This window comes from Opisthocomus hoazin, chromosome 14, assembly GCF_030867145.1.
Source record: "Opisthocomus hoazin isolate bOpiHoa1 chromosome 14, bOpiHoa1.hap1, whole genome shotgun sequence".
NCBI lineage: Eukaryota > Metazoa > Chordata > Aves > Opisthocomiformes > Opisthocomidae > Opisthocomus > Opisthocomus hoazin.
The window spans coordinates 20,890,849-21,176,783 of NC_134427.1; the positions used below are offsets into that span (position 1 = coordinate 20,890,849).

A 285,935-nucleotide genomic window follows, 5' to 3' on the forward strand; every position below is an offset into this window, starting at 1 on the left:
GAGGCCGGTCTTTTGCTGCCATTTTATATTCCTCTTCCTTACAAAATTCAGAGGAATGCTCCAGAGCATGTAAAATCCTCCAATTCCGATTGCCTTTGGGAGCAGGAAGGGAAGCAGAGAGCTGCCTCTGGAAAGGTCCTGTCGTACGGTGGAATTTTGCCTTTCTCACAGGTATTTAAAGGCAAGGACAGGCAATGCCTGACAACAAATGAAATGACGCAGCCGGCAGCACAACCCTCGGGGCCGTGCTGTGTCAGCTCCCGACTCCCCCCCAGCAGCCCTGGGAGCAGTCGCGAGGATTTGGAGCAAAGCGGCTTTTTCTTATAAAGGTTGAGCCAACCGAGAAGAAAAAAAAAAAAACAAAGCAAAGCAAACCAAAGCGAAGCACCTTTTAACCTTTTTCTCCCCTTTCAAGCCCCAGATCTTGGCACGCCGAGTCGCAGGAGATGGGATTGGAGGTGTCTTTGCCACGCACGTGTCCAGCAGACACGGTGGGGCTGCATCCAGCCACCACAAAGGCCCGGGACAGCCTCTGGTAGATGGTCATGGCCAAGCAGGCTGGTCAGCAGGCTTCCGAGAAAGATAACGGGACACAAAAACCCGAATTATCCGCAGACGGCTCCCCAGGAGCCACGGCCAGGCCTTGCAGGCTGTCCTCAGTGGGCGCTTGGCTCCAGCCTCCTCTCCTGGCGGGTGGGCGGACCCGGCGTGCTACCAGGGGCGTTGAGAAACGTCCCAACACTCCGCTCACACCCCTCTGCAGATGGGCCACAGTTGTGTTGTTAAATAATCCAGCTATTAGCAAGCTTCTGTAGCCGGGTTTGGTTTTGTTTTCGTTTTTTTTGGTCTTCTTGTTTCTGCTCCGGCATGCCAGAGAGATTTATAGAAACAACATCAAGAGGCCTGAAAGCGTAGGGGATGACCACTGGATTTGACAGGATGGTGTTTATCACAGCGCTGGCAACCAGGGGAGGGGACAACGGCATGACGATCAAATTCATAGAATCATAGAATGGTTTGGGTTGGAAGGGACCTTAAAGATCACCTGGTTCCAACCCCCCTGCCGTGAGCACATCTCCCACCAGCCCAGGGTGCTCAGAGCTCCATCCAACCCGGCCTTGAACCCTGCCAGGGAGGGGGCAGCCACGGCTTCTCTGGGCAACCTCTGCCACTGCCTCACCACCCTCATCAGGAAGAATTTCTTCCTAATATATAATCTAAATCTGCCCTCTTTTAGTTTACAGCCATTCCCCCTTGTCCTACCACTACACACCCTTGTGAAAAGTCGCTCTCCATCCTTCCTGCAGGCCCCCTTCAAAAGCCAACAGTGAAAACGCACCAAGGTTGACCACTTCCAGCCAGCTTCCCAGTAATCCCCACTCCCTCCCTCCGAGATGACAGAGGAAAGGTGAACTGCAGGCAACAGAACGTGCCAAAAATACAGGAATGAGAAGCGTGCGGGTCTATTGAAGACTGCGACGTAGAAAATACTCACGTGACAGCAGGTTCCTCATGTGCTGTTACCCTGCAGCATCTGAAAAGCGGTCCGGCTGTCAAAGGGGAGATGACGGGCACCGGCTCAGCATTACGGTAAGCAAGTGCTGTTCATCCGATTATTAAAGAGGCGTGAAAGCACTTGGAGCTGCGTGCAGCTGCGGGGCCAGTCAGAGGCAAAAATAAAAAGTGATGCTTAAGGGAAGAGACTGGAATGGCAATTATTTCATCCTGAAAAACCTCCAGTTGGGAGCTCAAAGTCTAAAGACCGAGGCCAAGCAGCAGCAAGAACTAGATAAGGCAAAGACTGGTTTTGTTTTGTAATCAATAAGGTTTTCATACTAAGAAAATGTACTGCAAAACAAGCAAATCACTGGAAAAAAAAAAAACTGAAAACACAGGATCCATTCATTAAAAACATACAAAATATTTTTATAGCTAACTGCAAACATAATGATAGACATTTACAAGATATCTTAGTGCATATTTACACTTACTTTTTTTCTTTCCTAGAATTAAAGCTGTCATAATCTTCAAAGACTTCAGGGCTGTTTCAACAGCTGAATTACAAAACAGCTCAGTCACAAGTTACGAAACAAACTGGATGGTTTAAATAAAGAGGAAAAAAATAATCCACAATTCACTTCAATGTAGATTTATATAGGAAAGACCATTCTCACTTTCTAAGGCTGTGAAATGGCAAACTTTTAGCATTTTCGTTTATGTTTTGATATTTTGGCTCCTAAAGAGAAGCAGCTAACCGGTCACTCATTGCTCGCCGTTTAGACCACAGCCCGGCTGAAAGGGGAACTGGGTTGAAGACATCTGCCCCCCAAAGCTCCTCCTCTGCAAGTGGAAGAGACCTACACGACAGGACAGGTGTCCGGAGTGACGCCTCTCCCAGGGACGAACCCCGCTGCTCCCCAGCCAAAGCAAACGGGCAGCGACGGCCCGGCTCTCCCGGAGGCACGGCCGGGAAGCCACGCTCCTCTCCAGCCACCTCAGCATCTCCACGGCTGATCCCGAGCAGGGCCCAAGCTGAATGAGAGGCAGTGTTCAAGTACTTCAGAACCTGGAGCAATGCAGGTCCTGCTCGACTTCGGAGGGCGGATGGTCACCTTTTTCTCAAACCTTAACAGTTCAGCACAGCCCTAAGCCAGCACCGCGCAAACCAGATGGGTTTCCATGCGTCTGAAAGCCTAAGAGATGACGTTGTTGGAAGTCAGACTCTAAAACCAACTTAGAATAAGGTCTTTTTGAAAAGAAATGTATTTTCTTCATAAATACAGTACAATTACATTTTACAAAGTCTTTTTACTTTCTAGACATAAAAATGCTAGCTTTTAAAAAAGAATTCCTATACAAATACACGAAAAGAGACCCCTCCCTCCCCCAGCCCTCCGCCCCTGCCACGGAGCAAACCCATCGGCCGCGGCGTGAAGCACAGTGAATCCCGGGCTAACCTGTGCCAGCCCTTGCAGGGAGGGAGAGAAAGCCAAATTCACCCCGGCGTTTTGCTTGTCCTGACTGCACCGAGGTTGTATCACCACTGTTTTTTAAGCAACGGGAAAAAGGGCATCCCCTGGCCGCGGCTGTCAGGATTCACTGTACGAGCGGCACGGCTCACGGGATGTGGATGCTGCACGTCTCGCACGCCGCTGGCCACCGGTGTGGGCAATGGGAGCAGGAGGTGTCCTTGGAAATGGTTCTGGCTTAAAGCTCTGCAAGTCCCCTCACTCAGGCAGCCTCAAAAACGAAGCAAAGCTAACGCCAGTTTTCAGCCTCTCGCTCTAGGAACTTGCCAACAGAGGCAGAGACCATGCGTGAAGAATTTCAGCCCCCTGACAGTACTTGCTGAGCTCAGCCACCCTTCACAGACTCCTGAGGAGCAATTCACCGATCCCCACAAGTCCTGAGATCGAAAATTGCTGCCCTAGACCCCACAGGAGTTGCCATGAAGGAGCTATTCAAAGTTAACGACATCGGGCCAGATGGGAACAAAAGCCTCCAGATCCCAGGCGGTTCCCCGAGCCGCCAAATCCCAGAGGAACTGCCCAAGGGAAGGACTTGTGAGTTCGGCCATTCTGTAAGCAGTGAAAGGAAAGAGGAAAAAATAACTAAACTTGATTTTCTTGTTTTGCTCTACAAAGAAGAATATGTGGCTTTCTTTATAAAAGCTACAATTCTGCTTCTAATACCCGAGTTTAAGAAAAACTCTTAGTCTAAAATTTTGGTTTGCAAAGAAGGTCATTGCAATCATTGTGTTAAAAATCACTTTCTACTAGAAATAGGTTCTACACAAGGAAAAGGAACTAGGTGTGCAGTTTGTCTCCTTAAAGCAGTTTCTGTTTAAAAACAAAATAAAAATCTGTACAGAGAGACTGAAGACTATAGTACGCATCTTCCTCAAAGCAAGCAGCTCTTTTACATTCACATCAGGATGGCTCTGAGGAAACTCGAGGGAAAGAATACATTCCTGATGGCTCCTAGTTTGTCAGCACAGAAAGATGGCCTCAAACTTCCACGTCGAACGTTTTGGGGGTTTTGTTTTTGGAAGAAATCAAAACTACTAAATGGGGCAAAGAACCTGAACTAAACAATGTAAAGCTGCACCATCTTCTCCCAAATTGACTTCCACGGGCACAGAACTGCAAAGGCTCCTGTAATCCTAATGGATTGGACTGTCAGACACTGCCTGGCTTCCATTTTTGGAGGAGACAGTTGCTGTCTATAATCTGCATCTTATTCACAGAAAGCTACTATGTTCTTTTTCTCTTCGAAAAAATAAATTACAGAAGCATTCCATCTGAAAACAACGAGCTGCAAGGAGGATAAACAAGTTATTTTTACCCAAGTCCAGCTGAACAGCCAATATCAATCGGAGAAATCAGTTTTCTAACACAGATTTTATCTGTAAAGGATCCACATTTTCTTAGACGTTTTAGAATTAATGTGAATCGAGTCAGAACTGTTTATCTAGAGCCCTACAGTTGCAAAATTTCTTTCCTACTGCTGAGAAGTACTTGTAAAGACAGAATATAATTTTTCTTGACTTTGAACAAAGAGAAAAGCACTCAGACATCTCTCCCCCTCTCTCACAGAGACACTCCATGGCATTTGATCTCCCTTACTGCTCATTCTAAGCCCAAACCACAAAATACAATATACGAAATTACGCTGAAATGTCAGAAAGATGGTCACCTTGAGCTAATGAGAAAAGCTTCTCCTACATTTCCAACAACTGTGGAGGAGGAAGAGAAATCACTTCAAATCATTCAGAGTGGGCATTACTTCATATAATGGGATGGAATTATGCCAAGAGAAATAAATGTAAGACATTCTCAGGGATGAGAACAAAAAGGCTTTGAACTGTTTGTCTAGAAAAGGGTGGAGAACTAATTCAGACAGATTATTAGAATACGCTCAGGGAATGCCTACCGCACTGTCCAGAAAAATGTTGGCCCGTACAGCAGAGACAGTCAAAGCTGTAAAGTGCAGCTGCAAAGTGTCTCAAGCGGTGATGGAAGGGAGCTTATGATGCCCTTTTGGGCAGTCACTGGTAAAGCCAGGCTATTTAGACTCAGTTCGTATCTCACCATACGCATTTTCCCATCTCTAACTTCTGTGGGTCTAGGAATAGAGCCTGAAGAACACTAACAAGCAGCTAAACTGTTAGAAATGATGGGAAGTGTTCTCCTTGGTTTTTATACGATTATCTCTAGAAGATGAACAGAAGCCATTTCACAGCTGATCTGTAGGCACTGCTAAGTAACCCGCGCAGCAGACAGAAGGCACCTCCTTTCACCTCCCAACCCTCCACTGTGAAATTCATGTTATATCTGCTGATCTGGTAAGGCCATTTCAGCTGGACACCATATCAGTAGTGTCATCAAAGTAGGAATTGAGAACATTCACTAACTGTTCAATGATTAATTGCTGATTTTCCTTATTTCTGGGGTAAAATGATCTGAAATGAAAATCTGGCTACTCTAATGCTGCACAGAAAGCTGAGACTAACCAGGTTCCCAACATATGACCATTGGCTAATAAAATATTTTAACATTCAAGTAAAAAAAAGTAGTTTTTAACTGGAATTAATAATGAAGTGTTTTAATAAAATGCTAAGACAGTAACAAAAAATACTCATTTGTGTCTATTGGTTCAAGTATCTCCTTCTAGCTTCTACAAATAAAGCATTGCTGCATCTGTGCTAGTTCCCAAAAATCTGAAAGTGAACCTGATGACTTAAATGTGTAACTGTCTTCTGCAATGCCTCTGGGACTTTCTTTAAGCTGCTCTCTCCAGTTAGATGAAGAAAAAAAATATTTGGAAGAAGAGAATTTGCCATCTGAAACTTTACACAGAGCTCCTCTTTAACGCTCTACCTCTGCGGCTTTGCTATATGAAAAAGAATCTAGTACCTCCAAGAAGGAGGGACATAAAAAGTAGCAGGGCATCTGAAATATAGAAAAATCTGCTACGGAGAAAGGTCTCCACAGATGCAGTAGAATCAGTTGCTAACACTGAAAAGCAACAGCGCTTGCCACTTGTAGTATGGTGAATTTGGAGTAGTTCCACTAAAGTCAATGGAATTACAAAGGCAGAAATCTGATCTAACAGATCAGGACTGAGCCTATAAACTCTCCTTTTTTAATTTACATAAAACATGAATGTAATATATTATTTACTATCCACTGTATAAATTACTGAAAAAGTACTGAAGTATAAAAGCGTGGCAAATCTTTCAATGAAACTAAAAATGTGAAATGCGACATTAATCACCGGAGTCATTTTTTATAATAAAGAAATAACACAATTTGGGAATTATAAAAAAAAAATATGTTACCACCCTGAAAATGGAAATCTTTCCAGCCTACAAACGTGAAATACCTCTTCTGAGTTCTTACATGAAGTGTAAAGAGAAATCTCCCTTGATCACGGCTCAAAATTAGAAGAGCTTCTCAGAATACCTGTATTCTGAAAGCACTAAGTGATGCTCACAGCTAAGTCCCTGGTCCTGATCATTGTAAGGCCATTATGCCCATCTCACTGCATTCAAGCTAGACAGCTGTGAGAGCAGATACTTCTCTTTAAGAGACTTTACAAAATACTGAAATGAAAGATCACATGTAGTGCACCTAAGTTCTTGGGGTTTTTTCCAGATACTGCCAGATCCAGTATTTTAAAAATAAAGGGGGAAACTTTCAAAGAACAAGTGTTATGGGTCTTTTATAATTTAGAACAAATTATAAATTAACCTGTCCATACTTTTGAGACATAATATACAAGAGCAAACAGCTAAGTGTTCTTTTATTACTCAGGTACTACAATTCTTTTCCCAATAAAAATGTCTCTTAAAAATTTCTTGCTACTGCATGCCAGCTCAGATCCTGGTACAGCCTTTCAGATGAGGTATTCTACCATCTCTCCATCTGGGAGGTCCTGCCCCATGGTCTGAACAGGGGCTTTTCTTTCAAGAGTGCTGGAGTGGAAGAGCGGCCCATCTATATGATGAGGAAAGACAAGAGACAGACATTCAGAGCTGTAACTTCAACGAGATTAGAAAAATGACGTTAACATTTTAAAAGTCATCTTCTATCACTGGCCAAAAGACAGCTAACAACCCCTCATTTCATTTCAAAAAATTCAATTCTTCATGTATACAGCCAGACAAATAAAGGTATTTTATCAAATTCCCTTTGGGTACCTCCCACTGATACACAATGGCATACAAAACTGGAGTGACTGCATTTAAACCAACGCAGTCAGTGTAGACTTCCACCACAAAACCTGTTCCCCGGTCTCCCTCGATACGCATTAAATAGCTAGCATGGGCAAGACGCACAGCAGACCAGCCAAATTCACTCTTCCATAAAGAACAACATAATTGTAATGTGTCTGTAAGTAGAAGAGGCAAGGTTGTGTAATCTGCATTGATTTGGCAGAGCGGGCCGGAAAATGAGCAGCTCTTGCCAGCTCAGAGCTCTGTGGGAAGCAAATTCAGCTTCTGTGATAGTCACTGTCAACTGGGTCTACTTGTGCCAGCGCTGAAGTCGCTCCGGCAACTGGGACAGTACAGTAATGCGACAGCTTTCTCACGATAGCTACCTCTCCTTCTTCTGCATCCCCCTTATCTGAGTCCACTTTGCTTGGAATAGCAAAGCAATGGCCAGTTCCTACAGCCTGTTTTCACACACTGCTTAAACCCCGCATGCTACTCATAGTTTACTCCAGAGTAGACACTGACTCAGAGACTATCCTGGGATTTGCATATGCCTGCTCCAATTCTTCAATCTTACTGTACCTCTCCACCTAGTGTGTCCACGCTTATGCTACCACTCTTAAGGCTTTTTTATCTTCAGAGTGTTTGGGAGCCTTCAGAACATTGTCAAGCTTGCTTCTGAAACCCCTCTGTCCTCACAAAAACTAAACTGAGCTTTCCCTGAATGGAAAACGGGACGGCAGAGCCTGCCCCACAGACAGAAGTGATGGTGAGTCAGCGGCGGGGACCCCTCTGGGAGAGCAGCTGAGCTTTGTTACCTGTTTTGTCCGCACTGTAGGTCAGGTTGGTGCCGGGGAGTCGTCCTGCTGCGGCAGCTGCCGGGGAAGGCGCAGCTTTGTTTTGTTCGCTCCCCCGGTCAGTCTGGGTGCTGCAGTCTCTGCTGCCTGTTTTTGAGTGGGCTGACAGCAACGGTGTGGAAGGAAGGACAGGGGAGGGGGTGGAGGGAATGGATTCGGAGCGATATTCTGTTCCCAGCAGAACACCTTTGTGGAGAAAGGGAAGGAAATCTCACAGTCTCAGAAAACTTAACTGGTATCAGTTCTGCACCCCCCTGTGGCACTTGCTCTAGGATCTGGAAAGCGCTCTGTGCTTCAGTGGACAACACTAATTCGCCTTTCTGTAGCACCTTTCACCACTGGGTGCCGAGGTACCTGAAGAAAAGCAGTATCCTCTTGCTGCTGCATGCAAAGATACGCAAGTGGGCACCCACACCTTCCCGCCCTGTCTCTAAGAAGTGGCCCATCTACAGCAGGGTAAATCTGCACACTCTGAAATCAGCTGCAACAGATTCTCAATTTACATTTCAGGGTCTTTTCGTCTCATAGGGAGGGCCTTTGGGCCTAACTTCCTCTCAGAAAAAAAAATAATCATCTAAGATTTGCTTTGTTACAACTCATTTTCTCTAAACAACGGCGTTGAGCCATTCCAGACAGGAGTCATGTTAGTGCAGGCACAACACTACAGGATAGCAGTCCTGATTAGTAGCCCCGCTCCTGTTCAAGGAGACTTTACACCTTCAGACAGCTGTAAGAACCCAGCTGCAAGCAAGTGCTGGGGAACTCTGGAAACTGTATCTCAAATACCCCTGAAGTCAGATACCAAACTGGGAATACGGGCTTACACAGGTTAATGACAGAGCCTGGACGTCAGAAGTCAGTATTTCCCAGAAGCGATTAAAACAAGCAGTTGTTCCAAAATGTGTCCCATTGTGCTTGCAGTCAGCTTTACTGCACGCTAGGCCAGCTGATCTGTCTGTCTGTCCGATCTTCCTCCTTCTGCTGCTCCCGCCTCCCCTCTAAGCAGCGACTCGCATACCTAAATTGCTACTGTCACTTGAAAATTACCTAGACTGCCTTTCCAGCTCTTGTCCTCCCTCTTCTCCTCCAGGATGGGAGTGCTGCTCAGTGTTGACGAGTGGGACAGCAAGCCTGAGCCAGCGTTTGAGATGGACATCAGCGACTTGGCGGGTCTCATGGAGGAGAGCTGGTCTGTCTTACCAGGCTCCTTCCGGGAGCGCTGCTGCAGGACTTTGATCATGGCATCCTTTTCAATGATCTGAGCGTGCAGAGTCTTAATCCTTTTTGAGAATTAGAAAGAAGAACGATGTATTTGTACTCCCATCTCCTTGGACTGAAGCCTCAGCGCCCTCACGGCTGCGACAAGGACTCCCTTAGGCATTTGGGGAGGCTGAGAGATGTCAGCGAGCTTATTGCCCTGCTGACCGGCCCACCAGAGCAGATCACGCACGAGACCTCCTGTATACATGCATGAGAGAAAGGCACCCAGACACCCACCCTCCTCTGGCTACTGGAAGCTGCTCTCAACAGCCATGGAAGGGGCTTTGAGGCAAAGCTGAGAGTTATGGGCAGGACACGAGACCAACAGAAAGAAGAGGATTAACACACTTTGGGGGGTCCGCACTGGACCTAACCCCAGGGAAAACAGTTCTGTGAGACTGTTAAGAGATGGCTGGAGCCTGGGGTCTGATGAAGATGCCCTGACGAAAGAAGAGGAACAAGCCAGATGCAAAAAATCTGAGATGACTTTTTTGCATTAGTCCTCAGTATGAAGTCAGGTTTTGGATTGCTATGCAGATACTTCCTCGGCCAAATGAGCGTCTGGCATCCTACATGGCTGCTATCAGTGAAGACACAAGAATTTCTGGTTCTGAGGCGTCAGTGCAGACAATTAATTTAAAATCCCTGTCCTAAAGAAGCCAGATAGGACCAAACTGTGTTTTACCTTCCCTCCATGTCGAGACACCTCCTGTTGGCAAGCAGGATCTCTTCCTCCTCCTTCTGAATGCGAGCTTCCAGTGAGGTGTCGTAGCTCGGGTTAGGCGAGTGGCTGACCACTGTCGTGTCCCTGAGAACAAGCAGCAGAGCAGATGAAGGACCAGCGAAGTTTGCAGCACACAATTATTGCTCTAAAGTAACAAACAAGAATATCCACTTTTTCTGAGTTTAGACTGGCTCAGTGTCTTCCAAAAATTCAACTCCCAGTCCTAATGAAAGAAGGATTACAGAAATATGCAAGTCATTACAACAACAGTCAATCTACTGCCCATCTCGGGCCAGCCTATAATCCAACTGATTCACTGTACTACTGTACGTGGATCGATGAGGCAAATCCAAGAACTTGGGGAGGGGGGAGGATGATATAGAACACCAGGCACTCTTCTTCAACTGAAACAGTGCAAACTTCGCTTCAGAGATAAAACTTTTTCCCTTCCCCTTCCAACAGCATCACACAGGAAATCTGAGTAAAGGGAACGAGGCATGGGAGTTTCTTAAGCAGTGCTAAGCAGCTTGGTCCAAACAGCCTGGAGCGGGCTGAGAACAATTTTATATTTACTCAATATAGTGTCTGATGTTCATGCTGTGATAGTTGTTCAGTCCATTAACCAAAACACGAGTATTTAATTCCACTTGTTGCTGTTCAGTCCGAACGAAGTCACTGTGTCACGCTCTGTATCACTGTACGAGTCGTAACATTCAGAGCATGCTACTGACATAGCTGTGCATTAACAGAATTAGAAAAAAACAAACACAAAAAAATTCAAAGTTACCAAGAGCTCCAATTCATTGTAGTAAGAAATCTGTTCTCTCAGACCCAGCAGGTCTAAGAACTGTCTGGTGAATGTACCTTTAACTCTGCAAACACTCAGATCAGGAACAGCAAAGGACCAATGTGAAAGGCACAAGCAGGTCATTCACCCCAGAAACCTAACGTGACCCAGATTCCTGCATCCTTCCTGCAGCCTCAGCTTCCTAAGGGATGCTGTTCCCCGCTATCAAAGACAAGGGAAAGAGATTTTTGCACAGCGTAGGTGAGGTTGCCACTGAAATGAGTGGAATCCCTCACAGCTTGTGTTTCTTAAGGAATGGAATACTCTCTTTTAGGGGAGAAGCAGCTAGAAGGAAGTGGAAAAACAGAGGTTGGCTCTCTCCTGACTGGAAGGCATTCTTGTTCATTTAATAAAAACCTGAACAGGCCTAACACATCCCCTCTCATTCCATGATAAACAATAGACCAGACCCCTACTTATCAGCGTACGCTGAAAATATAACACAGTCTCTAAGGACAAGCAGTAGCAAGAGCCTTTAGAGAGTCTCTGGGGAGGCAGAAAACAGTGCACAAGAAGCAGCAATAACCTAAAATAACCGCCTGCTTCTGGAGCAAGATAAGATAAGTCTTTAAATGCTAACACAGCAAATCTGCAACTTTAGCCCTGTAATTCTAGTCTGATCTTACGAGCTAGGAAGCCAGTTGCGATAACAGCCCTGTTTGAATCTCGTTCATGAAACAATCTGAAACAAAATCTGCCATCAAGAACCAGCAACTAGTGAGCAATGAAATTATATGTAAACAATACCTAACACTAAAGAGTTGCACTCCAATAACAGCTCCTGTTTACCAACCAGCTGAAGCACTCGGACCTATTTACAGCCGTAAGAAGTGTTTCTGTACAGTTGTCTTGGAATGTGAGCTTGTTACCAAATTTCAGACACTCTTCCCTTCCCGCCCCCACAAGCAGTGCTCTCCACACGCAGCAGAATGTTTTGAGCAGCATTTCCTAGTAGATGTTTCTGGTTAGTAACCATGTTGAGGACAATACCACAAAGTAATTTGCGAAAACATTCTGGAGAACAAATAAGCCATTCAGGGTGAATGATGTGAATCACCGAGCTCACCCCATCTCACATGACTTCAGCAAGGACTGATTCCTGTTTAAAAAAAAAAAATGCAACCCCAAACCTCTCCTCATGTATCTGGTTTTGAATCAACAGCTTCTAGGAATGGCTCAGAACAACTCTAGTCTGGAAAACGGATCCTGCATGTGGGGGAATCTTCCCCTGGAAAGAAGTTTCTAATTGTTGGCAATTGCACAGCTCCCAGGAAAAGCAGCCAAGCTCCACCTCCTCCTGCAGAAGTATGAGAAGTCATTCAGACCACAAGGAGAGGTATCATGGGAGGGTGGTATGACAACATTCTTTGGTGGGAAATGTTACATTCAACTGGAAAAAGAAAATAGTCCCTGTACTATGAAAAGTCTCATTTACCTCTGAGCAGCCACAGTTGCAGCTGCATCCAAAGCAAACTGTCTCATCACACTCTCCTCCAGGTATTTCTGTTCCCACTTGGTCATGTCAGCTTCCAGAGCAAGAATCCTTTCTTCCTTCTCACGTAGGAGTTCCATAAGCGCCGTGGCGTTGTACTCTGAGACGTTTGCAGTCTGAGATGTACCCTGACGCTGATTTCCAAATGAGAAAATAAAAATAATAAATTAAGAAGTCTCAGGATGCATCTGTAAGACTCAGGGTTCGTTTGTTTTTTGTCTGAAGGACAGAGGCTGGTCCAGAGCAGAGGTGGCTTGAAGCAAGAATCCACCAGAGTGAAATGGGCCTATGCCACGTTGGGCAGACTAGGTGATGGTAACGGTCTCCTTTAGAGCTTAATCTGAAACATCTGCAGGGGCACTTCAGCCTCACTCTGTCAAAACTAGGAAACAAGCTCACATAATGCAAGAAAGACTCCTCTTTTCCATATGTTGAAGCTCAAAAGTCGTAAACCACTAAGCACTGCTCCTAAGAAAGACAGCTGAACTTGCAGCACCCATGCTAGAGTGCCGTTCCAGAGCTGGTCAACACTAACAAGCAAATATCTGGGATGGGAAATGCTCCTCCTAAAGCCTTTTTCCATGTGCAAAGCCCCTTATGTGCGTCCGACAGCTGGATCACGCTACTCAGGTCTGATGCCTACAGCCCGTCCCTAACACCTGAAGTAACTTCCAACACTGTTCCAGCAAAACACTAACAAGTATACCAGACTTATCATCCCTTTAAAAAAATACATTCAGGATATTTTTAAAGGATTTGGTTATTAAATCAATATGATCAGTGTATACCTGTGGAATAAGTAGCTGGGGATCAAAAATAATTCAGTTCTAAAGCAAGATTTGGAAGACTGGCACTGCTCTCTTTCAAAACAAGGAAGAGTAGAGATTTGCTGAGCTAATAGTTCAACGGACAAAATGCACAGTTTTATACGGAAGTCTCATCTGGGACTGGCACAATATTTGACTTAAAAAAAAATAGTTTAAAAGAAAAGAAATTGGGCAGACAATTGTTCAGCTCAGAATCCTTAACCGTGACAATAAAGCTTTTTTTTTTTTTTTGTGTTGACTCAGGCTCAGTGCCAAAAATTGTGAGGTTCAGAGTACCAAATCTTCCACTGGCAGCACAGAAAAGTTTATCAAATTACTGTAACTCCTACTAAAACCAACATAAAAATACAAGTAAAAGTTAAGTACCCGTTCCTACGTGGAGGTGGAAGTTGGGGGATAAACACAATCTGAAACTCAATGCAATTTAGAACTCAGGCCTGCACCCTATTTCCAGCAAAATTTACAAACTTGACAGTTCACCTATGTTTGACATAGGTTGAAATAAAACTAAAACTTCACATCCAATTCATAACATCACTGCCCAATTTCCTTCTCATTCATTCTTTTCACTGAAGAAGACTCGAATTACAATCGTAAGAATATACTCTATGTGAAGTTCCCATCCATTTCCATCAATTGCATTTCTAAAACAGGTTTGCTGGTTTGTTTTTGGTTGTTTTTCTTAAATGCAAAAGCTTTTTGAAGGGCCTATTTTCAGGCCAGTTGTTAAGGGATTTTATATAACATCTCAAACAGTGAACAATATTTTTGAAATAATTTAAAAGTAAGTATAACACCATCTAGCTATACGGCTATGTCTGAATCTTGTCATGTGATGGATCCCCTGTTGCTCTCTTCCCTAATTTTTCTGGCTGGAATGGAAGAATTAAATCAAGTAAAAACAATAAAACAGCCAGCAAATCCATGTTTCTAGCTACCAAAAGAAAAATTTGCTAATTTTACAAGATGGAAAAAACCACTGCCCTACTTTTGTGTGTGGTGCGGGTACAGTGTACAATCCTACGAGACACCTATCACGGCAGAGCGAAACAGCGGGTACCTGCTGCATCCGGAGAGATTCCAGCTCTCTCTCCAGCCGGGTCCGCAGCCTGTGTTCCAGCTGTTCCCGTTTCTCACACGCTGCCTGCAGCTGAACCAAGGCCTGCTGCATCTTCTCCACCTTCTCAACATAGACCTGCTTCTTTTTGAGCTGAAACAAAGGAAGAAAATGCAACCTAAGTTAAATAATGAGAACAAGTGAGCAAAGGTCTGGCTCTGTACACACTGCAGAGCACGGCAACACCAGTTGGGTGGCACATGCCCAGACGACTGCTGTCCGCGTGCCTCAGACTCCCATTCTGGGCTGGACACTCACGACGTTACAGGTCTTTCCCATCTCTGCTTTCCTGCTAAGTCTATTTGTTCTTTTTGTCCTCAGCGACCCTGTGGTAACGATGGGGAAACTGAGGTAATCATCTGTTGCAAATGCCTGAGAGCAGTGATGGGCTGCAAAGGGCATCTGCGTTCATAACAGAGTGCTTAAGTGACTCGACATGCGTTACACCAAGGTAACCGTAGCAAAAACAGGGATCAGAGCTGGTCCACAAGTTGGGAACACTTTTCAGTGCAATACTCAAAATTGCTGGCAGTGTTTTTACAAGAGCAAGCAGAAACTGAATCAAAAGCTGCAGGATCCTGTTCCAGTCCCATAACAACAAAATAACGAACGGGATGAAAGCATACAGTAGACATGGCCTGTGCCCTCTCCACGCTGCAGCCAGGTTTATTGTAGCAGTCTGGACATTCACCTCGGTCATCTTGGCCCACTGTGACCTGAGAGGTCCTGCTCTGTCCCTTGCCCCTGCCTTTCCATCCTCCTTCATTGTTCATAATGCAAACCAAGCTGCTATCCTGCCTCACAATAAGCAATGAAAACTACCAGGGTGAGACCTCCAATAATTGTCTTCGCAAGGTTAATCCACAGTTCTGGCAGAATGAAACCAAACTAAAATATGAATTTAAAAAAAAACCAGAATAAAACACACTCAGGGCCCAGCTCTATTCTAATATGTAGAATACTGTACACCTATGGACATAATTTTCTGTTAAGGAAAAGACTAACAATCACAATTAGCTGGCCTTCTGTGGCTAATTGGGGCATTGCTTTTTTAGCCAATTGTCATAAACCCTGAAATACAAAAATAGCAGGAAGAAGGCAACTTTTCCCAACAGTCAGAGCCAAAGCCTAGAGGAGCACCGCAATGCAGAACACAGACTCCCTTATGCAAGTTCAAAGAGCTACTCTACAGCTTCATGAAAGTAAAGTCCACTAAGGGATATCAAAGACAAAAGACACCACTTTTGGCTCAGGAAGTCCTTCTTGGAAGCAGAAAATATTCTGGGAAAGTATCGCTGTCTGTTGGCCCCATTCTGATAGTGTTCCCTAGGAATCTGCTGCAAGTTTCGGCAGAGACAGGATGCTGGGCTTTGATCTGAGCACCACGACCCGCTCTTACATCGCACCTTCCTTCCGAAAAGGTCTTATCATGTGTTTCTTCAAAATTCTCCCTTTTCACACTCCCATTCCTTGAGGCTATCCAGAGACTGCAATGTGAACAGCAGAGAGAGAAAAATCTCCAGATGCTATTAATCCCAGACATGGCATCCTTTTCTTCTCTTCATAAAGTCAGCAGGCATCTGATCTCACAGCATGAATGTTGCTGCCCTAGAGGATTTTCCCTAAACAAGTATTTTACAATAAAAGTTACAATAAATTGTGAGTAATCCAGCCAAAGGCCTTCCCACCAGTGCATGTACAGTAGAAAGGCATTTTTATTCTTTGATTGCTCAAGATTTCAAGCTTGTTTGGAACGGGAGGGACGAGAACATTTTAATGCAACTTAATACGCCATTGCTGCTCTGCAGAAAAATCGATAAAAATGTTATACTTAATAGATCTTTATATTCCAGATTATAGTGCTTAGTAACTCTGATTTAAGCTTTCTGGGACTCCAATAAAGTGTATATTAATGCACTAGTTTTACTCCTAGATTAACAGCAGCTCATAGTAGTTACATAACTAGCCAAAAATTATAAACTATGAGTCAGCACCAGAGCCTAGAAATGGAGAGCACCCAGCATCGTGGTTTTGCATATGAGCTTGCTGACTAGGACAAGAGTAAGGAACAACCTAATAAACTTGCTAACAGTGAAATATCATGCAGCGAGCTGAATAATAATCTCTTGAAAATCAGCTCTCTTCCCCCACTCTTCTATATACCAAATTAAGGAAGGACGGACAGACATTTGCTCTCTTATTACCTACCATAAAGCACTTAAATTTCTGAAAGCTTTTTAGCACACAGGTAAAATTCTCATTGCAAAAGGCAGTCGCCGACAACATTTTATTAGTTTCTTAATTAATAAACCTGAGTATGCATATATGTGGATTAACATTTTGGCCTGCATTCAAAGAATACCAAAAGCCCAGCCAAAAAAGAAGTAGGACAGAGAAATTCCACTGAAACGTTCACTTTGAAAGTGCTCCCACCAGCCAAACCTGCAGGTGAAACGTTGCAACACAAGCTCTTGCCCAACTCACCCGCACTGCCTGCACACGCCTAACTCCTGCACCAGACCTAAAGTACAGGCAAGGCTTGTTCAGTGGCTTTTCATAAAGATAACCTTTCCCCCCCCCCCCCCCCCCCCATCACAAAATACATTTCATCTTCTGGCATCGGGAAGAATTAGGAATGTTAGAAAATTTGAGGCTTGTGTGTGTATTTTTTTTTAATGGCTTAAAACTAGAATTAGTTCAGGAAACCCTCAACTCATTTTCAGTTATTTGGAACATAGATGTTCAATAAGCTTTAAGGCAAGTACGTGCTCCAGACAACTCAGCTTTCCTAATGTGTCTTTTGACACAATTATCCTTTACATGTAAGACTGTTTCACTCCACGCACTCGCTGCACTCCGTCGACCCACCGTTTGTTCTGGTAGTGTCATTCATTTCCAGCTCTGCCATCTCTGCTACTGTGAGTATTTGTGAGGAACAATTTACTTTTCTGTGAATCAGGATTCTCCAGGAGTGGTAGCAGTAAAATCTAATTTTTTTTTTTTTTTTAAATCTCTCTGACTTGATCTATCCTCTCAATGCAAAGAGGATCAGGAATAATTCTTCCAAGCACAGAGGGATTTCACTACCATAAATTGAGAGTAAGGTCATGTTTTCCTAAGACAGGAATTGGAAACAGAATTGCCTGAGTATTGCCAAGGTGCTGCAGACATAAGTGAGATGGGAGGAAGAAAAAAAGGCAGCAAGCTGAGTCTTGTTCTTGGTCATTTGCCATGGATTCCCCACCCTCTCTTTTCCAGCAAAGAACCAAAACTGGCTGCTCAGCACCACACTAACATCCACCACTGGCGAGATGGCATCAAAGGACGCTGGAATTCTCTCCTCTGCAACAGGCCTTGCCGTGAACACGTGCTCTAGACAGGAGTTCATTCCTGAAGCTTTACAAGGATGCAGTCACTCCCTTCAGTACATAATTTTAAATAAATTTGGCAAGATAATAGTTTTCCTTTTGATGGTACTGCATTTAACTAAGAAGCACGCTCATCCTCACATAATGTATTGTAACTGTTTTGCTTTGAAGGATGCTCTGAAAATGCAGAGTATTTTACTCATGATAACATATTTATTCTAATAGCTCTTTAATACGATAAGATCTCAAATAACCTCGGCACATGTCTGGAAGCACAGCAGGCACTTCACCACGACTGTACCCCCTCCCAGCATTTCCCACAGCACATGGCACAACATCATTCATGTGCGTGTCTTCTCCAGGTCAATCCCTGACTGCTTTAGAAAATGGCCTAACCAGATATCAGAGTTCAGGCTTTAACTCTATCAACAATATTTTCTAATTAAACCATTTTAAACAAGAGCAGTCGCTCTCCACATTCACTATGACGTTTACATCAATTCTGCAACAGGACTGAGGACATGAAAAATCAAGATGGCATGGACTGGCTTGGGACTCTGCAGAAATCCAGTACACAAAAGTGCAAACCGATGCAGGGAATACCCCTGAAAGATTCCCTGGCCTCCTAGTCAAGTATTTCTGTCTTCATTTTACTTCCACTGTCCCTTGTCAAGACTGCTTTCTGCAGCTGACTGCCAGCTGGGAGAAGCAAGGTACGCTCGGGATTCAGAGGCTTCACTGCTCACAAGAGTCTGGCTGACCTGAAGAGCAATCTGTTTCCAAGTTAGTCAGAAAGATTTACTGCCTGAAAACGTCTGCACACCGACACCCCCGAACCGCAGGGCTTCCAGCAATGGAAAATGAATCAACCACTCCAAACACACAGGGACGAAATGATGAAACAAACTCACTAAACCTAGAAAACTCAAACTAGTCCTCAGAATGCGTTCACAGGAGAAGACTTCCTAAGACAAAAGGCAACATAATGCCAGGCAGCAGGCAACCTGCAGGCTTCTCTGCTACGGAGAGCATTTGCATGGTCTAAAATCCATGGCCAAGGACAAAGCAGTCCTGTCAGAAATCAGGACATTTGATTATTACTACAACTGCCCAGCAGAAAAAGGATTAACATTCTAAAAGCAAAGCAAATCCTGCTCCTTCATTTGATTTAGGCTTTGACAAACTATGCAATGTCTTTCAGGGATCGCAGGTCCTTGCAGAAGAAAGGCTCTGAAAGGTTGCAGAGGTTTCGTGCAGACAGCACAGGGAGCAGAGTATACAGGAATGAGGAATTTTCGCTGTCAGGTCGCTAGAAGCAAGGTAGGCAGAGACCGTAAGAGCCTCCGAGCTGGAGCTGCCTCTGCAGAACAAACGCAGGGCTGGACGCAGCAGGTGAGGGGGAAGGAAGGATCTTCTTTTGTAAAGAGATTCATCGCTTCCAGATGCGTTACTCGGCAAAGAGTTTTTCTGGGGAAGAGGAGAAGCCTTCCTGCATAGCTAGCCGTGAGTCAGAAACTCGCCCAGGCGTTCTGACAAGCCCAGCCATCACCCGCTTCATCTTGGACAGCTCCTATTTCAGCAAACTGGTAACACTCGTCAGCATCTGCTTGCCTCCCACCCACTACTTCTGATGCCTTCAAAGTCCTTCGGTTAATATATTCAGGGTGTTTTCACGACATTCAGGGTTTATCCTAAAGCTGAATCCATTCAGATGCAGCTGAAAATGCGTTCCCCCACAAGAATTTGCCTGCTATGGCAGAAATGTAGTAAAAAAAAAAAAAAAAACAACAACAAAAAACGGGACAGCAAGCACATTTAAACCACCTCTCCCTCTTGCAGTTGGAATATATTCCTCTAGGATGCCTTTGAACCCTCAGTTTGTTTGAATTCAGGCCCAGTAAGGCGCCACTGGCCTCAGAAAGAACTCATGCTGAAGCAATTTGGTAACACTATCTTCTTGCTAGGGAATACTGCTTGTTGCATGGCAATGTCACAATGTCGTCTCTCTGCTTGTTTGCGTTAAAGTAAGTTCTAACTCTCAAAGCCACCTCTGGAAAATTACTAACAGGCAAAATATGAGAGGTGGCAACATGGCAATAAAAAGCCAGTTCTGCATTGTTACAAGGACGCAGCTCATTAAAGACACAACACGCCTACTGGTTACAGGGAAGAGAGGGAGTTCTCTCTCCACCCTACCCATTCACGAATGATAAGCCATCCAAACAGCGTCCCCTTTAAAAGCAACTCTTTCCTGAAAGGAGTGGGTTTGTAGCTCTGAGAGTCTAAGCATTTAAGCACAAAGCTGTGGAGACTAGGAATATCTTTCTATACACCCAGAGGAGTGACTGGGAAAAAAACAGATGGAGCCTTCAAGCAGACAGACTCTCCTTTGGGTCTCCTCCCCACAAGCCAGAGCTCTGTTCTGAAAGTACCTCAGATACAGCATATAAAGTACAACAGATGTCATTTGGAAACAAACATTTCTACATTTCCCCACAGCCAGAACCCTCAGTGTTATCAGAAATAGTGCGCTATTTCTCACCACAATAGCTGAGTGGGAAATGAATATAAGATCTTAGCTCTGATATCTGATTTATGTTGAATTCTGATGGCTGAAAGATCTTACAGCTTCTAAACGCAAGCCACTTCTCTAAAATATATTTCATTCAAACTTCTTCCCTTCCCCCGGCCCCCAGTTTGCACCCATTAGAGAGGATGTCTGGCTTCTTCTTCCACTGCAAGGTGTGTGCATGAGGATGGCAAAGAGGAGACATTTACGTCTTCCTAGTGGTAGTCACTATTTTTCAAAGCTGTATCCTTAAGGCACTCATTAAAACAGTGGCTTCTAAAGTGACGGAGCAAAGGAGTACAAGTTACACTACTATAAAAAAACCCACAAACTTTTTTTAAGTTGAAGCATGGTCTTCCATGGTATGAATTAACCAGGGTAAGCAAAAATGACCAAGTTCAATGACAGTTCTGGAAATTCTATTTTTTTAAAAAGCATAAAAACACTAGCAATTGTACATGCTACATCCAGCAGTTGTGGTCAGATAAAGTATTTGGCATCAAACTCCCTCCTGCAATATTACAAGCCTGGCAAGGACTCACTACAAGCCAGCGTTTACCCAGAGTCTCAGCCTGGCCAGGATGGTCCTTTCTGCAAGCCCAGCAATTCTGCCTTTGGCTCAGAGCAAAGCGAAGCTGAACCATCTGCTCTGTTTGCTGAAGGCTCTCCAGGCGTACGTGAGCAGACGTTGGTTAAATCACGGTAACATGACTATCTTCAAAGCCCACACATACAGGCCATCTGTGACCATCTACTAGCTACGAACCTGCTGCACACTGCAGCCACTCAAGTGTTCAAAACTGAGAAAATTCATCAAAATTGAGACTGTCACAGCAATCCGTGCTCGAAAATGAGAATTTTTCATTGCTTTAGCTGCAAATATTATCACTAACAATTTCTGACTCTGATATATATTTTTAAGCCAGCATGCATTTTACCTCAAATATATTTATCTCAAATTTATTGCATGTAATGCAAGCAATCTGAAGTTTAAAAAACAGACTAATACTTCACTAGAAACAATTTTAATAAGCTGCTGACTTATTGCATAACTGTGCAACATCTACTAAAGGGAAGAATGAAGATGGAGAAGTGAAAATAGGGGTTAATTACTGGGTATCTTTATGTATAGCAGAGAATTAGTATAGTTTAAATATTACATATAAAACATATACAGACTTAGCAAGTCTCTAGACATATTTGTTTTAAACATCCACGATCACTCACCTTTTGTAGCACTCTGCAGAAACAAACTCCACACACTATCTAAAACTTTAATGGCAGCTTGTTCTAAATTTGAAGAGTCATTTCACCCCTGCTAACAGACCAGGGAAAGAATTCTACGAATGTCTACTTTTGCTTCCAACTGCTGCACACTATACTTAGGTATCTCCAAGATCATTCCTTTCTCCATCACATTTAGCATCCCTTTATCTCTTCCTTCCCTCTAACTTTGATGCTAAAATCCAATATATATAAAAGCTCTCAAAGCACCATAGGAGTAGACAAGTATCTACATTTTACAGATGGGTGGATTTGTCCAAACCGGCAATTCAGGCAAAGGATTTTCAAAAGAATCCGGAAGTTCTAATTCCAATGCAACATTTAAATTCAGCTATAGTGATGTATGGCTCATAGCTCTCATTAAAATGGAAATATTCTTTTTATAAAGGATCTGGTGCATATACGGCAGGGTAACTCTGCTTAACAGGAAATCAGAATGGAAGGGGGAAAAATAAAAGGCTGAAAACTCATACTACAGGATGCAACAACCGAAATACGCACAACCCTCTCAGGCCCTGAGCCAGAGTGGCTGCCAAACCTTAGCGTAAAAAACTCCACCCTCTTCTGCAGGACTAGTTTGGAAATTCCTGACAATTACAGGGACTAGTAACTCAGATTAAGCTGGCAGGAATAAAAGAAATAATTGACAAATTGTTCATACGTCTTAGTCACTGAGTGTCACTAACTCAGGCTGACATTTACAGTCCCTTCTAAACGGTGACCTGAGCACTGAACAGCTTGCTCGGCTGTCTTGCGGAAAGTTACCGAACAGCTCGGAGATTTGAACACTTCCCACAATTTAATACTAATGAGGCAACAAATGCTTTATAATCCGAAGTATTTCATTAAAAAGTGCTTTGGGAAACCTGCAAAAGTGACTCTTTGCCCCTTCTGTTTCCCCTTCTTCCCTCTCACCTCTAGGAAAAAGCAGAGTTAATTCCTTCTCCCTCACTGAGACGCTTCCATATTTATCTGCAACAGGAAGGGTGGCACTTCCTGCGCACCCTGGGATTCGAGCAAAGGTTGGAGGCAAATGGCCACAAGCCCTCATTGCAGGGCATTTCACTCTACGTCAGCATATGTGTGTTTTTTAAGCTATTGTCCAATCCATCCCAGAGCTACTTGCCTGTTTTACTGTTCTATTGAGGCAGAAACACTTTGCAAGAGCACTGAACCCAATTCTTCTAGTAAAAATAGAGAGGTCTTTTGAAAAGAAAACATACAATTATTATTACCCTTCAAGGCTTTAACTTTACTGTGAGGGAGCTGACCTTATTGCCTACCCGGAGGTTCAACTCAGCCAAGTGCTGTGCGTGCTGGCCCGGCTGATCACAGCACCTCTCTACACGTTGACTCCAAGCACGGGAATAGTTTCAGGGAAGCCACAGGGACGTCCTGGGTACTTAAACTTAGTCACACACCAGACTTTCAGTGTAGTAAGGTGCTGAAATCTGAATGAAAGTCAAAGAGCTCCAATACGCTGCAGGATCAAATGACAGAATAGTTTTAGAGCCAAAGAGAATCCTATCGTGTTTAAATTTCCCTATAACCTAATGCTCCCTGTCCCCCTGAGCAACCAAGGTGCAAGTCAGCCTTGCCAGGAGATGCTGCAATTTTAGTGAAATCAAAGGCCTTGCCAACTGTGCGCAAGGCTGAACGTGGCCAGTGATATTTAAGTATTCCTCTGACTCTGTTCTTCTTTTTTTTATTTTTATAATCTGTATTACACAGAACCTGCTTCCCCAGTGACAGACCACAGCCTGGCAACGCTAGTGCTGTACACACAACTGAAAGCTCCCTGCCCTCAAAGCTCAGAGCCCGAGTCTGGGACTGGAGACAACAGGCGGAAACACACACACAGGGCAGGCCAAGCAGACGTCTTGGGGTTAGCACGAACTGTGGCCTAGCCCCTGACAATCCTGTCGTGAGCATCACAGCAAGGGGTGCTTCAAAGCAGCCTTGCCAGTGTTCGCAGTGAAGGTGAGGACAGCCTGGCAGCAAGCACAGAGCTGCTTGTTTGGGTGGAGAGGAAGGGGTGGCTGGAAATTGAGAAGGGCAAAGGCAGAAGAAATCCTCTCAGCAACAAGGGGAGAAGAGAAACAGGGTTAGGCAAATCATGAAGGGCCTAAACTGCCTGAATTTGATATGGTGGAGAAAGGAAAGCAACAGGGAGCACTGGGGAGAAAGCTAGTGAGGTGTGATGGCAGGTAGCCCTGCAACAACATCCTGAATGAGCAGAGCAGATCCAGGAGGGGACAGACTGAGGGAGGGCTTCCATGAAGCTGAAGAGATGAAAAGAAAGGTACTGCAAGGGGCAAAAATTAAGGAGATCAGGAAAAGAAACAAAGGAAGGTTCAGGGGAATGGCTACTGAGGAAAATACAGAGCTTAGAGAAGAGCAGGCTAATTAAGAAGGTGGCTATATCTGTACCTCGGAGAGGAGGAAGACAGGCAAGATAAGATAGCAGGATGTTCACTTCGTATTCGATCATTCCTCCTCTTTTGGCACAATGGGATCTGGAACGGAGAGAGGAGTAGAAGGAGACAAGGGGAGCGTCTGAGGAATGTCTCTGAAGACAGCAAGATGCGGGTGGATATAGGCACTGTGCTCAAACGAGGGCGACGGTGAGAGCTAGCAGGCAGGATGATGGCAGAGCTGAAGGAGGAGAGAACAAATCTGCAGTGGAGGAAGCGTGCCTGGTCATGAGATTTCCTCCAGAGGCTCTCTACGGAGGAAGAGTAGGAGTAAAGGAAGCAGAGGCTGGGAGTGGGAAATGGAGCCTCTGCAAGGAAAGGAGTAGGCGGGAGGAAAGAGGACGGGCACTATGACGCAGAAGGGCAGAGAGGTGAGAGCCATGTGCAAGTGGCAGGGACAAGGCTACAAAAGAAACTGCGGCGAAAGCTGCCCAGCTAAGCAGCTCAAATGCATTATGCTCTCTTGGGAGGAAAGGGAGAGAAAACCACCAGGGTCGTGCCCAGCTTATTACGAATGCTGGGCACAAATGGTGATCTGTACTGTGCACCACGATACCCTGGTGTAAGGGGAACACCTGGCAAGGAGACAAGCTGCTTTCATGTGATATTAGTTAAACGTCCATCCAGATCTGAATTTCTGCCAAGTTCAGGAGGTTGCCAGGGCTGAGATTTCAGTTCCAGCCTACCTTTATCAGTTGAAACAAAAAGAAAACAAAACATGGCTGCTTAGACAACAGCACTTCCAAGGAAATATAGATTTGTGGCTGATCTGCGCGCAGTTCAGTAGTTTAGCTGACCAACACAAAGCTAAGCTGGCATAAATAGCTTTGAAGCAAGCAGATTTCCTTATAATTTGCACAAGACAAACTCATTCCCACAGCCACTTTTACTGGAACCCAAGCTACCCTAATTTCTCTTTCCCAGCATCTTTACCTCCTCCTCCAGTTTCACCACCTTGGCCTGAGCATTGTTCAAGGCCTGGTCTCGGATCTCGATGTGTCTTCGTTGGTCCTCGTTGGTGGAGCGTGCAGCAGCCAGTTCTATTTCCAGTTTCTCTTTTTCCCGCTGTGTTTCCTTGTCTATCAAAACAAAGTGAGACTTATCAATGGACAGCACTTGTCTCTACCCAGCTTTCAGGAGTCTTTCACTCCAGAGGTGAGAAAAGATTGTACTGGAACTTCCCACAAGAGAGAGAATGCAAATCTAGCTCTAAGGGGAAAAAAAAAAAAAAAAGATGCACATGGCTTTCAAGGAAGAAAAGGACTTGTAACCCTGAAAAACAAGCATGATATCTTCAAGTAACAATGTGCCACAACGTTAGTGAGAAGGAATAGAAGGTGCATCACTTAGTACAGTTAGGTAATTTGCTCCGATTATGCAGATGGTTAACGAAACTTGGCACCTCTTTACCTCTGAGCTTTCAGCGGTGGAAAACAAACTGGGTAATTTTAATATCCCAGACTGAGGAGAGGAGACAGCAGACTTCTGTGCCTGAAAAACTTGTGCTCCTGTTTTTCACACTGACCCCACAAACAGGAAGGCTGTTCTGCCTGGGGCAGCTGTCCTCCTCCTCAACGGAACACCCAGTTGTCCCACTTTGTTGGCAGTACCACCAGAGGAGTCAGAAAACAAGTGAGCAATGAGAACTACTCAGTCTTCCTCTACTGCCCTTAAAAACGACCCCCCTGGGCCGGAACCGAGACACAAATATCTGTTCTGTCACAGCCCAAGGCAGACCTGCAGTTCAAGAAAGCTTTTTAGCCAGCAATGAGACTTCATCTCTGATGCTTTAAAGCCACCCCAAGCACAGCAGCCGGTCCTTTTCTGCTGCTCTCCAGAAAGAGCCAGACCTAGTGCGAGCAGCTATGCTGTGTGTTTCAGGAACAAGGCAACTGCCTTCAAAGAAAATAAATAGGATAAAATAACTGGGGACTTGAGAAATTATCACACAGGGGTATAAAGCAAAGCCACAACACAGAGCTGATGTCCTCTGTATATGCTGTCATTCCCAGCGCAAGCCAACCAGCTACGACGATAACGTTAACACACTTGCTGGACACATAACCACAGAATACTCCCTGGAGTGATCTACACCCAGCACTGATGACACCAGAGAAACTGCATTCCAGAAACCAATATCCCACGACAAAGGAATGAGGACAAGGAGTGGAAGGCTTGAAAAACAGGAACTAGATCCTGGGTGTTAGGACAGACTGCATACGAGTGCACAGGCCCGTTGGTGCAAGTATGTGCATAACTATACTTACAGGACCACAATTACTCCCTTTCTTCTGCCAGCAGGGAGCCAGGAGTAAAGCTTTAGCAACACAGAGTAGCTAAAGATTCCTTTCTGCTAGGGAATCAACGCAGCCCACATGTAGGTTGCAAAACAAACCTGTCCACCAGCAGCACCCAGAACTCTGCAGAGCAAACCCTGACCGCAACTCAGAGCTAGCCTGTGACATAAGGCACAAGGACAAAGGCTAATGTCACCACTTGCCTACTCTTTTCCCCATCTCTCCCATCCCAGTATTTCTCCTCCACCCAGGAAATGAGTTGCTGACAGTGTCAGCACACTAAAATGTATTGCAGAAAATGGGCAGAGACGAGACAGGGTGGCATTATGCCAGCAGGTATCAATCAGTGTCAGCAGCCTGTTTGTTAATCTGTAAGTGCTTGCAGCGAGGCTTTTGGAGGTTTTGTTCCAGACTTTTCCCCAAATGAGTACTGCTTCACTTGACAAGTGCCTACAACACCCCTAGAAATGCTGGGAACGATGAAATGCAGCTCTATGGTTTCCATGTTCATCCAAAAGGACAAACTGAATGCGAGGCCTCACAGCTTTGACCTTCCCTCCTCTCTGGATGAACCTATGAACCTCGAAGTCCACCCATCCAGTCTGAATGCGAGACTAAACTCACAGACTTTCCACTGCCACCAGGAGTTTTGAATTTACACTCTGACAGCCATCTGCTTGCAATGTAAGCCACAAGTAATAAGCTAAAGACAACATAAGAGGGGGATACCAGCATCTGTCAGGGTTGAAGCAGTGGGTGTTACACCACAGAAAATCTCTATTTTGCAATTTTATTGCATTACCTTTTCATATAACAATTGGAGAAAAGTGAGCATTGTCAGAAGGGTGGAGTACAGTACGGGATGAGAGAAAATTGGCTTGCTGCCATTGGCCTCAAGACATTTCAGTACAAAGCAAAAGCAGCATTTCACATCCGTCATTTTGGTCTGCCTTGTGATAAATCCACTGCTGTGGACAGAATTCATGACCCTCACCCAGTCCAGCATACTGCAGGCAGTGTTCATCCCCTTTATGTTTGCTGAACTGGATAGGGCAGTGGCAAATTAAAGAGGAAAGCGATAGGAGATCTACCAGGTTCCAGTCCTGCTGGCCTTAACTCATGCCAGGACTCTGATCAGCCTGAAAAGGTTTAATACCAAAGCTTTCAGGGGACGAATTATCCTGTAAGTTATAGGGTAAGCACTAATTTTACAGTTTAACTGCAAACTACATTTGCTACAAAATCTCTAATAAATGCCATCAGATGGACTTTACAAAATGACAGAAAAGGAATTCTCAAATCCCTCCTCCTTTCTCCACTGCCAGTTTTAGACTGTCACTGCCCTGATTTCCGTCCCGGTAGAAAACCGACGGAGTTGAACTACGCTAACCTGCGGCACTGTTCTCCTTCCCAGGACGACCGGAGCATTGCTACTGACCCATAATGACTGTGCAACTCACTTTGTGCAAAGAGTTGAGAGATGGTTTTCCGATTGTCTTCAGACCCCTCAAATTCCTTCTCCGCAAGCTGCTTGTTGGCTGTCTCCATACGCTCTGCAAAATTTTTCAACAAAAGGAACACTAAGTAATTAAAAACTTTCAAGTATTAAGTCACTCTGCTCAGGACATTTCTAATGCAAGCTAGGGGAACGGATCTCCTAATTCTACACAGTCAAAAGTAAAAAGCCTATCAGAAGCTGGCACTCACTTCTGAAATGTTTCTACTTACGTCCTTGAGGAAATAACTTCAATAAGACAAAACAGGTTAAATAAAGTTCCAAAGAAATTACTTAAAACAATTATAACACAAGAAGTTTATTTTTTCCATTTTTACAGATGTTAAGACACATTTTTTCCACCCAAATAAATCTCACCCTGCAATTAAAAGCTTCCCTTATAATTCTCAACTAAATCTTACCAGTTAGAAGATTAAATCGCTGTTGTCCAATTACCTGACTTTAGGGAAAAGTGTAAAACCCTGAGGACAGTTTAACAGTTCTCCTGCTGCAGGCTGCTAGAAATTAATATCAGCCTATGAAAATAAGAATGAAATGTTTATGCTGTTTTTTATTATGAATATTTAATGCAGGCCTTTGTGTACCGTCCTTCTCGATAGCACTGGGCACTGTATGGCCTTACTTCTTGGAAGCAAAACAATTTCTGGGAACACAGTCCTCGGAAGAGACTAGGGGTAGTGCGAGCAGATGACACGTAGGACAATCAGAAGGCTTTCATAAAAAAAATTAAACTTGCAGTTCAAAAGACTGATTGAGCACCTTTAAACATCTCATATTGCAGATGTTTTTCGCCTTTCAAACTAATGCTTAAACTTTGACCCATGTTAAGGTCAAATACCATTCAACATCACTCTCCACCGCCAGCCGTCGTACTGCCTCAGCCTCTTAGCAAGAACCAGACACTAACAACATCTCACTCTGCAAAAGGAAGGGAGATCCAAAAAAACAGATGCCTACATTGATAAGGAATGACAAGACCTTCAGGAAGAACAGACAGTCTGCAGTTTGTATGTCAGTGCAAAAGGGTCACTGGACAGGAAATAAAGTGAACATGCCTGGTGTGGGATTAGGCAGTCAGCAAAACGTCTTTCCATTTGTATAAACTGAACAAATTGTACAAATTGTGTCTAGGTTACAAGACAAGCGAGAATTCCAGGCTTGCATCTGGTTTACGGTATTTGGCTTATCACATGTTCCTTCTCAATGAGAAACAGGCTGGAAACGAGAGACTACAGCAGTCTCCTAAATCTGTCTTTTTCATACTCCCAGCAAGCGCTTAAAATCTCAGACTACTGAATACACCTGAGTATCCCGCCACATTCTAGTTGTGTCAACAAACACAGTGAATTCTGCAGCAAAACACTGTCCTGCCAAGTAAGCACAACAATATAAAAAACCCAACATTGAAGAACAGAAGTTTTACTTCATTCACCTCTTAGATCCCTGTTGAAATCATGAAGCCTACGAATTTCTCCTTCCAGCTTGTTTCTCATGGCCTTTTCCAAGGCATCCCGCTTAGAAGATGATTTCTCCAGGTTTTTGTACGCCTCTGAAACTTGCTGAATTTCCGTTTCCAGCTGCAGTGGAAGTGAAAAGAAGCACTTACTATTTTATCACTAACATTTCTTTCATTCAGTCTCAGAAAGGAGATTGCTTTCTCTCAAGTTTTTCTTATTGAAAGAAACCTGCACATCAATTAAAAGGACAGTCTCAGGTTTGTGATGGATTCTTTTGTATAAAGAATAGCAATGGCTGAAGTGAAGACCTGGACTCTCCTTCCAGATTCTAACTCTGTTTCCCCAATATGATCAGAACATAAATATAGCAAATTGAAGAAGTGCAAACGTAATCTATTTTTTGTTTTTAAGACTGAGGCAGTTTGGCACTACTGTTAGCTCTGGGCTAAAAGCATTTATATAAATACCTAATGCGATATCAAGTTGAGTAAGTAAAATAAAACAAGAGAGGCAGACAAAACTATGTTAAAAAAATGCTAGTGGCAGATACTGCATTACTGATGAACTCTGAAGATCTGTAATTGCTGTGGTCCAAAATTCAAAATAAAACCTCCTGATGTTCTGTGTTTACACTTCTACAACTTAGTTGTGCTTTTAAATATTCAATTTACTAAATGGGGGGAGGAAAACACTTGCAGTAAAATATGCTTTATCCTCCCTTCCAGCCTTCATTGTAAAGCTTCTCTCATCACCCAGAGCAGAAGCAGACTCACTTCTAACTCTCATTCCTAGGCATGGTTTGCATTGCTGTGGAAGTACGGATCCACGTAACAGCAAACCCCATCAGCGCTGACTATAGCAAGTGATCACCAGGGCATGGAGGGAAGTGCATTTTTGTCTTTCTTTCATTATCAGGAAGCTGTCAAACATTTCTCTAAAGCATTTCCTGGCCAGGAACCTTCCAAAAAAAAATACCACAAAAGGAACATATGTCCCTGGAAAGAAGTAACATAGGGAATAACGCGCGTGGAAAGCCAGGCTGGTCACCTGAACTCAAACAAGTGTTTTAAGCAGCCACACGTTTTTACAGCCCTGGAGACTGCTCAGTGCAAAGCGCACAGCAAGGCCCACAAAGTCCTAAACTGCAAGCAGCATCAGCCTTTTCACAGCAGCAAGGAAAAAGCAGAGCTGACCTGCTGCAGCTTTAAACCACTGGCCATCAAGAAGTTATTTCTATGAGGCTGCAGTGAAAATACCTCTACACACACACATTAACGATGGGTCTCACTGGGATTATTTTTTAAAAAAATGTTTCAGCATCACTTACTCATTTCATAAAGCCAAAGGAGACAAATAGCTGGATCCAAAACAAGGTGTTAAGTTTTTGTGGAAGTTGTGTGGTATTGAGAGAGTGACAAAAGAAGCATTAGTTTCAGTCCTGCAGTCCAAATGTCTTTGATGTAGCCACGGCAGCAGTACTTGCCTTGCACACTGTCCTGCCAACCAGTTTTGTAGCAACGTCCCCTGTTGCCTCCTTGAGTGACTATGGTCTCATGTCATTTCGAACAGGCTCTTCCTGCCATCTCTGAAGTCTTTTAGACTTATGGGAAAATTAAGCCTGCCGCTATGCTGGACACAACACTACCTTTAATTTAACCAAGCAAGCCAAGCAGCGGGCCCCTTCAATGAAGACAGCTGATGAGGATGCTGTTTTAAGCATGGTCAACAAACTGTTAGAATAAAACTGAAGGCTTTGATTCTATCTCCTGACAAAGTCAAGCTGCTGCCCAAAGGGACAGGACACAGACTAATCAATCTGCATATGAAAGACTCTAAAGTAGACAATCAATCCCTTAAGCAAGGAACTTAACAGTCGCAGACTAGATGATTCAATTATGGGCCATACCAGACACAGCAGAGCACCCAACACCCAAAAACACCCACCTTCTGCAGCCGGGCTACTTTCTCATAACACCCATCCAGTTCCTGTCGCAGAGACCGGTTCTCTTCTGACAGGATTTCCACCATCTGCTGGGCCCTGGAAACTATGGCAAAAGGATCTACTTGCATCTGCTGATATGGGGAAGGTATCTGCTGAGCCCGGGACATGACTGAATAGGAATCGCCTTGCTGCTGCTGTGGGCCTAGGAAGGGCTGGCATAGTCGGTACAAATCTCCCTGATGGACTTGGTTTGTCAAGAATGGCTGCTGGGTCCGTGGCAGAACGCCAGGATCTCCCTGGCTTGGAGTCAGAGGCTGCTGATGCTGGGAAGGGGACAGCCTCGATGGTGGCGGAGACTGAAGCAAAGTCAAAGATCCCAGGGATGTCAAGGAAGAAGTTGGGCTGTGGTGGTGAGGTGGTCTCTGTTGTAACTGCAGCTGCACATCTGGGTTCTGCCTGGAAAAGAGCGAGCAGAAGCTCCATCAAAGTCATGCAGAGGATGGCGCACAAACCCAGTGACAAGGCGTGGGATGACCTGCGTAGCTCCTATGCACAGGTTTTCCCACACTAAAGACTCGTACATGAGGTCTTCCTCATTTTTATAAGTTTGTTTTAAAAAAAGTCTTCTAAATCAATTCATTACCAGAAAATACACTCTCAGTGCATGAAGGTCTTTCCTCAAGTCTATTTTGTACAGAAACGCTAAGAGAAACTCCATCAACAACCACTGACCAAAATTATTTTTCTAGCTTTTTTCCACACTTTGTGGATAAAACGGCTAAACTGAGGACTGTTAGGAATGGGCTCTTTTGTTCTGCCCTGCAATGTGCCACCTGTCATGGAGAAAACAATGAAATTTCTTCTGCAATTCAGGATACAGAGTTCTAGGGATTGGCTAAGCTCTGTGCTACTCTGCCAGCACCACTGACTCGAGCTTTCTGAAATACCAACCAGCAAGCTGCAGCCTGGTAAGATGAGATAGTTACAGGATCTGAAAACTACCCTCAGAATCAGAAGCAGCCTTTTGATTCAGAACCACACTCAGTCCTATACAGCAGGTATGTTTGCTGCTCCTAGTGATAACCCCTACAGCATACCAAAGACAGATCTAGCAATCTATAACACGCTTCAGTCTATCATAGAGCTAACTCCAAGCTACACCAGCTCACATTTCCCAGGCGCTGGAGATCCCCAGCTCAACTTCCGCTGCATTAGCCAAGTAAGAAATCTCTCTTGGAAGACTGTGTGGGGATTTATTGTGCTTGGATGACTTCAGGAGGCAGGTTTTGCTTCCTCCTCCAAAGACATTCAACCTTTAACTTCTCCGAATGTTCTTTATTCTAACAGTTGAAGTCACTCCCTCTCCATGCTGCAGCCAGTGTCTTTTTAAGCACAGACCTCAGCCCGGTGCAAACCCAGCCTGGCAGTTCAACATGTTCTGAAGCACTCCTGTTCTTCTGATAAAATATCTCACCCTTTGGGATGCAGTTCAACCCTGCAGCTGGAAAAGCACATACTGCTGTTCCACCAGGCCATAGCTGCTCCACAATGCCCCGTGGCTGCCTGCGTTCGCAGGAAGGACCCTGTGTGCTCGCTCTGCTGAGCGCAGTAGCGGTGCTGGACGTCCACGACAGCCCGCAGCACAGCTCTGCCACCACTCCAGGAGCGTCAGTGGCATGTCAACTGACAGCAGCAAGCATGAAGCTGAACTGGCAACTAAAGGGTTACACAACAGGCTTCTCAGCCGATGTGCAAACACTCAGCATCATCCTTCCTGTTCCCTGCAGAAAGAATGCACATGAACTCTCCATACCCATCCAAAGAGGAAACGTCTGCGCTTCTCGCATCTGGCTGGCAGTGCATGTAGGAGTTCGTACACTCGCAGCCCAGTGCAGGGTTTGCTATTTCAATATCATGCATCTTATGCCTTGTTTTGCCCACTTTCCAGCAGAGAAGGTGCACGGGAACCCCCAGGCTGATGCTCAGATTCCTTTACAGGACAAAACAAATAATTAGTGCTCTAGTTACTGTTTCTCTCTTTCTCTCACTCAGGTGATTGTGGTCCCTGCCAGCAACATCCTTGCAGGAGGTCTATTTCCCTAGAAATTATCATATGCACCATGAGGCTCTCAAGGGTCACGTAGAAGAGAGATATGCAATTAAATTTCCTCAGGAACGCTCAGTTTAGTAGCAGCAATTTGGTTCTTTGCCTCCTGGGAGGTCAGCTCTACTTATCGTTGCATTTATTCCATTACCTTTATTTGCCAGTTCTCATAATGAAGAATGAGGCAAAACCATCACACCGTTCTCAAGGTCATCTGGTTTGTCTCAGGTGGTTTCCAGCTCCTTTCTTAGCTCACCCAGCTACACGCAGAGTTAAAACTTTGCATCTTCAGCAACCACTTGTCTCCTTGAGCTTGTTCTTTACCTAATGCCACACGCCCCTGTTTTGATGTGATAATCAATTAGAGAATAACCTTCCTGTGACACTTAATCTACCATGACCTACAGAGCTTAGATCAAAAGAGAGACATTGCCAGTCTGCCTCACGGATGCAAAAAACAACTTTCTGATTCTGAGCCTACAAAATACTCTCTTCCAGTCTGAAAACAACCTGAAGCAGTTACTCAGAGGGACTGACTCTGCTGATCTCAGGGTGTTAATACTATAAGCTTAATGAGGCCTGTTTAGATGTCAATGTTAATAATTTGAGCTAGTTGACTAAAAGCATCTCGTTATTGTGCCATCAGAGACGCATGGGCAGAATCTCGCCATTTCTGCAGGACCTGAGCACTAAGGAAAGGAACACAAAGATGGCCAAAGAAAAACAACAGCAGCAGCTAAATTCTGAAGGGACAGCCTTTGTACTGACATGCCTGGTAATTATCTTCTTTTTAAACCTATTGTAAAGAACAACTCTGGGAAATCATGGCTGAGTATATTTCTAAACCAGATACATTTCCAAGATTTCCACCATCTTGGCACTCGCCTCCAAAGCCTCTCATAATCTTGAAATTCTACCAATCTTGTAGGTTCAAGCTAAAACCCGAGAGCTGGGAGCCTCTAGTTCTGTTGCATTAACAACAGCATTAGAGCTTCCAGAATGTCACAAATGCGTTCATATTACCAGCAAAACACCCTAACGCAACCGGGCAGACTGCAAAACTAAGGTACAAATCACTTTTGGAGTCAACTAGCAGGATTGCTGATAGAATGGTAGTAGGAACGGAATTCCCTTCATGAGAAAATCAAAATTATGCAGTCTCCTTCCATTTGCCTCAGTGTTATAAAGACCTGAAAACCCCAAACACAGGAAAAAAAATCAGAGCAGTAATTCCCACAAGTGTTTAAGTTCTAATGCATAACTTCAAGGGCCACTTCATTTTGAAGACTGTATCATGCAAGAATCTCTGCTTCCCTTACAGTCCCTGGCGCATATCGGAGAAACACACCACGCGGGCCAAGTACAAACCTGGATTTATGGTTCTGCAACGACAAGGGTCACATTAACTTTTAAGTCATGAAGACAGAGATATGGAGTCAGGGCAGCTCTGCAAGCAAACCTAGCAGTCAGGAGTCCTGAGGCTGCCAGGACTGCCGACACCAAGTCATGCAAAAGATCTGCGGCGAGAGCAACAAAGCGGGGAGGGCAGAAGAATGGAGAGCTCAGGAAAGGTTTCTGGCTCGTTAAAATTTTTTCTGCCTCCCCAGCTTCTCCTGCCTGTTTCACGTTCAAGAAGCTACAGTTCCCCTCTCTCCCACAGCCCTCCTGCACAAACCGGGAAGCGCTGACTCCGCTTCATTAGACAGCTGAAATCAAACCGATGCATTTTTGTTCTGCTTCCTAGTCATACCTGATTATCCCCCACTTTGATGCTGCTCAGGGGAAGGCAGTGCACAGAAGTGATTTACTAATTACGGGACAAATTCTGCAGATCTCCTTCTCAAAAAGTTCCTGTGAAGTCAACAGGATTAACCACCACAGCAGGAGCTCAATCATTTGGGCTCTGGAGGATGGTGCTTGAATCAGGGAGACGGCAAGCTTCTGCTGCATCCAACACTGTACCAACACGAGCCCCTTCTCCCCATCTCTTGCTGTCCTGCCACAGGAGACCCTGCCACCCCACAGGACGCTGAGCCCAAAGCACCCGTCTCCTCCTCTCAGACCTGGAGGTTTGTTTTCATCACCGATGCTAAAGTGCAATTGAGGTATTAGGGGAGAACAGGATTCCGGAGCTTCACACGAAGCCAGACCTCTTCTGAACTTTCTTTAAAATTTCCAAGTAACAGCCCAGAAGCCTCCGGCATGCCCAGTATTTACATTTAACCAACATCATTATGAACATATACGTGTTCCCAAACTTACACCGCCCAAGAGCAGGTGAGGCAAACTGTTTGCAGACTGGTTTAAACTTACCACACAGCCCATTCCTTTCCCAGACTGGGGAGGGTGAAGCATGAGAATGCTGTGAATTCCCCAATGTTTATCTTGCTCAACGAGTTTTATTTAACCGCATCATTAGGTCACCCTCAAATTCCCCGGAACAATGAGGGGAAAAACCCGCAGAAAAGGGTGTGGCTTCACCAGCAGAAAGAAGGGGCTTTGTTTCCTTGAGGCACGGTTCAAAAAATGCACACATATACCAATCCAAATTAATCCAGATCAACACAGAGCTGCAGCGCAGGAAAACTGGAGTCTCTGAAAATACTTAATCACTCCAGCGAGGCTGCAAAGACGCTCGTTAGCACTGCCTGGTGTGAGGCAAATGCACTCCCGAAAGCTGTACGCCTTGAAAATCCTCACACCATTACCCAGCTGCACCTTTGGTAACACAGGAGGTTTCTTGTCTAAATGACAGTTTCTCTTAAAGTGTGTGCGAGAGGGAGGGGAACAGAGGACTCGCTCTCTTCCTTTGCTACGCTGCTCTGTAATTTATGGATTAGTCTTGCAATTGTTCTACTGCTTCAGCATTTGCTTGCAAAGGAAATCTCTCCTCTGTGCAGCTATTTAGGTTAAAAAGTAACCTCATTAGATTCCCAGTGCTTTGAAGACAAATTTCAGTTGCTTCCCCTACTGGAAACCTTGCCAGCTGAACCTTTCTCCTCCCCCTCTTCCCCCCCCTCCATGTTCTTTCAAAGCAGCCAGGATCCATCCAATACAGACAAAAATCACCCTGTCTAGAGGAGCTGACTGTTGGCGTGTTTTCAAATACCTCTCCCTTAAACAGCAAGCAGGCTATGTCTCTGATTCACTGGACGTGATATTACGAGTATTTCTGATGCAGCATAATCGTCAAGGATCTGTTTCTCTTTCCTGTGTGCACAAAGATTTGAGGCCTTTGAATTTTCAACAACATTTGCAACGAGCTTCTACAATCATTACCCCCCCTAAACCCTTTACTTCCCCTTTCCCTGGCCTCTTTATTATTTATTTAGCCAGATCAAAGGGCCTTTTCATCAGGCTTGTATGCTGCTGAAGTCATTTCAGATCACAAACAATGGTGGACAAACTCTGAAGATAGCTCCCCATAGGACCAGGAAGGTTCTGAGCAGATTCAAATTCCCCAAAGCTCAGGCTCCGTTCCCAAACATGAACTGGTTTCTTCTTCACGCTCCCCTCAAAACACAACACAGTATGTGCAAACACAAACGCACCAAGACCTCACCATCTACTTACGCAGCAACGCCCTCCTGTTGCTCCTTTGTACTACCCTTTTAGCTTCAAAATGTGGCCAAAATCATTATACCAAATCCCACCTGGTCTTGGACAGAGATGAGATGGTAAGGAAACAGGTAAAGGTAAAGCTGCATTTTTAGCCCACCTGAATAAAACTTCATCTTCACCCACACGGACATCTGCGTTTGGCTCAAGCCAGATCTAGCTCCTTCTCTAAAGGAAAGCAGAACTGGCTGAGATTTCAAATGATGCAAGGAAAATCAGTGAAAGCTAAACACGCAAGCCTGGGAAGAGGCGCAAAGCACCCTCCGCTTTCCACTCCTACACTTGGTCCACTGAAAATAAAATTTGAAAAACTCTACAGGAAGCTCAGGTGATTTTTGTTACCTGCGCCATTATTGCTTTCATTCACTTTCTCCTTTTCTACGTAGCGTTTAGATGCAGTTCAAATCTGAAAAAAATCTTTTGTCTAGGCAGATGTAATTAAGGAACAGCTTAAGTCTTGCAATAACTAACTGCAAGCTTCTACAATGAATCACACCATAACTTTGGCTTATGTAGCAAAATCTTTTGTAATGCTCTGGAGCCTCAGCCTTAAACTTCCCCATGCCAGAACACAAGCTGGCTTGTTTTGGGTTTTTTTTTATTGTGTGGTACTTTTCTTTTTTTTTTTTTTAAGACTCAGGTCTCTCTAGGTAAGCTACTGCAACAGGTTACAATCCTTCCAGACCCAGTCTGTAGCTGAACACAAGATGTCATCTCACACCATAAAGACAGGATCTTTGCTGAGAGAAAACCCGCCTCAGGAGCGAGGGCAGCGGACTGAGTTTTTATACTGTCCTTCCTCCCGTGGATGTCATGGAGTCTGTTTAAGGTCTTGCTTACCTGACTGACCCATACTCAGGGGGATGTTGATACCTCATCATAGGCCCATCAGATCTTCCCTGCTGGCTCATGCGATGCTCACTATAGAAATGTCCCGAGTCCTGAGGTTTGCAGTTCATAGACGGGGCGGACACATTTTTGTAAGGATACTCTGGAGGAGGACCCCGCTGCTCCATTCCTTTCATGTTGGGCTGGGAAGGGGGCTGCACCGAGTTCTTGTAGAACTCATTGGAGCCAGAATTTTTGTAAGGATCACTGGACTGTTGAGGAGACAGCGGAGAGAGGGGGGAGAGTGGCGCGCTCGTGACAGGCGCGTGGGCCTTGACACCGCTGGTGGCCAAGGACAGCTGCATCAGCCTCTCGCTCAAGGAGCGGACATGCCCTTGCTTGAGGTCCTTAAGTCCTTCATCCTGGTGGACCTTCCCAGGGCTCACCCGCTGAACCGTGGGCCGCCCTTCAGTCCTCATCTTTTGGTTGGTAACCCCCGTTACATAAAACGCTGCCCCGACGCTAGCGTGTGGCTGGCCCCTGAAATACTGCGACTGGACTTTGGCTTCCTCATAGGTTGGGAGATCCTCGCTGTTCTGGAGTCGCGGGGAGAGCTGCTTCTCCATGATGCTGTTGTCCACCTGTATCTCCTGGCCCTGGGGCTCCTGACGGGCAGCATGAGTCACGAGCTGGTGGTCCTGGGAGCTCAGCCCTTCGTTCTGAGATGCTGGACTCCCAGTGCTGTTGAAAGTGGGGGCATTTCCCGTGGCTTGCTGGTGTAAGGCGAGGAGGTTACGGTTGTCATTTGGGTTTCCGTATCTGAGCTGCTCCTGCAGCAGGCGCTGTAAAACTGTCGTAGCTGCTTGTTCTTCTGAATTCCTCATCTCAAACTGCGGTGCCTTTTGGGTGGAATGTAAAAGCTGCCCTTGACCTAAGGAAAGGAGACACGGTTATTAGCGCCTGAGTGGATCAAGCAAGAGACGTTTAAGAGCAATGGCTTGAAATACAGAAAAAAAACAGGTTACATTACCAAAGGTTCCCATAACAATGGGGGTCATCAAGGCCCTTGATCTAAGAAGGACTTGCACGCCAGGGGGCAAAGCCTCGAAAGGTGATGAAAGGTGACTTGCAAATTTACAGGAATATCAATCGACCCGCAAGCTGTAGGGATGCATGCCGAATACCTCAGACAGCAAGGCTGCTTTCAGGCAGAAAGAAGACCTATAATCCACAGGATGATGGCAAAAAGGCCTGAGACCTGTTTGCTCTACACTTAGGGCTACCAACAAGGAAATACATTTCCAATATTTGCAGGCAGACAAGGTTTAAAGGGTGAAATCAGCAATTTGTCATTTTTAATGAAAAAAAAAAAGAGGCCCATTAAGATAGTATACGGTTCAAAGGAAGTAAAGAAATCTCTTATCTTAGATCACTTAAAGCAATTAATGAATACCTCGTTAGCCAGCAGGTTTTTAAGGGTTATGAAATACCCAGAGTGAGATCAGCACCTAGTCTTCCAGCTCCAGAAAACACTATGTACTGGTGCAAGTGAGGACTCTTTAACTTCCTGCTGTACAAAGGCAACCAAATCCTCACACATTGAAATATAATCAGCTGAATGCATGCAAATACAAGATCTGATCTAAGGGAGAAAAAGACCTCGGTGTGGCAGGAAAAAACACCGAGCCAATGTCAAGCACATCCTAAGTACAAATTAAGTCAGTGGCCAACAGTGATCACACTTCGCCCAGTCTCCCAGCGGAGTCAGGAATTTGTCATGGAAACTCAAGCCCACTGGCCTTGCACAAGTTGAAATACGTAAAATTAATGATACCTTTGAGACATTTAACTAAAAGCAGAGCTACTTTTGAGCTGGAACAGTTCAGAATAGAGAGTACGTTTTACTTGTCGGCTAAGCTGTGGCTCTGCCCTGACAGCAGAATGGTATGGTATTCTAGCACCTTATTTGGCCCCTTTTTTCTGTGTAACACTGTCCCTTAGCAAGAGGTAACTTGCTCCCAACAGCTTGTTCCGTGGCAGAACCAGGGACGGGCTGCAGGAGCGAGGAGGCCTGAAGTGTCTGCTTTGTTCTGGGTCTCCACAACCACCCAGTTTCCTCCCCCAGGGCCAGCCTACCGCAGGAGTCCGCCCCTGCAACACAAGGCCTCCACGCATCAGGCAGACAGGACCCTTCTGCAAACGCCAATGAAGAGCAAGTGAAAATCCACCTCCTTCCAGGCTGCCTCACCAAACTAGGAATTCAGGTCCTGCTAACTGGCCTGGAACACGATTCTTCCGACGTGCTATTTGAAGTGGCACATACCTATTTCCTTCACTTTGACTTCCTTGGGAGGGAGGAACAGCTCTGCCACATGGGGGGACACACACAGCCTTCCTCCCACCAGTCCAAAGCCTCCACTCGGAGATGGCTGCAGTCTCCTCTTCAGTAGGCCAGATCACTTGATACTCTCCTCGCTTCCAAAATAATTCTGAGGAAAGCATTGAAAACATCATTTTAATCAGCAGATGAGACCCTAGAAACAAAAAACCTTGGCCCATATTTCAGATTTTCCCTTTGTAGCTTCTTGTTTTCTCCCAGAGCCCAACAATTTTGATCCCTTTCGGATGAACAAACCCCCCTGTCCCTAGCAATCTACTCCAGCTGCTGCTTTAATCATGACAATTTCTGCTCCAAGATTCAATGTTGCCAAGTAATGCTTTGTCCCATCTGTGCCTCCAAGTGAAACACTGATTAAAACCCGCTAATTCTTTAACTCCATTGTTTTATTTTCTGCTAAGAATGAAAGCTGCAGCACAGATGATGATACCCTGTGCTTATGGCTCCTTTTCCAGTGGTGCTGGATATTTCAAACTGTACCAGCAGAAATCGTTTGATGAAAGCTGATATAGTTCAATGCTTTACAAACTTCAACAAATTATGCCTCAGAAACGACTGTGAGAGTGATCAGTATACGAATATTAGCTTTATGTCATACACTGGAAAAGTGAGGGGAAGAAAAGGACACTGACAAAGTATATGCCAGAAATATATCGCAGAGCACAGCTGTAATTCCCCAAACACTCTCTAATTACGTTACTTTTCCCTTTTAGCATATAAAGCACTAAAGAAACTTTAACCATTGAGTGGAGAATCAGAAGAACATAGGAAAAGGTATATTGAGGCTTGTTACTCCAGAAGCAGTTAAAGCTGCTACTGAAGGTGTCCTAAAGAAAAAGGCACAAGAGACGTGGAACATATTTGTGCACTCGGTGCGCTTATACATTCAGGGCAGGCAACTAACACAGCACTAGTGAAATTAAAAATGTTCATTGAGATGTGTAATTTAACTTAATTTCCTGGAATGTCGCAAAAAGTAAAGTGAACAGATGTAGTGAAGGAATGCAGACGTGGATATTTCTGTCTCTGTCTTATTACGGCACACATCCACACCCAGCAAAAAACGATCTCAGATCTGCAAGATAAATACCGGAGGTGTCAACAGCAATTTCAAGGCACATGAACAATATCTAACTGGGGAACAAGGCTGTGTTGTGTGGTACGGTACTTCAAGATGGTGGTTGAAAAAAACATCTAATGTCAAATTCTTGACTGGTGACTTAGCTCGAGAGGGTTATATTGAAAACAGCTGCCAGCAAATATGCAGTAAAGAACCTTTAAACCAGGCATTAAGATAGCAGATAACTAGAGCAGTTTCCAGCCTCTTTTCCCAGTGTTGCACAACAGAAGTTAAGGATTCCTTGTCCCCCTCATACCAGCATCATCACTGACTCTTCTTCCCCCCCCTTCTTTTTTTTTAAACAAAGTTGCCCTAAGCAACCCTTCTTATTAGAGCATAAAAAGGCTTTTATTATGCAATACGATGCTGCCTTTCCACCCAAAGATTTCTTTTGTCTCAACTGGAAAAATCTAAGGGGGGGGGGGGGCTGCGTGTGTTTATTTTTTTAATACAAAGATACAACCCAGCTTGAGATTCTGCCTCTCTGCCTTAAAGAATATCTCAACAGACAAATTCAATCTGTGCACGTTTAACTCCTTCAAACGTCCAAGGAAGTAATTCTGTATGCAACCATTTCACATGCAGAGTTCCAGTTCACGGCAACACAAGCTTATTCTGCTGATCCGATGAAGGGAGGGCACAGTTCGCACTGGAAGAATTGGCTGGGACTGAACGCTACTAATTTTAGTGTGGATGTAAACTAGGAAATCCAAACAAAAAGGGAGACTGAGATAAAATGTGAAGATACTCCAGCCAACAAATCCACTTTCTTTAAATACCAACTGCTAGCATTAAGCCTATTTTTTTCCAGTTTTATTCCATTATTTTGAATTAACAAAGAAAATCTTGTGCAACTAACTTGGGTGGCAGCATTCCTGGAATCTGCTTTCTGACCGAGCTGGAAACTCATGGCAGAACCAGTGAGTTAACTTTTTTATGTAATGAAAACAGAAAAACGCACAGTACGATCGGTACTGAAGCCCATGTGTTATTTATTTGGACACCAAGTTCTTTTCATGTTACGCTCTTCCAGCAATTTCAGTTTTCAGTGAGACAGAGATGGAAATTAGTGAGGTCCACTGGAAAAGTTGTTATGATAGCACTGGAAGGAAATTGGAATAGGTTCTGTAGATATTTTAAACAGACATATTTGGGGGTTTAGCCTAAATCTATTAAGATGGGGTAGGGCTGAATTCAGACTACCAACAACTCTGCAAAACTGTACTGGCTTATGGACTGGATGGTGCACTCTTCATAACCACAAAGCCTAGAAACACCTTGCTTTTCAAGTGGAAAATTCGGTTTTAGACCAATTCTGTTCCAAGGAACCACTGTGAGGTAGATTTCCCAGGCTGAACCGATTTTGCAGTTTGTTCCTGAGCATCGTAGCTCCACCATCTTACTACCTGAGTCTAACTTCTAGTCTGAAATTACTCATGGTAGCTTTGTATCTGTATGTTCTTGAGCAAAACATCAGAGTCTAGAACTGGTAGAACTAACACAGGAATTGCAAGTAGTGTTGCACAGAACCAAGCTGAGACCAAGAAAGGGCATAAAAGGGGAGGAAGCGCAGGTACTATTTAAGGAAGAAGAGACCCATGTTTGCAGGACATTGTGTAAAAACTCAGGAACTGAGGCTCCTGCCTCCAACATCACGTAATTATGCACAGGGACCTTGCCAGTCCCTCGTGAGGAAGAAAGACGAACGAAGAATTTCACATGATAATACTGCCAGGCTGGAAGGAACCAAAGCAGCGCATTTCTGTACAGCATGCAAATATTTTTCAGCACTATAAAAATAAACAAGCTTAGACAAGTGAGCTACTCACCACTGTCTGATGAGTAGCTATAGTGCTATAGCTCAATTAACCTGCATGGAGCAATAATAACCTCACAAGTGAAGAGAAGCATCTTTCTTTAGCTTGTGTAACCAAGAGGAATGCAAGAGTCCCTCTGAGGACAGCCTGTACATACTTGCCCAGAATTACTGCTTAGCCAAGAAGCTAATTAGCTTACACATCAGGTGGGATAGGAACAGGTTCACCACCTCAAAAGGCCTGGAGTACAGCTAAGCACTTTCAGTTTTACTACTAAATTTTGTGACACTCATACACAAAATGACCCAGTCACAGATTTCAAACTCAAGCAGTAAATTTTGCTAAGTAATTCCATGTTTTCCTTAAAAGATGTGCATGTGATACTGCTTATCCTGGTTGGCAACAGGTGATGGGATGCTATCAGTTAGATGAAGTCTTAGGTTGTTTTTTCAGGTGCAGAGTTATCTTCAGACATACCTGCACACTGTAATAGAGGAGGAGGACACAAAACAGACATAGCATAGAAAGGACCGGTTGTGAAGACCCTGGGCAATCGCAGAGACCGGCTCCCATGCTGAGTCACCCACTGTTTAATAGAAAGATGCCTTTGCTACATGGCCTACGCAAAACCCAGCAGGCTGCTTGCCTTATCCTGCAAAATTTGCTTAACACGAGTGTCTCTAAGACCACTGGAAACATGGTTGTTCTGCACACACACTCACTTTGAAGTGGCTAGGAGCAACAGACTCGCAAGGGCGAGGTCCTAAATTATTTAATGAATAGCGCAGGTTATCACTGAACGCTCTTCGTTTCATTTCAGCCCTACCCAAGGAGGAGGAAGCGAGCAAATACACACTAGGACAGTCCTCGAGAATAAAGGTTCCCAACGTCTGGCGCCAACACCCAAACCTGCAAGGCGGCACACAACGAATCCCAGAGCTGCGAGAGCCTTTTAGCACCTGCTCCTAACCAACAGTGTGTTTCAGACTCCAACCACAAACGCTTCCCCAGCTCTCATTCAAGCACGCCGTCCCTGCTTGCCTCGCTCTGCTGACTGTGGCTCAGGTGATCCTGGAGGGTGGCACCAAGCAGGTGCATGGAGCAGCGCCAGCATTACTCATCTTCATACCAGGAGGACAGAGTCACTGGGCAAATAAGAAAAATTTCCTTCTTTTAACTAAAAACCAGAACAATGTCACCCAGAGGGGTGCAAATAATACACGTACCCTTTATATTAGATCATCAGGCAATTATAGCGAGAGGCCACCAGAACACCCAAAGATTGACCATGGTTCTAACAACTGTCTAGGCCAAACCAAGCCCACCTCCAGCAAGGCCTAGAGTGCCTCGCCGAGAGCCACTAACCATTCTCCTCAAGCGCTTGTGGCACTGGGATTCGTCCACAGAACCGCACAAGAAATCCTGGCAGGCCTGAAGAAAAAGCAGCAAGTCCCTTGGTCTGCCTTGAGATAAGTAAGTCAAGACATCAACACAGAAGACCTCCTCTAAATAACACCTCTAAGGAAAAAACTGAAAAGACCTTACTTGACCTCTGAATTACTGCTCCCTCACTATAAAGTATCAATTTCTTCACAGGGAAGTACCTATAATCTTCACCAATGTAATTTAGGTTTTAAATTACAAAGGAAAAAAAAAAAAAGAGAGAAGAATAAACACTTGCAGAGCCTGGCAGAAACAGGAATGCTTCACGGCTTTTAAGCATTTTGATAAGAATGCTATGGAATTTCAAGTCCCTCCATAAAATTTCAAAAATCAGAGGGGCAGGAGGATTTATTCTGAATATACTGGTCTAACAGCAAAACCGGTCTAGGTACACCCATCCAGCTGTTTTTGGAATACTTCTACGTGAATATATCACACCATCCAGTTACTTAAACTGTTACGCAGCATTACCAAGCACTACTCACACAGCTGCAGAGAGACAACCCTTTAGTGGCATGTACTGCAATTTCTGCGTATTTAATGAAACACTAATTCCAGCATAGGCGACGGGAGCTCTGCTACTAACTTTATAAAGGTCAAGATCTTGTGTTTTAGATGTCTTCTTGATAAAGCCAGATCAAGCTTATGCAGGTTTAGTCACATCAGGTCTCATTTCAGAGGACTGCCTCCCGACACACACCGAGCGAGATTCATCTGCTTCAAACTTCACAGATTTCCAGTAAATATCCTTGTGGAATTGGGGAATCGTCGTAAACCCAGGCCACAATTTTAATTCAACATCAAGTTTTGTTTTGTCTTTTAAGAATGCTCCACTTCTTGCTGCTGCTAGCACTCCGGCAGCGCCCTGCTTCTGTCGTCAGCAGCCCCTGTCCCACAACTATCCCAAGTATGCCTCAGCACCATTTTCATTGCATTGTGTGGTTTCTCCATTCCTTCACTGATTTAGTCCAGGCCTCTCCTCGGGGCTCTCAGATAATGAAAACCATGTGAGGGTAGAATGTAATCTTCAAACACGCAAACCAGTTTCATGTGCATTATCAGAAGGGAGCAAAATGTTGACAGTGCATCATTTGTCCCTACTGATAGGATCAGGCTGTTTTAATTGCTGGTGAGATAAAAAAAGATTAGAATCACCATGTACATTAAAAATAAAGTCAAACTTCGAACCTAAAAGCTTAAGTCCTGAAAACAATGGAAATACACTCCCCAAACAGACATATCTGTTTTATGGCACCTTAAGGTAGCTTTTCCTCCCACGGCAGTTGTGACATCCTGACAATCAGTACCATAAGCTGACACAAACAAAAACGGCAGGTGGAGAAGGGTGTAGAGAAGAAAACAATCACTATGGCCTAACATTAGCGTGGAATTTTCTGGCTTTTTCTAGCATTACCACAATTTAAACTATTTTAAGTTCCCATATGGAAGAGCTCTTCCTATTTCACAAAGCAGTTTTACAGAATTTAATGGAACCAGTCACACACTATGGAAAGCAAGCAGCCATGGGCCCTCCTATTTTCAAAGGGCTGCCTTTTTTTCCCCGTTTGAAAAGAAACAGTTAAAATCTAGTTAACTTCTCCATTGTCAGTCAGCCTAACAGAGCTGGTCATGTTCATTCCGAGATGCTGTGGCTCAAGTGAGGGAACAAACCTAATGCAGTACTGGGACAAACCAGTATCACGAAGCCAGCCCATTTTGTGATCGCCATGGGTAGCACAGGTTAAAAAGATGGATCTGCATTTTTTAAAAAAAGTAAAGCCTAACAGAAGATCCAGACCATCAAACTTTTGGAAAGCAAGGATGTTATAATAGAACAACACCAAAACCACTTTTATCATAACTACCTGGGTTTTTCATGTGCACCTCGGAAAACCTTTAATTACTTGTAAGATGATTAACTAAGCCTCAGCACCACACTGTGAGGAAGATATTCACTGTGTTCGTTCTAGTACAGCGTTCATTGGCTAAGTCCTGGCCTGCATTTACTTTTTTGTTGCCACAACTATGTCACTCAGGGAACTGATTTCTCTCAATGTAACTATTCCAGCAACCACTCTAAAGCAGATGCAGTTACACTAGGAAATAATTGTTTTTAGGCATATAACTTAGGAAATCTTGTGTAAACCATACCAGCAAAACTTCTTCCTTGCTAATATAAACTTCAGCACTGCTGGAAAGGTTTTCCATAATAACTGGAACAGGAAAAATTTTAAGCACAGATCCCGCCTAAACGGTGTTGATGGAAGATGTAGGCGTCCCAGAACTTGCGCAAGCAGAAGGCCAGGGAACTTCCTGAGTATCTTCTACAGCTGGAGAAGACACTTCTGCAAGGTATCCCTAGCAGCTGCAGAAACAAAAAGTTAGAGCTACACAATATTCCCCTAGCGAAGCAAATCTGCATGTTCGTGTCTTGATGGTGCAATGTCAGCAACTAATAACACACGACAATCTTAAGCCACTTCTGCACTGAGATGTGCTAACATGAACTCCAGATTGCGCAGAAACCACAGGTAACACAAATCCAAACCAATCAACCTTGGCCCAGCTCTCAATCAGAGCTGCAGTCAATGCCAGCAGCGTTTGCAGTGGGAAGCGCACTGAGCTCTCACCACCCGAGGAACGCGACTGCTCGGGCCCCGCTCAGGCTGCAAAACCTGCTACCCCGCGTCTCGCACGGCAACACGCAGCCCGAGTGCTGCCGCAGAGCCGTCGGCCTCCCGCGAGCACCGTCGTGGGCCCCGAGCTCCGTTTCAGCCTTCTGAGATTGCTCCACGGAAACCTCCCTCCAAAATGCCACCGGAGCAGTCGGGGACGGGGCCAGTGGCCTCCCGTACAAATTGCCTCTTGCCATCCCAACCTTCCCAAATCAGAAATGCACTGGTCTTTCGCCAGGTGGTAAATCCACTCTTCCCCCACAGGTGCTAACATTTTTCTTGCTGCTTTTTCTGTTTTAAACAAGATCCGAGTGCTCCACACCCGATTCCCACCCAGCAACAGCAAAAGCTGGGTTTTTTTCACTTAACTTTGGAGTCCTCTTTTCTGCCTGCTCTCTAGGGTTACCTGATCTTACCCAAAAGCAAGGTGGCATAGACTACATAATTGCTCTCAGTCTGTTCAGCCTTCACCATTCTGCAGTAAAAAGTGCTTCAAGCTTGGCTTTACCCAATACGAATATCAGCATGCAGTTGTGATGACTTCAGTAAACTCCACATTACCAACTCCTCGTGGCCCTCCACAGGCTATCTCACGCTGCTTTTACGTTCTGTGTCTCCAGAAACATGGAGGAGGTTTCAGCTTTGTTTCTTTTCAAAAAGACAAGGGGAAAACCAGGAAGGTCTGTTTTCCCACCCTGTTCTTCCCAAGCCCCACAACAAGATGGGTAGCCCTAGTATGAAGCAATAAAATTTGTTTCAGCTGGACACAGAACCACCCGAATTAGAACAGCAGGAAAAGTCCACCGAACCCCGAAGTGAACAAAGTCACTGAAATGTGGAATTACTTTCCTTGAGGGTTACAGTAAATAATCCTAAGAGATTAAGTAATTCTTTTAAAAAACAAGTTGTGTAGAGACACAAAGCGTTTTAAAGCAAGCAAACATTACTGTGATACAACTCTTAGACAAGGTCTCACAAATTAATTCATTAAACAAAAACTTAAATTGGCTTAATTCATAGACATTCATATAAGAGAACTGCTCAACAACATCTTGGTCCACAATTAGCCACTGTAAGTGCTTTGCTAATACAAATAATAGCAAGGCCTTTAAAAAACGATTTGATTAGATCAGTGACCTTCTCTATGGTTTAAACCAAGTCTTGGTTCTATACTCTAACCAACAGTGATGAACCTTATATAGGCCAACAGCAGTTACCAAGGAAAGCAGCCAAAGACCTCTCCAAACCCCCAAAGATTTTCAAATACTTTGTATTTAAAAAAAATAAAAGGTTATTTTAAGCTTAGACACAACAAAACTAGACAACAGTCATTCTGAGAGAGGATGAGAAAGTAAAAAAGCAACAAGTATGAATGGCAGTATTTATCTCCGAACCCCTTCTGCAGGACCAAGAATGCAGACTGCGTGCCAGCAAAATATGAGACGATTCAGCTATTCGAAACAGGAGCGAGCGGTCGCTTTTCCAGCGCTAAGCTGGCAGTACGGGAGCTGCTCACAACAAAGCATGAGACATCGAACAACCACCATGAAGCATGACCACAACCCACGAGCCCCAGGCGCTACAGGAGACTCCAACACACATTCTAAGCACCTCACATAACCACTGCTCCACTAAAACATGATTTTAAAGCTGTGAGAACTCTGTTTCCATGGGCCTTTTTATTTTGTTCTCAGTTTTTTGTTTTGATCACGACTTTTCCTCTCCCATTCCTGTTCACTTACCAATCTCCTGTTTACATCAAATGTCTGGTTTGCCCTGAACAGCCATTTCTACACAGGTAAATTTCAAATACATTCTTACTTAAGAAATCACATCGAAGTGTCTACACAAACACAAATATCATCAACCCTGAAAAACTTCTTTCACTCACTGGCATAGCAGGCAAGTAACACAAACATTATACCGCATATTTAAAAACTAATTGCTCCTAGGAGCTCCTACATTATTATTCCCCAAAGTTGTTGAGATTTTTTTCTGTCTTGGAGATTACATTTCAAGGCTGCTCTGGAGAGCCAAGTAATATGCAAGATTTGGATATTTGCTGACTTTAGAATTCTCCATGCAGTACAGTATTTTCACATGGATACAATTTCAGCATCAGATCTGTCCAAAGCATGACCCAAATACTTCTGCAAAAGCTGAAGGTATGGCCGCGGCGTGGAGGCTGCAGGATGCAATTCCTCCTGTGGCCGGCACCGCTTTCCAGAGCTGCTTGGGAATACACTCTCCCCTGTCGAAAAGGGTTTAACCACTGCGAAGCTCCTGCAGCCATACTGGACTCACAGGGCAGCTATGTGCCTGTTCTTTCATAAAGACCGTGATTTAAAGCCTACAGTACAACGATGCCATATATGGGGCACATACAGAGAGAAGATCAAGCACAAGAGGTAGATGAAAGTCTGATCTAGGAAGTAACTGCTCATCAGAAAGTAAGACAAGCAAAGAATTCCTGAAAGCTGAAAATGAGCTTACAGAAATCGGTCGTGGCCCAGATTCAACACAATGGACTAAATCGTTCTGACAAATCCTCTCGTGCTTCCTGAAACTTTCTAACCCCAGCAACAGGCGATTTGGAACACTTCTATGAAGAACCAAGAGATCCAAGTCCTCTCTTGTATTTCAGTGGGTAGGAGAAAGAGAGCCTTCAACCTGATTGCCAATCACCAAGAATGGCTGTTCTCACACTATTATAAACATTTGGTCTCCATGGAAGGGGGATACCTAGCAGCAAACATTGGCAACCAAGGACATTCCACTCCCACTATATCGTCCACAATAGCAAGGAGAAAAAAAAAATAAAATCCATATGGCTGTTTCATTTAGGAAACCTTTGAGAAAACTTCTTCAAAAGTGAGTGTCTGAAAATACCCTGAAATACGGGAATGTGCAACAGTTAAATGGGGGAAAACAGGCATCTTTATTCTGAAAGCATTTACGCCTCACCCCAAAGTGAGAACACCTAATAATCCAAGTTTGCCAAGAACAAGATCATAGTTTTCTTTTTAATTCAGAACAGAACCGAATACACACCATATTCTGCACTGAAAGGAGAATCTCGTAGTTTACAGGTGTCTGGAGCCAGGTTTGAGTTTAATACTAACTCTTAACATGTAAGAACTCTCTCACACTGGGCTTTGTCTTTCCGTCGGGTTACAGTTCTGCAGCTCTTTCAAAGCTGCCAGTAAGACCGAAGCAAGAACAGCAAAACGGAGTTCTGCCCCAAGAGAGGTCTGAACAGATAAATTCATCCACAGCTAAAAGTATTTGTATATTAACATACACTCGGACTGTTGATAATTCTAGAATTAAAGGCTTACTTCTGTATATACACTAATACAGCAACAACCTAAACCTAGATCAGATTTTGCTCCATGTTAAGAAAATAAAGCCTTTAACAAGCTGAAGTTTTACTTGAGCTCTTCATTCACTGTAGTAACAGTGAGCCCTAGCCATGGACCAAGACATTGCTGTGGTGGGTGCTATACAGAGTTAAAGGGTGCAAATTGTTCCACCAAAAAAAACCACCACCACCCCACCCCACCCCCAAGAAAAATCACACTACACTCAGCTGGAGACAAAAGGAAGGGATAGCAGAGGAAGAAGCGCTTATGTTTTAAGAACTTGGGGGTTGCAAATTCTCAATTTTACTGTCACAATTAGGAAAACGTGGCAGTAAAGCAATGTAACCTTATTTCTAAATACACAGAAAGACGGGTCAGTCTGCTGATGAAAGACAGGATGAAGAGAACAAGAGAACGATCAAATTATCTACACTTCTGGGATTCTTGCTATTCTTTTGCAAAGTGAATAGCTTATGCTAATCAGGATGCATCTGAAATACATCATTCAAGCCTTCTTGTACAAATATAGTTCTTATTTATCCAGAAAGATCCCCACCAGCTGGCAATGTTTGCATACAATGTTAAACCCAACTTCAAGAGCCCATGCATTATGACTCATTTTACACTTAAAAACACGAGTTCTCTTCTCTGTTCTCAAAGATGGTGTATCCCATGAGATGAATTTTAGTGGAATTCAACAGTAATACACGCTGTCACTGTCCTACCTCCACTAGCACAAAGAAGTTACAAGTTTTCTGTGGTTTGGCGGTTTTTTTCTCCTAACGGTGCTTTGCCTTTGCCTACATAACATCTTTGGAGAAGGGACAAAAGGATCTGCACCAATTCCTTCTATATGAATCAAATATTTATGCTATACCCTCTTCAAGCGCTTTCATGTAGTAACCTATGGAATGTGATCTCCTGACCTTAACACTCAAGCACATCTAAATCAGCTGCCCTTTGAGCTGTATTACAGACTACAGAGAATTTTTGTACATTTCTGTTACAGGCACATGAAAACCTTGTGGCTCGGCTGTGGCATTCTGTGCTCCAAAGCATACATCAGTCCAAAGTTGCTCAAGCATACTTCAGGAAAGAGCAACACTTGGATTCTCCCGTGTTTATGGCACAATCTGATGTCATGTGTCACCATAAGTAGGTAGAACGACAAACCACGCTATCAGCGCATTAACCAGCCATCGCAATTTAAATACGTGTCATGCCAAACAATACCACAATTACGAGGCGCCAGCACCACCGCAACCCCACGTCCCACTACTCTGCACTGCCCAGCTTCCCTTCTGCCTCCAGCCTCCTCCCAGGAGCGGCAGCGCTGCCTGCAGAACATCTCCAGAATCAGAGACAACGAGCCTGGGGGAAGACCAGGCGCCCCTTTCCCTCCTCCTGGAAATCCTGCCCTTTCCTCAAGAAAGCGCTAGAGCAGAAACAAGGGATTCTGTGTTGTGTTTGTGGCTCCCAGGAATGTTTTAAGGACAGGGTTTATGTTGCAAGTGTCCTGCAGAAAAAGAGAGGGAGACCAAGTGCCCCAGATGAACCCCTAACTTCAACTACGCGACAGGTTTTTCCAGGGTCAGCTCATGACCCTACTCCTAGGAGGAGCAGTCACTGAGGTAACCCTGGTGAATGTCAGACCCAAAGATTTAACAGGGTCATGGTCGTGATGGTAGGGTTCACGGTTTTATATCAGCCCTGAAAAACCGACACAACGCTGTCCATCACGCCTGCAGAAGCAGCACAAGAGTGCAGGACAAGCTCAAAAAGATGGATCTTGCATTCCCATCCTGATTTGGCAGAAAGGCTCAGTCCCCAAAAAAAGCCAAGGGTAGCAGAAAAAAGTGAGACAGCAGCCAAAACCTACGCCACGTCCTCTCCCCCAAGATGGTTCCTGGTCAGTCACCTGCCCCAGACCCCTCACAAGCTGCCCTCAGTCCTCTGCCTTTTCCACTTGTCTTTCCCCACCAAAATCCCTTGAAGGGAAAGGAAGAGGAAAAAAAAAAAAACATAAAAGAGGAACAGGGACGACAACAGACCAATGTTTAGCATTTCCTCTGTCATCCACAGGAAAAACCCACACAGTGGGGAAGAGCACGATGTCAAGGCTGGTTTCACCACGTAAACAGCCAGATCCTCCTGCCGTGGGATGCTGCCTGTTTCCACTGGGAACAATATAACCCTCCCTGCAAAGAGGAGTCCTACCACCAGCCACACGAACTCCACAGGTCCTTCCCTTGCACAGAAGACCGGTAGCAATGAAGCTCTGGCCGTGAGAAGCGGGTATGTGAGTACAGAGCTGGGGGAGAAGGAAAGTTAGGAATTCACAGCGGTATTATCACTCGTAAAACGGCACACATTGAGCACTTGGCCCCTAGAGAAAGGAGTATGCTAGAAAATATGTTTCCCCGCGCACAGCCTGGGCCTCCATCCAGTTATTATGTGCACATGTCCCTGCTGCGTTTTCAGTCTTACTTTAAACAAAAAAATCTCAAAACAAAGCAAACATATCCTCATACTCACTCCGCACAGTGCCAAGCATGTTCCCAGCCACATTCAATAATCTGTTAGGGCGTGCTAATTACGGGCTCAACACTTCTACACCTTGTGACACAGTAGTAAAGCACTCAAAGTAAAACAAATTCCAGTGTGAAACAAGAATTCTCATCTGATTGCAGAAGCCCTGTTTGCACACGTGCACACGTAAATGCACATACATGCTTCTCTGTGAAGCATGACCAGCAAAGACAATCTTGACACGTGGATTACAAGCACAATGACTGTGATTATTTTCTCGAAAGAGCACCACAAGAAATGCGGCTGCTTTCAAGCACAGCCCGACACCAACCCACTTCAGCGACTACCACAGAATTTTACTTTATCCCATTACACACAAGCACATCACTATTAATTTCGGCTATTTACTGCCAGCGATGAAATGGGGGGGGACGCGTGCATTTTTTTCACAAGAATTTTGCAAGACGAAGAGCGATCTTTACAGGAGAGAGAAGCGATGGGCAAAAGCTGACAGAGAAGAGAGCCAAACTCCCAGGTTTAGGCTGCAAGAACGAACGTCGAGTCCTTTGCGCCATGAGCGCGTCTCTTACCTACTGCTCTGCTGCAGACAAAAGGGTTTTCTTCTTTTCAGAAACTTGGACACTTGTAGCTTGTCGGGTCAGTCGCACAAAGCTTCCCTGCTGCCAAAGGTATTTTTTTTCCCCTCGGGTTTTTGTTGTTGTTGTTTGGGTTTTTTTACCTCAGAGAGTAAAGGGCAGAACAGTGGATTCAGCAGGGGCAAAGGGTGGAATTCGAGACTCAACAGGCGAACTGCAGAGCACTCTCTAAGAGATGTTGTATTTCAAGGCGCTTTCACTTGCAAATCCTTCTTCATCCTCAGTGTCAATAAAACTGGAAGGGGGGGGAGGAAACTTTTTTAACTGCAGAAATAACCCGGACTCCACAGGAAGGGGAACTGGATTTGTGGCTCCACTTTTTCTTTTATTAAAAATAAATATACTTTCGGAGACAGGGTAAAAAAAAAAAACCCAGCACAGTCCGGCAGGACGCGCCCGCAGCCCCTGGAAGGAGGACAGCGGGATCCCAACAACGGCAGAACCGACGAACAGCGGGGGAAGCCTGCGTCCCGGTGCAGGCTCCGCTGTCAGTGACAGAGCCCGCGGCCACGGCAGGGACGGGCGGCCCGCAGCATCGCGCCCGGGGGAGGCTGCTCGGCTCCTCTCCGCGCTCCTTCTCCGCTGTTACCTGTGCGCGGCGGGGCCGGACGCGGGGCTGGGGCGGCGGCGGCGGCGTCCCCCAGCACACGCTCCCCACGGCGGCTGGGCTGCGCTGCGCTGGGCTGGGCTGGGCCGGGCCGGGCCGGGCCACACAGCTCCGCTCCCTCCGCCGCCTCCTTCCGCCTCGCTCTGCGGCGCGGGCGCCCCGTGGGGCGGCAGGAAGCGCCCCGCCCACTCGGCCCGGGGACCGCCCCCCGCCGCCCGGGGACCGCCCCCCTCCCGCCGCTATTGTGTGCGGGGCGGCGGGCCTGTCCCGCCGCTCCCTCGCAGGCCCGGCTCCGGGATGATGGGGGGGACCAGAGCATCTCTCCTGCGAGGAGAGGCTGAGGGAGCTGGGCTCTTTCAGCCTGGGGAAGAGAAGGCTGAGAGGGGACCTTAGCAATGCCTCTAAATATCTGCAGGGTGGGTGTCAGGAGGACGGGGCCATCTTTCCAGTGGTGCCCAGCGACAGGACAAGGGGCAACGGGCACAAACTGAAGCAGAGGAAGCTCCAGCTGAACCCGAGGAAGAACTTCTTCGCTCTGAGGGTGACGGAGCCCTGGCCCAGGCTGCCCAGGGAGGCTGTGGAGTCTCCTTCTCTGGAGATATTCCAGACCCGCCTGGACGCGGTGCTGTGCAGCCTGCTCTGGGTGACCCTGCTTGGGCAGGGGGTAGGACTGGGTGACCCATAGAGGGCCCTGCCAACCCCGACCATTCTGTGATTCTGTGAGCCTGAGCTCCCCATTTGTATCGGCCGGGAGCATCTGGGCCCGATCCGCCCCACTCTCCAGCGCAGGGGCTTCGCCGCTGGGCCCCTGCGGTCTCACAACCATCCCACCGAGTTGGCGGAGGCAAAGGGGTTTAGGCCAGCAGGCGGTGGCCGAGGGGCCAACTCACCCCCTTTTTGCTGGCCAAACACGGAAAATAATGGAGGAAAGCGTGGCGAGAACGGCTCACAGCTGACTGGCCCTGAGCAGGGCGCAGAGCTCCCTGTTTATAATGTCCCATCTCAAACCAAAACGTGCATCACGTAGTCTCCCAAGACTTGGTCCATCAGAACAGTCAACACCCGCGGACCTCTACTACTACTGCTACTACTACTGCTGTGTCGCAGCTGGATCAGGTGGTTGGTGTGGAAAGAGGAGGCATCGGTATTTTGCTGGGTTTCATCATTTTACCACATGATAAAGGACGGCAGCCACATGCAGAGGCGGGTTTTTGTTCCACTGCTTTTAGCACCTGGAATTGCACTGCAGAATTTCAACTTTAAGAACGGCCTGGTCTTCAACATGTAACAACCTTTCAAGAAAAGCATGACTGTACCGCCTTTGTGCATGTCTCCCCCTTCAGAGAAGGCCAGTAAAAGGATCCCAAAATGTTGATAAAGGCTTGAGCCAGCTCCCCTGTTTTGGAAGATCTCATAGCGCTTGGCAATGGCAATGATGCAGTCCTCTCTGCAGCAGTACCAACCTCTGCATGGGAGAGGCAAAGCTCTTCTTCTGAGGCCGGGCAAGCAACGTTACCTTCTCCTCGCCTATAATCGGGGCAAATCCCCAGCCTGAACAAGACCAAGATAACAAACGGGTCCTTCACTAGGGATGGATTTGTGTACAAACAATGATACCTTGCCTTTCTCACACTCCACCCCCTCCTCTGGCAATGCACTCGAGTGCCCCCCCCGCGAGGTCACTCCTGTCCCCGAACTCCCAGTGACAGCTTCTGCTCGTCCCCCCGGCTCCCCTTCACAAACTCGTAACTTCAACAAAGAGCAAAACAAAAAAAATCCGGCTGTCACGGTGTGCCCACAGCTGCCTTCACGCACAAAGGCCTGACCACGCAAAAACTGAGCCCATTCAATAGTCCCAGTTTGGTAAGGTTTGGCCGTAAAATGACACCAGTTTCCAAAAGCAATAAACGTGCAAAAACTGGCCACACGTCAAACCCTTGCACTGTGAAACTCGGCCTTCTGGAGTTCATTAGGGCTCTTTGGGTGAGAAGAGATAACGCGATTCAGCCGTTTACCTTTTAATTGCTCTGAGCAAATGAATCCAACATTCCCAACTCTTAACACTGAAAAGAAAGATCTGGAAAAAAAGTTCAGGAAGTCACATTTCGGAAATCCCAAATGCAGCGTTTACAAACATCTATTTTTTCCCTCGTAACTGACATTCATTCATTGGAACGTTTCAGTGGAACAAATGTAGAAACGCATGTAAACGGTACGTTAACATCCCATAACCTTACAGTTTGCAAACCCAAAAAAAGACGAGGTAGAACAAGCTAACGAAGCACACATTTGCTAGATGCCGCGGGGTGGAGCTGTAGGGGAAATACATAGCTACAGCGAGCTGAAGAGCTACGAACCATGCTTCAGTCACACATCCTGTCTCCCTCCCACACGCTGGAAGAAAACAGCGCGGAGCAAAGAGAGAAGGTAGAGTCATCAGCAAAGTAAAAATATTGCTTAGTGCAGACACCGAAAAGCAGCGAGCCTTGCCCGAGGCATATTGACCTCCAGCCATCGGCCGCTGTTTATTCTACAGAGCACTACTGCTGCTCACGTTTAACCCACACAACTGGAGAGAACAGCTTTAGCGGAGCTGGAAAAGAACAAAGATGCATGAAATCCACATTCTCTTCCTTAAAACACTCTCCCCCTGCATCCTCCCTTCGTCCAGCCCAGTCCTCAGGAGCTCCAGCACACATCTGAACGGCTGCCAGTGGAGGAAGCCAGCAGTTTCCATACACACATCACACCACAATGTGGGAATTCAGGAAACGACACAAGAAAGGGGTTCCTAATAACTGTTCCAGCACACTCGGGCCAATTTATGCAATCATACAAAGGTCACAGTAGATGTGTTAAAAAGCACAAAAGATAAACGCCACAACGGCAACTACTTCAAAGCAGGAAAATAAATCTCAGGCTTACGAAGTGTTTGGATGACCTGGAATTGCTCCACCTACAATTTTTCAAGAGGTTGTCCTTCACATTCTTTAAAATTCCTCCATCTTAAAGTTCCTCCCTCCAGGAATCGCTGTAACTCTGCCGTCCTTTGTCCACAGCAGCTGGAGCTCAGGAAGCTGCTGATCTTATCCCTCATGTACAGAGAGAAATCACCGCTCAGCCCTGCGTCCATTCAGCGCAGCTGAGAGGGGTGTAAATTAATTTCCGTGGATCTCTGATCTCGGGCCAGTTTAACAGAGCTTTTCTTCTTCGCACATAAAAACAAACTGGTAACGGTGCTCAGAAGCGCCATTTAGCTCTTGGGACCAGACTGTACAGCCCCACCACCACCAAAGCTGGGGGTTCTTTGTCTAGTCTGAAATAATGGCCCTACAGTAAGCAAACAGTAACGCAAGTAGACTAAGAGAAGGAGATGAGGACAAGTTCACTAGGTGAGCAGGAGCAAGGAATAGGTAATTCTGGTAAGGGAGATTATCTTTCTTGCCACAGAAGCCAAGTAGCTTGTAAGGAAAAGAAGTAAATGAACATTAAAATACATTAGGGGATACAGATCAAAACAAGATGAGAAGATTTCAAAACTGCCTAAGAATCACAAGAAAAGCGTGGCGAAGGCACCAAGGTACAGGAGCGTTAAGCGGTTCATGCAAAGTCACACTGGGAGTTCAGCTGGACCTGCAGAGTCTCCGAGAGTCACGGGCCACAGGCCCTGCCTTGTCACCCGCACACGCGGTGAGCCTGGATGCGCAGCCCCTGTACCACCACCACAGCACTACAGCTTTTGCTGCCGTTTTACCGCCGAGGCGCACAGCACCCAGCGCCTGCAGGGTGCTCCGGCCATTTTTAAGCTGTATTTAGAGGATTCGATGTTGCTGCTACATCCAGCCCCAGGCTGTAACAAACCCTGCAAGGCTCCCTCAGGTCCTGGCATTGGGTACAGCTGGAGACCAGCTATGATTTCTGAAGAGAAACAAAATCAATCTGATAGACATGAGATTGAAGCATGAATGATAAGTAAAATCAGTTATCATTCACCAACAGATGGTAATGACAGGTATCCATAGACCAACAACACCAGAAATTACTACCACGAAACTTGACATGCTCGGAATCGCTAGAAAAATTCTACTTTTCAGAACAAAAAGGCAGGAATAGTTATGCACTATGTATTCCTCTGTCCTTCAGTAAGTATCTGCTGTGTCTTTCTACACAAGTTTATTATTCTGCCAATTCTATATAATAAAACTTTAACGACCATGTAACTTCTGGGAGGGAAGTAATTGCTACAGAGACTTTCGCATAGCCAACTCCATGTCCTGTCTATATTGTGATTTACACTGTAACGTGGCTCCTGCTCATCTAAGGTTTTGTACGCCACTGTGTGTGAAGATTTTTAAAAGTACATCAGTCTGGATGGTACCTCTAACGGAGTGTAACTCAAGTTCAGCATGGTTCCTCGGGTGAGGAAAGGGCCTGCGCAGGAAGGGAGAGAAAAGGAACAGCTTACCACAGCGAAATGCAATATAGAGGTCAGCAGTGATGTGTCACCCGTGAGTTGATTGATCAGGTACCACCTGTAAAGTGAATTATTCTAACTGCTGAACCTTGGCCCCCTTTTATGTAGAATTTCAGATGAAAGCTGTGTAACCAGAAGAGTGATAAACAGCTGCCAACTATATGGAAAAACAAATTAAATGTTTCAGCTTTGCTTTAAACGCATTCACACCCCAGCGCCCTAGACTTAAACATAGTTTTGGCAAAACAAGGACGGCAGGATTAGTCTGGACAAAGGGATTTCCTTACAAGACACCGTTCTTCTCCCACAGTAGGACCTGTAAGCCTTCAGCTGCTGTCTATTGTATGTTAACAACCTTGATGCGCAAAAGCTGACCATCTTCCTTCGTTTCTCTGCACTCTTGCCTCTCATGCCTTTTTAAAAAGAGACGTCTCTTCAAAATCTGCTGAAATGAATTAAAAGATTCCCTCAGCTTCCAATGGATTTAGATCAGGGTGAACTGTAAGAGTAAGGCACGGAGGCCCTGCACTTCAACACAGTCTCTGCTATCGACGACTAAAGAATGTATGAAATCACAAGACAGCGAGACGTACAGCAGGTTCTGCAGCAAAAAAACAGATTTGATAATCCTGATACTTCAATGACCATAAAGATTCAGAGGGGAAAGCCACGGCTGATTCAAAACCAAAAAGTCTAACCTCTTCAAAGCCTCCAGCACTTACAATGGTGCAACTCTATTGATAAATAAGATGGGGATGGGGGAGAGGGGGTGCTTTTTGATTTAAAGCTTTTGCAACTCTGTTTTAATATTGATGGCAGAATCAGACTCAGAACTGAGAACCGAAAGAGGCCCAACTTAAAAGTACTCTTCAGCTGGAAGCAACCTTCCATGGCCTGGGAAAGTCAAAAGTATGGTCTCAGTGAAACAATGAGTGCCATATAGGTGCTAGAGCTCTACTAATTGTAGGAGCAGAGCCATGTTCCCCCACTACACAGAAGCTGTACCGAACAGTAAACAGATTGTTTCAAACATGAAACTAATGAAGAGAAATGAAAGGAGCAGTAATGTTATGTACAAAAAAGGTCAAGTGCATCGGAACAAAATGTATGAAATTCTGTTAAATAATTGCTTCCAAGAGCAGCAATTACAATTTTTCTGAGCACATAGTTGTGCTCCTAAAAACGATCTTTCTCCTGTAGTAAGCTACAGAAAGGTTGATAGTTAAAGACCGCAAGATATCACGTTACAGATAGTTGATCAACATTTCATTTCAACAGAAATGAAAAACTAAAAATAGAATTATGGAACAACGTCTGATTAGATTTTACAATCAATTTCAGAAGGTGCTGCCACATTTTGGAAGAGCACCAGCACTCTCTGCTGGTGATCTTTGTTCAATAGTTATCTAGAGGAAAAATGAGCAATAAAAATGCATTATGGTTTTGATATGAACTGCCATTTTTGTTTTAAATGGATGATTCGTTAGATCCCTATCAATTTAGCAAACAGCAACTTTAGGAGCTAGTTATGTTTTTGGAAAAAATAAAGTCATTACTATGAAGTGTATTTACTATGGGCAATCATCATTCACTGGAATAAATTTCACTGTCGAAAAAAAAACACCTGATGTTTAACGCTTCTCTCTGCAGAAAGCACTTCTGCTGTGCTGTAGCACAAAGACAAGCTGGTGTGAGAAGTTCCCATGATGCCAGATCCCTTGGCTCCACCCTGGCTTTCCATCGATTTTAGAGCTACGCCAAGAAAAACAGCTCTGCTTAAAAAAGTCCTAGCATAGCACCAACATCTTCCCCTACAGCAGTCACAGTGGAAATGCTACTACATTTTAATCATAGCTTGCAGCCCTGCCTCTGTGACGCCCTTTGCCAGGGAGCTGGAAAAGCTTTGCCTCCCTCTCCCCAGCGTGCACCCAAGCCTCGTCCACACCCCTCCCGGATTGCTTTCCCGCATCTGAGCCAGAGACGGCACAGGGACAAACAGGTCAGGAGCAAAAAAATCACAACAAAGCCAAGTACCTAAGTGACAGCTGTCCCAGTTTCCAAACTATGCACAGATCAGGCATCAGTAAGAAGGGTTAAAGACTGGCAAACTGAATCCATGCGCAGCTCATGCAAGTGTGGGAAACAAAAGAGACAATGTGAGTTAAGGACAGAGCATTCATTAGCAAAGGGCTCAAGTTTCTTGGCTTTTGCTGCTCTGCTTCCCAATGGCCATTTTTCAAGGTAGCTTTTTGTTCTTCCGTTTTGAACATAGTCCTGCAAAGACATTATACGCTTTCTTAGCTAACAAACTAAAGCTCAGTACACATTGAACTGCTTAAAATAATTTGTCTTTTTTAATTCCCTGGGAGCAAGAGGGGAGAACGATGTCAGAGATGGGGTTTTTCTGCTGGGCTAGAAGTGGTCTTTGGATCGGAGCTTTCTATGACATATCTGATCCAAAGACCTTAGACACCTTCATAAACACTCATTTACACTATGGTATTGAATACATAAAGAAAGCCAACGTTTAAAAAAAGTAAAATACATGAGACTTCATAAGGCAGCCCTGTCCATGTGAGTCAGAGGAAAGCCATTATTGGAGAAGGGCTGCCAAGCTCTGAGCTGCTGCCCTAGCTCGGCTCCGCATTGCCGGGGACCGGACCTGCCATCCCTCCCTCCCAGCGCCTGCAAGGCACTCAGCAACTCCTTACCAAGGATGGCTTCAAAGTATTTGGGATGCTGGAGAGATTCAGTTTACAGCAGCAACAGTAGGTTGGAGAAAGGGGTCTCAGTCATTCACGGGGAGAGGCCTGGGGTCTCCAGTTTTCCCACTTGAGGGGCACAGTCCTCCCTGGCATCAGGCAGAGCACGCAGCCACGGCTCAGTTAAATGATGTGGGAGCGTGAGCGATGCCAGTGAGAGCCCAGTGCTCCCAAAACCCTGCGGTGGGTCCATACTCCTCCGTCACATGAGACACCCAGAGCAAGACTGCAAATTCCCTGGCGCTTTGGGCCAGCATTTTGAAAGCAGCTCTGTATCTGCTACGACATATATACAGCCTCAGGGTCTGCTTCATAAAGTCCCTACATATAAGCCAAGTCTTGAAAATCTGACCTTTGCTTCTTCAGAAAAATCTGAATTTTGGTAATCCTGGGGCTTAGAGGGGAACTGGTTTGCTGCTCAGCTAAGAAAAAGCAGCAATTAGGGTGGAGTTATGGAAAAAGCAGTTGAAATAGCATGTCAGAAATTGAAACCCAGGGTCTATTTCACTGTTTCAGTCAGCAGATATCGGTATGTCAAGTGTAATAAGATATACAGCATTTTACTTTGACTATTTTACTTTATGAAGTAAAAAATGGGAAGAACAGCTCCTGAATTAGAGAAACAGCTAAGAGCCCTAAAAGGAACACACACAGTGGTAAAAAAAAGGGAGTTTTACATAGTCATAAGTCAAAGTCAGAAATAATTGCTCTAATGCATTCTGCTCTGGACAAGTCTCCACTTCAGAAGAGCTTCCCATCTACAGACAGTCCCAAGGAACTTTTTAAGCATTCAGGGATCACCGACACTTGGCTGAGCAGGACAGAGTGACAGCCAAACGCCAAGCACAGCGCTCTGAAACACTGCATGAGGAACAGAGATCCCTGCCTAAGGGATCAGAGCAAGTTTCCCATTGCATAAAAGGACAAAAGGTTTCAAACCCGAAGTTTTCTACTTTTAAAGGAAGTTAATATTTGGGACATGACAGCACCCAGCAAGAGATCACTGATCTACAAGGAATGAGAAGATGCTACAAGCCTTGAGAACTTGAGTAACAGTAGGAAATTAACATGAATACTTTTTTTTAATATTATTGACTATACATGCCAGACTGCTCTTAAATATTCTCTTCCCACATTCATACCCACACCTTTACCTTTGTACCATACAAATTCCGTATTCAGCGCTGTCTCTTGATCATTATTGCAGACTCCTAAGCCTCAGACTTCAAAGAAATGCACGCGTAAGAGTCACAGGCACAGGACTGGAACAGCGTTAAAGCCGCCCTGTACAGGAACCTCGATCTTCTGTTTGACTTCACTGTACAAATATCTCGCTCTATCAAGACTAGGAAATCCAATGATTTATGCGGGGCTTCCCACAGATTAAGTTAATAAGGGAACCCAACAGTGCCTCATCTCCTTCCGCCTTCCAAACTCTGGTAAATGAAAGGAAATGGGAATGTCTCCTGGGGTAAGGGAAAGACGTGAGCGCTCTACAAATGTGCAAGGGGAGAAACCAAAGGCTTCACTGTGTGGATATGCACTTCTCCAGGAACCCTCTTCCCTTCTCCTCCCTCCCATAAGTGGCATATGAAAAACGTTCTTAGGGAAACTCAGTTCAATTGCAAAGCCTTACCCACACCACACTGATCGCCACCTAGAACGGTGGTGTTTTAGTTTTCTCTCCCGCATTTTCTTTTATATTTTTCCTTGCTTTGTCCCTCCCCCTGCTTTCTTCTGTTCTCATCCTCCCTCTTTCTGCCACTCAAAATGTCCGCACTCCCCGCTTCCTCGTTTCTGTAGGCTTCCTTCTGTCATTTCTAGTACATTTCCAGTACCACCAGCATTACTCGGAGCTCCAGTCATGCCTTACTAGTCAAAGCTTCCAGCATATGAGACTGAATTACAGTTTAACACAGTACAAATGAAGAAATTACGGCACAGACAGATCAAGACATAGGTCTCTCCAAATCCTAAGGGACGTAAGGACTCATTTTTGTGTAACTTGCAAACAACATCCCTTTGAGTTACATTTGAAAATTACACCAGCGTTCCCTGGCCGAGATTAAGCCCCACCACAAGACAGTCAGAAAGGCAGTCTGGCCTTTGTCAGCTTTATTTGTAGCTGCTCGTATATCACCAACTTTCAAGGAAATTACCCAACAGCAACACAGGTGCAGTTTTGTTAGCAGTAAGAAAGCTGCTATAGGTCATCAGATTCAGGCATTTTCATCGACAAGATGGTCAGGACAAGGGGCAACGGGCACAAACTGAAGCAGAGGAAGCTCCAGCTGAACATGAGGAAGAACTTCTTCACTCTGAGGGTGATGGAGCCCTGGCCCAGGCTGCCCAGGGAGGTTGTGGAGTCTCCTTCTCTGGAGATAGTCAAGACCACCCGGACGCGGTGCTGTGCAGCCTGCTCTGGGTGACCCTGCTTGGGCAGGGTGTTGGGCTGGGTGACCCACAGAGGTCCCTTCCAACCCCTGCCATTCTGTGATTCTGTGATACGCTTCCTCTGAGCTAAGTTAGACATTACTGAATACTAATGTCTACTAGACATTATTAATATAGACAATAATAGGCATTACGGTGAAGTGTGAGGAGCTGTTGTAGATAGACACGCTTCAAAGTGCCTTCATCAGCCTTATGATCCCTCATAAAACACTGGGCTAAAGCGACAGTACTGATGGTAGACGGCATTACGGAGCAATGATTTACTTACTGAGAAGGTAAACTATCAAGCCAAATTCAGAAATTTCTCTGCCTAACGAGAGCGTTGCAACTAGGTCATTGCCAAACACTGCGCAACCACAAATTGGAGCAGAAACATTCCCACAGAATAAGTAATATGTGACAGCAGGTATTTGGAATGAGAACAAGTATTTCATCCACATAGCCCCACTGCTGAATTACGCAGCTAAACAGCGGTCCTGAGATAGTCAGCTTCCAGCGGGGACATGCAGGTGTCAGGATACAAACACCCAGTTTAGCACTAGCAATCCAGACCCTCAACTCCCAAACGTGAAAGTTCATGCCCAGCTTTGATGAAATTTGACAAGGTGTTCAGAGCAAGTTGCGGGCTCAGAGTTCTCTTTAGGTCGCGTACTAACTGGATCCAGGCCACAACCTTCTTTGTATCTTCTGGACTCCAGTTTGAGCAATGCTTCTCATTTCAAATAAAAAACTAAATTAGTTCTATGCCTAACCTTGCTCAGTTCAGGCTGTACATTTTGGTAAGCCTCCGAACACGAGACCTTTATTCAAATGACAAGATAAAGGACTTGAACAGGAGAACGCTCTCCAGACTGCTTCTGGTCCCCGAAACTCCTGACCCTCTCCCTCCCTTGGGTCCTGCACAGGCTCGTGGAAGTACTTGCTATTGGGACAGACAGGTCAGGACAGGGACGATTTGCGGGTTAACGGGATACTGTTCTGATGAGGCAGATTAGGTTACAAGGCCGTGCCTTTGAAAACTGGCTTCTTCAGTGTGGCACTTTGGTTTATGACTAGAGATTTCTTTTAATTAGATTGTACTCTTAATTATTTATAACCCATATTATCTGCAGAAGCCGCCCAAAACCTAAGCCTTAATAAGGATAATTGGAATAATCACATTTTTACCTCTTTTGTAAAGCACCTTGAGCCTTACTGATGAGAAATGCTAGGACAGGATTAGATACTTAATGAAAAATTATCATTAGTAAGTGGAATAAAAATGAAAAGTGAACTAAAATGGAATTTGCTACTTTATATTGCATTAGGGCTGAAGTGAGGATCATTTATCAGAGGTGACACTGAAAATTTAAACTGAAAATTGAATGGGGATCATCTTTATGCATCTCACGATGGGAGATTCCAGGGGAGGATGCCAAGGGCCAGAATGCTGAACAGCCCCCCAGGAGCCTGCACTGGGGAAGTGCTGGGCTATCCCACCGCATGCTGGCGATCCAGCCAGTTCTTGGCTGTTTACGGCATCCAGCAGAAGCGATGGGCGTTCACCTGAATTCCTGTGTCCACCACAGCTCCTCCACACTAAAGATCTGGTCTTCCAGCCCTCACCTTCCTCAAGAAAGTATCCTGGAATCGAGACAGATGGCATTTGTGCTTCTGCTTCGACCATGTGGTAGATCTCATGGTGAATATTATTTATGGGCCTACCCTAATCAGTCTGCTAATGAAAGGCATCACCTTCCAACCCAGGGCAGACCATGCCATGGGGATGGCTGAACCCAGAGCCTCAAGGGGATCCCAACTCTCTACCAGGCAAGGATGTAAACCCCAGGCTTTTAACCCTTCGAGGGTTATCACCCACAGATTGGCATTCTGCTCCCTCGGAGATCGAAGCAGGAGGATTTGGAGTCACTTCTGCTTCGTCCAGGGTTTGGGCAGAGGCGGATCGGCTCCTGAGGGTGTCTGGTGACGGCAGGGATGGGGACTGTGGAGGGGTGAGGACGGCACAGCTGGAGCTTCCTCTGCTTCAGTTTGTGCCCGTTGCCCCTTGTCCTGTCGCTGGGCACCACTGAGAAGAGTCTGGCCCCGTCCTCCTGACACCCACCCTGCAGATATTTATAAGCATTTCTAAGGTCCCCTCTCAGCCTTCTCTTCTTCAGGCTGAACAAGCCCAGCTCCCTCAGCCTTTCCTCATAGGAGAGATGCTCCAGTCCCCTCCTCATCCTCGTAGCCCTCCGCTGGACTCTCTCCAGTAGCTCCAGTAGGAGCTCCAGTAGGACATCTCCTGCAGCTATGGTAGGGGCCCTGGACCCCCTTTCGCAGGGCTGCCGGTAGCAGAGCATCCCCTCGCATTACCTGGACTTGAAGATGGACCTGGGAAGGGACCAGAGGGCTCTGCCTTCTCCTTCGCACCAGCTCCTCTGCCCCCACTACCACAAGCGTCCGCCCTTCCCCACCGCAGCCCTCGCAGCCCTCCCCTCGCCCGGCCGCCCGCCCCCGACGAGGCTCCCGGGGAAGGGGGCGAGGAGCGTCTCCGTGAGGGCAGCGGAGCAACGAGGGAGCCCCTTCCCCGGGCCCTGAGGGACGACCCCCGCCCCCAGCGCGGGGAGCGGGCCGGCGGTTCCCTCAGGCTGGCGGCGCGGGGAGCGGGGCGCCGAGCGGAAGGCCGGGCCCCCCCCTACGCCCCCGCCTCAGCAGCCCCTCAGGCGGGGGAACCCCGGCGCCGCTCCCCGCTGCACCTGCCCCGCCGAGCCCGGCATCCCGGGCGGGCAGCGCGGCCGTGGGCCCCCCCCCACATGGCGGGGCAGCGAGCCAGCCGCGCTCCCCTCCCGCCGCCGGCCTCCCCCCTCCGCACCGGCTCCTTACCCGGCGGGCGCCAGCCCCAGCGGCCGCCCGCTCATCCATCTTCCTCCGCCTCCCTCCGAGGTGACAAAGCCGGCATGGCAATGAGAGGCACCGGGGAGCTCTGGGAAGCGCCTAACCCCAGATTCGGTTATTAACTTTCACCACGCGGCTGCGACTACGGCACCCGGCATCCCCCGCCGGGCCAGCGCCTGCAAAGGCGGTCGGGAAGCGTAGTCCGCCCGCCTCACCGCCCGCCTTCCCTCGCCGAGCGGGAGCGGGACCGGCGCTGCGCGGCCCTGGGTCGGAAGCGAGCTGCCTCCGAGGGCTCCCTCAGGTTTCCAGACGTTGGATGAGGGAGGAGAGCCCACGTCCAAGGCCTGGGGCGGGCAGGTGCTCCGTGGAGGCCGCTCCTCTGCAGCGGGCCTGGGCTACAGAGGCACCGGGGGGGCTGAAGGCACAAAGTCCTCTGTGAAACGCCGAGAAGGTGGGCGTCGAGGGCAGCGCACAGAAAAAGAGGGGACAGAGGTGTTCATCCTTCACCCCAAGAGCGGGGGCGCCTTCCCCACCCTCATGGCATCGCTCACAAAATGGCCGCTCCCCCCAGGAGGCCCCGTTCCTCGGAAGGCAGAGCGCAGCAGAGAGTTTTGACGTTTTAGCCATTAGGAAGGTACATTTTAGCCATTATGAAGGTATGTTTTAACCATTACGAAGGTACGTCTGCCACAGCTGGGCTCCTGGGCAGCCAGAGTGGCAGCCATTAAGGGCACCGTGGGCCCCCTCTGCCGCCTCAGGGCTGGTGCAGGGTGACTGCCGCTTTTACTACTGAGTAACTTTTTGCAAGTACCATTGGTTGCACATTTTACAATACAGAAATGGTTTCTCTACCTCCTGTAGTTAACAGTAGATCATAAATTATGCAGGGAGGTATGAGAGCTAGTATTTCTAGTGTGAGAGCTCATGTATTTCTACCTAAGAGGATCTCACCTTGTTGGAAACAAATTTAATGTCTTTTAATGTTGAAATTTTTTATAATCTCCACCATTTTTATTTCACCTGGCTCTTGTTATCACCAGACTTACGTGCTTAATCTATTGCCGTTGTAACATCATGAGCTGTCTGCGACAGCTTTGTCTTCTGGGCTCCCCAGTTCAAGAAAAATGAGGAGCCACTGGGGAGAGCCCAGCGCAGGGCTACAAGGATGATGAGGGGACTGGAGCATCTCTCCTACGAGGAGAGGCTGAGGGAGCTGGGCTTGTTCAGCCTGGAGAAGAGAAGGCTGAGAGGGGACCTTATGAATGCCTATAAATATCTGCAGGGTGGGTGTCAGGAGGATGGGGTCCCACTCTTTCCAGTGGTGCCCAGTGACAGGACAAGGGGCAACGGGCACAAACTGAAGCAGAGGAAGCTCCAGCTGAACAGGAGGAAGAACTTCTTCCCTCTGAGGGTGACGGAGCCCTGGCCCAGGCTGCCCAGGGAGGCTGTAGAGTCTCCTTCTCTGGAGATATTCCAGACCCACCTGGACGCGGTGCTGTGCAGCCTGCTCTGGGTGACCCTGCTTGGGTAGGGGGTTGGACTAGATGACCCACAGAGGTCCCTTCCAACCCCTAACATTCTGTGATTCTAACGTCTTTCACAATGTTTAGAACTAGCAATATCCCTTGTCCCAAAAACACTCTCAACAAAAGCAATAAAAATGTAAAAGCAGAACTGTCAAAGATTCATGTCTAGAAAAGATGTGAGAACACATGCAAAAACAATGTAGAAAGACCAGTGTGACTCCAGGGGATGTAAAATTTAGTGATAGGAGGAGCCTGTAGATGCCGTAGAGTATTTTATCACTGCAGTAGCCAGGTGCTAAAAAGTATTAATAGGCAAAGCTTTAAAAAAAAATCTGGAAAATCTGTCACTCAAGTAATCAGCTGCTGGTCATCAAGTGTACAGCTCCTGCTGTCTCATGTTGAGATGTTTCATGCATTTTTATGTACAGCCCGTAGAGCTGAGTATCTCTCTGGCCTTGCGGTACAAGGCTTGCTCTGTTGAGCACAGGGACCTGAACATCGCATTAGTTAAAACAAGCCATGTGGAAACAAAAGAACACTTCAGTAGCAACCATCCTGAGTGAGGTGAAAAAAATGTTTTTAAGTGCAGACATCACTGTTCATGGAGCATTGCTCCTCCTTGCTGTATTTGATTATGGATAGCTCTGTTTTGTTGCTTTTGACGAAGAGTGGGGGGAAAGCCTGGCAGAGGTAGCGGCCACACACCAACCCTTCACTGTAAACCCCAAGAAAGGAGCTATGGAGGGGAAGTCTGTTACTGCTCCATGGGAATCCAGCAACACAGGGGTATAAGAGTGACACTAAAATGGGCTGTGCTGTCACGAGGCCTTGTTTGCCAGAGCCAGACAAGAATGATCTGTTATAAAGCGTGGTGGAATGTTTGTTTTTGTAGTACTGGATTTCCAAAATCCATAGTCTTTTTGTGGCCGACAAGCTCACTCCTTTCTTTGCCTCGTTACTGCAGCTGTCGGAGGTCTGCACCCCTGCCTGGAAAACATGAGTAACAGCGAGAAAGCAATCCTAGCAAAAATCTGCATCATTCATGCGTAATCAGACAATGCTTGGGAGATTTACAAAGGAGGGGAGGAGGAGGAGAAAACCACAGCCCCACAGTCATTTGCATTATTTCTAGTTTCTTTTCTTTGCAATAGTCACTTTTAGCTTTAAAATGTAATAAGTATATATTTCATACGCAGCTTTATACACACTTCAGCGTTGTTGGGTTTTAATTCACATCCCACCATGACCGAGTAAAATTTGGCAAATCAGCTGTGTCTGTTTAGAACACATGCTTTCATTTTGTTTTGGTAATATTATGTACATGCATACAAATTAACTTAAAAGCGTACTCTGTGTTGTGGCTTACTGCTTACCTCAAAGATTCCCTCCATGGTTCGTCCTTTACACTATTCGGCTGCTTTACACTATTCAGGCCATGCAAAACCTCCTGGGAAACACCCTACCACGACTCCTGGGAATTCACCAGGAATAAAAACAGGCGATCGCTGCTTTACATCACTCGCTGTTCTCTGCTCCAGCGGGAAGAGACACAAGCAGTTCAGCTGGAGCACTGCATCTTCTCGCAGTTCTCACGAGCAGAGCTGTGACTGCTGACAGAATCCAAAACACGCTTTTGGATGCTCAGAAGCCAGCCTGAGGTTGGAGTAGTCCTGGGTTTGGTTTAGAGCCACCCCGTGCTCACATTCGGGTCCTGCAGCAAGCGTAGGAGCCAACACGCCACAGCCAAAATGGAAATCCCAGTTTTATACATTTGCACCATGTTGGTGGTCCTCCACTGACAATATTTGCGGTTCCGCAACGCGCTTAAACCACACACACAAACGCAATTGTCCAAGGGTGTGGTTTTACTACGCTAGTTTTAGAGCTTTTAGGACCACAAATTTGAGCAAAAGCGCACTGCAGTTCTGTGCCTGTGACTCAGTTTTTACCTGCCTGTCTTCAAAGTTTCCCTTATATTCAGATTACTTTAGTTGCCTACTATGAGGCGAGTTCTCGAGATGAGAAACACTTAAATTTGCACTTTTTTTACTAGATTTGCACATCCATAATTTCACCTTACTTTATTACTTGATGGCATGGAAGTTTTGACATAACAGCACATGTGTAACAGTTTACTTCCTTACCAACAAAGTTCACTTTGATGATGACTGGGTGCTTATAGATCTGCTGGACAAAAATAAAAGGGTATTTACAAATATTGTAAGTAGTGCAAAAAGGAAAAATGTCTCCGACTCCTAATGCTAGGAGGAAGGTATTTTAATGTAGACCACTCTAAAAATCTGAAAGAAGGACCATATACAAACGGAGAGCACTTTAAATGTTTATTCAGCAGCTATTACAATCAGCCTCCAAAAAACTGGAGTCCCCTCTTGTTTCTGAACCGTGTCAAGTGATGAAAACGCCTGCTAAGAACATTGAAGCTAAACAGTGCACTCCTGAGAAACAGACATGTCTAACAGGGATTAATCTCTTTGAAAAGGCGAAATATAAATATATACATTCTAAATTCACAACAACAGTTTAAACTCACTACGTTAATTCAAGTGGGGTAACAGTGGACAAATCCACATCACGTAAACTGCAGTCGTAAAATATCTCTGCTGTCTTCTCCTCAAACCCTGTCCAGTTTCGGTTTACACTGTGTGATCTACCTAGCGCAGAGCTGAAATACAGAAGCGCTGAAGTGTTGAGTCTCAGGGGCTGTGCACAGGACCAGGAAGCGGGGCGATCATCTGTTCTCTACACGTTGCTCAAGGCATCCACACCAGGAAGAACCTTACCTGTTGGCAGTTAACAAATACCAGTGAAGATAAGAACCCCTCTGCCCTGAAACAACTAAGCTCAACGCTTGCAAATGCAACACTTGGATAAATGAAGCAGAAGTTATAGGTTAAAAGTGGAAGAGCTTGGCTCTACATACACTCCTGTTGACGACTGTGGCTCTTAAGGCTTACGAGTTAAACTGTTCCACACAGTAAATACCTTTTAGGGCTGTAGTGAGTATCCAGAGCACAGCTGCACTCGTATGTCAGCAGACCGGTTCTTAACGTACCACAGTCGTCAATTAACCATAATGGTAAATTTCTGTCCAAGTCTCTGCTAGGGTCAGATCCAAACATCAAACAGCTTTTTCCATCAAGTTTGATGGCAAGCAGATTTTTGATTGGATCTAGAGAGCTGCTGCATACTTTCTTCAGTCCCTAGTGGCATGTCAATAGGATTTTGGAGTGTGTGGTGGAAATTTTAAGAATGAATTAAGAAAAAGAAACAAAGCCTCCTACAAGTCTCCAGTCTTTTACTGAGAATAACACACCCAGGTTTAGGTATTTACATGCTTCATTCCAACTGATGGAAGCAAGGAATATGCTCATCTTTGAGTAGAAGGGCTCAGATTATTAAAGCGCAATGTTTTCTAAAGCATTGTTAGCTCTTTGTCCTACTTTAGTGATTTAGAGACACCATTCTGGTTCCGCTTTTTTTCAGCACACCTACCTTCTAATGCTCAAGCTGTGTGGCAGTACTGAATTTTAACACTGTTCACAACTCGCTAGTTTGCTAGGGTATTTTTTGGGGGCAGTGGGGTTGCCTTTTTTTTATTTTTTTTAAATCTTCAGAAGCTTTTCCAATTAGCTAGACTTCCGTTACGTTTAAAAGATCACACACACAAACCCACATTTTGGGCCAAAACTTAAGACAAGTTTGTCCTTTTGAATAAATCGGTTGCACAGTGTTTCCTTCTAGCCATCTGCATTCTTTCCCTTTACCATCACTCCCTAGGCAACAGAAACAAAAGCTCTGTCTCGCATATAACTGCTGGAAACTAACGGCTGCAATGCAGTTTACTGCAGTTTCTCTTCTACAGGAAGTTGACAGCATTAGATAATTTACACATATTGGGAAACAGCTAATTACCAGAGGAAATGAAAACTCATTTAGAGTACAATGTAGCTCATTAGAAGAATCCTGTAGATTCTCACCATTTTGAATTCCAAGTACCCCGTGCAGGTTCGTAAGTGATCACTAGAGGGCTCCTCAAAACTAGGGAATTTCAAACAATGAGCTAAAAAAAGAGACTTCTGGCAAAAATTGGAGACTATTCTGATGAGATTTCCCTCACAGAAACTGGGCATTTTAAACGGTCTGGTTAGCATGTCTCAGGGGATCATCTACAAAAGAGAGCCGGCTCTCGATGCCCTTTTAGTTTCTATTCCAGCATTTTTGCTTTCTGGGAGTGGCAGCCTGTACCGTCTGCAAGAATACTCCATTTTCTTTCCTCCCTTCCTCTAGGACTACAAAAGAAGGAGCTCATTGCTGAAAAGCTATGTGCAGCTCCACACGGAGGAACAGAAAAGACAGTCATTCTACTGTTGTGCTTTCTTGAATACCAACAGATGTTAGAGCACCCAGAACTACCCGATTTGCTCAAACAAGTTAAAAGAACAGTTACCCTCTAGCAGTTCCAGGCTGGCACCACCTCCCGTGCTGACATGGCTAACTTTATCCTCAGTGTTCCACTTTGCACAGCAAGTAGCTGTATCTCCACCACCTGTAATACAAAGAAAATCAATGAGACCCAAGAAATTCAGATTCTGTTCAGCTTAAGGGCCATAGCCTTGCTACGGGCTGGTCCTGCTCCCACATACTCAGCACTAGTGCGCACAGCAGTTTTTAAAGCCCTATCTCCAAGTTGAAGGACAGATGAAAACATCAGGAAAGAAAATCAATTTGACAAGTATTTTTAACATGGTACTGGCAAGCAGAAGCTTCCTTGTTGCATTGAGAAAGACAACACACACATACAACTACTTACCAATAATGGTGATGCTGCCCTTTCCAGTTACTTCCACCACTTTGTCCATCAGGGCTTTGGTTCCTTTGGCAAACTTGTCCCACTCAAAGACACCAACTGGACCATTCCACACAATTTGCTTGGCCCTTCCCACAACTTCAACAAACTTCTTCACACTTTCAGGGCCACAGTCCAAGCCCTAAGGCAAGTAAGAGAAGCCACAGAGATCTTTACCGCCAACCCTCATCTCAACCCCCCAGTGTCTAGCTGGGATCCTCAGAAGCTTCCCGCTCACCCCCAGATACGAAGCACGGGTTTCTCTGTATGCACTGAATAGTGAGGAACAGAGAGATTCGCCAGCAGCTGCTGCAGTAAGCTGGAGTCTGGTGTGGTACTCATCTTCCTAGTACAAGTCATTTTTAAATCGATGTCAGATGCTCCAAGCCTTGGTTAGAAACTTTTGTCAACTCTACTTAAGATCCAGTCAAATAAAAGGGGTTTCTACTGCATTCAGATCTGAAGGTTTTAGAAGAGTTTTGCTGTTTTAATCCAAATCTCACAAAAACTACTTTAGACTTAAAAATTCAGGACAAACAACAGAGCTTCAATTTCATTAAACCAACACACTCTATGCAATGTGACTGCCTTCGGAAACATTTGCAAAGGATCACAATTACTCTTTCTACTCCTTTAAGAGGTGCCCTTCCCACCCCACTGCTGCCTGTTACTTCCTGTAGTCCCTCGCCTATTAAAACCTACCATCCAGCCAGCAGGAATGCCTGAAGCCACCGTGGCTTGCCCAGTCTGTGCATGCTCATCGAATTTGTCTGCAGTGACGAAGTCTACAGGCAGAGTAATCTTCACACCATTCTTCTCTGCCTTGGCCATCAGGTCCTTGACAATTTTTGATCCCTCTTCATCAAACAGAGAGTTGCCAATCTAGAGAAATTATTTGGGGAAAGTAAGAGAGAAGTGTTTGTTTAGCTACTGGTCGTTACAGAAGAGAACAGCAGCAGTCAAGCTGAACTGCTCAGACAGCACTTATGGAAGGACTGTCTTCTAAAAACACCTAGCTAGACATAGGGAGTAATCTGATTTTTGCAAAGGAGTTGTCAAGTAACTTTTCCGTGCTCCCTACTCTTGCAGAGAGTCGAGATAGCCAGAATATATAAGGGGGATTCTGACCATATTGTTTACTAGGAGCAGACACAGAATTGCTCTCTTCATACCTCCATGTTGTTGATCACTTTGAGGAAGGTGAACGCCATTCCACCACCAATGATCATCTCATTGACCTTATCCAACATGTTACTGATCAGCTGGATCTTATCCTGAACTTTGGCTCTGGCGAGAGAGAGAAGTAAAAAGAATGAGTAACGGTAGCCCTGTCCAAAACTCCTCAGACAGAACTCACTCTCTAGTAATCTTTATCTAAGGCAGCATGAAGTCTTACAAGGACTTCTTGGATTGAAGCAGAATTAATCAACTGCTATTCAGTAAAGGCAATGTCATGATTGTGCCATAACAAGGCCATTCTGAGAGAATGATCCAGCGAAGGAGTTGTTGGAAGTGGGCAGGAAGGGAACTTGGCAAGTTAGCAGGCCAGCATTAAATATCAACTTACAAGAGCATTATTCAGCCCTCCGTTTTTTTCCTATTTAAATATAACCTCGTTTGGCACTTTAGAGCCTGATTTCCCCTGACCGTCCAGCAAGGCTACGCTGTGGGAACCGAACCGTTAAAGCAGCGTTGATGGGGTGAGACAGAGCCACAGCAAAACCCCGTCCTGCCATGTGCAGCTCCAGGCAAAAAGAAAGGTGAAGGTGAATTAGATTTTTGTTTCTTTCCCTTGCACGTACCCTGCTCCTGGCACTGAATTACCTTCCTACACATGGTCTGTCTTTGCCAACACATTTCACTTCCACTGTGCTTGTTAGTACAGTTGTTCTCAGTTCATCTTCTAGGCCCAATTTTGTTATATATAAGCAGCAGCAAACCTGCAGCTGGACCACACCCAGCTTCCAAGTGTGATTTCCCTCTGGTATAATTGAGCAGGAGTTGCCCACTCTGCCGTCCCACCTAGGAACCAGCTGCACTGCCAGTGCAACAGTACTGCTTTCAAACAGATAAAGGTGTTTTCCAGCTCCGAACTGCTCTTGGATCTCCTGCTGAGACTCACGAAGATGTAGTCGGCATTCCTCAGTCTTTGGCCACACAACGAGTACAGTATCAAGTTCCGAGACTGGGACACGCTGGTCACCCTTGTTATGCACCTCTCAAAAAAGGTTATTTTGTTCTCACTGGATTTACAACACTTCCAGACTTTACTAATAGGCCTGATATTTTAACATTTTGGCCATCCCAGCTGCTGCTCTAATTCAAACATCTGATAAAGTAACTAACAAACTTTCCCTTGGTGATACACCTGCAACTTCCATCAAAGGCAATGAGGAGAGTATAACACTTATTGATGGGTCACCTGCAGCTGTAAACCTTGGAAGGGTACTAATAAAAAGGAAAAAAAGCATTATTCAGTATAACCAAGCTCACAGAAGAAGTTTAAAACTGTATGTGAGAACTGAATACTACTTCTTAAAGAACACACCTATGGGTGCAGAGAGCAGCAATAAGCCACACAGTCATACCAAGAACACGGGAATGTTACGGTGTCCCGGCTTTGTGTACATATCAAAGTATTTTAGTTCACCTGATGAACTGAAATACACTGTCATAGAACTACAATGCTAAACTGGGTACACACCTGACAAAAATCGTGGGCAATGGGAAATTATTTCTACACACAAGCAGTCACTTGGATTTGCACCTTCAGGTTTCTTCGCACACGAGCTGCTGTGGAAGAGCGTAGGCCTGTCCAGCTACAGTAGGTCACCATTGCATAATGCCAGATCGTGTCAACTTACAGAGTGCTGAGCCTGCAGGATGCCTGTACTCTGAACCATGGAGGAAAGGTCACTGACAATGTTTCAGGGCTACCGTGTATCTAACAGCTCTTCTGGTTCATCTGTACAACAAACGGCTGTGGACTACCTCAATTTGGGGAACGTAAGAGGTCAGGAGATATGAGGAGCAGACCCCGATAGTATCATCACAGGAGCAAACACAGTCAGTTAGCTCCTTGTAACTCGTATCTTAGAGATCTCAGGACTTACCTACAAATTTGAACTGCAGGTACAGTTAAAAGGAAAGCACTTGTCTGAACCAAGCCAAAATAACTTCCTGTTTCTTAAAGAGAAATATGGAGTCAATATGTTCTTGTCTTACCCTCCAAGAATTGCTAAGAAGGGTCTCTCCGGACTCTCCAGGGCCTTAGCAAAATAATCCAGTTCTTTCTTCATCAGGAAGCCAGCAGCCTTCTGAGGCAGATTGACACCGACCATGGAGCTGCAGAACAAAAAAAGCAAGGAAGGAAAAGCCTTCTATCAGTACAGGTCCAAACATCGCTGCATCTCATAGCATTACAAAGCCAATCCTTTAGTCAGCTGCAGCAATGACAATAGCTACTACCTGCATGAAAACAAACACGAGGTTTTTGTTGTCCTGGTTTGATTAGACGGCTGTACACGCTTACTTTCTGAGACTGTTTTTGCACATACATACCGATATGCAAAACACTCATAGTGTTAATTAGTGATCCAAAATGCTGAGGGACAAATAAGCATAGCGAGAGCAGAGGCATCTTCCTCCAATACCATTGAATCAAGCTCAAAGAAGACCCGCAGAGTTTGCAAGTACACATATCGAAACACACTCCAGGAGAATAATCAATGTGGAGCTATTAATCTTTGGAAAAGAGGTCTGCTGTAACTGCAGGACAATTTATGTAAGTCCTAAGGAAGTAATATTTGTATCTTCAAAGCCTAGGAATTCAATTCAAGTCTTCAAGAGTTTCATCTGTCTCCTGCTCCCAGAGTCAACCTTGAAAGAGCAGACACTACTGACAACTACCTCCACTAAATCCATTACTCAGGAACAAACACAGCAGAATGATAACAGGATAAGCCCAAAAGGAAGTGAGAACTCACTGGGGGCAAAGCTGTATATGTTTCCGTGGCAGACATCGTTCAGCAGTTCTGCCTCTGGAAGGGAAACGGATACGCACCTGTGAGCTCGGTGGGCAGTTCCAAAAGCATCATTGACATAGACATCTCCCAGTTTAGAAAGAGAGGCTCTGAAAGCCTCCACTTTTGCAGCATCAGCCTTGATCTAAAAAGAGAAAGAATGACAAGTTTGTGCTATTTGGATGCACAGAACTGATTCTGAAACTAAGGTCAAAGTCAGCAATTTGACGTGCAAACCCAAAGCAAAGAAAGGTCAGCTGGGGGAACTCATCAGTCCATCCTGTGGGTCACTGTGTTTCATATGCACTTTCCCAGTCCAGCAGGAACAAAAAGGTTTAAATGGTTTAAACTCCACATTAAACTCCTCAAGACTGCCATTACAGGCCTGAGGACTGTTCCCACTTCAAGTTTCCAGTCCATCAACAGAGCAGGAATGAACTGCAGCACTACCAACCTTTCAGCTTCTCTCCAACAGATTTCCAGTTCTGTGGTGAACGCAGGTAACATAGAAAGGGTGTGTAGAGACAAGGCAATGCCAAGTTGAGGCTAAACAAATTCACACTCACTTCGTGAACAAAGAAAGTGTGGTCTCCAAGTGCCACAGGTAAAGGATGAGCTCTTGCAGAACTGATTTAGCAACTGCATTGTGGATCAACTTATAAATAGCCTGCACACTACAACAGGCCAAAGTGAAAGGAGCCAACACCGGAAAAGTGGAGACAAGCTTAGCATGTAGTGGTCAAGAACAGATGCATTTCTGTTAAGGACCTTTTCTGCATCCTCCAAGCATCCTACCAAATCCTCATGGGAGGGCTCATATAGCTCAGTTATCTTTCCCACCATGAAAAGACAGCAGAGCTCGCTGTAACAGTAAGTGACTGCTCGGACCTAGTTTACAGCCACTCGTTCTGAAGGAACGGCCCAGACTGGCAGTCCGGCGATCACCTTTCTGCTCTGTCAGCTCACCACCCCAAGTGAGGGAGGCCTCCGCTAGCACCCAGATGTAACACCACGGGACGATGGCAGGAAAGTGCTCCAATACACAGCGGATGGGCTCAGCACGGCTTTGGGTGCCCTTTTATTCACACAGCCTGAGCAGCAGACAAGCCAAAGGGACTACACAGATGACAGAACAATGCTGTCAATTGCTCCTTCACTTGGTAAACTGCCTGGCTTTACACAAAGAGATTAAGTGCTCCTGTTAAAACCAGTAACATCTGCAATCAGACAAGAGGCCCTGAATGAAGGCACCACTACCACTTGGTCTGCTTTGGAAAGCCAGTTTCTCAGCACCAGTCAGTGATCTGCAGTCTTGTATTGCACCACTATTTCTGTAGCACTGACTTTCACCCCTGTTAGGACAAGAAGCAGGTCCGTCATCAGGACCTCTCCTGTTGTACTCAACTGCAGGGCAAGCTTCCGTGTGCACACACCCAACTAAATAATCAGAGAATTACAGAAATGCACAAACCCAAGGAACTGTTTCCCAAAGCTGATTAAATTCTTGCCCCACTCTTCTCCGTGGCACCATACTGGCTTTCCATGGCACACAGTTCTAGTAGTGAATAATTCCAGACTTGCTCAGTTTCTCATTGCCACCTGCAAAGGCTTATTAGTTCTTTGGGCTGCTTTTCTAGGCTACAGGAGTCCTGTGTCAGCCCATAAAGGGCACCACACGGTGTCAGCATTCCACTCCACGCACTGAATCTGAAAGGAGCCAAGGCCTGCGTAAAGTCAACGGGGTCACCATCGCCAAGAAAAGCAGCTGTCTGGAGCAAGCACTCTTCCTGACCTTCAAGAAAATGTCAGAGGTGCAAGGCAGCCTGGTTCTAGATGACTGCTCTTAAAAGCAGACAGGCTTATAAAAGGGTTTGATAATCCCTATGCTGCAGAATGTTTAAACATCATATTAACACATTAACCAGATAACCAAGAAAGCAGTGTCATTCTTGCAGCCCCAGTGGCAACAAACCCTCTCCAACTGACCTTGGTTTTTGTTTTAAACATCCCAAAATAAAATCTAACTAGTAGCAACCGATTTCCTGCACAGCCCTGTATTTGCTCCTTTTTCCTTCTTTCACAGACTGCTCCGCCTTCGGCAGAATCATCTGCAGCCTTTCACTTAAGCTGTTTCATCTTGGAAATTCAACACATTTGACCCAAACTTTTGCACAGCATAGTAAAAATGATCGGACACACTGAACTAAAGATCTCCGACGTAGCCTTCTGAGAGCAAATTCATAAGCAGCATTTTAGACAGGCTGCTGGCTCCTTGTCAATCTGCAGCAAACAAGGTAGTAAGACCAGAGCAGGCATGCACCCCAGCTAGGCTTGCAGTTTCACCTTGTTCCCTGAAGCATCCTTCCCTTTCCCTTCTTCTTCTACATGGAATCGGAGGTTCTCTAGCAGGATGATGGAGCCAGCTGCAGGATTAGCACAGGCCTTCTCCACCTCAGGACCAACACAATCTTTCAGGAATAAGACCTCCCTGCAAACACAAGATACACACTGTCATCCCACCAGTGACTCTTCCTTTCGGAAAGGAAAGCATCCAGGTCCGCTGACAGAGAGGGAGGGCCCGATGCATGCGGGACTGCTCTTCTACTTCACCTGCCCAGGAGTGCCTTAAGCTCCGCAGCTACTGGGGCCAAGGAGAACTTTTCAGGCATGGGAACACCATCCGGGCGACCCAGGTGACTCATCAAAACCACTGACTTGGCTCCATGATCCAAGCAGTGCTTGATGGTAGGAACGGCCGCCTTGATTCTGTAATGGCAGAAAAGAACAAATGAAAAAGGATTCCAGCAGAGTTTACCAGGCAAGCAGAATTAGTGACCACTTACACCAAAGCCCTGGGAGCTGTCCCTCAAAAATGACAAAAGAAACGGAGCACAAGAGCTGGGCTGAACAATTTCTTAAGAAGTTCATCCTACCTCTGGCGTTCACACGGTTCAGCCTACCTCTCATCAAAAGACAGCACGTGATCACCACCAGTAAGGCTCCAAAAGGGACATCAGGCTTTTTAGCAGCCTCTCCTTGCTAGAACAGATGTCTAGGAGACCAACCACATCCCACAGAGCACAGCCTTCCCCGGGGAGCTAACCCAGCCTGCTCTTCTCCTCAGGACTGCGAGAACTCTGAAGGACGGTCCGGAAAGCATCAACAAAATTCTCCATCTCAGCACATTTTCATGTGTTTCACTGCTACCTTCCATGCGATGTAGGCCACGGAAGTAAAATGCATTTTGTAATCTAAATTCTGCTGACTGCTTGTAGCTAAGAAATGTCAGAATACACTTGAACATTACTGCGCTTCCTGGTTTAGTCTGTGATCCTGAACCAAGAAAGAAATGATGGGAAAGTTGAGCAGTAAGCGTATTGTGGTGAAAAAAAAATAGCATCTGCCAGCAAGTGACTGACAAGCAAGACAAGACATTCAATATCCCTGCTTCCAAACCCTGTGTCTTTCTTTGCTGCACAGGACAATTACTCTAAGCCAACAAGCTAACAGAACCGCAGGGTAACCAGGAGGCCGTGAGTCTTCTGGATACTACCAACAAATACAGCACACTCAGCCAAAGGGATGTGGTTGTGAGATGGTCACAACACTTCAACCGTACTTAAAAAAATGAAATTTAGGATCTGTACAATTAAGAGACTTTTTTTAAATGCTTCCCACAGCAGCTACGCTGAGAAGAAGCCTTGTCGTTAGCGCAGTTTGCTAATAGCTACAGGGGTTTTAATTAACAATTGTTAGACCTTCTCTGAGACACCTTTAACATTCTGGTACAAGCAACGACAGCTTAATCACGGTAGCACTCCACATACTGCTAACAGAACCAGGCTAAAATCAGAGAGAAAACAGACTTCAGGGCTTCTATCTGGGATGGAAGGTATGGCTCACCTTTGATTGTTGGTTATCTTGTGATCCTTCATTGGAACATTGAAGTCAACCCTGAAAAAGAACAGAAATAAAATTAAACATGCAACAAATTTCTTTTAGAAAGGGTGAAGGAACCTGCCAGTAAAGGCGCTGGCTAGAAAAGCAATGTTACAATTAAAGTAAGATTTTTAGCTCTGCCTTGTACACAAGTTCCATTTTGAAATCAGTACAGTGTTAGCCATTTCTGCTTGTAATAATGGAACACAAACGGAGAGCAGACATCTGGCAGAATGACTCGGTAAGGCTATGCCACCAGTACCTCCTAATGCTCACGACCGCAGTAGCAATGACGCTGAAGTAGGAAATGAAGATTGAACAAGCTCCCCACAACCTTTTCATTTCAGATTACACACTCTCAGATCACTGACTAGGAGCTTCCAAGGGAAAGAAAGGAAATACTGAAAAATGACATTGTGTTCTCTAATCAGGCCTCTAAAATACTTGGTTTGACTACTATGGCAAGCAGGCAGGCTCAACGAAGCCGCCCAGTTATTGCCTACAACTTCCAATTTCTGTTCTCTGCAGCTCTCGTCTCTCTGCAGCCAAGTGCTGTGGCTTAGCACGTTCCTGTAGGAAGACCCGAGGTGGATCCAGAGGAATCCTCCCTGCTCACGCCCAGTGAAGGGATGGAAGGGAGGAGTTTCATCAGCCATTTCTCAGGGCAGTACCTTGTGCCCATGTGCTCGCCAGCAGCAGCAGGAAGCCGTCTTGTGTAACAGCAGACGCAGAAATTACTCACAGAGCTACGGAAGGGAACATCCAACCGACTGTAACAGCATATCAGAACGAGGAAACTAAGTATGGTGTTACAGTTCACCCTTCATCATTCTCTATCTATATTACAGAACGACAAAATTCAGGAAGTTGCTTGAATCCTCTTGTAGCCTGCTCAGCACAAGAAACAGAGGGAAAGACCAACAACAGCTGCCAGCAAAACAGGAGTAGCTGAGCAGAAAGAAATTGAACTGGCAGCCCCACAGTACAGAGGGCCTAATTCTAGAAACAGGAAAGGAGAGCACCATTATCATGCTATTACCATGAATTGAGAGAATAGAAGACTAGTTTGCTTTACAGAGCCATCAGAGCTACAAAAAAAGACCCAGATCACCACTCTTCCCCACTGTGTGACCACTGAAATCTGAGCTCCCCCTTGAACCTTTTCTCCTCCCCATTCCCAACTTTTCTTGAAGCTCTGGCATTAGGAGTGGAAGATAAGCACCTTTCGAGTACACCAGAATTAGGGTGATTAGGAGAAGAAAAATAAAGAAGTATCGATTTTAGTAGCTCTGAGAGCACATGGTGATTCTTTTCAGGGAAACGAGATGCAGGTGGGAAATGCAAAGACTGGCACGCCATCCGCCGTTTCGCTCGGTTTTAGCAGTCCGTCACAGAACTGCAAAGACAGATATGTGCGTTATCTATCAGAAGCTAAGAGCTGGCTAACTGGTCCTCTGCCCGTGCAAGATTGCTCCAGTCAGACAGCAAGGAAAAAATACAAAAAAGCAGCAGTTGTTACAGAGATGAAAAGATCTTCTGTTGTACCGGATTTAGGAAGCACATGCAAATTCTGAGCTAGCTTCTTCTGCACTCACTGCGGGGGCTGGTTTCTGGTAACTAAATTTCTAGGGAACTACTTCAGAATAAGACAGAGAGACAAGGTAAAAAGAGCAAGCTGTCTGACCCAGACTACAGGGCAGAGAATTATGGTTTCGTTATACCTGCCTACTCACCAAGCATGGCAATGGTCACATAGTAGTCACGTTACGGTGACCTTGGACAAAGAATCCCACAATTTTTTGAGTATTCTGAGTAGGAGTATTTTGACCAGGATGTACCTCGCAGCCCTTATCTCCCAGCATCTGGCAGCAATTCCAACGCTGGGCTTTCAGTTGGCCTTGACGCTTTCTAAATAAGCTACGAATTCCTATTTTAGGGTTTTACACCAGGACGTGCTGCCTACCTGTGACTTCACTCTTGCTGCAAAAAGCAGAATTATTATTTTACTTGGGTAGCTGGCCAGAGCCACGCTTTCACTTTTTCATTGCAACGCTTTTAGTATTTGCGGGAAGGGACGAAGGGAATCGGAGGAAAAAGCTTGGTTTTTTTTGCAGCGCTCCCGAATAAAACGGAGACAGACAGGCTCGGCTACCCCCTCGGGCGGCCCGGACCCGCACCGCTCCCCGGCAGACCGAGGGGTAACGCGAGCTGCACGGGGCCTTTCCCACCGGCGGCGTGCGGGAAAAAAATAACAAACCGAACCCCGCCCTCCCCCCCGAGAGCCGTTTGCGGGGCTCAGCGCAGCGGCCGCCCCCAGCCAGCAGCGGGGGCCGCTCAGCCCCGGCGGGGCCGACACCCCGCGGCCTCCCGCCCTGCCCCTGCTGAGGGCCGCTCCCGGGACGCAGGGGGGAGCGCGGCGGCCGTTCTTCCCCTCACGGCACGGCGGGCCCCAGCTCCTCACCTCATGACGACCCGCTTGCCCTTCACGTCTACCTTGTTGAGGGTGAGCTTGTTGGAGAGGGACATGATGGCTGCTGATGCGTTCCCCTCGGCCGCCGCCCGCGCTCTGCCGCGGCCGCCGCCAGCGCCGTTGGCGCCCGGATCGCCCCGCCCCCGCCCCGCAACGATTGGGCCGCGCAGTCCGCCGCGCGTCGCTACTGGTCGAGCCGCCTGCCCGTCGGAGGGCCGCCCGCCCCCGTGGGAGGGCGGGCTGAGGCGGGAGGCCTGGTCACGTCCCGCACGCAGCCGCCGGGGCGGCACCGGAACGGCTTCCCAGAGCCGGGACGCGGGAGGATACCCAGCCGCCAATTTAGAAACATATTTGGCTGTAGGCTTAACAATAAACGAGCGGGCGCACCGTGCGAGACGCTTTTCCTGGAGAGCAGAGCGGGCAGCAAACCTGCCCGGCCTCGCAGCGGCGGCGTCCCTCGGGCTAGGGGAGAGAGGTGATGGTTGTGTTTCCTCCTTCAGCTCTTGATCAGATTTCACCGAAATGAGAGAAATTCGTCCGAATTCCTAGCTCTGGATCCTACTCGAGGGTCAGTTTTACCCGTGAAGGGCGGGTGTGCGTCAGGACTCCTTCACGCGAGGGCCAGGTGCCCGCGCCGCTGGTGCGTCGGCCCGCCGTGGGCCTGGCATCCCTGCTCAAAGACAAAACCCAGGGCATTTTTAACGACCTAGGCCAATTCATACTTCTCCACACAACTGGCAAAAACCCGACATCTTTAAAGGGATATGCGTTACAGAAACATGGTTTGCTGTCAAAAAACTGACTTTTGAGCATACGTGGTTGGCCTATGACGCGATGGGCCGGATGTTGTGTGAAAATAATGCAGTGTAGGGGACTGCATGCGGTATGCAAAAGGAGCTGATGGGCATTTGGCTTTCACCCGTAGAACAGCCAGGCTTTTCCCGTTGCTGGCAGGTTTATTTTTTTGCCATGCTCACCAGGCACCGAGACACTGCTGGGAGAATCGTGATGGCAAGCTGAGAGTCTGACAAAATCCGTTCTTTGCTGACAGAAAGGCCTCACTCAGAGGAACAGCCAACAGGCTAGCGAAGTGCAGGCAAAACAGAAGATGATAATCATGTTCTTAGAAGAAATAAAACACAAGGATAAGTAGAGCGCCAAACTGGTGCTCACACGTGGATGAAAACGTCCAGGCTGCGTGGGCTGTGCAGCAGAGGATCAAGAGCCCCTGCTGCGAGGCTTGCCAGACGGCTCCAGGACAGGTTAGAGACATGGGTTTACCCAAGTTGTACGGCAATCCCAACAGCAGTAAAAGCTGAAATAACACATGTGGGAACAAACAAATAAGTGATGTGAAGTCACCTGCTATGTGGTCACCCATTTGGATGGAGAAGGCCAGACCTTAGTTTATCGGCATGTGTCACCGCAGTTCATCATCTATAGCTATAAATCATACGATCAGGGTTCAGATTAAATTAGGTCCAGTAATGGTCTCGATAGTGACTGCAGAGTAAATCTGGAGTGTATGTAATGTTTGCTCCGGCAAATTAGTAAACCAGTCCTGCCCTTGCAACAGCCAGCAGGGTCCTTGTAAACCAGAGGCCCTGGTCAGCACCCGCAGTATCATCAGTGGGCAGGGACGGCTGGAAGTATTGACATCAATACAGCATTCGCCGGGTCCTGGGAGTCAAATCCTAAACTGGTCCTGAATCCAGCCTTCCCAGCATCTGGGAGTGCCCCATTTTTGGATCCTCTTCCAGAGTTAGGTCAGCAAAAGCGCTCTCTTGAGCACCCAAGCATGGCTGCTAAAAGCTGCTTTTACCTGCAGAGCCTGAAGCACAACCCACAGCAGGTGAACAAACGCTCGCCTGGAAGGGACTCTGGGTAAGAAGATAGGGAAGGGGTGCTCCAGATCCACGGGAGCTGCAATTATTTAACTGTTCTGAAATGAATCCATTTCCTTCTCCCTGTTCTACTCCATGCTGTGCTGCTTTCTTCACAGGCAACGGTTAAATTCCTTGATGCTGACTCAGAAAGAAAGGCTCCTTGCAGCTGCAGTCCACAGCCACAGCCTTGTGGCACCTATTACTTTCCCTGGTAAATGGGTTCATTCATTAGCACAAGACTTTATTTTAAAAAGCTTGCTTGCCACCTCCTAGGGGTAAAAAAGTACGGAGGAGAAATGTCAGGGTGAGTGGCATGAACGCAGTAACTTGAGCACCAGCAGTAACGCAAGATGGAAAGAGCCAGATGCCACAGCTGGCTGAGAGGGGACAGTGGGACACGGGCTAATCCCCAGCGAGAAGAGGACATTCAGGAATAAAGGAGTAAGCGAGCCATTAATAAAAATAAGTAAGTAAAACCGACCAAGAACACTCTAGTCAGTAGGACTACCTCCACTACAGCTACATACATCAAACAGGGTAGTAGAGTTTTGTATAAAAAGTCTGTAGGCACCTGAAATTAGAAGCTTAGCGCAGTTATAAGGATCTATAGCTTGGGGCAGAACTGCAGCCATAGTTCATATGGTGCACTCTGGTTTTATGCTTGCTTGCTTTTTCTCCGTTTTTTGGTGAAGAACATGAGGTGGGGGAATAGGGTGAAGTCACACAAGAACTTGTGGTGGCAGAACATAATTCTGGATGGGGTACAGCCAGGACACCAGAATTTATGCGTTATAAAGAAGATACAGAGAAAGGGGAAGTATTACACACATGTGTTCGAGACTCAAAGCCCATTTCCACGCTTGAGTCACCTTTCTGTCCTTCCCTCCTGTTGTGAAATATTTAGAATATACTGCAAATATTTAAAGAAAAAAGCCCATGCAAACAGTTCAAAACCTGTACTTTTAAATTAACCAGTACGACAAAGCCAGGAGGGCAAAGGGCTGATAACAAAACACCCCAAGGATCTGGTGTTAGACTTGTGACCGTCCTAGGAAGTAATTTCTGGGAATTCAAACCAGAAGCTGTACCTCAGACTGACACAGCCCTCGCCTGCGCGATCCTGCCTGCTTCGCTTAGCCAAGAGGAATGGGATTGCGGCAAGTTTAGGCAGATCACGGCCTTTGGTGCACTGGCCTGCATATTTCTGGGAATCAAACCGAAGGGCTGTGGTTTGGAGACCAATAATCTGCATCTTCATCTGCATTGCATGATCCAGTCTTCCAGAAACTTCCGCTTTTATAATCATCCTCTGCATTTTTTTTAAGCTCCTGCTTAAAAACAGGCTTCAGCACAAGTTCTCTGTTTTCTTTTCTCCTTGCAGCAGTGCAATATTCAAGCACAGGTGTCTTGTAGGAAAGGTGAGAACGCATTCTTAGAGAGAGACAGACAGAAGTTCAGGGAGAAGACTGAGAAATAGCCTTTCCCCACGCCCCAAATGCTGGCTCTCAACCTTATATGCCTGGATTCCAGAACCAGAGCACCACTGAATGCTTCTAGAGCAAGGCCATTTATATTAAAAGGCTTGTATGCATGTATCACATATTTTACTGTGGGGTTTTAATACTACAGTTTAAAAATAAGATTTTTTTTAAAAAATTGTTACTTAAAACCTCTTGAGTTGATTTGTGATACAGATTTTCTTGAATAATCAAAGCTGATGGTGTTTGGGGCATGTATTTTGGTATTCAATATAAACATCAAACGTACTCCCCTCATCAATCTTGACTGCACGTATATCTATTTTAACGCCATCAGCTCCTATCTTTTGCTTTAGGCCTTTAATACTGCCCACCTTAAAAAGCAGGTCACACATTAGTCTAACAATCATCACCTACCAATAAAAGACAAATCCCTAGTTGTGGCCTCCCAGCAGATTTGCTGCTGAACCATGCATCCAGTGAGCCGAATGCACCAGAGGCCAGAGTGGCTTGGGGCATCTGCCCCCCAGCTCCTCCCCAGCCGGGGCCCATGAGCTGTCCCTGCAGCCCCGCTTGTGACGGAGCGGGTGCCAATTCTGGAGTTGTTAATAAAGAGGGCTGTCTAGGGGAAGGTGGGCAAGAGCTCACCAGGAGATGGGAACAATCTACCAATAGTTCCCCATGGTTTCACAGTTCCTGCAAGGTGCAACGGAAGGAGTTTACCTGCCTCTCGACGAGAAAATTTCTCCCCAAAACTCTGCCAAGTGCTCTTTCCCTATTTCTGGTTACCTGACCCACTCATAGGCTTTCCACGGTATCGTGTTGAGATGTGTTTCTTTAATTGCACTGAAATGTATTTCTTTAATTGCAGTGAGTTTAAACTTTGGAACTTGTAAGTCTGCTTCGTTAATTTGTAGTTCGCTCAGTTTCCAAACCACTGAGCACTGAAGGAATAAGCTGATCTTCTCTTTTGCTCCGCACTTTCTCTCTTACCTCCTTAAGGAGGGTAATTTCTTACAGCTCAAGGCTGCAGAGGCGACAGCCCGCTGAAGAGCCATCCCAGCACCAAGTGAAAGGGAGGAGACGGGAGGAAGCACCGGTTCTGTTCTGCTCAGCTTTTGTCTTCCAGCGGGAGGTGGATGCCTGTGGAGTTCACCTCTGCAGGTGACCGTACCCGTTTCGAGCCCAAGCATTTCACAGCAGGGAGCGTTCCTTCACATCCCCTGTGAGTTCTCAGCCAGCCGTGGCTCTGTGGAATTAGTGAAGGCTTAGAGAAAGGACAAGGGCTTTGTTACAGTGTGCGTGCCTTTGCCTTTTTATCCTAAATAAAAGGTGGAGTGACCTGCTGGCCAACTTCTCTGCCTCCATATGTGATCGTAAAGCGCTCCCTGCGCTGTGAGCATTACCAGGTAGGAGCACTGGAATTTCAGGACAGATGAGGCAGAAACATGAAGATTTATACCCACGAACTGACTCCTGCTCTGAAGATTACAGCTTATGTGAACACAAATCCTGTGTGTTCTCACCAGCTCTACCTTTGTCTGGTTTTCATACTCTTTCCCAGCTCTTCCTGTTAATGATCTGTTGGGATATGGGATTTGAGGAACCAGCCTGGCACCGTGGAAAAAACTGCCTGAAGCTTAAGAAGCAAAAGGTAGAGACAACAGAGATTAAAAGGAACTGATATTTAAGAACTAAAAGCATCTGAAGTGAATGTTTCAATTAATCGCAAGGGCAAACAGTCCATTGTGATCTCTTGACCAAAAAATATTAGTACCGTTAAATTATTTTTCTGTGTCTGGCAATATTCACCATCGTTTTCTCAGTGTACCTGAATATTCCTTTTTATTATAGGATTTTTTCATGAGCTAGACATTGCTGAACTGAAGTGCTATGTTTGAATACCATAAATTGAGCTTTGAGCAACCTGATCTAGTGGGAGATGTTCCTGCCCATGGCAGGAGGTTGGACTAGATGATCTTTGAAGGTCCCTTCCAACCCAAACTATTCTATGATTCTATAAGCACGGGCAAAACTCTGAGCTCCTAGCGCTGCTGCAGCCGGAGAGCAAACGCGTGCGGGCTGCTCCCATCGCCTGCCCGCTGGCAGCAGGCTGGCAAAAGGCTGCACGCAACCTCACTTCTGCCCTCGGCAGGGAACGCAGAGCTTTGGGTCTCTCCAGGTACAAAATTGGGTGGGGGGTTAAGCTGAAAACGCTAAACAATCCTACTCCGTACACGCTGTCTCTTTTTTCTAGCGTCTGAGGATGTATCTGTACAGCTCTCAAACTCTCCTTAAGAAATTTATTTTCGAGATATGTTTAATGGGATTAAAAAAAAGAAATCTTACCTCTTCTTCAGCAGTTTTCATTCGTGACCTAGTAGACGTGATACAAATTCACAGCCACTACTTACATTGTCCAGTCAACTGGAAGGAAAAAAATAATGTTGCCGGTAGCGCAGCTCTGGTTTTGAGACTGATGCTGAATTTTGAATCAAAGCCTGACCTTTAGCGCTTGTCAAACTGCTCTGCAGAGCTGCTCTCTAAAATATTACGTAAAAGAGAAAAAGAAAGAAAAAGAAAGAGCACCTAAAGAAGATAATGTAGCCATACTAAAATGAAAGCATCTAGGGAGTGGTTAAAAAACACCCAACCCATGCAGGAACTGTGTGCTGGTAAAAGGGACTCCGTGAAGCCTGAACACACGTGTCGCAGGCAGCAGCTGCAGGGGCTGTGGTATTCAGCCCTGAAGTCCGGGCTGCTGGCCGGAATGCCGCACAAGGAAACACGCTTTGGAATAACAGTAATCCTGTCGGTACCCACTACATCATTTTCCATCGGAGCCCTGGAGACAGATATTTGTTCCGCTGATTTCATACAGGGTAAAATGAACCTATATTTGATCTAAATAATTTAACTTTTTTTTTTTTCTCCGCTCAACAACACAGTGGTATTGAACGCGAGCGCGCTGCTCGGCCCTCTCACGGGCGCTTGCTGCCACCAAGGGGTGCGAGGCAGGCGGGAGGCTGCTGCGGTGCACACCGGTGTGAGCCAACGCGACGCTGACATCCGTGGCTCGAGACACGCCAGGTTTCAGGGGACAAGAGGCACTTTCAGACTCCAGAAGAGCCTTAATAATTTCTAATTCTGTATCAATTAAACCTGGTGTTACTTGACTCACAGGTGACGTACGTTGGCCAGATGAATGCAGAGACTGTTGTAGCGCAGCTGGTTCCCAGGAACATTTCACCCAGGATTCGGGGCCTCCCGGTTGCTTAACGAGCGTCTGAGGTTTTGGGTTGGTTTCTTGTTTTTTTTAAAATACAGGTTGTTACAAATAAGATGCTTTAATAAATCCAGACCAGGGTCCTCTAGATTAACCTGTGATCTTCCCTGAAACTATGGAACTTTCAACTGAGACAACCTTAAGCTCCAGACGCGTTGATCTGCCAGATTTTCTGTTCAGAGAGGTTGCGGCTCCATTCAGGGTAACTTACTTGACCCGGGCGTTTCTCTTGCCAGAATCAGGGGAGCACAGCTTCGCAGGGAAATGCTGCTGTGGGTTAGGCAAGAGACTGTTGATTATGGCAGATACCACCAGCAGCGACATCAGATAACATGGTGATGTGGCTGTAAAGGCCCGGTTCGCTGACGCGTGGTACCTTACTGTGACACTGCAGCTGGGCTGGCCAGGCTGGATTGAGTCACGAAAACGAGCTGTTTTCTGCCAGATTCCAGAGGAAGATTTTCCAGACCTCAAAATCCACTTTCACTGGTACAGCCTATTGGATTCCATTTTAGCTTGTGACTATAAAGCTGCTGAAAAACAGAAGGTGCTAGAAAACGGATGATTGCTCTTATCCTAACTGGGGCTGGGATGTGCTTTGTACCTGGCAGACTGACTGCGGCCTTAGCCAAACCCTCCTCAGGCGAGCGACACGGCGAGTATCGTACCCACCCTCTGCACAGTGACCAGAGCCTGCGGCTGCAGAGCGAGGTGCTTTTGATCCACTGCACTGAACGGTCTGCTGCAAAACTGTAGCTGGATATATATGTCCAAAAAAAGTTCCAGTGAATTATTTAATTTTTTTTTAAATTCAGTCATAGCTAAACCAGATTGTTCAATGTGAAAGGGGAAGGTTCACACGCTCACTTAACCCAAAATAACTAAAAGCCTAAATTAAACAAACCGAGATGTTTTGGTTACTATTTCTGTGCAAGAAGCCTGTATTTTCAAAACCACAAGTGCTAAAAACTGCAGGCTTCCACACCTGCTGGGGCATATAGGCCAACGAAAGTCAGTCCAAGACGATGAAATTACAGGGTTGTATCTTAATTGAAAGCAAAATTCTCCGTATTGGAAAGACTTGGATGCAAGCTCAGTCTCCTGCGCAACAGCAAAGCTCGTCAAGACAAGGACTCATTCTGCCTGGAATTAGTGGTCTCTGCAGTGTCCATACAGCCCGCGGGATCTCCCCCGCCCCGCTCATGTGGAGCCCGCCTCGGTCTTCACCTCCCAGCCCGCACTCCCCAGCAGCGCGGTCTCAGGCACTCTCACTCCCAGCCCGCACCCCAGGGCGGCCGGAGCTGCCTGTCCGGCTGCAGCCAAGCGCAGTCTCCTCTCAGATACCGAAGGAGGAAACGCAGAGGTCTTCTTCACCCCACTAAAAACCTCCACGCTATCTCCCAGCTCATCGCTAGGTCCCAAGGGAGAGAGCTGGTCTTTGCAGGACCCTGGCCTGAGCAACCCAGAAAAATCAAGAAGGAACTCTTCTTCTGGCCATGCAATGAAAAGGCCACCACGGAACCCCAGAAGCCAGCCTGGCCAGTCCACCTGCAGACAAGCATAAGGCATGGTGGAACAGCAGCCTGGCAAATGCAGCAAAGGAGAAGAGTTTTAGACAGGTTTTTTTGGGGTTTTTTTTTTTGTTTGGTTGGTTTTTTTTGTTTGGGTTTTTTTTTTTTTTATGTGAAAATAAGAAAAATATCTCAAAGGAGTAGTGGAGCATTCAGTCATTGTTGACTTCAAATAGAAAACTCAAAAATGTTAAGACCTGTTCAGACTTTGCCCCGTTTTTCTGTCCTGACAAACTGACAGTAGAAAGCCTCCTGGAGATGCACTGGCCATCGGAGACCCCAGCCTGGGCACCAGCCAGGACCTATCCTAACAAGGTCAGCTGGGGAGCCAAGCAGGAAATCTTCCCCAGTGCTGCTCTTCATTGCTTCAAACACTGTTCAGGGCAGTGTCTGGGCCTGGGCAGGAGATCTGTGCTAGATTTCGACCCAAACGATTCCTCTGCGGAAGGGAGCCCGGCCACCTCCATGTGAGGAACACGGGAGCTCTCCCCACCGCTCCATACTCGGCGCTTTTCCTTGGGACACGGGGTGACGGCCTGAACCTCGGCCGTTCAGCCAGACTCTTCTCAGCAGCGCCCCGTGACGGAACCACAGGCCATGGGCACAAACTGAAACAGAGGAAGTTTATCTGAACGCAAGAAACCGCTTTTTTGAGGGCTGTGAGGGTGACTGACCGCTGGAGCACTGCCCCGAGAGGCTGCAGAGATGTTCGAAGTCTGTCCTGGGCAATGTGACCTCCAGCAGCCTCTTCCAGCCTCAGCTACTCGGCAATACAGCAACGCTCTTCGCACGACGATTATTCTGCGGTTTCCCTGCTTTCACTGCAGCCACTCACCTGCAGCCATCCAGCTTCGCGGAGGCCGGGCGCCTTGCTCGAGGCCCCGCAGTTCAGCGGAGCTGGAGCCCTCCGGGAGAAGCCCTGATCTTCAGCCGTCGGCCGAGCAGAGAGCAGCGCCGCCTTCCCCAGAGCCTCACCCTGTCCTGGCACCCTTCGCCCTGCTGCGGGGCGAGCCAGCGTCATCACACCAGGCCTCTTAATGGAGCAGGGAGGAATTCTGCACAGCTGGCAGCAGAATCTGTTAAGTCAGCAAAAGAAATATTGAAAGGAGATGACAGAACACGATTCAAAACAGCCTTCAGACGTTACACTTTTATTACACAGCTTCTAATTGCCATTATAATGATGGAGGCACAGTCTTAAAAAGAACAGGAGGCGTGAGACTACGTGTTTCTAGGTGTAAAGAAACGTAACAGCACTAAGTTAACACTCCCCAACAGCATTCATTTCTCCATTCTTCATACCAAAACTGAATTTAAAAAAAATCTCAAGTTTAAAACTTTTCCTTGGAAGTTCTAAGCAAAAAAATAAACGTAGTTTTTAATAAATAAAAATGCTTGCTTGCTTCTGTTGTGTTTTGTCAGCTTCACATTCTTCTTCATATAAAATCTCAAGTGTCTACTCGTTTAAAAGTTCATTGGCAAGATTCAAAGAGCAATTTTTAAAGCCTTGAGCGTATGGACTTTGTTTTTTAAATAGAGCACAGGTTTTATAAATAGTAGTTACAGAAAACAAAATACACAAACCAGTAATACAATTCTGTTTGTGTTTCCAAGCGGTATCGTAAATTCCTGAATCCAAACTGCCTCCAACAGGAGTAACATATTTACACGTTAAGACATTTACATTTAGGAAAACGTTTAGCTCCCACATGATTTCACTTGCACTGTACATTTGAACTGAAAAATATTTTGGTTCTTCAACATAAAGCACCTTATAGAATATTTTAATCACACGATAAACATTCTGTAAGTTAGTATCACACCTTGGGGGGGGGTTGGACAGACAACCTGTTTTCAAAGATCTGGACTCTGAATTTCTTCATCAGCTACGCGTCACTGAAATGCACCGCGTACGAAAGTCAAGTGCAACAGGCAAGTCCAGACTGATTCTTCTTCAGAGGACAAGTGGCCTGAAAGGGACCTCCCGGGTCAGCAAGCCCCGACCACCGTGTCTGCTGGCACCACCTCACGCAAGCCGCTGTCCAGAATACGAGAGCCGGTTGCTTCCCACCCACAGGAGCTCCAAGAGAAGCCGTCTCAGGAGCTGTAACAGCTGTTACGGTCACAAAGCTCCACCTCAGGTCAAGCCTGGATTCATCACAGCCGCCTCGTACCTGTTCCGTTAAAGCCCGGATTTATCACAACCGCCTTGTACTGGGCTGACACTGGTGTTTAGCTCAGTTCTTTCCTCTCTCTGGAGTTCGATCCTCTGACTGTACCAGCTGCTACCCCATTCCCTCCCAGCCAGCATTTCACTGCTCCTTATTCCCCGATAATCATCTCTGCACCTCATTAAGTATCCTGGTTTTGAAAGTCAGCCTTATTTGGCTGTAACTGGATCAAATGCTGGGTTTCCCAGAAAGTGGGAAAGCCTACAAAGACATCTGTACTGGGACAAAGTTGGTGACAAAGCCAGCATTCCACTGCAAGCATTCAACCTATCTACAATTCAGACAACAAAAGGCTGAAGGCTTTTGTTGGTCACCCTAAAAATAGATTTGGAAATAATTTAACAAATTCTTCATTCTGCTTTACCTACTGACCAGGAATTGAACCCGAAATCACTACCCTGTTTCCTGCAGTAAGAGCATGGTATTGGTCATTTGTGTGCCACAGACACCAGCACCTGCAGCAGTGAAACCCCCCCAGACGCTTGCACCTTTGCCGCAGGATGAAGCCACCCGTCAGCACAATCCAGACAAGACAATGTAAATACTTCACTTTCGCCTGCAGATTCTGCCAGGAACAATACTGGGAATGAGCGTGGATAAACAAGAAAACTGAAGTCTTTGGGAACAGTTTGCATGGCTGCGAAGCGCTAACAACCCATCACAGCACAATCCAGCAGCTCTCGGGTAACTACCTGCTTCGTAGGGAACAGCTTCGCTGCTGAAAACTGAGAAGAACATCTCACGGAATGGCTTTGCAGCAACGTGTCTCAGCACTTAACGCTACGATACATACATATCGCTATAAGCACATTTAAAAAAATAATCTATATTCACATAGAGATATTAAGAACCTAAATCCTGCAACAGAAATACTTCATTTCTGCTCTCCCCGCTGCACCACAACAAGTGTACTGATTTACTCACATCATCTTCCTCTGCTCTCCTACACCGCTATTTTTCTGGCAGTTCTCGGGTAAAATGCAAAAGCTGTTTGCTCAGGACTTCTCACATACACAACCTACGTGATGACAGCAGACTTCCAGTTAAAGACTGGACCACCAGAGATCTCCATCGTACTGTGACCCGAGTATCTCTCCTCTACAAGCACAAACTGGCATTAGGCGTTTACACCATGGATTGCGTTTCACAGTGAAACTCATCGAGCCTGGCAATGGCTTCGCATAGCTCTGTCTGCAGAGGACTTCACAAACGGGTAGCTATCTACTGAGTGATGACCACCTTCTTTTCTCATTGAGAATATTTTTAATATTCATGATTTAACGACCAAAACCTGCCTTTTGGTATTTCAGTAACGAATGAAGACTGTCTTAATTCCCAAAGCCTGGATCTGAACGTTCCAGGCAAAGGAGGTTCGGATCCATCTCGAGTGGATTCTGGACCACTCCTGGTGTACAGACACTTCTTACAAGCAGTCAGTGCAGCGTCTGAGACGTAAGACATTCTTTGATGGCGCTGGATATCTGCAAAGACTGAGCTGTAAAGATTTTAAAGACGGTCTGCATGACACCGGTCCACCCTACTCCGGTTCATTTAAGAATTGCTAGTAGATACTGGTAGTGAGCACTAACTACATTGCTGCCGCCTCAAAAGGACGACGTTTTGGCTCGTACCACATCACATTCACATCACATTCAGATGCTGCAGGAGTTTTTGGCTTCGGAGAGGCTGGGAATGAGCAAACCTGCCAACCCAGGCAGCCTTTGAGCAGACAGCCCTACTAGCAGGAGGGTGCTGGGGCACGGACGTAGAGAGTAGAGCGTGGGTACGGTGTTAGAGAGCAAACCCAAACCCTCAGCTACCCAGATCACAAACGGTGAGATGATCGGAAGCGAGGAGTGCGAAACGCTGGAACCAGATGTTTGTAAGACAGAACAGCCATTTGAGAGGAAGCGTTTCCGGTAGGAGGTGGGCTACGGAAACAAGAGGGGTCCTAGAAGTGTCGGAGTAAGGCACATCTATCTGCAAACACAGAACCTTCAGTATTTGGCAGATGCAATAATTTATACTTTTTTTAACACAGTACTAGACTAGACTATACACGAAGTAGCCTGTTACAAGGCTGGGAAATAAGTTTCTGGTTCCTTGGTTTCCTTCATTGCATTTTGACATTTTGCCAAAAAAATGCTATACTGCAAGGATCATGGAATGGTAACACCGTCCCGTTTGCAAGCATGAACAGCCCCAGCACTTTTTTTTTTTGGTAAGTCTAGTTTAAAAAAAAAAAACAAACAGATCCTGGAAAGTTACTGCAAAAGCTAGCTTTCTGCATCAAAGATGAAACACATCTGAAAAGACCTCCAGAAACGATCAGCACAGCACAGACCTCTAGACAGCTGTTTTGGTTGTTTTCTCGTTTTGCTTCAGGCTTTTCTTCCCCCCAAGCAGGGGTGGGAGGGGAGGGGTGAGTCTTTCACAACGCTGTGTCATCGTCTTCTGCAAAATCCCCCACCAAAAGCGAATGCTTATCAGGTTCGTTAAGAATTATGCTGTTCACTGAGCGCTTGTCTGAGAAGAGAGAGTTTATAGAGGCTCTGCTGTAATGGATGATCCGATCCATTAAGCTCAGTTTTGGAGAGCCTGTCCTGGTCTCATCAATTCCAACGTGGACGCTGATTTCCGACGGGCTCTTGTGCCTCATCTGGCCATGGGCTCGGAACTCAAGTTTCTCAGAACTTGGTTTCTGATACCTAAGAAAGGAAAAAACCAAGGATGACAACACATCTCAGGCTGAAGCAGATACACTAAAATATGGAAAGAAACTACCCCACGTGCTACGGTCACGCACAAGCCAGAGACACTTATAATTTGATCCATGATACAGTGATGAAAGTTTCAGATTTTGCAAGGCTACTAAACACCCAGGAGCTAACTCGGTGCTTTTTGGCCAGGACGCAGCAGAACAGGTAAAGCTGAGGGGCATCACTCGGTATTTAACTGCTGGGGCGGTGCTGAGCATCTGCAGAACAGATGGGCAAAATGCATCTGCTGAGAGTGGACCACTGCAGCTCCCGCTTACCAACTCTTCTACTCGCTGCCTTCTGAGTCCTCCTTGTGTGCTAACTGAACAACAAAAGACACCATTCCCACCACAGCGCTACACGACTCCTAACTGTGGAGTAAGAAGCAACAACGCAATGACAAACGCAGCAGCTTGGCTTGCTTACTGCAACAATCCCCGGTGTCAGCGTGGCGTTTACTGCTGCGTCGTCTCAGCAGCCAGCGTGCCCCGACAAGATTGCTCACAGATGTACCAAGGCCAGTAAGGAATTCTCCTTTCTGAACACACTTCTGGTTTGTGTATTTCTCTTCGCATCAGAAATGACATTTTTAAACACTACTGTCTGAAGCACTTTGGACCAACCAGCTCCTCAAGGAAGAGCAAACCCGACTGCTGCTAAGCAGAGAACTGCCTGCGCTGTTCTTCAACAAGCTTTGCAACGTGTCATAGCTCCACATTTAATCTCTGCCACCCAAAGTGAAAGACCTGAGCTTCAAACCCAAATTACAAACCACAAAACTGTTCCTACTCACATCTTTAACAGCAGAGAAGAGAGCACAACAGAAACGGAGGAGGCAGCCATTGCTGCAGATCCCATCCAGGGCTGCAAAACCAAACCAATGGGCAGGAAGACACCTGGAGAAAGAGCAGAGCGGTAAGTTCAGAGCAGGAACACCGCATTATTCGTATGTTAACACATGCAATTTCACATGGACTGTCTAATTTCAGTTGTATTTCAGTATTTCTTATTCAGTAAGTAGGATTTTAGTTTAGTGTTAAATAATGAACATTTAATACATCAGTATTTGTGTTCCATCTCGGCTAGAACCTCGAGGTGAATACAGCGGGATGTGTCACCTGTGCAGCCTGAAATTCAGAGGTGGGCACGTCTTGACTGCCTCGCGCTGAACTGCTTGTTCACAGGAGCAGGCTCATCCAATAAACATTTTATCTTGAAGTAGTTTGGATGTGCTGAACATGGCCGTATCAGCCATAACGTGGGAGAAGGACAGCTCACAAGTATACCACTGCAGCCTCCCCAGGTAGAGAACTCTGCGCTTACTGACAGTCAGAAATAGAGAACAAGGGATACTCTTCCACGCAATACTAAATCACGGCAATCTTCTACTCCCTAAGCACAATCCCACTGCTAGAGGGAAACATTCACATACCAGCAGCTATGGGAACTCCAATCAGATTATAAATTAGAGCAAAGACAAAGTTGATCCGGATCCTTTTCACAGTCTTCCTTGATAAATCTATACTTGCTACCACATCCATCAAGTCGTCCTGCAAGGCAATACGTTTATTGGAGAAGTCAAGAAGAGGAAAAAAGCATGCACTGTCATCATACTTCTATTTTAAAGCTAGCTACCATACACCAGATGTAACAGACTATATGTAGTAAATATTGTGTAGGCTGCTCTAGTTTGTCTGTATGGAGCCCATACAATCAAGGCCAATCTTATTCCAGACACCATCGTAACACGTGCAGCACCGCACAGCGCAGCTCCAGGCACTGACCACCACCTCTGCCCAGGTGGTGTCCATGTGTAGGAAGAAGTGACTATAACCTTGGAGGTACTGTGGTACGCTACTGGAATATAATTTATGTTTGCCAAAGGTCAGGTCACTTTTTCCTCCCCTGCCCGCTTTCAAACTTTAATTACCCCAAACTTTGTAGTACCCCAAAAATGGGGAAGTTTCCTTCCTAGGATAATTACCGCTACACTAAGCAAACATCACGAAGACAATCTCTTCTCTGCTCCAGTTCTCCTGGCTTATGAAGGCTGTACACCTCAGCAGTGGTCAACATCATTCGAGACATCCTGGGCCTTGTAACCCCTCTCATCATCTCATTTTAACGAAGTACTCTTATTAGATCCTTATTTCTCACCTTAATTAGAACCACATCGGCTGCCTCAATGGCTACATCAGTACCCGTGCCAATAGCGATTCCCACATTGGCCATAGCAAGAGCTGGGGAGTCATTGATGCCGTCTCCAACCATGGCCACCCTTTTTCCTTCATCCTGTAATTGTTTCACTTTGGCTACTTTGTGGGAGGGAAGAACCTCTGCGAACACTTTGGTGATGCCAACCTAAAGAGAGAGAAAGCACAAAACCGTCTTGCAGCTTTTCTACTCGCTATCAAAGCTTCCGCTTCCAATAACATGACTGGGAAGGCTGAAAGCCCTGTTATCACTCATGAGCTGAAGACCAAACCCATCTGATACGAAAGCAGCTCTGAAATCAAAGCTGATGCTGTTTCCATTCAAAGAGGCTTTTTTAGTTCCCGCCTTATTCCAAATTTGGTTACATGACCATTTTTCACAGACGACCAGCTCTAAGCCAGCCACAAGCAGTATCAACACGACACAGCCCGATTCCTGTAAGCGGGCAAGCTTCCAGCCCAAACCCGGGTGTACCAGCTCACCTGCGAGGCAATAGACCTGGCTGTTTTGCTGTTGTCGCCAGTCATCAGGACAACTTCTAATCCCATGCTCTTCAAGGTGCAGACTGCCAGCTCAGCTTCCGGCTTCACAGTATCAGCAATAGCTATCAAGCCACAAAGCACTCCTAAACAAGCAGAAAGCATGTGTTTCTAAAAAAGATCTTTATTGCTTTAGGAAAGAAACCTAACTTTTTTCCCCAGTAAGACCAATTCCAGAAACATTAATATTGACAGTAAAGAGCAGAATGAGAACAGGTATCAGGGCAGCAATGTTTAAGGCAATACAGAGCATGGGCTGTCCAACAACTAAAAAAATTCCTTTTTTCTGCTTTCTCGCTCTTCGCTCCCTTTGAAATTTTTGCACTATGTCCAACTCTCCTGTCAACTAAGAAAGGCAGGAAGAGGTCTCTCTCACACAAAACTGTTCTACAACTAGCTAATGATCTCTTTTCATCCCATTATTCTGCTTCAGGTATAACTGCTGTGACGTTACTACTTAGGATTTTATTAAAACAGTGACAAATCAATCTCTGAATTGAGAAAGACAGCACTGAACTTACCATCAACAGCCGCTAGAACTGCTGTGCGACCTCTCCGCTCGTGTTCCGTCATGGCTTTATCAACTTCATTTTTAACAATGAGGCCGTTTCTATTCATCCATTCCCGGTTCCCAATGAGAACAGAGTATTTCTGAGAAGCCATGGTAGCTGAAGGAAGAAAAACAGAATCCTGCCGTCATATGGATAACCAACATTGGACCAAGTCCCTTTCTCAGTGCTTCTGGTTTATATGTAACAGCCCAGTATAGCTGAAAGATCTAACACCGAGCTGTTCTTGATCAAAAGCCAGTCAGTTGTGCAAATATACATAATTTTGGCTAGCAAATGGTATCCTGGGATGAAGCACAGTAAAAACAGTGAGCCGAAAGACAATTCCTGTATGATTTTCCAGCCCCATATTCAACACAACTTCAAACCGTATTTAATCAAAACATCCCAAGTGACGTCCGAGCATGAAACAAACTGATGACCAACTATTCCATGTGTGTCTTGACGCAAGCCCAGCTCTCCAGGGCAGAAAAAAGTGACCTCATTTGTAAGGATCCTAAAGACACAAAAGCAAAAATTACCAGTTTGATTCTATAAACCAGAGTTAGCTTACTTGGTAGTTCAGCATCCATAATTAAAGCAGTCTGCACCATTTTGTCCATATTTTCCTCAGTTTTCACAAGTGTCACATTTTTAATATTGTTTTCTTCAACCATTTGATTATTCCTGTACAGTAACGCTTCAATATTGGTGACTTTACAACTAATGCCGCAGCCTGGAACCACCTGGAAATCTGTACATGTCCCAAGGATTTCCGAGTCCAGTTCCTAAACACAAAGGATGCAGATTTTTAAATATATATAAAATTTTTAAATATATAAAAGCATGCCACATTTACAAACCCCATAAAATAAAGTGCAGTCAAACTAACTCTAATGGGAGCAGAGAAATATTCAATCATCAAAACACAAGTGTGAGTATCCAGTGCACCTAATATGGTATTAAGTGATCTATGCAGCTCCACAATGTTCAGCTTTCCCAACTGAATACATCAGTCGCTTTCTAAATAACACAAGACTATTTATACATATTAAGTACTGCAAGAGAGGTTCTTCCGTAACACAAACTACTCTTCCTGTATCAACAACGTACCTTTCTGCAGTACTTCGTTATTGCTACTCCAAGAGGATGCTCGCTATTACTCTCTGCAGTCCCCACTATCGCCAGCATTTTGTTACGTGGTAGTTGGTTACTCTCCACTAGGAACTTCACCTGCATCACTTCTGGAGTTCCATGAGTAATAGTACCTGTTTTGTCAAATACGACCACCTTCACCTGCAGCAAAACAGGACGACTTCATTCAATGAAGAAAGCTTGAATGTATAGCTTCCTGAGAAAACCACCCGATTTAACCAAACTTACCAACACGGACTGATGCACACGTGACGACCTGCGCAGGCAGCAACTGGTAAATGCCACCGAAACCAGCCGTCAAAGTTCTTGGAAGAACAGCCCACACATTTCTTACCTTGTGCGCCATCTCTAGTGGCTCTCCTCCTTTGATCAGGATGCCGTTCTGAGCTCCTACTCCAGTCCCAACCATCACAGCTGTCGGGGTGGCTAATCCCAGCGAACAGGGGCACGCAATACACAAGACCGTGATAGAGGCTTGGAAAGCAAAGCGGATTATCACTTCGGCTGCAGAAATGCTCTTGTTGTAACCCTAGTGACGGAAGTTTATTTTAGTAATCAAAGAAATTGAGCAACAGAAACAATGTGTTCAACTAGACATTGCCTTTCATGTTAAAAAAATATGCAAATGTGTAAGCTAAAGTATTTAAAAGTAAAATGCAGGCAAATTATGCAAAACTAAGATTAATGACTAACTAACGACTAAGTTTGTTCTATACTGCGTATACCCACGATCTGCTTGCTTTACAGGGCATTGTCCTAAATAAGGTCCCACATGCGGTGCTCTCTCTTTTACGCTGTGATGTAATAGAAGATACTCTATCAACAATACACACAACAACAAAGAAACAGGATATGAAGATTGCTTTCCTGAAATCAAACAAATTATAATCAGAAATAGTCATGAACCAGTAAGCCCATGACCTAAGCAACCCAAAGGTACAAGTTAGGATCCTGATCCTCCTCTGGCATCTGTAACAGAGATGAATCCCACTGATTTCAAAGACGAATTTACACAGACCTACGCTAACAAAACAAAATGCTGAACCGGGGCTTGCGACACATGGGACTTCTTTCCCCCACAGAGAAGGGCTGGAAATTGGGAAATTTTGATGTTTTGTATCTACTTCTTTTTTAATTAACATTTTTTTAATACTAACTTTCAGGAGTTGATTAATTACTGCAGATTCTCTTTAGGTATAAACGTAGGAGTAACAGTGTAAAAAATACGCGATGTGGAAAATATAACAACAAATAACAATAATAATATAACTATAGTTAGCAACTGCCTGCAAGGGTAATTCAGCAGGGGAACCACTTCAGTCTAGTAGACTTGTCTACTAACTATTTTTTAAATATTTCAGCAGGTGTTTAAGGAGACTTACTTACCAGAAAGTACTTTTCTATTATTCCAAAATTCACAAATCCAATTATAATCCAGGCAAAAAGGGTAACCACAGAGACAGCCACAATACAAGGAACAAAGTAGCCACTAAGTTTGTCTGCAAACTGCTGGATGGGAGCCTAGGAAGGAGAAACACATGTCAGCTCCAGCACCATTCTGCTTACTCGCTTCTATGCCTTCAGACCCAGACAGAATCACAGCTTCTGTTCGCAGCACACTTGGCATACCACACTTCATAATGACATATTTACTTAATAAGATGATGAGACTTGGAACAGCAGACCATATCAAAGTCCTTATTCAGCAAGATACTTCATTATGCAACTGCAATTCAAATCCGAACACATCTTAACCACTCTTCAAACGATTTGGTATGCTGATGCCTAAATAACAAGGCAAACCCCAAACGCTTAATTTGATAATACTCTACCTTTGAGGTCTGGGCCTCCTCCACAAGTTTAACAATCTGGGAAAGCGTCGTATCAGCTCCGACATGCGTTGCTGAAATCAGCAGTGATCCATTCTGGTTAATAGAACCTGCGATAACTGTATTGCCAGGTTTTTTAGTCACGGGCATCGCTTCACCTAAGAAAAAGTCAACAGCAGATACTAAGATATGTTTTTCAGCAATATTGTAATAGCTACCAACTCCTAACATGCAATTAGAAGAGTGAGGAGAACATCAGCTTCAGCTTCCCTTCTTCAGATTCATTTAAAATAAAAGAAAATCATTTTTACACTTGCAAAAGGCAAATGCTTACCTGTGATAAGAGATTCGTCTACCATAGAGTGTCCTTCAATAACACGACCGTCCACTGGGAATTTGCCTCCGGGGATCACTTTGACAACGTCACCTCGTTGAACCAGTTCGACATCAACCTGCTCTTCACTAGAACGATGCACAGGGTTTTTAATAAGAGATGGTTAACTGAAGTTACCCAGGCAAAGGAGCTGTCACTATACACAACGCATAATCCCATTGCTTGACATTGCTAATGTACACAAAAATTGTCAGAAGGCCATTTTAAAGAGCACTACGATTACTTTATTATAATTTTATTTACTTTCCAGTTGAAAAAATCCACTAAGTTTCTTATCACAGCAAAAATTAGCAAGATCCCAATAAAACAAATCAGAGCAGTGTTAATTTTTCTGTGTTTTAACATTTATACCTGGCAAACCTGCCAGAAGTTATTTGCTCCATAGTTCTATAGAATGGTAACATTTGTCTGCGAATTAAGCATATTAGCAACAAAAAAGGAACAACAGAAAAAGCAAATGACAAAGCAAGATACCTTAAAAGAACGTTATCAGGGCCCAAGGTAACAATAGTAGCTTCAGTAGCTTGTAATGAAATTAGTCTTGCCAGTGCTTCTGATGTTTTACCCTAGAATAATAATTTTCATATTTTTCTGACTATGCTATTGAAAAAAATTGCTGGGTAAATGACAACTGCATATGTTGCAATTTACCCTGTCAAGAAAATACTTTCTGCAAACAGACTTTAATGTAAGTCATTTCATATTTTTAGTGGTTTAATTACTGAAGATGATTTTACAACAAAGAAGGTTAAAAGAAGCTAACAAAGCTTTTTCTTGGCTTTTTTTTTTTTTTTTTTTTTTAAGGTGCACAACATTGCAAAACAATTCTTAGTGTCTTGCAGCTTGTAGATATCACGGGCTTTTATTTTCCTTACCTTTGCAACATGCTCCAGCCACCGGCCCAAGGAGATGAACACAAACAGCATAGGAGGCGTGTCAAAGAAAGTTACAGGGTTTACTTTTGCTTTCTCAGCCATTGCAACCAGAAGAATAACAAACGAGTAGACGAATGCAATGGAGGTTGCCAAAACAATGAGCACGTCCATATTTGCGGTTTTGTGCTTCAGTGCTTTGTATGCCTGTATATAGAAGTGCCAGCCTCCAAACACCTGTAATCAGAGCATCAGCTGTATTCCATACACGCATTTGTAACACGCCGCAGCAGCATCTCCATGAGAGAGGGAGACACCCATTCTGTTTGTGTTACTTGCCCTGTCCACCTCTCCCTGAACAAAACCCCAGCTCTCGCCGAGGGCTAAGACCCCTATCCCAGTACTCTCAAGTCTTCTCGTCTCAACCAAGCCCCACCAGCTCCTCCCAGTGCCCACCAGTGCAGCAGGCGGGCTGCCTCGGATGCTGCCTGGCTGCGCAGCACCTCTCCACTGACTGGCCGGCCCCAACGCTCCCTAGCGCCACTTATTTTGGCAACAGCAGAAACAGGTAACAACCTCAAAAGTATTTTGAATCAGCATAACCACAGTCACTTCTCCAATTTAATTTCTTCATCGCCTTCCATTTTGAGGGCTTAAGCCCAACAAACTAGGAGTTGTCATACTCCCACCTACCTGTACAGGGACACAGAGTAAAAACGACAGAAAATTCATAACGGACAATCCTGGTAGGAGCTGGTGTTCCAGGACCATAGAGGAGTGAAGGGTCTCCATTTCCTTATCGCTCATGTTGTGATGTGCGTGAGCCTCTGAAAGCTGACTGTCCATAACCATCATGTAAATCATCAGCCCCATGACAGGAATGCAGAAAATGAGACTCACAACAAAAGATCTTTTCCACCTCAGATTAAAAAAAAGAAAAAAATTGTCTTGCAGTCAAGTGCTGGATAATATTTTAGCTAGCAAGTCTGCACAGTCACAAAAACATTTTGTGACTTTATTGTTGGTTAAAAAAAGAATCAAAGATCTTTATAGACTCTAAATACGTTCAGAAATACTTACTGTCTTATTTCCTGTTTGTGATCCAGATGACTAGCAGATCTATCTCTTTTGACTAACGAAGTAGAGAAACCTAAATCCTAAGGAAAAAAGCGTAATAATAATAAAGAGAACATTCCATTTTTAAAGACACTTTGTGCCCATATAAAGTTATTGCCAGATAATTGATGATGCCTGCCTTACATTTGATTTACTTTATTAACATTTGTGATATGATTGTTATTTTAGTTACCCTGCAAAGAGAGAAAAGCAATCTGACATAGAAATCAACCTTTTAGAATACTAAAATGCTATTCTAAAAGTGGCTTTCCAAAATGTTTATTCCTGAAGCACCGAAGTAGAGAAGCTGGAGAGGGGAAAGCCACGAAAGTTATTTCAGCTCTCTCCTGCTACGGTATTTGATGGACATGCTTTGTTTTTCTGCAAACCTGCAGCTGTATCTTCAACTACCACAGCCTGGCTTTCCTAGCACTTCTGTTTAAGAACTCAGGCAAAGCCATAACAGCATTGCTTTTGAGCCAGAACACACACATTATCTGCAGAAACCCGCACTGAGAAGACAGCAAATGGAAGAAGAGAGACAGATTTTTTTTTTCTTCCCCTTTAATAGTCTCCCCTTCTCTTCTGTTTCTATGCTATATAACTCTTCAAAGGACGCTGGATATGTTATGAGACTTGATGCCTTCATGAAACTTACCTTTATCACTTGCATAACATCTCGAGGACCTATAATCTCAGGATCATATTTAATGTGCGCTTTGTTCGTCGCAAGAGCTACTGAGCAGTATAAAACACCATTAGTCTTCATGAGGGTGGATTCTATTTTATGTACGCAGGAAGCACAGGTCATTCCTCTCACCTGTAAAATAAAGGTTCCTGCCTGTCATCAAAACCACAGGTTACTTGGTAAATGCATCTTAAAAAGCAGGAAAAGAAGTGCTTACGACTATCCTGAACTACTTACTGCGTATTTCTGGGGTTTGAAGCTCTGGCTAAGAGAGCACAGAGACAAAGTTATTAAGCTCTGCTGGCTTTTCAAGGTCAGAGCTGGGGTACACTTGACCTAGACTCAGCTATCAAAAAAAAAAAAAAGAAAAAAAGGAAATCCCTGCAATAGGCAGAGTAAGCAAAAAACCACAGGAATATTTCTCCAGCTTCAGTGTAGTAGCAAGCCAGCACAGTTGCAGGACAAGACATTGTTTGTGATACATACGTGATGTACTCCTATACTTTATTTTTTGTACATTAAGCTCTATGAAACAATTAACACTTTAGGAAGTGAAGGCTTACACAAGCACGTCCGATAGACAAAAGTAATAAAGATGGGGTGGTTATTTTTAACCAGTAGCTTACAACAAGTTCCAGAATTCCATCTCCTTCCCCACAGTTTTCCATCACTGTAGCTCCAAATCCCAGCTCACGGATGAGCTCTGCAATAGCTGCAGGGTGTATTACAGCAGGATTGTACCTCACTTCTGCCTTTCCTGCCATTAGGGCAACAAGTATTGAATGTATTCCTAGAAAACAAAATGTGTGAATAGCAGACCATGCTTAAGAAAAACACTGCATTTACAGCAACACGATGGCACAATAGCACTCCACTGAAATTGAGAAAGCTACCACATTGTCAGTACAAAGAAAAACTTCATCATTTTTGGAAGACATCAACAATGCAACAAAAGCACCTAAGTGTAGGTGTGACAGATGAAAGTATTACTCCACGTGAGTTGCACGTTTTCAAACAGTCTAATGACTAACATTCAATCCATGCTATACAAAAAGATGATTTTTTTTTTACTTAAAATCAGTTCTTCTAAAATACAGTTCTGCATATTTTTCTGATCTGCATTTACCATTTCTAAAAGTCTTTTCTTCAAGAGAGAACAAGTACGAGAAAGGGTAGATCTAACAACGTGCAATCCTACTGTACACAAAAAGGATTAGATTAATCCAATTTCTAAAATGAAAAAAAAAATTTCAGATTGACTTGGAACACATCCATCTTCATTACAGTAATTAAACACAGTCTACATTAATGACTCTTCATTACATCATAGTCACGCAACTGCTTGTTTCTGCAAACATAATTATCACACCGACAGAAGATAGATGTAGTTGTCCTGACTCGCAGAGCTAAAATTAACTTCTGTCTCTTTAATCTATATTAACACTGTCCCTCTCTAATAGCTCCGTTCCTATTACAGGCACATACGCTTCTGCCTTTAAGTTGCAGACCTGGGCAGGTCCCTCCAGTAGAAAATATTTGTTTTAGTTTCAAAAGGACTCATACTCGACTCCTATATTCTCTTTGGAGCACTCCAACTCCCGCTTTTGCGAAGGCAGCCTCTAGCCAGCATGCCCACAAAGCAGCAGAACGACACTGTTTCCACCCTATGAACCAACACTGAGCAGACGATATTCTCACCATGCAACAGACCAGGAATGGTACTTCTCTTCACAACCCATTCATTAAAAATGCTGCACAAAGGCTAGACGGATTCTCCAAAAAAACCGCTTAGAAACTTAACAGATTGCACGGATACGTATCTCACCGTCTTCTCTTCTCAAGTTTCTCTCAATGTTGGCTACACATGAAGCACACGTCATTCCCGTGACTTGGACATAGCACTTAGACACAGTCTTTGTCTCTTGTCTAGCAAGGTCGGTTGGCGACACTTCGGAGAGAGGCTCGGTTCTGCGAGATTCCAGCTGCACTTTGGGTGAGGGCTGAGCTATTGCCACAGGTAGCTCTGCCCTTGCTGAAAAGGAGATCGTAGTTCAGGATGTTACGAATAGGCATTGCAATGAGATATGAGCCTGTACCACACCAGCCATAAATACATGCTGCTGTAAATTTAGACCAAAAAATAGTAATTGTACACAACCTGTTAATCAGATTCATCCATCTGCCTGTCAATTAAGAGTAAGCAAAAAAAAAAACGACAAAGGGTTCAGCCATTGATTAACCTACTGTTTTTTTTACTATTTTTCCCTTTGCCTTTCCTCATTGTATGTCTTTTCTGTTGCACATCCTTTGCCCTCTTCTGTAGGTTGTAAGCTAAACACCTGCATTAAAACCTTAGTTCTACACACAGTTTTATTAACTTTACCTGAGGCACAAAGCTGAACTTGTAAGCAAGCGCACATTTTGCAAGCAAGCGCACATTTTGCAAGCAAAGTCAGTTGTTTTGATCTTAAGAGAAGGGCTCTCAGACTAGAGACAACTGCTTCTTACAGCAGTTCAGGAGATGCCATGTTTATGCAGGAGCAGTATGAAAGGAATTAAATGGGAGCACCTGACTGCTTCTTCAGTTATTGCCATAAAACAGCTCACGTACTGTATTTCTCAAACTTTAATCTTACTGAATCAAGAAATGGAGCTTCCCTGTCCCCTCAGGAAGCCTCTCTTCCTATAAATATTGGCCTGTATTCTCACCGTAAGTCTTCTACATTCTCCCATCTAGCCATCTGCTCCCACAGTGCAATTACTTTTAGTGTAGCAGTCAGCATCTGCACCGGTTTTGGCTGGGGCAGGGTTCATTTTCTTCACAGTAGCTCGTATGATGCTGTCTTTTGGATCTGTGACCAAGCAGCGTTGATAACACAGGGATGCTTTAGTTACGGCTGAGCAGTACTTACAGAGCATCAACAGCCTTTTCTGCTTCTCACGCTGCCCTGCCAGCGAGTGGCCTAGGGGTGTGCAAGAAGCAGGGAGGGGACACAGCTGGGACAACGGACCCCAGCTGACCAAAGCAACAGGCCATACCGCATGACATCATGCGCAGCGTATAAAGCTGGGCGAATGAGGAGGAGGAAAGGAGAATGTTTGGAGTGATGGCGTTTATCTTCCCAAGTAACTGCTACATGTGATGAAACCCTGCTTTCCTGTACGCGGCTAAACACCTGCCTGCTGATGCAAAGAAATTAATTAATTCCTTGCTTTGCTTGCACATGCAATTTTTGCTTTACCTATTAAACTGTCTTTATCTCAATCCACAAGTTCTCACTCTTTTACCCTTCTCTTCCCCACCCCACCGTGGGGGAGTGAGCAAGTGGCTGGGTGGTGCTTAGCTGCCTACCAGGGATATCCCACAGAAGCATCATTTTCACTTCCTCAGCGATGTCCACACTCTTCAGATTCTTGTCACTCCTCAGTCACGCCTGCGCCTGGTTAAATATCCCTTTCACTAGTCACTCCACAGGAGCCAAGTCTTTGATAATTCACTATTAAAAGAAGTTTCAGCACAGCAATCCGTAACATTCTTCGCAGCTATTACAGCTCCAATTCCGTATTCATGTCATGAATATTATACAATAGCAAACTGAAGCTCCATTTGAGCATCAATATTTATCTGACGTTTGTATTTCCAGACATCTCCACCACTTTTAATCTGATGTATTAAAGGAAGTGCGCCTATATGTAACTATCTGTCAGTGCTTCTCTTGGCAAGCACAAAGTATATGTCAATTGCTAAACTTCACCTTGGGTGGTATCAAATCCTAAACAGAACTGCACAATCCTTCTGAATTGAAAAGTTGAACATGCCGTTACCTGATAAAGATGCATCAAATCCCATATCCTCTATTGAGGATCGCAAGTCTTCCGGGCACGTTTGCAGAGGGTCATATTCTATAGTCCCACTATGATTTGCGAGAGAGACATGAACAGATTTTACACCTGCTTTTTGGGATACCATTCCCTCAATGGACTGCACACACGAGTTGCAAGTCATTCCCTCAATATGTATCACAACAACTTGAGTAAGTGGCTGGCTAGTATCCTTCCAAGCTGGATGAGGAGACTTCAGGGGAGACACCAGCGCAGGGAAAAGTACTACATTTTCACATTCGTCAGGAAGGCTGACTTTAAATGTCTCTGGAGACACTGCCTCTATGGCTTTTCTCAGTACCTCTACGCCAATTAAGTTTGGGTTATAGTTTATAACAGCAGATTTGTTCGCTAATGAAACAACTATACTCGTTACTGATGGGAGTGCTGATATGGTACTCTGAATATTGAGGACACATGAATTACAGTGCATGCCATCAATTCTGAAAGCAATCGTCTTTGTATCATTCCCATTCGAGATTTCTTTCAGTGCTGTCCCAGAGCCTTTGGTCTGAGTATTCCTCAGCCGTTCCAGGTCAACAGCGCTGAGCTTGAGGGGTCTAGGCTTCTTCTTGAAAGAGGCTGTGAAACCCGCAGCCTCAATTTGATGTTTTATTTCTTCTGCTGTAATTAGATGAGGCTGGTAGACAACAACAGCTTCCTGATTGTCCAGGGACACTGAAATTTAGTCAATAAAAGTAAGCTTGCATTACTGCCTTAAGCATAATAAGCACATTGCCCTAAGAGCAACAGATCTGGTCAAAGCTTTCCAACAACGCTTTAAATGCCCAGAAATGTAACTGCAACGGAAAGGAGATTCAATTGGTTTGATAAATACCAGTTTAGTTCTTCAACCATTTTTTGTCTAGTACCACAACAATTCTCAACTGCTCTTTTCCTCCATTTCTTGCTCTTTCCCCAGGACTTTCACAAATGGCATTACTATTTCTTACTACATTTATCCTTTTATCAGGGGTCTGTAGCAACATATTTAGGCCAAAGCTACTTACACAGATAGTCTTGTCTTGCCTTTTAGCCACAATCACATATATGCCAATATTAATTTTTAACTGAACAGAAAATATAAACTAATATTAATTACAATACAAAAAGAGACATCTGGTATCAGAAGTTTCTGTAACTGGTAATAAAATTATGAAACACTACTACTATGGAGCTACTCCAGGCTCTCTACCAAAATACAAAGTAACCGTCAAATACTGTCACACATGTAACAAACAGCCTCACCATAACTAGACCTTTCTTCACGTCAGGTCCCAACTAAACATGTAACTAAATACCTGGAAACGCAAAGAATAACTGTCACACTAAGTTATCTGATCTAAACCCAAGATATCTCCACAAGGCCATCAGAGACCCGCATGGTCAACTTCAATTTACATAAAAATACACTAAGTTTTTACCTTTAATCCGCTGAATTCCTTGCAATTTGCCAATCTTCCCCTCAATGGTGCTGGTGCAGGAATGACAGGTCATCCCCTCCACTTTCAGGCACAGCACAACACTACTTGCTTGAGTCCAGCTGGAATCTTCACAAGTTCCAGGCGTTACTTCTGGTGCAGAGATACTTAAATCTACTCCTGGGACCATTTGGATAATCTGCGTGCCATTTGTAATGGAAGAAATGAAAGTCACCACTGCAGTTCTTTGATCAGAGGACATTTTAACATCCACAATACCTTTGTTCTTGAGCAGCATACTACAAATCTGTTTTGACGTTAGAGCTGACTGAGTAGGAAGTGTAAGAAAAATCGTGTCAGGTAAAACAGGTTGTGGGTTTGAATCAGGTAGTGTAACATCAAATCCCATGTCATATATTGCTTCCTGCAGTGTTGCTGCAGTCTGCAGTTTTGAGTCATAAATGACGACTGCATTCTTATCCTCTAGAGATACCTGCAAGGGAAAATAATGGAACAATTTAGCAAACTGCAGTACTACGAGATGAGAACTAATACTCTGCATGAGACTAGAAAGAGCTTCTGCTTGCATGTATTAGTGATACTTGTCCAGTACAACTGCATCCATCACTACTCACCCTGAGGAGTAAAGCCATACCAATAGCCACCATGAAGTAACTTCCACGCAGCTGTGCAACAGCATGGCTAGAAAGAACAGATTTCCTCCCCTGCCCCGTTTCAGAATCCTTCACAAGTCTGTCTGGCCACTTTTACTTATGACATCCAGACAGCATCAAGGCATTTAGTGAAACTTCCAGAGCCAAACTCTCTTGAATTATGACTAATACAATTCAATCCCAAAAGCAGAACAGCCAATTCTACAGTTACTAGTAATTACCCTTAGGCTACAAGGATGGAAGAAAACACTCTTTGAAAAAACCCAGATTTAAGTAGCAGTGAAAGGAGTCCAGTATTTCTAGGCATCTTAGGCATAGCCTGTCACCCTGCTATGAGAAATAAAGTGCATCAGACTTCACAGAACAAAACTTAATTTTGAAATTTGATGTATGACAAACATTAAAGAAGCTGTTTTTCCTCTCTCATGATTTTGGTGTTCCAGAGACGTCCTGTTTTGGTACTAACCTTTCACATCAGATGGTACAAATATCCTCAATTTAATTTGCTCCCAACTGATGATGTATCAAACACAATTATTGTAGTTTCCAAAAGGGAAGGCTGACGCCTGCCAGAGGCCCAAAACATTATCATTCAATTCTATCTTTCCTCCGGGCAAAGGTACAACCCTAAAGACCACAGTCATGATTAAATTAGACCAGTTAAATCATTTTAAGAACCACCTTTCTTCATTTTTGTCCCAATTATGGGCCTTAGCAGAATTAGCAACATGGACATTTATTGGTTTCATTGCAGTTAGAGGCAAAATAACGTAAATGCAGCTCTGTTTTCTGTATTAGCCATCTAACGTTCATTTCCCTTGCTGACCTAATTCATAATCACTAAACAAAACCCTGTTTTACTATTCTCAAAGATTTTTCTGAAACAAATGATCTGGCTAAATTGAAGTTCTGATGCTGTAATGAGGATAATTACTAAATATGACCTCCAAGTTTCTTACAGTCCTGTTCTACTCAAAGTTTTTTAATATATTTTCCTGCCAAAAGTAGTTTTAGAAATAGTATTTAGCTTTGGAATAAGGTATTTACCTTAAAACCTAAATACAAAACTCATAATACTGTCCTTTTAAAAACCTGCTTCATTCCTTATGTAAAAGGCATCATGGGATGCTCGTTGCCTTTAGTCAACTCAAAGTCTGAATCTCTCCTCCTGTCTCAAGTCATCTATATATTCTCAGAAATTAGCTGAAACACTACAAATGCAAGGCTGACACGATTAAATCTTTTGCTAGAATAAGGGAGAAAGGGAGGGTTCTGAAGTCAGATTATTTGGGGGTATTATTTTACAGGCTGCTTTTAGCCTTTGTTTGACTTCGTGCTTGCAGAGCCCTAGTGATTTATCTGACCATACCATGCTGCAGACATCTGTTAACAGCAGCATCCCTATTTCTAGAGTGGTCTGCTCAGCAACCCTACGTTCTGGTGTCAGAGCATAGCTTTGTACCACGTTAAAGCTCCATTAAAGTTGAAGGAAGATGAAAAATGACATGTCTTGTAAATATTGCTGCTATTCACTAAAATTTCCATGTGCGTACATCAACGCCTACTTCAGGCAAAAGGAAACTGTACTAACTAGCGCATCATTTGCCTTTGTACAGAATCGTGCACCACAATGAGCCCTTCAAAATTAGCGAGAGGTACTGATCACAAGCCCCCCAACTAAGACAGTGCACCCTATCCTGGGAAGGAGAGTGTTCATCTAAGACACATCCACTAAAACAGAAATTATCTTTTGATCAAACCAGGAAGATATTACTTTCTTTAGAGTAAAATCAACCACTACAGAATGTTGTGGCATAATTTCAGAATCTAGATGCTAAGAAATTAAACTCTGATTTTTCTGTTGCTGCTATTGTTAGGACTGTTCTTTCCAGCATAAATTAAATCCTAAAACTAGCAGTAATCTCCCAGCGTTTAAACTGTTTCCATTATTAAAGCTACTGTAAAATGATGTGCTGTGTAGGAATAACGAACTCACCCTGGAATATTCTGCAGTCCACTATTTTGCCCATCATACCAATATTTTGTTAGTATTTTTTCTATCTCCTCTGAGCTAAGAAAACCATTAAAATCAAGCCAGATCAAGGAAGTCTAGGTTACAGGCAAACCAAGTAGCTCTGTTAACAGTTCAAAACTACAGTTGTGCTGCTCTTTCATTTTTTCATGGACAGTACAAAGGAAAGGAAACTTCTAATGCTTGAAAGAGCTAGCAAGACTTTCCTTTGTCACCTGGATTACCTGCTACTCTTATTTCATGAACCACAACAAAACAGCTTTGTCACGGTAGGTCAACTACCACATGATTAACTGGACACCTCAAGCCCACAAATGCTTCTGAACCTGTGCCAGTGACCTCTGTGTACTATCAGTCTGAAAGAAAAGGCTTGGAGGCTTGTGAGCAAATACTGACATTTATTACTATTCTTACTTTTTTTTTTTTTTTACTTTTTTCTCATTACTTCACAACACTGAATTAATTGTAAAGCAGACAATTACTTAAGAGTAACAGGCAGCGACTTAGCTCCCACTGCAGTAAAGCAAGCACTCTTTTTTCTCTTACACCGGAAACACGCAAATGCCATTCTAACATCAGCTTCCCAGGAAAAGTACAGAACATACTCTTTCCACGTATTTTCCTCCTCCCTTGGTCCATAGTTCATCATGGTTTCTCATACCAGAGCAAAGCTTTGTAAGAAATAGTGACAGCATTACTTACTTTAATGTTGTGGATACCATTCATCTTCCCAACATGCTGTTCAATGGTTTGAACGCAGGAGTTGCACGTCATCCCCTCCACACCGATGACGATGGATTTTGCCTCCATTGTGAAATTTTACTCAAGTCTTCTCATTGCTGTTGGCCAAAAACAATTAAGACATTTCACATAGATTGAAATAAAAACAGGGATTTAACAGATTGTGTACTTGGCCACATGTAACTATTAGGTGTCAAAATCTGAGCAAAGCTGAACAGGAAGAACTTTAGGTATTTATTCCTATGAATTTTCAAAAAGGGAAAGCGTTCAGACGTTTATTATTTGATTTGTGCTACAACTGAGATCATTTAATCATATGCAGCAAGCTGTGATACACCGGTGTGTCGAGAGGAAACTACAGGGAGAAGCAAGCGAGAAAGAGAGGCAGCAGCTCTTGGAATGCTAGAACAACAGAGGACAGCATGCAAGTCAGTGGCACAGGTGATGGCCATGTCTTTCCACATTTATACCTCGTACATTATCCTATGCTAGCAAAACCAAGTGATACTAGAATTAGCCCTAAGAAGCACATCAAGTTTTTTTCCACATCTCATTCAGAACAGTATAATTTCTGCTCCTCTGAAGATTATAATTATTTTTTCTTATGAAAATAAGCCCAGAAAAAAAATGACTGAACCTAAATTAAACTAATTTGTAGAAATATCAGCTAATGCAAAGGATTTTCATCCACTGCACAAACTGCTACGTAATAGAGGGCAAAAGAAATTATTTCCAGGTGTTTTTTTTTTTTTTAACCTTTTGAAAATTTGCCTTATTTTTTCCAATGACAGAGAGGTTAGTGACCAGGAAAAATGATCCCCGTCGACTGTTTAATGTTTGGCTGCAGTGGAAGCAAATTTTGCTGATTAACTAAACAGCTAAACTTAAGTGCATGCTTAACTTGTTTTTTTGTCCTGGGGACTTAACTTGGAAAACTAAATTACATTAAGTATTAACAATGTTTAATAAAATAAATTTTCTTGCTCCTTGGTGGCATTTCAGAACTCTTCCCTGTTATAGAAGGCCTGAAAGTTTCTGGTTTTGCTTTGAGACCTGCTACAAACCATGCAAGAATACAAGGACGTTTCATCATAGAAACTGGCTTACCTCACTGATGCACAAAACTGAATGTTGAAGCTTAATCAACAAGAAGACAGTATGAACCTCTGAATTAGTGAACATTCCAATAGATGAAATATCTATTTTTCCTTTTAACTGCATTTTGCGTGAAGAGCCAGGAACACACCACAAATTCCTGTCAGCCACTAACCTGTGAGAGGATTTAACTATAATTTTTAGGTCAAAAAAGAAAAAAACTTTAACTACGTAAAACCCATGAAAGATCGTCCGAGAAGTTGATTTTAAATATTAATTTTCCTAATGCATCTCCTAAAACTCTCCAATAACCAGCTAATTCCTCTAATCTGTGGCATGAATCTTTGTATTCAGATAGGCAACAAGAGTTCTGTTCAAGAACTATGCAGTAAATGACCAGACAAACCACGAATCATCACACATTAATGACAAGCATGCCTAATGGATGGTAATGTTTGGCAATGCATAAAGGAAACCTTGTAGCCACAACAACTTTGAACACCTGCGTGCAACACCATAGGAACCTTTTTCACTGACGCCTGCGGAAAGCGTGAGCAGCACTCCCACAGATATTTAAATCTGATCAGCACCTTGAACAACCTGTGATATCTGACTTTCCTGAGAGGCATCAGGTATTTACTCTGGGTGCCTTGTAAACTGCTAGCGCTTCATCGTTCCATCCCAACAACGGATGAAGTTAGGAAGCGTCAGGGCTGCGAGCACACCTCGAGACTGCTGCTGGCTGTGGGATCAGAATCAAAAGCCACGTCCTGCTCTCGCCCCGCATCTGGATGCGGGTGCACGCAGGACGGATGGCAGCACAATGAGGTCTCAGTGCCAGGAGACAGACAGAAGAGCTCCCACAAAGCGGGGCCTCAGGCAGTGAGAGCTTTGGTTATCGCTAAGGCTGGCTAAGAAAACAGCATTAACACCTGCACTGGCTGTACTAACACATACATAGTTATATATATATATATATAGCTATAGTCAGTAGAAAACAGCAGTGATTAGTTTTTGTTACTAAGAAGAGAACAGAAATAAGACAACTCTACCCAAAGCGTTATTACACATCTCACTTTGCACCCATTTGTACAAGATCCAAGTTATCAGAAACACACACACGCAAATATTTGTATGTAAATATTCACACATTACAGAAATACAGAACTGTCACTTGACACACAAGAGAATTATGAATCATCAGAAGAGTGTATTTTAAGCAATCTTCATATGGTAAGTCCTTTCTCAGGCTCATCTGCCCACTCAGTTACAAGATATTTTTAAAAACACCACAAAGCTACCTAAGAAAATACATGCTTTCATGTAATCATATTGAAACATGTTCCTTACTGACTACTGCAGTTCTTCCACAAATTATGCTCTGTCCATACAGAGCAACAAAGGCGTAATTGTATCTCCAGTCAGGGAGCAAGGCTGAAATGAAGTATCAAAAAATACTGGACTTACAGTGTGTTTCCTGAGCACAACCAGACCCATACAACTAACTGAGACACAATAGTCTGTCACAGACAGAGTCAATCTGTCCTCTAGTAAGGTCTGGACAGAAGTGAATTTGAAAGCATTTCAGGTACCTGCTCAACATGAACCGCCCTGACAACTGCACTATTACTGCGTCTTGAAAAAAAACACAAAGTAAGGAAATACTCTGGCTGCGAGCTGCCATCTAAAATACTCGAAGGTTGGTAAGATGTTGCCTTGGATGGGAGCTGGGGTACAGCTGTACGGGAGTCTGAGAAAGTCTGCTGAGCTCCCGGCTGTCTGGCCTGCTCTTCAGTTTAAGAGACACAAGCTACAGTACAATAATACCCATTATCACAAGATAGTAGCACACAGTGTTAGTCTTTCTGCAAGTCATCCGTCAAACTAACAGCGGGCACACGTGTAACATGGTGAACTAATACTATTACAGCAGCCATCAGCACTGCTACTGAATGCCCACCAATACATTAAAAAAATTAGCCACTTACATATGTAAAAATTCTTTTTTTAAGATCTACTATTATTATAGTTTGTTACAGATGAAGTATCTCCTCCATCTTCTCAGTCTATTTCCTCGCCCTTCTGCTGTTCATTTCACATATAATCACTTCCACCATTTTTCACACGGCCTCATGTTTTCCGACTTAAAAGGTAGCATGTGGAAAGAGAAATAGGAATTATTAGAGCTATTCTGCCTTAGTGGCCCAAGTAACTCAATAAAGTTTGTAAAATGACTTTGATATGATGGATAGTATTTACAGCAGCAGAAGAAAATACTCTGACTGCAGTAATTCAGGACCACTTATAAAGAATGTTAGAATCCTATTCTGTCAATAGAATGTCCTGTTCATGTTTCAACTGTATGCTTCACACAGACACAATCTTTCCTTTAAAATAAAACACACCATCTGCTGTTTGTGTTTGGATTTAAATAAAATATCAAAAGCAATCAAGCTTCAATCATTCCACTGCCCCAAGAATATTTTTTGTTGGGTTGGTGAGTTTTTTTAAAGACTGCTCTGCTAGGATGAACTGATCAGGGCCCCATGGCGTTAGGCACCGCATCAAGACAGTAGAGAAAATCCTGTCCGGGAAGAGACTGTAACTAAATAGGCAAAAAGCACAAAGGCATAAAAGAAAAAAAAATTCACTTTTTTTTTTTTTTACCCCTCAAGGCCATAAAATACTAGGACTGAATCCAGAACTTCCATCATTGAATTTAGCTGTTGGATCAAACCATCCCTTCGTTTTGTTCTGACAATTAAGAAAACCTACTGGATGCAATACGTGTATCATTAACAGCTCTCTGTCCCCAGGGAAGACAACAAATAAGGTTTTTTATTTACTTTGTTGCAAGTTGCTAACAGTTTTCATACGATTTTTAAAAACCGGCTGTTCTCTAAAAAATGAGATATGTCCAAACCTACAAGTAGAAAATAAGCCATTTGTACGCAATACTGTCTCTCCACATCAGTTACATTACATTATTGACATTAAATTGAGAAACAGCACATTCCAAGTCTCAGTTTTCTGTACAGTCTTACTGAGATTTCTGGAGACCAATTTGCCTGGATTTCCACTACTCCTGGTGTCTTATAGAGATCTTGTTCTCAACAGAAAGTATTCGGTTAATACACAGTACATACACATCCTTTCCCCCCCCCTTACAAAACGCTCAGGACAATGAGTTAAATTTAAAAGCTAATGCATAATTAAACCCGAGACAGTATTTGACCTTGTTATATTCTCTTTAACTTAGAACACTCCAACTCCCTTATGAGTGCTTCCTGGTAGAAACACTTTGGCTGAAACTTAAAAGAAGTATCTTTGTCATAATTTCCTCCTTCTGACAACATTAAACTAAGGAAAATTCATGGCTAAGCAGCCTGAAAAATATTTGTTACACCAATAAATCATGACTAGCTGCACACAAGTGGTGTACAACTTAATCCTAGTTCTCCTTCTATGCATTAATATTTTACCAAGTTCACATGAAAATGGATGCAGAAGTCAAAAGATCTGCATGAGGCTCTGCAGCAATCTGTGCATATTACAGTGATGGCTTGAACTTGGAACACCCTGTTTCCTCACTCTTGCCATCCATCACTTTTTTTTAAAAATTTTTTTCATGTATATATAAAAAAATGCGTATACACACATGTGTGTATATATGCATTAGCTCAAAAGAACCTCCCTGTACAAGGGACAGTTATGGTTCTGGCAGGATGCAGCTGAAACAATCAACAAATCTAAAACTTCTGTAATACCTAAAAAGCATTCTAGGTGACAACACACATTTTATAAGCTGACACTGAAGATCTCAATTATTACCACTGACCACAAAGCAAATGACTGCTAGTAAATAACTTGTAATTCAAAGTTATCACGGACATATTCTTTTAAGTGAGATGCTACCCAAGTTATGGATCATACACCGTCTTAGAGAAAAATAATGGTTTTATTCTTAACTAATGCTTTGCTCCATCTATAAAACACCTTCACCGTCAGTTAATAAAGCATTTTAGGATTTGACGGTGCAAACAAACGGCAGGCCCCCCCCCCCCTTTAATCTAGCAGCTATGTATTTAGAGTACAAGAAATCCAAAGGCTTCAACTCCACTACTGCTGTTTTGGAATATCACCTAATGCGGCTTCATCTTACAAAGAGCCTTAGCTTTCAACCAACTTCGTAAAAGCTTATTGTATTCTCTATTATACTATTTACTGCTTAATACCTTTGGAACTCCCATTTTCTATTCTCTTGCATCACTTTCACCCGTGTTTTGCAGCACACAAGGTGGTAGTACTTCCTCGTTTGTATAACACCATCAATGAAGTGTCAGAGCCCTAGAAATAATCCGGCTCTGCAACAGAGCTGAACACTGTAGGCTACATGCGGAGAAGCAAGGCTCACTGACGGAACACGAGGTGTACAAAGGATAAAACCAAAACGGTATCTGGGAATAGAGAGAAGCCCTTGAATGTTTTTTTCAGCTACAATCAGAGGCTTAACGCCTGGGTTGCCTGTGTGCAAGTTAAAATCCAAACATTTCGTTTTCTTTAAGAAAGTCAACTAGTGTTTCTATTCAGTGAATGAAGCAACAAAAAGGGATATTTCTACTTCAACAGCAATTTCTTCCTGTGGAAAGGAAAATTACAGAGTGATCAAGCACAAGGTGACCAAGAAACTCACATTCAACTCCCCATCGTGGGTTTTTTTTTATGTGCTAAAGCAGTCTTTTTAAGTAAAAAATCTGAAGCAAGAAATTTGCTGAAGTCAAAGTTAAGTCATTCACAACCTCATACTATAAAAAAAAAAAAGAAAAAAAGAAAAGAAAATATGAGCAACTTAAAGATGAAGTTACACCACTGTTAAAATCCAGACCCTCATTTTGCCCCACAAAAAACACCTCAGTGCTTCTAACGAGCCAGGCACCGCAGTGCAACACAGCGCTGTGTGCCACAAACATGCTCTGTGCCTTTTCTAGGATCAGTAAGGACATATAACCGAGAAGCACACAATGCTTCTGCTTAAGTGTTCAACTTCAGTTTTCAACAAGTTTTCCATCTATAATTATATCGAATTTACAGCTGCTGAAACTGAAAGAGGTCAGAGCTAGGCAAAAAAACCCCACACAAACACCAGAATCTGTCAGATTTAACTACAGTCTTTAGACTTTATTAAATAATTTCTAAACAACTGAGTCTTACTTCATAGATTGCTTTAAGCAGCAGAAAGAGAAATTACTAGTTATATTAAATGGAAAAAGGTACCTGTTCCTAAAAGTCTGCAAAGACCTATGAAAAAGAGCAAAGGACAGCACGAAAGGAAAAAGCTGTATCACCTCATCCTTGGGCTTATCAAAGTGCTGGGAACGGGTTACAGGAGATCCGGTCCAATACGAAAGAACAGGGGTTTATTATGTTCATTGGTAAGCAGATACATTTGAAAGTACGACGAGATATACAAGGCTTAATGATCGAGGAAGAAACTGCACATCTGTAATAAATATGTGTCAGACAGCTATGTGATACTCTAAATAGGTCGTAATTCATGTTGCTCAAGACTCACAAGTCTTGCTTGGTCAGCAGACTACAGAAGTTGCTCCAAGGGACTTTATTTCTATAGAAGCTGAGTGAAAAAAATGTACACATTGAAAGCATTCTACTTTGCTTCTAACAGGAGTTTTATAATACTTGAGACCAAATCTTTGCAAATCCTTTTACTTGTTCATGTCCTTCCACTACTTCTTCAGGTCAGATTTTTGAAGAACATGAACGTTCCCCTGGAAGTATCATAGCAAATATTAGGAACAGAATGTAATTTATAAACTCTTGTTGTGTGAGCATACTAGGGCCAACTGGGGCTCCTCGTTCCTGATCTTAGCCTCAACATACACAGCAGAACAATGTGGAATGCATCATACAAGCCAAAACAAGTAGAATAAAATAGCAAATGACAAGCAATGGTAGCCTTTGCTTTCCTGGTTTGTCATCTGGGAAGGAAAAAAGCTTCAGGTCTTTTCTCTACAACAAAATACACTACAATTATTAATTCGCAATCAAATTGTGTCCGCACCCACACACTGCATCGTAATACACACAACTAACTTCTACACCATCAAACGGCAAAAATTCTTTCTTGCTCTATTGACATCCACAAATACAATTAAGTATTTAAGTACAGAAATGCAATCCTTGGTGACTGTAGAAAAGATTTTAAGAAACTTTACACTAACAAAAATTGTGTGCAAGTTCCAGAACACGGATACAGAGAGGCAACAGTTAAGCTACATTTGCTCTTGCTCATTTTCATGAGATTTTACCCCAAAGCATTGTAAACAACTATTTGCCCTTTTCCAGAATATTTGCGTGATGTTTTTAATGAAAACATTAGAAAAATGTACTTGCGCCCAGCATGCTGCCAGCACAAGGCAAAAAGCCAAGTCAGATATTTCACGGGTACAACAAGTCAAGCAGCTCAGGTTCAAAAAAAATTACCTTGGAGAAGAGGCTCAGCGACTTGTGCGTTCAAATTAATTTTAAGTCTTTCTCTGCAGATCAGCGAGGGTACAAAAGGTGATTCGCCAAGACCAGCAGCGAGCACACACTTACTGCACACCAAGGAGACCCCACAGGCGGGTGCCCACTGATCAGGACGGGCTCCGACGCCTCCCTCCAGCCCCCCCCTCGACGCCGCTCAACCTGCTGACGTCGGCTGCACCCCCAGGGAGCCCCGGGAGTGCCGATGCGGCTCTTTCCCACCGGCGTCTGCCCAGCACCGGGGGAAAACCGGAGGAGGGAGCAGCTTGCGCGGAGCGAAGTGGTTGAACAGGAAATACCGTTCCGGATCCAGAGCTGTGTTTTGGATCCAGAGCCCTCGCTAGGTCGGTCCGCGCCTGAAACGCTAAGCATCCCCCCCCCCCAGCCCAGGCGAACGCCCCCGGGCTGAGCTTCACCGCGCGGCCCGCCTCAGAGCCGGGGGGCCCGCGCACCTCCTCGTCCCCCCGAAGCGCCAGGAGGTTGCCGGAGAGACCCGCGGCCGAGCCGAAGCCGCTCTCTTCGGGCTTGGCCCCGCTCCGGGGCGCTGCTGAGGGGCGGCCCGTTCCCGCCTCAGGCAGGGGAGCGGCGGGGCCTCCCCGCCCTGCGCTGAGGGGACACGTAGCGCCTCAGTCCGCGGGAAGCGGCGGGCAGACCCCCTCCCCGCAGCCCCGGCTCCGCCTTGCCCCCGCGACCGGGGAAGAGGAGGGACCCCCCGGGGCTGGGGGGGGGACACGGGACCCGAGGACCGCACTTACCGGAGGCTCCGGGCGGCGCGCGCTGCCTCTCCCCGGCGCGGGGCCGCGCCTGGCACTTTGCCCCATGGCGATCCGCCCCGCCCCGCCGGGAGCGCGCCGCCACGTGACCCGGGGGCGCCGCAGGCCACGTGACGGCGGAGGCACCGCCCGCCCCGCTGAAGCAGCCGGTAGCGCCGGCCGCCATCGTCCCCGCAGCCGCTGGCCACGCCAGGGCTTTCACCTCCGCGCCGGGGAGGAACTGGTAATTAAAGCCTCTGAGGAGAGCGAGGGCAGCCATCTCGTGCATCTCTGCTGTATCGAAAGGCAGGGTAGGTGTGGTTTTGAGGCTAACTCGGAGCTTTAGGGTCTGCACCAGCCCCTCATCTATTTCCTAATGAGCTTTGATCACACAGGAACTCATTAATACAAGTCTCATTTCTCTCGGCACCAGCGAGCAGCAGTGCTGGGACACTGCCTCCTTCTGTGGGCGCCTCTGACTCGATAATTTAAGTCCTTTACCACTCGCGGACGCCTCGGAGAGAAGCGGCTTATTTGCAGTGACTCAAGCCATAAAAACACTTCTGCGGGAAAAAAAACGGGATCTCAGCTTTGTCGTTCGACGTGCAGCAGAAGCCAGAGGTGAAGCGATGGGAACTCCGTGGGATGAACGCACGGCAGGTTCATTCAAGCGCACAACTGTACAATGTTTTGGATTTGTCCATTAGCCACAATCTACCTTTACTGGAACAACTGGAACTACCTAAAATATGATTTAATTATCTTGAATTTTTACACTGTTTCTTACACTGCAGCAGACACTGAGCATAAAGGAAACCCCAAAGAGCCAGGCAGTTTTCCAGGTATGTTTATTAGACCAGGAATGCCACTGCACAAGTGACGGAACAAATGCCATTACGCGATCATTTTTTCAGTGAAAGTTTAGACCAGTTCATTATAAGCAGAGGCTGTTACTCCCTCCATTCTTTCGGCGTGACCCTGCCAACAGGTGACAAGCCCCACTCCATTCCACCTTTTGTAAATACCTGTAGGAGGATAAAAATCAAAATTATTGACTCAGAAATCAAAGAAACCTTCCAATAGAGGGGTAATTCTATTGTTTTCAGTTTAGATTTCTTGCATTAGAACATGACATCTCATTCACTTTGTAATAAAGCAAGTGGAATACATTTATATTGAATAATGTCAAAATACTTAATTTCTCTATTTCAAAATACCTAGTTTCAGAACAAAGAATCTGGAATGTAAAACCCCATCACCATACTGTTATTTTCATCTATAAATTTATTCTGCTAAAATCTCTACCTGTACAGCTTCGAAATCCCAAGTAAAATAGAGAACACTTGTGTTTCTACTACATTTTAAAATCAAACGATACACAGAAATTTGTCTAACAATATCAAAATATGAACTAACACGACTTTCACCTCTGTCACGTTACTATTCACTTACACAAAAAGCTCCTGAATTCTGACCACTTCAGTAATTTGAAACAATTAAGCCCTTGTGAAACTTAATAGCTTCCAAGTTTACAGCTACAGTCACAACAGAGCAGTGAAAAAAAGGACAACTTACATATCCCCAGACAGCAGTACAAACTACAGCTCCACCAAGGAGTACCAGGTTTCCGTATTTATCATGAAAGTCAGGCTCATATTTACGATGAGCTTGTCTTACTGCAGTATGCCGAATGCCACGAGCTAATGAATGTTAAAGAGAATTAGAAGTACAGACATAAATATATATTCAAACTATTCACAGTCATCATCTCCCACCAACAGAATGGCGAGTGTAAGCATTAAAAGACTTTAAAAAAAAAAGCTGAAAAAAATTTAATTTTTGGGCTTAGGGCTTTGGAACGATTCCAAAACACAAGCAATACAGAAGCCTTGCATTTCATTTCAGCTCTGCCAGTTTCTCTCCAGAAAGTTATTCCTCAAGTCTAACTCCAGTAAGAAAATCCTCTAAGCTACCTTTTTCATTACTATGTTTTCTTTGGGTCCTCAGTGTGGAAGGTCAAGTCCACTTTGAAGCATTACTATTTCTCCAATAAAATATTTTCTTTAGTACTTAAACATTGCAGATTTCTATATGTAAGTATCTATATCATCAGTATCTGTACCCAACATAAGCATTTTCAGGATGAAGCTCACCATGAAATTGAGGGGCTGAAGGTAGTGGGCAACACCCTTCTCATTCCTTCAAGATTTCTGAAGGGAGGGGAGGGAGGCGGAGAAGGCAGTAGAAGTAACTGTGGGCCTTCACATGAGGTAAATAATAGTGAACGAAATACAGGAGGATATTTTCAGATGACAGAACGTATGGTGTATGTGATAAATGTGCACTGTAAAAAGTACTTATTAAGGAGAAAACAGAGTGAAGAATCAGACCACCAAAACACAAACCTTCAAAACAGAGAAATTGCTTAGACATTTTGTTCAAAGCATTTGACCAGACAGCGATCCATGCGCAAAGACACATTACAAAACATAAACACCGAAAGCTCAGCACGTTTATTTTAGGCGCATGCAGCTCGCGCTAAGCACATCGTGAAGGTCTGAGAGGACCGGGTTAAGCGCTGGGGAGTCTATCACTGGAGGGGTAACTTCACCCTTAAGGGCTGGGCCTTGACTACACCTCGCCACCTCAGGCTACGAGCCCTGCATGTGCCTGCGGGTAATATCAAGGAAGAAAAGCACCGAGGAACGGAACCCAAGGTCAGCTCAAGTAACAGTAGCTAGGAGATAAAAGAGGCAGGAAAAAAGGAAGGGGGGGGAAAAAAAGGCAGCGGAGGAAGGACGACGAGACAGCCGCCCTCACGACCCTCCCCAGGGGTGAGGCGAGCCCAGGGACTGCTCAGGGACAGCCCTCGCAGGGAAAGCAAGGCAAGAAACCGGGCAGGGACAAAACCGCCTAATCCCGAGAAACCCCCCCAGCGCATCCGCGCTCCTCCGGACTTACCGGTGAGGTTCAGAGCAGCCCTGGCCACGGGGAACATGCTGACGGGCGGGACGCCGGTACCCTTGGCGAGCGGTGAAAAACAAAATGGCCGCGCCGGAAGTGGGCGTTGCGCCGCGCTGCTGAGCCCTGTGGGTAACGCGGCCGCGCAGCGTTCCCGCTGCCGCCGAGCCACAGTCGCGGAAGCTCCTTAGCCGTGGGAGAGAGACCCGGGCTGCTCTCCGGCTCGGAAGCGCTCTCCGCGAAGAGCCGGGGAGCGCGGGGAAGCGGCGCGGCGGCGGCGCTAAGAACCTCCCGGCAGCAACGATTGTCGCAGTGTCAGGATGGCCGAGTGGTCTAAGGCGCCAGACTCAAGGCGTTGCGCGCCTTCCCGTGGCGGGTTGGGTATTCTGGTCTCCGTATGGAGGCGTGGGTTCGAATCCCACTTCTGACACAAATTTTTTTCCTGTGAGAATTTAAATTCATAAAATTGCCTAAGGGCTAAAACCAGAGGTTTTAGTGCAAACATTGCAGCGAGGCCCGCGGCGCCAGAAATAATTCCCACAGAAACGCTCTGGAGCGCCTCAGCCATTCCCCAGCGGCTGAGGACTCCCCCAGCGCGTTTACGATTTTAGCAATCTTTTTAACCCGTGACCCAGCAAACGCGCGTAAAATTAATCAAGCGCGCGCCTTCGGGGAGCCATCGATTAAAATTCCCAGCTGCTTTATTCTAGATCCCCTCTTTTCGTTTCTTGGGGGTCACGGATGTGAGCCTTGCCGCGGTGCCGCCCCACCCCTCCCCGGGACCCCGAGCACGCAGCGGTTCGCAGAGTTTAAAGAGCCGCAGGCGCTGAGGAAAGCCCAGGCGCATCCTCACGGTGAGGGGCTGCGGCCGCGGAGAACGAAGCCCCCTCACTCGCTGCTGCCATCTCCCGGGGGTCCCGTCCACCGCCCTGCTCCTCAGGGCTCCACCAATCGCACGGCTCCAGCTTGCCTCTCTCCTACGGGCCAGCGGCGGCCCGTGCTGGAGACGGGTTCAACGAATCGGAAGCCGGCGGCGAGCCGCGGGCTGGCTTCGCCGCCAATAGGAAGCTCCGTGGGCGGGGCCGCGCTGCCGGTGGGTCGGCGCCCGCCAATGGGCGGCCGGCAGTGGAGCGGGGCGGCCATGGCGGCGTTGCCGGTGCTGGCGCTGCTGTGGCTGCTGGCCTGGGGCGGGCCGCAGGCCGCGGGGCAGAAGCGGAAGGAGGTGAGGGAGCCCCGCCGGGCCGCGGGCAGGGCAGGGCCGCGGCGGATTCCCCTTGAGGCCCGACTGCGCCGGGGACGCTGAGGGCGGGCGAGGCCGCACCCCGGCTCCCCCGCGGGCCTCTCCTGCCCGAGGCTCGGCCGTCGTCGGCGGCACAGGCCGGGCTGTGAGGGGAAGGGCGCGCCGGGGGGCACAGTTCTGATTTTCCTTTTATTTGGGGTCGTGTTTAAGGGCAGTTGGTATAATAAGCGCGGTGAGAGCGCTGTCTGCCTCCTGCGCGGGCTCTGCGGAGGGCGGGCGGGCTCCGGGCTGCCCCCGGTTGTCACCAGAAGGGTGTCGGCTGTTTCCACGCGCTCGGCTCCGAGGGTTTGCAGAGACCCCTCTGTACGGGCCGGTGTCCGTTGTGAGCCAGAGAAGAGCAGTTCGTTACTGACCCTGAAGAATTTACCTGAAGAAAGGCGTCAGTAACGACTAGAGAGGTGGCGTAGGATAAATGTGACACCGGGGGGTTTGTCGCTGATCCCGTGCTTTTTTCTATAGCGTTACAGAATTGCTTGGCTCGTTTTTAGAGACGAGCTAAGGGTTGAGCGCTCCCCAGTTCTCCAGATACGGACGGAACCAAGTTTTTTTTCCAGCAACGCTGATAACTGGATGTCGAGCTCGCTTCCGCAGTGCTTCCGTCCCTGGTGCTGATTCCACTTACGCCCGGTTTTGAGATCTGAAGCAGAGCACGGTGCTTGGTATTGAACAAGTGCTGTGGAGTGGTTTGGGGCAGTTTGTGTGCCTGAAAGCAATCTTGCAATTAGCAACATGAGAAAGCACAGGTGAGCTGGCAGGCTTCAGCAGCATGTGTAGTGCGAAGTGCTTAAACGCAAAGTCCTTAAAGCATGTATAATACTAAGCATTTAAAGTAAACATGTAGCATTAACATGGTTTTCAAAAGGACCTGTGAATGCCTTGAAGAATCTTAATGAAGTATCACATCATGGGTCTGTGTTCTTATGGAATACAGTGCAGCCATTTGTTACATCAGATGTAAAAATCTTCAAGTTTCTGCTGTGAGACTAGGGGAAAAACCCCAAAGAACCAACAGTCTTTCTCTGACTTTATTTTCAGATGGTGTTATCAGAAAAAGTGAACCAGCTAATGGAGTGGGCTAGTAAAAGATCCGTTATTCGAATGAACGGAGACAAATTTCGACGCCTGGTCAAGGCACCACCCAGAAATTACTCGGTGATTGTGATGTTCACTGCTCTTCAGCCTCACAGACAGTGTGTTGTGTGCAAGTATGGGCTTAATTTAGTCCTAAATTAGAACTTGAAAGTCATGCTGGGTAGGAAATTAAGTTTAAGAATGGGATAAAACTTTCACGGACGTGGGGTGAATATACTAGGGCACATTATAGTAGGATTATCTTTGAAATTAAATATGTAGGAATTTATGTGTAATAAGTGTGTGAGAAAATAACATAGCCCTTAATTATTTATCTCCCTCCTAAGATAATCACTGCTTTGCAGAAAAAGTATTCACGCCAGTAGGCTTCTGGAGAAAGACAGAATGAAAACTCAACTTTCCTGGCACGAGCTGCTGAAGAAATGTTTGTGGAATTACTGCTGGCCGTGCAGTCTAAAAGTTGCTGTTAATATGTTGGTTAGCACTTAGCAACAGTTAGTTGAAATTAATTGGTTTCCCATCCTCTGACATGGAAAAGAGGGCACACCTAAACTCGTTTGCTGCTCTGTGGATTAGCAAATCGGGAGCTGCTGGGTTCTATTTCAAATTTCAATTGGAAAGTACCACTGCTTGTGTTCGTGGACTGGACAAAACTTGCCTTTCCATTTGAAAAAGCAGCGGAGCCAAATGCTTCACTTGATTTTTAAATGAATGTCTGACCTTAAACTTCATCATTAATGCTAGAAAATTAATGTAGAGGCGTGCGGTATGCGCCCATTAATGGGCTGGGTGACTGCAGCTCCCTCAGCTGTTCTGTAACTTGTGTTCTGGACAAACATGATACAGCATCTCACTTTGTGTGTTTTACAGGCAAGCTGATGAGGAATACCAGATTCTGGCAAACTCCTGGCGATACTCCAGTGCATTTACCAATAAGATTTTTTTTGCTATGGTAGATTTTGATGAAGGCTCAGATGTATTTCAGATGGTAATGTCTTTCTTTTTCTCTTCTAACGTGTTTTTTTTTTAACTCTGGATTTGGAGACAGAGGGCAAGAAGGTAAAGATGTATACGAAATTTAGTATTGCAATGATTAAAGAAATAATTGAAAAGTTGAAAGCTGCCAGTCTTGGAAGAAGTCAGGAGAAGAGCAGAGTGCAGCAGCATGTTGACAGTAATAGTAACAGAACTGACGAATCTGCAATTGGCACAAGGAGTCAGTTGGCCTCTCTGACTTTTTTCTGAGTTTGTCTCCTATAATAACTTAGAATGTAATTTGTAATGGAATTCTTCTATGGTCCATTTAGAGGCAGGATAGAAAGCACCAATATCGTTAGGAACAGCTATTACAATTTTTAGATGACTGGACAATGATAGATTAGGCTTTCAGTATGGGTTAACTTATTTCTTTTCAAGTACCCAGTCATTTTGCTCTACTATTAACATTATTGAACCAGATGTTTTAAAATATATGAGAACATTCTATGTGTGCTTACAATTGTAGATCACATTAATTGTTCATTATAGATTTGCAAATCTTAACTCTTTTTTTTTTTTGAGAGACTCATCTCTATTTAAAAGATACGCAATTTAGGCAATGATATTTTAGTAAATGGAAGCTTTTGGACTGGAGAACTGGAAAGGGACGTTTTTTTGTTATTCTTGTTAAATTTTCCCGGAGTGTTATGTCAAAAAATTGATTCATCAAGCTATGGCCTTTATAGGTTATTGTATATATTCCTGTTTTGCAGATTTCTCTACCAAAAGTAGTGTTTAGAGAAGAAACAAGGTCAAAAAACTGAAATGCTGTGGGAAAAACAGTGTTAGGAAAAGATAGAACTGCGTTTTGTAAACAACTACTTTTATCTGCCTATTATAATCTCCCCTTAACTGGTCTGCATCTTTTCAATCAGTAGCTATGGATCTGAGTACTACCACAGAAACGTCAGTCACTTTAGAAAGTATGCTCAATTGTGTTTAAAATACCCAAGCAAAACAAAACCCAGAAAAAACCGCCCAAAAAACCAATCAGCCTACTCTGAAGTAACAACTTTTTTTCTAAGACATCCACAACAGCTGGTGACAGAGCTTAAAAAAAATTGTTGCTCAATACTAAAAGGAGAAAACAGCATGGAACGCAAAAGGGAAACTGCAGGAGTATATTGATTACTCTTATGAAATGCAAGCTACTGTGTGCTGTCTTTTTTTTTTTTTTTTTTAAGTCACTGTCAATGAAATCTGTCTATGGAATAGTTACTTTTTCTGACTGATTTAGTGACGATGTTGCAAGATACAAATGGAATAGAATTGTGTTACAGAATAGAGTTGTGTTACTAAATGGACCTTTCAAGGTGCTGTATCTTCTCTGAATTTTCTAAATACAGCTAAACATGAATTCTGCTCCAACCTTCATTAACTTTCCTGCCAAAGGGAAGCCTAAACGGGGTGACACATACGAACTTCAGGTGCGCGGCTTTGCAGCTGAACAGCTTGCTCGTTGGGTGGCCGACAGAACTGATGTCAATGTAAGTGTGTACAGGCTCCCCCCATCACCGCCTCTGCGGCACTCCCTCACTGTGCAATTCCAGCTATGAAATACGTCAGCTGTGTTCTGTGGCTAACAGTCTGCTCTCAGATACCCTAAATCGTTCTTGTCTACAAAATCTAGTTTGGGCACATGACTACGTCTTTTAGTTTACTTACGTTCAGTGTTCTAATATTTTGTGTAATTCTGTATTTGATAAGATGGTAAAACTCATCTCCTTCCTCTCCCTCTTCTGTTCTCGTCCAAGAACAACAATCTTTAAATTATTAGGTAGGGTAAAGGTGCATAAAACTGAAGTTGCAGTAACAGGGGAAGAAGCATTACTTGCTTCCCAAGTCAGATTTATTGAATGGAAAACTTGTGTGTGTGTGTGTTGATATTTTTTTTTTCCACTCTAATGTTTTGTAGGTTTTGTTAGCAGGATTGCAGGTACAGCGTATAATCCCACTGAGGGAAAATAATTTAAATATCCTGTTTTTAGATTCGTGTGATAAGGCCACCAAACTATGCTGGACCGTTGATGTTAGGACTGCTGCTGGCTGTCATCGGAGGCCTTGTATATTTGCGTGGAAGCAATCTGGATTTTCTGTATAACAAAACTGGCTGGGCATTTGCTGCTTTGGTGGGTAATTATAACACTCGTCTGCCTGTTGTCATGAGTTTTGTAGCAATTCAGGTCTTTAAAAGCTTTTGTATCGAAAGGTGCTTAAACCTGGTAGAGTAAAATGAGGTACATGTGGTTTTACTTTTTGGTAGTCTGATAATATAATTTGATCTCGGTCTTTTCAGCTCAGTTAGTGCTTGATTAGATGCCTTTTATATAGATAAAAGGTAGGACAATGCCTGGTCTAAGATTGTATTCCAAACCAGTATGTATTTGTATGAAATTAAAAGAAAATAGGTAAAATATAAATTAAAAAGTCCTTAGTGTTTCGTCTTTCGTTTTCAGTGTTTTGTATTAGCAATGACATCAGGCCAGATGTGGAACCACATTAGAGGTCCGCCCTATGCTCACAAGAATCCCCACACAGGGCAAGTGGTAAGTCTTTGCTTTCTCTGCTGCATTTCTGTTGTGTTTCTACAGAATAAGGCTGATACTGAGAGGCAAGTCAGAGTGCAGACTGTATTCTTGGCGTCACTCTTTGCAAGTCTGTGAGGCTAACCTCTCCTGCAGCGAGCAAGGCACACTAGAGAGCTGTTGATTAGTTCAGAGGATCTGTCTTCTCTTAAAACATGCCTGTAAAAGAGGGGATTTGCTCTGTGCGAAACAGAAGGAGCGTTAGAGCTCCAGTCAAGATTTAGATTTTCTTCCAATTAGCTTTATCCTCTTCTTGGCTCAAATAGAAGAAACTCTGTTTGCAAACTTGTACTTTAGTACTTAGAAATCATAAAATACTGATCTTAATCCAAAACAAAGTGCTCTGTTGTGTAACTGCTGTGTGATAATTTTACCTGGAATTCCATTTTGATAGGAAGGTCGTTCCTACAGTCTTTTGTTCAAGGATTCATTAATTCTGCAAGAATGGTGGCATTAGTCCTGTGATGTTCTAAGAGTAAGGACAGATGTTGCTTAAGGTTTTTTTAGGTGTTTGCTTGCTGTGCTCAGCAATAAGCTTTTAAGAGATAGAATAAAAAAAATGTGATTCTTAATCAGATGACAATTATTGAGATTAATTTACTGTCTAGCGTCATGTTCATTATCTCATTAGAAACTTCTCAAAGTGCTTCCCATGCAATAAGGCATTAGCCAGCAGTCATACGGGTGGTACCCTGCTGGAAATGGGACATGCTGGTTCCAAAGCATTGCCTTGGAGTTTAATTTTGTCGTGTTAATACCTAGAGAGTTCAAGGTCTCTGTGTGTGCGGAAACTTTGATTATTCTAGTAATAGCAGAAAGCTAAGAAGGTACTAAACCAATGCTCTAGGGCAAAGAGGATAGCATACAGAGTAACCAAGACTACTTGTTAACAAGTTATTTGGCTGAGGTGGTGCCCCCTTGCTTCAGAACCTAAGGTAAGTGTTTCTTTCATCCTCAGTGTTGTTCCCCATCTCTCTAAGATGTGAAACTAAAAAAAAGGATGTATTTTGGAGGAAGCATAATGACAGTGCTTTTTTTGTTTAGGTTCTGAGGGTAGATTCTTTTAAATTACCTGATCTCTCTTCCATGTCTCTGACCTCCTATGTGTCTTTTAACCATTCCTATTTGTTTTCATGTTTTCTTTTTAGCATTTATTTACCTGTGATGGTTGCTTTCCTCTGTCTTGTATGTATATTGTATCTCCAGTGGTGAAGAGACGTGATAGTTCTAAATTGTTAACAGCTAAATAAAGGTGTTTATGTTGAGTCTTTACATGCTAAACAGTCCTATTGCTGAGCCTGGCAATTTCATGTTTAATCTGGTCTTTATAGCTCATACACCTGTCTAACGACTTCCATATAAAAACATCTTTCTTCCAAATTCTTGAGGTAAATTAATGCCTAGTGACCTTAGACTTACAAAATTTCATTCCTGAGAAAAACAAGTTTTAACATCACTTGAAATACACTGCTCTGTACATAATACAGGAGATACACTGTAAAAGTAATCGTAATGTATTGAGAGCGTTGCATCTCTTCAGGTGCTTACACATCGCGTATTGGCTTTTCTCCTGTATCTTGGAAGCCAGTTAATTTGGTGAAGTGTCCTTTCATGCCCGATTAGGTGTGTCAAGTCTTCTGTATTCTTTCATAAAAAGCGGATTTGCTTATCAAACTTTTTTTTTCTACTTAGATATAGCATCACAACCATAGTGATGCAGAGTTTCCCACAAAGGTTCTAAAATTATATTCTTTCATAAATTTCAAATTTTCTGTTAACCAGTTGGTTAGTAAACCGTTAATGTGAATGAAACTGAGCCAACTTACTGAGTGGAAATTCTCAAATGTTTTCTTGAAAATGCTTCCTTTTGTTTCTTCTGTTTACATAATTCCTAACCCTTTTTGAGACTGAAAAATAAAGCTTCAGTGGTATTGGTAGTGATGTTCCTTTGCCTGCTGTGCCATGAAAAAGGTGTCAAATGCTTGGTTCTGGAGCCAAGTGAGTAGGGTTCACATGCAGATTGAAGAGACTGTCCCAAAGCTGCAAAGCAACGTACATAACCCAAGAATTCAAGTCAGGGAATGGACCAGACTTGGATCGCAGTGGGTGCAGGAGGTGTTTTGCCCTGCTGAACAGGGGATGTGGACCTTGAAGGCTGTAGCTCGCTTGCACTCACCATAATCTGAGTGGTACTTTGGGCTGATTTTGCATGTTAATAGAAGAAGGGTTTTTGATGCTGACACAGCTGCCCCCAGAAATCAGTAATCAACAAATGAAGTTAGTTGTGCTCCAACTGCTGTTCTGTCTCCTGAAAGAGACAGTGCAAAACCCAGTTCCAAGCTCTATAGCTGTTGTTAATCATGCCAAAGTTGACTCCAGTCTTTTCTAAATTCAATTACCCTTTGTTTCTTGCAGAACTATATCCATGGAAGCAGCCAAGCCCAATTCGTGGCAGAAACACACATTGTTCTTCTGTTTAGTATCCTTCCTACTGAGAAGTGTGTGGTTGGTGGTGATTTTTCTGTTAGCTTATGCTGCTGCCTTTTCTATGAGAGTACTTTGTCAAGGCTCGTAACTGTCGCCTGCTACTGATGCAGAAGCTGGTAGAGCCTTTCTGTGTTGACAACCGTGCTTTTCCCACGCCAGTGATCTTTAAGTTGAATGGAAATATGTTTACTGCTTTCTCACCACCGTCTTCCTTGCTTAACGACTGAACTGAATACAATGTTAAAGATGGGAATTTTTGTGGAATCAGAAGATTCTTCAGGATAGTCCTTGTTTCTCTATGCGTGTCGCGTATCTTTTCAATCTCACTTTGCTCTTGCTTTGGTGTTGAATTCCTTGCTCTGTCACTGATCTTCTTTTATTTCTTCGCCTACCTTCTTTACTTTTAATCTTGCCCCTCGTTCATGCTAACGATTCAAAATTTTTCCATGCCAGTATTGTGCCATCAAGAAAGGCAAGCGGAATCTTGCACGTTGAGAGCTTTTGCCTTTCTCATTTGTATAAAAATGTTTCTTTGGAGTCACTCCACTGGATGTTCTTTTCTTCTGTTCCCACATGTTACGTGTGTGATCCATGATCTGTAACTTTAGTAATCTCTGACTCAAGCTTTTCTTTCTTGTCTTGTCACCTGCATCAGCCTGAGCATTCTTTTGTCTTTTATTCAGGATTTTTAATTTTATTTAGTATTATCTTTTTTCTTGCAGCTTCACAGTCCCAAATTGTTTACATTTTATAGCACACTACTGCACAGAATAGCAGACTTCCTACAAGCACATCATTTCAGAACTTCATTCAAAGTACCTGTCCTCTTCACTGCTTGACAATGATTAACAAGTCTCTTCTGTTGCAACAGCAGTGTTCTTTAACAGAGTGACTTCTACTCATTTCTCCCTTTTTTCTTGCTTTATCTATTCAAAATCCGTATTTCAGCAAGCGATGCATTGGGTGTTTTGTAATAAAATAATACGAAGTAAGCAATCAATGTTTAAATATGCTGGTTTTAAAAGAACTTTGCTCTCTTCCTGTGTATTCGTTATCAAAGATTATTTTTTAACTTCAAACATCCATTTGGAGGGGGACTTCTGATCTTTTTGTAATTATTACTTCTGATGCACTCAGTCAAGTTCAACCGAAAACCTTTTTGTTTTGATGTTTGTGTTATTGCTGTCGATCACATGGATCCATCCCATGGACTCAATTTACTGGTCACTGGAGACATTTAAAATGGTAGAAGCTGGCAAGGTTCCTGTAGGTTGAAGTCACTTTTCTCTTTTGCTGAAGGTAGACTGAAGATTTCAATCTGAAATGGAAAGATTTCTTAATGGTCCCATTGCAGTCAATGAGAAGTGTTTCTCATTTCAGGAGGAGGATTGGGACTGAACGTCTATGGTGAAATGGAATGAAATCTTTGGGAACTCTGTCTCATGTTCCACTGGATCCGCTATTTTGCTTTGCTAGGATTCAGTTCTTTGCAAATGACAGGCCTTTTTAGTTGTCCATGCTTCCTTAATTTTACAAGCTTTAATTTTTTTTTAATTGAAGAATTAGAAAAGACTGAAATATTGCTATCTGAAAGATAGCCTGTTAGGTGCAATATTGCATGCATTTCATTTATTCTGTTAGCTCAGTAAAAGATAGAAGTTGAATTCCTTTTGGGATTTTTCTAGTGGAGTGAAACAGTAGTAGGAGTGCACCGAGCTCTCTGGGAAGGAATGCTGTTTCATTACAAGCTGAGACAATAAATGCATGTTTTTAATTTGTCAAGGCCTACTATACCTTCCAGCTTAAAACAGAAGTTTTGTATTTATCTTCTCTTAGAACTTAATGTTATGAATGCCTCTCAGTTGCTGAACTGATGAGATTAGGAATGAGTGTATTATGTTGAGTCTCAGTGGTCAGGCATTGGACCAGGCTGCCCAGGGAGGTGGTGGAGTCCCCATCCCTGGAGGTGTTTAAAAAACATGTAGATGTGGCACTTCAGGACATGGTTTAGCAGGCGTGGTGTTGGGTGGATGGTTGGACTCAATGATCTTAGAGGTCTTTTCCTACCTATGATTCTTTTGTATTTTGTCGATTTAGCCTTAAACAGCGTTCACAGATGGTGGTGTTACTTTAGGAATGGTACTCCTCCATGAAGCTGCTACTTCTGACATGGATGTGGGGAAAAGAAAAAGTAAGTACTGATAGTTTTCTCTCTAAGAGAAAGCATATGCAGTAAAGATTTTTGATATGCTGTTTAATAGAAATGCTTTTGCACTGTGGGTTTTTGTGCGCTTCCCACCTCTAAGCTGAAGTGAATCGTTTGTTTTTTTGGCAGCACTTGGAGTTGCTTAGCAAACTGCAAGATAAAGCCCTTTTGGGAGATAGGGAGATATAAAGATGCTTTGCAGCATTTTGCTAGTCAGAGGGAGAAGGGACTTACTTTCTCTTAAAGCAGCAGTATAAAATTGAAGACAAGTGGTGTCAATTTGTTTAGTTCTTCTCAGTGACTCGAATAGAAGTCTCATCTGACCAAATCTGTAAATGTTACAGAATGCTATTGAAAACCCCAGTCGCTGTAGTCTTTTTGGAGACAGCTGTCACATTACCAGAATCTGACTCTGCATCTCTTGCAGTTATGTGTATTGCTGGTATTGGCTTGGTGGTGTTGTTCTTCAGCTGGTTGCTGTCGGTCTTTAGATCTAAATACCACGGCTACCCATACAGGTACGTCTCTCTTGCTGCTTCTGTCATTGTTTTGCTGTGCATTGCAATACACCTACAACAACACCATAGACTTTTTTGAAGGAAGTGGGTAAACTTAAATGAGGACTTGAAGATTGAGAGCAATACTAGAAGTTTGGTTTTTTTCATCCGGACTGTATACTTACAAATGAATCTGCTCCTGCTGACTGTTATTTCCTTGTCTGGTAATATTCATACGAACCAGAATGGAGAAATAGGCAAAGGGTCTATTTTCTGAAATCTAATTTGGTGGGAAATACTCTTGTAAAAACGCTCCATTTGCTTCTCAAAGGGTGGTAATATTGGTTAATACAATAACCAGAAATAACAGTGCTTAGTGGATATCACGATTTTTCAGTATGGCCAAAGGAAAGACTGTGGTACTTTCGTTTTCATGCTATTGCATATTATGTAATATTTCTATTTTCATAGTGATATCTCAGCCAACTTACACTGAAACAAGTGCCTCTTTTTTTTACTACTTCTCTTCTATGTTCATACATCTTGATTATTAATCTGTATTTGTGAGAACGAGGAGGATGGCTGATGCTTTAAAGCTGCATATGTTTTGGGCTTGCTTCTGTAGAGTCTAGCACTATGAATTGACTGCTTAATATATATGTATATGATTGATACAGATGTCTGTTTTTACTAGGCTTTATGCATTTTGAAGGAATGAGTAAGTGTTAAGGGAGCAGCTTCTGACCATCTCGGCTTCTGCAAAGAGTTTAATTTGTCTAGAAGGCTAATCCCATAGGCCAATATTACTCCCTTTCTATGAGAAGTCACTTTTTATGTAAAAATAGCTAAACAGTAAAATTTGTTATTTCATAAAGACTTTTCTCAAGACCAGAAAAGAGCTGAACTTATTCCCTGCTTAATAATTGGTCAGTTTTTATCCTGGTCTGTGCAGTGGTCTTATGTACTTCTGCTAACTTTGTTGTAGGCCAGATGTGGTTGTCTTGGCTTTTGAGTTACTAGAAGACTTCCTTTTAAGCGACTTCTCCGCAGCTACTTACGTTGTGGTTGCATCAGGCCCAGTTTCTCATTCTGATTTTCTCGGCATGTGTGAAAGCTAAGTAGAATGTTGCACACCTTTTGTTTCTCAAAACAGTAATAAGAGTGTTTCTTATTTTGTTCCTGCAGTTTCCTAATGAGTTAAAGGACTCCAGAATCTGTAACATCAGAAAGGTGGCGACTCTGAATTTGTGTATAATGGAATGGAACAGCTAAATATGTATGGTTCGTGCTACCTCTCTTTACACTGAATGAGATAGTTAAACACTGAACCAAAGACAACTTGTAGTGCCTTAAATATAACAAGCAGTTTGCTCTGGAGGACACAGAGTATTAAGATGCAATCTCTCTTTTCATAAGCTTTACATCTTCTGAAACAACTCTACTTCTAGTGAAATTCAAAACATAATGCTTAGAACTACATTTCCATAGACCAAAACATAATGCTTAGAACTACATTTCCATAGACTAACTAGAAACAGTACTTTAGATTCAATTGGATAATCTGTTTTCCATATGTTTCTTTTTCCCTCAAATATTTATCACTTTATTTCCCGTTTGCACATAGCAGGTGACAATAGCTTCTCTGCCATGCCTTTTCATGGTTGAGAAAACTTCATGTACTGCGAAATCTTTTCCTTCAGTCTGTGTGCAACACTTGGAGCATACTCCTGATTCCAGTGTGGAATGTGCATATCTAGAGCTGTATCTCAATTTTTGAGAAGAGTACCTAAGTGCTGTGTGATGCAAGAGGTTGTTTCACAGGTGAAGGGAGAACTTTCAATGGTAGAACAGAGTTACTCATTCAGTTATTCATTAAAAACTTTCTTTGCCAAATGCTGAGCTGCAACATTGAAGTTGTAAATGTTGGCTCAGAGCCAAAAAAATTATACTGACTGAGACTCTTGCTCTCAAAAATACAACCCCAAACTAGAAAGGTAACTGGCTATCTAGCATGAGTTCAAGGTTGCTAACTGGCTTTCGAGTTAGAGCCCTGACAAATCAACAGGTATCAGATTTTTTGTCACTATGTAAGTTCTTGCATTTTCCATTTATTTTCCCCAAGTTTTTATCCTTGGGGAGGATATGGGAGTGAGCAAAGATACCTAATCCCAGGATAAATGCTGTTACCCCAGGAAAGATTTGTTAGCCTTACAATTGAATGCATGTGCTTTTTTGCGCTCTCCTTTCGTTCTCTCATCTCACAAAGATACTTTGCCTTAAGGATTCTTGAGTGGAAGACGCTGTGCCTCAGCCCAAGCTGTCGTGTAGTTCAGCACCTGTACTACAGGAAATCTTTGCAGCCTGGTTCAGTAATACTTCCTTCCGTAGGCTGTGGTGGCCGTGGAGGTTACTAGTCAGAGCAAAATAGGATGAGACTTTTGTCTCCTGCTTCTGTCTCTCCCCTGTCTCAAGGGGTTACCGATTCCAGATGCTTTAGATTGATGCTCGGAAGGGACTATATTATTCAAAGTAGAATGTTATTCTTATGCAATTTTGCTAAATTAACACACATCTCAAGTGCCTTAACTTCACTAATTTAGTTGTTTGATGTTTCAACTTGTTGAGACGCATTTTTCTATGCCATACAGAATGACAAGCCTTAGTGGAATGGATAAATTGTGTGCCTGACTGGATTTTGGACAAGTTTCAATAAATTTTTTTAGTCTGATCCATGCTCCTGTGTCTTTTGAACTTTAACATAAACCAAAAGAAACAAACCTTGTTTCCTCCACTGTTGGTTCAATGTGTTAATAAAAATGTCTGTGTATAGTAAATAACCTGAGAATGGCTGAGTAGACTGGATCAGTAGCATGTATGTGTTTATGTGGGGAAATTACAGACCAAAATGTCAATACTAGAGATCTTCTCAGGTAGCCAACTAATAGCATAAAGAGTGCATGGTTTTCACTTGTCTTTCACAGCTGTCCTGAGGTGAAAAATCTGGGCTTCCTGGAGTCCTAGACAGATCAATTAATAGAGTTTCTGGAGGTGGAATCTAGTTGGCACTACAGATTTGCCTGGAACAACTCTGGACTGCTGTACCTGTTGCTTATTTTCCTGCGCTGTTGGTACAATCCTTCCAATAAACTTTTAGGTTGGTTCTACTTCAGTCATCAGCAGTGCAGGTGAAAGTGGCTTACAATCTCATTCGAAAGAAGTAATGTTTTTTCCTTAAACTTTCAGACTTGTTTCTCATTTTTCTGACATGGTGTGTATTCTGTCCTTCCAAAAAGCATCTAATCCTTTATTGACTAACTTTAAACAATTGCACATCACGCTGGTGGATGGTGGAGACGTGTTGGCCGGCCACTTAGGGTGGTATAGATGTTGAGAGTTTTGGATTTTCTATGCTGACATATGAAATGAAAATAATGCTTACTTTTTGCAACAGCTTTTCTGCTCTCTAGGCTGGAACTAAAGTGCGTGGAGAAGGGCACAGTTGGATAGCGGAACAGAAGACTGAGTACTTGCAAGGACCTGCAGCAGATTTAGAGAGGGTGCAGTTCTAGAAGGGTTTGACTTGTGCAGCAGTTGAGAGGTAATGGCCAGCTATAATTGGTACCCAAAGTGATTCTTTGGGACAGTTGCCACGTGCATCTCGGTAACTAGTCAGTACAATGCCAGTCTGGACCAGTAGAACAAAGGTGGAAGAGGCGATACATCCAAGAACTGGTATGCTAAACCGGGGAGTTTGAGGAGGCCATCGCCATTAGAGAGTGAGTCATCAAACAGCTCAGAAGTACCACAAAAGCTCACCATTAGAGAACACCTACTATAATACAAGGGGGAAATGGTATGTTCTGTACCTGAAAATGGACTCTGTGGTTTTGTTAATGCGGCTGGCCTCAAAGATTGCGGCTTTTTCTGCTTTTGAGAAGGGGCTGTGATGTGTTTAAAAAAATACTTTGGAATAATAGCTAGAAATAATTTAGGGAGCTCTCTGAGCTAAGCCCAAGGCGAGACAGTAAATCTAATTGGATTATTTTAGGTAATGGTTTGTGCTATCTACAACTTACTGGAAGCTTCTGTCTTCAAACCGTTCTAGTGTTCGGCACAGAACATGCGGCTTGATGGTGATGCCCAGTAGTCATTCCTGCAGTTAAGCCTTCAACAGAGATGCTTCGTAAGCACATGCTCTTCGGGGGCAGAGCGGCTCAGCCCTCCAACGAGATGGAAAATGTGCTCAGCTCTGCATCTGCTGTGCGTGGCTTCATTCTTGTTTAAATAACCGTAATTAATCCCATGGTTGGTGATGCCCGTGTGGCTGAGTGTCCGTATGCAATCACGTGATGAAGACAGATGTTCAGACATGAGGGTAAGAACAAGTTAGACCTTTTGGCAGGCAGTGGGGTAGCCATCAGTGTCTGGGGAATGTGATGAGATGATGGCTGCCTAGAGGCAGAGAGAAAAATGTAGATGCTTTATGGTCTACTGGACATCTAAGGAAATGTACAGCATAGCTGATTCTGAGCCTTGTTACAAAAAAGTGTAAAAGTAAGCATAACAATGATTTTTTTTTTTTATTCCTAGTCTATATTCCTGACAAATCAAAGTAGAAGTTTTAGAAGTACTGAAGAAAGTCAGTTGCTTAATTTTCTAAACATTTGGAACATCCAGAGAAAATCAGATGCCTGAATCGCTTGTGCTTGTTAGGATATGCTGTCCATGACATCGGATCATGCTAGATCGTGGCATCTTGTAGCCAGACTTTGTCGGGAGAAAAGAATGGTCTGTAGTGTTCCTTTATGATTTACCAGCAATGGTTTCTGATAGCGTGTTTTAAAAATGATCCAGTCTATAACAGAAAATCACGCTGAAAACAGATTTTTTTTCAGGAGTTAAAATTTCAGAGTGCTTTCATCTGCTGTGAGAAATTAATTGTCACAAAGGACTTGGAAAAGTACTGGCACTTTGTTTCTATATTGGACTTCAACGTTTACTGTTTTCTCATGCTGAAAAGATTTAATTATCAAATGCAAAGCACTACTCAACTGATTCCACAACAACATTTTGAACTTTATTATGGGGGACAGAATAACAGCAAAACAAAGAACAAACCCAGGCTCTTGAGTAAGCAGTCATCTGTTTTCAGTTTTTATTGTGTTTTTTGTCTGATGAATAGAGCATAAGTTCCATTGCACCTAATCTATTCCATTTAAAAGCTCAGATTTTGCTCATTTCTATAAAATGAATTTAAGCATAGTGGTTTATTGTTCTGGATTAATTCTGCTACTTTTGTCACAGATAATAAGCTGAAAAAGATGTATATGAAGTTTGTGTTTCTAGGTCAGGAGCACATAAAGTTATTAAAATATTCTCTTGTCAATTGATAACTATACATGTCTTTCAGCCATTTTTTCTTAAAAGTAGGCTAATATCTACTTAAGAAAACTAATTACTATCATCACAAAAAAAAAAAAATCAGTCTGCAGTGGCCCTTGGTTTGTCCTGCAAACTAAGCTCTGAATCCTCCTTCTCCCAGGCGTATTGGAGCAGCCAGCGGTGTCTTAGTAGAGCGCTGGGGAAAGGGGTCCTTCGTGCGGGGGAAACTTAACTGTAGGTGTATTCGATGTGCAGAGCGTTTCTCTGCAGATACACATGGCATCTGTCCGTGCACAGATCTCGGTGTGCTTCTACAATCTGGTTTTTGACAAGCTCATGGTAGTGTCAGGCTCTGTCTTCTGCAGTAATGGTTTGGAGACGGAAACATTTCCATTTTTCCTTAATCTTGACCTTTTCTCCCAGTAGGATTTCTTTTTCACATGCAACTTACAAGTTGTGAATTGGAGGCAATTAAATTTGTTTTTGTGAACTGCTTTCAAATGCCTTCTTCCATCTCCCAAGGAAATAGTAACAGAAAAAAATATTATAAAGTAAAAGTAATAAATGTCTGTCCTTACTCTAAATCGGTACCATATTAGTCTATAAAGCAGACTAAATACCTTGGGGAGGAAAAGAAATGTTTTGTGCTCTTATTTTAACTACACAATTGGAATACAGATGCAAACCTAAGAATAGGTAAGGCTTCTGGTTGAATTCATCTGTCTGGTGGCAAAAAAATAGAATGGCTTTTTTGCAATTCTTTTAAATGGAATTTGTAGCAGTTAGTTAAAACAGATTTGTTTTTTTCCTTCTAAAATGTAGCTAGAAGGCAGGTGATGCTTTGGTCTTTCCAAACTGTAGCATTGACCATGAGATAGCATTTGTTAAAAAAGCTGTTATTAAATCTGCTGTTTGGTATTGCTGAAGTACAAGATGCAGTTTTTGGGTAAAATGTTAAATTCTAAAGCAAATTGTGTTTAGACCAGTTTGTTGAATTTTCCTGGGATGTGTAAGCTCGTATGTGCTGAAGTGTGAAAATGCTATTTATTATCATTGCCTTTTAGAATGAAGTAGGTATGAAGGAGTAGTTGTACTTAAGATGACAAGGCTTTCACTTATGGTTTTTTCTGTGTATTTTGCACATTGCATTACAAAACCAGGCGAGTTGGTAGATTTATTTTTTTTTAGTTTCTGCAGAAAAATATATTTTGAAAACTGCTTATCTTGATAACAAGTGAATAATACTTGTCACCTGTTTCACATTCTATGCGGTGCTGGACTTGGTTTTGGTGGTCTGTTCTGTTTTGGTCATGCAGGGAGATGGACATTTAAATGAAATGAATGAAAAATGAGTGGAGTTTGGGTAGTCTTCTCCCGAAAGCGTGTAACGCCTTTCGCTCTGGACAGGGACGTGTTCCAATCCACTTCTTTTCATACAGATTTTAACGTCTGACAGGAATGTAGAAGCTGCGAGTGCAAGCAGGGAAAATTACCTTGGCGTACTTACGTGAAGCTGCCAATGATGTGTTTCCTTAGCTAAAGATTTAAAAAAAAAACAACCCCAAAAAACAGAAAGTTCAAGCAAAGCCGGGTGCGAGTGAAGCTGTAGTTAGCAGTGTGACTTGGGTGCTGTTCAACACGTTCAACCTTGATAATTCTCAGTGTTGCTCACGCTATTCATACCTTGCTGTCTTTTTATTCTGTGCTTGGAAGCTGTCTCCTCCAGCGCTGGCTGCTGGGCTCGCGCCCTGCCCTGCTCCGAGTTCAGCAGTGGGTCCCCGCAGGCTTCGGGTCGCTCTGGTGCTGTGAGCAGGGTTCGGCCGGCTCCACGGTGTTCCTCCTCGCGTGGCTGATGCATTTAAACGCCCTCACTCACCTGATGATGTTGAACCCAGGCTGCAGAGCTGCTCAAAGCCGCACTCCTCCGACGATGAAGCGAGTGGCTGGGGACGGGGTGAGCCCCGACCCTCACGACCCTCGCTTCTCGCCGCCAGCTCTGTCCCCTGGCCGCCATTGTGGCCCCTCAGCATCCTGCCCACCTGCCACGGGGGCCGAGGCCATCGAGGCGCCCTCAGCCTGGAGCCCCCTGCCGGACGAAGTCGCCACTACACTTTGTTTTGAAATGATGTCATGGGACTCGGCGCGTGACGTCAGGCCCCCGCCGGTGACGCAACCCTCCCTCCAGCCAATCGGAGCCGGCGAGGTTGGGACGGTGACGTGAGCGACCCTAGCAACAGGCTCCGTCGGAGCCGCCCAATGAGAAAATAGCTGGGGGCGGCAGGGAGCCAATGGGAAGCGGCGAAGGAGGAAGGCGGCAGGAGGCAGGTCTCCCTCAGCCTCCCTCCGATAAGATGGCGGCGGAGCTTGCGATGGTGGCAATAACGGCTTTGTCTCCTTTCAGCGCCTGAGCCCGGTGCCGGGCCGGCCGGCTGGACCGAGCAGCGGCGGCGGAGACATGACCGCAGAGCCCGTGAGGTACGGCCCGGGGCCCGCCCCCGCCGCTCACCGCGGAGAGCGGCGGCCGCTGCTCGGCGGGCGGCCTCCGCGGCTGCACCGCCCGGCCCGCGGCCTGGGTGGGGCGGGGACGGGCCCGGCGCTGGCGGAGGTCGGGCAGGAGGCGGGATGGCGGCGGGAGGCCGGGTAGGCAGCGCGCTGGGAGGGGACGGCGGCGGAGGTGGCTCGCCTCGGCTCCTCTCGGGTAGCGCTGGGGTGGGCCACGGCTGTCCCGGCCCGGCGGGAAGGCCCGGCGGGGCGGGGCCGCCATCGCCCCCCGCCATCGGCCGCCGTGCCCCCGGCGCCTTCCGCTCGTCCGCCCCCGCCCCACGTGTTGGCGCTGTAGTAAAGCCCTTCCTACCCCGCGGAGCCCCCGCCGGGGACCTGTTCTCCCGCTTGCTCACAAACCTCTCCCTCCGCCCCGGAGGAGCTGGCTCCTGCCGCCGTAGGTGTTACCGACGGCTCCCGTTTCGCTGCGTGAAGTCAGCGAGCTGACAGAACCCCAGCTAAAGTCGGTGGTAAGGAAGGCGCCATGTTAAACTAAATAAACAGTTGGCTGCGTGCGCTTTCGGTCTCCGGAGGGGTCTGACGAGCGCAGGCCGTCACCCACAAATGCTCCGCGTGCCTGGGGCGCTGCACAAGCAGTGAAGTGCTGTCGCTTCGCCCTGGCAAACGTTGCACCTAGCTGCGAGATCAGACAGTGCTGAGAAAGGGAGGCATCAGGCCGTCTGAACTACGGGGCCTTGGATAAAGTTATTTGTGTCGTCGTGTTTGTGTATCTCCACCACCCAGTTTTACACTTGCTTTCAGTAGTTCGTAATTACTGTTTGGTTTCAGCCAGAGGTTAAAGGGATGGTGTTGCGTATTGTGTGATTTTAAAGCTTTTCTGAGGAAGTAATGCTTATGTAATCTACTTTTAACAAAACAATTTTAAAAATATATTCATCGTTATTGACGTTGATCGTATGCTGGATGTAAGTCACGAGTATTGCAAATACACGTTACTTGGTGCATGACTTCCCAGCAGTGAGCAGTTTCTTCTGTGTATGTTTTCTTCCTATTTTGTAGGATAAGGGTTCTCCGTCTCTTCCCCCCTTCTCTTCCTCACTCCTGCTTTCTCCCCTCTGAGTTCTTAAAGTGCTTTGACAGCTTAAACCACTTTTGTGGTTGGATCAATTATTTTGTGTGTAGACTGAAAGACTAATTAAAGGGCTTTCTCCTTTTTCTTCCCTGATCATCAAGGGTAGAGTTGGATTTCTGTATGGCAAAAAGATCTGGCTTATTCATATTTATTGACTGCTTTATGGTCATAACTAGTATTACATATTCTGAAAAATGCTCTTCCATTTGGACCACATTGCTTTTGATTTTGCGATGACAGTTGTATTTTGTTCCCTGTTTTCCCATATTCTGCTCTGTCTTGTTTTGAACCACTTGTTCCTGGTCTACATTGTGAAGGTTTTGTACTTAACCCTTTCCATATTCTTATGTTGTCGTTTGTGCAACAGTTAGTGTTACTGCTAAGGGACTCTTTTAGTTGGTGCTTCAGTGGGAGAGGATACAGAAGCTCATGCATTTTTCATGCAATTTTTCAGATTACCTGCAGACAGAAAGGTTTATTGGATTATTTCAGATTATTTGTAATCTTAATGATTGAAAAGTAGGTACGAAATAGATTTGAGATTGTATGTGGTCTTTGGGTTGGAGCTGTCCCACGTAATAAGCAGGCCCTGTGACAAACTACTTTTAAGTAGATGGATGTAAATTTTTTTTTTTTTGGTGCTCCACACTTTTCTTCTGTTCGTGAGCTCAGTTCTCATTCAGTCTAAATGGTTTTTATAATTCTCCTCCCATATAGAGCTCATGTTGAACAGTTTGTTTTTATTTTGCAAGAACAGTTTCATGCCAGGAGCGAGGAATGATTTTGTAGGGTGACCACGGTTTCAGGGTGTCCTGGTTTTGGCTGGGATAAAGTTAATTTTCTTCCTAGGTGCTGCTGTGTTTTGGATTTAGTAGGAGAAGAATGCCAGTAACGCACTGATGTTTTTAGTTGTTGCTAAGAAATTGAGGACCTTTTTTCATCTTCTCATGTTCAGCTGCTGAGCAGGTGAGCAGGAGCTCGGAGGGAGCACAGCCAGGGAGCCAGCCCAGGTGGGCCAGCGGAAATATTCTGTACCTTAGGCGTAATGCTTGGTAGATACGTGGGTGTTGGCTGGGGGAGGTGGGAATCCGTGAGTCCCGCAAGTTCTGAGTTCTGTGATTGCTGCTCGGGGACAAGCTGCACAATCGTTCTCAGGTAGTGAGAAAAATTGTATTGCGTATCGCTGGTTTTGCATATTCTTCATTATTATTTATTATTATTTCTTCCTTTGTTGTCTTATTAAGCTGTCTTGATCTCAACCCACGAGTTTTGCTTTTTCTCCGTTCCCCGCCCCATCCCGCTGCAGGGAGGAGGAGTGAGCGAGTGGCTGCATGGTCCTGGTTGCCGATGAGTGGCTGTTTGGTGCTTGGCTGCCAGGTTGAACCACGACATAGGGCTGGTCATAAGCTGATGATCACGTTGCATGGGCTTCTCCTTATTTTTGTTCTCAATTGAAGTTGCACTTAAAATTAGAGTTGGAAAAAATGAGAGGGAGAGAATGAGAGGGAAGAGAAAAATACACACATTTTCTCTTTCTCTTTTTTTGTTCCTATTTCCCACAAGTCCTGTTGGCCTGGAAGCTGCCTGCATTTCTGTCGATCTGCACAGTCGCCCTGCGCATTCATTTCACCTTCTGCTATCTGCAGTTTTACTCACTTGAGTTGTGTACAGAAATAAAGCTAGGAGGTTGTTGTCAGAATTCTTTGGAAGATATACAAACAATAGAATTTGGATGGAAAATCCTTTCCCAGCACTTCTGGAAGTTAGACTTAACGGTGTTTAAAAGTCTGAAAAAATCCATCGGTACTGGTCTGCTGGCTATGAAGTTACTTTTCTTGTAAGGAATACTTCTATTGAATATTAAGAACCTAGGAGTCTCCCATGTCCAGGATGAGAAGTTTGGAATGCTGAAAAACGTGATGAAGACTGGAGTAACTTGCTAAGAAACTTTTTTTTTAAAAAAAAAACCAACAAAAACAAACAAACAAAAAAACCCCCTGCCTCTGTGAATGTTTATAGAGGTTATTCTACAACTTTTGCCCAAAAAACATGGTTTTTTTTTTTACAAGTGTCGTAGGGACCTAACCTGTTCCTACCAATGAGTTGATACATTGTACAAAATAAGCACAACAATAGAAAAAGAAGACAAGTTTTGAATCTTCCTCACTTGAGCCATCTGATAGTCAATGTAGTGATACTAGATTTTTTGAGTTGGCAAAAAACACTTTGCAGTGATTTTTTTACGATTCAGACTTTTCAACCTTCAGTATGATACTTTGGTAACTTGGTCTTAACATTTTTGTTAAGTTTTCCGCATTGCTGAATCACTTGAATTTCTTTGAGAGATATTGTAAGGGCTGTTCGAGGGATGTTATTTAATGCCACAGTAATCTAATTGGAAATAAGTCAATAGCAATCTTCTGTATTCTCTGAAGGTATGGTCTAAGTTAGCTGTCATTCGCACAGTCGTGGAATGTGCATTTCCCCCAAGAAGAGGAGAACTTTTGGCTGGCTGTTGTCTGCTGTGCCAGGTGTGCCCCAGAGCCGGTGTGTTTGCACTACTCTAATGAAATTCTCTAAGCGAGGAGCTTACTGCCGTGACTTCGTTATTTCTGTTTTAGTACAATGCTATCTCTGTTAGGATTTTATAAACTTTGTGTCCGGGTCTCTGTAGGGCTTAACTAAAGGTATCTTCATTTTCTATGAAATAATTTGGTGTGACAAAGGGGTGTACAGCATATATTCTGTAGTAGGATGGCCATAACTTTGTGGAAACTTGAACTTCCTGGTTCCGTTATGGAAGAGCGCTTGCACTGTCTGGCTGAAGGGAGGAAAAGTTAGTGCTTTTTATGTGGATATACCTCGCCAAAAGAAAATATAAAAAACAATACTAAAACATGCTGTGTTCACCATAAAAACAAATGCCTGCAGTCTTTGACAAAGTATGTTTTTAGATTGGATCACTAGATGTGTCTCTTCTAAACAGGAAAGCCTAAGGATACTGCTGAACCTCCAGAAATCACATTTTGTATCACTGGACCTCAGCTTGTGCCTGCAGGTGATCTGGAAATGTGAATCAGTTCACGGGTAGGTTGGTGTCAAGTTGTTCAACTGGTGAGTCAGGAGGAGAAAGAAGAAACGGTAGAAATTCAGTGGCAAATATAATGGAAGGTTTTATATTAACTTTAGAAGATGGTAGGTAACGTGCCCTGATACACTAGGGGAAGAGTATAAAGCTTTTGTAATTTGTTCTAACATCTAGCCACCAGGCAGTTGTCATTCGAGATGGATGATGGATTGATTGATGTTGATTTTTTTTTTTCTTCTTCTTTAAAAGAGGAGTAAGACCGTGAAAAAATTAAGAACTTGATTGCACACGTTGCTGACCAGTGTCAACTTTAGGGCTATTTAGGCCGCTTGTTTGCAAGTCTCAAAAGCTGCACAGTTGTAGAAATTTCTGTCTTAGTAGATCCATAGGTTCGACTCTAGAGGCCTTGTCAGGCAAGTACATCTGTTGTTTAAAGCAAAACAAACAAAAATTAGGCAATAAATTCAGGACTCACAGTGAGGCAAACTGGGATGACTTTTATCTTGTAAAATAAAAACCTATGCTTCAGATGGACTACAGCCCTTAAAACCCGTAGCAAACATGGTTGGGAATATCTGGAAGACTTGAAGGGACACGCTTTAATTCTTGGAGTTTGTAATGAATAATATCTCGTTGAGAATCTATGATAAACTCCAGGAAGCAGAAGGGGAGACAGTTTTAGAGTTAGAAGATGATAATGGTATTGGATGTGGAGCCCTTCTTTCCCTTTAAACAAACCATGTTTATGCTTTTTAAACACAACTTTCTGTTTTACAGGTTTTGTATGCTAGTTTGAGCTTTCTTTCCTGAATTAATATAATAAGGTATTCAGTTTGCCATGATTTTTGTGTCATAAAGGTGAAAATACTGCAGTCAGTTGTTTGCATCTTACAGATTATTTTGCGATTGAAGATACAGACTTCTGTGTGGCAGTTAAGCCAACCAAAATTAGATTGTCTTAACTTGTGTGGGTTTTTTTTTTTTTTTTTTTCTTATTTTAAACTCCCGTTGAAGGAACAGGTTAAAAAACAAAGGATTTTTCACTTTTTAGTGAAACATAGTGACTCTCGGCCAGATACTGGTAGGGTTGTTTGAATACCATCTCGGCAAAAAGAAATTGTGTAATCTTCCTTGAACAGAGTAAAGGGTCTCTTAGTGACTTTGAACCATTGCTTTTTCATTCCCCTTGTGTGTCTGGAGGAATATAATTCTGTTTACTTGTCTGAACCTGTTGTGCTGTACTTAAGCTCCAAAGTTACTTCATCCACATCACTGAGTGTCTTCAAGTGTGCTAGGTATCACTTGATTAAGCCCCTGTGGGTTTAAAGTCAGTTCTAAACAAAGTGAAAGAGGGAGTCTGTGTTAACAAAGTCTGAAGCATAGTATCTCCAAGTCTGATGGAGTGCTAGATGCCTGCACCTCTTTTCAGTTAGAGCTTCATTATTCGGGTATTTTCTGGCTCTATCGGATTTAGTAAGTTTAATGTGGTACAATTCTGTCTAAACACAAGAGAACTTTTTACTGTGAGAATGGTCAAACACTGGAGCAGGTCACCCAGAGATGTTGTTGGAGCCTTCAGCTGTGGAGGCACTCAGAACCTGGCTGGACGCATTTCTGGGTGACCTCCTGTAGCTGCCTCTGCTTGTGCTGGGGGGTTGGACTGAGCGATCTCCAGACATCTCTTCCAACCTAAATGAGTCTGTGATTCTCGGTGTCATTTAGCTGACAACTCTAGTTTTGCAGCTGCGTGATAGTTCAAGCTCACATAGCATTTTGCTTCCTCCCCAGCTCAGACTGTCATCACCTCTGCTTGTGGACACATTCTTGCCACTGAGCAGTGAGCTGGTTAGGGAAATTACCTAAATTCAGTAGAAGAAATGGCTGCTTTTAATATGGATCAGCTTCTGTGGACTGGTCAAAACAAACAGTTGTGCTGAAGCTAGGAGAAAGGAGAGAACTGAGAGTATGGGTGGCATCAGGTGCGTGTGCGTGTCGCGGCATGGGAGTTTGTGTCCTTTGGCAGTAGAGCTGATTCATGCCAACTGGAACAGGCAGTGTGAATCCTAATTGTAAAGGCTCACTTGTTTTCCCGTAATTGGTAGATCAGTATAAATACGTTTCAAAGATATTAATCCGATCTAGGCTATACGATATCATGTTGCTTTGCCCTTGGAAAACCATTGTTGAGTTAAAAAACAACCGCTGGGATAGAAGTGCTCTGTTTCCCCGCCTTTATAAAAGCATGTTCTTTTACCTGTTCAACTGATACAATGGCAGGCTGACTTTATTTTCTGGTTAGGTATTTTTTCTGATAGAAGTAGGCTTCTTGGGATATTGCAGGTGTGCTCATGCCTTTTCTGATTAGGGATAAGAAAAAACCTAACTTCTGTGGTGGGTTTTATCATCTTTCAGTCCTTCCAACAGTCTTAGGCTATTTCATTCATGTGTGTTCAGCCATGATATTGACACATTTTGTATGAAACAGCTATGTAGGCTCTGCCCTTGTATCTGAAATCTTCAAACTGGGGTAAGTCTAACACTTTTCCTCATCAGGAAAAACTTTTATGAATATTTGCAGGTGACAGAATACTGGCCTGATTACATCAAGGCTTAGGTAGTATGAAAGGAAATTACACTTTTTTGAGAGGGAGGAAGGATGCCTAGTACCAGTTTTGAAATTGTATGTTTAATTAAATTACATCAATTTCAGCATTATTTACTATAAAACAATAATTTTAAAACATGAGCGTGTTTGTAACACGTTAGACATAGAAATGCTTTCCAGTCCCCTGCAGAACTTTGGGTGCATCCGTGTTAGCATCTGAATTAAGAAGAGCATTTTTGAAAGAAGTCTCCAGACTGTCCTTGCTTATTCAGTTTTGTTGATAATGCAAGGAGGGCTTGGAGTGCGCAAACTGGCTGCCTTCTGGGTGGAACTGAGCTGAAAGATATGCATCAGCATTCTGCGCTCCAGCTGCTGGTGCTTCTTCAGTCTGCAGAACCAGACTGCACCTAGTTTGAATTACTGAAATGTATGTAGCACGGAGATTGGGTGATCAGCACCAAACCTTCCTGTGTTCCAATGTAGGCGTAGTCTTTTTCTTTCCCTTCCTCTTCCCATTGTCTTAAAATGTTCAGACTTTTGCTGTGGGTTGTTGGATTTCTGTCATTCACATAGGGATACAGTCTGAAGCAGAGGATGGTAGCCTGCAGACCAGCAGTTTAAAAGCACATCTGGTTTTATTTTTCTTTCATTTTTTTTCCTAAGGATTGTTTAATTTTGTCTGTATAATCCTTGTTCTGCAGTTATTTCCTTTGAACTTCAAAAGTGAAATTGATGGAGACTTAACTTGAAGCAACTGTAAAGAAGAATGCAAAAAACTTGTGCCTTTGAGCAGGGGGAGATCACTCACCAAGTATTGTTATGGGCAAAACAGACTTGACTCGGGGAATTAATGTAATTTACTACCAATCAAATCAGAGTAGGGTAATGAGAAATAAACCCAAATCTTAAAACACCTTCCCCCCACCCCTCCCTTCTTCCTGGGCTCAACTGCACTCCTGTTGTCTCTACCTCTTCCCCCTGAGCAGCGCAGGGGGATGGGGAATGGGGGCTGTGGTCAGTTCATCACACATCTCTGCCACTTCTTCCTTCTCACGCTCTAGCCCTGCTCCAGCGCAGGCTCCCCACAGGGTTGCAGCCTCCTTCGGGCATCCCCCTGCTCTGGCGTGGGGTCCTCCCTGGGCTGTGGATGGGGATCTGCTCCCCCGTGGGCCTCCGTGGCTGCAGGGACAGCCTGCCTCACCGTGGTCTGCTCCACGGGCTGCAGGGAACCTCTGCTCCGGCGCCTGGAGCACCTCCTGCCCTCCTCCTGCACTGACCTTGGGCTCTGCAGAGTTGTTTCTCTCACATCTTCTCGCTGGCCTCTCCCAGCTGCTGTTGTGCGGCAGGTTTTTTTTGTTCCCTTCTTAGATCTGTTATCCCAGCAGCGCTACCACTGTCGCTGATGGGCTTGGCCTTGGCCAGTGGCAGATCTGTCTTGGAGCCAGCTGGCATTGGCTCCATCAGACACGAGGGAAGCTTCTGGCAGCTTCTCATAGCAGCCATCCTTGCAGCCCCCTGCTACCAAAACCTGGCCACGCAAACCTTAGTACAGGTGAGCACGTAGAAGGGGAATAGCAGTCAACAGCCAGGTTGCATTATGTCTAGATTAGGACACCACCTGTCCCTTCATTTTCTTGTTATGTATTCTATTGAATTGTAGCATCGTTTAGCCTGATGCGTGATTTGCCTACCAGGTACTTTTTTTTTATCCTAATAAGGGCCAGGCATTCACTGCTTAAGATTACAGCACTTGCTCTGAATTTAGGCACGAAATAGTATTCTTGTAAGATAGTTTCCCAAGGTCACAAATCAGGTTCATGGCCAAACCAATAATAGTAGGACACCTTTCCTTTCATTGCTGTTTTAATTAGGCTAAACAGTGTTGAAATAGCTCTATACTGGTGGTGAAGCCCTTTGCTTAAAACATGCAAGCCTGAAAACACTAGTGAAGAGTGTAAGGACTGTTGCTAGATGGTAGAGGGAGACTGCTTGCTTCACTTAGTGCTTCAGAGATGGTTCTAAATTTTTAGGCTCCTATGTCGTTTAGAAAAATACACACTTTATAGGTTGAGATCAATTTAATAGTGGATGGGTCTATTAATATATTACAAAGAACAAAGATTTTGCAGTAAAAGCTTTAAGAAGGATTATGGGTACTATAGTCTACTGTAAATGCAGTACATAAAATAGCTTTTGTACAAAACCAGGTAGAGCGTTGCCCTAAATTAAAGTTTCTTTGTGGTGAAGTGCAGTAAGTGTAACACCTTTACTTACATTTGACCTGATATTCTGTAACACAGGCTTATGGTACAAAATGCTGAACAATCAAGAGGAAAAGCAAGTTGAAAAGACTTTAGCATTAGTTTGTAGATTGTTGTTGTTATTTTTGTTTGCCAGCATGAACATTTTGCTCTAAGGGTGATAATTTTAGGCTAGTTAGGATAAGAGTTAATAAATGGTGGTAGATAATGTTCCAAGTGTTAGTCACAAAGACACATGCATACTATTCTGAATTTGTTTTGTATTGAGAACAATAATGTTATAACTCATCTATAGTTCCCATTTTCTTTGTTACCAAAACAAGTTTATAAACTAAATGAACAGAATTCCACATGTGGGTTCTCTTGGTTTTGGTTTTACTACCAAAAATGTATTTTGTGGCCTTTCTAAATGTTCATTAGTTCTTCAGACCATCTGGAATGCATATGAAATCTCTTTATGTATTTTTACTATCAAATAATTCTGAACAACTCTTTAGTTTTTTTTTAACTTAATGTGACTAAATTGTCATTAAATCTCCTTTCTAAAGTAGAGCATGGAATCTGTTAAAACTGAAGTGTACCATTATCATTTTCTGTAATGTTTTCCAAGTATGCTCTCCATCCATGACAAAAAGGGAAGCACAAGTTCAGGGACTGGCAGTTGTGTCGCAGCATGAGTCCAGTAATGAGAGGGAAAGACTTCTAGGCAGCTTGAGAGAAAAATTTTAAGATACACTTGAGAGTAAAACAGGCTTTGTTACACTGTCAAAGTTGCTCAAGTGATTGATGGTGTATATGTAGATGCAGAAGAGGTGTGTCCTTTACACATGTAGAAAATCTTGCCATTACAAAGTGCTATTTTGTTTGATTTGGAGTACTTCGGAAGATTTAAAGAAATTACAGATTATTTTTTTTAAGTGGATGCTGTATGCTGGTTTGTATGTGGATATTTTCACTGGTTTAAACAGTCATTCACATTAATGTGGTGATACCCTTTCACTTGTTGCTCAAGAGTGTGCTCCCCTGAGTGTCCTCCTTAGGAGAATTTGTTTTAGTAAGAATAGTTAAAATGAAAATAAGAAGTTAATAAATTGATGTGTTTGGAGAAATTGTAGAGATGGCAAAGGTGAGTGGATTGAGCTTCTGGTAAATAATTGAAAGTTCCTACAACCTGTAAAACAGGGACAGAAGAAAACCTTATTTCTTCTTTCTATCAGAAGACTATTTTGAAGGTAATGGAGAGATAAAAAGTGAAAAGGGTGGAAGCCTGTATCCTTTAACTGGGTTAACTTAGGAAGGGGGTAGTGTAGTTCAGCAGTTTTGAAACCCGGTATGTAGTAGCAGATAAGGTATGATGACTCAGATGTAGCAGCTGGCAGATTTTAGAGGACTGATAGCGTCCAGGAGGGAAGTGGTGACAAACAACTGAGCGTGGTAACGTTTGTTACAGGGAGGTCGGAAGGGGTGACTGTCCTTGGCCTCGGTCGGTGTGCTTGCAGCCAGAAAAAGGCACTCGTCTCAGGAAATTGTAGAAGCTTTGGGGGGAGAAAATCTGAAATAATGTAAAATGAGAGGAAGTAACATGTAGATTATGAAGCAATATAGCTTTTTAATAAAAGTGTAGGATAAAGGTGTTGCCCTTTTGCTGTAATAAGTATATATACAAGTTCCTGGTGTCTAAAACTGTCTAGTGAAAATTCCCAGGGTAAGAATTATTATAAATAATTATGAATACTCATACAAACAGATTAAGAAATTATCTGAACCTACATGGTTGTTTTTTGACAAAATTAATACAGAACATACAGTAACAGGGGCATCTGCCATGGTTTATCTTCAGCTGACAAGTGAGCACCAGACAGCCACTTGCCCATTCTCCCTGGGTGGGATAGGGGAGAGAATGGGAAGGGTAAAAGTGAGAAAACTAGTGGGTTGAGATGAAGACAGTTTATCAGGTAAAGCAAAAGCTGCGTGTGCAAGCAAAGCGAAAGAAGGAATTCGTTCACTGCTTCCGTCGGCAGGCAGGTGTTCTGGCATCTCCAGGAAAGCCGGGCGCCATCACACCCAACAGTTACTGGGGAAGACAAGCGCCGTCATTCTAAACGTGCTCCCCTTCCTCCTTCTTTCACCAGCTTCTGTTGCTGAGCATGAGTCACGGTATGGGCTATCCCGTTGGTCGGTTGGGGTCAGCTGTCCGGCTGTGTCCCCTCCCACTTGCGCACCCTCAGCCCACTGGCTGGCGGGCGGTGTGAGGAGCAGGAAGGGCCTTGACGCTGTGTGAGCACTGCGCAGCGAGAACGGAAACATCCCGGGGTTATCAACGCTGTTTCCAGCACGGATCCAAACCACAGCCCCGTGCCAGCTGCTGGGGAGAAACCGAACTCGACCCCAGCCAGAACCAGCACAATGTGACTGATTTAATATAAGCTTTGCGTAAGCGTGTAGATCTGTCATACTCAGTGGACCGGTTCATTTCTAAGGTTGTAGGTGAAATTTTGCTATTATTTCTTGTGTTTTATATCCCCAAAGGTTCCGTTTTTGGTAGTAAAAAAAGCTTTTGTTATTTTTACCTGTTCAGCTTCTGACAAAGTAGAATCTTAAATTCATTTTTTGCTGTCTTCATATCATAACAATATTACTGCTCAGGTTTTCTTGAATTTTGTGAATAATTTTAAACAATAAAAACTATTTTAAGAAGGCTTTTTATTATTACAGTTAACAGAGTCCTTAGTGCTTTTTTGTCAGTAAGGCTGTACCTATTAGTTAACGAAATTGTATGGTTTTTATTTACTTTGATATTCTATTGCAGAAATAAATGCTTAAGCAATAACTGAGTTTCTTTTGTAGGCGTGTACTAATTGAGATTTAGCAATCTTGAAAGAAATTTAATTAGTGAGGTATATAACTAACCAAGTTTTATTTTGTGTTTTAACAGTGAAAGCAAGTTGAATACATTGGTGCAGAAACTTCATGACTTCTTGGCTCACTCATCGGAAGAATCTGAGGACGCAAACTTTCCTCCAGCGTTACCTAAAAACAAAACCATAGGTAAAAAGATGTTTTATGTTTTATTTTGAATCCATTCATGTTGTTATTTCACTATATTGTACTTCACTGGGGCAATTATGCAAAGTCCTAGTGTGATTTAAGTGGTGATATATTAAATATACAAGAGGCCTTTGACACAATCTTTCTTTCAGTTCCAAATCTTTTCTAAATGTGACAAAAAGCTCATCCTACTGGCAGTTTACCTTCTGTGAAACAGGAGATGTCAAACATGCATGTGTTCACTATGTTCAGTTTTCCTGAAGGTGTGAGTGCAGTATCTTGTTTTTCCTGCTGAAGTAAAGCTTTTGCAGTCCTTGTAGCTGTGAAGAAGTGCTGGCGATTACGCTTTTATAATGCTTTGAAAAAGATTTCTGCGTGTAATCTGGAAACATTTGAAAACAAAGCAATACTTCTGAAAAACCTCGAGACCTACACTAGGTCAAATTTAGTATTAGAAATTTTTGTTTACAAGTTAGAAACAGGTAATGAATTTTAAACACTTTGTTTGGATTACAGTCATAAAAAGTGAAATTATTTCATAACAGTACTGAACAGGATTTGTTTCCAAATTTAACTAGGTTAAAACTGTTTCCTACTTTAACTAGGACTGGATACAGATGCAAAACCTTCAATCTCTGCTGTTTAATGAGCTAAAAGTTGTGTTGAAGAGATGGAGTACAGGAGAATGAGAGCGTGTTGGCTGTGTTACAGAGTTTATTTTCAAACTCCTGTTGTCCTAAGTAATAAACTTAACAAGGTTTTTCTGGTGTGCAGTCATTATCTTTTAATGTTTTGTTTTGAGAGAGTCTGCTGCCATGTGGCGCTAACCTCCTTGTGTCAGCATCAAACGGAACTATTAACATAGGAAAAAGAAATTATTCATACTCTGATACTTCAGCAGAATAATAAACTAAGCAGTGGTGTGGCTGCATCTCAGAGTCAAATTTTGCTGAGGAGCATACTGGGAAAAAGAAATCTTTTCCCTTTACCCTGTGTGGTTGCAAAGTAGAATTTGGCTGCTTGCCTTAAAATACAGATGTAGTTTGAAACAGGGTTACACTTACTAAGAAATAGCAGCCATGTTTTGCTCTCAGATGTTATTTCTTAAAAAAAAAAATTAAATTGAAAAGTTGAGAAGTAAACATTTAAATATTAGGAAATTTCAGAATAAACTCTGCAAATTTACTTCCCCTCCCAACTTTCTGTGCATGGTGATACTGTGTTTAACAACTGTATCATTTTTCTTTTTAATCCACAGGATGCTCATTCAATGTACGGGTGATGGACATGTTTGGGGCCAAATCTGGTTTACGTAGTAAAGGAACTCGTTTTGTTCCACCATTTGGAGGATATGTGAACTACTAGATAGAGTGTTGTGAGGAGGGAGATGATGATGAAGATAGTTAAGCATGGCTCAAGAGAGTTGGATCATGTACCTGACACACACAGAGGTCAATTACAATATGAAGCAGTTGCTGGCAGAGCACTGCTATCTCATGCACTGCTGTGGAGCTGAACTGTACCATAACGCTTATGTGCTAGGAATGATAAGTAAAGTGAAATTGCTCCCGTAACTTTCATTTTGGCTTTTCATAATGTTGGAGTACTTGATTTTACAGCCTGAATAATGTTTCTTTATCCTCTCTGCATTTAAACTGGATGTCTCCCTCCTCTACTTTGTGTGGGTGCCAGCAGGTGAATCACTGAGAGCGCAGATGAGCGTGCCTTCCTGCTGTTGTTTCATGTGACCAGCCCGTGCCTTGGAGCGGCAGTCACAGGGGAAATCCTGCGCTCTCATAGCCCCGAAGCACGGGATGCAGCAAGTGCAGCTGGGTCAGTCCTAGGAGCTGTGAGGGGATGCAGCGTGCTCCGTCATTCCATGGGCTGGCGCACCTACGGCCCAGTCACACATACGGACTGACAGTGGAGCATCTTCTGTTGCTTTTGGGAGTAATGCACGTGAAGTCTGGTTAGCAGTCTGAATGCAGAAGCTACAGAGGCTGTAGCTTCCAGATGCAAAGAAATCTACTGAGCACGTACAAACTGGTATTTCCCATGGGTGTATCACTTGGGCAAAACTGGTCGAGAGTAGAAGGTAGGCAGCATCTAGTCTCCAGAAGAAATGTTACCCTTCTAAATTTCAGGTTCTTTCCTCAGAATGGGGGAATGCTTGTAATATTGCAGAACAGAAATTTCAGGTAGTTAAAAGGGCCAAAACCTTGGGCTGTTTCCTTTTTTTTTTTCTCTCCTCCCTTAGCTTTACATACAGAAATGGCTGGATAATTTTGGCTGAAATTTAGCCAAACAATTCAGCCTAGGTCAAATACCCAACATTAAATTTTTGAATCACAGTAATTTAATTTTTTTGAAGTATGAAAGAAAATTGTTTGTTTTTCCCAAAACTGAAGTGTAACGCTGCAGTGCTAGCAGTCGTATGCTAAAATCACAAATGGTCATGATGTGTGTGCTGTAATTATATGGCCACGTCACTTGCATGTTTCTCAGTAGTGCATCTATTAAAATACTGCGATTACTAAGCCTTTCGAGCAACTTCATACAAGTGTCATTGAATCACTGAACTTGAAACTTTCCCTTCATTTTCCATCCAGCATGGACTGCTGGATGGAACAGATACAAATAGGTTGCATGTCTTTAGATTGTATCTGCCACAGTTCCCAAGGTCAAGAAACGGGAATTCTCTGTCATGCCCTGAATCAAATGGGCTTTTTGTCTGTGGTTCTGTGATTTCAGATTTAATAATGCATTTTTAATGTCAAGATGTATAAGAGAAAATACTTTTAAGTAACTTCTTGGAGATTAAAAAAATGCACTAACTGTATTTTTTCCGCATATACAGTTACACTTTCATTTCTTCAATATTTCTTCACCAGTGGGAAGGCTGTCTTTCAGCCTGTTAGCACCTTAACTGAAAGTAATTTCTAAATGATTTCTGTAACAATTATGCCATACAGTGGGCTCTGTTTTGTTGTGCAATAGTTTGTCTGTGAAAGTCACACAGTCACTTTATTCATGCTGGTGAAACACAAACGATGCTGTGACATACAATGAAGAACTTTTAATATTTCTCCCATTTCAGTGGATTCCTTTAATTTCTCTCCATAGGTAAAAGTAGAGAGCCCAAAAGTAGTCCAGCTTCAATGGAGAACAGTAGAGAAGAGGTAGGAATAAAAATGCTTTTGAATTTTAGTTGCATGACTAGTGCAGAATGGCTAGTATAGAAAATGCTGAGTTCACTCTGTTCATTTTACAATAAATTTGTAAAGAATATTGTCAGAACCATGCGGTAAATGTCATCATATCTGCTGAATAGAAACATTGGCTGTAAAAGACTTTAAATTTAAAATTAAAATTAAATTTTGAATGATACTTTGATTTAGGCATATGCATGCAATCCTGTTTCTCCCTGCACCTGCTTTATTTCTAAATTATTGAAATACATTCATTTACTTGGACAACTTCATTGTCTTTCTGATGCACAATAATTCCTGGGAAAAATGTCGCTAACAGTTCAGAGTGTTAGGTTTTACTAACCTGAGGTATGCAGTTGCGTTTTTGTTAAGAAATGCAGAGTGTTGTTAATTGATTCAGATTAAGTATATGCAGAGTGAGTTTTTAAAGAAATTCGGTTAATATTCTTTTGTCCTTATTCTGTTCTTCAGCTTATGCGTAAGCAGGCACTTACTTATTTTTGGTTTAAAAGAATTGGCTTCTGCCTCATATTGACACACCGTGATACTCAGATAACAGTAGGTACTTAGTTGTCCTTCTAGGCAAATATGCTTCCTTTATTAAAAAAGAGAAAAAGATGGAGATGCAGGATCTTTGTTAAACATGAGCAAATTTGTTCTATATAGTGTTATATACATCAAAGACATTTTTCACGTGGTATGTCTTACCAGTGTCTGCTCTCCTGGTGGAAACATTCTGGTTGACAATATGGTAATACGTAGAGAAAGCGCAAGTGCCAGTGTCCTGCCTTAGTTTGTCTTTACTGCAGTAAATTCAGATATTTATTTGGTAGTGTCCAAACCTAGTTATGACATGTGTGCATAAACATCTGAAAAATCAGTTTTTCTGTAAAGACAGTCAGCCCTTTCTGGGATAGGAGCCAGACACCAAGTGTCTGCATTCTGCTGGCAGTTCTTGGGTGCGTGCTAGTGACAGGTCCCCAGCGCCAGCCAGCAGGAAGCCTCCCTATCTGTAGGTCAGGAAAGATGATGGTTTCTTCATATGGTCTGAAAAACATTCATAGACCTGCGTAAGCTCCTGCAGCACTAAGTGCTGTGATGAATCCCAGTGAATTGTAAAAAAGTGGAAATGCACAGCGATGTGGAGGCAGGTGGCTATGTGTGAGTTAGGCTGTTCTTCCAAGTGACGATCACGCAAGGCAGCACTGCAGTGACGATCCGCAGAGCAGGAGGCCGCAGAACGGTTTGTGATTAGGACCGACCGGTGATGGCGAGCCCTTCTCAGTCCTTGCTCTGGAAAACTTAGACAGCTTCCAGCAGGTAGTGCAAGCTGAGAATTGCAAGGAGAGTGTTTCCTCAATTTCATGAAGACTCAGTGTGTGGGACAGGTTCAGTGTTTCTCTTTGAGTGTCTCAGCTTGTAACAGTGCCCTCTCTTATTTGCTCTTCAGATATATGCATGGGGAGGGTAGTGAGCGTTAGTGACTTCGCTTAGAGTTTGATGACACCTACTTTTAAATCTATTTTTAAAAGAATAATGACTTCTTGGAATCTTACTGCTGATCTGAAACTCCATAGACTTAGTTTAACTGAACTGGCATGACCATGGAATTTGTGTGTCACTTTTTGTTAATGCTTTTACTGCTTTTTTTGTTTGTTTGTTGTTGTTGTAAGAGCACTGGTGACTTCTGAGATGTGTGTTAGTCAATGTAAGGAATTGTTTTTGTTGACAGGTCACTTGGTCACAAATGTGTTGACTTTCTAATTTTTTTCTTGTTTTTAGGGCAGTAGTTCTTCAGAAAGAGCAAAATCCTTGGGATCATCACGTTCAAAAAGGTTGGTTTGGGAAATAAAAATAAATAAATTACTTTTTGGCATGTGAAACTATAGAAAAGTCCATGCGCTGTGCCAGATACTTCTAGTATATGCCAGTATAAATCCAGTAAGTTAGCAGAGTGCTTGTAAAACAAATGCCTCTTAGTGCACTTAAAATTCAAACCATCTTTCAGGGTCAAAGATTAAGATCATAAAGCTTGATTTTTATTAACAAAGACAACAAGATTATCCTGTGTCTTCAGGATGAAGGTGTTTATACAACTGTTCCTTCACTCTTGCTATTTCGATATGCAGGATTCTTCCAAAAATGTAAATTGGGTCATACAGAAAAAAGGCTTTATGTACCTTACTGGTGCTATTAAGTTGTCCCGTGCAGAAAATGCCATAAACTTTCTCTCTGCTTAATCCTATTTTGCTCTTTGAGTTAAAAAAGTATGGAGTTAACTGTTTACCAACCAGTTTGAACCTTTGCAGAAGACAAATTATTTGTGACTTAAGTAACTGCAGACTTACTCTGGTAAAACTCCTCCTCATTTTTGCTCTCAGCTGATGCTCATTCAAGTTTGGTCCTTCATGATTTTTTTTTAAACCCTAGTGTGCCATATAGATAGGTGAGCTCTTCTAAATGCACGATTTCAACAGCCGCCTGCTTACTGCGCTTTAGTAGTGTTGTGTGTTTGTTCACTCACCTTTTTATCCAAGTTTGTTTATTTTATTATGTCTGCTGAAATTAAACAGAAAAGGGAGAAGGAAAAATATTATTTGTCTTGATTCCATGTTTGCAAGTGTGATTTTTATATTTGGCTTTAATTTCTCCCTCATCTCCTGAAGCCAATGTCCCGCTGAACTCTTTTTCATTTATATCATTTTCAGTCTTGTTGTTTTGCCTCCTGTCTATCACTAAAGGTATTGTCACTCACACATTTATCGCACTGTGCCTGATACTGACAGAAACAGTATCCTGCAGTAGTTCCTGAATTACCAGAAGACTACTGAAAATTATGCTCAACATTCTTTTTTTTCTTTTTCTTTTTTCTTCCCTGCCCTGACATAGTAAATTCATTCATCTTAATGGATTCTGTTCTAAATTATATTTGCGTGAACTTCTGGCAACTGGTCTTCTTATTCAGCAGTCAGCATTTTCATTTCTGCATTTCCTTGATTTCCTTGCAAGCGTCTTTTCTGCCAGGCTGCTTTTTGTCATTTGCTAATTTCTGTTTGTTCTCTTTGCGCTGCCTGTTAAACTTGGAATGATGTATAAAATCCCTGAGCAGACGTTCACATGTGTTGCATTCAGGCTTTTTTCTTGAAAGCATGACTTTGCTGCATACCTTCTTAAAAACACATTGAACCTTGATATGACAAAAAATACGACAAGCCTGCAAAACAAAACTACTTTATTAGTGTATCTTTGTATTTCACTTAGGAGGGGAGAATTCTACCAAGAAAATTAGCCTACAACTTATTTACTGTAGTAACTCAGAGCATCCCACCTCATAATGTCTTAATTTAAAACCAACATAGGTTTCCCCAATTAGTACGATGTTTTGCTTGCAAAGCACCAGGCTTACCTGTATTGCACTATGTAATACTTGTCACAGTGTGGGTTTTTTTCTGTCTGTGCAGGAAACCTACAGTTGTAACAAAATATGTCGGATCAGATGATGAACAAATCTTAGATGAAACTGTAAATGAAGATATTTCAAATGAGAACTCAGAAAACGATGTTGATATGAAAAGCTTGCCTAAAGGTAGTTGATGTCCTTCTTTGTTTCTGAATTCAGCAAATGAGCCAAGATTATGATGCAGCATAAATAATTAACTAGAATGCACCTGTAGTAGTAAAATGCCTGTCTTGGGTCCTGTTGGCTTTTATATATAAACGTATGTGCTTATTCACAGACAACCCCCACCCCCAGTGCATGCGCATTTATGAGAGCAAACCAAGCACCTATAGTATTGAACCCAGCGTACTTTAATCTGTGTGTACACCAGGAGGTGCTGGTGGCTTAATTTCAAATGTCTACTCACTTTTGTATAAAACCAACATGAAACAGGGGAAATAATGTACTTCTGTTCTTTTGTAGAACTCTCAAACTCTGTCACTTGTAAGTCTTATGTATTTTACTGTTCTGTCTTTGAGGTTAATCACAATTACATCAACAAAAGCAAAACTAAAGTTTTTTTGGGGAATGTCATTATTGGATCTATTCTTAAGCACCCTTTTAAAACAATACTACAATCCTACATCCTGCTCTTATTAACTAACTATAGTGTGAGTTTTATTAACCTGCAGAAGGGACAGGAAAAATTGGAGGGACTGCTACTGTTTATGGCATGAGTAGCAGTATTTAAAGCAATAACTTTAAAATTATCTTTTCAGAACTTCAGATTATTTCCAGTGTCCTCACAACAAAAGTATTAAAACTGAGCTCTTAAGTAGGAAGGATGGTTTTTCATTCACATGATTGTGATTAGGACTCTTTTCTGTTTAAATAAAGTGAATTTCTGAATTTTGTTGAAGACGAACCAGGTTTTATTCTATTGTTATTTCACACTGAAATAAGTTAAGATGAGGGAAACTGTAGAAGTGGGAAAAGAGAGAAAAGAGTAGATACTCTAAAGGCTTTTGATAGACTTAAGTGACCCAACCAAAGTTCTTTATTTGTACCATTGCACTGCAGATTTCTGTACAGCACACACCCTGTATGACAGTCCTGTTCTGCACATACCACACCAGGGCAGAGAGAGCAGAGTTTGCTGCTCGTAGCCCATTCAGTTTTTGGCTGTTGACCTACAACTGCAAAACAGACCTAGTTTGAAGTGTGTTGTGGGGTTTTTGTTTGGTTGTTGGGTTTTTTTTCTTTTTTTTTTTTTTTTCATGGACATCTGTGCATTCAAAACTTTGTTGAGTTTTAGTCAGCAGATTGAATTTTTTTTTTAAGGTAATGTGTTGGCTTTTATTTAAACAGGACTTTTGCACTTCATTTGGATGTGTAATGGTTTCCAATTTCTAAATAAAATTATTCTAGGTACAGTGGTTGTACAGCCTGAGCCAGTGCTGAATGAAGACAAAGATGATTTTAAAGGGCCTGAATTTAGAAGCAGAAATGCCGTTAAAATGAAACCTGAAGCTCCCAAAAAGCGCGGAGGTAAATACAATTTGAAACATTTATTAAAATGGGTTTAAATTGTTGCGTATGACCACATTTGGTACATTTAAAATTGTTCATATTTCTAATAAATTATCCTAAAAATACCTCCACTCTTCTGGCTTTTTGCTCATTAAGGATTCTAGCTGGCTGAAATTAGCCTCCATTGCTGCCCCTGCAATGCAGCAGTGAAAGCTAAGATTAGTTCTCATTAAACTTCTTATTTTCAGTAGCTATAGGATGCATCATTAGGTACTCCATATGGACCCTTCTTGCTTTGTATTCAGAACAGTTGCCTGATTGCCATCAGGTGTTACAGGTATTCCTTTTTTAAGGAATTATATTGGAACACCATTGACACGGAAACATTCAGTGACTCACCAAGAAAGCAACCATATTTGAGCAGGAACATGTATAGGCATATTATCAATCAGTGAGCTAAGAAACCTAAAACCTGTAGCAATTCAACGACTTTGTTTTGTTTTGAAACTGTGGAAAATTCCCTACCAGTGGGCCTTTCTGAGGATTAACTTTGAAAAGCTGCTATGCCAGCTGGTTTTCCACAGCTGCTGCTAAAACTGAGGAGAAGTTAGGTAGATAACAGTGATAACAGAAATTAATCTCTCTCATTTTTTTCCAAAAAGTAAAAGAGAGGGAGGATTATGTGTAAAGTATCCAGTAAGAAGGCAGGTATTTTCATTAATACTTCTAGCAGTATCTTAATTCACACACCTACAGCAATACCCGGGATATTCAGACAAACAGCTCTTGTACACATCATTCATTCTTCCCATTGTATCATTTGAGACAGTTGCTCTCTTTTAAAATGTTATTATAATTCAATAAGTGCTATTTCTCCATCTGTGGTTGAAGAGGAGTAAAATGTGATAGTGTAGAAATGTGCTTGTGCATACATATGGGCTCATGCATGATTTTAATCGCGTTTTGAGCGTTGATGTTTTCTCTAAATTATTAGTCTTTGAAAGTTCCCTTCTATTCATGCAAGATGCATATATTCAGAGTTTAGGAATGCTTTTTCCATTTGTGTTTATAACGATTTTGCAAGAGGTCCACTGTAAATCTTCAGGGGTATGGTGTTAACAAGATGGGTAGGACTCTTCTACTTGAGCTTGGTGCCCTGTGTCTGCATCCCCGGGACAACTCCCAGTTTTTTTTTCTCCATCCCTAGAGAATCTGCAGGCCTTCCTCTGACTGTCTGGACTGGTTACTCATGTGCTGGTGCCTGACAGAAGACAATAGTTTTGGAAGGGACATAAAGAGTTTGTTTAAGCCATGCCTTTATCCAGGGCCAGCTCAGCTATGTCCGTGTCATTACTGGTAGTCTTTGACTGGATTTTAAAGCTAGCCTGTGCATGAATTAAGCTCCTGTCAGCCTTCAGGGAAATAGGTACTGCCCGCTCCCATATCGTCCCATTTCCAGACGAAGAAAGGTAGCCAGGCGAGGGACGGGTCCAGTCTTCCTCAAGAGCAGCTGGATTGGGAAGGTATGGGAACAGCTTTGGTATGTGATATGCATGGAAGAGGTAGTGCAGATCCAGTTATTCTACACTTGCGTGCAGCAACTCTAGTTACCTGGAACGGCGCTTGCACTTCTGTTGCTGCTAGAGTGAGGTGCCTAGCCCATGCCTGTACTGACTTCAGCACTGCTGGTTTAAGCAGGCAGGTGTGTGTTCCCAGCCCCTGGAGATCCTGAATTCTACGCACAGTGCAAGCAAATAACAACAACGAAATAAAAATGCCAGTCTGTCTTGTGCTTCGTGTAGTGCATCTTCACATTTTTATTAGGAGTTTTATGTCCTGTTTATGTTAGAAGTAGTAGCAGTAACAGAACTCTTGCCTTTCTAGCATCTGCATGCTCTTACCCAAGACTGTCAGAGGCACTGTGTCAGTCCTTACTTTCCAGTTTTGTGTCTGCAGAACGATTATGGTTGTATTTTTGGCAATAAACTCATAGTTAGGAATGGTTTTTAAGCAAGTATTTTCTCAATATTAATGAATTAATAGTTGTTCAGTGTCTTTGGATCAGCATCATTTGTAGTAGTTAACATGGTTTACAAAGGGTTTTCTCATAAATCCCCCTCTTTTTTTCTGGTGCCAACTTGCAGATTTTAGGAAGGAGGCAGTAGTGCTTTCCCCTTAAAGATGTAGAGGAGGGGGAAGTGGCTCGGGATGTGACAGTGAATAGTTTATTCTCCATCAGCTGGGTGTTACCCTCTGTGATTACTACACCCGTGTCAGGACTGTGGTGTTTGACAAAGCCCGGGTAGGCTTCTGTGCTGCTTGGTGTGATAGAATGTGGTATTCTCTTCCAAGTAGTACAGTCTGACAGATGTATTTATTCAGTGTTTACCAGCAGCATTTGTGCTGATCTGAGGTCATAAGAGCTGCTTTGCAAGTCCCTGAGCTCTGCAGTGCATGCAATCATGCATGCATTGAAGTTGAAAACACCAAATCACACAGAATCACAGAGTGGTCAGGGTTGGAAGGGACCTCTGTGGGTCACCCAGTCCAACCCCCTGCCCAAGCAGGGTCACCCAGAGCAGGCTGCACAGCACCGCGTCCAGGCGGCTCTGGAATATCTCCAGAGAAGGAGACTCCACAGCCTCCCTGGGCAGCCTGTTCCAGGGCTCCGTCACCCTCAGAGGGAAGAAGTTCTTCCTCGGATTCAGCCGGAACTTCCTCTGCTTCAGTTTGTGCCCATTGCCCCTTGTCCTGTTGCTGGTCACCACTGGAAGGAGTCTGGCCCCATCCTCTTGACACCCACCCTTCAGATATTTATAGGCATTCTAAGGTCCCCTCTCAGCCTTCTCTTGTTCAGGCTGAACAAGCCCAGCTCCCTCAGCCTCTCCTGTATTCAAAATTTCAGACCTGCTATTTTGACAGAATTGTAAGGGTGTGTTAGCTGTTCTTAATGGCCTGTAAGCTGTTTGAGATTGTGCTTCAATAGCAAATCGTTAGTAGCTTCTCTTGTGCATTGAGAATGTTCATTCACTTCCTTAACATTGTGGTGTTGGTGCTTGGTTCTGATTCTGCCATAGTTAAAAGAAAAAAATAAGAATAGGCTGTAGTCAGACTATATCTATTAAGTTAACCATTTGAGTTAATTTCCTTTTACTGCTCACTGAGCATGACAGCAAAGGGCAACTCACTGTTAAGTGATCCTGTGTCAAACCTCTATCTGCTTGATCCCAAATGAAGTTTTTGAAATTGTATGAACTGAGCGTATGAGCTTTCACAAATGATTTTCCTTTTTCCTGAAAGCATCACTGATGCTAGAAACAGAATGGTCTCATAGTATTAATTAGTTGGTTTAACAGCCTGGCGTGCAGCAAGCTTCCAACCTGAAGTTCACCACCTTTCGAAGTGAATTTGGGGGACTGACATTAAAGAAACGCTTTGTTGACTGAGTGTAGATACGGCAGCAGAGTGGTACACAAACTGGGGGAGAAATCAGCAAGGTGGTGGGAACATGTAGGGTAGTAAAGTTGTAGTTTCAAAAAACAAAACAAAAACCATCAGCAAGAAGGGAACAAAAAGTGAAACAGGGTTTCTCAGGCACTATTATAAGGATTTCATGCATCTCCTGTAATGATTTCCTGTATTTTTCTTTGAGAAACTAAGACTGTGTGTGCAAGAAATACCATGATACAAATATGAATTAAAATGGTGTTTTATGAACAAAGATTAAATGAGAAAGGTTGTACAGAGTATCAGGGCTGCTTTGAATAAGTTCTAGTGATGACTCTTATTTAGGTGTGTTCTCATGAGGTGACCAGTTAATCCAAATTAAGTGTCTCAAAGGAAAAAAAATTGTAACTTGGTCCAAAGTGAAGTATAGAAACGAGAGGAAAATTTTTTCAGTCTTTAAATGGCGAGTGGTTGCAGAAGGATTTCTTTGATGCTGGATGGTAAAGTAATAAAGGCATATGAAAAACTGAACAGACCAAAATATTGTAAGAAAATGAAATAGGTATATACAGATTTCTTAAAAGAAAAAAAAATGAAAACAATTAATGTGTGGTTTATAATCCTCTTCTATAGAGGAAGGACTACATGGAATTGTAAGCTGTACAGCTTGTGGGCAACAGGTGAACCATTTTCAAAAGGATTCAATCTATAGACATCCTACACTGAAAGTTCTTATTTGTAAGGTATGTGGTAAACAGTTCTACAGTTTGTACTGTTTGTTTTTGTTTTAAATGTCATATTAGCTGATTTGGGTGGGATTTTTGTGGGAGTAGTTCGTGTTTGTTAGACAATAAACTTTTCAGTCATTAACTGTTACAATTAAGGAAACTAGAAAACAAAAAGGCAAATAAAGCTTACAAATTTATATTCCTGTTTGGTTATACCCCAGTTAAACTTGTTGTGGTTTCTTTGTAATTTATTTTTACAGTTTTAAGACTGTAATTTCAGTGATTTTTTTTATGTTAAATGTTCTGTCTGAAGTTTCTATGTATTCATAATGTATTATAAGAGCAGATTCAATTCTGGTTCTCCTGGTAAAGCATTGTATGTAAAACAACGTTGGAGTAAGAAGCGGAAAAGTGGCTTCAAAGCCATCTCAGTTTCACTTGTGTACAGCTGCTTGACCGTTTTAATTTATGGCAGCCTCTCTAATGATGGTCTAGTCCGTAACTCAAACGCACCTCTGGGTCTTCAGCTACATGGTTTCATGGTGGCTTCAGTTAGGCCCTGACTTGCCTGCAGTGGGGAACGGGGGAGGAAGGAAACATCCCTACCTCCTGTTTTGGAGACCTCTTTTAATTTTCAAAGAAAGAGAGTTATCTCTTGCGTATCTCTATAGTTGTAAAGATTCCGTGTTTATAAAGATACATATCTCTAAAGACAGAGAGATACAGAGCTGTGTTACAATACACATTTAGTGTTCCCCTTCTCTTCCCTCCTTCTGCTTCTCCAATTCCCAATTAATATTACATAGTCAGCTGACATAATATCAGGCATGTCCGTCTAGCCTGGTGTTCTGGCTCATTTCTTCTATTCATTTTGGCTTGTTTCTTTTATAAAATATGCTTTAGAAAAATTGGCTTAGAAGATGACTGTTTTCAATCTGCACTGGAGTCCTAACTCTCATTCCTAGATTTGAAAGTCCTGAACATGTAGCTGTACATGTTCTGCGATGCATGCAAGTTACCCACTTCATTTTTGAAACTTGTTTAGAGTGTTGGGTTCAATACCAGCTCTTGACTGTGAGCTCTGCTAGATAATTATATCACGTGTTGTTTCCCATAAATTTTCTGTATCTTTACTTAACCGAGCATGGTCTTATGTTAATGTGAGAGAGAGGAATGGAAGTCCCTGAGCTGCATACCCTGCATCTTCCATTAGTTTCTGTGCCTAGTTCTTTCCTTACTTTTCTCCTGCTTAGGTAAACAGTCCCAGATTTCAGAAGCTGTTTTCCTTTGACGATAAATGTTCCATCGACTGTCTAAACATCAGCTTTTAATGGGATTTTCTGTTGTTTGGTTTTGTTTGTTTAGTTTAGTTGAACAGGTGTATAACTCTGTTCCAGGTAAAAGGGCATTGTCATTCTAAAGTCGGGTGTGGAATCATAGAATCATAGGATGGTCGGGATTGGAAGGGACCCCTGTGGGTCACCCAGTCCAACCCCCTGCCCAAGCAGGGTCACCTAGAGCAGGCTGCACAGCACCGCGTCCAGGCAGGTCTGGAATATCTCCAGAGAAGGAGACTCCACAGCCTCCCTGGGCAGCCTGTTCCAGGGCTCCGTCACCCTCAGAGGGAAGAAGTTCTTCCTCATGTTCAGCTGGAGCTTCCTCTGCTTCAGTTTGTGCTCGTTGCCCCTTGTCCTGTCGCTGGGCACCACTGGAAAGATTCTGGCCCCGTCCTCCTGACACCCACCCTTCAGATATTTATCAGCATTTCTAAGGTCCCCTCTCAGCCTTCTCTTGTTCAGGCTGAACAAGCCCAGCTCCCTCAGCCTTTCCTCGGAGGAGAGATGCTCCAGTCATCCTTGTAGCCCTCCGCTGGACTCTCTCCGGTAGCTCCTCATCTTTCTTGAACTGGGGAGCCCAGAACTGGACACAGCACTCCAGATGGGGCCTTACCAGGGCAGAGTAGAGGGGAAGGAGAACCTCCCTCGACCTGCTGGCCACACTCTTCTTGATGCACCCCAGGATCCCATTGGCCTTCTTGGCAACCAGGGCACACTGCTGGCTCATGGTTAACCTGTTGTTCACCAGCACACCCAAGTCCCTCTCCGCAGAGCTGCTCTCCAGCAGGTCCGCCCCAGCCTGTACTGGTGCATGGGGTTGTTCCTCCCCAGGTGCAGGACCCTGCACTTGCCCTTTTTGAACTTCATCAGATGCCTCTGCGCCCAACTCTCCAGCCTATCCAGGTCACGCTGAATGGCAGCACAGGCTGCTAGTGTATCCACCCCTCGTCCCAGCTTTGTGTCATCAGCAGACTTGCTGAGGGTACACTCTAACTCTTCATCCAGGTGTGGAAGCCTCTTCTGGGTTCTGAATTCACTGATTCACTGGCTAAAGGGACAGAACTTAGCTAACAGCTTGTATCAGTCCCTATTCAAAGTAGAGCTTCAAGGCTGGGAGAACTTTCTTTACTAGCAACTGGCAAAAAACCCCACACCTTCAAAACTTGGTTTAAAGAATTCAGCAGCTGAATCCACTGCTACTACTAGCTGAGTTCTGTGTATTCTTTTTCTTACTATTAACAGTTTTTCAATGCAAATGATTGGTTTGCATGTGGAAATTCAAGCCTTGGATGTTGACATCAGGATAAATACTGAAGACCTTTTTATTTAAAGCTTTATAGGATTGATTGCTAACATAAGGAGCATACAGCTGAAAAATGTAATTTATGTAGGATTAATTGTGTTGCGGAAGATGTGGTGTTGATTTACCTAGCAAATAGATGGAAAAAACTTACAGATCTGAAGAGAAACATTCAGTTGATGTTCTAAAATATGCAAATACGCAGCCATCAAACAAAAGCCTATTTAATTTTCAAATAAACCTCGAGCCATCTAAATAAGGAATCATGGTTTAGGACCTGTTGTATCTATGGAAAATGTTTTTTAGAATAAGGGTTAGAATGCTGAAGACCTTGCAGCTGCTGTTTTCAGTGGCTTGCTTCTAATGCATGCTGAAACCATATGGATTACTGAAGTGCAGCTGAGGTTTAATAAAAAATTCCTTGTCTTATCTCTTTCTTTACAGACTTGCTACAAGTATTACATGAGCGATGACATTAGCCGTGATTCAGATGGAATGGATGAACAGTGTAGGTAAGTGTGCAAAAACTGAAAGAACACTCACAGCTCTTTTGTTTTGTTTTGTTCTTGCAATAATGAAACGATTGACAAATAAAGATCAGCACGTAAGAGCTTAATCAACAATTCTTTCTCACCAAGAAGTGCTCAAGCTCAGGGTTTGTGTCAATACTGGATTGTTGTTTTAGTAATTAACAGGAGAACATTTTATAAAGAAATCCAGTAGCAAACACTTGTAAGATATCACATTTCCAACTGAAGAACACGCCGCTTCAAAGGTGGGGATAAAATCTGGCATTCTGAACCTTCTGAGCCACAGAAACTTACTTTTCCAGATGCATCTCCCACTTTGGAAATTCTAAAGTACTTCTCTGACCCTAGGTCAAATAGGTAAATGTGTAATCCAGTCAAGACTGTGTGGTCTGTGATGCCTGTGAGCTTACTTGCCTGCCACTTTTCAGGTCTTCATCAAAGGCTGCAATATAGACATAGACCAAAAAACATTTCTTTTTTTCTTTTTGATACGTGCCTGCAGTAGTAACATACCAGTTAAGGCTAGAAAGACTTAAGCTAATGTGTTTTGCTGTACAATATAAGAAATCACTTTTTTGTGTATTAATTCTTGGAAGAAACGTAATTAGTTTTTTTTCTCTTATTTAAAATTGGTGCTGAAATTGTGTTTGGATTTTACTGACTGCTTCCGCTTTGTGAACTGTTAATCTAATGCTTTGATTTTCTGACTTTTCAATTCTCAGTTGAATGCTTTTCAGTCATGCTTTTTATAATTTTTCAATTAATGGATATCTGTTCATCACCTGAAGTTTTAAAATGCGAATTCTTTATCAAATAGTGAAAAATATGTGAACTCGAATTTGTCACCGTGTTGATGTGGATATGAGACTCTTAACATTTCTTACGTCTCGTTTCAGGTGGTGTGCTGAAGGTGGAAATTTGATTTGCTGTGACTTTTGCCATAACGCCTTCTGTAAAAAGTGCATTTTGCGCAACCTGGGTCGAAAGGAGCTATCAACTATACTGGATGAAAATAACCAGTGGCACTGCTATATTTGCCATCCAGAGCCTTTGTTGGACTTGGTCACTGCATGTGACAGTGTCTTTGAAAATTTAGAACAGTTACTGCAACAAAACAAAAAAAAGATCAGAGTTGAAAGTGAAAAAAGTAAAATGTATGACCATACAGTCAAGTTTTCTCCAAAGAGAAATAATTCAAATTGTAATGGTGAAGAAAAAAAACTAGATGATTCATATTCAGGTTCAGTAACATATTCTTATAAAGCACTAATGGTGCCAAAAGACTTGCTGAAGAAAACAAAAAAGCTGGTTGAAACTACAGCAAATCTGAATTCTAGCTTTGTAAGCTTTTTGAAAAACGCTACAGAAAATGTAGAAATAAGCCCAACTGTGCAACTTTGTCAGCTAAAAGCTTTTAAATCTGTGTTGAATGACATGAAAAAAGCTCATCTGGCACTAGAAGAAGGTCTGAACCTGGAGATTCAAGCTTTCAATATTAAAATCAAAGATAAAAATACCAAAGAGAAAAAAACTGATATTAGATCAGAAAAAAATGAGGTGAGAACAGATGAAGGAAACGAACACGTGACATTAAAAGAGGATGACACTGTAAAGACACAGAAAAAAGTTGTGTCGGAACAGCCTGACAGTGAGGCTATGGATCAAAGTGTTCCAGCAACAGAACAAATGGATAACAAGCGTAGTTCTGGTGAAGATAAAAGGTCTGGCAGAAGTGAAGAACCTCAATATGAACCTAACAGTACAGAGGCTTTAGACATGGATATAGTGTCCATTCCCTCGTCTGTTCCTGAAGATATTTTTGAGACTCTAGAATCTGCTATGGAGATTCAGGTTACGTCAGATGAGCAAGACAGCAGAAATACAGGAGCAGATCATGAGACTCTAAATACAAATGTAAAATTGAACACTTCTATGAAAGATACCAAAGGCGGTACTAAGTTAAAATCGTCGGCTAAAGGCACAAAAGAACTGGTTGTAAAATTGACTCCTGTTTCCCTGTCGGAGTCTACAGTTAAAGCTGAAGATCAAGACAGCAATGTAGAAAAGGGAAGTAAGGATGTCAATGTGATATCTAGAGCAGAAAACTGTGATTCTGTAAAACAAAATCATCATGCTGGCAGTGAACCTTCCACAGAGAATGAAACCATCTCAGTTGTAGAGGAATCTGATCTCAGGAGATCGCCGCGTGTGAAGACCACACCTCTGAGGCGCCAAGCAGACATCAGTCCTTTAACGTCTAATTCGGAAGAAGATAGCAATGACACATGTAGTGAAAACTGTAAGAGAAAATCATCAAAACAACCAAGGAGGAAAAATGATAAAAGAAATTCTTCTGACAGTACGGTTAATGGTCCTAGCCCTAATAAACTTTCTAAGTCAAAAAAACCATATGTATTAGATCATAGCTCAGATTCTGATGAGATGCCAGCTGTTCTTAAAGAAGTAGCTATGATGAGTCACAGTTCTTCAGATATTGATAGCAATAATGAGGTGCCAACAAATGATCAGAAGACTTTAAATTTTCTAAAGAATCAACCAGTAAAGGATGAAAACGGAAAGCGAAAAAGAAAAAGTTCCAGTTCTGGTTCAGATTTAGATGCTAAAAGAGGCAAATCGGCTAAAAATTCCGCTGTTGCTAAAAAGAAACGACAAAACTATTCAGATTCTTCGAACTATGATTCTGAGCTAGAAAAAGAAATAAAAATTTTGAGTAAAATTGAGTCTGCAAAAAAATCTAAGAAAAAATACTCACGAAAAGAAGATAGTTATGATTCCTCTGGAGAAGAGCAGAGGAAAAAAGTGAGTAGTAAGAGAAAGATAAATGTGAAGAAGCAGAGAGAGAAGTCTTCTGAAGATGACGATGCTGAGAAGTCTTCCCCGGAGAAGGAGATTAATCATTCTGCTAAAGATAAAAGAATTGGTAAGGGGTCAGCTGCTAAGGAAAGGATAAACAGAGACTTGAAGGAAAAAACTGTGAAGGTAGAGCACAATGAGTCTTCTGATGCTGAGAAGTCTTTACTGGAGAAAGAGGAGAGTTGTCCTAAAGGTGTAGAGCTAACTGAAGTTAAGAAGAGCAAGGATTTGAAAAAGAAAAAGGCACAGCAGGATTCCTCTTCGGAGAGTACTGAGAAATCTGCAAAGAAAGAGCATGATTTTGATTCTTCAAAAGACAGGTTCAAGAATAAAAAAGGATCAGAAAGCAAAGCAAAGAAATCTGAAAGACTGAAAAAGAAAACTTACAAGAAAGAACAAGATGATTCCTCTTCCGATGTTGATAAGTCATCTCCAGAGAAAGGAAGTTGCAATTCGTCTGAAAATGACAAAACTAAAGATGAACAAGTGTTTAAAGAAAGGAAAAGGAGGAATTTAAGAGAGAGAATGTCGAAAAGAGTCCAGCTTGATTTATCCTCTGATGCTGAGAAATCTCCCCTAAAAGATGAGAGTTTTTCTGACAATGCTGTGCAGAGCAAAAAACAAACTAAAGAAAAGAAAAAAATAAATCACAAAAAGAAAATTTCCAAGAAAGAACAGGATGATTCATTGTCCTCTTCTGATGAGGAGTCTTACGAAGACAGTAAGAAAAAGATTAAAAGAGGGTCAATAAAAGAAAGTAAAAAGAGTAACTTAAAAAAGAAGGTGGCAAAAAAGAAGATGGTTTTCACATCCTCTTCCTCATCTGATAAGGAAGAAAATGATGAACAGAATTCAACAGGTGATGGAAGCAGTGATGAGCAGAAAATTATGCCAGTGACTGAAAACTTAATACTGTCTGCTGGTACAGGATTTTGTCAGTCATCAGGTGTGCAAAAGATGTTCATCTCCATGTATTACTAACTCATTAATAGAGAAAGGTTTTGAGATTTGGGTAACATTTAATAAGCTAGAAGTGAAAATATTCATAAGCAGGTAATTACACGTTTAAGTATTTGCAGCCAGTTAGGGTTTCTGATGATGGTGTGGAAGCACCCGTTTCAATTTGTGGAGCTTGTCACTTGTGGAAAAAAGGATGTTGCTGTAAATGGCGAGGTTTGAGAATCTACAGTCTGTAATTCCAGCAGGGATTGCCTCGCAGCACAGCTTGCAAAAGCCTGTTCCTCTCTTTGGCTGCCCAGGTACTATTTAGCAGAAACTGGTTGTAAGCAGTATCTCGTGAACTCGGATTTGTCAGTTCATGGTGATAAACTAGAGATGACTCTGAAGACTTGTGCTATTCTGGTATATATTTGAAAAATCAAGTAAGTGATCTTTGTGCCTCATGAGATCCATGTAGCCTTAGAGCAGCTGGTGTCAGTTAACAGAAATCTGTCATCACTTACTGTTTTCATAGCAGGGTTAATAGTTCTTGCTAAGATAGAACTACTTCCGGGTTGTTAGGAAGTTAGAAAGAAATTCAGAACTGCTGAATTTGAACACCTGGTTTTAAAGCACGTAAAAAGGAAGAGCAGTTTTCACATTAAGTATGAATAAAACAGCAATGTGTTTATGAAGATAGAAGAAGGGACATAGTTGCATTTTGGCTTTCCCAAAAAGCCCTTGTAGGTAGACACTAAATGCAAAAATGAGATGATTCTTGTTTGTAGTTTCTTAAAAAAAACCAACCCAAAACAAGAAAAACACCCACCATGAAACAAAACACACAGATTTTAAATTAAACATAATGTTCTTCCTTTTTCCTCCCAGCTTGATGCTGGCACACTTTTTCCCTAAGTTTTCCTGCAGTTTAGTTTTTTAGAGGGTTGTTAGTGTCTTGCGTGTGGTAGCTGCCATGGCTGTGGAAACACTGCCTGTAGATAGACAATTGATGATACTCAGTGAAAGTAACCCTTATGCAACAGTTCTCAGCATTGCTGGACCACCAAAGAAAAATACTTTAAAAATAAAATTGCTGCTGTGCAGTGTATGTTCATGGACTTGGTATTGAAATGACCCAGGAGGAAAAAGCTGGATGTAATATATCAGAAGGTGTCTGAGGCATTGAGAGTGTTTTTGATTTGCAAGTCAGAAGTGTAAAGACTGCATAATTAATCAGATGGGAGAGATGGTTAACAGTGTACGAATTGGAAAAACGAGGTGGTGATGTGGGGTAATTGACAGTAGAGTTAGACTGAGAGAGAAGTGGGTTGGTTTAGCCTGGAGAGAGGATGCTAAAAATGGGGAGTCTTAATTGCTGTTTTCTTATCACCTAATGGGTAGTTATAGAGAAGGCTGAGCCAGATGCATGACGAAAGGATAAGAGGCCATGGATACAGGCTTTGGCAAGGAGAACTCTGTTTAGGGTGGTGAAACGCTGGCACAGGTTGCGCAGAGACATAGTGGAGGCCCTATCCCTAGGACCATTCAAGGTCAGGTTGGACAGGGCTCTGTGTAACATGATCAAGTTGAAGATGTCCCTGCTCACTGCAGGGGGGTCAGGCTAGATGGCCTCTAAAGGTCCCTTCCAACCCAAACCATTCTGTGATTCAGTGATTCTAGATACTAGGAAAAAGTGCTTTACACTGAGGATGGTCAAAGCCTGAAACTGGTTGCCCTGTGAAATTCTGGAATCCCTGTCCTAAGAAATACTGAAAACTTGACTGGTCAAGGCCTTGGGAAAACTGACCTCACTTTGGAGTTAGCTCTGCGTTGAGTATGGAGCTGGAGGAGATTATGCCCAGAGATCTCTTCCAACCTCAGTTATTGTACGATTCTATGAGAATCTGCCATTGTTATGTTATCTTAAGAGAAGGCAACCTTGCCCTTTCTCTTCATTCTCTTCATTCTGCTTTTGGCTTAGTAGGTGAATAAATTTCTGTGTCTGAAGAAGCTATGTAGTTGGATCACAGAATCACAGAATAGTAGGGGTTGGAAGGGACCTCTGTGGGTCACCCAGTCCAACCCTCCTGCCGAAGCAGGGTCACCTACAGCAGGCTGCACGGGACCTTGTCCAGGCGGGTCTTGAATATCTCCAGAGAAGGAGACTCCACAGCCTCCCTGGGCAGCCTGGGCCAAGGCTCCGTCACCCTCAGAGGGAAGAAGTTCTTCCTCATGTTCAGACGGAACTTCCTCTGCTTCAGTTTGTGCCCGTTGCCCCTTGTCCTGTCACTGGGCACCACTGAAAAGAGCTTGGCCCCATCCTCCTGACCCCCACCCTGCAGATATTTATAAGCATTTATTAGGTCCCCTCTCAGCCTTCTCTTGTTCAGGCTGAACAAGCCCAGCTCCCTCAGCCTCTCCTCATAGGGGAGATGTTCCAGTCCCCTCATCATCCTTGTAGCCCTCCGCTGGACTCTCTCCAGTAGCTCTTCATCTTTCTTGAACTGGGGAGCCCAGAACTGGACAGAGTACTCCAGATGAGGCCTCACCAGGGCAGTGTAGAGGGGAAGGAGAACCTCTCTCGTCCTGCTGGCCACACTCTTCTTGATGCACCCCAGGATCCCATTGGCTTTCTTGGCAGCCAGGGCACACTGCTGGCTCATGGTTAACCTGTCGTCCACCAGGACACCCAGGTCCCTCTCCACAGAGCTCCTCTCCAGCAGGTCTACCCCAAGCCTGTACTGGTGCATGGGGTTGTTCCTCCCCAGGTGCAGGACCCTGCATTTGCCTTTGTTGAACCTCATCAGGTTCCTCTCTGCCCAACTTTCCAGCCTATCCAGGTCACGCTGAATGGCAGCACAGCCTTCCAGTGTATCTACCACACCTCCCAGTTTGGTGTCATCAGCAAACTTGCTGAGGGTACATTCTAACTCTTCATCCAGGTCGTTGATGAAGAAGTTAAACAAGACTGGGCCCAGTACTGACCCCTGGGGGACACCACTTGTCACCAGCCTCCAACTAGACTCAGCGCCGCTGATGACAACCCTCTGAGTTCTGCCATTCAGCCAGTTCTCTATCCACTTCACCGACCACTCATCCAACCCACACTTCCTCAGCTTCCCTAGGAGGATATAATGGGAGACTGTGTCGAAAGCCTTGCTGAAGTCAAGGTAGACAACATCCACGGCTCTCCCTTTGTCTACCCAGCCAGTCATGTCATCGTAGAAAGCTATTAGATTGGTCAGGCATGATTTCCCCTTGGTGAATCCATGCTGACTACTCCTGATAACCTTCTTTTCTTCCACTTGTTTGATGATGGCCTCCAGGATAAGCTGCTCCATCACCTTTCCCCGGATGGAGGTGAGGATCATTGAATGAGACTTAGAATCTGATTTAACCAACAGGATACTTCTGTTTAGCTGAGCCCAAGAGTGAGGAACTTTGCTGTGATGACCTCACACGCAGTCCTGTCAGACATCTGGCTAGTGGTAATTCCAGGGCAAGTGTACGTTGAAACAGCTTGGAGCGAGTCTCTTGCAGCCTGGTTTTGGTCCACTCCCCACAGGTAGAAAATACACAGTAGAAATGATGAATGAGGGGATCTCATTCATTAGGATTTTGAGGCCTCTTTTCCTAAGCTTAAGTTTACTAACTAGCAGATTTGGCTTACTTGCATGTGAGTCGGAAGAACGAGAGAAAAGAAAAGGGAAATGTCTGGGAGCGTGCTAGAAACAACCTGAATTCCTCTAAGTTCAGCTCGGAGAGTGCGGAGGAGCTTAGAGGCAGGTATCCTGCCTCTTTTGCTATTACGTGTCCCACGCTGTTGATTTTGATGTGCTTTCCCTGGGAGTCCATATCCACGTAGCACAGCTGAGTTTTGGTATTTGCAGTAAGGGGAGCACGTGTAGTTTGCAAGCATATACACAGCAATGTACACGCATTGTATTTGATACTCTGAAAGCAGAAATAGGCAAGGATTACTGTTCTCAAGTACTTCTTAATGGCAGCAGGGTACCTTGTAAGTTTTGTAAGTGATTCTGTAATGTATTTGCTTGGGCCTTCTTCTCAATTTACACAAGTTCAGTAGTGGAGCTTCTGAAATGGAGCTAGTAACTTCTTAGGAAACTTAATTTCTGAATCTGAAGTGTTCAGTCTCTGTATGTTTTGGTGTAAAAAAACCAAATTTCACAGTGCATAAAAAGGAAAGAATTGCAAGTTGTGTGTAGTAGCAAGCATAACGTGGATAAAAGTGCTGCTTGAAAAAGTAGATACTTTTGTTAATAAAAATAGGTATTTTTGTATGTCAAGATAGGTAACTGGCTTTTCTGTTTGCCAGTAGAGAAGTGATGGTATTACCAAGCTATTGTTGTATGGGGATTCTTGACGGAGACAGTAGTTTGTGTGCTGAGTTTGTTGCTGATTTTACCTGTATTAAGTGTTCGTGTTTTCTGGTTTTTTGTTTCCCCTTCCTCCCCCAGGAGATGAGGGAGAGACTAAATCAAGGACTGTTCCAATGGAGGAGGAGGAAGATGATGATGATGACGATCCTGAGAATAGGTATGATACCATCTGTAAGGACTTAAAAAAGATTATAACACACCCTAGGCGTGGGCGCAAACCGGCGCAACGGAAGAGCAAGCAGGTTGTAAAAACCACGACTGCCTGCCTTGTAAAGACTCGCTCACGGGCTTCCCGCAAGTTTGAACAAGGGGCCAGAAAACAGAGGCCAAAATCCAGAAATGCAAAGAAAGTACTTAGAAGTGTTACCTAACACACCTTGCGTAGGGTGTGTTATAAATGCACTGCAGCACTGTCCATTTTATGTTCCCACTGAAAGTGTGAGGTTTGTGACGAGTGTTTCGTTCAGGCAGGTAAAGACCTACTTCTGATAAATGTGAATTTGAGCTAGTTATATGAATAGAAGGTGAAAATTTGCATCTGTGCAATATGCAGTGCTAAAATATTTTCAGATTGAACTTGGTTATTACTGTTACGTGATGTGCTTTTTTAATTGAAACACCTTTTCTCAATAAAGAGAAAACACAAATGTGGAGAAAACAGTATTAGATATTTTCAGCTGTTAATTAAACTGAGTTTTAATCCACTAAAGAATGCCTGAAGTGGCTAATGTGATAGTTAAGGCCCTGATTCTACAAGCACTGTGCATAGGCTCAACTGGTATCGAAGAGACTAATTACACATAAATTTTAAGTCTTTGCATAGATTATTTTCAGAGTTCTGGCTTTTATGTATTGCTTCAGTTTCAAGTTCAATAAAAATGAATCTGTGTAAGATATAGTTAGTCAAGACATGTCGTATTTTACCAGTGCCATTGTAGTTATCAAAGTTTGCCTGGCTAGAAAATGTAAAAGCTTCATTTCCTAATGAGCGAATGCACAACACAAAGTATTGCTCGATTACGAGCCGCAGTTTCTTTTTGGAAGTTATTGTAGTTAGACTGAAGAGTTGTTCGACAGATTTTTATACAGTATTTCAGAAACTGATTTTTTTTTTTTGTCGTATAGCATGTGTGGGACCAGCTTCACAGCTTTGCACAGTTGCTGGTGGAGTCTTTTTCTGCTTCTGAGCCTTACTGGTTTACAACGTGGTATCTTTGTTTCACAGAGTTGTATGTTTTGATCTGTGGCTGAAGTAAATTTTAAAAACACTGTTGTATATCCTTTATGGACCTCAGTTTGGCATCAGAGTGTTGCTGCTGATGTAGTTCTTGCTTGTTTTAAGTCATGAAATTTAATCAAATAATTAAACTTTTAAAGAAAGATGCTTTTTAGGGACTTGACAGCACAGGGTGTTAAGCAGAACACATAAATGTTGGTAACAGGAATTTTTTTTTAAATTACACTTTAATTTCAGTCCTGTTTTGATTTTGTTTTTCCTTCTTTTTTTCATTTTTGTTTGTTTCTTAAGTGTTTCTGGTTGATAAATAAGCCAATACACTTTTGTCAAAGTTCAGTGTTTACCATACAAATGTTGCCGACACATCTTTATTATTAGTTTAAGAGCTATATTGGAAAATCAATTAACCCAATTGCTAACAAGCAAATCAGTAATATGAATTTAGGGTTTAAAAATCCGTTTCTGTACTTTGTTTTTAAGCTGAATCTTTGTTGAAGTTTTTATTTAGGGAATATTTTTAATATAAATGAGATGGAGAGGTATTCTGTCAATAAACAGTTTTGTCAGCCTTCAGACATGTTAACTTGTAACTGCAAACGAATTTTCCATTCATCACACATTGTACTTGGCACCAAAATCAGATCTATAACATGTAAAAAGATGGAACATCAATTTCAAGAAGTTAAAAGCTTGTTTTTCTGTTTTCTCAACACAAAGTGTTTAAATAGTTTACTTACTATTCAGAGAAGTTGCCTATTTTCTTCCAGGCCAAAGATGGCACATCGCACCTACTGGGTATTTGTAGTGTGGGAACGCTCATGTTTGCGAGTCGCTAGTTTAGATGTTCTGTTGTTTGCATACCTTTGGATGTGCATGACATGAATATTAATAGTCTGGAAATCATCTTTGCCAAAATGCCATATCCAAGTGGGTCATAATATGACATACAGTGCTGTATGCTTTCATCTTCTGTTGTGTAATTAATCTATTATTGGTCCTTCTGATCTTTTAAATGGTACTGTTTAATATACTTGCAGTAGTTTTGTTTATTAAGAAATTAATAGTGTATTTCATGCAGAATGCCTTTTAAGTGTTTGATGGTTGCAATAAATTTTTGTAAAACGTTTTTCTTGTCCAAGCATTTAATTTAATACAACTCTGACAGCTTGAAAATCGGACTGTTTCAACAAAGACAGTACAGTATTTAGAACGAGGTGTTTGGCAGTTTTCACTTTTTTTTTTTCTTAAACATGTATGACATTTCATCCAAATATTTATCTCTTAAAATATATTTTAAGTTGGTCTAAATTTTTTAGTTATATACCAAAGGGCCCATTTAGCTCAGTAGTGCTCTAGCAGAAGGAATGGTGGCTTTTATTAGCCACATTAAATTGTCCTCTTCCCCGTCCCCCAGAGACTTGTTTTGGGCAACCTTATTTCTACATATAATTAGTAGGTATTTATGAACACTACATGTGAGTTGTTACAGTCTAATTGGTAGTAATACGTCACAATAAGTAAGTAATATTTAAAATTAGGACTTTTTAAGAAGAATAATTATTTTTACAGTGGTAGCATTGTCTCACCAAATTTTTTGACAATCTGTGTCCATTGTATTGGCGCTCTAAAATTCGTGAACAAGAATGATGCAAACTGTCACGTGGACTTAACTCTGCATCGTGAGAAGCTGCACCTGCTATTTCACTTCTGCTGAAATGTCTGAAGGATAATTTAAAGTAGTCCTATACTGTGACTGAGCAACCCCTGGGTAACTTCCAGTTAGCCTATCTGTTTTAAAAAAGGTTTCCTTTTAGCATAAGTTAAAAAATACATAATAACCAATTCATTATTTATAAATATATATTGTTGGTGTCATTCTTACAAAGGTGAAATATATTTAAATCCTGATTTATGTAAAATTATACATCTATACTGTTATTTTATTCTGAAGTTGTTTTTATATATCCTGGTTGAGTTTACAGTCCCATTCTGTAGGGCACTGTGTAAATACGTGTTGGGAAAATGTCCGTTATACAAGTCTCACGATATGTTCGGGTAAGATGGAGCAGGGCCAGGCAGCGTGACATGCCCAAGGTCACAGCAGATCAGTGGCAGAAATTAATGACATGCAGGGATTTCTGGTTATGTCATTTTTTTGTATTATTATTATTATTATTATTATTATTATTATTATTATTGTTTTGATTTGTTTTTTTTGCTACCTGAAGACCTGTGCTGGAGATCATACAGTGCTCTCTGCTTCTTAATTACATTTCTGTATAGTGTTCAACTGTTACATCTGGTTGGCCAAGAATATCTTTTACATCCTTGACCCAAGTAAATATATACAATTTTTCATAGGTTTCTCTGGGAGAAAGTGGGCACGGGAGTTTTCACGCTATCATAGCTTGGTTTTCTTGGTATTGGCAGCTTGATGTTAAAGCAAATATTAAAATGTTGAAGCTAGTGTATGAAGTTTCTTAGCCTAGAATGCTGGTCACTTAAAATGGGTTTATATCTTAAAATAAAAATGTGATATATTATCCTGAGCCACATATGATTTCATTTAAAACCAGTTTCAAGAGTCGAGTACTCAATTTATTCTGATTCATACAAGCCATTTGTTACATCAGTCATTTGTCAGATGCATTTTCAAGACTTAATCTGTTTGGTTCTGATATTGCTTACACTTTTAATTCCTATCAGGTGTGTAGTTACATTAAAAATAGGAATCTTTTAAATTCTGAATGTCTCAACAATGTCTTACGTCTTTAGCCTAATGTCATAGCAGTAGAATGCATTGAAGAGAATGTAGGTTTTTTCATTAAACAAACAGTTTCATCTCAGTTTGAGTCAAAGTGGTTAAATCTGTATCCTAGCTAAAAAATATGTCTAATTTTCTATTTGAGTATAAAAGCAAGAACTTATTAATCAATATTGTTGTAAGTAATTACTTAGAAGCTATAAAGTTTACGCAGTCTGGTTGGTCGTTATGATGATGATTGGTAGGAAAATAGCAGCATCGTCTGTTCGTGGACACTAGATTTTGTGCGTGGTATTTTTAGGTGAATGATACATTTGCTTTTTTTTTTTCTTCACATAAAAAATACTTCCCAAAAGAACAAATGGAAATATATGTCTTCTTTTAAGAACTAAAGTCAACCTTTGTTTAAAAAACATAGAAATAAATGGTTAAGGGTGACTTGTATGAAAGGTAAGTGTTGTTATCTGCGTACAAGTTGTGGTAACTTCGCTGTGCGATGAAGGACAATCCAAACAAAGTCGAAGGCTGTATTGCTAGGCAGTACTTTCAGGAGTGACTTTGAAAATTTGGCAGCTCTTTTTAGTGTTTATACTTTTTTTTTCTCTTCCAAAGCAAAACTTTGGTGGTGATACTGTTTTGGGTTTTTTTTTTTAAACAAGTAGCCAAACTGCTGCTGTCTGTGTTCCCTGGAGTGGGATTCAAGATCAATGATTTACATTAAAAGCTTTTGAAGAGAAACCAACCTCTGATATTTGAAGCAGTTTCATTTTGAAGACAAAGTTCTTCCGACCATTGAGAGATGGAGGAGATATAGTCTTAATTTCTGATATAAGGAGCTATTTATTCCTGTTGCTATTATACATGATGTGGTGGATTAAAAAAAAAACAAAAACAAAAAAACCAAACCACAACAGCAAAAAATCCCTACTGAGTCTGTCTTCCACATAGTCTGGGAGGACCTAATGCAAAAAAACACATTTGGAAGAGGATGTTACTTGTCTATGGAATTTAGTAAGTTTTCATTGGGTTCACACTGTGGTCTGTTGATGTATGTGGAATTAAAGCTTACCAAGAGCACTGCATTTTCAGGTTTTAATAATCTATTTCTTCGCAAGCTTTTTCTGAAACGAGGGGGTGTGTGTTTGAATGCTGCTGGGTAGTCGTTGACTCAGTAAGCAATCTTAAATGTTTATTAAACCATTTTACTTCCATCTTTTGATAATAACCAAATGTACGTTAGTGTTAGAATCTTTTTGGAGAGTATGCTACTACTCAAAAAATAGAAAATGCTGTATGAAGTGTTAGGAAAGATACTTTGGGAAAAATTCCCTCTGAAAAGTTGCAGTGTCTTAGGGACACATTACATGCTGAAAAATGAAATACAGATTCCTTAAAACCCGTTTTATAGTGCTACATAAAAGTAACAGTTTTCTAATGTATAAGAAGCTGTACTTAAGAGATTGCGGCTCCTTTGCCGTTTCCAAGTGAGGCCTAGGTTGTGGTTCACTTTCATGGTTTTTGAATTACTGTTTTTGACTGGTATGAAAGCTTTCCTGTGCTGAACTATGTACATACAGTATACAAGAATTGTCCTGAAAGGGAAGACAGAGCAGATTTGACCTAGAAAAAAAAAATTTTGCATTTAAAATTGATGACCATTCAATGAAAACTATAGTATTTCTGATATTTATATGAGGAAGGCCTGGTTTCATTCTTTCAGGATTCTTTTTTTCCCCTGAAAGTACGAGTTCTCAGATAAGTCCGCTGTTTTCCCCATGCTTTTGACATTTTGTATTTTGCCTTGGATAGATTCATAGAGGGGGATTTTTTATGTTGCCAGATCAGTTTTCCGTAGTAACTTCTTGTACCTTAGCTGAAAACATGCTTGTGCTGAAGTGGAGCGGTGCGAAGCTGAGCGAGGAGTTGGTGGGACAGGGAATAGGATCGTTAATTTTTCCTTGAAATTCAGGTCCCGTAGTGTTTGCTAAAACTCCTTGTGTGTGCGTACATACATACACATTTTTGCTGTAGTTGCTAAAGGGCAAGTGCTTGTAGTGATGTGAGCGATTTGGTGTGGGGTTTTTCCCTGAGGCACTGAACACCAGTTGGCCTTAGGAGGTGGTGGGGTGCTGCGGTTCCTACGGCGTCTCCTCCGCAGGGGCTGGGCCCAGGCCATCGGAGTGGTAACGCAGCTGAAGGCAAGCTGCGTAGAGTTCAGGAAATGGATTCTTTTTTTTCTTTTTGAAGCTGTGAGTTGATGCATATTGCAATAATCTTTTTCTCCTTGTTTAAAACACGCATTCAGTGATACACTGTTTTTAAAACTAGTACTGTTTACATATACACCAGTCAAGTAGATTCAGTGCCTCAGGAAATTAATCTCATTGTTTTAAATCAATTAAGCATGATAAATATTTTTTGGGGGAATGATTTGAGTATTAGGGTTTGGTCTGCAGCATCTTCACGTCCTTGTTACTGTTAGAATTCATATAGGTGCCTATCCCCGAACTGGCAAGAGTCCATCCAGATAGGCCATGAATAAAATGAAATGTTTTGGGTTGTACATTTTGTACCTATCACCAGTCTTGTTGTAAAGCACGAAACTGCCTTTTTAAGAAGCTTTATACAAATTTGCGTTTTAAAAGTGAGTTAACATGTTACGTTTAATATGCGATTTTTGCTGATATAGCCTGCCTTATCACAATGACTTTTCATCAAGTGTCTTTTTTTTTTGTTCAGCTTTCAGCCCTTTTTTTGAAGTTCTCAATGGTATAGGATTACACTTGTCGTTCATAGATTTACTTGAACAATGGAATAAATCGTTTTTTCTGTTTTGCTTCAAAGAATTGCCAAGAAAATGCTTTTAGAAGAAATCAAAGCCAATCTTTCCTCTGATGAGGATGCATCTTCAGATGATGAATCGGATGAAGGAAAAAAGAAAACTGGAAAGCAAAATGAAAACACGAGAGATGATGGTGAGCACCAAAAAGCATCTGGGAGAAAGTGGTGCTGTAGTGCCTGCCAGAATTTCAGAGGTCCCTTGCGAAATTTGTAATTGTTAAAGTTTCTTCAGTTTTCAACACAAAAATGCCCTTGATGTTGATAGGTAGTTGTCAAGTAGACGCCAGTGTACATGCTTATGAGGATTGTCATCTCTTTTACTCTGCTGTGAGTGTTATTTTTTTGTTAATTGTCTGATTTTTGTCACCAATTCAGAAGTGCTAGGGATTTGTGAGGAATAGTCTGTACAGAACTGTAAGACGTGCAAATGCACGGGAGAGATTTGACGAACACGTGCAGTCATAGGAACAGACATTCCAAGTGTTCTGGCAGTGTGAAATACTTAAATTTTTAGGGAACAACAGTATGTTGTTGCCTATTAATTTGCTGGAAAAGCACAGAATTTAGCCTAAATTAATTCAGATTTTAATTCTTGTCAAACTTATGTGGGGAAAAAAATGACCAGTGTGTATGTTGTACTGACTTCTATCTCTGACAGAAGAGAATGTAAAGGAAGAGAATTCTGAATCAGATTCAGAGGAAGAAGAAGAAGAAGAAGAAGAAGAATCAAAGAAGCCTAGATACAGACACAGACTGCTGAGGCACAAGCTGACAGTGAGTGACGGAGAATCTGGTGAAGAAAAAAAGGTGAAGCCAAAAGACAAAAAAGAAGGGAAGCGCAGAAATAGAAGGAAAGGTATGTAAACTATAAGTTTTTTTGTCACAAGGACTGCTTACTTCTGTGAAGTCAGCCAAAGCATGTCAGAATGGAGATTTGCAATTTTAAAGTATCTGTATAAACTTCCTTGTGTGTGAAATCTAGATTTCTTTTACCTGTGTTTGAAAAATAGTTTTATTTGAAATGTTAAATACAAATGCAGCGCTCTCTCCATTTACTGTATCCTCTGAATTGGATTAATCTTATTGAATCTAGAATATTAATCTTAAAATAAGAGGGAAACCCTGTATGTCTAATTTGTGAAGATCAGTCGTGTCCTTGATGTGACTTCTCTCTTTCACTTGGACTGTTGGTAGGCCTTCGTGCATCAGAAATTTCTGCATCCTAGAATTCAGATGTTGCAAGCTTTAGCTGAACACCAGATGGCATTGTGAAACGATGCTCGACTCCGATTTTTCATTTTCATTGTTGCATGCCAGAACAAAGAATCTGTTGGCCCCTTGCACTGAACCGTTTTGAGCAGAGGAGGGGAGCGATAGTAAGGATAAACACTTACAGCCACGTCAGCCAGCGCGGGTGCTGATGGTGTTCGGTGGCCGGTGGAAGTGAGGGTGCGCGCTGTGTTCCTGCCCTTAGCGTTGCACCATGCTCGCCATCTTTTGCGGTGTTCCACAGACTAAAAGATGCAATGCGATTTGTTAGCGTTTTCTTTCAGGAGAACTCTTATTTTTATCTGAATGTATATTGATGCTTTTCCTCCCATATGGAATTACAACTCTACCAACACCATTTCTTTCAAGAAAAGTAATTGCAAATTACAGTGGCAGTGTGCAAATAACATGCAGCCAGGCTAATTCTCAGGATTCTTTACTATAAGTCTTATAAGTTCACTGGTCTCACGTAGAACAATATACTTTATTTCAGCTCACCATTTTTTAGCCCTATGTTATTAATATTACATTTCGTCATGTATGTAAAGCAATCCTTGTTTTAAACCTTGTCACTCATGAAGCAGTTAAACTTTCCACTGTGTTCAAGGTCAAACTGAAATTATAAAGGTGCTCAGTGGCATGCTGGTCTTAATTACCTGTAAATGCCGTGATGGCTCCTAAAAGTAGTTACGGTAGTATTACCTAATGCTGCTAGTTTAGGTGTGGTTTTAGTTGTCTTTTGAGTCAGTTTTAAACTTGCGTTACCTGAAGAAACTGCAAGCCATAGAGTAAAACAGTTGCATATGTTGTTAGTAAATAAGAGTTGTTTGCAGGAATTATGAAGTATGATTATAAAATGACATCTAAAGTGTTTGAAACAAAAGCTTCTGTTTAACTAAAAATCATCTTTTGTTTTCTGAAGTTCTGTAACGTTCCCCATTGTGTTTTCTCTTCCTCACCTGCTGTCTTTGAAGTGTGATGCTTTCTAATGTGATGCTTTCTGTCATTTGCTTGTAGACTATACTTAGATGTATTTGTGCATAAAGGCCTCGAGTCTTGTTGGCATAAGATGCCATCTGTCAGGACTCAGCGAGTGCTTACATGTGAAGTTTTTCTACTCTGCACCTCTTCAATTCCTGTCGCTTTTTATTAGCATGTTTAATGGGTCCCAGGCTGTCTGAAATGAACTTTTGCAGTGGTTGTTGATCTTAGTTTGTTGTATAATTAGAAGATACGTCATGTTGCTAACTTTGCAATAATGCTCAACGTGACATCATACTTTATTTTTAAAGTGAGCAGCGATGATTCAAATGACTCTGAGTTTCATGAATCTGCAGTTAGCGAAGAAGTCAGTGAGTCTGAAGATGACCAACGTCCAAGAACAAGGTACAAATAAAATTTAACTAGCCTTAATCTGTGTTGGTTTTTGCTTTTTAATAGAGAAATTTAGCAATGAGGTGGTAAAAGTTAAACACTTTGGATCAGTCCTTAGAACTGTTGATGATACTTGTCCGTAACTTGGTATCTGCTAGTTAACTTCACAGCAAATGTGAGAATTTTGAATTTGTACCACTGTGTGGTACACAGCAATTTGATGAACCAGTACAGAAAAAAGTTTAACGATAAATGAACATTTTTAATGTCAGTGTCTGCTGAGGAATGGTGGGTTGCAGTAGAAAACTAACACTTAACAATTCTGAGATGCTTCAGGGTCATCTGGAGTAGGCTGTGGCTATGTGTGTCCAGTGAGCTGAGGAAGAGAAAGAAATTTGGAAGTAAACCTCTGACGGCACAGGAGGAGCATATATTCTCTGAATTAGCAATGTAGTTCATGTTCTTTTATCATTGTTTTTTGGTGAGGCAATGAATTATTGTTAATCAGTAAGACTGCTTTTTTTTTTTTTTGTTGCAGATCTGCCAAGAAAGCTGAGGCAGAAGAAAACCAGCGCAGTTACAAACAGAAAAAGAAACGAAGGCGTATAAAGGTTCAAGAGGATTCTTCAAGTGAAAACAACAATAAGGTGCTAGATTGTGTTTTGAATGAATAAATGGGAAAAGGAGTTTCTGTCTCTTCTGCCAACTGCTTAGGGACTTGAGTATCTCAAACAGCTCTGTACAAAGTAGAGTAAAAAATTTTAACTTTTCTCAATGTTCATTCAGTGCTATAATTTGTAAAATGGCACCATTATGGAGAAGAAGCACTGCGTTTAATAAAACCATTTCCTGTCTAGATCGTGATAAAGGTGCATGATATCTTTTAAGTAAATGGAATTTTTAAACTAAATGTAGAAGATGGCACAAGTAGTAGATTAACGCTTTCCTAGTATTAGGGTTTCTTTTTCTATGTGGAGCAGGTGATAGCTGATCTGATCTAGTACTGCTAGAACAGCAAAGTAGTTCTTCATTGACAGGCATTAGTTACTATCAGATGCTGACAGTACCTTCAGTACTGCCTTTGCACAGCTGGGCTTATCTTTAATATCCCACAAGACGTTGTAGTTAAGGTGGTGCTTCTTTTGTTTAACTTGTTTTTAAAAAAGTATCTTTCTTCTTATGAGCTGAACTCCACCTGTGTGCATGAAAATTTTTGGGAGCTTGGTCTATGATGGTCTATGCCATAATTTTCTTGCTAATACTTCACTTCTTTCATGTATAATAGAGTAATTCTGAGGATGAGGAAAATGATGACTCCAAATCTCCTGGAAAAGGCAGGAAGAAAATAAGGAAAATTATTAAAGATGATAAGCTTAGAACAGAAACACAAAATGCACTTAAAGAAGAAGAAGAAAGAAGAAAACGTATAGCAGAAAGAGAAAGGGAGAGAGAGAAATTGAGAGAGGTATGTTCTGTTTTCTTTGCAAAATGCTAGGAAGTTGAATTAGTGATGTTTAAGACAACATGTTTCTACTTCAATTTAGTATGGTAAGTAATTTTAAAAGTGCTTATATGTAGCCTTGTAATCCACAACTTTTATTTGTAGTTTCCTGCAGGTTAACGTTGGTAAGTTTTATTTAAGGCTACTGAGATCTTTAGAAAGCTGTTTCAGTTGTCTACTGCTTTACTTTCGATTTGGAAAAGCACTCTGCCAAAGTAAGTTGTGATGTATAGTAAAGAATTTAAGGTTTCTCTCTACCAAATAAATTCTGACTTCCAATTTTGCTAAAGCTAGTGTCTGTCACATGCTTGGTGTTGTTCACAGGTGAAGTGTTCCTATAATGCCCTATTGCTCCTTACAGGTGATAGAGATAGAAGATGCTTCGCCTCTGAAATGTCCCATTACTACTAAGCTGGTTTTAGATGAAGATGAAGAAACCAAAGAACCGTTAGTGCAGGTTCACAGGAGTATAGTTACCAGACTGAAACCGCACCAAGTAGATGGTAAGGAAGGAGGCTTTTAAATTCCCTTCCCCCCCATTCTACCCCCGGCACAGCAGCTTATGCAGCCTGAATTAGAATCATAAGAAAAACCTCCTTGGCAGGCAAATGCCGGAATGTCAGGTTTAATGCTTTATTTTTGGAACGTGTGAACAAAAGTAAACAAGAACAGCAGTACATAGTTCTGTTTTACAAGCAAGGAACCTCAGAAATATGAAGTTGGAAGGGTCCTCAGAGTCATTTGATTCTCCACACTGAGGCAGAATCAACTACATGTTAGCCCATTCTGTGGAGGAGTTAGTATATTCACATCTTATAATTTTCAGTGAAGATTTATAAGTCTCACGGTATTTTCCTGTCTTTTTCAGTAGAATTTTCTGATACCTGACATGACTGCAAATCAAGCCAACTTCTTTCTGTATTCTGTTTCTAGTGAAGAAGGAGGAAAGAATATTCCAAAGGATTGGAATAACCAATCAAAATTTTCTTTACAGCTTCCTCAAAGTTCATAATCTATAACCTTTCCTTTTTAGTAAGGAACATCTGGTCTCTTGCTTCAGCTCCTAAAGGGAAGTGCCCTGAACGAGCCATAGCAGTCAAGTTGAAGCCTCACCTGTGCTGAGTAGAGCATAGTAGAATACAGTTCCCCAATAAATATATTGCAAAGAGCAAAACTATTGCCCAGCAGACCCTCATGTCATTAATGTGTTTTGTTACGTAGCATCTATTCTGTTTCCTTTTTCAGCTGTCACAGTTCTGACTCGATTTTTTTCCTCTTTAAGCATAGAACTTCAGACCTGACCTGTCGTGGCAGAATTTCTTCTAGTTGGTTTCAGATAATTTTTGCTAATTTGTCAAGATCATTTTAGTCTTTTCGTGAAGCCCTTGTAGCTTTTCATTGTCTGCTCTTCTCTCCCTGTCCCTAAGATTGCAGTCATCTGCAGTCTACATAGTAATATTTTTCTAAACCAATTGCCACATCTTCAGTGAAAACTGTGAATATAATTAAGCTTAAGACAAAGATCATCCCACACGCAACCCTTTGGACAGAAATGAATCAATGGTTATCCCAGGCACTGCTTTTTTAAGGGTTACTGTTATCTTACAGTGAACACACCTATTTCTTATCAGATGAACTTTAATAAAATAATGTTTAATGAGAATTTTTAAAATAATTTTCTTCAGGTGTTCAGTTCATGTGGGATTGCTGTTGTGAATCTGTAAAAAAAACAAAGACATCTCCTGGTTCTGGATGCATTCTTGCTCACTGTATGGGTCTGGGGAAAACATTGCAGGTAAGAAACAAAAGTCGCCTTGTTTTCTGGTCTGTAGCTTGCTCACAAAAGCTGATCCAGCAAAAGACAATTTTAATGATTTTCAGAACGTAGTAAAACATACCGTTTCCTAGGCAGTGACTCAACAAGGGTTGCTGGAGGAAAACATTTTGTAAAGAGGTCTTGAGAAAGAAGTTCGTAGTACGCAGCTGTACAAGTTCTGATACACGCTTGTACTTTCTCTGCTTTTAGAAGATCTGAAATTAAATTAGGTAATCATTAATGCTCATGTGAAAAGGTCGTATTTAATTGTAAGTGACGCGTAGCTCCCTTGCAACTCAGGAAAGGAAAATGCAGCTAGTAGGAGACAGGCTTCTGGAACCTGTGTTTCTAAGACGGTTTAATAATCTTAAGCAGGTTGCCTTTTTTACTGTCTTCCTTATTCCTGTGTTGCTCCTTGAATTACTTATTTTCCTCAGTGGTTTTTTGATTTATTTGTTGCACTGATAAAGTAGAGTTTTGTCAGGCTTTGTGTTTTATGGGTTTTTTTTATGCCAGACTTTTAGTGTCTAAAGTCAGATGCTTTCTGTTTCAATATCAACGTTTTGTTACAACTTAGACTCTGCCTGCTTGAGGGACAGGGGGCATTTGTTCTCTGTTTCAGTAATTGTCCGTATGTACCTTCATGTTTTGGGGTCATTATGCATCACAGTTAAGACTAGAAGCTTCCATTGCCTTGGCAGTTAACTGTAGGGCATACTTGCAGCCTGGTTTTAATTTCATTATTTCTTCTCTTTGGCTTTACAATTCTTTGCTTCCTGAGATCTTCAGGTTCAAGCCTTGTCACTTCAGCACATGTTCCTTCTCCTTTACATTGCTGAAAACTGCCCTGGAAAAATCTTTATAACAAAATATTGTAGCATTTCTTAAAAAAAGATTTCCATATTTCTTCATCTGATACAAGTGGCTCTTCTGCTGTGTTAAGAGTTGCGCAGTGAACAACTTACCATTTCTAGTAGTCTTTAAAATCTGAAGGTCAATCCCCGAGACTGATCACCCAAGCAGTTGCTGTAAATCAATGCTCGTAGCTCTTTTTCTTGGGCCTCTCATAATCATTGCAGGCCTCAGGAGAAGCTCATGCCGTTGACCTTCAAAAGAGGTGAAAGGTCAAAATCATTTTTCTTGAATTCTGTGCTTCTCAATATTCACGCTAGTACCTTTTCAAGGTAGTCAGGACCATTGAATTCCTTTTGTGTTTGCTAGTTGCCAAGTATTGATCTGTCTTCATAAATTTTGGTTGTGCATTTAGCCAGATGTAGCATCACCACATGCTATGAGCAAAGAAGTGGAATGAGTTGCCTGTCTTGCTGCTCTCCTGCCCGGTCTATTTTGAAGAACTCCTGCAGCAGAAGTCATTTCAGAGAAGAACCTTTCCCTCTGATTCTGGGAAGAGAAGGGGAAGTTTTTGGGAACTCTGAAGAAGAAAGGAGGGTGACAACCTTATCTGTGCTTGAAAAGGCCCTCGTAAAAGCAGGTCCGCTTTGATCTCCCTGTCGTTGGCCTTCGTTGATGAAAGTTGTCTCATTTCTGGAGAAGGAAGATATTCCTGTATTTTTATCAGGACAGCTGGCTAGTGAAGTGGATTACTGTCAACCTGTTTAATCTCTGGCTTGAGCTGAATCATTAGAAATCTAACTTGCAGCTTCTGCAGACACTGTAATTGATTAGAACTGATTTCAATCCGGGATCAATCAGGGCCTTCCTCTGCCAGCGGTAGTTCTTAGGAGGCCTGCCCTAGTACTCTGGTGAGTTTGTGACAGGCAAGTCTAGATCACGTTAGCAGCCAGCACTTGCGCAACACTTCATTCTTTCTTCACGTGCTCCAAATTTGGATGCACTTCAGTCATTTGCTGGAGCACAGTCTCCTTAGCATGGTGATGACGGTTCTCAAAGAGGTTATTCTCTTCCTACAGTGAGGATGGGATCCTCAAAGCGTCTGTAAGGAAATGCCATTTCACCATCCTCTTCCATCTTGGTCAGTTGTGGTAGAAGCTTCCCCGTTGGATTGGGAAGCCCTATCACAGACCTGGAGGCTCAAGATCTGTTCATTCGTAGATAGGTCAGTATATCAGTGCACTGGAATTCCAAGCTCAGTGAAAGATGTCTCAGCGTTTTTGTGCCATAGCTAGATTCATAGTCTGCAAGTGACAACAGCCAGCTTTGTGACTTTGTTAGTCACTTAACAAACAGAATGCTGTAAGATGCTGTTGACCAGCAGTTGGTCTTTGACACCTGTCTGTTTGGAATGAGGTGTGTCAGTCATTTTTACTCTGTAGTGCTCACATCTGCCGTGCTAGCTGGTGTTTGGCGTAGTCAGCACGGCTGGATGCTGCTAGATAGCAGGCTTGGCTTGGCTTGGCTTGAGGTCTTTCATTACTATTTTTAGAGACTTGAAATGTGCTCCAGGAGAAAATCTTCAGAGGCAGGAGGTAGCTGTTATTCTTTGCTAGCGTTAGCTATGCCTTACGGGGTCAGATGACTTCCTTGTGTCTTCCCTCTAGGGCACCACTACTCAGGATTCTTTTAAAAAGAGGAGTTACGTGAGAAATACCTAATCCTGCTCTCCTCTGACCTGATTCAGATGAATTTTATTTAGGACTTTCTGATCCTGAGAATCTTCTTTCTTGACCTGCGAATTGCAGGATATAGTCATGGAGCACTGGAGCTGGTGTAACATCTTCAGGTTCTTCAGATCCCGTAGATTCCTCTGCAAAGAACAGGCTCCAGGGAGTCAAGGGAAGCTTGGGCTTTTTTTAGTGGCTTTTCTGGGGTTGCGGGTTTTTTTGCGTAGCAGAGCTGTAGATGATCAGAGGGCCGGTGGTCCTTTGTCATGTACACTGTTCAAGTGAGACAATCTTCAGTCTTGGCTGGTTGTGGTGGACAGGGTGGGTTTAGGAACTCTAGCTGCAGTCTATATAGTTTTGCTTTGGTTATGGAAGTTGGGGTGGCAGACACAGTATTTTGCCAATCTGCAATCCTATAGAAGAGGACCTTGATACATACTTCGAAAATCTTTTTACATGCTTAATCTTCAAGAGTTAATTAACACCTTTTATTGGAGATTTGCAATGTTTTGCAGAACTGTTGTGCTTTAATGTAGCAGTGCAGTCTAGGTGACTTTGTACACTTTATATACCATATACTTCGGTGAAATATTTCCTAGCAGAAAGTAATTTTGTATGTGATCCAGATATGTTCATGACATTCGTTTTGGCTATAATTTCTTGATGATCAAAGAAAGCCACAGTTACAAATATGCATGAAGTAGTTTTATGGCCAGTGTTTGAAGCTTAGGTGGTTGGGTTTTGCCTTATGTGGTCATTTGTGAGCCCTTCTGCTGTACTCTAGTGCCATTTGTTGTTTAGCTCTTAAAAGAGCTAAATCAGCTATAAGTTGTAGCAGAGTTTGCGAACTGCAGAGAAAAATGTCAGTAAAGCACCAGGGAAATAAGGCAGTTAGGGCCTTGCCGGCTGTCCAGGACGCAGGACTTCTGTGATTAATCTTCACGGGTAGTTTTTGCATCTGAACATGAGATGTTTTTGTCTTGATCACAAAACCACCGAGTAATTCCTTTCGTATTGCAGCATCTAAAAGCAGCTTGTTGCCCAGTGTTCCAAGCATAGTCATGCAGCCTGAAATTACTTTGAATAGCGTATTAAATTAGAGTTGCCAGATACCAAAATCTGATCTGGAAAGAACTTTCCAAATGTTGGACAGTTACGTGAATTGCAGTTATGTGAGTGCAGTTTTCACCATTAAAGGTCTGGTGGGAGAGCTGGAGCTGCCATGGGATCCCTGACTCTTCTGCTCCTGGGTTTTTACAGGTTACCTCTAGCCCTATCTTTATTTGCTACTGCTCAAAACCGGGCAGCCCAGCAGAAACAGAGTGACATCAAGAGATTTAAGTTTTTTTCCCGGGCCTCAAGGAGGAGTTATCATCCGCAGCATACAGCCAGTCTGGCTGCAGGGTGAAGATTTGTAAAGCATTTCAGTAACCTGCTTCAGAGCTCTTTTGAGAGAATTTGCCAATATGTTGGAAAAATGTGGAAAACATTGATTTAAGACTAAAGTTCACTTTCAAGAAACTCGATACATTAATGAAGTCCAAAGAGGTGAACTTATTTAATGTTTGGGGTGACTATTGAGAGAAAAATGACCTAATAGATATTTTTAGTTCATGAAGATGATTGCTGAAATGTAGAGGAAGGGTTCCTTATTTATGAAATCATTTGGCTATCTGGTGCAATTCAAAACTGCGTGTTATCTCAGTGTGTGAAGGATGTATGCAGCCAAATAACATAGAGTAAGAAATGTATGACTTCAAAATACATGTGTGTTAAATTTTAAGCAGCAAGTTATTTAACGAACAGAAAAAGAATGTTTGGACAAGGCTGTTGTTGGTGAGTTCTGTATGTGAATGTATACTTGTATGGTTCTTTCTTAGAGTTTAATACTCAGTGTTTTATTTGGCATTTTGTCTGTGTTTTCCTCTTGCAGGTAGTAAGTTTCCTTCACACAGTCTTGCTGTGTGACAAGCTGGATTTTCGGACAGCTCTGGTAGTGTGTCCACTGAACACTGCCCTGAACTGGTTGAATGAGTTTGAAAAATGGCAAGAAGGTTTGGAAGATGATGAAAAACTAGAGGTAAAAGGCTTAAAAATAGTTCTTTGAAAATGAAATAATGGAATGGTTTACGTAATTGGGAAGCTCCACCACTCAAAATATAAGTTAAGGAATTAATTTTAAGTATGTGAAAAGTCTACTTGAATTAATAAGCCTCGGGTATTTGAAAGTTACACCAAGACTTTGGTATTTTAAGAGAAATTCAGGCATATTTTTCCCCCTTTGAAAGGTCTGTGAACTAGCAACTGTGAAACGCCCTCAAGAGAGAAGCTATATGCTCCAGCGTTGGCAAGATGAAGGAGGTGTGATGATAATAGGCTATGAGATGTACCGTAATCTTGCACAAGGCAGGAATGTGAAGAGTAGAAAACTTAAAGAAATATTTAATAAAGCTTTAGTTGATCCAGGTAAGTGAAAACGAATAGAAGTATGCGTTATATATATTGTAGTTTCAGATTCCCGTAGATGAGCTAGGTAATCTTGCAAATGGAAGTCTGTTGGGCAAATTTAAACAGTAACATTAGTAAGATTAATCAGATTTTTTTTTTTGGCTTTTGCCAAGTTACAGAAACAGTTGTTCAGAAACGACCCCGTCTGCTTTTGTAAATAGACTTCTGTAACAGTTTTCTGTTAGAACAAATACAGAAATGACCACAGGAATATATGCTGGAAACTTTTCTTCATAGGTTATCTTTTTTGCTAGCATTGCTTTCTTTGTAAGATAATTTGCAGTGACTCTGGGGAACCTAAGGTTGTTTTAATCTGCTAATTCGTTACAGCCACAAATTGCTTTATCCTTGATAGAAATCTACCATTAAGGGGGCAACTACACTTGAAAAATAATTGAGAATGTGCCTTAGAAGTGTGAACAAACAAGTGTTAATTAAGTGCTAATGAATTGATTGCAGATAAAGCACTTAATTAATTTGTTTAGAGAAAGGGGTGTCTGGTTTAAGCTTGGCTGAACTGATCAAACTTAGGTAAGCATGTAAGTAAGCACTTGAAAATATTCCAGGCTGATACAACCCATCTATCCAGTGGTCATCAAAAAGAGCTAAAAAAAAAGGATAAGTTAGGACAAGTTTCACCAAAATAACAAAAATCTCCTACAATTTCTGAACTGGCAGCTGGTATCTGAAAACAACTTATGGTTATGCCACATGCGGCATACCCTAAAAACTGTTTTTAAAAGGCACCTTTGCCATAACTTTGATATTTGTCTTTTAATTGAGAATGCTGATAGAGTGGGTAGGGTAAATGGTTTCTTTGATTTTGGAGGTAGGTTTTCTTGGGTTTTATTTATCTGGCTAGACGTTAGGTTTCTTGACAGAGTGTGGCTGATTTTCTCCTTTTTCCTTTTATCTTTTTATTCTTTCTGACTGATGAAATACAGCGTTGGTGTGGTTTATAGTTGTACTTGGTGAGCTTGATTTTGTGAAGTTTCAAATAATAGTTGGGCTGTGAATTTTGTTCTAACAGACAAAGGCATACTTCAGTGGGAAAAAGAACTTTGTGAGTATTGACATTGGGCAGTTGGGATAGGCATCTCCAGCCCTGCAGAAAGCCTGTTGGAGCAGCTAAAACATTAATTAATTTTCTGCCAAGCTGACTCCCTAAGTCACGTAATTGCTGTGGAGTCAGGGAAGCTTCAACACAGTAGCTGATGAACTGTTCTTGCGATCATGTTGAATCCATGTGCATTATGTAAGCAATGAAGACGATGCGCTGCTTGCCAGTAGGTTTTCTGACTCCTATGAATGCCGCAGTTACTTAAAACAACAACAACAAAGTGCAGAAGTGTGGGGGGGGAACCCTGTGCTGTCAGTCTTATTCTGTATTTGATTTACGTAGGATATTGCATTTGTCGAGAACGTTGCCAGGAAAGTCAAAGCTAGAGAATAAAAGGTGTGAACTGCTGTCGAAGCAGCGGTGACAGGACAGCAGCCTGACAGGGCAGTAGCTTTGTATTCAGTGGGTCACGTTCTGGTGCAATGATGAAATAAAATGTTGTGTACTCTTACAGTGATAGATTTTGTGGGGTTTTTTCCTTGTGGAAAGCGTAAGGGAGGCTAAACATAGGGGTTGTTACCATGTGTCTTTATAGTAATATTGTCGCTTCCTTGGTGGATTTGTATTTACGTAACTTCAAAAAGCTTGGACTGTGGAGTGCGGTGGCATGCTGGGCATGCAGCTTTATGGAGGAGACACAGCGACTGGTGTGACCTTCCCTGTCCCACCTCTTGTGAATCTCTTGGCTTTTACATCCTGCTTACAGGTTCTACTTTCAGACCTCTGTAGGCAGCTCACGACAACACGATAGAGCAGTGGTATTGACTTCCGTAGATTTAATCATGTTCAGAAACTGCAGCATGTTGAGCCTTGTAGTTTGTGAATAATTTCAGATGAACATGGAACCCCCTGTTTTATTCTCCTCTTGGACCAGTTGGTTGGTAGGATGGAATCAGACCGTTACGGAAACTAACCTTGAAATCGCTGCATAATCATTTTTATGTTGCTTCAAATCTTTCTCTATTTTAACTAATTACAAAAAGGCAGAAGTGTTCATCTGTTGTTACCCATTAGTTTTTGGAGACGTTTGGATTCCCTGAATTGATGAGAAGTGTCTTGCAGCGACCACTATTTGTTTCTTGCTATCTGTGGATCACAGCGTTGGCAGTGTAGCAGGCTGCCAGTAAGAGAGTCATGAAGCTATGCGCTGGCTTACCGCTGTGACTGTAAATAAGAAAACCTTTGCCTCTGGGAGCACTTTTAATTTGGAAAGTTGCAAATTTGGTATTTGAGTCATAATTTAATGATATGTGTCTGATTAAAATGAATCCTGCTAGGGCAAACGTGTTCTATAGTAGAAGGTTGCGTTGCACTGCGTGCTGCAGAAGAGGGGACCAGAGAGGGAGGTTTAGCCAAAGTTTATGGGTGGAGAAGTGATTTCATTAATTAACTAGCTTTGCTATGTGAAATAATAGCAGGATTTTTTATATATATATATATACACACACGTGTGCAGAGCAACAAATAGTTTCCCATAATGCTTTGTGCAACAGATGAAATGCTCTTTGGTTTATTGATAGCTGTTGTGCTTTGCTTGCAGCATTTCAATAACTTTGTATTTTTTTACTTGTTGCTACTAATAAAAATTCCATTAGTGTTTGACTTGGAAACTGGTCTGTAATTGGCAATTGTATAAAGCAGGCTTACGTTCTTGTAGCCTTCAGTGGGAAAGGAGAACTGTGTGTATATCTATATAATCTATCACTTAGTATGTTTTGTATATTTCAGTATATGAATGTGCAAGTACAGCAAGAAGGACAACAAAATGAAGACTAGGATCATTGAGGAGAGGTTGAAGGAGTAAGGCTTTGTAGCTTAGAAAAAGACAACTAGACTGACAGATTTTCTACCACGTGAGAGCTAGTTACTGAAAGGACTGATCAGTTGTGTCTTACATCAGTTGGGGAAAGGGCAGAAGTTACTCTGATTTGCAGCAGAGGTCATTGCAATTCAGTGTTATTGCACAGTGTTGTAGTGAAAGAGAGAGGTCATGGAGTTTCCTGCTTCTGTCAGGGAGGAGATGTCCCTTTCTCCTAACTTTTATCTCAGATCAAGAAAATGGACTAAATGATCCCTTGAGGTCCCTTTAAGTTTTACATTCCTTCATAATATTTTGAGAAATGTTCTGTCCGTAAAGAATTGCATTTGTATTTTTTAAGAACAAGGAAAAAACATGCACGTTTATGAAAATCCCTGCCACTGAGGTGTAGCCAAGATGTTAGTTCAAGATACCAGTGCTACATGCCTGCCAAACAAACCACGAATAATTTTACTAAGATTTTTTTTTTCATATATTTACTACCATTCACTTGCTCTAAACAACAGTTTTTGAGGTGGGTTTTCGGTTTTGGTTTGGTTTTTTTTTTAAACTAACCACTTCATGTTAATGAATCACAGTCTTGCCCAATTTTGATTGCTATCTATGATTAAGACTTCATTATCCTTCTTCTCTAATGTACTTTGATTCTGATTGTAAACATAATGTACGAGACCAAATCTGTTTCTGAGAATGATATATTAATGTGCAAGCTGTCACATCAGGTGGGGAGATGTTGCAAATGCTTCGGTTCTGGAACACAGCGCCAAACCGTCTCAGTAGGACTGTGAGCTGCACCAACAGCTGCCTGCGAGATAAATGCTTATAAAGATCTGCAGGGTGGGTGTCAGGAGGACGGGGCCAGACTCTGTCCAGTGGTGCCCAGCGACAGGACAAGGGGCAACGGGCACAAACTGAGGCACAGGAAGTTCCAGCTGAACCCGAGGAAGAACTTCTTCCCTCTGAGGGTGACGGAGCCCTGGCACAGGCTGCCCAGGGAGGCTGTGGAGTCTCCTTCTCTGGAGATACTCAAGACTTGCCTGGACGCGGTGCTGTGCAGCCTGCTCTGGGTGACCCTGCTTGGGCAGGGGGTTGGACTGGGTGACCCACAGAGGTCCCTGCCAACCCCCACCATTCTGGGATTCTGTGATTCTAAGATCCTTACCCTTCAGGAGTGAGGACACGAGAAAGGATCTGTCACTATTAAGAGACGTGTGCCTAAAAGCAAAGGAAGGCTTTGTGGGTAGCCGCTCAGTGTTTTGCATGCTGTCAAAACCGAGGAAGGTACAAAAGTCATGAAATAATGCAGGGAAATGTTTCTGTGGCAGGTGTGAAAATTTGGAAAGAAGTAGGCTGGCCAAGTCTAAGTGTGTTTGGAATTCATGTATGGCTTTTCGTTAATTGCTTTCCAGACTTAGTTCAAAAGACTTTTTTCTGCTTGGAAAAAAAAAAAAATCTTGATTCCTTTTCTGTTGGCGTGTAAGATTCGGATCGCTTTTTGACACTTTAAATGGCACGATTTGGATGACCGAGGCTGGCATTAAATCGTGCAAGTGGTCAGAGGTGTAGCTGATTCTCTGTTGTAGATCACTGTCCTAGAGTTAATGTTCTTCTTTACAAGGCAGTTCAAAGTTAGTGTGAGGTAAACTGTTCTTAGTAAGTTGTAAAAGATCAGATTGTCCGTGCTGATAAACACAGAATCACAGAATCACAGAATAGTAGGGGTTGGAAGGGACCTCTCCTCAAATACCAGCCGTTTTAGAGGCGAGTAGAAGAACCCAGCTGCTGGCTTTGTCTAGCGTCTTTTCAGAGGCGCATAAACCTGACATCATGGTGGATAGTACTGGAATTGAGGTCGGGTTCAGGTCTGGTAAAGAATTCATTCTAAGCTGCTAGTTGGATCCTAGAATATCTTTTACCTCTCCTTTCATGGAAAGACCTTCCAAAAACCATTGGGGTGTGTTAGTCTGTTCTGCCAAGTTTGGTGTTATTTATCTCCAACCCCAAATTGTAACACTTAATGATGCTGTGAGAGTTGCTTTGCATACCATGGACATGTGTTGTAGTGTGGTTTCGACATTCCTTGTGCAGCTCACCTAAAATAGCCGTGTAGAGTCCTTGGGTTTATCTTCTGGAAGAAAGCTGGAGACATTTCTGTGGTGACTTTCAGCTACAAGGTAGCAATTTGCTAGTCTGTAATGCAATTCAAATTGGATTGTGTCTTCTCTTCGATAAGACTTTTGATTGCACCATTTACCCCTGTTGATACTGACCTGTTGCCTTAATGAAAAATTACTGGTTGTCCGATTTTTGGTTTTCTTCAGAATTGACTGGGCACCAGTAGATGGCATCCTCAGCTGGGTTTAGGGAACAGTTATGGAGTTTGGGCGGGGTGAATGGAAATGTAGACATGCACACATGAGCTACATGGATAGATAATTTTTACAGGAATATATTGCAAAGCTGTATTTAATCTTTCTCGTGAAAACTTTACAAGCGACAGCCTGTAGTTTACCAGAATGGCTGCTGTGAATGCTTGTGCGAAGGCTGAGTGAGAACCTTAAGGGTGCTAAAAAAAAAAGCATCACAAAACACACACACACAGAAGTTAAAAGAAAACCCCTTAATAACATTAGTAGAACAAATTTTGGATTCTTTAGGCTGCCAGTTTCCTTGTGGTTGTAAAAGATGGAAAAGATCTAATGTTCTTTCTTTCTAGGTCCCGACTTTGTTGTTTGTGATGAAGGGCACATACTAAAAAACGAAGCATCTGCTGTTTCTAAGGCAATGAATTCTATTCGATCTAGGAGAAGAATAATTCTTACAGGAACACCACTGCAGAATAATCTTATAGAATGTGAGTAGTTCTCTGGTTCAAGAAGTGTTGATTTCCTTGAATAAACTTTTGCCTTTCAGCAATACGTAGATAGATTTAGTTTGACTAGAAGAAAGGAATTTGATGCGGTGAAGCTGTTTGCTATGTTTCTATATCTAAAAAAATATATATCTAAAAAAACACCTTGCAGTCTGGTTTTGCACTTTGCATTTTAAATCGTTGTCTCAAGACGTGTGTCTGTGATGGTTTAAGTCAAATTAAGATGAAGCTGTTGGGAATCTGACCTCTCCTCCATCCTTTGCCGTGGCGTGGCCTTGCACACATCTGATTCCCCAGCAAGCCTCTGTGAGGAGTGTCAGAAAATCAACAGTGCGGACCTGAACAGCTTTCTGACAGTGGAGTTCCTTGAGCTGGGTAGCCAAAGGATGGGATGAGTCTCCGCATGTCAAAGGGGAAGGGAGAGAATGTTCAGAGGGCAAATGGGTGGACCAGGTCCTGCAGCAGCATCAGTTTAAATTGTTCTAAACCGTTGCAGAGCAGTGTTCTTAGTGAACTTACTGACCAGGGATTTATGCTACTGTCTTGGGAATTTCATTCTAAACTAGCTTGTAACATTTGCTCCTGTTTGTTAATGTGCTGTAATGTTTGTTTCCTGTTGATTAATATGCTTTTGAATCTATTTAAAAATCTGTGCAGATATGATTTTGTTATATGATTGTTCGGTGTACAGCAGCTTTCAAAATTTGTGTAACAAACATGATGAGGTAGTTTTAAATCTGACATTCAGTGTTACCTCTGTGCCTGGGGTATGTGTCCAGTTAAGATGCCCTTTCTGGAAAATGCTGGGGTTGTTTGGGGTTTTTTGCTCAACAGAACGTTCTTGGGTTTAGATGTGGCACATGTATTTTCTGTTAGAATTATTCCCAGTACTGTATTTTCCATTTTGGACAACTCAAGTCTGATCTTTTTGTCCTAGATCACTGCATGGTTAACTTTATTAAGGAGAACTTGCTTGGTTCAATTAAGGAATTCCGAAATCGATTTATAAATCCAATTCAGAATGGTCAGTGTGCAGACTCCACTCTGGTAGATGTCAGAGTGATGAAGAAGCGTGCACATATTCTCTATGAGATGTTAGCTGGATGTGTTCAGGTAAGAACAGTTTTACTATAACTAGTTACCTGAATTAGCTGCGGGGACAGGGAGGAGTTACTTCATCTCATTCTGATAAAAGCACTCAAAGGCCTGTAAACTTGGTATTTGAGAGCTCCATTGATTCCAGCTGTTACTTTTGACCTAAATATTTTCACGAATTACTAGATCTCCATGTTATTTATTGTTACTAAAAAAAACTTAGAAAAATTTCATTGCTTTTGTCCAAATGTCAGTGTATCCTAAGCAGTTCTTAAGCTCTCAGTAGTCATTTTCATGTTTGTGTGGCTAAAGTACTGTTTGTAAAATTACAGAGGAAAGATTACACAGCATTAACGAAGTTCCTCCCACCAAAATATGAGTATGTTCTAGAAGTTCGAATGACACCTATTCAGTGCAAACTCTACCAGTACTACTTGGATCACTTGACAGGTATGTGCCTGCAGTTCTTCCAGGTAACACGATTGATGGGCATTCAGAAAGGGGCCTTTTGCCATAGTTGGTAGGTTGGGGGTTGTTTGCTTTATGGATGTATTTTTCTGCTTCCTGTAAGATTTACCTTAACTCTGAAACTTCAGTTTATAGCAAAACATTTGGTTGCGCATAAAAATATTTTTTGAGAAATAAGAATATTTGCATCTCTTAACAGTAGTCCACCTTCAGGTTTTGGTTCATCTCGCTCTTCTTCCTTTTCTAAACGTAAAATGTAATTGATTTAATGTCTTACTCTTCCGAGAAACAAGGTACTGACTGTAAGACTGGAGGGGGAGAATGCAAAAGTGAGATGTACTGGTGTAAGCCTGCTGCCAAGCCTTGCAGTTTCCTTTTGTCATTATGCCAGCTGAAGCCGTTATTTGTCAAATATTGTCTCTTTTGTTCTCAAAACATGCAAGTCTGGTTTTCACAATGACTGTGCTTTTATCAGCTTTCAGTGGGACCTTGACTGGTCTGTATTGGGGACCTGCATCTTCCCAATAAAACGTAAATATGTTTAATTGAAAAGGTATACAAGGAAAAAAAACCCAAAATATGTTACTGTGGGCTGCTGTGCTGTTCACTTACATTAGAGATAAGCCGCTGCAGCTTGTGATTTTAGTATATCAAGGTCCTGGAATATCAACACTTTGAAATGACAGACACACACGTACCATGCAGGCTATTAGAATGGTAATCTCGAGGAGCTCTTAGTGAGGTTTTCTGTACCACTGTGCTTCGTGCAGCCAGATTCCTCAGCAACACTTTTTGGGTTCTGGAGCAATTCTGTTTTCTTAAATACCATCTGTAATAATTGACTTAATGATCAGGGGTTGAATTTCCATAGTCAGGAACAGTACTTCAAAACAGTATGTAAACAAGCCCAAACCTTTATGTGTAGTCCTGATTGTCATTAGTTCTGTACTGCAGTCTGTTCTGCGTTGTCTCTTTATAGAAATGTTCTGAAAAGCGGGTGATTTGTGTTCTCTTTATTTCTGCATCATGCTAAATGCCTTTGAAAAGCCAGTACCTTAAAAACGGCAAGCATTATCTAAGTGGTTTAGGTTAAATCTTTGTAGCTCTTCGTAGGAGCTTTTTAATCACAAGAGTTATGTTAGTTTGCTAGGTTATCTTTGGCCAATTTCCAGTACAAAGCGGGGCTGGTTTTGTAGTTTCAGACTCTCCCAACACTGGCTTTGTTGGTCTGTCGTGCTTTTAGATGGCAATGTAAATCTTTTACACGTCATTGATTAGCATAAGAGCTAGTGCTGTGTGTTTGCAACTGTTTTACTCTTTGCAGAAGTCTTTACATACAATGGCTTTCAGTACTTCCTTTTTTAATAAAGCAGGTAGCAGAGAAGAGGAATTAGCCCCTAGACCAGTGTCTGTTAAGGGAAGGATTTGCTCTGGCAAAAAGCCTGTTACAGTGAGCTTCACATTTGCTACGTTGTTGGAGCCATTAATTTATTAACACGTAGTATGAGTAACTAACTGTAAGAAAACACACTGCCTGGCAGGTAGTTTAATTAATCTGCCTCGACTTTAAGGACTCAACAAAATTATTTGAGTTTAGCTAAGTTTGCGTTTGTCAAAAGCAGTTGTGCTGTTTTGTGACCTGCCAGCCCTTTGTGGGCTGCTTAAACCCCCTAAACCAGTGGAAAGCATTATCTGCGCGCTCTGTCTTCATCTTCATCCTGCCGGCGTGGTCAGCTCAGTGCCAGAGACGGCACGAGGAAGAAGAGGGAAAACAAGAGAGGGGAAAGGCAAACGGCTGCTTTCAGAGGGGAGCAAGCTGTCTGAGCTGAGCACAGCTCAAGCCTTCAGAGCACATCTCTGTGCTGGTTGCTGATGTCCACATTATTCTTTGCATGACTTTTGTATTTCGTAAGATGATGATGTGCTTTCTGATTTTCATTAAATAAAAAAGGGAGTCTTGCTACTGAAGATAAATATAGAAGGGGAATTGCTGCTTCTCATCTGCAAATTTTCAGAATTACATTTTTCTGTGAACTGTAACAGGCATAAATTGAAGTACCCATTTTAGATGCAATTTTACCAAGTTTTTCCTTCATTTAATGAAAATGATACATGTTTTCTTTCACTTCTGTAATACAGAAAATTAAAAGGTCTATTATAGGACTTGTTAACTTGAAACCTGTTAACAGCAAGTTTCCCTGTGATGCTGGCTCGGGTTTAGGGAAGGCGAATCTAAGAATTGCTGTTGTCCTTACAATTCCATTTCCCAAAGTCATAGGGGAGCATAAAGGGGAAGATACTCAAAGCAAGAACTTGCTGTGTTAAATACTTCTACACTGTAGGCGTTTACTGGGATTGTCCTGTGCATTGAGCAAATGCACCAAATAAGCTTTGTGCCTGTTTTGCCGTAGACATTTGATGATTGTGATGCAGTAAATACTATTTTCTTGCAGGTATACATGCCTTAAATTATCCATACACTAAATATGAAAAAAAGTCTGTTTCCAGAACCTAAAATTAAGGCGCTGCTTAATGAGAAACTGAGACTACAAAAAAGAAATACAGCTCTGAACACTGTACTACTGTGCACTAATTTGTGCTTGGACAATGAAAAAATAGGCTGGTCTTTTTTTAGATTCTTTATTGTAACAGCATACTGCAGCATTACAAGTCATTAAATAAAGGTAGCTCAAAATAGTAAGCCAAATTCATTGGAAACTAAATGCAAATTTTATTTTGTGTTTTCTACCTTGGGCTGCTTGAACAAAACCTAAATAGACATGACTGTCCTTTTAAGAGGGTTTGGATTCGTTCCTGTGCTGGGGAGAAATGTGCTTTTATGTAAAAATGTCATCATGTTTCTCATTATCAAGAAAAAGGGGAAAATCTAATTTTGACAACTTTAGGAAAAAAATGCCTGTGACTCGGTAATTTGACCTCTTTTACAAGAGACCTTACAACGTGATGTGCATCTGGAAAGAACACCATGTACCACACTAACGGGTTGTTCAAAGGGGGAGCAGCGTGCGGCAGACTTACTTCAAGGTTGCATTCTAAAACCTGAACTTTATTGTCAGGTGTAGGTGGTGGCAATGAAGGTGGAAGAGGCAAAGCTGGAGCTAAACTGTTCCAGGATTTCCAGATGTTGAGCAGAATCTGGACTCACCCTTGGTGTTTGCAGCTGGACTATATTAGCAAAGAAAATAAGGTAAATTAGATATATCAAAATACTCCATTGAGAACTTTCCAAATGAGCTGTGCCAAATGCTAGGTAAAGTTTCGTCACATTAATGGAAATCTTTGTTGCTGTGGGGTAATTTCGCTGCTGTTTTTGTCGTATTTTTGTTTCTGGGTATGTTGTCATTCTTAAAACATTTTGCAAGGCCAACCCTTTGTAGAATTTCCTATTGTTCAAATGAAGAATTAAGCAGATGGCTAAAGGTTTAATAAAAGCTTCTGGATGAGCATACTTAATACAATTTCTGTTTTTTCTTTTTTGAGGGCTATTTTGATGAAGACAGTCTGGATGAGTTCATAGCTTCAGATTCCGATGAAACTTCAATGAGCTTAAGTTCTGATGATTATGCAAAGTAATTGAGCTTTTATTTGTTATTGTTTGTTGGATTTATTTCCTAATAGAACTTCAATGATTTTTATGAAAGTGGATTTTTTTTATATATATATATATAAGAATATGTTCTCTAGTGGTAGAATTTTTCAAAAATGAGGTGTACAATGTTGCCTTTCTAGGAAAAAAAAATCCAAGGGGAAAAAAGTGAAGAAAGAGTGTAGCTCAAGCGGAAGCGGCAGTGATAATGATGTTGAAGTCATTAAAGTCTGGAATTCAAGATCTCGTGGAGGTGGAGAAGGAAATGCAGAAGAACTTGTAAACAACCCTCCATCTGTTACAAAATCAGATGAAGGTGAGTAGAAAAGACAACTATATAAAATCCGAGGCAGCTTCATTTTGCAGAAGGCGGTTTGAGAGGGCTGTTAGGAATTCTGCTGTGTTGCAAAATAGCAAATTTCTTAATTCCATGAACTGCTTCTGTGCTTACGGCTCCCACTGCTTCTAATAATATACTCGACCTGGAAAAACAAGGGGCATCAATTTAGAAGTGAGGGGTCTTATGGTAGGGAAGCTGCACAGTTAATTTTTTTAATTCATAAATACAAAACGATACAAAGTTAACAGAGGAACTGTGCTGCTTTTCGTCTCTTCTTAAACATATTGCTGAAAGATCAATGGAAAGATGAAGAAGTACGCATGTCAGTCATTGTTGCACCTGGAATTTGACATGGGTGTTGAGCAAGCAGATACAATGCAGCAGGAATAGGAGACCTTTTTGAAGATTGTTATTCAAACTACCTATATCTGTATATTTAATTTTGGGGTTTTCCTTTAATAATCTAGATTTTGTCTTCTATCTAGTGTCATAGAGCTGGTTTTCTGATTGGATCGTTTATTGTGTGTCTAATCAATTTCCCTAAATAAATGATTTTTGGAGGGACAGTTAAGTTGTGAAAATTGGGGTTTCTTTGATCCCCATCCCAATGAAAAATGTATTTTAAACATGTAAGGGGAAGAGTGTGAGTGTGTGTGTGTAAAGTACGTACACATACAGATTAAATATATTAATTACTTGCACTGTAGGCAGGATGAGTTTCTGTCTCTGGATCACTCAGATGTTTACCTCTCTTATGCAGCCTTGTTTGATTTAATGTAGGTACAGAATTTCTAGGCAAACGTGATGCTGCGCCAGACGAGGTTTGCGGGCCGACTTTATACCTCATGGCAGCGGCTGGAGGCCCTGCTGCAAAGCTTAGGGGCGAAGGTAGAAACAGATAGGTGGTGTGTATAGGATTTCCCACAGCATGTTTAGGTCTCTTATTTGGTTGATATGCTCATTCTTTGTTCTGGTATAGAAAAATACATCTTTAAAAGCTTGTACGAAGGCGGGCTCAAGTGTGGGTTGGGTCAAGATCAGTTCTATCTTGCACCTGAAATTTACTGGCGTGTCACAATTGATCTGCAGTGCATGGTCTGAAAATGTAAATGTTTTGAATTGTTTATGAGATAGAACACTTCTCCTAGTGTGTAAGTAAATATTTCAGTAAATCAAAGGTATTATGTGAAAAAAAGTTAGTGTTATAAATCTAATTAATCAATTTTTATCACTCCTGCAAAGGAGGTTAAATTGAAGATCACAGAAATATCGTAAAAGAAATTAAGTAATGTAAATCAAGATAATTCATGGTTCTTGCCTGCCTTTCTGGTGCTGATTGTAATGCTGAATATATGCTTTCATGTGGCTGAATTCAGAATTAACAAGAGGAGTATTGTTAAAGATCAGCACAGTCTGCATCTGACACTTCTGAATGGGTGTTGCAGACCCCAACAGGCTTGTTTTGCTAGCTGCTAGGTGTATTTTTACAATGAGAAACTGAATTTTGTAATTCTTTCTAGGACTTCTGTTGTTTTAAGGGGTTAAGTTAACAAAATTAACTTAGAAGATGTGTATTTTACAGGTTTGGCTACTGTGATAGCACATTAGCAGATGAGCAGAGAAGAAACTTCCTTAAGGAACTTTGTAAAAAGGCAGAATATGATGGCAGAATTTGTTTGGTTATTTTCCTTTATTGTGAATTAATATAAAAAGTGGAGGAGCGTGGTTTTTTCCTACATGCTAATACTGTCTTCTAAGTTGGATTAAGGAAAAAAGACCCTAAACCTGAGCCTAACAGAAATAAGAGGAGATGCTTTACAGGTTTCATCTTAAACACCTCTATTATCGTAACATTTGGAAACTTTCTTCCAGAGAGTTCATCTCGGTAGATGAATTCGGTAACCGAAAAGACCACTCTTTCCAACAATTTCAGATGTTTATTTGAGAATCAAAATAATTTGCCTTATGGAAAGCTTCATTTCAATGGCTGTAATGTTTATGGATGAGTTTGCAAAGATGCGCACTTGGTGGGAACAAAGCTGTTGATAAGTGCTTTGGGGGAAAAACTGGAGGTGGTAGAACTATTTGTCCTAGTATCCTGCAACACAAAAAGGGGATTTGTGACTCTTATTGATGACTTGTGCTATTTATAACTGCTAATCTGATAATTGCTAATAGCACAAACACTATTTTTTTCTTTACCTGTTTAACTCTTTGTACCAGTTAAGCCTAATAATGAGAAAATAATTCTGTAGTTCAGATATTTCAAAGCATTTAAATGGAGACCATGCCTTTATCTTTTAACATTTTTTGACTTTGTTTTTTATAGGCAAAGCTACGTCCTCTTCCAATCCTGGTAGCCCAGCGCCCGATTGGTACAAAGATTTTGTCACTGATGCAGATGCTGAAGTGTTGGAACATTCTGGGAAAATGGTGCTCCTCTTTGAAATTCTGCGAATGGCAGAGGAGCTTGGAGACAAAGTGTAAGTCAGTTCTAGAAATAGTTTTAATGACCTTATAAATATGTTCATCTGACAGTGTTCTTCATTCAGTCTTCATAATGCTGTAGCTCAGTTTTCTGAAGCAAATGCCCATCCCACATTCAGTTTTGTCAGTGAGTTTTCCCATACATGCATGTATTCCACCAAAGTCTTCCTCTGTGTCTAGAAAGGCTGTTTGTTTCAAAGGTAGGATCAGAGTGAGGAGGGAAGAAATACAAAGGAATACAATAATTAAAATAACCTCAGAGGTGAATTTTGTGTTTCCCTGTTTCTGTTTTCAGCCTAGTGTTCAGCCAGTCCTTAATATCTCTGGATTTGATAGAAGATTTTCTGGAGCTGGCCAACAGGGAGAAAACTGACAAAGAGAAGCCTCCTATTTATAAAGGTGAGTGTCACCTTGAACAGTGCAAAGCCAATAACACTTACACAAATCTCTATTCAGTCCAAAGGCAATGGATTTGAAAGAATCGTTTTCATTAGAAATGTTGGACGCTCTGTAGTATTCCTGAAGTTGGCAGGATTATTGGTCTCCTCTGCAGGTGGTCTCGGCTATCCCGTTATGGACTCTTGCTTCTGATTGACTGTATCATCTGTGCTTAATATAGCCTGAGCAGATTAAACTTTCATCATCTGAAAAGAGAGCAGGCAGTTTGTTAAGTTCTGTACTAAAGTGATGTTATGTGCTGATGCATGGCAAATTCTGATCCCTCCTACTGGGAGAGAGATATGATTCTATGATTCTATGAAAATTAGACTACTTGAAAGCAATGTGTAGAACATGTGAACTGTGAATTTAGGCATTATATGTACTGCAGTAGATTGTGTTATAGATTTCATAAGGGAGCAAAGTATTGAATGAATTATTACCCTAGTGATGCTCAAATGAGGAGGAATTTCTCACTAGCCAGACATGTCCTCTGCATCGGATGTTTCTTCTGTTCACTCTGTGAGATCTCCCAGAGCTCCTGGTGATGCAGTTCATCTTTGTGTGAAGTTTCAGTTCCCAGTACGTGTAGATTGAAGAAATCCTTTGAATGTGACATTCCTGTCAAATAATCTTATTTCTAGGGGTGAACGTGTTGAACAGTTGCATAAGAGAAATGTGGCTCAGTGATACCAACACCGCAAGATCTCCAGTATATCTCTCTCAGATTTATTGTTTCTGGCTGTTGCTTCCTTAGTTTCTGAACGTTTGTCATCTTCAGATGTTACGAGCTGTCTGTATTCCATGGAGTTTGTGCCTGTAGTCTGAGATAGTGTTTTAAGGGGTGCAGTTTTTTGTTTGTGGTAGTTCTTCTGGTAAGCATTTAGACTGTAGCATAGCAAGATTCACCGCAGAGAGACCTTCCTGACGTAACTCAACAATCTGTTTCTCATAACTGATTGCATTGAGCAGTGCTGTCTCCTAAAAATGCTGTCGTCTTTATAATTGATGGCACAGAGGGGTTCCTTTTGTGTACATACACTGTGATGGCCAAAGAAAATGAAAGGTTACTTGTGAACTGGGGAGAGAAGAGTATCTTTTATCAGCTGTAATTGTTTTTTTCCCCCGTCTGGCAAAAAGTAGCCGTAAGTCGCAGGATAATTAAATGCAAAGAGATTTTTCTGAATTTCAGTTCCAAAATGATTAGACCTTGACTTTTGAAATCTCCTGTTGAGCATTTACTTATGAATGCTATTTGTATGAGGGAGACAGACGTACACTAATGGTTTAACGGGAAACCACACAGATGAATTAGAAAAGTACAATTAGTACTATAATGTGTAAAAGTTAGATGTAGTTACTTTTTAATATTCAGTTCGGCTCCAAGTTAAGGCATATCTCTACAAATGTGTATACACAACGAGAAATAGTGAAAAATAAGAGACACTACCTCAAAAAAGCTCAGGTCTTTTCAAATACTTCAATTAAAATTTAACCGTGGAACATAATTTGATTGTAAGTTCATATCTTTAAGTTCCAATCTGTATAGAACTTGTTGGAGGAGTTTCATTTAATAGCAGCTGATGTTTTTGTAAAAAATAACAAAATCTTAAGAAGAAATATGGATAGTGATAGATGCTGCACGCTTTTTGTAAGGTCAAATCATTGGCACCGTTTATTTTAGTCTGGTTTTGAGTCATTTTAGACAAAATTGGTTTAGGGTTTGTGGGAGCTCTTGCAGACTTGTGGATGATGGTGATGATTTGTCATCCCAAATGCAATTGCTGTTATTTACTGTCATGTTACAGATTTCATGTTTTGTTATGCAAGCTTCACTATGTAGTTTTCAAGGCATGCACATGACAAGCACCTCCATCCTCCAAATACGTTCTCTGTCTTGAATAACCGATAGTCTGCTCCCATAGCTTTAAAATGTTAGAGAATAGTTTATTTTCTGTTCCGTATTTGTTCTTTCACTATTTAGAGAGTTGTGTATATCCAGTATTAAGGAGTCTGGTTACATACAGAGTCAGCATTTTAACAATTTGACTATTACATTTATAGGTGAAGGAAAATGGTTCAGAAACATTGATTACTATCGCCTAGATGGTTCAACTACAGCTCAGTCAAGAAAGAAATGGGCCGAAGAATTTAATGATGAAACTAATGTGAGGTGAGATCTCTTCCAATACATACGCTTCACTTTCCCCCTTCTCTTTCTGTTGTTCCCTATTTTTTTGTTGCTGGTATTACCTGAAGGACCTCTGAAGGCTAGACAAGTAAATATCACAGTGTTGTCAGGTGCAGCACTTGCACAAAAAAGGTGCTACAAGAGGCTCCTGGTTTCCTGAGATTACTTCCCTTTGTACTGATCAATACTTGTACAGCGTTTCCTTGCTGTTTCTTGGTTAGATTGTAAGCAATTTGGATCAGAGACAGTGTTTTTATTACGATTACTTGAAAGGATATAGGGACCTAGCAAGGTCAGTGCCCCATGGGGTCTGGCCAGGAGACAGCGGTCGCTTGGCTGGTCAGAAGCCTGTGGTTCTCTTGGCCGTCTCCAGAATGGTCTCCCAGCCCACCACTGTTCGTGCGAGGTGGGACTTCCAAGTCTGCTCTGGACAGGAGATAGATACAGACTTGTACAAGTTTAATGAAGGTAAGGGCCGTCACCTTCCTGCGTTTGTTTAAAAGATAAAATACGTAATTTTGTTGCAGTCATTTATAATGTATGGGGGACGGCGGGAAAGTTAAGTGGAACAAAGTAAAGGAATTCGGTAAGAGTTTATTCTGTCAGGTGTCTGTCAAGAGCTCATTTGAAGTTGAACCTGAGTGAGGTGGTATTCAGAAAAAGCAGATACATCAAAGAGGTAGTGGTCCTTCTAGAGTTAGTTACACTGAAAGTTTGCTAGCCAGGAAACAGTTTCAACAGCATGGGATGTGCCTGCTTAAAATTATGGTTTAATTTGCTATAACTAATTGTGCTAGAGTTTGAAAATGCAAAACCAAAAGTTTTTTTCTTACTCACCAGTTTTTTTTTAACGGTTGGTTTGCAGGAGGCCCAGATCTATATTTCTAGGAGTGTATGTTTTGCTAAAAGTGTTGTCCTTGGAAAATCTGCATCTGTTTTATGCTTAATACAGTATTTTAATGAAGTTTCTAAGTTATTGCAGTGTACGGACAACTCCATAGTAACACAGCAACATGGGAACAATTGTTGTTTTCCAAAATACTGAAATCCTGCAACTTTTCTTTGTTCCAGAGGCCGCTTGTTTATTATATCCACTAAAGCGGGTTCCCTTGGAATTAATCTCGTAGCTGCTAATAGGGTAATCATCTTTGATGCTTCTTGGAATCCATCGTATGACATCCAGAGTATTTTCAGGGTTTACCGCTTTGGGCAGAACAAACCTGTGTTTGTGTACAGGTTTTTGGCTCAGGTAGGTTTCTGTCTGATATTTTTGTGATATTCTGGTCCTGCAGTCAAATCTGTAAACTGTGACTAATTGGACTGTAACTGCTTGGGCTTGTGTTGAAGTCTGGAGTGATCCTTGCTGATCCAGTCGTCTTCCAGCCCTTACAGATATTAAAGGTGTGTAATATTAAGCATAATGCCATTATTTGTGTTAGGAAGTACCTTGCTTCATCTTCTGGTTCTTCAGTTGTTAGAGAGTAGACTGAAGAGTTAAGTTTCCCAGTAACAATACTTAACTCTCGATTAAGCCACTGTTTACTTGCCAACTTAAATAGATTACTTTTTGCAACACGTTCCTGTCAGATGCAGGGTTTTTTTCAGGCTTTCAGTCTATTTTTGTAGTTTTCTGTGTGCACTTTCGAACTGTTGATTTTTTTTTTTTAAATTACGATGTTCGGAACAGGCTGTGCTGTTCTCATACTTCTCATGGTCATCATCATCTTTTTTTTTCAAAAAAAATAATTTTCCTTTTTTTGTCAGGGACCTAATTTTTTCATACGCAGCTGCGACAAATTGGACTTGACTGCTTCCCTTCCCCTCTCCTCTCCACCCCAGTGATACGGTATCTGTTTTCCTTTTTACAGGCTGCTCAGAGCAGCAAAGTGTGGTACATTCTGTGGGAATTGCCATCTTTTTGTCATAATCCTACTTTGAGGAATTGAAGCAAAACCAGATATCTTCAAAACACTACTGAAAAAATACATTTCGTACTCTAGCTAGATGACATCTGTCACATACACAATTCATGTCACCTTGTGTTCACTGACAGGAGGGTTTTTTCTTTTTTTTCTCAGCAAGCAATGTGTTTTCAGATAACTTTTTAGATGCAGGGCTGAAGAAACGAGGAAAATAGAGTGCTGTTGTGGTGTTGTTCTGTCTCTTTTATATCTATTAATTTTTTTTTCCCCTGTGTGACTTGATGGTCCAGTATTTGTATGAAAGTAAGCGCTTTGGTTTTTTAGGGAACGATGGAAGATAAGATCTATGACCGTCAGGTAACAAAGCAGTCATTGTCTTTCCGGGTTGTCGACCAACAGCAAGTTGAGCGTCATTTTACTATGAATGAACTTACAGAGCTGTACACTTTTGAGCCAGATTTGCTGGATGATCCGAATTCAGAAAAAAAGAAGAAGAGAGATACACCAATGCTGCCGAAAGTAAGTTGATGCACTAGGAATTATGTGCTATAAAAATAACTTGCATCTTTTGAAGGGCATGGGATATTGGATCTTGGAAGGAGCAGAGTGCTGTGTCTTTGGATTCGGATGGAGGTGAATAGCAAGAAACTCAGTAAAATATATAATTAATATAACGAACAGTATAATGAACTAGATAATGAGTTTCCCTTCAATGTAGTTGACAGTGTAAGAAAAAGATTTTCAGTTAAAAGGTAAATATTTTAAAGCGGAACGAACAAAAATACCTTTTTACACAATTTTGGTGAATAGAAGTTTTACTCCAGGAAGCTGCAGAAGCGAGGATACAAATTAACACCTCGGTGTGTGCTGGTGACACCGAGCATTACCTCCGTTTGTGATAATGAACCTGTGAAGTGATACTGTGCTTCAAGGTCTGGTTTTTATCTGCGTAGGTAAGACTTCAGAAGAGTCAAATCGATCCATGCTCTCCTTTGCTAAGCCTTTTTGGTTTTGAGTTCCTTGTTTAACTCTTCTTGTCAGGACCCTTAGTAGAGATATGGTAGAGATAGGGGAAAAGTTGCACTTGGTTCCTGTTTAAGTGAGGAAAATTGGACAAGCTAAGATTTTGTAATCTAATTTTAGTATTGCCAGTACTAGCAGAGACCAGGGACATGTTTGTAGGCAATCATTTACAGCATTTAAACAGGTTAGTGAGAATGCTGATACTCTGCTCTGAGATAACACAAAGCAGTGAGGTCAGACCATTTTCCAGCTTGGTGCTAAATGAATTGTTGAGATCACAGTGGTTTGTTTTCACTGAAGTGTGCCTAAATCTGTTTGTAGTGGGTGTGGCATGTGTAGTAGTGGCTCATTGTCACTGCCCTACGTAGTAGGGGTTCACTGTCCCATGTGATACTTAGGGAACTGAAAAATTTCATAACTGAATTTGAAAATTAGAACGGTAACTTTTACAGTCAGGCAGGAGACAACTTCAGAGAAAAGAACAACTGGTTCAGTTATTTTGTTCTTTTTTTCCAAGTCAGTTTGTATTTAAGATTAGGCTAAAGTTTGGTACTTTGTCTAATCTATATTCTTTGTGTGTGTGGTCTGCTAAGGACATCATTAAGCTGTTGCGCAGTTATCTTTGCTGCTTACCAGGTGGATAGCTATTAGACGGTAAGATGTAAATGTGTGGCCCATGGTTACTTATCTGCTTAAATTTCTGAGTTACTACTGTGTTTAGATCATTATACGGTGTCTGAGTGTGGGGAGGGAGGTTTTCCAGTTTGTGAATCTATTAATTTCCAGGGGAAAATGGTATGTTTTCCATTCTAGACTATCTGTAGACCACTATAATATAATAAATTGTGGCCAGGCATCACACTGGCGTGCTTGATAGTTAAGCCGTTCTCTGAAGCCGTCTATGGGACCACCTACAGTGTCGGTGCAGCTGCCGGCGGGGATTTGGGAAGTGTTAGCCCTGTAAGCGTTAGTCACTGTTACACAGGCGTTTTAAAACCCTTGAAAACAAGCTTTAATGACTGGATCTAAGCTCTTTTTGTGACAGTGTTTCTCACTGTAACCAGTAAATTGTAGATAACTGAAAATTTTGTTCTACCTTTTTACTATGTTTTCAATTTTTATTTTGGCAAATTCTTTTTTTTCCCCCTCTGAAAACGTCTTCCGTTAGGTTATAATTGATAGTATTTATTTTATCTTTTTTACGTTCCTAGTTATTTTATGCCATATACATTTATGCTCCCACAAACCCATAGCTAATGCGTCACCACTTGCTGCTGCTGCTACATATTTTTAAGAAAAAAATAGGTCAAAAACCTATGAAACAACTGAGTGTGTTTACTCAAAGCAGTGATCAATCCAATGCAAGAATTATATTTTGAAAGTTACTTGTTTTCTTTTACAAGAATAAATCGATTAATGGGTGAAGTATAATGTAAAAGAGAAAGTTTATAAACTCCAGACTTCCTGTGTCGTTCAGTTTTAAATACTACATTCTGTTTTAATTCCCTTCCAACCATCAGTGTAAGGTTTGTGCAAGTTAAGATGAATGAAGTCAAGCTGAATACAAGCTTTTAACCAAGTCCTTGGCTGTAAACAGAGTACATCTGTGTACTGGAATTCCCTTTTGTTTTTTTCATGGTTTTAGCAAACGGTATTGCGTGGAAATTCATCCTTTTGAAGGTGTGCATCTTAGTACATATCGTGGGCAAGTTTCTGATGCCTTTTTTTAATTGGTTGGTTGAAAAGGCTATAAATCATCATGTAGATTCATCTTACTTTAGGATTTTCGGTATTTATTTGTGGAAAGCAGGGCTTTGCATTCCTGATAGCCTCACGGAATATGGGAAGCCAGCCGTTAACCCCTAAACGCTCCTTCCCTTTCTTTGTCCACCTGAATTAGTCTCAGTAGAGAGGAAGAATGCTGCTTGGTGCTGTGTTTCCTCAGCTCCTGTGGGACTTGGAGCTTTCTCATTGGTATAGCTGGGGTGAAAACTGCCACAGAATGGTGGGGGGAAGTGTTTCTGGAAGTGTTAATAAAAACCAGTAGCTGTCAGCCTGTAAAGTGTTGCTTGTGATTTGGGCTTCGGGCAAGGAGCCCGAGGGTAGGAGTGACGTCCGTCCTCTGAGGCCATCTGATGTGATGTCAATCCGCGTGGTTCAGCCAAGGAGGAATGCCGACCAGATAGGTACGTTTAGGGTGACTTCTCTGCTGATCTGGCATCGACCTGCCTTGCCCAGATGACCAGTGCTCAGCGCCAAGGTAGTGAACTGTCACAAAGGAATTTATAGGTTGGAACTAGATGACCTTCAGGGTCCCTTCCAACCCTGACCATTCTATGATTCTGTAGTGGAGAACTCGGTTGGATTTGGTACTTACGTTTACCGTTTTGATGAGCCCACTTTTTAAAAGTTATTTTTGGCTGCATTTGTCTTCCCTGTGAAGCTCATCTGGCGGGGATATTTTATTTTCATTTTATCCAGTTAGGTTCTTGCTTTATACACAAAACTGAGCTAGTCCAATAGCTGCAATGACTCCTTCCTTGATTCCTGTCATCTGTGTAATAGAATTGTGGCTCATGCCTTATTAATAATATCAGAAGTTTAACTTTTATTTCCTACTCTGCCTTTTTTTGGTCTGTCCAGTTCTCTGATATCCTACACAAACAATCAAAAACAAGTGTCAGCTGTAGGAGATTCTGCAGTGGAGCTTACTTTCGAAATTGTCCAAGGTTATTCATTCAGAAAGTTAGCTATTCCTTATTTCAGTGTAATTTTAGCAGAGGTGCGTGATTTAGCGTTATATTTGTAAAACAACAGTTAAATGAATTTAATGACACACTCGGAGCATATTTTAAGAATTTGATTAAAAAGACTACTGGTATGCTTAAGAAAACATTCTATTGTAATATTGATTTAATTACACAGCCTTTAGAGATTAACATTTGCTTCAAGGTGGAGTTGCACAATTTTCCGATGCTTTGTTCGGGGTAAGTTCAGCACACCCAACCTGAGCTCTGCGGCTCTGGGCTGGAAACAAAGGCCGCTCAAACTTCGCCTGCATTACCCTGCCGTCGTTGAGCTGCCCACCCCTTGCTCACAAAGACCGAGCTGTTCCTTGGTAATCACCAGCAGAGCAAAATAGGTACTTAGGCTAAAAGAAGGCTTTAGTTCTGCCTTTTACAGGTTGGTGTAGAGTTGTCTCTCTCTGTTTTCAGGCCCCTTTTACATCTTCAAAGTGTAGTCTGTTGAACAATGTTATCGCCATATAATTTTGCTGTTGTGCAGACAGTAAGGTAAGGGATTACCTTTGTAATCCTTCGCATCTCTCCTGCGAGGAGAGGTTGAGGGAGCTGGGCTTGTTCAGCCTGGAGAAGAGAAGGCTGAGAGAGGATCTTAGAAATGCCTCTAAATATCTGCAGGGTGGGGGTCAGGAGGACGGGGCCAGACTCTTTCCAGTGGTGCCCAGCGACAGGACAAGGGGCAACGGGCACAAACTGAAGCAGAGGAAGCTCCAGCTGAGCATGAGGGAGAACTTCTTCCCTCTGAGGGTGATGGAGCCCTGGCCCAGGCTGCCCAGGGAGGTTGTGGATTCTGAGCTGAGCATCAGGGTTCTTCTTGTAGCTCCTAGTTTTAAAACACTTTCCAACTTCTTTGATGTAAGAAAAAAAAATGGTTTTTGATTCTTTTGCTTTTAATGGGTTAGGAGAGTTCATTCTATATTGGTTTCAAAGACACAAGTAAAGCCATTACATGAGTGAAGAAACAGATACTACTTGATTTTTAAAAAAGATCCTTGAGAATTCTGTTTTTTGCAATAATCCAAGTTTCGGTCAAAGACCAGTTTTCTTAGAAGGTGTTGTTAAGGGGGGGAAGATGCTGAATGTTGCTATTTTTTATAGAGAGTCACCTGGCAAATGTGCAGTGTGTGGTTTTTCCGGAAGCTTACCAGAGTTTCCTGTCAAATTTTAATTTTAGAGCAGTTTTCTGCCCTCTGTGATCTGAACAAGACCTTCCGGTTGGCGAGGCGTGCTGTGGAGCCAGCGCATGAGGTTCGCAGGGGAAAATGCCTGTTGCACTACAACGGTGACTTCACAGTGCCATTTGCCTGCCCTTACCCCTCTGAAGCAGCCTCTGCGTCTTGGACAATGCAAATACCTGGTTTTAACAGAATATTTTTATTATGAATGTTGTTCACGTGAATTATTAGATTAGTCTTGACTTCCTCTGCTTGGTCTCGTTCACCCACTGTGCCTTTGGAGCTGACAAAGACTACTTCAGAAATTCAGTCCAAAAAAGGTGTAACGGGTGCCTTAAGAATGAGTAATTGCTCAGTCACGTTTGCCCCCAACATGAGGAGGACATGGATATGTTGGAGCGGGTCCAGAGGAGGCCACGAAGATGATCCGAGGACAGGCTGAGGGAGCTGGGGCTGTTCAGCCTGGGGAAGAGAAGGCTCCGGGGTGACCTTAGAGCAGCTGCCAGTGCCTGAAGGGGCCGACAGGAAGGATGGAGAGGGGCTTTTCACGAGGGTGTGCAGTGATAGGACAAGGGGGAAGGGCTCTAAACTAAAAGAGGGCAGATTTAGATTAGAGATTAGGAAGAAATTCTTCACCGTGAGGGTGGTGAGGCAGTGGCAGAGGTTGCCCAGAGAAGCTGTGGCTGCCCCCTCCCTTGCAGTGCTCAAGGCCAGGTTGGATGGAGCTCTGAGCAACCTGGTCTGGTGGAAGGGGTCCCTGCTCGTGGCAGGGGGGTTGGAACCAGATGATCTTTAAGGTCCCTTCCAACTCAAACCATGCTAAGATTCTGAACCATTACTGTGTATAGGCCATGAGCTTTATGCAGATGCAGTGACTTGTTGTCTGACACAGACGAAAGGCATGAGCAGGTGTTGTTACGATTTCCACAGGGCAGAAATTCAAAAGGAGAAGATGGTGTGGAGTGAGAAAAAGCTGTTCAGTGTGTTACGATTGCAGTTGGGTGTTAGGTTTTGCTTTGCTCTGAATTTAGCGTGGATCTGGAGTCTTTTTTTAGATCAGTGTGGTTTATGACTGGGCTGTTGTTTTGGGGGCATTTAAAGTGGGTTCTCACAGCACTGGGCTCGCCAAGGATTGTATGTTGGGGCAGGCATGGCTGATATGTAGCTACAGGAAAAGGGGTTTTTTCCACCCCAAATGCTGACCGTCGGCCACAGTGATAAGCGCAGTACTTGTGACTTGCCTCGGCCAGTGCGATAGGTATTGCAGAGGAGAAAATACAAGGTAGGAGCTGGACAAATGCAAAGATGGGGGGGCACTGGGTGTCCCTCGGAGCTGGCACTGTTGCAGCCTCTGTTCCTGGCTTACGCTTCCCCAGATCAGCATGTGCAGTGGATTCGAGTCGCGGTCACATTTTTATGTGAAGTGAAAACTTGGCACATTTGAGGTCGTGTAATGCAGATTGGAAAAGCAGATTAAAACAATAGTTCAGATGCAGTTGGATATAGCATATCATTATTTTATACTACCTCAGGACATAACCAGGGCATCTGTTTTACTGCAGTTCCATACTAGGGGACGATTTTGTGAATAGTGGAAGGCTGTTGATCTCGGAATCAGAAGAATTTGCTGCTTATTTAAATTTATTTTTATTTTTAGCTGTGGTATTAAATGTTCAGTTGGTTGAGAAAAACTTGTTTATGAATTACAATATAACTCACATTCCGTCATGGGAGATTTCCTTTCTATACATTTATGTCTCAGTAGCATTTGATTTCCATCAGGATTTTTAAAAGACAACCCTTTTTTTAAAAACTCAAAAACTTTTCTCAGTATCTCTTAATTCTTTCATTCATCACCAGGATTTCATCTTAAAGCTTATTGATAATCATTGTTCTCTCACCAAGCTAAACAAAACAAAAGGAATACTGATTCTGGTGATTTTTTGTGTTGGGTGAATTTATTATTTTTTTCATTGTAAAATTAAACAAACTAAATGACAATACCTTCCATATCCCAGTTTTCAAGCTCTGCCTTTAAAGTTAATGCAAAATAAAATTTAGACAAAGAAAAGCAAACACACAGTTTGATGTAATTTAAACCACATTTTGAAGACTGCGTTGGCTAAGTGAGTGTGGATTATATTCCAGTATTGTTTTCAATAATAGTGTCACCATGGAAATTAATGCATATGCATGTCCAGGAGCCCTCCACGCGCTGATGTACAGCTACGGTATGCTGAGAGCGCTTGAATTTTATGTTAGCTTACTTCTGTAATATCTTCTTGACTTCGTCACCCACTTCCTCTGGATGTTTTCGTCATACCCTGTTGCATCCCTTTTCTCTCTCTGCCTTCTCTCCCACCACCCCAAAAATACCGTTACTTCTGCTTCGTGCCCGTTCGTCATGCAGATACTACACTGAGTATTTTGTTGAGGAGCTGGTGATGAAAGCGTCGTTTCAGTTTTAGGGAGACCAGGTAGCAGCAGGATGAAACAAAGACTAGATTATGTAATTGGTTAATGTAATTGGGTTTTAAACACACAGAGAAGCAAACAACTTTCTGTAGCTGTTGTGACAAAACTACTGGTCAGGACTTCCATGTGCAGTTCCCAGCGTTGTTGCAGAAGTCCATTTGCTTGCGGGCACAAGCTGCTCCTTCCAGTCGTTGTTCTGTCTGGATTCTAACACGTCGGGGTAGGACAGTTTATATTCCTGTTTGTACAAAAGCCTGGCAGAACGAAGGTGTGGTGTGGAGTGGGTCCGTAGGTACCCATAGAATTCTACTGCAAAAAGTATGTTCGGTGTATTCGCTGCAGTTCATTTCAGCAGTGGTCCCAACGTTCAATGAGATGATGTTGTTGTATTACGGATCTTCGACCGTAGATGTATTGGAGCTTTCTTAATTCAGTGAGCTCATCAGCGGTACAAGTGCATTTAAAAACGCCATGTTCAATAATTATCTCCAAAAGGGGACTCCTGCAGTGCAGCATGAGCAGTTTCTAAGAGTCTGACAGAGCGTGGTTTTCGTCATCCTTTGCAGCATTACCTTCATTTTAATGCAAAGAGGCGTCAACTTTGGAAAACTGTGGAGACTGGAACGTTGCCTCAGTGCGAATGAGGACTGAAACCCGTTACTACCTGCCTCGACATACCAGCTTTTCGCATTCATTTCCTCTATCTGTTTTTGTATCACTTTTGAATTGAGATAATGATCTGTCATAATGTGGCGTCCGTAGTCCAGAGAAGGACGGTGGCAGCTCCCTATTTTGGGTAGCAGCTGGTTTGGTTTTGCTTTATCTAGGAAATACTCGGCGTGCTGGTAACTCTGCATTTCAGAAAGCACTCCTTGGATTTGTGGATAGTATTTTGTATTAGAAATCTTAGATGGAATGCCGAGCAATATTGGAGCTTTCTTTCATATCTGTATATATAGATAAAAAAATACAGATACATGTCTATAAAATGTCAGTGTGCCTGTGAACAAAATCTTCACAATAGTTCACCATTTTAAAGGACATTATAAACATTTTGGTTAACTTTAAAAGCAATTAAGCTTTAGGGGTATTGTGGAATACAGAGGTCTAAATTGCAACCTGCTGGTCAAAACCGGTTCGTAGCAGCGATTTGACCTTTCTTAGTCCGGATGGTGGGGGACTGTTGATCTCGACATGTATCTTCGCAGTCTTAAGAGTGCAACCTTTTTTGTTGAATGCTGATGGACAGGTGATGGACCAAAGTACTACTTATTGTTTCAAATCCGACAGAGGTGCTCCTTGTGTATTATAGATGCAGATTATGGATGGGTCCTCTCAGATATCCAGCCCAAGCAAAGGAAAAATCATCGAGCACATTCCATTCTTTGGTTCTTCAACTGCATTTATTGTTGCGGAATCTGACTGCATTCCTGTGGTTCATTAAGCGATTGGGCTGTCAGCTCTGTAACAGATTGTTAATCCATTACCCTCACTCTGCGGAGAACTGTGCTTTTAGATTATTTTTTAATTTTGTTTCACCATGAGGTGAAGTTTGTGAAGTTGGGTCAAAGCCATAAGTTAGGCATGCACTGAGAGTCAATGCGGTGGAGCTAGGAGTGACTTCTCATCTTACCGCCTCTTCATTCGAACAGGATACGATTCTGGCAGAGTTGCTTCAGATCAATAAAGAGTATATTGTTGGGTATCACGAGCACGACTCACTCCTGGACCATAAGGAGGAAGAGGAGCTCACTGAAGAAGAAAGGAAGGCAGCGTGGGCAGAATATGAAGCAGAAAAGAAGGTAACGCTGTCTAATCAGGTTTACATCCATGAAAATAACCTTTCCAGATTGAAGTACCACTTACTTTTTCAGTTTGTTTGGGGGAAATTAATTTTCTTACAGGCTGAGAAATGGATATGTAAAGCAAATTTTGACATGTGAGAAACAGAGATGCTGTGTCCTGTTTGCTCTTTCGAATCTGGTCTTTTGTGTGCGTTTTCTTTGTTACTTTCGTTTAAAAGTTACTTTTTCCTTTTACACACACATTTTTTTCTATTTCATGATAAAACTCAACTGGTGTCCTGTATAATACCTCTCTTTCACCATTTGAGGGAAACTTCTAGCTCCATTAAAGGTATACAATTGATTTGAGAACATTTTTCCAGAATCCCATAAGCATCTGCCAGAAAGGACCTAAGAGCTTGCACTTTTTTTCTGTTATTCGCTGTGTCTTCTTTTTTTGATATTTAACCAGGTGGTAGAGAGAAGAAAATTATAAATTTGCTACAGGTTTGGGATTTATTTTTTTTACTGTTAATAAAAAAAAGTAGTGGATGTATAGATTGCCACTGACCCTCTTGAGTGTACAAATGACAAGTGGAGCACTGGGAGAAGGTTTTCTGAGGGAGAAGAAATAGGAGTGTGAAATATAGAAAGCACTGGAATTGTCCTGTAAGAAATATCCCTTCTAACAAATTATGCCTTTCACTCCTTCAAAATTTGATTACAGTCAGGTCAAACTCAACATGAAGTAGTGGCTTTGAAATATAAAAAATGCATCTTAAGATATACTCATAAGGCTTGGTCATTTTTTTTCTTAGTATACCAAACAAATACAATTAAGCTAAACTCCTGTATTACTGAATAGTACAACTTAGGTTCCTTTTGTGATTGCAAAGTCCTTTGAATTGGGGTTTGGAAAGGATCTGCAGTTTGCTGAGGTGGGTTACCCTTCCTGCGCAGTGTCCTTGTGGTCTGCTTGAAGGGCTGATTTGTCTGTGGGGGGTATTTCATGGCTTGTTATAGAAGACCATGAATTATCAGAGTTACTAAAATGTAAGTGCATTTTGTGTTTTTCAGGGCTTGACTATGCGTTTCAACATGCCAGCTGGGACCAATATGCTCCCCACAAACTTCAACTCTCAAACACCGTATATTCCTTTCAATCTGGGGGCTCTGTCGGCAATGAGTAACCAACAGCTGGAGGTAAGGAGCAGCCCAGGAGCGCAACGTGTCCGTGCTGCTGTGAGCCTGCGTGGTCTCACAAATAATGCATAATGTCAGTCTTAAGTGATATTTATGTAATTGTATCCTGTTTTTAATAGAGATTTTGTGTGTGTGTGTTTAGCTATATTGAAGTCTAACTTGCATGCGTATAAACCTGTACCTGTGCAGTATTTCAGGGTTCTGGAAGACGAACTGCCCTCTTTGCAGAGATCAGTTACTGCGTCTAGCTTTCTGCCCCCACCTGTCTGCAGCCCAAGAAGGAAAGGGAGGGAGGAACGCGTGCTCTGTTCCTCAGCTGTCTCGGGCCTTGGTTTGCCATCTTAGCTGAAGTAGCGGAGGGCATTTTCTTCCTAACAAGATGCCTGGGTAGAAACGTAGCGCTCCTGTGACGATCTGAAAACCTTCGGGTACAAAAACAGTTTCTTACGAATACTGTCCACTGTCCAAACTGGCAGATTTATTCATGCTGTTCAATTACTCTCTGCTTAAATTCAGTTGTGTGGAAGCTTAGACTCATTGACTTGTGCAAATTGAGAGAAAAAAGTAATTAAAGTCTAGGTTCACAAGGCAAAGATGAAGAAAACTTACAAACGATTGGCAAAGAAATGTATTCTTTGTGTCTGTGCTTTATAATTAATTTTCTGGTGTTTTCTCAGGACCTTATTAATCAAGGAAGAGAGAAAGTTGTGGAAGCAACCAACAGTGTAACTGCAGCGAGAATTCAGCCCCTTGAAGACATCATTTCAACCATAGTGAGTGAAATGGCTAACTGCAGGCTTAGAACAGGAGATGGGGAAAACATCAGCGGGCAAAGAAATTACTATTGTATATGGTCATTCAGCTTATTCATTGCTTGATTAATGAATATAATTTCCAGTTTCTATTGACCTTTATCCCTGCAGCCTGCAGTAACCCGTAATGGTGTCTAGGTGACATAGAGCCTTGGAGGACTCGCAGTTTAGATGCATGATTATTTGCCATGCTCTGAAAATGCTGATTTTCTGCAAATAAGAGTAATAATTATACACTAGTAAGATGTATTTCTATATCTTGTCCTTATCTATCTATCTCTCTTGGGCTTTCACATTCTCACTTGCTGCCAATAATCTAAAGGTGTATAACCTTAGTTAGCAATTAGAAGAACTACCAACTCTTAGTTACGGTTCTGGTGAAGTATCCTTTTGCATTTACTGGAAACTGGGCCGTGTTTAACTCTTGGTGCGGCTCTGAACGTAATGCAAGACCTTGGTTACCGTGAGGCTTTTGTTAAAGTGCCTAGTGCCAAAAATGTTCTGGTTTTTTCCTTTTCAGTGGAAAGAAAACGTCACGCTCACAGAGAGCCAAGTGCAGGCCCTGGCACTAAGCAGGCAGGCAAGCCAGGAGCTGGATGTCAAGCGCCGAGAAGCCATCTATAACGATGTCCTTACTAAACAACAGATGGTAAAATACCCAATATTTATTTGCTTGACTGTCCACGTTTGAACTGGATGTTGAGCATGGACCTTGCGTGTGTGTGTGTTCATTAAATATATATAAGTATATGTTCAGGTACGTAAATGCGCACTTAGGGAATGTGTGCGCCAGTGGGTCAGGCATTGCCTGGCGTTGCGTAACGGTGTGTGTGACGTAGCGTTGGGAGACGGTGACGTCTGCAGTGTGTTGGCTTGCTTTGCTCAGCCTCGTCGAGGGGGACTCCCTGAGAAGTTCACTTACAAAAATTACTCACCAGATTTTTCTGTTGAAGTAGTTTGCTTGAAGGTCATGAGGCTTAAAGAGAAATCTGATTCCTGGAGCTCAGAAAGCAGCTTAGGAAACACACAGCTGAGAAAGTGTCGGTAATGTTTTTCTAGCTTAGAGTTAATCGCAAAATCTGAAAGTTGCCCAGATTATGTCAACGGGAAGAGTTTTCTCTTAGCCAGACAAACATGCAGTGACAGTCCACGTGCAGGACATCCAAAGGGAAGGTAAATGGTACCTGACAGATAATGCTGTAACTCGACAATATAGTGCCCGTTGCCGTGGCAACTTGCCTGAGCGCTGCATGCGATACAGCGGGCGAGTCGTGAGGAGGCCTTAGCCCGACACGGCGATACTGACTGGTTTCTCCAGCAGTCCGCGTGTGAATGCCATCACATTAGTGATGGCGATAACAATGGCGCTTTCTTCCTTCAGCCACCCGGTCCCGAACTAATCGATTCTAGCTCTGAACTTGATACTTGGAGCGCTGGGCCGGGCCGCGCGCTCACGGCAGCTCTGCTTCCCTCCACAGCTGATCAGTTGCGTGCAGAGGATACTCATGAACAGGCGGCTCCAGCAGCAGTACAACCAGCAGCAGCAGCAGCAGATGTCCTACCAGCAAGCAGCGATGAGTCACCTCATGATGCCAAAGCCTCCCAACTTAATCATGAATCCTTCCAACTACCAACAGATAGATATGAGAGGAATGTATCAGTCAGTGTCCGGTGGGATGCAGCCACCCCCGTTACAACGAGCACCACCCCCAATGAGAGGCAAAAATCCAGGGCCTTCCCAAGGGAAATCAATGTGATTTTGCACTAAAAGCCTAAAGGATTGTTAAAATCAGAGAAAGAACTTTTATTTTTTTAGGAATCAATGGCTTAACAGAACTCAACTGTAAAAAAAAAAAAAAAAAAAAAAAAAATTAAAAAAAATCAAGAAATAGTTTGGTTGGTCCCCATAAATGCCATGTTCCATATTAGTGTTTCAGCTTTGTTTAAGTAGGACATAACGTTTTTCCCTGTTGCTGTGATGTTGCCTAGAATCTTCTTACATATGTTGAGTACAGGAGATAACAAGTTGTTTTCAGTGAAAACAAGTCCTCCCGTCACAGTAGCATCTCCGCAGGTTTCCTGTCTAAACTCCTATGCTTGCTTGTAGTGGCTGCGAGGCCGTCGTCGGGTCGGAGCGGCTTAGGAAGGACTGCAGGGCTGTCTGTTTCAGTATCTACCATATGTGAGTTGTAAACAGCTGAGTTCTTGATGAGAGTTGATTCCTCAAATTATGGAATACTTTTCTGCTTACCCATTTCTTCCTGTTAGTGGGAATATTAGAACAGAAATAGTCTTGTTTCCTTTTGACTGAGGTCTGGACTCGTCCTATATCATCTATGCCGAATGAAACATAGGAACTGAAAATATTCTTTGAAACACAACTGAGTGTCATATTCTGAAATTCTACTGCTCTGAAACTTCTGAGTCATGCAGTTACGTAGAAACTGTGTCTACAGCCTTAAAGAGCGACTTGGGGAAGGCGATGGCTCTTCCCTAGTCTTCTGCCATTTTTTTATTTTCAGTTTTGTGTGATGGAATATCTAATGGTGAGCTTGGAGTTGGAGATACTTTTTCTTCGCTCGCTCGTTACCTAGGCAGAGTCCAGTACAAAGCGCGTTTCTGTTAACTCCTTAATGCTGGTGCTACTGTCTCTTCCCATTGCCGGCAATGGGAGACGGGCCAAGAAAACTAAATTCCTGGTATTTTGGGGGTTAAAATAGTGATGGTGGCCAGGGTCAAACCCTGCTACAGAACCAACTTTCAAATGGCAGAACCGTTGCTGGCGTAAAATCGATACACAGAAAGTGCTGTGGCAACTTACGGAGCTGCCAGAACAGTGAAAGAACTTTTCCTCTGTTAGTTGAGAGTTTTGGTTATGCACTTCTCCCCATTCCCTTTTGCTTGTGTGAAAACATGATACCACTCACAAAGAGCTTGAGTTTCTTGGTTTGGGGTTGGTTTTTTTATTTAATGTAAACCAGAGATAAACTTCTGGTTCATTGTCTGTCATTAGCACTCTCTTTACCCACACTTTTTGTGCTTGTGAAGATCTAATCAAATACCAATAGGGCTTTTCTTTGGATATATTTAGGTTTATTCTTCCCTCCCCCCCCCCCCAAAAGTTTCTAATCTGGGGGTAAGAGTAGGTGACAGGAGCACGTGAGGCAGCGGCGCGCTGACTGCCGAGAGCTCTGGAGAAGCGAGCGGATGGAGGCGTTGGCGCCAGGCCTCGCTGGGCTCTCCTGACTCGCTGACACGGACTGAAATTGTTTTGGTTTCTGGAAAGTTTCCTGCAGGAGTCTGAGTTCGTGCCCTGGGTGGACGAGCGGGTTTTGCATCTGAACGTGCCCATCTTAGGCGCCATTTCATGTGCGATGGGAACTTGGTCTGTGACCTGCACCGAGTCGGTTTGATCTGTTGTGAAACCAGCCGATGAGCTGCTGTCTTGGGCTCGTCCCACAGGATGCCGCGGAGGAACCTCCGTACGGGCTCGGGCTTTGCCAGCTCGGCAGTTCCGTTCGATTTGGGGGGAGGGGAGCAGAGAGCGCCCTGTTCACACCAGAAGAAACAAAACGTGAGACTTGGAGATGACCGTTTGAAGGCAGATGTGCTCTGGGCAGCTCTCACCGATATTCCTACGTCTTGTGAATAAGAGAAAGACTTTCTACCAAACCTGGGAATGTTCAATGGAGTTTTACAGTAACTCAGAGACTTCAATGTGGAAGTTTTAGGCAACATTTAAAGGCACATTTTTTTTCATTCTGGACAAAACTATGGATAACAGAAGACTAACGCCGAAGAAGAAATCCGAGATAAGCATTGAAATGAAACTTGGACCACTTCGCTTACATGTTTCTCACTTGACATTTTAGCTGCATAACGATGTGCTTTGAGTATAACACCAAGCTTTAACAGATATTTAAAGACAGAACATACATCGGTAAGATAACAGAAGGCTCATTTTTATATTTGTTTTAGATGTTTTAACTAGATGAAATGGCTTAAGACGACGAATAAAAATGTTGCTTGTAATACAGTTTTGCCTGCTAAATTCTCCACATTTTGTAACCTGTTTATTCCTTTGGATGTAAAGCGTTTTTGCTTAGTATTGTGATACTGTATATGTTTTGTCCCAGTTGTATAGTACTGTTTCAGTCCATCAACCAGCTTTGGCTGCTGAAATCATACAGCTGTGAAGACTTGCCTTTGTTTCTATTAGATGGCTTTTCAGTTCTGTATTAAATATCTCAAGTACTATAGAAAAGGTGTCCCCTCTTCCTATAAGGCTGTTTTGTAATATATATAAGGACTGGAAATGTGTTTTTAAAGAGAAGAAGCATTCAAGTATGACGATATACTATCTGTGTTTTCACCATTCAAAGTGCTGTTTAGTAGTTGAAACTTAAACTATTTAATATCTCATTTAATAAAGTGACCAAAATACATCAGCGTGCCTTGTGCTACATTCGCCATCCGGCGCTGACTCGGCAGGGACCCAGGCTGAGAGCGTGTCTCTGGAGAACGGCGCTGCCCTTGGAGTTTCAGCTCTCTTGGTGTTGTCTCCAGCGAGGTACCCGGTACTGGATGTTGCTGTTCATTTCATTTGGGGGAGGCGGTTGTGGTGCAGGTTTTCAAATTATGTTAATTAATGTTAGCTTCTGCAGCCAGCCTTTCTGTTGAAGAGTGAGTTACCGCCCAGCAACGATGAATCATGAAGAGTGAGGTGAGGTTCTGCTTGGTCAGATCGGAATAACGTACTCGCGTGTTTTAACCTCACAGTTGTACTTCTCCCTGACTGAGTTATTAAAGCCCACCCGTTGGGGGAAAAAAACCTTTCCTGCACAAAAAACAACCATCACCTGACAACTGAGTTTTAAATCCGCCCCTACGCTCCTTCCCTCTGCTTGGAGGTTTTTGTGGCCCCTGGCTGGGTCTGCCCGGGGAGGTGCCGCTGGTCTTGGCGGTAGCTGGGAAGGGGCAGATTGTGTCTGGTGTGCGAATAACCGAGCTGTGCTGTAAGGGGCAGGGTGGGCAGCGTGTTCTGAAACACCCCGTAACCTTGAACTCGATTGAAAACTTTGGTAGAGGGCAGCGGGAGGCTCGGGCTGGATCCTGGCTGGCTGCGTCGGGCCAGGGAGCGTCCCGGGATGAGTCCCCATCCAGAACATCTGCAGGGTGCTCCAACGCTGAACAGCGACGACGTGGTGTGCTGGGTGCTAAACGCTGACCCTGCGGGATTTTTGTGTTTCCCTGAAAAGCAGAACTACTCTGCACAGGGTACATAAAAGTAAATCCATCAGTTCGAGCACAAAGAGTTTTAGAGTTGGATAAATTCTCTTTTACAGAAAGACAAATGTCCCAAGCGTTCCCAGCTGGAGATGTTTGGAAAAAAGCGCGTCAGCCACGTAAGCAGGCAGGGTCTGAGCTTCCCTCCGCAGACCTGGCGGGTGTTGCGGTACCCACAGTACCCCTGTGCACTCTGCCCCGGAGCCGCGTCCCAGCGCCGGCAGCACTCCGTGCGAGCGCGTCTCCGGGGAGCTGCTGCTGCGAAGCGTCGAGAACAAGCTGCCACCTCTGAGAGGGTTTGGGTCTGGGAGGCGTGCACAGACCTCCATCCCTGCCTCCCTCCCTGCCTCCCTCCCTGCCTCCATCCCTCCGGTGGTGGCAGGCTGGGCGCTCTGCAGCGAAGGGTCTGGGTAAGCTCCTTCTCTGCGTTGTGCACGCGGGACAAGCGGTTCGTCGGGTTGTGTCTGGGATGAGCGGTTCGTCCGGCTGTGCCCGACCCTGCGTCACCTTCAACCCGCAGAAAGCCCCTCGCCGTCCGGGTGCAGCTCCTGTGCCTGGCGAGGAGATGGCTTGGGAGGAGGTGGTGACCGAAGCAGGGTGCTGGGAAAGGCCCAAGCTGAGGATGCTGCCCTGGGGAAGGGCAGGGGGGCTTTGGGGGTGGCCGGGGTCACCCCTCGGGTCTGTGCTCGGCCAGTCCTGAGGTCTCTGATCTCCCGCGCTGTCTTGGCTTTGTGTTCAATGCCTGGTGCGCATGAAAATCCATTGGAGATGCTGAATGTGAGACGGTAATCAATACCCGGGGCGTTAACCAGAGCCTGACCCAGTGCCAACAGCTGCTTGCATCATTTGGAGTTTCTCGTTTCCGCAGGTTCTTGCTGATGCCCATTGGCAGCAGCGCAGGTGTGCGCTTGCCATGTCCCACGCGGTGATCGGCCACGCTCGGTCACAGGCACCTTGGTGTGAGAGGCTTTCTGGTGCGGTGAGGGAAGAGCCTGAAACTCCTCGGTGGAGTTGGCTTTGCAGGACTCTTACTCCAATCCAGCCAGAGCAGGGACGAGACATGCTTGCTGAGAATGAGAACGGAACAGCTCCGAAGCAGTTTCTTGCTTTGGAGAAAACAACAACCAAGTCTTACCTGACTCCCTATTGCGCGACTTCGTCCCCTGGGCTTCACCTCCTCTCTCCAATTCCGCTTCACGCTGCTGTTGGTGCGGGGATCACAGGCCCTGGAGCTGGCTGCTGGCTGCTCTTCCCCCCTGACTGCAGCCATGCTTGGTCTTCACCTCAAAAGCGGGCTCAGGGGCTGCGTTTGCACAGCTTCAGCCCCAGAAAGGGCTTCTCCCGCGGCGCTGTCTGCTGCGTCCCACCTCTGTCTCTGGAGCCGAGCTCGTGCCTGCGTTTCTGACCGCATCTCCGTCCTCGGTGGCTGCCCCGGGTGCCGCCAGCATCGGGGGCATCGCACCTACGCTGCACGTCTGCCTGTTAATTGCTACCAGCACCGCTCCCCGCTACGTTGTCTCCCATCCAGGTGGTTTTCCAGCAAGGTCTTTGCGCTGTTTTGTTCTCCAAAGAGCAGAGAAATAATTCACCCCCGTCTGCTGGTTAATGAATGGTACTGAGAGACGCCAGGTAACCCAGCTACCGCCCTCGGGGTGTTGCGTGTCCTGTGGCTCAGGCGTGGCGCTTGGTAACCTCGCTTTATTTCCTTGCAGCACCTTTGTCGTTACAAAGCTTTCCGGATCGAGCCGAAGCCGGACGTTGCCCTGCAGACCGCTCCCCCGCCGGGACAGTTGGGTTTTCGGCCAAACACCCACAGTATGAGTTGACTCCAACTGTTGGATTGCGGGAGAGGACGTCGCCCTTTGGATGAGGTACCCGGGGTCATCTTCTGCCACCAACGCTATCCCCAAGGGCACGGATGCCTTTGGCTCACCATCAACAAGAATTTCAGCCCTTCTCCTTTGGGGATGCCGCATCCTCTCACGGACACCTCAGCCGTGGTCCGGCAGCTGCAACGCACCTCTGGAGGTACTGCCAGCACCTAACCAGAGGGCACCTTCCCTGCCTCCCCGCGCTCAGTTTCTGGACTCCTGCAGCTTCAGATTCTCCATCCCGTTCTCCAGGGGAGGTAAGCCTGGGGGGCGTCCACTCCTTCCCCACCACAGAGAACCATAGAATAGAATCATGGAATCATTAAGGTTGGAAAAGACCTCTAAGATCATCAAGTCCAACTGTCAACCCAACACCACCATGCCTGCTAAACCATGTCCTGAAGTGCCACATCTACACGTTTTTTGAACCCCTCCAGGGATGGGGACTCCACCACTGCCCTGGGCAGCCTGGTCCAACGCCTGACCACTCTTTCAGTGAAGAAATTTTTCCTAATATCCAATCTGAACCTTCCCTGATGCAACTTGAGGCCAATGCCTCTTGTCCTATCGCTGGTTGCTTGGGAGAAGAGACCAACCCCCCCTCATTACACCCTCCTGTCAGGTAGTTGTAGGGAGCGATGAGGTCCCCCCTCAGCCTCCTCCAGACTGAACAGCCCCAGCTCCCTCAGCCGCTCCTCATCAGACTTGTTCTCCAGACCCCTCACCAGCCTCGCTGCCCTTCTCTGGACACTCTCCAGCCCCTCCATGTCCTTCTTCTAGTGAGGGGCCCAAAACTGAACACAGCACTCGAGGTGTGGCCTCACCAGTGCTGAGTCCAGGGGCACAATCCCCTCCCTACTCCTGCTGGCCATATCATTCCTGATCCAAGCCAGGATGCCGTTGGCCTTCTTGGCCACCTGGGCACACTGCTGGCTCCTGTTCAGCCGGCTGTCGACCAGCACCCCAACGTCCTTTTCTGCTGGGCAGCTCTCCAGCCACTCCTCCCCAAGCCTGTAGCATTGTATGGGGTTGGTGTGACCCAAGGGCAGGACCCAGCGTTTGGCCTTGTTGAACCTCATACAGTTGGCCTCGGCCCATCGACCCAGTCTGTCCAGGTCCCTCTGCGGCTCCTTCCTACCCTCAAGCAGATCGACACTCCTGCCCAACTTGGTGTCATCTGCAAACTTACTGAGGGAGCACTCAATCCCCTCATCCAGATCATTGATAAAGATGTTAAACAAGACTGGACGCAGAACTGAGCCTTGGGCAACACTGTGACTGGCTGCCAACTGGATTTAACTAAAGTCCGGGTAGACAACATCCACAGCCTCTCCCTCATCCACTGGGTGGGTCACCTGGTCACAGAAGCAGACCAGGCTGGTCAAGCAGGACCTGCCTTTCATGAACCTGTGCTGGCTGGGCCCGACCCCTGGTTGTGCCCTGGAGCCGCCGTCCCACCCAGGAGAGCTCCCCACAGGCAGCGGGGTCTCCGTGGCGATGTCCCTGAGGCCATGTGTGCGATGGCACTTGCAGGTCTGTCCCCTCGGCCCCCTCCGAGACCATCCTCATGCCTCGGGTCAGGCACCAGAGCTGGGGAGACGGGCGCTCTCGCTGGGTTTGTGCTGTGCTGTGCCTGGCGCCGTGCTGGCCTCACGCAGAGGGTTTCCCCGGGCTCCAGCACCCCTCCGTAGCCAGACTCCAGAAATCGCCCATCTCTTTGCCGCCAACCTCCTCCCTCCCGCTTTGCGCAGCTGTTCCCGGGATAATGTTTCCCGTACATGCCCACCCCTCTCGGGTGGAAGGAGAAGGGTTGAAAGCGATGCCTTTTGTCCTGTTTACCGTGGTGTTTCCAGTCCCACGGCTTTGTGTCTGTGTTAAGAGGTGGTGCAGGGCGCAGCGGGGTCTCTGTGGGGCCACGGCTGTCCCCTGCGCCAGCCACCTCGGGTCCCTCCGGGAGAAGTTTTTCAGCTGGACGTCATAACTTTGGAAGAAATGGGAATGATACAAGCTAAGATCCCAAACATACGCTGACGTTTCCTTTTTCTTGTTTAGGAAAGAGTGTCTCGGGTTGAAGCATTGCAAACGTGTTTTTCTCTAACATTTTCCTAGCAGGAGCTGGGCAGACACAGCTCGGCCGAGGCCCCGGACGCTGCCCGGCTGCAGGTCCACCCGCCAGCCCTGTGAGAGCCTCCGAGCTGAAGGAGCAGTCAGCGTCCCTGGTTGGCTTTCGGCTCCCGTAACAGCCGGACGAGGTGACAGCCCGCTCTGCCGCCAGCCAGGACAGAGAGCTGAGCACACCCAGCGCGTCGCCGGCGGCTCCCCGTGCCACCCAAAACACAGCCCGCGCTTGCGGTTGTTAATTCTGCTGCCGTTAAGCACCCAGGTCAGTCTCTTACTCGTGTCTTTAAGTGTTTTGTTGAACCAGGCCCAAACCCAGTGAATTCCTGCTGAAAGCAACCCTCCGGGTGGGATTTAGCAATGCTGAATTCCCCCTTTAGCGAATGCCCCACCTGGCAGACGACACCAACCTGTACAAAGGGGTTTCTGGTAAATTCTTTGTGGATTTTGTCATTTGCAGGTATTGGTTTTTGCACCCAGATCCTGGAAAGCTGTTTTACGCCATCCCTTCGCAGCGGGAGGCTCTGTGGGGGCAGCCCTTTGATTCAGGCATCGGACGCATGGCTCCAGCGCGGGCCACATCAGCTCCCTTTCGAGCTGGTGCAAAATGTACCCGGCGCGGCTGAGATCAGGTTTTGACCTTCATTTTGAAGCAGATGAGCAGGATCTTTACGGCTAGATTTATCTTCAAGCGCCGTGGAAAGCCCTGGCTAGAGGGAGGCAGGACCATCCCAAGAGACGGAGCGAAGCTCAAGGTCTGAGGGGTTTCCCTTCGAGTGGAGGAAGGTCAGAAGCGCACTTTCGGACACTTCGTGAGCGATCGCGCTCCCGACATGGCGGTTGAGGATGAGATGTTTCAGCAGTGTCTCAAAAGAAGAAGGTAAATATACACTTTTTATTTCAAACACAGGATTGACTTCGTGGCAGGATCGCTCAAGGTAAAGCCCCTGCAATCTCCTCGTTGCAATCCGTCGCCCATCGTCTGGTGGCTGCTGGACCAGCTGCACCCGGCGTGGGAGCGGTTGGGACAGCGAAGGGACGCGGCAGGCACACGGAAGGTGGCAGAGAGGCCGGGAGCAGGGCTGGGCACCAGGGCTGCCGCTCCGTTAGCAGTGCAGCTCATAGAGAAGCTGGTGTGGATTGTCCCTAGGCCGGTGAAATCATCCTGGGAATTCATGGACCGAAGCTGAAGGAGCTGAGATTTTACCTCGACTGCTTTGCAAGGAGAAGGCTGCGAAACAATCCCGTGAAAAATGCAGTTGTGATAAGGAAAACCCCAGCTCAAAGCCACTACATCTGTATTTTGCACACGCTGGAGAACCACGTTTCATACTGAGTTCTCATCTGTGCTGCAAAGTGCCGGTACAACACCGCGCCCCTGCTCCCACCGTGTGCTAAAACCCCTCCGTGCTGATCGCAGGGGACACAAAACAAACCGGGATCACTCCTGGCAGCTTCCCCCGCGGTTTTGCAACGTGCTGAGCGGGCACAAGCGTCACCCAAGGCCTGTGCTGCCTGCTGCGGGGTGAAGCCTCCGCTGCGCGTGTCCCCGGCCTGGCCAGCCTGGCTTGAGAAGGGCCGCGGCTCTCCGGCACAGCCCCGGCAGCGGGTGGGAACACGGGGCTGGCTCGGGACTGCCGAAGCGCTGGCGGGCTTGGCTGAGAGGCAGGAGCTGCCCCGGGGCAGAGGAGAGGTGGCGGGACTGTGTGACCAGGCAGCTTCTGCAGGGCCAAAGGCCACGAGGCCACGAACATCCAAGCACTGCCTGCAGGGATGGTCTTCATCCACAGTAATTGCTTAAAAATGTTTTTTTTTTTTTTATTAAATCGATTTTGTTGCTTTCTGCTTTTTCTTCCCTGATTTGCCGTGATGCTTCAGGTAAGTCTCATGTGAGATGTGGTAGTTTGATTGCAGGAATGATGGCTCCAGCCACTCAGCGGATGCTCCAAACGCTTCTGCGCTTGATTTTCTCCAGGATAATTAATCCACAGCGGCCACGTGCCGTGCTGGAGCCTCTTGGCCACCGCTGCCGCACACCGAGAGCTGTGCCAGCACGTCCCAGGCTCGAGGTGCAGGGGAGCCCGAGGACGCCGACCGTGCCCGCCAGGTTCCTCCCAACGCGCATTCCAGGCGCCCATCCCCATCCCATCCGACGGCGGCGAACGCTGCGCTGCGCCTGGTGCTCGGCGTCACCCCCGGACCTGTCTGGCCCGTTTCGGGGTGAAGGAAAGGGCTGGATTTGCAGTTCTTGGAAACCACAGCTCATCAGAGACCCAGCCGGCCATTTCAGCGGGGTCACACTCCCAAGGTCCGTCCAGGTATCGTCTGATGTCATCCTTCTTTCTACAAGAGTTTGGGATTTAGGTGATTTATCTTCACCATACAAAGCCTTTTTAGAGATGGTCTTAATATTCGTATTGATGGGGAAATACTGGGTTAATTGTTGAAGAGCACCAAAAAAAAGGGCTAGCAAGAAATCTACAATATAAAGACAATTTTATTGCCAATAAGCTCTTAAAACTCATTTTTCTTTTTTTCCTGTTTCAGTAGGACCTTATTCTTCCTGATGAAAATTCGGTCATAGCATCTCTCATTAAAAATAAAATTATTTTGAAATAAATAAATATATAAAATAAATATCATATACATTTTATAAATAGTTTTGTCCTTATGCACAGTATCCATGCTTACATCTGAATAATGTTCCTCGCCCCATTCCCATGCCAATGGCAGGAAAAACCCCACGCATCAGGACCAGTCCACGTAGCATCATCCACGTAGCAAACTCCCAGGCTGCGTGAGCCGGGTACCATTCGAAAGGCTTTTTCTTAGCAGGTAACCATCCCGAGCTCAGCAGCAGCATCCAAAGCAGTTCTGTGGTCTTTTGTTTTCTTTCCTTCTCTTCATTTTTAGGTTTTGGTTTTTCCCACCCCGGTGATCAGGTTTGCTCGCCTGCTTGTTCCTGTAAGCAGCCGTAACATTGAATATTCGGCCTCTCTTCGCAGCAACCGGGTAGAGAAAGTGAATGAAAACGGAAGATTCTACGCAGGGTTCCCTCCCTTCCCCTACCCCCAGCCCATAAATAACCCAGGTTCGCTCTACGCTCGAAACAAGGAGGAACAGCAGTGTCTGAATTCGATGTAAGTGCTTTCCTACGCCATCTACGCTTACAGGGATGATGGAATGACTACTGATAGAGTGCTCTGGGAAAAAGCGTGGGAGCCCGAGTATGTACACTGACGGGGCAGCTGCAGGAACCATCACCTGTAGTGGAAGAGGTCTCTGTACATCGCCGGTATTTTGGCAGGGTCCACAGGCCTGGGTAAAAAATGAGTGAATTTCTGATGTCTCTTAGTCCTGTACCCCTCTCGGGGGGAGCCGTCCTTGTTCAGGGCCACGTAGTAATGCCTCTCCGAGTCGGGGTGCTTGTAGAGGGTCGAGGCGTACGTGTTGTACCAGTTCTCCTCAAACTGCTCTCGGAAAACGCACTCTCGTGTCAGCTTCTTCTGCGTTGGGGCAGAGGCAGGAGGGGAAGAAAGAGACATTTGTGTCAAAAATTAAAAAGAACCCCAAACTTATCCTCCTTCCTTCACTTCACTTTCCTGTAATTCTCCCAGCCACCTTCTCCTGGCTCCCCTGAGGATGGGGACTGTGCTGCCAGGGACGTGAGCGCTGGAAACAGGCACAAGCCCTACAAACCAGGTCCCAGAGACCTCTGAAGCTGGAGGAGGCAGGAGACAAGAGGAGGAGAAGGTGAGTGTGTATTCTGCAAAGGTGCCCTATAAAAAAACAAACAACAGCCATAGCAAAACTCCAAGCCTGACAGCCAGGTCTCTGCGACCGGGAGAAGCAGCGGGCAGCGCGTCCGGTGGGTTTAACCAGGAGCAAGCACCGCTTTGGAAGTTCGAGGCACGCAACAGTAGACACCGCGATGGAATGAAAGCATTCCTCGGGCCTTTCATCTTCTGAAGTGCCAGATGGCTGCAGTGCGAGGCCACAACAGACCCGGGGAGGTCTGGATGGGGAGCAGCGCTCCGGGAATGTCTAACCCCAGGGGGAGATTTACGACGGCGATGGGTGAGCGTATGCCAGCCTACGGCCAGTGCGGGGATGACACCAGGGTCACTGCAGCCACAACCAGCCCTTCCCTCCAACCTTTAAGCCGAGGGCTGTCGGCAGCAGCTGTTTGATGATGGCTTTTTGGTCCCTGCCCCTGGCTCACAGAATCACAGAATGGTCGGGGTTGGCAGGGCCCTCTGGGGGTCACCCAGTCCAACCCCCTGCCGAGGCAGGGTCACCCAGAGCAGGCTGCACAGCACCGCGTCCAGGCGGGTCTGGAATATCTCCAGAGAAGGAGACTCCACAACCTCCCTGGGCAGCCTGGGCCAAGGCTCCGTCACCCTCAGAGGGAAGAAGTTCTTCCTCGGGTTCAGCTGGAACTTCCTCTGCTTCTGTTTGTGCCCGTTGCCCCTTGTCCTGTCGCTGGGCACCACTGGAAAGAGTCTGGCCCCGTCCTCCTGACACCCACCCTGCAGATATTTGTAGGCATTTCTAAGGTCCCCTTTCAGCCTTCTCTTCTTCAGGCTGAACAAGCCCAGCTCACTCCGCCTCTCCTCGTAGGACAGATGCTCCAGTCCCCTCATCATCCTCCTTCCCTCTCCCTCCCTCCCATCTCCATGCCCAGCCGCAGCGGGGAGCGGGGCTGTCCCCTGCCCCGCGAGGACATGGTGGCTTTGCCAGTGCCACCGTGCCGTGTGGCAGAGGGACCCACCGTGCCGTCCCACCCCACCCCGTCCCACGGGGGCTTGGCGGGGGGATGTGGGAGCCCTCCCAGACGAAAGGCAGTCTGCAGCTGGAGGATGCTGGTACGTTACAAACACTGTGCCTACGCTGCAAACTGTTCGGGAAGGGAATGTCTCTCATCTGCGGCACGCAGAGTGCTAAGGAGGTGTTCTTGCCTGCAGTAGATGTTTTGTAACACAATCCAGGAGCTCATCTGCACTCAGAACCTGTTTTGAATGTTTTGCTGCTAATTAAATAAACTGCAAGGTGAGTGGTGAGCCCTCTAACTCCCTGCACCACAGCCCTTGCCGTCTGAGACCTGGGCAACTGGGGGTTTGTTTCTCTTTCCAGGTCTGCCAATGAATACAGATATTTTTGCTTTCTTCCCCTAGGATGCCGTCTACTTGGAATACTTCAGGAACTGCTGACCAGCTGCTGCTTTGCCCCAGTTTACCCGCTCCTCACTGGGCTCTTTGGAGGTACAACGTCTGTGTAAAATGTCTGGGGAGTCTGGGGTGACTCTGCAGGGCGCAACTGATTTCTTTCCAAGCCCCAGGATGTCCCCACCAAGCCCAAGACCGTACAGGCAGCGTGCAAGGAGCTGCCTGTGACTTTTGCTGCTCAAAGTATTAGTTGTGTTTCCAAAATTGGTGGAATGCTTAACAGAAACGTTGGCACAAGGTTAACAGGGACAGGGAGAAACGCTGTCTGTCCTGAGGGGACTCCATGTGTTGCTGCAGGGATGGCTGGCTCTGGCTATACCAACACACAGATCAAGCAGAATTGGCACAGAGACAATTAATGAACTTGCTGAAAACTTAAAAATACCGCTGTACTGTAAGGTCCTAAAATACCATCGTAATGCTAATGCTGCTGCTAGGCACTGTTTTATGGACCTTTAATTAAGAATGTTGTAGTGGCTTTTGATTTCAAAAAGCCATCACCGTGCAACCCACGTATCCCAGATTTTAAAACACCAGGGTTATTTGGGGACCTGGCTTGTGACGTCTGCGCAGCTTGGATCAGTGGTTTGACTGCGTCCCTGCAGCGTGTCGTCTGGGTACAAGATGCAGCCACAGAGAGAAAATGCTCAGGATTATGTCTTCAGGTCGATTCTGTTTCCAGATGAAGCGTTGTAAAATGTTACCCTATTTTTGTTTCTGTGTCATAACATGAACACAGGCCCTAGAATTTCATTAACCCATCACGAAACTGTTGATTCATAATCAGAGCTGCAGGGTTTGAAAGCGCAGAAGGGGATACGTGGGCTTGTGTTCTCCTTTTCAGCAGGCACAAGGGCGAGCTGTGACTCCAGGAGCTGCTGAGCAGCCTCGGGGTTTGACGGAGAGGTGCTGCTGCACGGGTGCAGGCTCCAGCCCTGCTTTCAGAAGTGTGCTTTAAGATTTTTGTGTGTTTTATGGAATCCTGGTGATTATACTTGTTACCTGTTTTGCAGGTTCGTAATTTAACCGCTGTCTCTGCATTTAACTTTTGTTTAGGGTAGATGTTATTACAGCAATGAAATGGCAAAAGAGCAGTTACTGGTGCATGCTAGGATGTGATTATCTCATATAAACATCAGTAACTGCATCTTAAATGCCGAGAGGGGCTGTGGCAGTCTCAGATGGGAATGGGAGGAGGAAAGATGGTGGAAGCTCCTGATTTACTGTTACTGCTTGCTAAGCTAAGGTTTTCTGAAGGCTTCTCTACGTGCACAGTACACGGGTCTAAATTTCTGCACTATAAGATTGACTTGATTTGGTCAGAGGAAGTATGTGCCTTCCGCTTTGGTTTGAAACTGGTTTATTTTATATCATTCTCAATTTATTGTGACCCATCCTTAAAAATCAGTGTCCTCACATAAGGGAGGATAGGTCATCTAGGAAGAGGCATTTAAAAAAAATCACACACAGGTGATGGGCTGAATGAAAGGCAATGGGGCATCTGAAGAAAAAGCACCAATGAAGTGCGGTGGCTACAGAAAAGGAAACTTCAAAATGGCTATCTAGAATGCGATTAACTTTTCAAAACAGAAGTGATTGTTCTAGATAACTAGAAATAGCTATTTTATATTGAACTGAGTTAAATAATTTGGAATTCAGTTAAATTCACCTGTAGGAAGTACCTCTGCCCAGCTGTTAAGACCTGACATTTTGACTGCAAGTCTTGACGCTTAATTTAACAAAAAGAAGCAGACGAGAGCTCGGCTGTTTTCAAGCTGGGGGAGACTTTACCCTTGATGCCAAAGCTCTTCACAGCACCCCTTTCCTGCAGTCCTGGCCAAGCTTTGCAAAAGTGTTCGTTCCGTGTGCTGGTGTTTCACCCAAAGAAACCCCGATGTACGCTCTCCTTTTGGGGCTGGCTCATCGGAGCACCTGCCTGTGTTCACAGTGGTCTACAGGGTGGTGCAGGTTCCGTAACGTCGGGCAGAGGTGGACCTGAGGTGGTCCCGGCTGTGGCAGCGCAACCGGCGAGCCAGGGCTCTGAGGGCATGGCCCAAATCAAGGGAGCAAATGACAAACTCTCAAGCTGTCACTAGAAACCCAAGCCTGGACTAGAGACGAGGCATCTTTGCTTTCTCTGTCCTACAGCAGCACAGGATGAGGCAGAATCTGCTACGGGTGATGTTAGGAAGCGTTTATAGGTATTCGGGAGTTTGTGTGGAGTGAAAAACTAACAAGGGCTTTACACTTGGTTTTTGGCAAAACACGGAAAATTTTAGTCTGAAAAGGGCTCTTCTAGAAAATTATGAGCAACCCCTTAAACTGCTAAAAGGATTTGTAGAGAATGTTATGATAAAATAACACTCAGACCACAGCTTCAGCTTCCCTTAGTTAAAGAGCCATAATACAAATGTAAAATAGATAGGTCCAGATCCTGATCACATGGAGAATAAAACTGGTGTGTTCCTCAGGCAGTGAAAACACAAAAGCAGCCCCTGGTTTTACACTAAATTTCCCTTCTGCCTTTAGCTGACTGTTGCCACACTGTTTCTGAAAGGGAAAAGCTCGATGAGCTGCCCCTGCTCCCCAGGTACTGCCCAAAGGAGCGCCCGGGGACTGGGCACCACCACGGGCTCTCGCCGCACGAGCGTATCCTCCCTCCACAGCCCTATTCCATATATACCATTTATGTTATAACAACAGTGGCATCGCGGGTAGGACGGAGGTGTGTGGCAGCCCTTCGGAGGCCTGCGACAGACACAGCTTGTGACGCTGATGAGTCCCGCAGCCTGTATTGCTGTGTGTGTTATACAGTGTTGCAATCAGCACGAAACCTTGGACTTACCGACCCATACAGCTCGCCTCTCTCATTCATGCCGAGGTAGAGTCCCGAGTCCACCCCACGGATGCTCACCAGCCCCACTGCCAGGCTAATAAACTCCAAAATCCCTAAAACAGAAGAAAAGTCCAAATCATAGGGAGAATAAAACCAACACCAGGCTCTGATGACAAACGCGAACTGGCCTTTCCCAGCCCTTGCAGAGCTTCCTACAGAGCCCGTTTTCCTTATTTCTAATGACACAGTTCTTCAATCTATAGTTCCGTACACATGCAGTATTCTGATTTCCACTCTAGGCTTCTCCCCAGGACTGCGCATTTGGCTTTCCCAAGAGGAATTACCTTTGCTAATGAGAAAAGGTTTGCTAGGTTTTGTTGGTTTTGGCTTTGGGGTAATTATCACCAAGAGGATGGATGTAGAAACTCGTGTCTGGCCCACTAGACATTTCAGAGGGCTGTTACCACGCTGGGTTTTGTTTCCTCACCAAAGGAGAGTCATTTCTGCCACCGCTGGGGCTTTTGGTTTGAGATGACAGTTCCACGTGTTTTAAAGTGATAAGTTCAATAAAAACAAGTAAAAAGCACTACAAGAGATATCCGTGAGGGCCATCTTCATCCTGGCGCTCCATTGGGGTACTTGCCACCCCCAAATGTATAGACAAGCTGCAGGGATAACATCCAACTTCAACGCAGGCAGAAACACATCTTCCTCTGCAGCCTTCGGAGCCAGGGAGCTGCAGGTCCTTTCTCCATCACCCCCTGCCACCGTTACTGCCAGAACCCCCTCCTGCTCCTATGTCCTGCTGCCTACCCCAGCCTCGTGCCAGCCCCTTCCTGGCCCAGCAGCCTCTGTCCAAGCCATCCCTGGCTCAACTGGTTTGAACAAAGTTTGCTCAACTGGTTTGAACAAAGTCAGCATCACAAGTGGTGGGGACCGCCAAACTTCACAGGAAAACCTCCTGCAGGCGTTAGTGGGACTGTGTTAGGGTCTGGGTATCCCACATGCCCTAGCTAGAGGTCACGGGCAGTCTTTGCCCATGTCCAGTGCTGAGTTAATTAGCTGTGAGGTAGCAGCAGAGGAAGGATGAGCTTTTCCACCATCCTGTCTAATGACTGGACAAGACATCTCCATCGACAGGAGGACAAAGTTGCTCTAACCTTTAGCATGGCTCCAGGTCTCTTAATATAGCTCCCAAAAGGTCCAGTCCTGAGCAATTGCCGCTCTGATCGGGTTACCTCCCAGAGCTCCTCTTAGAAGCATGGAGTCTAAAATCACCACGTGACGAGCGGCCACCTGAGCCGGCTGACTTTGGTGGCAGTCGCAGCTCCCGGTCACCCCTCCGCTCGGGGCATGCATCTTCTGCTCGGCCAGGCGTGGATGCAGTAGCTCTTCAGATCATAACCGCATCACTGCCTAAATATAGGACAGACCAGACGGCGATGGACGCCTCTGTCCCACTTCGCTCAACTCATCAGTCGGATGCTGGCAGCTAAGCTGGGTGCAAGAATTCTTCTTCCCACCTTCTATCAGACTTGTCCTCCTTTCACCCTGCCTACTCTGGGGCTTGTGCGTCAAATCCAGCCCTGCCCGCAGCCAGCGGGTACTGAGGGGGTGAGGGAGATGAGATAATGGGCTTGTGTGCAGCAATTCCTTGAGACAAAAAGGGAAGCAAATGACAGAAAAACACTTTTATGGACCAGCGCAGACGTCTTTCCAGCTATGTGCCCCAACCTGGGAGCACACATTGCCCTCAGAAACGCCAGGAGCAGGCAGGGAAGGCAGCTCGCCTGAGCCAGGCAGGCAAAGCAGGACCCTGGCTCCGCTCTGCTCACTCCCCAGTAGTTACTGCGGTTTCTTATCTGAAAAGAAGCACAAACAGGGAGGGAAGAGGCTCAGGATGAGGGCTAGTCTTCAGCCTCTGCTACCCACCGGTTCTGACACGGGACTGGAGTTACTGAACTGCTGCGTGCTTCTGTTTTCCCCGTCTGCAGGACAGAAATTACGACAGCCAAAGGAGGGAGTGAAGGAAGACTGACAACGACTAGAGAGAGTGTGAAAAGTAATATGGGAGGGAAGGAGTACAGGGATACCCAGAAACGGGGGAGTCTTTCCCAGGCTGGAGACAAGTGGATGTTCAAGTGAAAAATATCTGGTAACTGGAGAGCGGTAGATCGACCTTGCTATAGGCACAGAGTCCCCAGCACCAGCATATTTTATTTGTCTTCTGTCACCCCTGGGAAGCAGGAAAACGCTGCTGGTCCCGTTTAGAAACCGAGGGATGTCTGAGGCAGGGAAACGGAGGGCTTTCCTTGAGTACACCCACAAGCATGCTTAGTGCGTGACACGTGAACCTGGGTCTCCAAAGACCTGGTAAGGAGCAACCCAGGAGCAGCAGCATTAGCATCTTCCCTCTCTGCGCAGCTGGGTGAGACACCCCTCAGCTGGTGCAGATTGGGTAAATACTTGCTGGTTTTGCAAACGAAATTTCTTAAAGGTGTGCCCGTGACAGTCTCTTCTGACAATGTCCCCTGCAATATTCCCCTTGTCCGATCTTTGAGTGGCACTTAGAGACGTGCACGGAAGACAACTATGTTGAAATAGCATTAAGAACATAACTTAAACCCACAAAAGTCAGGAGACAGAGTGAAGGCTGAAAAAATGTGGGCGGATATCCATCCTGTCCTTAACTCACTCCAATTGCTAGACAAAATTGCAGCTTCGTACATCTGATCTCCAGCAGCACAGGGAGCGGCCACTGGGGCCAGCTCAAGAATTTTCTTTCCAATTCTCGCAGTGTGTTTTTGTGGTAGAACATGGTTTTTTTTTCTTTTTAACTTTGCCTTTTTTCTTTCCCCCAAGACTTGCCTCTTTTTTTCATGCTTTGATTAGTTATTCTGTTTGTTCCTGAGCCTTTCTAGATAATATTTGGAGAGATTTGATTAAGCCTCTGGGTGGATTCATTTACCACCAAACCACTGAATAATCTCCCCAGCTTTGCCGTGGCCAGACCCGCACGCTCTCGCCTTACTATAAACCACCCCTCAAAGAACAATTCAGCTCCTTGCACCTGTCTCTCCTTACAGGACTAAATTCAGGAGCAGGGGGACAGAAACATCAGATGTTGTATTAATGGCTACAAACCTAAAGCTTCGGCTAAAAACCTCAACAACTGTTCAGCAACAGGTGCACCACAGCCTGAATGTCAAAATCTACAGCAAAACTTTCTCTGGAGGTTTCATCAGCTTCTCTAGGAGACCGTGTTACAGATCCACGAGCAGGTTTGTACCCGAGCAGAGCTTCACTTGCTGCCTTCATTAGTCCGCAGTACAAACTCAAGGCCTTTTTCTCTCCTCGCTTGCAGTGAAGCGTAGCACCGTCGGTGTCACTTGTTTAACGCTGCTGTAAAACAGACACGAGGCAGAAAAGGAGCAATTCCTCCTGGCAGGGATTTTCCTAGCAAGTTTATCTCGGTTTTGTTCTCAGGATTCTCACAGGAGCACTAAGGTCAGTCCAAACCCCCTCCGGATTTTGACCGTCCTTTTCTTCTTTGTACAGGAAGGTTCTTAGCAGATGCAGTGAGAACAGATACATTTTTGAAAGCACTCTATTCTTTCTGGGATGACTTAGGCAGAGCTGCCAGTTCAGAGGGCGAATCTGGGCACTTCCCTAGTGTGAGGATGAGCTTTCTTCCAACGAACTTGGAGGGCTTCACCAAATTTTGCATTAAGCCTCCTCTAGGAAAAATAAGCTGCGCCTCATTGTTCTTGCATGAATCTGTATTTTTACAAGTAGAAAAGATTGCGTTTGAGAAGACAGGTGTGATTTAGGAACACTCCAGTCCTCAACAGATGAGAGGGAATAGTTACTGTGGTTGCTCAGGCAGTGCGGGTAGACCATGATGCTGCCTCCCCGTGTCCTACGGCCACGTCCCCTGAACGCTGCGGTACAAAAGAATCCCTCCCTTTAACCCTTGCCATTAGGACCGCGGTACTCTGTTCCGCATCAGCGGGGCTTTGGCTCTTTATTTTCCTCTCTGGAAGACTTGGATGTTTTACACATGTGGTAGCTTTCGGGATGGCTGCGCACGGGTGGGTGCAGGTACTGTCCCGTGACCCGTCTTCCCCTGAACCCCTTCCAGTGCTAAGAGACAGGGATGCAAAGTCCGGTTCCACCCTGCATCCCGTCCGCAGCCGGCCACGTGCCTCTGCTGCGGTGTCGCAGCCATCCGCAGAGCACATTAATCGCTGGCTGACGGTACCAGGGAGCACCTTCCAGCCACGCGGGCTGGACCCACCAAACCGCCATCCTGGATTTCGAAGTATTTCCCCAGGTGCCCCGAGGTTTAAGGCAGCTTTAAACTGCTAGCCTGAAAGCCTCGTCTAGCTCTGCATCCCTCACCACAGCTTTGTCGTTCCCCAGAATCGCCCAGGCTGCCTGTTTCTGCAATAAGTTACTGCTTTCTGACTGCTGCATGCAAAATTTAGGAATGCATCGATACATGACATCCTAATATGAACCATACCAGCAACACTGGAATTTAAATATTCATGGCTACTGAATGCAGATGGTGAATACTGCGTGCCAACATGTTATTGCTCTGAGTCTCTGCTGAAGCGAGGTTTAGTCCAACCCTATCTGAACACGAGGATTCCAGTCTAATCCTTTGGGGCTTTGCCTTGCAATTACAACAAATAACTATTTATTTTACACTGCCTCTGGGAAAACCCTGAAGCAGAAAACTATAATATTTTATATCTGAAGTCTGGTCTAGTTTACGTAGCTGGATGCTGACTGCTAAAACGCTTAGGGAATGCCAGTGTTTCGATTTATTGAACACACTGTGTGACTTCAGCTTAAGCGAGCAAAATTCATGAAAAGTTTTAGCCCGCTGAACGCGTTTTCCCAAAGTTTGTTTGGAAATACGCTTATTTTACTCAATCTTTATTAAAAAAAATGGAAACGAGACAAATGCTGCCATTTGAAACTGGCTGTTTGCTTGTACAAAGATAAGTAAAAAGAACTGATGGAAATACTACGTGGCAGATTGAACTAAAACCAAACAGATGCAGTGGCTTTGCTTTCAGTTTCTTTTAACGTGGAAACCCATCACGTACTGCGGCATGAAAGGTTGAAAGACGCGTCTTTCGGGAGGTAATTACAGAATGCTTGCCCCATGAGCCTGTTAGTGCCCGACTCGGACCTGCAGGTTACAACTTTCTGGTTGATTTAGGGCAGGGACATGCTCTGCACACACCTGGTGTTTATGAAAAGCGCAGTACCGAGATACGCTTCTCCAACTGTTCCAAAAACCTGCCTTGCGCTACCAACAACAGCAGCGTTCCTGAAGCGTCAGAAAGGACTGGTGGCAAACAAGTGAAGGCAAAAAAAAAAAGAATTCCTTTCACCGCAGAGTTAAATCACTTGAAAACTATAAAACGTCTCGTGAGCCCTTCTTGCAACCTGTTGACAACATAGCTGAGATCACTGGCATGGGACTTGTTGATAGCTTACACAGACACCTGCACGAGATGCTGAAGTAGCGGGAATTTTTCTTAGCTGCGCTCAAACTTACTGCGCTTCTCCGCCCGTGGCTTGGGATGCATTTTTTGAAGATTACATAGAGTCTCATTAGAGATCCCTGCTCTTGCGTGACACCGATACCGGCGCAGCAGCCTTCCAGCTGCATCCCGGGCGGCAAGGTGAATCTACGGCCCTTGGCCTATGGTTCCAGCATCTTCTTTCCCTCCGAGGTCCCCAAAGTGGGTTTTTCCCCCCTTCGGCTTCCCCTTTCCCTGCCAGCGAGCCCCCCAGACCGAGCTGCTGACACCCATCCAGCCGAGCCGCGCTCCCTGCCCGCTCCGGGGAGACCCCTTTCTAATGAAATTCATGCTAATAAAAGCGATCAGCTCACAAATATCTGTGGAGGCTAAATAAAAAGCGGAAGGAAAAAAAACCAAAACACCCCAAAACCAAAAAAAAAAAAAAAGCTAGGAATGTCCTTTTCCAACGTGCTCTCCCCTTTCTTTTGCTTCCCTCACCGCTAACTTCAGAGGCACAGTCAGAGCTGGTCACCCCACCCCGCTTTTTAAAAAAAAAAAAAGTTATTTTTGGAGGTTTTTTTTCTCCCCCCCCCAGCTAAGGCACGTTTTTGTGCACCTGCAGAAGGGCCGGGAGAATAGGAAATTGGAAATAAAAACCTCCCCGCGTTGCCGAGGAGTGAGCGCATTTGCTTAGCGGGCTAATTATACCCCCTCCCGGGATGATTTTATAGGCGCGGGGGTAATTAGCTCCGTCCGCGGGGCACCTGCTCCCCCCAGCCCCGGCCCCCCCCCAGCCCTCACCGAAGCGGCTGTGGTCCTGCCGGGTGCCGTGCACCGTGCCGTTGGGGAAGATCTCCAGGTGGAAGCCGGTGCGGCAGTAGAGCTGCCTCCGCCTCAGGATCCCCTTCAGGTGAGCGAAGTCGGTGGGGGAGCCCCTCTGCAGCCTCCCCTCGATCTGCCCCAGGCGTTCGTTGAGGAAGCCGGGGGAATCGGCGAGGGGCAGCCCTCCGGCCAGCGCCGGGGGGAAGCCGTGGAGGTCGGGGTCCAGCGCGCCCAGGAAGCCGCCCACCTCCGCCATGGGGGCCGCGGGGCTGAGGGCGCGGCGCGCGCTGCGGCCCCTCAGAGCGCGGGCTGCGGCCGCCGGGCCCCGCGCTGCCGGCCCCGGCCCGGCCCCGTGCCTCCCATCGCGGGATGTGTCCCGCGGTCGGATGCAAACGGCACTTTATATACGTACACACTCCCCTTACATTGACATATTGGATATTTAAATGCAAGCCACACCTCACTGGCATCCCCTTTGGCTATTGCTCCCCCCCCTCTTCTTCTCTGATCCGTTTGGCTTTTTTTTTCCTTCAAAAAAAAAAAAACCACACCAAACCCAACACCCAGCTTCACTCCCTCTTTTATTATGAAAAAAAAAAAAAAGAAATGGCAGGAAAAAGCTACACATCGCAGTGAGGCATAACAGCTCTTGGCAGGTCCCCGCCAAGCCGCCGATGAAATCATGGAGCCCCCCACACGCACCCGGGGATGCGGCTCGGCGCTGCCGGCCCCCGCCGCTCCCCGCACAGCCGGCAGCCTTCGGGTTTCCCCCCCCCGCACCCGGCATGGAGAAGGCGGCGGGGCGGGCCGGGGGTGGCGGGGTCGCAGCCGGGGTCTGTCAGGGCCCCCCCCCCCAAAGGTGGAAAGAATGTGAGGGGAAAAACACGTGAGGAAAGGGCTGGAGACGCGTTTTTCAGATGAAGGTGTAAAAACTGAAAGCGATCTTTCTTGAAAAGCGATCCCGCGGGTTTACAGGCGGCGGGAGGTGAGGGAGGGCGAGCGGCGCTGCCCTGGCTCCCTCCCCACCTTATCCCCACTTTGGAAACAGGTGTTTCCGCGCTCTCTCTCTCTCCCCCGGCCCCGCCGACACCGTATCGGTAACGGCAGCTGCCGGCTGCACCGCAGACAGACGGGGTCGGGCTCGGCCGGACGGGCGGAGCGGGGCTGGGGGGGGCGGCACAACCACCGGCGGGCCCGGGCGGGAGGAGGGAAGGGCCCGCTCCCCGGCCGCCCCCGCCGCTCCCCGCCCTGCCCGCCAGGAGGCGCTGCGGCTCGCCCCGCCGCCGCCAGCCGCGCTGCCCCTGCGGCCGCCGCTTCCCGCCGACGGGGAGCTGAGGAGGCTCCGGCGGGATGGAGAGTGGGGCTGGGGTGCCAGAGCCCTGAGGGGAAGGTGGCGCCCGCTCCTTTTTCCGTGCCACGCCAGAGGCCGGACAGAACCACAGACAAAGCCCCAAAATTGCCCCCAAGTCACCGGCCCGCTCTGTTGCTGGAGACGCCCCGGGCCGCAGCCTCCTCCGGGGGCACCACCTGCCAGAGCTGAAGTATCGGCCGTGCCCCCCTCAGCTGGTCTCCCTGCAGTGGGTATGTCTCTCTCCTCAGCAGGTCTCCCCTCGGCAAGTCTACCCCGTGGGGGATATCCCTTCAGAGTGTCTTTCCACTCAGCGTGTCTCTCCCCTCAGCAGGTCCTCCCCATGGTGGGTATCCCCTCAGCGGGTCCCCCCCACAGTGGGTATCCCTTCGGCAGGTCTATCCCCTCAGCAGGTCTCTCCCCTCAGCGGGTCCCCCTCATGGTGGGTCTCCCCTCAGCAGGTCCTCCCCTTAGTGGGTATCTTCTCAGCACGTGTCTCCCCTCAGCAGGTCTCTCCCCTCAGCGGGTCCCCCTCACGGTGGGTATCCCCTCAGCAGATCTCCCCTCAGCAGGTCCCCCCCTTAGTGGGTATCTTCTCAGCAGGTGTCTCCCCTCAGCAGGTCTCTCCCCTCAGTGGGTCCCCCTCATACTGGGTCTCCCCTCAGTGATTCTCCTGTCATGCACCCCAGAGGGCGGTGGCATGCAGCCTTCTTTCTCCACAGGCCCCGGGCAGTGCTCTATTGGGATGATATGAAGGAAATGGCGGTATTACGACATGGAACACCCACAGGAGTGTCTGCAGTGGGTGAGGCATATGGTTTTTAAACGGGGGGGTGGGGGTGGTTTTTCCTGTCAGAGCTGTGGCTGTAAAAGGGGCGTGTTTGATGCAGAACTTGACACATGAAGCCTAAACCTATGGTTTTTATACAAATATAGTTGGCTCCAGAGGCAGTAAATTCTACAGAAGTGTGTTTGTTGGCTATTTGTTTATTACATATGGTTACATGGAGATACCACTGTCTGAGGAGTTCAAGCATTACACTGCAAAGATTAAGATTTTATTTCTGTAGTATCTATATGAAGACTTGGGTGCGATGAGGAAACTGAGGGAAATTAACTGTGCCTTGGTGTTGCCTGGACAAGGTCCTGTGCAGCCTGCTGTAGGTGACCCTGCTTTGGCAGGAGGGTTGGACTAGATGACCCACAGAGGTCCCTTCCAACCCCTACCATTCTGTGCTTCTGTGATTCTGTGAAAATGACAGAGGTCCAAGATGAGGGGGGGGAACACATGGACACAGACACAAGGACGGGACACCCCAAACCTGGAATTACTACTAAAGACATGATCCTGTAAATGCTGTGAATTTAATCCATGAAATTCATATAACGTGAATGATCCCGCTACAATCAAATACGCTCTACTGTAAACCCTGGTTTTGCTGAAGTAAGTGTGAGTTTTGCCTCTGGATTCATAGCGGTCACCTTGTTTCTGAACATGTCTGAAGGTTGATCCCAGGGATATGAAGAATAGAGAGGAAAAAACAGTTTCGGCCTCAAAGGACTAACCAAACTCTGCAGGGGCTTCTGCCACTGACTTCAATAGCCTCTGGATCTGTTACAATATCCTTAAACCCAAATCCATACAAGCACTTACAGGAACACTTAGGATACTGAAAAAGGTAACAGAGTTCAATTACATTACAGTAAAAATCCAGGATAAAGTAAAAAACACAAACCTGCGTGCTTAACTAAAGTATAACAAAAGCAGCGAAATCCCCCGTCCAAGCTGACATTCCTCACTTAACTCTGATGATTATGGTCAGCTTTTGAAGTGTCCGCGATACATTTTATTGAGAAGTTGTACAGGCTGGTACAACATGTTCTATTTAGGCACAACAGGATGCGGAAAAGGTAGCTTTCTCTTTTCTTTTTTTGCTCTTTAATTTCCTAGTTTATTTATATTTTTACTAAGCTGAGGAAAAAGAAGAGAGATTTCTATCCTGTATTGTTTGGAGAAAAAAAGGCATGTATTTTAAATACTGAAAGCTAGAATAGCTGCTTCAAAAGAAGTAATGTATTTAGTGATTTTTTTCATGTATTACATAGAATACAGTTCTGCACTCAGTAAGGAGGACAGAAACTTATGTACAATTTGTGTCACATAATGAACATAATGTGTTACAGAATTAATTCTCTGTTCTACTTTGTTTCAGTTCATGCAGCTCCCCCAGGTTCATTCTTTGATTACAGCTTGTGCTGTCTACCTTGGAAACTGAAATGGTTACTGCCGAATCACTCTGCCTTTCGATTTACAGAAGAATTAGCAACGATCTTTATAGCCAGTTTGCTAAAACGGACCTTGCAGACCCCTTCCCATGCACTGTAGAACCACATATTTAGCAAGGTAGTAAAAATATTAATGGCATTTATTTGCAAAATAATTACTATTCACGGAGAGCAACCACATTTGATATCTGACTATAAAATCAAAGGAAGAGCAGGACTGGGGTCAAAGCAGTAAACTAATTAGAAAAGAGTAAGATAAATAAATGCAATGAGCAAATCTAGATACTGCATATCCTCTGCCTGGGGCAATTCCATTTGGTTAAGAAAATATCAAGACAGCTGAAAAAATGTGAAGTAGCAATGGCTGTGAATGAAAAATCAGACGTAAAGAATATCTGAGGATAAAGAAACAACAGAGCCTTGAGCTGTGATAAATAATACTTCTGCTTCCTTAGCACTTCCCACCTCAGGATCTCGAAACAATTTATGTACACGAACGAATTAAGATTCGCAGCCAAGGTCACTGTGCATCTCCTTTTTTCCCAGACAGTCTCTTTTTCCACTAAGAGATGTTGTTCAAAGGATATTGATGGCTTTCTGTATTTGTTTGGGATTTTGGATGCATAGCAGCCCTGCTGGAGCAGTAGCTCTGACCAAGCTTCTGTGTATGCAGAAACCAGACACGTCCACCGTGCATGTGCAGGGAGCCCTTCTGCCTTTTGTTGTGCAGCGACCATCTGTGCCGCACATGCAAGGAATGTCTGAGGTTTCCTGGCAGATAAATAGGGCAACCTCCTTTGTGAGGGGGTGAATAAACAAATTTTCTTAAGGGGAGCAGAGGATGGTTTATTGGTTTTTACCTTAGATTGTTTTTGCTTAAGCTAGTATTATTATTATCCTTTGTAGTACCACTTCCAGGCCCTAGACCCTGTTTGTGCTGGATACTGCATTACGGAGTGCGTAACAAACCAGGGTCCTTGACCTGAGGAATCCCACTGCTCTGTCTTGTGGAAGGGTTTCTGATGGAAGGCAACATGAATGAGGCAACAGAATTTCAGTCAATGTATAGAAGTACATATATATTTTTGTGGCAAGTTTAGAATTGGTGGCAGAATAAAGGCCAGGGTCTAAGGATAACACTTCAGACTTGCTTACCTGAGTCTTGGGATCAGGTGCCTAAATAAAGGGTGTTTTCAAAAGCGGGAGCACACGCCTTTTCCAGTTATTGTTTATTTTGGTGTCAAACATGGATCTGCTGGTTTTAGTAATCCCAGTATGGATTAATAAGTAGGAAGCAGAATTGTTGTGTCTCATGTCTGACTCGCAAGAACCCTCATTTGGAGAGCACAGCTGTAACTAAGATCTGTAGTCCTTAGGGGAATGAGTTATGGACAAGCACGTGCAAACAAACATCAGAGCCTTGCTGACCGTCCTGTATGCGATTTTGCCTTGGTTCTGTCCCATTCGAAAATTTCAGGTACTTACTCTCCCTGAAAAATTACACCTTTCCTTGGCATGGCTGTACGTATGTCTGAGGCCTGGCTCGAATTATTCGTGCTAATACATCTCCAAGTACTAGACGCTGAACGAGGAATAGGGAAGGCTTCTCTGTTGGAGTAAAGTGGTGTATAATACAGTCGTCTCCATTTGTAACATTTTTTCCTTGGGATTTGGGCTAGAATTACAGGACTATTGAGTCATTAGGCCTGCGGTGTTTGGCCAAGTGTACCAGAGAATAAGTACCTGTGTAATTCTACCCCTCAAGTACATCACACACCAATGCAAGTTGCCATGTGGCTACTGATTGATGCACAGTTTTTCTCTCTACAGAGTTTGTATCTCTCATATGCCTTTTTGTGTTGTAGTTTATCGTGTAATTTTGTGCCAAGACAGCAGCATTTCCTTCCCAGCTGTTGAAGCAAGGAGTGTGATAGAAGTTAGAATAAGGGTATCCTGGTAAAATCCCTTCACTGTCATCTTCTTTCTTAATTTTTTTAATTTCATCCATGGTTTGGGAAACAGTTAAGGAAAGGGTGGTAAGTAATCTGTTATAGCAGGCTTGCCATCTGATTCATAGGCTCGTAGCTGCTAGGGGGTGGTGGGGTGCCAAGTTAGCAGTGAGTCACTTCCTCCTCTGTTTTCACTGATGGAGAAGGAGAAGATAAGGAGACTACTCAAGCTGCAAAGCATGTTCAGGATGCTGGCGTCTGTAAGGACCAAGGTCTTGAAGGACTGTTTCACTGTACTGTTGAAGTCTTACCATGACTTCGAATTCTATCCTAGACCTAGTGCATGACTGGAAGCTTTAATCTGTGTTGTAAAGCACCTGTGCAGCGTGGCCATATTCGACAAATCTGATGGGCGGTTACTTGAGTAGATCCTCCAGAGTTTCTCAGGCTAAGAAGCTCTCAGTCACCAGGATGTAAGTCATTGTGTGGCTTACAGATGAAATTTGGAGCTAGTTCTTTCTACTAGATTTGTCTCTTTTGCTGTATTTAGGTAATAAAAGGGAGGATAACATCATAACTCCTCTCAGAACATACCTAAGGAAACACAGAGTCTGGTTCTAGTCGTACTCAAATAAAAAATGCTGTCGTTTGTTATGTTAGTCTTCTAAGAGTAGGATTAGGGTTAGCATTCTATAGCAGACTTTTACAGAATTATCTGTGACCACGGAGGGGTATGTGCCTATTATCTGCATCAGTTAGTATTGGTCAAATGTAAAAAAGAGTCACAGCAAAGGTCTGTTTAGCTCCATATCCTGCCTCTTGATAATGGCTAATAATTTGTGTATGGAAAACAGGACGAGTACAGAGTGATACTTCCTTTGGTAAACCCTCCCAGCTTCCAGTGGTTTCTGGTTTAGAGACCTTGCTGAGCTGGAGGCTGCAGCTGTATCATTGTTTTTGATATTTCTTGATGGACTTTTTTCCATAAAATTGTCTAACCATTTTTTTGAAACCCACTTGTATTTTTGGCTGCCATAACATCCCGTGGCAATGAGTTCCACAACATCATTAGGTATTGTGTGAAAATGAACTTCCTTTTGTTTGCTTTTGAACCCACTTGCTGCCTGCCAGTTTGAGTTGGTGCCCTATTTCTGTTAAGACTACTTTTAAATAATCATTACTTTTTACCTTTTCCATGCTGTAAGAGCTTGTCTAGAACATACTTGTTAATTCTCCCTGTTTTTCAGGTTGAAAGGCTCTGGCTTGCGTAAGTTTTCCCTGTGCTAAGGCTTTCTAACATCTGTTGTGTGGCTTTGGTACACCATTGTTCTCACCCTTGCTGTAGCTTTGTATTTCCACAATTACTGGAACTGTGCTCAGTATCGAAGAGATGGGCATACTATGGATTTATACAGAGGAATAGTGCCATTTTCTGCTTTGTTCTCTTTCTTCTCCTAAAAATTCCTAACAGGGTGTTTTTTCCCAACTGCTGACACTGTGCTGATCTTTTCAGAGAAGTATCCACTTCTCCAGGATTTCTTTCGTGACTGGTAATAGCTGATTTAAAGCACAGCGAGAATGGCTTTTTCCTTATTATTATTACTTTTTCTTTATGAAATTTAAATTAAATTTACTAATTTCACACCCACTCACTGAATAAATTTTAGGCTTCGTTTTTGGGAATGGCTTTGTATCATCAGCCACCTACCTACAGCATTTCCAGATCATTTATGTAATGTGAAGCAGCAGCAGTCACATCACAGACCCTATTCAGAGTCAGCTGGGGAGTTCCCTGCATCACTGACATTGAACATCTTTTTCTCTTGGTTATGATCTTTTCACCGGTTAAGGTCACTTGTTCTCTCTTTCATTTGGCTTGCAGTAAGGCTCGTTTATGAGCTAGATTTAGAATCATAGAATCATTTAGGTTGGAAAAGACTCCCAAGATCGTCAAGTCCAACAATTTCATACCATATTTCATACCATAGTTAATAGTCTGGCAATTTCCCATGTGGTACCTGTGGGGATTATCAGTTAGTCCACCTATCATTTTGCTATTTTCATCTGTGCTGCTGCCTTAAATTCATCCTCTTTGCAGAAGGCTGTAGGTTTGTGTATTAAACATAGATACAAAGATTCACTGAGCTTTCTTGCTATCGCCTTATCACCTGGGAGTGTTTTTTAAATACCTCACTGAACTCTTGGTACTGTGAACTGTTCCGACTGAGGCAGAGATTTACACATTGCAACAGAATTCTGTTTTTCTCTGGTCAAGTTGCTTTGGGATTTTTGGCCCAGCAGCTGAACTTCTCTGTATCTCTCTTTAAGGATGATGACACTGGTTCTCTCACTGCATGTGAGGTGGAGTTAGGAAGTTGGAGCTCAAAGTTATTCTAGAAACAGATGATTAGATGTGACATCCTAAAATAAAGAACAGAGGGACAGAAAAGGGAAAAATAAAACAAATAAAAAAACCCTTTTCCTAATTGTGCTAAAAGGCTACGGTTTTGGCATTTTTGATGCTTTTCAGCTTAACTGCTAATGGTTCATGTGAGTAACATTACTCGAGTTCACTTATATAGTGCTCGGTTAATCTGTATAGAAAGCTTATGAGGAGACATAAAAATATTTAAAAATGTAAATAACCTAATTTGTTAATTATTCTGTAATTATTCTTTTCTGTATGTAAAATCTGTAGACCTTACTAGGTTTATTCTTTTCTCTAACATCCTTCAGGATGAGATGTCTTTCTTTTCAGGACAGCTACTTGAGTTTTGTAACATGAGTTTCATTAAAATCTGTCATGAGAAATTAGGAGTTAACAGAATATGGTTTCTACAGCATTAACTTTACGTAAATGGAGTGTATAGTAAGCCCAGTTCAGGTAGATTGAGTTTCATGTGAGATCTCAAAATGTTTATTTTACAGCATCCTTTGCTGTGTTTGTATAGCATTGCTGTTGCCTTTCTCCAGATGGGAACGCGTAGGAATGCAGAAGGCAGGTGGTTTGCTCAAGGACATGAGAATCTGTCTTCAGTGCAGTTAACTGGTGCCTTGCTAGCACTTGTGTTAGCTGTGCTTTGGTCTGAGGAGCCACCTGGATTTTGTTGCATTCCCTTTGTGAGCTGCTAGCATTCCTTAATACCATGTTTTGCAAGAGAGTCATCCTAAGATTGTATAGGGCCCTGAGTAACAAGCACAGACTCAGCTGGCTGCAAAGCCTTTTTTCTCCGGGGTTCCTATAAGTGAAAGACAACTGCGTTATGTTGTTCTTTGTGTTGAGGAAGGATGAGCCTTACTTATGTTTTCTTTCTTAGTTAATTGTCATAGGATTTATCTATCCTAAGTGTGGGAGATGGGGAAGGCACGAAGGCTTGGTCTGCATCCTTCCTGAGAAGTGGTTCCAACATCAAAAATCAAAGCCTTGTTTTGGTGTTGAGAGCTGTTAGTTCTGGTTTGGGGTGGTATAGCTCTGTCTGAAGCATCACCAGCCTCAGAGTTTTGCCTATGGATGGAAGCAGAATTGAGGTTGACACTAAGAGCTGTTGTTGACTGTAGTGAGGATGGAAACACAGAACTGTGCATAGCTGAGACAAGACCTCAGAAGTCTGGACTCTCAAACCTCTGCTTTAATAGCATGGGATATTTATGGCCTTGATAAAATTAGGGAAGAAAGATGTGGAGCATCTTCTTATGCAGTAGTCTGAAAATGTTGGGACAATCCTGTTGCTGAGGTTTTCTAAAAGATTAGAAACTTCGCTGATGTCTACCTCTGCAATATATGTGTCAAAAAGTGAAAATTAAAATATCCTTCTCAGAAATTGGGAAGCATCAGTGTGTCAATCACTTTGAAGATCTTGCTGATGCTGAGGCTATGGTTTAATGTGGTCAGAATCTGATCCTTTCGTTGGGGAAAACAATCAAATGCAAAAATGAAAATAAAATTATATTTCTGCAGCTTGCTTTGTAAACAAGTCAGAAACCTTAAGGCCAGGATAGGAACACAGTGGCTACCAACTGGAATAACTCAGCTTGAGCATGATAGAAGGAAATGATAGGTCTCAAGTATATGCTACCTCACAGGAAGATTGTAATGAAATCCAGCCAGCTTCAAGAGAAAAACAAAACCTACTGATTTTATTCCAAGGGAAGAAAGAGAAAAAGAACAGATGTATGGAGTCTTCTGTCCACTTACTGCAATCTGCACCGCTGACTTAGAAACAGATAATGACTTAGCTGCCTTTTCTTTTTGTGCTTCCATCTGTAGAAATGCCCTGGCTTAGACACCAAAAAGATTCAATTTGGGGTAGTAGGGAGGAGGGGCAACAAGGACCTCACACAAGAACTGACCTAAACTCTGAGGAGGTTTGTATAATCTAATTTACAATAAAATGGTATTTACAATGTTATCAGACAAAGCTTAGCAGTGTTAAGTTAAACACCATATAATGTGATTAGTGGGGGAGTCATGCCTATGATGTCATACACATTCTCTGAACTCTTGGAATGGGCAGATAGTGTCTCAGGCATTTATTCTCTTGTGACACATAAAAAAAGCTCCATGAAGATCTGGGGGATGGGGAAGAAATGTACGGGTACACATGCTCAGCAGCGTGCACACGTGCGCGCACACAGCTACGGTGGAGCTGACAACACTGTAGACAGCCTCTCCCTTTGGCGCAGAACTCAACCTGTGGTTGCACCCTGCTAGCGTAGTGCTGTGTAGTGGATACAACAGGCCTTTGGGAATAGTTTAGAAGCTCTAAGTTCTATTCTTCACTCTGCCACAGACTTGGTTTTTGACCGCTAAATCTTCTTTGCCTCTGGTAACTTCATTTTTAACTAGGAAAGGTAGTCAGCTGTATCTGTAAAGTGCCGTGAGTGAAGAGCTGTATGTAGATGGAAACCACCGGCATTCTGTTCATTATGCAGAACAAATACCGTGAGACCACAAAGAGCTTTGCTGTAGATAACAGCAAGTGATTTCACAGTTAGTAATGGCCTATTCATAGAAAGTAAATCTTTATCGTTCTGTCTCTCTGAGGCATGAAAAATGGTATTAAAAATTTTGGCTAGTCTAATTAATCTGGTAAGCAATGCAAATCTCAGCTATAGGTTCACATCAAAGATAATCTAGACCAAATTTAAGTTAAAGCATGTTTTGGTTTAAAAAGCTCTTGCTAAAAGCATCTGAATCAGGAAAAGCTCCTGCTAAACTTTAAAATGATTGTAGTGTTTGTGAAAGGACAGATTCTGGAGTCATTCCATTAAAGAAAAGTATTTTACTCCCCATGTTGACCAGAAGCAATGAGCTTAGAATCCAGCCCATATTACTTCATGCATGTTAATGTTTAATAGAAGCACAAAGATTGCATAAACATTATTTCTGTCATGGTGTGAAGGCAGTACAAGTTGTTTAACTCCAATGTAGAGACTGACTAGATAGTATTCCTGTTTTCAGTGATGCATGGAGCGAATATGGGCCAGACTTCAGTTCAAATGGCAGTTGCAGGTGTGCAGGGTGAGATGGGGCCTGCAGACAGAGCTGAAAAAACTTGAAGAGAAGTGGTGGGCAGGAAGGAACAAGTGAACTTGGAAACTATGGCTGATGCAATGTCAACTCTATTATATGTTAAAATCAACAGCAACACTTGCGTGATACCCATCTTTTATCACAACCAGTAGTTATCGTCTTGGCTGCAACACTGTTGTATGTTTACGGCATTAGCGTGCACTTGTGAAATGTGTACATGAATTTTATTGGACTGCCGAGGGATGCCATCAAGAATAAATCCTTGTTGTTCAGAAAGGGTAAGCTAAACTTCTCTCTGTGGCTGACAAATCAGGAGCAGGTGCCACGTGTAATAAGAACAGGGTGGAGCATTGGCCAGTCTGATCAGACATGTGGGATGTACGAATAACAACAGTGAATGAAAGCAAAGCCTACAGGTAGACACTTTTTAAATAATGAAGGCTGACAGTTTTACACTTTGTAGATATGTGCTACATCGTAGGTGCTGCTTATATTAAATAGTCTGCAAGATTACACAGCTTATTTAGAGGAGAACTCTTATTTGAGGCGTTTTTATGTTTGTTAATGTTTTTTTCCACTCTTACAATCATTGCAAATGGAATATATTATTGTTGCAGATGGTATTGCCAGCAGATGACTCTGAATGATGTACCAGAAAGACATTTTAAATTACCTAGATTAATCTCACAGAGGACTGGACATCCCAGATATATTCTGAAATAGATAAATTTTCCAGGAATTAGTATTTCTGATGCTCCTTATTAAAACCATGTACAAATAGTTATCTGATACCTGGGCAATCAGAGAAACTGTGAGGAGGCAGATTGCACACAGTGCCTTCAGTCTTGAGAACTGGGCTGGCTTATGGACACACTGTGTTACTGTGGTAAGATGTCCTGTCCTGTGCCTCGGTTTGCCCATCTGTGTAGAGCAGGGCGTGATGCTTTGTATAGCATCTGGCCTAGGAAAAGTGTTTTGAATGGCTAGTGACAAATGCCAATTAGGGACATACACAGTCCTTAAAGTAAAAAAACTTCACAAACTGTAGAGCCTGAATATCTCAATGAACAAAATGCCTTCCTCCCAGCTCTCACAGGAAGCAAGTTAATTGGTAGGCCAATAACTATAATGAGGCAGAACCTGGGGTTTTGCCTGTGTATAGTGAGATCCTCCCCTTGGGGCCAAACTCCTGTTCCATATTATGAAAGCAGTAAAAGGTCCCCTCAGCAGGTGCTGCATAAAGGCATTTCAGCTTTGCCTTTGCAGTGCTGGAATTGCCAAGCTATTGCTTTCCTGAGTCTCCAAATGAATTCCCCAACTCAATGTGGAACAGCTGTGGGATAGATACAGCCTTGAGAAAAGGGGTGGCAAAAGAACACAACAAATGGAGATTTAATCAAATAGCACAGGGCTGCAAAACAACATCAGAATGTTTCTACTCAGCTTTCCTTTGCGTAAGGGAGACCCTCTCAGTATCATAGTTCAGAGAAGAGAGGTAATGTATGATCGTATGCTATTAAGGGCCACATTGTGTAGTGAGAGTAAGTGAATAACACTGGCTGTGTTCATTAATGCAATGAATAACAGCATGGTTTACCTAGAACGATGCCCAAGAACTTTACATCCTGAAGAAAGATCTTTTTTGTAACTGCCTGGGTACTGCTATTGCCTCTGTAGAGTTAATGAAGGAGTGGTTTACCCAAGCATGGAGGCTTTAGCCATTTGAGCCAGGAGGTGAATTACAAACTGCAATCAGCTGGGACAAGTCTGAAAGGGTGGAAGTAATTCCTCTAGTTGAATTTACTTAGGGCAGGGTAGCATTTCTCTTCCTTCATATATGATTGTGGAAGTAGTTGATTTTTTCCTTGTTGGAGCATTCTGAAACATAGTTTGCATGTAAACTCTCTCAAGTGAAAAAAGATTATATTAAGCATCATAAATGGTAAGAGTTACTGTTTTGTAGTTGTCCTTAAAACGGGTACTTTTAGCAATGCTTTTATCTAATACTTTTTGAAAGGAAAGTTTGGTGTGTGCCAAGTCTACCTATGCGAGCTTCTAGAACACTTTTTAAGAGCTTTTTGGGAGTCTATCTACCTTGTCAAATACTGACAATGCCTGTTTGATCTGAGTGATTGCTTAGTCTTAAGTGTTATGTCTGAAATATAAAACAGACAGCAAAAGAAGTAAAATGAAGGAAGAGTTTGTAACAAGCAGAATATAGCTAGCTAATTACTGTGGCAGGATAATGTCTTAGAAAAATCAACACCATTAGAAAACTTCCATTTCTTCTTTTTTCCATGTCATAAAGTTTCCTTGAAATCTTTTGGTTTTAAGTGTGTGTGCACTTTACAAAGTGATCAGAAGCTAAACAGCAGCATCTGTCAGAGAAGATAAATGACCTACCAGCAAATCATCTCAGTTAAAAGGAAGACAAAAATCTGTGGAGTAGGGGAATGAGTTTTAAATTAGCCATTTCACTTAACTTTGCCCTAATGAAGGGCTAATCTTTGGACCCCTGCAAAACAAATGAGAGCATCTAGTTAGATCCAACGGAAACCAGTCATTGAAAAGGCTTTTTCCTTATGAACCTAATTGGAAGCAAAATAATTCCTTTGATAGCTGTCTTTATTTAACTGTATCTTTCCCTTTTCCTGATTTATATACAGTAAACTAAGGACTCTGTTAATTACAAACACATTTACCTTTTTGCAGACTGATAACTAAATATGCTTGGGTGAACCCGGCGAGAGCACTCGCAAATAACGTGCAAAGATCTGCAGTACAAGTGTTTTAGAACGCTCATCTGAGAACAGCCTCATCCAGAAGGCAGTAAGGTACCCCGCGCTTAAAAAGCCTTTTCCTTATGTTGAGGCAGTAATGTGTGTGGAGTGTAGTGGAGCGTGGGCCACTGTGGAAATTACCTAAATTTACACAAGTTAAAATCTGACCTGGGATTTCGAGGATATTTTATTCATTAAATTAGTACGTTCTTCTAGTTTATATGTAATAGCAAAATGAGTATTTCTTTTTCTAAAATCTGAAGAAATGATAGAAAATGCATTGGACACTTGCTTGCTTTAGAAGCAGGATTGTGTCTTTAAGGTAGAAGGAAGGAATGTGTCAGTTATGGCCCCTCTAAAACAGGGACTTATCTTGATTATAGTATTAGCTTAGTAGTAGAATATGATCTCATGACTGTGAAAGATTACATGAAATATCAACTTGGCTGGCCTTAAAACAGCTCTATTCTCAGTTCGTTTTTAACTGCAGCAGCTGACGTAGGGCTCTGTAATTTGAAGAGATGGCCATAAAGATGTTTAGCAAAATTTGGCCTATGTATTCAGTGAAAAAAATTCGGGAATGGATAAAAGCATGACTGCCTCTGATGTTTCCCCTTTGACTTTTTTTTTTGTTGAGAATTTCAAGAGCAAGCAAAACTTGAACACTCTTAAATTCAGGGTACTTAGAATTTATATCAGACCTGGGAAAATTGATACCTGTCTGATGGAAAGTCACTGAAGTCGATGTAGGCTAAAATGTGAATGGTTGTCCACCTTCAAGGAATGATACACCTGAAGAGGCTAAGTGCATAAGGCAGTCTTGAGCAGTAGGTGTTCTGGCTACTGTAATCAGAGGGGCATGGGAATGCTGTTTGTGGAGCACGTGATATGCTGTGCTTGTGCCTTCAGCTGTATTTTCGCTCTGAACCCTAGAAGCCAGATGGCATCTTTCTCAAGCGAGTGAATATTAGGTGTCATTTATTCTTGGGTAGTTTTAGGGAATCCATTTTCCTTTGAATTTGTATCCTTCTGAGTTAATTTGTATCCTTCCACACTGAAGATGGTATTTTGAAAGGAACTAACTCAACTTTCTACCTTGAAATTAAGCTATAGAATAAGTACTCAAGACAGTAAAGGGTCCTCTGGGTGCTGGAACTGTCAGTCTGGCAGATAAGAATCTACCTGGAAAGCAAATTTCAGCTGAGTACTCAGCTCATAAGTCTGATATTTCTGAGGCAAATTCAGTATGTCTATTAATTTGACTTCTATTTTATGTCAGCATCTAAAATTCTTCCTAAAATAATGAAAAATAGAATAAGTATTTCTTTGCTAAATCACATGGATGCCTGGCATGTGTATTATGTATTTACTTGTTTTTCTAAGTTTAAATCCAAAGACCACACCAATGCCCTGGCCCAGAAGTAAGGATGGGAAAAGATACAAAAAACCCCGCGATGGCCAGGGTTTTCCCATGCTCTGATTGCAGTCACGATCTCCTCAGAAACTGTCTGATTTGAAGAAAGACACACCCCTCAACTCACATGGAAAGAGGATACAGGAAGCCCCTAATATTCCTTGTACAATGTTTGCCCATTCTTCTGTCACTTCTTCCCTCAGATTCCACCGTCTACCCATTTATCTCCCCCTTTTTCCCTAAATTCAGTTTTCTTCCCCCAATCAACTTTCCTACTCATTGCCTTGATGTCCTCTCCTTCCTCCTGTGATGTTTGCAGGCATATGCTTGCTCTCAAAAATAGTTTGTGCACCTTCTGCATTTTCTGCTTTGCTTACAAGAAAAGAGCGCCCTTTACAGAGGGAAACTCTCGCACATGTTGTCTTCCCTCCTGCACCGTCTCCTTTCAGGTTTCTGGCAAAGCTTGGACTTGCATCCTGCCTGGGCACAGGGCAGGTTCGATAGCTACTGCATGTTCCGTTGAACTGCCTACCTTATTGGAGAAGTTTCAGGCTAGAAAGCCTTTCAGTTATTTGCTTTGTGCATATGCGGTGTAATCTGTTGGCTCCAGAACATTACATTGTATGCCCAAATGGAGAGCCAAACACTTATTTATGTTTTTTTAAAGGTTATTTTCAGTACGACTTCTCTTGTGGGGTAGTAGGTGCCATGCACTAAATGAAGTAAATGTCGAGTGATGGAGGCCATTTGGGTGTGACTGCAGCCATGATCTGAACCCTGGGTCTGCGCAAATGAAATATCAGTAGTCCTGCCAAGCCTAAGAAAAAGTGTTTTATTTCTAGGGATATATCACAGGAACCGCATTTGGAACATAGGCATCTTTCTGAATGACTGTTGTAGCAGACTTTGCGGCATTTTGTGTATCTTTGCAAAAGCCCAGAAAAATTCCTTGAAGCAGAAAGGGGTTCTCAGCCTCAGTGTAGCAGAGGTCAGGTTCTACTGCATTGCTTTGTTTCTCTCTGATTCTTCACCTGAAGACTCAGTGGCAGATCTGAATAAAGATAGTGTCTGAAGACTGAACTGGGAAGATGGTAGAATTTCTCTGCTGTAAAGAGCAAAACTTCAGCATAAAACGACAGAGTCATGGGCTTTCTATTTTATAGGCAGTTAGTTGAGCTAAAAGATGGTGCTATAGCCTTTTCTAAACTAGTCTTTCTTGTAAAATGTGCATAAGAAGAAAGCTGTGGTTAATACAAGAGAAGTTATATAAAATTAAAAAATAGAGTGAGTAATCAAACAAGGTAGCACTTAGTGCTGTATCTCTGTATGTCTAAGATAATCCTGCAAAAAGATGAACCATGAGGAAAAGAAAGTTAATGCAGAGCTATCCAATAGAGTACAATGGGCATTGGCTCAGAAACACGGTTCGTCTGACTTGTCTTTTAGTGTTCTGAAATTTCTATGTCATTCTCAGTGAAGAGAAAAGATTAGAAATACTGGGAGCCTAACCTGAACCTGAGAGGTGTTTTCTCTGCTACAAAGCTGTAGTGGCTATCGTGAGGTGCAGTGCCAAGTGTGAGACTGTGATGAAGCACCCCCCTGCAGCTCTGCGAAGTCTGACAGCTTTTCGGGATGAAATAGAGTTGTGCATTGAGGATCTCAAATTCTTTCCAAGGAGTCTCACAGATAGTTGAGAGTGAAGACATTGAGTCATTGCTTGGGAGAGAATTTTGTTTTTATATCCTTAATACAGGGTGTTGCCATAATAGTAGTCATTATTATGGATAGAAACAAATGCATTCAGGCTGCAGTTTTGACCTAGAGTGCTTTTCTGCTTCTTTTTGCATTGGTATTTGCTAGTGTGAGTTGTGTGTTTTGTGTGTTGTGTGCTTTTTCCTTTTCTCTCAGTAGCAGTATTTCTAATTATGCCAAATGGGAACAGCAGGAAATAGCATGACCCAACTCTCCAAGCAAATCAGTTTTTTATTTGATCAGTCTAAGTTTTTGAACTATAAAGGAAAGTGGAGGGGTGTGTGTCCTCTAAGTAATCCAGTGTTAATGCAACTGCAAGATCATTTGTTTCCTCTCTACTGTACCTTCACTGAATTGTGATCTTTGAGAGTTCAATCTAGATGAAAACATATATATATATTTCCTTGTATTATTTCTTCTAGAATTTAAATTCTGTTAAACTTCAGAAAATAAGTTAGTCCTTATGAAACTGGGGACAAAACTATAGTTTGAATAAGTGGTTAACATTCATTAAGCTCCTGATTTTCTTCCTGTGCTGTCGCCTGTCAGATCTCTTCTACATTTTCCTCTCGCTCAGCTTCTGTATTATAGGCGGTTGTCTTCCCATTCTTATCTCAATGCTAGTCTCCTTTCTCATTGCACTTCTATAAACTATCACTTCTCTTGTTCAGAAACCTGCTTTAAATGCACATCTTTGGCCACAGTCAGAATCAGTAAGCTGCAGTAAGTTAAAATAACGTCAGCTTCTCCCTCTGATCTTCTTTGTCTGTCTTCTCTATCTTGGTTTTCACACTGCCAACATTTTAGGGCAAGCATCATCAACCTGATGTGTATTATACAGCATCTCATTACTTTGCTTGTGGTAACTGCTCTCTGAATATTGGTGTATTCTTAACAAAAAGTACTTTCTGTTGTTGCAAGATGTGTTGAGGGATGCAATGTCTAGATCTCGATTGAACTATGATAATGTTTTAAGGTTCAGGACTAAAACGGAGCCACATTTGAGACTGGACAGAGGTACGCTCACCAGAAAGATTTTGGCCCTGAAATGGGAGGTCAACATTTGGCAATCTGCTCCACCGCTTGAGATTAATGGAGCAATTCCAGGTTGTTATCAGCCTACTGAACTTTTAGTCCCTTTACTATGTTAAAGGTGTGTGTAAAGGCTGTTTAATTCTGGTTTTGAAACAATCAGATTTTGGAAAATCTGGGACAGAATGAAAGGCAAGAATGCGCTTTCTGTAGTGCATCTCTCCCAACACTGAAACTTCTGTTTGTATTGCCCCAGAATGATTTAAAGGCTTCAATCTCTGGCTTTGAGCACCAGATACACTATGTGCCTTTTACCTTTTCGCTTACCTTTGTGAACCAAAATGTTATGACATGTTCCTGTCATGCCTTCACAGATTTCTTGCTTTCTTCTACTGCTTATTTCTTCCTAGCTGACTTGCCACCAAAATGATTTAGACATGCAAAGAAGACACTAAACCAGAAATGTCTCTACACTGCTGGGAAATCTCTTCCATAAGGCTGAAGAGCCCCTGGACTTTATTTTTCACTTTTTCTGATTTTACAGTGATGTCATTTAACTGTTTTAAGTGGATTACTTTGGTCAGCTCAGTGTCAGGCTCAGAGGCTGTGGCAGATACTTGCGTGTTGCTTAACATCAAAGCTTTACCTCTCAGTACAGATGCCTTTCCTCATCCATGGCAGAGAGAAAGTGTAACCCCCTCATAATCTCTCCTGTTCCCTAAACCTGAAAGTGCGAAAGGATTTTGATCAGACACTATTAAAGTACAGGGCCTGTCTTAAAAAGTCTTACATAAAAAGTTGCTGAGGCCAGAAGCATTTATCTAACCTTTTCTTTATGATCTTGGGCGGGGGGGGGGGGGGGGGGGGGTGGCGGGGAGATCTCGTCTTTTTTTGGCCCTGTGTGCTTGTGTTCTGAGTTCAGCCAGGCATCCTTTGTGGACTGAAAGGGGATTCCTTTGCAGCACCTCCATCTGCTTGCAAAGAGCTGCTACTGCTGCTGCAGCCATGGCACAAGAAGATCCTGCACATGCTGGACGGCTAAGATGAGGAAGAGGCAGGAGCCTCCAGGACTGGCAGACTGAGAAGTGTAGGAGTGGGACCAAGGGCTGAAAACTATCTTGAATGATAATTTGAGATGGACAAAATTATGTGAGGATTACAGTATTCATCATTAAGACTTTAGAAGCAGTAAGTTACTTGAAAGCTTTGTCTAGTGTATCAAGCCAGTGTGGTGGTCTACAGTGGCATCAGAGAATGAATTATATGAGGATTGAGGTGTAAACTCATCTTTTTTGGAACATAAGTACAGAACCTTTTGCTAAAGAGTTAGCAATAAAAGAATCTTATGTGTGAACAAAGCATCAGCAATCTGCATAAAGTCACGCATGATTTGGAAGATCCATTCCTTTGTGGACAGAAGAAGCTTTGGTAGGAGTCAGGGTTTGTCTTCATCGGTTGTTTCAGAAATATAGATATTAATTTTATGCTAAGGGTGGTTTAGCCACCCCTAATCGAGATGATGGCTGTTATTCATTCTGTGCTTCAAATACATCCAGGCTTCAGCTGAAGTGTAGACAAAGTCTGCTTTGCATTGGAAAAACTTTAGGGTTTTTTGTGTTATTTTTACAGACCCACCAAACTATGTGGCCTTATGCCTGTTTCATGTAGGTCAAGCCTATGCTGTAGTTTTTTGTTTCTTCAAGGAGGTTTGAATTTTGTTTAAATAAATCCTGAATCATCTAGTTTTTCATTCATGTGTTAGAAATGTCCTGCATGTGTTACACTGGCTTGAAGGAATTTGCTTTTCTTGAGCTGCTGAGACTGTGTACGTTTTTTATTCGCTTTTTTCTTTTTTTTCTAGTTTTCCTTTTCTTGGTCTCTGCTAGTCAAATCTCAACTTAATACTTGAGTCAAATTGTAAACTCTGATGTTCAAAGTAGATTTGTGATTGGGCTGAAATAATTCATTCTGTCCATGCTGAACCCACCTAATCTACTTGCAAGTTGTATTCTTGCCCTTTGTAGTGCAACATTTCTGTCACCCAAGCAAGAAAAATAGATCTTCACATGCTTGGCCGATTCATGTAAGCCACTATTTAGTGAATAGGCCCTTTGGTGTGTCATTTTTTTTCTGCTTGTTTGATAAACTTGAGACATAGTTACTTTGAAGATTGGGCATTATCTACCTGCGCTGGGAACAGTTCCATGAAAACTGAGATTGGATCTCTGGGCTGCTGACAAGCTAATTCTGGACATTATTGCAAGCTTCAAGGTCAGTATGCCTTTCAACAGCAGAATAGAATTTCTGGTGCATTCATCTCTCATTGTAAATACGTCTCTCTAAACCTGAGCTATGCTTTCCTAGTGGCATGAGAATTCAAGCTTATATACATTGTAGAGGATTTTGAAGATACTGATGTAGGAAAGGAGGACGACCTTCAAACTGTGGAGAGGTTATTAAGTAACAGTGGGAGTCTTCACCCTAATGAACCTCCATCCAACCTCTTGGTTGAAGAAAATCCGTTACCTTGTTGTAGTAACTGACATGAAAAGAACTGGTGAACCCGTGTTTTCTGGGAGACAAATAGAAGGGGTTCCTTGAGTCATCTGCCTTGATTAAGTGTTTAGGCAGTGTAGAACTCTGTGTGTTCACAGTGTATAGAAATTTCACCTTGCAAGCAGGAAAACTATCAAAGATGGTACCTTGCTACAAATAATAAATCATAATTCACTCTCACTTCCATTGTCAAACACAGTTAATGCTGTTACCTGCAGACTGTGATCTCTTATTCTGACTTTGGGTTTTTTTCGTGGAATCATAGAATGGTTTGTGTTGGAAGAGACCTTTAGAGTGCATCTAGTCCAACCCCCCTGCCACGAGCAGGGACATCTTCAACCAGATCAGGTTGCTCAGAGCCCCGTCCAACCTGACCTTGAATGTTTCCAGGGATGGGGCATCGACCACCTCTCTGGGCAACCTGGGCCAGGGTTTCGCCACCCTCACTGTAAAAAATTTTTTCCTTATAGCCAGTCTAAATCTACTCTCCCTTAGTTTAAAACCATTATCCCTTGTCCTATCACAACAAGGGCTGCTAAAAAGTTTGTCCCCATCTTTCTTATAGGCCCCTTTAAGTACTGGAAGGCCGCAGTAAGGTCTCCCCGGAGCCTTCTCTTCCCCAGGCTGAACAGCCCCAGCTCTCCCAGCCTTTCCTCCCAGCAGAGGGGTTGTTCCATCCCTCTGATCATTTTTGTGGTCTCCTCCGGCCCCGCTCCAACAGCTCCAGCTCTGTCCTGTGCTGAGGGCTCCAGACCTGGACGCAGGACTCCTAGGGGAGTGTCACCAGGGTGGGGCAGAGGGGCAGAATCCCCTCCCTCGCCCTGTGCCCACGCTGCTGGGGATGCAGCCCAGGACACGGTTGGCCTTCTGGGCTGCGAGTGCACATTGGTGGCTCATGTCCAGCTTTCCATCCCCCAGCATCCCCAAGGCCTTCTCTTGAGGGCTGCTCTCCATCCCTTCATCCCCCAGCCTGTATTGATAGCGGGGGTTGCCCCGACCCAGGTGCAGGACTTTGCACTTTTTAGTACTGAGTTTCTGCAAAGAAGTTGAAATAGATGTTGGACTTGCTAGCACTTTCAAATCTGTATCGAGGCCATCTCCTTATGGAGTGTCCGGAGGAGCTGGCCCAGCACCCCGTACCCTATGAGATCAGTGACCCTCAACAGGTGCTGGGTGTGCCGGAACAGAGGATCCACCTCTTTCTTGGGAAGCCAGCCAGGAGGCCTTCTGCTTTCACACTGCAGTCTCCTGTGTATCTCTGACCAGAGAATAAACTCCAGGGTGTAAATACATTCATAGCTACTTGGAACCAAACAGAATTGTAAATAAAAAGACCAGCAGTTAGAAACACTTCAGTTTTCAAGCAATAGGGTAGCAAACATAAACACAGCAACACGTAAAGCAGGAGATTTAGAAGTATAGAGTCTCCAGCGCATTCATTTCCAGGCAATGGAGAAACAGTGTGTTAGGAACGAGAGAGAGGATGTGTCCTGCAAACCAGGAGATATGTGTACACTCACTATATGTGAATGTGTGCAAATTGTTATCTCTCTCTGTGCTTTGGTTTCTCCAGGAAATAGGGAAAAATTATAGTCAGATGAAATATGCCATGTCAATTATTTTTCTTTCTTATGAAAGATCCTTCCTCTTTATCCACACCCTGCAATGTGTGCCATGTTTTGCATGCTGTTTCTGAACCCTCTGACTTGCTGACCTCCTTTGGGCAAATAAAGGTCTGATGTAACTTCCCACGAGTCCCATCTGATACAACTTCCCTTTGATCCCATCAAAGCTGTTTTATGATGACTGGAGGGACTGCTACAGAGCTCACAAAGTTCAGTTTCTTGTCTGACCACCGTAGACCCCAATTGTCTGGAAAATCAAAACCACCTCTGGAGAGAGTCTCTTTGCCTGTTGGAAAGTAGCAGAGAATGGCAGCTATATTTAAACTTCAGTAAAGGTCTTTTGAGCAGTATTAGGTGTTTATGGTATGTCTGTAATAGTACATAATATTAAAGTACATGTTAACGTTATTACTACTGCGTTCAAGCAAGGAGGAAGATACTGCAAATTTTAACAAAGTGCTTATGGCTTTGTTGATTGCGGGAGCTGCCAGTTCCGTGCACTATGGGACTGCAGAGTTCCTGAAAAGGTAGTGTTTAGCTTGGGTCTGCATGTTCAGGCTGATCTGGCCAAGTCTGGGATTGTTGGCTGCTGAAATCTTGCCTGCGATCTTGCAAGATTTGAGTAGAAGATGGCAGAAATCTTGCAGGAGTAACTCTTGCTTTCACAGATGGTTCTGTCAGCTTGGGATGAGATTTGTTAAGACCCTGGTTTGGCCATGCTAGAATCGGATCTGGGTTTCTTCTGAATTGAGGTCTGGATAAATGAAAAACAACAAAGCATGATACTTGGTTTTGAAGATTTAAATCCAGACTGTTCATCCCCTGGTTTTCAAGAGGTTCAGATCTGAGCGTCGGATTTCAGGAAATTTTCGTTTAGGGAGTGACTGTTTAAAGAGTTGCAAGAGCCCTAGAAACCAGAATTCTTTGTTCGTAAGCCATGCACAGTGCAGACAACAGCAATAGCAGCAATCCATTTCCCCATGAACTGCAAACAAGCTTAACCCTGAGTTGGAAAGACCATACTCTGGAGAGGTGAAAGGAAATTCAATATCTGAGCTAAGTGTGTTCTGACTTCCTTGGAAGAGAGGCTGCCAACTGTATAAAGTTATGATGATGATGTGAGGAGGACCTATCGTCCACCGAGGCCTCCATGAGCCAATGATGTTCATGGAGGACTGCAAAATAAGCAGTCCCACAGGGTGGGGGACATGGAGGTAAGCAGTAGGCCTTTATTATTCTTATCCCTGCTGTACCTGGATGCCTTGGAGAGCTTCAAGGTAAAACTTTTGATGTCTCATTTACAATGATCTGTTTCTCTACATATTTTGAAATATCTGGTTCCAATGGTACTAAAAATTTACTGTGACTGAGAACTTTTCCAATGCAAAGTACTTGTTAAAGTACAACACGTGTCCAGACCAGACTTGAATAAAGATTGTATTATTCTTCAAATTGTATTGAAAGTTTGGCAATTTTCTTGAGCTTACAATGTAACTTTCCATTGAAGTCTAATTATAGACTTAAAAATAAAAAATCTTTCCTGTTTTATGAAGAATAATAGTGACCTTTACCAAGTCCAGTCTATTTTCAAAGTTGGATATTCAGGAATGTGTTGCTATTTAGCTTTTTTTCCTTCTTTCTTTTCAAGAAGTGATTCTAAAAAACAGTGGCATCTTTTCCAACCTGTTTTCTGAGCAATGCCGTTTCTGTTTGTCAGCCCAAGTTTCATCACAGTCAGATAAATGTTCCTGATGGATCATTTGTTACCTTTCTGTGTGCTGCATTCTTGTCTCCCTTGGTGTGGGTCTTGTCTTTTTATTCTTACGGTATGCGATTTGGCCCTGGCCTATGTTCATCTTCTGTTTTGTGCCTGAGTTTATCCATTATACAAATTGATACAATGCTATATGAATAACAGTGTCATCAGGCAGAAGAACCTGCATTTGCAATATTTTCTCAGTATTTGTGAGTCTTTTGTTGAAACACTGCAAGATTGAATGAAAGTATTATGGGGTAAAAGGTGTGCGTTGCTGCTTTTATTCACTACTCTTTCACATAGTTTCCTAATGACAGTGTTTTTGACTCAGAAGCTGACTGATTTAATTTTTTCAAGGAGATTATTCTCGCGCTGTCATTTGTGGAATACAGGTGCATTCCTGAAAAGTATTAGATGTCTTTCTTGAGCAGCTCCGCTAACTTCAGCTTCTTGCAAGACTAGGCCTACAGTTTATTACTGATAACCCAGATATATTGCTTGTTGAGCCCCTACTTGTAGGAGACACTCTGTGGAAAAACTGCTTTCTTTGATTCTGAGGATCTTCACAAAAATCTTTCTGTTCAAGTTTAGTTTATTATTTTATGGTTTTCCACTACAAACAAGATTTATACTGTGCAACTGCGTCCAATCAGCACAAGAGCTCAAAGCTGTTTAGTGTTTAGTGTGTGTGTTTGGTACAAAATATTTTCTATGAGTGCTTAATACACTAGATAAATTAAATCAAAAGCTGCTATTTAAATCTTTCTGTAGCAAATACCAGACAGATTTTTTCAAGTAAAACTTGTGTATGTGCTATATTATTTTCTTTTATTCATGCTTTCTTTGTCTGTCTTTCTCTACCTTTAAATACGAGAGGCCAAAAATTTTACTTTTGTTGATGCCATAGAATTTTCTTTTTGGATCCATATATACCTAATGGCTCTTGGGAAATTAGTTAGAAGCAAAATCCTTGATCATAGTTATAGGAACTCAATAATTAAAGTCTTGTTCCTTCTGACATAATATGGCTAGAAAGGTGCTTTTTCATTTGGTAACCTTGGATTCAGATGTTGAATCCATTATACTGGTCAATAAAATACTTTCTTTTAATGCCATAAGGTTTTGCCATTATTAAAAGGGGGAAAAAAATAGATGGAAAAAAGCAGGTGAGGAGGATAGAAAAGGAAGGCTGTGATATTTTCTTCTTAAAGAATTTATAAACGCTGGTGCAAGTCTTATCCAACATGAGGTATGTAAAATATTAGCAACATTCCTTCTCTATCAACATTCATTGTTTGCTCTTATCAATAGTCTATATTTGGGTTTGAAATCCACTATCCTAAAGGTATCTAAGACTTTGAAAAACTCTGCCTCAGGAATCTCTGTAGAGCTCATTTTTACAAAGAAATACACGGTCCGATTTTCAAAAAAAAAGGGTGTCAGATCAGCAGTAAAATCATGGAACAATTTGAGGTTTAGTCATCATTCCTCTTTTCTCATATCTTTGTATGCATATGTGCTCTTTTTTAAAAATGAACTAGTAACATTAGAGTTTAGTGTCTTCCCTTTAATTGCAGGCTGCTACTATGATTTATTATATCGTAGCGGTGCTGAGAGACCAGGATTCCCAAGTGCTGGGCACTGGGCAGGCAGAGGAAGAAGTTAGTTTCTCCAGTGAGGACATAGTATTTGTTTGCTTCAGCCCTCCCTGAGGAGGAGGTGGCCTTGCTGCTGAAGTCCCCCAAAGGGGTGCAGGTTTGTATTGTCACTGTTCTTAATGCAGTCTGACCTCTTCATATTCTTCACTTGCCAGTAACCTAGCAAGTTAACCTAACTAGATGGGTTAGCCTACAAACGTGTTGAGAGTCACTTCTGAAGGCATGTTAAGGAATATGGGGGGGGTGTTTGTTTGTGTGCATTAATCCTAAAGTCATGCTGAGAGAAACAGTGTTATAGACTATGTTCTCTTGTGTCCTCCAGTGGTTGTACTCATGTCTGATTTTGATCTGAGCAGGTGAATGACTCAATAGCCCATTAGCAAGCATTTGACCTACTGTGTTCCCCATTTCCCTTTCCATCTTTGACAGTCTGTATAGTTTATGTAGCAATTACACTTCTGTTGTAACTCAATTCCCGGTTTTGTTCCTTTTACAGAAATTAGTACTGAAAGGCATTGTAGCAATGGAGGGCTTGGAATAACCACCAAGCTATTTGTCTATTTAATATACATTTTTTAAAGATAGCATTTTAATGACTGGGAGAACCCAATAAGGTTAACTGTACTTTGGAAGTTCGGCACTGGTTTTCAGACTCTTTGAATTTCAGGCTGCACTGTCAATGCTGAGTGATACCACTAAAGTACTGTGAAATGGAGAGCTACCCTGCTCCCCCCTCCCAGTTCCCTTTACAAAATAAAAAGCAGGGGAGAAAAACAATGCTATGCTGACTTATTTATCTTTATCCAGTTCCTCTGTCAGTAAGGGGATGAAGCGAAAAATTCAGAACAAAGTAACTTAAAAAATCAAAGGATTAAAACCCCATGTATGTGATCCTGATGAATTGGATGATTCAGAAGATGTTAACCAGAGCAACAGCTGTAATGGAAGGGGAGCCTGTAACAAACAGGTTTTCTGATTTATCGGGGTAATCAAGCATAGAAGTGGGCAGGCACTGGGTGGTACAGAATACCAACATTTTTTTTGTGCTGCCTGGGAGATATATTTGAACCTCTAGGGAAGAATTGCCCCCTCCCCCTTTATTCTCCTGAAGATTTTTTTTTCCTTTTCCTGAAAGTGAAAGCAGGGAATGAGCATTTCCCTGAATCTCATTTTAAATTATACCTACGTTTAAAATGGTTACTTCTTGTTTATTACTATTGGTAATGTAACTACCCTCACAGGAGACGAACCCTGCTTGTTGAGAACTCCATTCCCTAACATAAGGGAGGTAATAAGTGAGGGAGAACGGCAAATATAAATCTAGAGAAGCTGGGCTGCTTAGAGAAATGCAACAAATGCCCTATGCTGTTTTCAGTGTGGCTTAGTTTGGTAGCAACTACTAGTCTTTGGACTGAAGACTTTTAAGGAAAGAACTTATCCTAAAATAACTCCTAAACTCATCTCTAATGCTGTTTCCCTTGCCTGCTAGTGCAATGTCCCAACCTCTCTTTCATGTGTCAAATCAATGGGAACACGATGCAGACAAAGTTTAACGTGACTTGACTGTGCTCATGTTCTTAGACATAACAATCTATGTTCAGGGTGGTGGGACTGAGGCTTTCATCAAGTTTGGTCCCTTACAATACACATTACGTTTTAATATGCTTTGCAAGCTTGTGCGCAGGGAGCATGCCCTGCAGTACAGGCTTTACAGTGATACTCCCTGAAATCCCTCAAGCCGTGTATTTGCTGAAAAGTACCAAGTCTTGGTATTTGTCAGTCTGGAAGTTTGCTCATGCAGAGCTGTTTTCTTCTTGAGATCAAATCCCTGAAGAGAAGTCCTATCTAGCCTTGACTGGGCATTTCGAGCTTATAGATGTCTGGCTGCATCATCTATTTGTTCCTTGTTATTACTTTTGGGTGTTTTCCAAGGTCGCCCCAGCAGCATGAAGTGCTTATCTCAGTTTCCACTGAGGTGATCCGAGTCCCATTCACACAGCACATAGCACCTTGCAAAGCCGTCTCTGTGCAACACCAGCCATAAGTAATCGACGTATGTAAATTCCAGCCACTTGTGACTGGAAGGAAGAAAGCATTCAGTTATATCTCCCCAAAATTTTGTTTTCATCAATATCACTATTTTTTTCCTTAGTCTTGTGATCTTTCTCAGTAGAGCTTTTGTCTGTTGTATGTTTGTTAAGAAAATAATTTTCGCTTGCTTGCTGTAAGAAGAAAGAAGTTCACTGCACACATGAGATAATATTTGTCTGATTTCCTGATGTGGTTCCTGAAGCCAGAGTTTGAAAATGTTGTTACAGCCTCTTGAGATTATTATCACAGGGAAGCAGTCTTTTCTATTCTGTGTGCATACAATTGCCCAGATTTACTTAAATTTTTTAAATTAACGTTATTATTTTAGTATTATAGGACCCTTAGAACAGGGTTGTAGTGGTGATATTCTTTGTTGTTATTGTTGTTTTTAACAAGATGCATGGTATTGTGGTCGATAATTTCTCTGCGTTTCAACAAAGCTGTTACCAAATTGTGAGTTTGCTGAGTGAGTTGAATACCGTTTCTCCTCTCTAACTGGATGTAAGTTCAAAACCATTGCCTATTCTTAGCTTTTGCCGTTAGCTATTTCTGCTGCTGGGTTTGCTGCAGTTATGAGTGTTGGATTAATTTTTCTGTTAGTGTTGCAGTGCTGGAGAGTCCAGTCACAGGCTGAGAAGCCATTCCATTGGGCTGAATCCAGTAGCTATTTAAATGACAAACCTCTCAAAAATAATATTGGAATAATATCACAGACCATCCAAACAAGCAAAAGAAATGAAAAACAAATGAAGAAAACAGACTGCTTTCTGTGCCTTCAGGTGGAGCAAATCTAGGCTTCAGTAAATATTTCCCCTGAGTTTGTGATTTCATAGCTGAGCATCTCCCAACAGAACCACCTGTTTGCCAGCTTTTTACCAGCCCCAAGCTACTCCTTTCTCCCCTGAGCCTCCCAAAAATTTTCCTGCTTCCAGCAACCCCAACTCAAAGTCCCTGAAACTACTGTGGTTGCCTGCCTGGCTACAGCTGCTGTTTCCCCTCTGCCCTCCCATGCTGATGTTAGCACCAGCTCTTTCCATCTTGTTGGCCATTCTGGTCAACTGAACCCACCTATTTGTTCACCTTTCACCACAGAAAGCAATTCCCCATCTTCTGGGGCATTGCTCTGGTAGCAATTTAGCAATTAGCTCTGGTAGCAATTTAAGAAAACCTGGATGCCAGCTGGGACTTCCAAGGAAGAAAAATAAGATGTGTCTGAGAGAAAACAGGTGCACCACAGCTCTGGGTTTGGTGAGCGCTAACAATACAACAGATGAAGCAGCAAAAATATTTTGGGTAACCTGAAGAAAAGCTGTCTCCTGCACTACGTTATCATTAGTAATAGCACATTCCTGGTTTCACCAAGTATATCAAGGATGTTTATTTTAAGGAGAAAGGGCACAGTTTATTTTGCACAGAATCTGTTTGGGAATGTTTGTCGTGATGTGTCAGTGACAATCTGAAAGACCTAGTGTTGCCCTCTTTGCATATCACTGACTCCCTTGGCTCAACATCAGTTTGCATTCTTGGTATTGAACATGTCTCTCCCAGTGAAATGTTGATAGTATTTTTAACAAAAACAGCCTTCATATAATTGATATCTGCAAGAAACTGAGCTCCAAAAGCATGTTTTAACCTGTGTATTTTGTAAACACAACATGAAAAATTCACAGAGAATTTCTGTTACATCCTGAGGCAACTGTGAGTCTCTTCCAAAGTAAAGGCTAGGGAGATATGTAGTGTATAAGGAAGAGAAAGTGAACAAAGAGAAGCCAGATGGGAATGTACAAGTAGAACTTGCAATTAGTGTGTCTTGTGCACCCAGCAAAAACTATTTATTCTGCTGTGACTACAAGACAAACTACCTTGTGGAGGCACAGTGTATACTGTCATAAGGTTTTACGCTGGTTTAGGGACTTCACCTTCCTAAACAGCAGAAGTTACACTGACATGGACTCTGTTGCTAGCATAGATAGTATCAGTCCCTGGAGTCCCACCGGTGTAACAGTGTCAACTACAGCATGTGCATTTTCCATGCCCTGAGCTGACCTTGGGTGTGCAAAACTTTGGCAGAGCTCTACAGTGTAGACATGGCCTAAGGCAGGTAGAATTTGCCAAATGTAGCGTTTAATGAGACAGCCAAATGAGTATAATATACAGCAAATTCAGTAAAGCCCCTAAGGGCTGGGGTCCTAGGAATGTGCTGTGATCTAGCAAAATAAGCTAGCAATGCTTTTCATCCACCTCCCTGGTTAGAAGGAGCCTGGCCTCTCAAGGGATGCAGTAGGGAGAGGCTCACAGCGCAGGGAAACCAACAGACTGCTTTTCTCCCTAGGCGTTTAATGATGACTCTCTGCGATGGTCAGGCCCTGCCCTTCTGTCCTGGTGCGCACAGCGGTGTGCTCAGCCCACTATGGCCAAGAGGAAGGGCCACAGAACACTGCTGTACCTGACCTGGGCAGTAGAGCGGTGTAGACCCAGTGCAGAGCCAGGCAAAGGGTTTGTGGTATCATGGAAGAGAGCTGCCTGGGCCAGGGGAGGGTGTGTTGGCAGAGAGAAGGGGCACTAGTGCAGAGGGACCACATCCAGGCAAGCACTACAGACAGACGGCTCAGCTGTGAATTTACTCTCTTGTTACAAGCTCCTGGTATAGGATATTTTATGTGGGATCCCAAAATTTGGACACTGAAATTTGGCGCCACTATGGAACAATCCAGTATGTAATTTTTTTGTTATAAACATGGTTATTCTGAAAACTGTATTTACTGGTTTGAACAGGCTTAATCTCAAGTACTTGAAGTACAATAGCTGCATATTATTGTATTCCCCTGAAATGTTGTGATATCATCATTACAAATTCTGTATCTCTCTGTGTAAGTTAACCTGCATCTCTGCACAAGCGAGTGCATCACGTCATACAAATACAATTCAGACATGCCTATTGCCCTCTAATTCTCAGCATTTCTACAGCTGGAAATATGAAGAAAAGACTAACAAGTGGATTTCTAAAGGGTTCTGAAGGACAAGAGAGATTTTTGTGGGAGGGACTTTTTTGTCTTTTTTTTTTTTTTTAAAAAAAAAGCAAATCCTTTCATATTTTCTGCTAGACAAGCTGCTTACCAGTCTTGTGCCTTGTGGACTAGGGCCAGAACCCCCTGATCTGTACGCTAGAGGGAAGGCACTGATCACTGTGTAAGGCACTTTTGTGTTCAGCACCTGCTGGCAGATGCAGCACCTTTTAAATGTCTCAGAAAATGACACTTCATTGAATTTTCTTTCATTTCTAGATAAAGTTCTTTTCTCTTCTCACACAGCTGTTGTTCTTTTAGATTGATTTAGTCATAGATTAGAACCATTACAAACATATGGTTTGAGACCTCCTAGATGTGCATCAGACCACAGCCAGCAGGTTTGTCTGTCTTTTGCTGGCAAAAGTTTGAACTGCAAGGAGAACCTAATGGGAATGCTAAGAGTTACAGTTCTAAAAACTGAGCTCTCTGAGAAAAATCTCTCTCTTCGAACGTAAGAGAAATTAGTCTTATTTCATCAAGGAGGTAAGAAAATAAACATGATTGTTCCTTGGCTCTGAAATGCTTTTTATTCAACAAAGTAATCTCTGTTTAGAAAGACATTTAGAGCTCGCCTGCTTGACAGTAGCTTGCTCTCTGACACTCAACTTTAGATTGTAAGAAATAATAAAGTAATGCTGTTTGTGTTGTAGAATTTGCTGAGAGATGACACTGTGAAAGAAACACAAATTTAAGCCAGAAGGAAGCCCTGGAGGATGCTAGCATACCTCTGCAATAGGCTAAGCTATATGCTAAGGCAGGGAGGAGGACTGAAATCTGAAGTGCTGCTTGTTGGGTCCCCCTTCTCCCATTTCTGCTGTGTGAGCACAACCTAAAACAGATCCCCTGCTGATAGGGAGGTCACACAGTTTATTTCTGTCGTGCTCACGTGGTCTTGCCAATAACAGGGGAGCATGAATCAGAAGCTTATTTTAAAACCAGAAATATATGGTGTCACTTTGTATTATGATAGCATCCAAGGACCAGTTAGGATCAGGGCTTCCTTTATTACATGCTGAATCTGTTACAAGTTGAACAGGTTGTATTGTTGATCCTCTGAGAAGCTTCAACCCAAGATGCAGCAAGCTGTGGGAGGAGAAGGGAGGGTAAAGGAGCTGAAGTTTTGGGTGGTCTGCATAAAGCTAGAAAGGAGACAAAAGGCTATGTGCAGAAAAATGTCACTTGTAACTATTTAGGCAAGTAACTGAAAGCTGTGACTTGGAACAGAGGAAAAGACCTGCATCTGAAAGATCTTGAGTTGATGTGGGGCTGGGGTGGGAGGGGGCATGACAGGCAGGTGAGCAGATAATGGTATTGTTGCAGCTTGCCCATATGGTGTTTGGGCTCTATTTCCTCGACTAGATTTATTTGGTGGTATATTGTTGATAGAAGTTTGGTCTGGAAACATAAAATCAACTTATTTGGAAAGGCCAGCTTCTGGAGAATTGTATTATTGTGTGCCCCCACTGTTTTTCAGGGCTGATGACCAGCATGTGAAAGCATGACTGACAGCAGTTGCAACTGCAAAACAAACTGGAGAAGAAATGAAGAAACATCTTATGCTGAGGATGTAAGATGGGGAGGAGAGAGAATGGAACTATTTTGTTGCACAGCGTAAAAATGTCTCTCTCTCTTTGTCACATCTTCCGCTTATTAAAGACAATATTGTTCTCTCACTCAGGCACTCAAATGAGAACTCAGAAATGAAAAGTCAGACAGGCAATTAAGTGATCTGTGCATGGATGCTGCTGCGGTCTCCAGAAGAAAAAATTAATATTTAATCAGAATCATAAATTCGTAAGATTGGCTAATGATACTCTCCTTCAACCTGAGCACTTCTACTGGAACAGGAGAAAGATATTCAGAATCTTCCTGTCTCCTGGAAAGCCCATGGAGTTGGAGGCGGTAGCATGGAAACCTTGGTTAGGTAAGTAGTACTCAGCAACTTCACAGATGAGCTTCCAGGAAACCTTTACAGCTTTTGTAATAAAAATAGCATTCGTATATGACTTTGTTTATGGTGGGGCCCAACAGTGAATTGTTTGGATTTTGTCTGCAAAATTTCTGGCCAGTTGGTCTTGCAAAGAACAAGTGTAAGTTGGAGCCTTACAGCATTTAAACTCTACAAGAAGCAAATAATATTTTAAGAGAAATCATATTTTGGGCCCAGCAAGTCTGACATTGACTAGTGCTGCCAGAGGTTTTCATATTATGAATTCAACAATCTTTTCCATCAAATTCCAGAATCATCTGGAACCATTCCCTCTTACGTGGAAGAAATGTGTGTAAGCTGCCAGGTGATTAACAATGTTTGCTGAGATGTGAGGGTGTCTCGGGGGACTCTGCTTTGTTTTGCTACTGTAATTTCCAGTAAAGATTTGGTCAAGACTTGAAACTGTCTCAAATGATGTATTTTGCAGCTTTAAGTTAAAATTCAGACCTGCCAAAAT

At 43.5% G+C, this 285,935-nt stretch overlaps 7 protein-coding genes and 1 non-coding gene across 19 annotated transcripts; 3 read left to right on the plus strand and 5 right to left on the minus strand.

Moving 5' to 3' along the window:
- Positions 1-2,740: 2,740 nt before the first annotated feature.
- AMOT (angiomotin) lies at positions 2,741-67,095 on the minus strand. Of its 7 annotated transcripts, none has more exons than XM_075435323.1 (14): positions 66,957-67,095; positions 53,732-54,032; positions 40,121-40,286; positions 37,810-38,728; positions 31,250-31,703; positions 29,281-29,425; positions 27,793-27,885; positions 24,969-25,114; positions 14,284-14,433; positions 12,340-12,530; positions 10,019-10,141; positions 9,121-9,353; positions 8,035-8,259; positions 2,741-6,998 (listed from the first exon to the last, which is right to left on the minus strand). In XM_075435323.1, the coding sequence occupies exons 4-14, from the start codon at positions 38,679-38,681 to the stop codon at positions 6,898-6,900; spliced, it is 2,733 nt and encodes a 910-aa protein (XP_075291438.1). In that variant the 5' UTR covers positions 38,682-38,728; positions 40,121-40,286; positions 53,732-54,032; positions 66,957-67,095; the 3' UTR covers positions 2,741-6,897. The 7 variants fall into 7 exon arrangements, with proteins under 7 accessions (XP_075291438.1, XP_075291437.1, XP_075291439.1 ...); XM_075435322.1 differs by lacking the exon at positions 66,957-67,095 and adding an exon at positions 54,387-54,483; XM_075435324.1 differs by lacking the exon at positions 53,732-54,032.
- Positions 67,096-70,821: 3,726 nt separating this feature from the next.
- PGK1 (phosphoglycerate kinase 1) lies at positions 70,822-83,897 on the minus strand. Of its 2 annotated transcripts, none has more exons than XM_075435406.1 (11): positions 83,784-83,897; positions 81,287-81,337; positions 79,994-80,149; positions 79,727-79,871; positions 77,425-77,528; positions 76,587-76,706; positions 74,534-74,648; positions 74,064-74,243; positions 73,326-73,503; positions 72,963-73,061; positions 70,822-71,295 (listed from the first exon to the last, which is right to left on the minus strand). In XM_075435406.1, the coding sequence occupies exons 1-11, from the start codon at positions 83,846-83,848 to the stop codon at positions 71,255-71,257; spliced, it is 1,254 nt and encodes a 417-aa protein (XP_075291521.1). In that variant the 5' UTR covers positions 83,849-83,897; the 3' UTR covers positions 70,822-71,254. The 2 variants fall into 2 exon arrangements, with proteins under 2 accessions (XP_075291521.1, XP_075291520.1); XM_075435405.1 differs by lacking the exon at positions 83,784-83,897 and adding an exon at positions 81,585-81,841.
- Positions 83,898-93,148: 9,251 nt separating this feature from the next.
- On the minus strand, positions 93,149-123,568 carry ATP7A (ATPase copper transporting alpha). Of its 3 annotated transcripts, none has more exons than XM_075435202.1 (23): positions 123,502-123,568; positions 115,070-115,206; positions 111,665-112,154; positions 110,184-110,918; positions 108,184-108,390; positions 106,985-107,148; positions 106,329-106,490; positions 105,635-105,711; positions 105,248-105,473; positions 104,558-104,791; positions 104,157-104,248; positions 103,623-103,750; positions 103,292-103,446; positions 102,846-102,980; positions 101,794-101,988; positions 101,418-101,600; positions 100,879-101,092; positions 100,278-100,424; positions 99,700-99,842; positions 99,161-99,364; positions 98,436-98,553; positions 97,797-97,899; positions 93,149-96,952 (listed from the first exon to the last, which is right to left on the minus strand). In XM_075435202.1, exons 2-23 carry the CDS (start codon positions 115,175-115,177, stop codon positions 96,676-96,678), a joined length of 4,497 nt encoding a protein of 1,498 aa, XP_075291317.1. In that variant the 5' UTR covers positions 115,178-115,206; positions 123,502-123,568; the 3' UTR covers positions 93,149-96,675. The 3 variants fall into 3 exon arrangements, with proteins under 3 accessions (XP_075291317.1, XP_075291319.1, XP_075291320.1); XM_075435204.1 differs by lacking the exon at positions 123,502-123,568 and adding an exon at positions 116,216-116,305; XM_075435205.1 differs by lacking the exon at positions 93,149-96,952 and adding an exon at positions 98,122-98,325 and having other exon boundaries at positions 97,848-97,899.
- Positions 123,569-124,329: 761 nt separating this feature from the next.
- On the minus strand, positions 124,330-126,570 carry COX7B (cytochrome c oxidase subunit 7B). Its single transcript, XM_009945230.2, has 3 exons — positions 126,460-126,570; positions 125,074-125,198; positions 124,330-124,523 (listed from the first exon to the last, which is right to left on the minus strand). The coding sequence occupies exons 1-3, from the start codon at positions 126,494-126,496 to the stop codon at positions 124,449-124,451; spliced, it is 237 nt and encodes a 78-aa protein (XP_009943532.1). The 5' UTR covers positions 126,497-126,570; the 3' UTR covers positions 124,330-124,448.
- Positions 126,571-126,773: 203 nt separating this feature from the next.
- On the plus strand, positions 126,774-126,889 carry TRNAL-CAA (transfer RNA leucine (anticodon CAA)). Its single transcript has 2 exons — positions 126,774-126,811; positions 126,844-126,889. It is a non-coding gene; the product is annotated as a tRNA-Leu (tRNA).
- Positions 126,890-127,555: 666 nt separating this feature from the next.
- Positions 127,556-140,396, plus strand: MAGT1 (magnesium transporter 1). Of its 2 annotated transcripts, XM_075435474.1 has the most exons (11): positions 127,593-127,681; positions 128,314-128,502; positions 128,795-128,964; positions 129,722-129,839; positions 131,236-131,376; positions 131,878-132,018; positions 132,346-132,435; positions 134,890-134,953; positions 137,078-137,152; positions 137,595-137,685; positions 138,850-140,396. In XM_075435474.1, exons 3-11 carry the CDS (start codon positions 128,795-128,797, stop codon positions 138,863-138,865), a joined length of 906 nt encoding a protein of 301 aa, XP_075291589.1. In that variant the 5' UTR covers positions 127,593-127,681; positions 128,314-128,502; the 3' UTR covers positions 138,866-140,396. The 2 variants fall into 2 exon arrangements, with proteins under 2 accessions (XP_075291590.1, XP_075291589.1); XM_075435475.1 differs by lacking the exon at positions 128,314-128,502 and having other exon boundaries at positions 127,556-127,681.
- Positions 140,397-145,337: 4,941 nt separating this feature from the next.
- On the plus strand, positions 145,338-232,052 carry ATRX (ATRX chromatin remodeler). Of its 2 annotated transcripts, none has more exons than XM_075435910.1 (35): positions 145,338-145,521; positions 157,570-157,682; positions 160,806-160,861; positions 162,674-162,726; positions 164,353-164,477; positions 165,759-165,878; positions 169,941-170,050; positions 173,117-173,184; positions 174,099-177,022; positions 181,494-181,572; positions 188,261-188,391; positions 188,916-189,113; positions 190,819-190,912; positions 191,439-191,547; positions 192,186-192,365; positions 192,763-192,904; positions 194,087-194,196; positions 198,733-198,879; positions 199,088-199,265; positions 204,963-205,100; positions 206,056-206,231; positions 206,546-206,663; positions 209,759-209,889; positions 210,183-210,271; positions 210,432-210,604; positions 212,958-213,111; positions 213,411-213,514; positions 215,618-215,726; positions 216,816-216,993; positions 217,991-218,185; positions 226,793-226,942; positions 228,002-228,127; positions 228,805-228,900; positions 229,460-229,588; positions 230,418-232,052. In XM_075435910.1, exons 1-35 carry the CDS (start codon positions 145,502-145,504, stop codon positions 230,694-230,696), a joined length of 7,302 nt encoding a protein of 2,433 aa, XP_075292025.1. In that variant the 5' UTR covers positions 145,338-145,501; the 3' UTR covers positions 230,697-232,052. The 2 variants fall into 2 exon arrangements, with proteins under 2 accessions (XP_075292025.1, XP_075292026.1); XM_075435911.1 differs by having other exon boundaries at positions 181,497-181,572.
- Positions 232,053-240,693: 8,641 nt separating this feature from the next.
- FGF16 (fibroblast growth factor 16) lies at positions 240,694-252,904 on the minus strand. The gene is made up of 3 exons (XM_075435534.1): positions 252,620-252,904; positions 246,285-246,388; positions 240,694-241,720 (listed from the first exon to the last, which is right to left on the minus strand). The coding sequence occupies exons 1-3, from the start codon at positions 252,894-252,896 to the stop codon at positions 241,475-241,477; spliced, it is 627 nt and encodes a 208-aa protein (XP_075291649.1). The 5' UTR covers positions 252,897-252,904; the 3' UTR covers positions 240,694-241,474.
- Between the last annotated feature and the right edge of the window lie 33,031 nt (positions 252,905-285,935).

Excerpts from the sequence above, each read along its gene's own strand:
- MAGT1 (XM_075435475.1), top strand. The coding sequence starts at position 127,571 with ATGGGCGGCCGGCAGTGGAGCGGGGCGGCCATGGCGGCGTTGCCGGTG. Across the intron at positions 129,840-131,235 it reads GCTCAGATGTATTTCAGATG|CTAAACATGAATTCTGCTCC; the intron begins GTAATGTCTTTC and ends TTCTAAATACAG. Across the intron at positions 137,153-137,594 it reads GGATGTGGGGAAAAGAAAAA|TTATGTGTATTGCTGGTATT; the intron begins GTAAGTACTGAT and ends CATCTCTTGCAG.
- ATRX (XM_075435910.1), top strand. The coding sequence starts at position 145,502 with ATGACCGCAGAGCCCGTGAG. Across the intron at positions 189,114-190,818 it reads GCGCAGAAATAGAAGGAAAG|TGAGCAGCGATGATTCAAAT; the intron begins GTATGTAAACTA and ends TTATTTTTAAAG. Across the intron at positions 213,112-213,410 it reads GAGGAGCTTGGAGACAAAGT|CCTAGTGTTCAGCCAGTCCT; the intron begins GTAAGTCAGTTC and ends TTCTGTTTTCAG.
- COX7B (XM_009945230.2), bottom strand. The coding sequence starts at position 126,496 with ATGTTCCCCGTGGCCAGGGCTGCTCTGAACCTCACCG. Across the intron at positions 125,199-126,459 it reads GGCTGCTCTGAACCTCACCG|CTCGTGGCATTCGGCATACT; the intron begins GTAAGTCCGGAG and ends AACATTCATTAG. Across the intron at positions 124,524-125,073 it reads GTACTGCTGTCTGGGGATAT|GTATTTACAAAAGGTGGAAT; the intron begins GTAAGTTGTCCT and ends ATCCTCCTACAG.
- AMOT (XM_075435327.1), bottom strand. The coding sequence starts at position 38,681 with ATGAGGAATTCAGAAGAACAAGCAGCTACGACAGTTTTACAGCGCCTG. Across the intron at positions 9,354-10,018 it reads TGTCTCGACATGGAGGGAAG|GATTAAGACTCTGCACGCTC; the intron begins GTAAAACACAGT and ends ATTCTCAAAAAG. Across the intron at positions 8,260-9,120 it reads GAGCTGGAAAGGCAGTCTAG|GTGTTCTGCTGGGAACAGAA; the intron begins GTAATTTTCAAG and ends TTCTCCACAAAG.
- PGK1 (XM_075435405.1), bottom strand. The coding sequence starts at position 81,664 with ATGAAAAGGTTGTGGGGAGCTTGTTCAATCTTCATTTCCTACTTCAGC. Across the intron at positions 74,649-76,586 it reads TTCTTAGCAATTCTTGGAGG|AGCCAAAGTTCAGGATAAGA; the intron begins GTAAGACAAGAA and ends CTCTCTCGCCAG. Across the intron at positions 71,296-72,962 it reads CAGCCTGGAACTGCTAGAGG|GTAAGGTTCTTCCTGGTGTG; the intron begins GTAACTGTTCTT and ends AACTGCCAACAG.
- FGF16 (XM_075435534.1), bottom strand. The coding sequence starts at position 252,896 with ATGGCGGAGGTGGGCGGCTTCCTGGGCGCGCTGGACCCCGACCTCCAC. Across the intron at positions 246,389-252,619 it reads GCAGGACCACAGCCGCTTCG|GGATTTTGGAGTTTATTAGC; the intron begins GTGAGGGCTGGG and ends CTTCTGTTTTAG. Across the intron at positions 241,721-246,284 it reads GAGGCGAGCTGTATGGGTCG|AAGAAGCTGACACGAGAGTG; the intron begins GTAAGTCCAAGG and ends GCCCCAACGCAG.
- ATP7A (XM_075435202.1), bottom strand. The coding sequence starts at position 115,177 with ATGGAGGCAAAATCCATCGTCATCGGTGTGGAGGGGATGACGTGCAAC. Across the intron at positions 103,447-103,622 it reads AGACGAATCTCTTATCACAG|GTGAAGCGATGCCCGTGACT; the intron begins GTAAGCATTTGC and ends ACTTTTTCTTAG. Across the intron at positions 98,554-99,160 it reads CCGATGTGGTTCTAATTAAG|GACGACTTGATGGATGTGGT; the intron begins GTGAGAAATAAG and ends ATTGCCTTGCAG.